This window comes from Phoxinus phoxinus (genome assembly GCF_949152265.1).
Source record: "Phoxinus phoxinus genome assembly, chromosome: 19".
Classification (NCBI taxonomy): domain Eukaryota; kingdom Metazoa; phylum Chordata; class Actinopteri; order Cypriniformes; family Leuciscidae; genus Phoxinus; species Phoxinus phoxinus.
In genome coordinates, this window is record NC_136894.1 from 7,508,826 (window position 1) to 7,744,407 (window position 235,582).

Sequence of the window (235,582 nt, forward strand, 5' to 3'; positions counted from 1 at the left end):
CCATTCTTCAACATATCCTTGGGAATGTATCTACTCCATTAAATAATTTAGTTATATATATAATTTATAATATAATTTAGTTTTAGATATAGTGTTTAATATATATACATGTACACACACACATGCTTATGGTGAGTATATTATGGTTTTAAAAATGTGAACATTAATAAATATTAGTAATTCGTTCATCAGAACCACTGATATAATTTATTAAACTTGAATTCATTCTTCAGGTAGTGCGACACCGTCTGATTATCTGCATTGTACTGTGGTACAGTTTATTCAATCTTGTCTTTGAGCCTGAGTTGAATTCAAGTGTCTTTAAGTGGTTTGGTAAAGCTTCCCACGGGACAGCATCCAAATGAAAGCTTAATATGAATGCATCAATCCGTTTGACATCCCAATTACATTACTAAGCCAGTCGTCCTGACAAGATTAGTTATTTGGTATGTTGGTCAGTGGGTGGCAGCAACAAACCACTATTTTTGTGCTTCAATTTCCTTAAATTGTTAATTTAAACTAATAAATGAAGCATCAATATATGATGCTCCAGAGAAATTACTTTTATATTACTGGGACTTTTATGCAAAGCCTAAGCAATCGAATGGGAATAATTGTGCGAGCATGGTTCATAAACTGCTTGAATAATTGAATGAGTATGGGTCATAAATTGCTAGATATTTCTGTCGAGACTCTGTCTGAGCAAAGTTCAAATGTGAAGTCGGGTACAGTGGGATGAAGACGTGCCGACCATCACATGGGTTCAATTAAGCCTGTTTAAGGTTACAAGCTGGCTTTATACAAAATGTCACTGTAAGATCTAGTCCATTTTATATGTTGTTTGGCTTCACGTGATGACATGTTCAAATTTGGCAAAGCTGTCCATCGGATGTCCACTGTATTTTTAGCAGGGCTGTGATGGTTTTGTTTGGTCAGTCCAGCATCAGCAGTTAATCCTTCACTGTCACACTGAATTCCACTGCAGCTCACTGAGGACTGACAGATTCATGACCACATTCATTATGGATTATACTTTTATTATTTTGGTAACACTTTACAATATGGTTCATAGTTCATCATATACTAATACATTATTAAAATCAAAAGCTGTATTTATTAACAGAGTTCATGTAATGTGAAATAACATGAAAGACTGTATTTTGTATTAACAAAGAACAGACTGGTTTAGATTCTTATTTTTCAATTGTGATACATAACGTTTATTACAACGTTATATTACAAAAAAGAATTAAAATTAAAATTGTCTTTGCATCCTATGTTGCATTAACAAGAATTTAGATGCAATGTGTGAATCACAATTTTCCCTGCACTGTTATAGGATACTAACATCCAAAATGAACTGAGATTATTAGATTTAACTAATGTGAAATTTTGATTGAATATATTAGACTTGGTCTTATGGTTTTCATATAATGCCTATAATAAAGTATTATTAAAATCATCATCCTCATTAAAAAGGGTTTGAACTGATGGGACTTTTGATTGGATTTATTAGACTTAGTCTTATGATTTTCATACAACCTCTATAATAAAGTCTTATTAAAATCATCATCATCATCATTAAAAGAGGGTTGGGCTTAAGGGTGGATGAGAAAGGAGAGAGTGAGGAAGAGGAGGAGGGGGCTGGAGAAAGAGAGAGCGGGAGAGAAGGAGGGATATGAAAGGAGGGGAATAGACAGCCATTACCGAATCCACAGTCTCCATTCTGCTCTTCTGTCTACCGGGTCGGTGCAAAACGGACCGAGTGTCAGTGTTTCCCTGGCCGGCTGAGAGGCGTGTTTGTCCGGATTGAGAGCCGCGCATCCCCGCCTCTGTCACCCTGCGTGCGGGAACGGGCTCTGCCGTTATACGGTAAGAAGGTCCAAATGTCCGTCGTTATTCTGTCCGACAGCCTCGGGGTGTGTGTGTCTGATAATAATCGTTTTTTACACATGTGTGTCACCATCTTAGCTTTAGTTTGTGCGTTAACGTCTCATTAGTAAACGCTGAAATATCATGTAAATATAACTCTACATTTTCTACAAGCATCCTCATTTCCATTTAAAAACCGAGCATCGGAAGTGCTTTTCTCTCTTTCTCTAGAGAGCGAGCCGATGTGTTACTTTCTCTCGGTTATTAATTACAGATAAAGGTGATGATTTATTCATTTCACGCCTGCATGAATGGACCTTTCTATATAGCCCGTTATTCAGTGTGTTTGGACAAAGAGGCTCTGCACACCTCTGTGGTCACTCTCCTCGGTTTTCGCCACATTACAATCTCTGATGTGTGAACGAATCGTTCTTGAGAGTCGGATCTTTCGTAGTGAACATGGTGGTTGGAGTAAATTAACTTTAATAATGTACCTACATTCAAACATTTTATTTAGATTGAACAAACTGATTTGTGAGCTGAATCCTGGATGCAACACACTATTACGTCATGACCTAAAAGCGCAGCTGATTTCGTTTCATTGAAGAACCGATTCGGGAAATATGTCGGATTTTCCATCACCATGCAGTAGTGCTCGAAGTCTACGTGTTGAATGAAGGGGCGTTCCTAGGTAAATATTTATGGATCCATGCACATGTCTTTCCCTTCAATTGTGAATATTCATTCATTGATCTCTTCCAGGGATGACAGAGAGAAGTGAACAAAAGGCTTGTGCTCAATAAGTTTACATAATCACATGCATTCCTGGTCTAAAATGTGAAAGTACAAGGTTGAGTGGGTAAAGGCTATTTCTACCAGCCTCCACAGATGGCTTTCTGCCCTGTGCTCCTGTAGAAGATGCACATAGGCTACACCATGTTTGCCTGCTGTGTGTGTAGCCATTCTGCTCATTTGCATCACCTCATTTACAAATGTAGAAGTTATAAAGTCTATGGTTCCGCGTGATCTGGGGCACTACCTCTTGCAGTTTTTGTGATGTGATGTCCAAATTACACGACGTCGCAGCTGCGACACGTCGGAAAGTTGCAATTACGGCATTAAAGCTGTTCAGAGGCACTGATAATATCTCTAATTCTTCATTTACATCACATTATGGCTATAGTCACTACTAGCACACATTGCACTGTTCGTAACATTAGTTTGACATCTCGAGGTTCCTGACATTTAGAGGCCTCGGGCACTGGCCCCATTGGCCTGGTTTGTAATCCATCCTTGATCTGATCAAATGGGGCTTATTGTAGCTACTGCCCTTGGCAAACATGCAAAACCACAAAAAATAGGACAAATAGTGTCTGTGATTGCGGCATGTCTTGTGATTTCTTTAATAGAACTGATATATTTTACCCAGTAATCAAAATGCTTCTATCCTTGCAAGCAGGTTTCACTTTGCATTCGTCTGTCTCTGGTGTTGTGTTGGAGATGCTTCCAGGTCAGAACTGTTCAAATATATTAGTAGATCTCAACTGGTGGGTCGTGACCAAAAAAAAAGGGCAACAGGTCTTCTCTGTGGACAGTAACGGAAAACAAAACTATACCAAAATGAATCTACACTCTTAAAAATAAAGGTTCTTTATCGAGGGGTTCCATAATGAACCTTTTAGGAAGAAAAAATGGTTCTTTTAAGAAATAGTCACTGAAAGGTTCTTTGGTAAACCAAAAATGTTTCTTCTATGGCATCACTGTGAAAACCCACTTTTTGGAACTTTTATTTTGGAAAGTTTATATAACATATAGCAACAACACAGACTACTTTAAATATGGGTTCACTTGCAACAAGAATAAACATAGTTTGTGCTGACCATGTAATTTGTGGCAAATTAATCAATTTTAATGATTGTTTTAAGGATATTTTTGTTGTCGCACTTACATCCAATGTAAAATATGTGTGCTGAAGCATAATTAATTGTGAGCCCGTAATACTATATAAAGGCATAACCTGATGCTCTAATATATGACCACATGCATTACGTTCAGATTAAATGTCACGTTTTCTGTAAGAACTAATACCTAAATGGCCACAATGCTCTGAATAATGCAAAGCCATTGTTCATTGCTGTGATAAGATCCCCTCCTCCATTAATGTTCCCAGCAAGTTTCATTATTTGAGTGAGTGTGTCTTTAGTGATGTGTTAGTGTTACTCATAGCAGATGCTTCTTTCCTCATTAGTGAAAGCACATGAGCATATCTTTGCACACATTGTATAAACACCAGCAAGAGAACAAATGCCACCAACCTCTGTTCCACAAACGTATAATTTCTCTCGAAGGGAAATGGAGCAGTGGCGCAATATTAAAGCTGTTCTGGGACGTGCTTGGCGAACGTTGTGGGAAGCCCGACTCTTTGTGCAAACGCAGAGCCAGTTGCAGAGAGACTTTAAATCAACACAACGGCTCTCTGTCGGTGCACTGGGTGCATTCAGCTGTTGTGAACTTACTTAGTGTGGTGGTGGTGGGAAAGAAATGAGTGATGAAATAATGAAAAAAGAGAGCTGTATTTTCCTCCCTTTTCTTCGCAGGCATAATGACATAGCAAGGTTTTGAATACAGCATTGCCTCTATTTATATCTGTTGGCTGCCACTGAACCACCATCCTGTCAGGCAACAGCGGGATGGCAAAGAGATCTTTGCTTCAGCAACATGGTTTCTAGTGAACTTAGTCCTGCTTTTTAGAAACAGTAAAGACAAAGCTCAACATATCTGGTTACACGCAGGGAATGTATGCTTTCCAGGAAAGACTTGTTCACATCATAAAGTAGAACATTGCATGTATGTATTTGCCACACTTGTATCCAAAGCAAACTGCATTGCATTTGAGGGGATTATCAGCTTATGCATTACCTGCACTGTAAAAACTCATTTTTTTTATTTATCACAACTTTTTATCTTCTGTCAAATCAACTTAGTTAATGAATGTGATTCAGATAGCATGACATTTTGAGTTTCTATTTATTAAACCAATCTCCTTTGTTGTATTAACTAAAAATTGTAAACTCAAAACCAGGTAACTTACTTTTTTTAAGTTAAACTAACAAATTTTTTTTTACAAAGATTCATGGTGCCATGCTCTACTGGTTGAGCTACAGGAAAAGGTGCTCATGAAGCATGTAACATAATATTATACAAATTAAATTAAATGTTGAGTAAGAACTCATAGTAAAATAGCCACTCTTTATAATGAAAAAATAATATTTATCAAAAGATAAAAATAAAAACATTCAGAAATATAAATAAAAACGTAATTTGGCAATGGCATAGTGATTTATTATTTTAAACTTTATAATGAAATAGGCAGTAATATAAAAAAAATCGAAAGTAGGCTAAACATAAAAAAATCAAATAGATATTCATAAATATAAAAAGTGATTTGCCATGATCCTTTATGTATGATCCAAAATGTATGGTTACACCCACAAGGTCACCTAGGACATTTTTTTTGTTGTTAAATGTGTGAGCCCCCTCTCCCCTCGGCTCAATTTGTAGGCTACACCATAGAAAACCCACTCATCACAGGGCCTGGGACAACATTCCCGGCTGTATCCCCTGACAATGGCTCTGGTCTCATTTCTAGTCATTAAATCAAAGCATTTCTCAAAAATTATATAAGAGTTTTTAAAAACCATATGACACATACACGGAGGTAACATTTCCAAGAATTTGACATACATTATATATTCTATTTTTTTAATATATATATATATATATATATACGGTATATATATTACAAAACCTTGGGTATCTTTATTTGTCATTGACTCAGATACTTTAGTTGATTGAGAATTTTAGCAAAAAATAAAATAATAAAAATAATTATATTCATTTATACAGTTGCAATTTATATATATATATATATATAGATAGATAGAAATATCTTAGATCTCAGAGTAGCCATAGCTCCTCTTGCAAGCCTTTCATAAATGACGTGATTAGTTTGGAAAGGGGAGCACATCTTGCACTGACCTCACTTGTATTGATGAGTTCAGCTCGTGTGAAGTAATGTGACGGACAGGAACCTACTCCAGCCCCCATGGGTCCTATTCCTTCCAGCTGATCACAGAGGAATGCACATCAGAGAGGTCTGGCCCAGCCAAATGCAATGTCCAATACTGACCAGGACCAGTTTTAATAGTACTGTGACTGAAAAGAGATTTCGATCCGCCTGCCACTTTTCCTTCCCATCATCATTGTTGAAGTGAGTCAGCGATGTTTACCTGATCTCCAAAAGCATCTGCATCATCTCTTTTACTTTCATTTTATTGCAGTGTACATGTTCTCACAAATCCTGCCTTATTTTGGACTCATGTTCTCGTATATATAGTAGTATGTTGACCTGAATAGCCCTGTGGGTGATGAATTATACATCTTATTGAGTTTCTTACATGCTTCTGCTTTTGTCGTGACCTTATTTCTGTTTCCTTTTTTACCCTGCCACCCCTCATATCCCTCCTCCCAGCCCCCTGGCGAGATGTCTTCCTCGGATGAGGAGAGCCTGAGCGAACGTTCGTGTGTGAGCGAGCGTTCGTTCCGCAGCGAGAGGTCTGGAGGCTCTCTCTCGCCCTGTGCCCAAAGCACAGCCGGGCCCAAAGGGGACACTCTGCCATGGAACCTATCGAAACATGAGAGACGCAAGCGCAAGAGCCAGGACTCAGTGCTGGACCCTGCGGAGAGAGCGGTTGTGCGAGTCGCAGGTAAGAGATTTGACTGTGAAACTGAGAAATGTTTGTTCAGAATGAGTTATTCAGTATTTAAAGGGATAGTTCACCCTAAAATGGAAATCCACTCTTTTGTTCCAAAACAGTATGATTTTGGTTCTTCTGAGGAACACAAAGGAATATATTTTGAATAATATTGTGTTTTGTCCATATAATGAAAGTGAATGGGGTCCAAAACAACATTGGACCCCATTGACTTTCATTATGGACAAAAAACACTGATATTTTTTTTTTATGATATCCCTTTAAACACAATAATGCAGTCACTTTAAATCTAATGTAGAAATTAGACTTACTTATTGAGCAAATGGGCGTTGTTTTGTGTGTCCTAAGTCATATGATTCGATACAAAGCAATCTGGCAACTGACTAAAGTTGGAAAGGAAGACATGCAGTGGTTTTTAGATATACATTAGTGTTCAGCATTGATGCATGCAGCTGCATGTGGATCAAGCTCTGTGAAATAAACTGTCATTTGGCTCGAGTGAGAGAAGAGAGGCCAAATGTTGGGAGCCAAACTGTTTTGAGACCCTTTTTAGTCACGCTGGCTGTTGCTCTAGCTTTTCCTGCTGATTTCATTACTCCTGACAGACTGTGTCTGTGTTTCTAACCAGTTGCTGGATACAATGAGAAAACTCGCTAAAGTGAAAGAGATTTAGTTTTGTGACTGGGTATATACATGCGATCAAAACTGTGAGAAAACGCTAGTCACTGTTTACAAGGTTTCTAAAACGGATATAAGGATATCCAAGGCACATCTGGAATGCTGTGCAGACTGTCACGCTACGGCCTCAACAGAGTTTTCTCTGCCAATCCTAACCTCACATTTTTATGACCATGTGTCGGACTTGTGTCCCTCCAGATCCACCTCTGTCAGACATGATCTGTGTTTGTTCCATCAACGTTTGGGTCTTTTTTTTTTTGGTTTGAGATTCTTGGTTGTTGTTATAGGAGAATGATGGCTGAAATTGTCTAAGCTTTATGAATTTTTACATAATTGTAAGCTTAAAATACATAAGACTTGACAGCAATATATAAGGGTGAAATATATAAGCAAAAATATCTGGGTGAAACAGCTGTCATGATATTATAAAGAAGTAAGAACTTGATTAAAATAATGAAATTCTTGAAAAGAAAACTAAAACTTTCTGAGAAAAAAATGATCTTGTATAACAAAACTGCTTGTCAATATTTTAACATATATCTTATCTTATAATATCTTAAAATATTAGAAAATTTGAACTTTTTTATAAAAAGCTAAGTTAGTTCAGGGAATATACAGTATATATATATATACATAGATTAGTGCTGTCAAATCGATTATCGTGATTAATCGTATCCAACATAAAAAATCTGTTTACATTATATACTGTATGTGTGTGTATATATATATATATATATATATATATATATATATATATATATATATATATATATATATATATATCTGTGTGTGTATATACATGTACACATAAATATATGTATGTATAAATATATGTGTGTGTACTTTTATGTTAGATGAGATTAACTGATTAATCGATTTGACAGCACTAATATATATACTGTATATATATATATATATATATATATATATATATATATATACAGTATATAGTTGTGAAGCTTTAGCCAGATAAATGTAAGAACAATAAAGGACTGATGTATCAAATCTGTATGCTTTAGATGTTTATTAGTATCTCAGACACTTAGTATGGAGATAGAGAGGTGTCTAGGGGCCTTCCCGTGTCCATTACAATCACTACTTTTCAGGCAGCTCAAAGGGTGACTCAGCCTGAATCCCTCAGTTCCCTTGTTGCCATGGGTTACCTGTTTCCTTTTCCAGTCCCCCTTTAGTTTCCATGGCTATGAAGTAGGAGGGAAAGGGCGAAAGCCCGAAAAACAAATAGTGAAGTACAGTTAGCGAGATCGTTTGAATTTCAATTTGAGTTTGAGAAAAAAGAGAGAGTCGTTATGTGGAGCTTGGTTGAACTAAATGACCGGGAGACTTGAATTGGAATTTGGAAAATGAAAAGAAGATGAAGACAAGAGTTGTGTGGAAGGAAGGGGCAAACAAGGGACAAAGTTCAAACAGGAGGTTAAAGGGGAAGAGTCTTGATGGCGTATTAAAGGGACGAGGTTCTAGAGACAATGAGCATGGAGGGAATAACTGGAAGGAAAGCGGGTGTGTGTGATTTACAGCACTTCACTCTTGGAATGCCATGCTGCAAAACAGTTATGACAGTTGCCTAGAAAACATAGAAAGTTTCCAAACACAAACAGCTCTATGCACACAGATCTCAGCTCTATCCACCTTTCATTTTGTGTGTGCGTGCAGGTGAAGTTCGAACCCAAGCTGCAATCCAAAGGCAATAAATTGGCTATCACAGCGACTGACGACAAATACTTTTGAGTCTGGGTGGCCGTTTACTGTTGTAAGTGATGTCTGAATCAACACAAACCCAAGAAAGAGGATAAGAGGGTGATGGAGCCATAACTTCACACAGTTTAAATGTGGCATGACGTGCAGTCACAATGGAAAAACACTTCTAGAGCTTCCAGTCAAGGTTTATTGTTTTTGCCCACCTACAGAGCACGAAAAGAAACAAAATGTGTTTTTTTTTCCATTGGAAAGACAGTGATGCATGTTTCATCTTTTCAGATTTATAATACATTTTCCATAATCTAATGCGATAAGTTAATAACAAAACAAATACGTTTAATCTTCAGCAAGTCTCAAAATGTAAAGTAGCATTTATAACATGATAACGTTTTGTTTTATTTTGAATTTATTTAGACAAAGTAATACGGAAATTTTACTGACCCTTTATCGGTTATCAGCCACAACATGACAATAATAATTAGTTTATTAGTAATGTTCAGAATTGTATCGGTGCATCCCTATGAAAGTTTGCTTTTTGCCATTGTTTTAGCTTTTATGAGCCTCCTAAATCAGAGCAGTGAACTCCATTATTGTTGCATATTGCGTAAGGTTAGCTGTTTGGCTGAGACACATTTATGTGGTTAAATGTAAAAGGTGCAAGTCAAATTGCAATCCGATCGATCAAGCGCTTTAAATGACTAAGCATAAATAGCAAATAGGCCCTTAAGAGCTTTTAAATGTAGACTAACTGTAAATGCCATACATGTAAAATGATACCCTCTTATTCAGAGCTAGATGAGAAAAATATCTTATTTATATACAAATCTGTTAACTGTTCCACTGTCAATGAAGCAAATTGCATGAGACATAATCTAATCATAATCTAAATTTAAGTTGAAGTTTTATCTTCTTCCACAGGCATTTAATTAGTCTAAACTATGTTTTATCTGGTATCTTTGTATTTAAAGTTTCTCTTTTTCTCTTTCTTATCTATCTTAGACTTTTACTCTGTAAAGCACAGTTGTCAACTCTGTGTTTATTTGTGCTATATAAATAAGGAAGGAAGGAATAAAGAAAGAAAGAAAGAAAGAAAGAAAGAAAGAAAATCCACAATAATGGTGAGCCTAAAAATACTGTGCTTTTAAAAATATTTTTTGTGATAATTCCACCTGCAAGCAATGAAAAGAAGAATGACATAACCGTTATTTTAAAAGCAAAAATAGATTTTTAATGAATTTTTATATATAGATTTTTAAGCTCCTTTCTTTTCCCGGAGCTGTGTAATGTGCCTCAGTAGTGTGTGTGTTTAGGGACACATTGGGCCAACAGCAATATCTGCTGTCAGGCTATCAGTTGTTAGACACTCTGTGGGGTCATGTGTGCCTTCCAGGTCTCACACGCAATGTTGTTTGTGTGCAAGTGTGTGTATCTTTGCTGTATTATTAGTAGAGGATTATGAAGAACTATTGCTCAGTATGAATGGATGTTTCAACACACTTTTTCAAAGCATTTGGACCTAAACTTTCAGGTCGCCCAAGGGAGGTTTGGCTAGTAGGAAACTTCACGAACTTACATGGATCTACATCTGTTCTCAATATATGGGATCCCAGCACATGCAAAGGAAATAGGTCAGATGATGTTTACAACAGTAGCTTGAGAATGAGATAAAAGCATGCTGTCAAATTGACTTTCTTTTTATGGTGAGCTAATTGACTGAGGGGATTGACGTCAAATAAATGTCCTAAGCAATTTGATTTATTCAGGGACAAGACTATGTTTAAAGCAAATAGTAAAAGTAAATATTCATGATTTATTCATTGTTCAACACATCAAATGGGGTTATTGTAAAAAAAGATAACTTGATAATAGTGTTTCTAAAATGATTAAACGGGCAATAAATTCAGAATTTCGTCAGTTCTTGGATCAACATTCTTGGCCTGGGTGGTTAAGGTTTGGTCTAAGGGGGTCTTGTCTTGATGTGGGTCTTGGAAAGTCTTGAAATGACTCTTTGCAGCAGTTAGGTAGCAGTGCACTAGACTAGATGATCGTGTGGGCAAAAGCCTATCCACTGATACTTGAGTACTGGGACAAAAACAGGCTACAAAAAAAAATGTCTATATGAAAGGAAGTATTTTGGATATTTTGTTCAGAGGTTGACCTATTTCTGGATTTCCAGCTTTTTCCATTGATAATGTGATTTTCTTTGCCCACCACTCAATATACAGTATTTATGTACATTTAAAATGTAAAAGCACTATCAGATGTACAAATAATGCGGCAAAACATATTATAAACATTGACAAATCTAGCATTCCTTTGAATTGAGACCACAGATTTTCAGCTCCATCTATTGGTATCATCACAGAAAGTCTTATGGTATTGACAAAATAACCATATTTTGCATATCACACATATTCAATTCAGTAGACAATTTATTTTCTGGTGTTTGCTCAATACTAGGATCTTCTTAAGCGTGTGTCACAAGGCTGCCTTTGATTTTGCCTGATTTTATAGATGGTTTCATAAGTATCTGACCGTGTTTATAAAATGTAGAGACACAGCTTTGACCATTTATAAAAAGTGCATCTTTAAAATTGTTGTAAGGACATAGTCATTTCTTTAGTAGTTCCGCAATAGTAGTTTATTTGTTTCCCATAAGTTTATAAGCAGGTGGTTTAGTTTTAGGGGTAGTGAGCGATGCACCTCTCGGCTTTAACCGGTCGGGGGCGACAAAACCCAAGAATGAGACCCAATAACATCAGCCATTGTAACCATGAATTTCCTGCACTGGATGTGCCTGGCGTGGCTGTGGAAGGAAGGGAGGGATGGATGGAGGAGGAAAACGCAGGCACTGCGGGAAGAATAGAGAAACCTGAACCCCATTCGTACTGGGGAAAATAGAGGGAGGAGTGAGACACACGCCGTGTGATTATTATAGAAGCGGCCATTACATTAAGAAGCACGGATGGGGAAAAAAAACATAATAAAGCTGCTACCGGCGAGTCAAGAGCGCATCGGCAAAGGAATATAAGAAGTACCGTCCGGATACCGTTTCATTGAGGCTGCATATCTGCTTTCGGAAGGAGCCGAACGGACCGCCCACCGCACACAGACACACACATACTTGAGAAGCGCACACATATAAACCCAATCACCGGCCCGCACGCGCTACAATGGACTTTAAATACGATAACCGCTGGGATTCTGATCTAAACCAATGAAATATGGGTTTATTTAGTAGTACAATTAGATTTAAACCTTTTCCGGCGTTTACCCGTAATATATGATAAGGGATATTTACTCTAAAGATAGATATTTACGCATTTTTATTGATCTAATCTTGTTTTGACCGCACATTTAGGAACCGCCGGTCCAGAGTAACGTTAACGTTAGCTTTGTTTCACTAGATTTATTTAATTCGCCGTGTTTACGAACACCAAATATAATATAATACACGTTAGAAACATACTGAAACGTGAATAAGTCGGTATCCACTGTGGATATTTACCGCAAAACGGACTTGACAGCTGTTGTCGGACGACCGGGTTCCACCGTCCTGGATTACTCCATCAGCGGGCCGCTGTGAGTCGGCCAGCGGGAGTGAGAGACGCTATGGCCGGCTTCATCCCGGGCTTACTCCCGGTGAATCACTCTCAGGAGAAGGAGTTCGCGAAGGCGTATGAGGATGTGCTGGAGAGATATAAAGGTAAATGACTTGCTAAAGCTCCGGTTTGTTGTGTTGTTTGCTTTGTGAAAAGTATAATGCGACTGTTCTAGCTGTTATGTTGAGCTTTATATTTGCTATTTGTTGTCAGTTGTCCAAGGACACTGGAGGTGGATGGTGGGTCTCTTTTCCCATGGGTTTGTAAAAGGGCAGATGACATCAAGTGATTCTGTGTAGTGTTAGGCTATTCAGTGTTGTGAATTAGCAATATTATAAGTTATAAATTAAGAATTAAAAATATATAGTTTTTTCTAGGGTCCACACTAAATGGTAATTTAATTTAAACACATTTTCTGTCCAGTTGTCCAAGGGTATCCAGTATTCCAGTGCTGCCAGTGCTTGTCCATTTTTTCACACTGCTGTCAGAGCTTGTTTAATAGTGTCCCAGCTTGTCTTCTATTCTAGTCCACTGCTGTCTGAGCTTGTCATTTAGTATTTGTGATGACTTGAGTTTGTCCTGTATTCATCTACTGCAGGGGTTCCCAAACTTTTTTTGTCAACTGAAACCCTTAAACGTAAACATTTACTTGAAGTATCTGCGACTAAGTTGATAATTCAATAATTTAACAACTCATTCAAACGTTCATGATTCTCTGATGTCAGTTGATCACACTGGGATTTTAGGAATCCAATCAAAATGAATTATCATAATAATAATAATAAGAAGAATAATGATCTATATTATTATTAGCCTATATTTTTTTTTAAAATTGCTTGTACTGCAAAATAAAATAAAGTATGAAAATTACAATACTAAAATAAATTATTATTTTAAATAACATCTGGCATACATGTTCTCAAAGGCACATAAATCTAACAGCACATTCACACCATTTCACTGCATTTACTGTGAACTGAGCAGCTCTTGAGATGCTGAAAACACTGGGCCATGTGTGTAAATGATCAGTGTTGTGCTTCACTCTGAAACACACCAGACTATATCTAATTAAATCACAGTCTCTGATTTGATAATCACACTAAGCTGTATCGCAATTTCAGTTTATTTTGATTAAATTATTAATTGCGCAGCCCCATTGACTTATTTCCTCATGAACCTGTCTGGTTGTCCACTGCTGTCTGAGCTTCTTCAGTGGCCCACTGCAGTCTGAGCATGTCCAGTTGTCCAGAATCAGTCAAGGATGGTGCTCAGATGGACAGCCGTGGACCCCTGAGGGCCTCAGAGGGGCTGCTGCTGTGTACATCTAATGACAGTGTTTCTGTGAAATATGAATACCTCAAATTGACCGTGATGGAAATATAAGGGAGTGATGCCAGTTGACTCGGAGAGCATCTGTGATGCAGCCTTGATGAATAGGGCCAATCAATTATTGATTATTGTAATGAAATGCGATCCATGGGGCCTTTGGGACAGGGGCCTAAGATAGCACCATGAGTTTTATTTTATAGACTGTGATCTTAGTGGATTCTTTGTAAATGATCATCTGTAAAAAAAACAAAAACAAAGATTTTTGCTTATCTTTGTGAAAAGGTTTTGATATCAAAGCAAGTAATTTTTCTGTGCTATTTAGAAACACAACCATTATCCATTAGAGACAATACAAAATCACCTCTAATAATGCCTTATGAAAATGGAAGCTCAGTTGATGTACTAATGCATCCAGCCTCTCCCCTCACACTGTATATCTATTCAAATGAATGTTTGTTCAAATAAATGTATTTCGTTTGACTGACGTTTCGAGAGGCTAAAGAACAAGGCTAACATGAGCGAGAGTGCTGGCCTCCACAGAGCGCGTGATAAATCGAGCTTAATTAATTGCATGCATTACACCCACATTACCCAACAGAAATGTTCAAAGTGGTTACCAAGGGAGTTGTTTTATTTTGATGAATGAAAGACTCTGATAAAGGCCAGCAAGATCTAAACTTATGCAACCCTCAACTTCCTTCTTGTATTCTATTTATGCCTCTCGTTTATTCTTATTCTTTATGTATTGACACAGGCAGCCTTCCTCTTTTCTTCCCAGGCTAGCTTTGCCAAAGGTCAATAGATTTAGCTTTATATGCCCCACTGGCATTCAATTGGATGTTTATGTCACCGTATCCGTGTGACGTTTACTTTTTTTTACCGAACAATGTTTAAATGGACAGTTAGGCCTATTATTATTTTATTTATTAAATACTTTATGTACACTACCAGTCAAACAATTAGACATACTTGACCTAGGCCTATACATGATAATACAAACTTTTGTTTGTAAAAGCGTAAGATGCTTAAATAGTTTTGTTAATATAGCTATAAAAGGGGTCCATGACTAAATTTCTTTTCTAAACTATTTCAATTTAAAATTATTATTAGGATATTAGGACAAATATAAATTGGGTCTATGACTAACTTTTTCATCAATATTTAAAATGTGATTTCATATTTTTTTGTGTGAACTGTGAATGGATAAACTGGAAGGAAGCAGCAAACAAGTGTCCACGCCCAGCATACACTAGAAAAAGCGTCCCAGGATGCACTTCATGACATTGGTCGAGAGTGAACTCAAATGCAGAAGTGTTAAGATGGAAGTTTTTTTTTTGTTCACTACATTATTTTTCTTATTTTAAAATGTGGAAAATATTAATAATAATGAGTAGGTGTGTCCAGACCCGTGCCTGGTTGTGTACATGTCTTCAAGTATCACATGATGTTTTCAGAGCTTGAGGCTTTCTTCGGTGTCAATATCATTTCAGTAGTATCATCAAACTTCCCCCATGTTTGCAGTGAAACAGGAGCGGAACACTTATACAAATGTGTGTATATTACTGGATGGTTGTATAAAGCTTTCAGCTGCGTCACTTGTGGCAGTTTCATGAAGAATAGGAGGGGAAATGTAAGAAATGTGAATTTGGTGGCTTGTTGAAGGTGTCACTTGAAGCTGAAATCTGATTCGTATACATGATACAGGGATTGAATAATTCAGGGGCCTCTGTATGCGAGTGCACGTTTGTTTGTTTATAAGAGGGCGGTGGTTATTTGGACCATATAAGTTTTGAGCATAAGTTGTTTTCCGTATGTGTTGTTAACTGAAAACAATAGCAGGATATGGAAGATCGACTGGTTTCCAGAATGAGACCGAACCATGAGTCAGATGAAAACAGACTCGCTCAGGAAGCACAGTGATATACAAACCACAGCAGGATTGCAAATGACTGAAATGGACACAGCCCTGGTGCCGAACGATGGTCAGATGTCACTCCGTGTCTAAACCGGACTCGACCGTTGTCGCTCGCACCAGCTAGAAGCTGTCCGCACTGACTGGACGCTTCAAAACGACCGTTGCAAATTCATTTGTACTTCGTATCAGAAGTTGCACGAGCGCTTGGAGTACTTCAGAAATTCAATGGAGCACTAGTTTACTGTCTGGAATTTATCGTTTCGCATCGCGCCATATCCAGTGTAGACCGCATCAATGATTGATTATAATATTTGCTTTTGTCGCGTAGTCACGCTGCTCACATCTGAGACACGGTGTACAGTTGACATCCTGGAGACATGCAAGGAGAAATATTAAATAGTCAGTTCACGCCAGACCAGAACTGATTTGCAAGATTATACACAAGTAAAATCCTTCATGAGATGCATAGGAAACAGGCTCTTTTATGTCCAATATAGAAGCTTGTCACTGAAGATTTTATGCCATATCCGGCTTTGACTTATGTCCCCCACTCATTGTATTTGCCTCACTCAGTTTTACTGGCCTTTGGCCTATTCACCCTGTGCTGCCTGATCCCAGTGACCCTAAACATACACAAACACTGGCTTCACAAAGTGTGTTTGTGTGTGTCCGTTTCCTCTAGTGAGCCAGAGGAAGTGTCAGTTTGGAAGGAAGCCTCTTTTAGCTGTCTCGTCAGTTTCTTTGTTTGTGCTGTAAATACCGTAAAGAGGTTCCAGCAGTTTTTTGTTAGAATACTTTTCATGTTACTTTGATTATGTTTTTTTATTATTATTTTGACTAGTAACTACTGTAGTCAGGCCTGCAAACCTCTAACTTTAGAGATGAAAGTTGAGACAGATTTTTTCTTCTATAATGTGACATGCCTCCCTCATAAAATGGATTATCTAAAAAGAAAAGTGACAAGTCTGTTGTTTCACCGGAAGACTGAGTTATGACATTTTGATGAATAATTACGAGGTCAAAGAAAGAAACGCATGGATGAATTGATCCCGCTAAGGTCAATAACATGCATTTAGAAAACAGATAGTGTGAAATTTATTTCATGCCGACTTGATATGTAAGGTTGTAACGATCATCCTCGATCATCATGCATTACTTTTGCTACGGATGTTGTGCTACAATTTTTCTAAGATATTTTCACCAAAAACCCCAAAACGAAATAATTAATTGATTAGAAATAATGCGATATGATTTGATTCTTTCAGACAGAAAGTCCCCAAAACAAGAGTTTGCCTATTGAACCTTCAACCATTTGCTGGTTTGGAGGGTAAATGTGAGCTTGAGGCGGTGCACGGAGGCAGACAAATAATCGAGGATGGATCGTTACAACTGTATTTTTCCACGTGGCCTAGTTTCCCCTCAATCCTTGTCATTCTCCCTCTCACGGTAGACTGCGGTGACCATGAGAACATGCAGCCTCGGCCTTGACTTCTGTCTTTCCCCTCCCTCCCTCTCTCCCTCATTCTTTCTCTCTTATTTCCTCTCCTACTGCAACGCTGCAGGATTTCCCTCCTTGCACTTCCTGTTTGGGCACATTCTGCACGGCACCTGACCGTGTCAGTGGGGGAAAAGCCTTCAGAGGCCGATCCTCTTCGGTTCAGGATGTTCTGTGACATGGTGGAGGCGTTCTGAATGCTCATTTGACATCCTTCCTTTGTAGCAGATCTTTGTCCAGAGTACAAATGGAATATTAGTGTCTAACATCTATGTAAGAAATAATGTTCTGAAAAGGTTATGCTCATTCAAAAGATATTCTAGCTATGTTTGGAATGGAAAACTAGTATGCTGTTTGGTTGAGTGCAGTTTATGAAACAGAACTAAAGGATAATAAATGTTTCAAATATCATTTGGCAACATTGTTGCCAGTTAACAGCAAAAAAGCAAGTGTCTTTAATTTATCATCATAGAAATACATTTTAATACTGAGAGATAGAATGGCTGGCTGAGTCTCTTCTTACTGTGAAATTTCTTAAATTTTGGCAGAACTGATCAAATAATGAAAGAAAAAGTTACATGAAAAAAATTGCCATGCTCTATTTTTAATCCATAAGTAAAACATTGTAACGCAAAGTGTTTTTAATGGTACTTTGAAACACGGTTTTTATGAACTATCTGGGTTACAGTTGTTTCTCTCAGTAAAGCAGGCATGCAATTCATGAAAATTCACATAATCTATTTTGTAAATGTATTATGCATAGCTCTTTCTTCATCCATGCATGTTACTCTCACTTTTTGTTTTAAATCATTTTGACCTAGTCATTTAAATTAAAATACAGTAAAATCAAATAACTCAACGTCTGAAAGAAAAACTTTAAACACTCATCACATCAGTCTCCTGGTATGTTTTCACCCCCCACTCTTTTCACTGCACTTCTAAGCGCTCTTATAGGATTCTTTACCGTGGACATGTTTCTAGTCACACAGTGAGAAAAGAAATCCTGTATAGAAACAAAGATGCATCAAGATGTGTCGATTTATCATCCCAGCCCTCTGAATCGTGAGGTGCCTAGAGATTTCCACCCCTAGGAAAAACTAATTATTCAGTAAATTATTGAAAATGTTTGGTTAATGCGACCTCTGAGTGGGTCGTCCATGTATTTTCTGCATACAGAAAACACAAAACAGCACAAGTAGTACTGGCCTATTTTGAACATACCCTTTATCTCTTTCCTGTGTTTTCTTATTTCTTTCTCCTTGCTATAGTCTGGTCATCTATTTAAGCTCTTTGTCCTGTTAGTGCATTAGCAAGTCGACTGCCCCATTCTGTGGGCCTGTGAAGGGCTGTTGTGTAATCCTCAGCTGACTTTAAAGAATACCTTTAACTCCTGCTGTGACTTACTTTTGCACCGTATTCACACAAACTTTTTGCAGAACTGTGTATGACATGATTCCTCTTTACATAATGTCTCTAGCCCTTTTTACCCTGACCTCCTGCTGGGGTCGAGTTGGCTGTGAAGAGCAGCGCTGGTGGGCTCTCTGAGCTTTCAAGACAGTCACTGATGATTCTCAGTGGCAGCGAGTTCAGATATGAGGCTGTAGCCACTGTTCTCTTGTTCTGGACTCCACCAGACACACACACATTGCTGTGTTTTACCTCAGGGGTTGCTGCCAAAAAGAAAAACCGGGTGAATGAGTAGAAGATGAAGAGCTGTTTTTGAACAAAGGTGCAGTAAAGATGGCCAAATAGAAAGACTGAGATCATGAATTAATCGTGAAGGTTGTGTTAAAAGCATGAGGCCACTGTGGCTTGGCGAGACATGGATTTATGATAGATTGACAGAGAAAGCCTGCTCTTTTTTCCCTTCTGCACACAAAGCAGATGACATGCATGCTTTGTGAAATTACACACACAGTGTGAAATCATCCTACCCGGAATATTTCCTGCTGTGCTGTTTTTGTCCAAATGCAGCACTTTATTTTTTTGTGAAGATTTATGTCTCTAATAGACAAGTCCCATGCTCCATTTGAAGAGTTTTCTATATTCCTCTTATTTTTTCTTGTATTGTCTGGACAAAATACAAATAGCTCCGATAGTAAATTCTGATTACACTATCCGCTTAAGTCAAGTCGTAGGGAATACTGTTTCTGGGTCCAAGCATTCATTTGTTTCTGAGAATACCATCTCAACAGCCATTAGCACTATTTATTCATATCACACTTTTAAGCTAAAAACATTGTAGTGAGTGTACACAGTCTCTGAGCTCATAGCGACATGGACACCTATATTTGAAAGATTTATAAAAGATGAATCACTGTCTGACCAACTGAGATTTTGCTAATGAGATAAAAGTTAGTATCATGAATTTCCGGTAGTATGACAGCACACTGTGAGTGTATTGGCACGGTTTGTTGTTTGCTTTTGGTATCTAGAGTGCTTGAACCCTGAAACGGCGACACGTGACGTCAAACTTAACAAACGGATAGCATGCAATATTATCTCGGACCTGTCAATTAATATGGTAAATTGAAAGTGAATCTGTTTTTAATGAATAATTGACAAAATTCATTAAAATAAATATCTTCTCATGTGTCATGCGACACTGAAAACCTTGCAGCTTCTTTAGCCTAATTGAAGGTCATATAATTTTGTCCTCTACCTATTGGTGAAATGTCTTTTCACTATTTGAATTTTTATTATTTTTAACGTTTTGTGCTCATGATGAGAGTTGATTTATATATCTGTTTTTAGTAGTTTATTACTTAGAGCAAAATATTGAAATGGTCCATACATTTCATAAGAGGAGTCCCATTCTCATTCTCAGTCCCAAGATGTGCCATACGTGTAGGTGTCTGTTTTTTTAAATAAATAATAATAATAGCCTGATAAAACATCTGATCAAACCTTTTTATATTCATATCCAGTTGGGAGAAATATATTATTATTATTATTATTATTTTAATATTGGTGAAAATTGAGTGTTTTTCTTTAACAAAGTACATGGCAGGTACACAACGGAAATGTATAACTGTTCCAAAAAAAATATTTTCCACTGGGAAGGAAATATAGAGACTGGATCTCTTGGAAGTTTAATTGAATACCCCTGGTCTAGTGTGACTGTTCATTGACTGTAAAGCAGACATAAGCTGTTAAAATGAGATTACGTGACCTTTCCTTATCCTCTTCTTCTTCTTCGGGTGCTGGGAAGCACCTGTGTAAGTGTGTGCAAGAACATTCACATCACTCATCTTCCCCTGCTCTTGAAAAGAGTGTGTGCATGTGTGTGTGTTTTAAGGACAGTCAATACAGAATAGTTCCAGTTATTTTAACTCTGTCCGCCGTCCTCACATTCCCGCCATCTCTTCAGGAAGGGTGGAAGTATGCGAGTGCTGATTACTCTTAGAAATCCTGTTTATCTTCAGAGTAGCAGATTTGTTTCATGCTCATTAATAAAGTTCAGTTTTGAGTTTAAAAGGCTTGACGTGTGGTCTCAATGATTTTTATTACTTTTAATCAGCAGGGATTTATTAAATATATCAAAACTGACAATAAAGTTAAATAAAAACTTTATATTATCAAAAAATCTTGAAAAAGCATCAAGGTTTCCTCAAAAATATTAAGAAGCACAACGGTTACAACATTGATAATAATAAGAAATGTTTCTTATGCAGCAAATAAGCATTAGAATGATTTGTGACGGATCATGTAACACTGAAGAGACTGCTGAAAATTCAGCTTTGCCATCACAGGAATCAATTTCATTTTTAAATTGTTATTTTATTTCTAATAATATTTCTACAGTTTTACTGAATTTTTGGTCAAATATATGCAGCCTTACTGAGAATAAAAGACTTGCAAGTTGCAAGGTAGTGAAACCAATTTGGGTCCCCACATTTTTAATACGATCAAGATAACATGTTTTTTAATAAGCAACAATTGTGATTAAAGTACATTTTTGTTTTGTTTTGGATTATTTAGATTCAGTTAAAATGTGTGGTTAAAAATGCTGGTTCTTATGCTATTGCTAACATGGCATCATGGTGCATTCACGTTTGTGTATTTATCAGATGCTTTTATCCAAAGCGACTTACAAAAGAGAAAGGAATATCATGGTTTATCGGCAATATCATGGTTCATTGAAATACCTTTGAGCTCCATGGTACATCATGGAATATGGTAATCATTCAATATTCAACTCTTGTGAAGAATTATGATTTCCAGGGTTCACAGCTGAGCTTAACAGGATGAATGTTTTGATGCTCTGAAAGCCGGCGCATGACTCTCAGCTGAGAGCTGCAGTGGGAATGTTGCCCACAGATTGTGTGGCATCTGATCCTTTGGCCACACCAATGAATGCTCGGACTGTCTCACAACAGGGTGTGGGCCTAAGAGAGCTTTATACCCCTATTAGATTACAAAGAGTTTCCACACAGGTGAGTATTTTAAGCTTTAAAATCACCTTATTGATTCCAAAGGGAATTCTAAAGTGGAAATGCTGAATGCGGTTTATAGAGGACAGTTCCCTCCATGCAATATTTACATAAAATATTGCACATATATATTTGTATCATAATAAAAGCATCCTCATCTCAATGTATTATGTATTCATGATTAACCTTTTATCATACTGTTACACAGGACAGTCTTGTAATACTGTAAATGAACAGTTGATGGTCCAGAGAGACAATGAGAGGGTATTTGCCTGAAAGCAGAGAGATTTGCCATTCAAATCAGTCCTGCTGCTAATCTCTGTACCCGGATATGTCTTGCAGTCAGACTTCCTGCAGGGGCAGCCCTAAACTCACTCATACACTTACTGCACATAATTATTGCCATATATTAGAAATTAGACCAGCACTTCCCCATCTCGCACAGTGGACCGACCCATTTTGACTAAATTCCCTGGTGAAGAGCTTCTCTGAGTACTTCCTCCTTTTTGTGCCTTTTTTGTGTGAGGTTCACAGAATCTGCTGCCAGGGACCCAACACATTCGATCAGACCTGTGACGTGAAGAAACCTGACAAGAACATGTCCGGCTCATATTTCAGTCATTATTAATATCCAAACAATATGGAAAATAATTTCTGTTTGGTGACATGTGGCACTAAATTAACCCCCCCCCCCCCTTTTTTTTCTTTTCTTTAAATATTTTTTTACTTTTATTCTGCAAGGATGCATGTAATGATCAAAAGTGACAGTAAAGACATTTATGATGTTACAAAATATTTTGTAACAATGCTGAAAAGAAATGCTGTTCTTTTTAACTTTCTATTCATCAAGGAATCCTGAAAAAAATGTATCACAGTTTTCGTAAAGATATTAAGGTGCACAACTCTATTCAACATTGATAATATTAATAATAAGAAGAAATGTTTAGAATATTATGATTTCTGACTGATCATGTGACACTAAAGACGAGTAATGGCTACTGACATTTTTGTTTTGCAATTACAAGAATAAATTAAAAATGTTTAAAATAGAAATATTTCACAATATTATTATATATTTTTATAAAATAAATGGTGACCATAAGAGACTTCACTCAAAACCTTTAAAAAAATCATACCGACCCCAACATTTTTTCAGTAGCATACAGAAGTTGGAAAAGGCTAAATAAACACTTGAGCAAGTTAGATAAGTCACTGTCTCTCGTATTGTGGCAGGCAGACACATACTGTGCAGTTCTTCACTGTAATCCAGGCATTACATCACTCAAGTTCTTACTGAATGACCCCTTACAGTGCAGCTGTTTGAGTTTTCTCTGCAGTGTGTTAGGGACACTGCAAAAGACGGGACATGATGTGGGATGTCAGAGATTCCTTCTTTTCTTTACCTTTATCAGAGCTAGGAACCAAGAAACTCCAGTGTAATCTCATCCTCTCACACTTTTTCAGTGGCTCTGATTAGTAGGTCATTAGTTACGGGAAGTTGTAATCTGTTTTGGCTAGAGCTGTGTTAACAAGATTTACTCCTTATTGACGTGGCTAAAATTATCCGTTTGTGAGACGAGAGGTAACATGCCATTTTAGCCTCGTCTCAGTCATTGCTGATCTTGGTTTAGTTGTTTTGTTTCAGTGAAGACTAATAGAATTTGGTTACAGTGTTTTGAAGTTCCTGAATTCTTTTGTTTATTAGATTAGGTGTTCCTAACCTCCTCCTCTGTCTTTACAAGCGCTTCTGTCAAAATAAGAGGTGGCAGAGTGCACGGGCGCTTGGTGAAATAAACAGAATAATACATGACCATTCCCTGATGTCTGCACCATATCCAGCTGTTCACATTCAGATGTTTTTGTCAAAAACGCCACTTTTGAACACAAGTGAATGTGAATGCTATTTTAAAATGCAAACATCTTTACATTTGTCAAAAGATTAGGCCGTATTAATTCTAATTTGAATGTCAAAATTGAGGAAAATGTGTGTGTGAAGCTTGGCTACATTAAGGAAAAGAGAAGGCCAATGTCTTCGATTGTGTTCTCACACAATGGAAATCTATTATGTCAGCGAAAGTGAAAATGTATACTCAGCAGAAATGCTAGCATTGCTTCCCTGAAATGCTTCCCAGTTATATAATGTGTGTAGTTTGGATTAAGCAAACACATTGTGGTTTAATTAAGTTATGTCTAATCTCTCGGCAGATTCTGCAGAGAGATTGATGACTCTTGTTGAGGTGTAAACTGTTATCACTCTCTCTGTTTGGATTGGTTTTTGTTAATGTGTTTTGCGTGCCGGGGTCAGTCAGCCCTTCTGGTGAAGGATGACCCACTCCATCTGTCTGGGGTCAGGTGGGTGTTTATGGTAATTTGCTCACCCGTTGAGTTAAGGGCATCCGGAGCTATTTCAAATGCCAGCCTTGTACCACCATGCAGGAGGAAAACAGTCTATTCATACCAAATCAAAAAAAATGTTTTGCTTAATTTTGGGATCTGTAAAATTGTTTTTATTATTTATTTATTTTTGTTGAAAGCAATAGTTTTATTCAGCAAGGATGCATTTATTTGATCAACTGAGACAGTAAAGACTTACAATGTTACAAAAGATTTGTTTAAAACAAATGCTGGTCTTTTGAACTTTCTATTCGTCAAAGAATCCTGGAAAAAAATGTATCATGGCTTCCACAAAAATATTAAACGGCACAAACTTTTTTCAACATTAATGATAATAAAAAATGCACCAAAAAGCACCAAATCAGTATTAGATTGATTTCTGAAGGGTCATGTGACACTGAAGACTGGAGTAATGGCTGCTGAAATTCAGCCATATTTTTACTACATTTATTACACTTATTTAGCATTTTAAATATCATTTCCGTGATCATTTTTAAACTAAAGGATTTGATTATCCTTTTTTTTGAAGGCTTTGTTTTTTGTTTTGTTTGAACTGGATAGGCTATGTCTGTTTTGTTGTTGTTTTTTCTCTCTCTTTGTTTTTCCAGAGAGAATTTTTCTATTCACCATCAAACTCTGTGTGAATAGTTTTGACTTAAACATTTGTATGGTCGCATAGGATTTAGTGTGAACTTGTTTACAGTGTTTGGCGTTAAAAAAAAGAGGATTTATAGAGGAAAAATGTTTTGTGTGATTAAGATGGTTGGCTACTTGAGCATTATCTACAAAGACAGTCTGAATAAATCTATCAGAGTCTGGATTGAGATTTTAAAGGTTTTGAATATTTACTGTATTGACTACTTAATTGACTGAATGTGACTTTTAATGGATGCAGAAACTTTGAAACATTCTCAATCACGAGTGACAGGAGATAGCAAGATAGCAAGAGGAAATGATTATGACTAAAGTAAATCAACTGGAGGGCTGTGAGAAACACTATGAAGATGCACCTCAGTTACTTTTCCTGTAGCATGTGTGTGCATGTGACACAGCGAGTGGGCTGTTAATGATATGTGATGTGCTGGAGAGGGATGTTAATGGAGGTGTCTAAAAACAGCCCTGCACACTGTATATTTGCCCTCCAGCCGAAGGAGTGGGAGTTGAGGAGTGGTCAGGTGACACAGCAGCAGGCCGATAGAAAATGAAGTGGGGCTGGAGCTGCATTCCTAAAATAACAGCGAGTTCTGGGAGCTGACGGGAAGGAGGAAGTTGCTGCTACATGGTCCCGTTCCTGCTTGGGCCAGTATAAAACAGTCATTTGTTTTGGGACACACACATCACATAGTTTGTTATAATAATAACATCTGGTTCTGGTATTAGTTAGCCTATCTTTGCTGAGTTTCAAACTTTAGCAAGCTTATCTAGACAGCGTTTCACAGGCAAGTTTCGAGTTTAGCTGACTCAAAACATACCTCCATTGCTCAAAAATGATCAATAGGTTTTGAAACATAGCTCTCTCATAGGTACCACCTGGCTACATTCAGACATTTTTTGCCCTTATGATGCCTTACTGTTTCCACTAATATGTGCACTTTTTTTCTTTATTGGATTATGTGATAACTTACCATTCATATTCAAGCAACAGCAATGTCAAATGCTTGTCTTCAGTCAGAAAAATACTTTTTTTGTAAGCACTTTAGACCCTGCTGACAAAATCACTTCTCCACTGATGAAGCTGTTTTATGGAGCCCATCCAATTCAGAGTCTCCTCATCACTCCGTCCCACTTTCAGCCCTCGACCTTTCCCTACTGCTCTATCAGAGCCAGCTCAGTTCTGCTTCACTGCCTCTGCTAATAAACACGTCTCGAAAGGACCTCAGATTTAGCAGCCTGCATGAAATCTATGGACCGAAAATGGATGGTAATGTTTTATGATGTGATTGTTTTATAATAAGCAGAATGTATTTGGTTAATCTTTCTCTCTCTCTCTCTCTCGCTCTTTTTTCTTTTCTTTTGGAAATGGGCTTCTGTGATGACTATGTGAAGGGTCTTTTTGGATATCCGATATTAGTGATTCTAATATACTTGATAAATATCTAAACCATTTTGAACAAGTTTCCTCAATATATGAGCTCATGTTGTTCAAGTTGCCTAAGTTTTTAAGAGTTTAAGTGTACACTAATGGATGCGACTGTTCAAAAGCTTCAGGTTGGTACGATTTTTTTTTTAAGTCCCTTATGCTGACCAAATCTGCATTTATTTGATTGAAAATACAGTAAATAAAACGCAAGTATTGTAAAATATTATTAGAATGTAAAATAAAATAAGTCGTCCATTACTCCAGTCGTCAGTGTCACATGATCCGTCAGAAATCATTCTAATATGCTGATTTGGTGCTCAAGAACCATTTATTATTGTTATCTTAATATTTTTGTGGAAAACTAAACTCACAGAAAAACATAACCATGTTACCATGTTGATTTCGTATGAATTCGTACAATGTGAATCGTACAAAAACAAATCTGACCTCAAATTCTTTAATGTTGGAGCACATTATTATTAGTATTATTATAATATTGTTTTGGTAATTTCTGCTTTGTTATTGATACCATCCTCCTCACAGCACAAACACATCACAGGCAGAGGCAGCCCATCGCAGGTCTTTCCAAGTCTACAGTCTATTTTTATAAGGAGGTTTTAAAATATTCACAAACTAGTCTGTAGATGCAGCGTGTCTGACCGTTGGCTAAGTGTACGAATCCTAAATGAAGATATTCGTACTTATTCTGAGTCTTCTCTATGAATCAGACAATCCTGGGAATTGTACATAGTTAAATTTTTTTTTCACAATAAGGAAAACTATTCCTGTAAATTGAGAAAATTTCCTATCTTTGAGATAAATTATCATATAGTTATATGTTCCACCTCTAGGATGTGTGTGATGTGTCGGAGTATGTATTTTCATGTCTTGACGTGCTGTAGGCTATATGGGTAGTGGACTGACTGCATACCCGAGACAGACGCCCACAACATCTGCCCCTGCCTTAAGTGCACCTGGATGGGCTGCTGTCCTACAGCATGATGGGGTACACTCATCTATGCACATTTTCAGCATAGCTCCCATTTAGATCACAAGGAAATGAAAGGAGAAAGTACAGACGTTGCTTTGAGCGTTTTGCCACTCCCTCCAACACACCTTTATCAGCCGCCTATGGTTGAGACTTGTGTTTTACTAGGTAAACTGAGTAAAATTGCTGTCTTTATTGTATAAACATAGATTAATGAGGTTTAATTCATATTGACTTAGGTGACAGATAAGAAGATTGATGGCACTATCTGGGGAGAGATGGGCAAAGCCCCTTGTTGATCTTTGACCTCTTGCACATTGATGCTAGAGATCTGTCTGTGTGTGTGTGTGTGTGTGGGTTTCTCATGGGCCACTGTGCTTGTATGGAACTAGTGCTACTAGGCTACATATCTAATGACCGTCCACAGATGCCCTAGTCTTTAATTTAATCTGCCCCTCCTTTCCATGTCTCTCTAATGGAGTGTTCTCAGATTTACTCTCCATTTCCTCCACACCTTATCATGTTATGTCCATGTGCCTGCTCATCTGATGATGTTTTACCACAGAGCATTCCCTTTGGTTTGCAGTGTTTGACACTTAAGGCTCATATCTGGATAATCTCCCATTCTTTATTTGCAGCTTTCATAATTTCTTAATTTGCAGTGCTGCTGCCTGCACTTGCCCTAATTAATATAATAACTTGCGGTTGCCAAAAAGTTTATTTATCAGTTGTGTGCCAATTTTCCTTACCAAGGAATCATTATGTTGGATTAAAATTAGGGAAAACAGGCCAATGTTAAGGGATGTGATGTAAGGAATGTAAGCTGTTCCTTATTCCCCAGGGCTAGTCATTTCCCTTATGATGTGAAATTACCAGATGATCACTTGCCATTTATTTGCTGTGTTCTACAACATAGTATTAAATCTTAGTGCCTAACTCCGACTCATCCACATAGTTTTGGTCATGGGTGATACCTCAACTCACGCAGCATGTTTACCTAATAAGCAGAGATTGTCTTTTATTTCCAATAAATCAGTCCGCACTAACAAATGTCAACAAACACCAAATTACTAATTGAGGTAGCAGGTTTTACAAGGCACAACTCACATTTTTTTAAACATCTGAAAATGACTTTTCTTTCCCTTTGTGGCTCCAGAGTTATGTCGGGATGATTTGAGAATTTTATTTTTTTTATTCAGAATAATATCCAATATGCCAGGGGTATATATTAAGATAATTAAAATGAGTTGATTTGGGTTTTTTCAAGTACTTGATGACACTGTGCCTTCATCAGTGCTAGACAAACAGGCTAAGAAGGTTTTTGATTTGGGAATTGTGTGGGTTATATAGTGCAACAGTTGATGTTCAGGAAGTAAAAATCACATTAATTTTCTCCATGGGAATAACTTATAAGCTATTAAAACAGACATTCTAGACATGACCTACAAGGTTGTTAATTGAATATGTATGCTCTTGTTGAAGCCGTCGGTTAACTTTTTATTTGTTTTTTGTTTTTTTTAATATAAATAATCATGTTTATAAGCAAATTCCTGGTGCAAAAAAAAAATGTATTACCCATGGTTCTGCAAAAATATCTCCACCAATCAGAGAATTGAAACAAGCCACCCACTCTCATGAAACTCGGTGCTCCTGTGCTCTCAACCTATAAATATTATGTACATAATCAACCATTTTATATCTGCCCATTGATTTCATTGGATTGTCATTAGCAGTGCCTCATGGAACTAGTTCCGTAATTTTGTACCTTTTAGTTTTTTTGTCTGGTTTTCAAATACTTTTTTGCTTCAAAATAAAGTTTATAATATTGTGATTTGCCTTGTAGCTGGTCGGTTTGTTTCCTTTTAGAAAATGGTAAAATACTTCTGGAACCAAGGCAGCTAAAAAAGTGGGCTGACAAGCACATCTCTTTTCTGTCTCCTGTGCTTTAAGAAACACCAAACCATTTTAAGACAAGCTGGATCTATGTGGCCTGTCCTGCCTCTGTATGTTGTGGATGGCTGATTCAGAGTCTGGGGGTCTTGATGCAGTTACTCTTGTTGGTGGAAGTGTAGACCAGTTCCACATCATTACATTACAGCACTGCAGATCACCTTAAACCACCCTTAAATCAATACAGAGAGTGAGGGGAAAGAACAAAGGCAGTAAAGAGAAGAGGAGGGAGGAGAAGGGAAAGGGTAGCGGTGTTTGTCAGTGGCCAATGAATGAAATCTTTCTCTGGATGGAGAGCTGAGACGGTCTTTTTATTTCTCTCTCTTGTTGTTTACTTTCATACTCATCAGGCCCTCTGCTGGTCTACACTGATCTGTCATCTCCTGCATGCTTGCTTTTTTAACCATTTCCTGTTTTGGATGTAATGGCTCATACACTGCTTTTGTGTTTTTATAGATACATATTTTTACTGAACTGTATAATAAACTGAAGCAGCTGTGCAATAAGGAGAGGAAGAGTTATACTACTATTGTATTTATTCTGTAATAATAGAGTATCAGTGGATTTTGTGGTCACGTACATGTATGGAAATGTAATGATGTAAGTCAGCCACTGACAGACAGCAAGGAATGTTGAAATGTAAGAGGTGTGTCCCAATTTGGGGGGAATTGCAAATTACTGGAAAGGAAGATGAGGAAAAAGGAAGATGATCAATTACTGAAATAAAACTAGTTTAGGTTGGAGTGCTAAAATTGCTCAAACTGAAATAAAAATTAATTTCAAACATTATACAATACGCACAGTGGTACTGTTGTAATGCTGTCCTGGTTCAGTAACATTATATTGAAGCTTAACTGAGTTTCTAAACAATGGCCGAGAAGTTCAAACCCATTAAAACGCCTTTGAACCAAGAACTGTTTCTGTCTGTATTTGCTCTACACCTGCCAGTTTGAAGTGTTTATTTTAAACCACTTTCACTAGGATCTCTCTCTATCATGAGCAAGAGCTATAGACAGACACTCACCCTTTACTCTGAGAGGCAGGTGATCGACGACCTCCGTGACAAGCACATCTTCAAATCAATGTGTATGTAAGAGTCTTTTTGTGTGTAATTGCTTTAACCCTTCCCAGAGCTTTAGTGGTCTCAACGAGGCATGGATATGGAGTAGAGAAACCAGACAGGTGCAATTAAAAGTAGATCCCTTGCTTAAATTAAAGAGTGGAAGTGAAGTGCATGTGTGTGAGGAGAGATTCAATACACTTAGTATTTCTTTCCTCAGCTGTCATCCTGCCCATCTCCTCTAGACAGTTGTTTCATAAAACGCATTGGCAGCATTTTAAGGGAGCCTCTGGATCGACGTTCACAGGACTGTTTCGGATAGTTTTCTTCATCAGGGTGTGGACCATCCTGCTATATGGTGTGGTCGGACAGCTGAAGAGAGGAACAGGAGATGGAGGGATAGAGAAAGGGGAATTCAGAGGATGGCAGCCATTAAAATCTGCTGTGATGGCCACATGCAGTCTGGATGTTGAATGGAGATGAGGTCATGCGTGTCATCCAATCGGAGATTGATTTTCGAGGTTGCATTTGTGAGGTCGATGTGATCTGCTTGCCCCACTGTTAATCAAACCTTCATTCTCGCGCATTAGCACCATGCTGTTAATCGTCTAAATGAAGCGTGGATGTGTGGGCAAAATAAGTGGTCTTTGTTTGTTGTGGTGTAAATTTAATATGTGAATTTCTGTAACATCATTTCAGCTTTAAGTCAAAATGAAATCAAAATTTAACCGACAGTATACACTACCATTCGTGTGTGTGTGTGGTACTTTTATTTAGCAATGATGCATTAAATTGCTCAAAATTGACTGTAAAGACATTTACATTTCAAAATAAATTCTGTTTTTTTTTTTTACTTAATATTTTTCCAAGAATTTTAAACACTGAAGACTGGAGTAATGGCTGCAGAAAATTCCACTTTGCCATCACCGGAATTAATTAAATATATATAAAATGTGTGTGTGTGTATATATATATATAAATATATATATATATATATATATAAGAAATCATTCATTTTTTAAATTGTAGTAATAATATTTTACTGTCTTTAATCAAACAAGTGTAGCCTGTGGGAGCATCAGAGACTTCTTCTTTTTTTTAAACATTACAAATCTTACAACCTCAAACTTTTGAATGGTAGTATACTTGTTTGTTGTTGTATTCTGAACAGTTCATCAGTGTACATTTAGATATTTTTTTTAAAAAGTCTTCAAAATCAAAAGTGTTATTATTTGCACTTACTCTGTCTTTCATTTCTTGATGTCAGGCTACACGTTAAAGCTCAAAGTATACTTTGGCCATAGTCTTAAAATGGTGAATCCACAACGGGAGTTAGGCTACCCTTTCAAACTAAACTGTTTCAAGTTCACGTGCGCAATCTCGTCCTTTTGTGCAAATGTTAGTTGTAATCTGATTTATCTATAGGATGTGTGTTTATGTTTATTCACAAGCCTAAGTTCAATGCCAAAAGCTGCAGCTTCCTCTCAAAAAGTAGCAAGAAGAAGAATTATAATTATTTTAATATTTGTTTAACATTTGTTTCCCTTGCTGTTCTTTATGGTGAGTTTGTTGAGCAGGTGTCACCTGTTTGTTTCTGAGCAGACGGCTGTGCAATTGAACTCCATGGATGACTGTGAACTATGTTGAGATCGCTGGTCTCCATAAATTCCTGTAGGCCGCTGGCACTCCAGCTGCCCGCCGAGATTCTGTCACTCTAAATGTCTCGTCTACTGCTCGTCTTGCTTTATAAATCAACCTCTTTCTATCTTTATTTCTTCTTCCATCTTGCTTTACCCGTTTCTCAGTTTTTCTGTCATTCTCTCTCTCTTCCCATCTGTCTAGAGATCACCCATTTTAGCGGCATTTCTCGTATTTCTTCTCTTTATTGCTGCTCAGTCTTGACAGCATACAGAAATCCCTCAATCAGGTTGGCTGTTGGTGTTTCTCTCCCATCCCCAAATGGCAGGACACCTCTACTGATTTGTGGGGACTTGTCAGGGCCTGTGCCGAGTATTTGGTCTGTTCTGACCCGTCGCGTCGGTGCTTTGTTCTACCCCCTGCTGTCTGCAGAAATGGGTCAGTGTCTCCAGTGTGTCCCAGGCATGTGAGTGCCAGGCTTTGAGTTGGTTATTGCACAGGAAATCACGACTTATGTTACAGAGATCCTAAATAGCAGCAGCAGCAGCCCAGACACACAGTTGTGTGTGTGATGTGTGTGTGTGGAAGCTGTATTTCACAGTTCACTCTCAGTGGTTTTCATCACCGGCGGGCAGCTGTTCACATTCCAAAGGAACCAAATAACATCTAATCTACATTTGCTCTTTCACTAATATACTGTAGAAGTTATTCATTTGTCCGGATTTCAATTGTTTGTTTGCATGTTGCAATTTTTCATTTGCATGCGTTTTGTTTGTATACAGAACAAAGGCATATAAATCCTAGGCTGGATACCAATTTTTATATTTGTACTAAAGAATAAAACTATCTTCTGCGTTGATGGTCAAGTACAAGTAAGCCAGAATGCCATTTCTGGTGCATAATATTATTACATTATAAAGATGTCCTAATAGAGAACCTCACAAATCAAGCCACTTCACTTTTCAGACTTCATTGCAAAAATGTTTACCCACTTAACTGGTTATTGGATACATCTTTATCAGGTTTTTCCTGGGTCAATAAAGATATTTGGTGGTGGCGAACAAACACTGTCATCCACACACACTGTACCCTACTCATGTGAACTGCAACCCAGTACTGACAATAAATGCAAATTATATTTGTTTATGTTAAATGTTGGTTACAATGAAAGGATTCGCTAACATGCCATGGATTCTGACTAACTTAAACACATCTGATTGGCCATTGTGGTCATGCGCTCAACAGATATGTCTGCGATTTGGGTAAAAAGCTTCGAAAACATATTGTAAATAGAAATATTTTATGCTCTTCACTGAGTTCTTACACAAAGAACTCACAGGGGCGTTTTAAAGCAGCTGGATATCAGCGGGTACCAGAACGGTAGAATATACTTAAGATTTAAAGTACACTACAAGTTTTCTCATGTTTTCTCATATGCACCCTGTTATAGACTGGGCTGGGTATGCTTGCATCAGTGCAGGACAGGTAAGCAAAATAAATCCTGATTTGGGTAATTAGTGGACAAAAAAGGGGTTTCAATTCCCATGTGAGCAGCCAAGCAAACCTGCCACTTCTGAATCAGCATGATCTGACCTGCAGAAAAGCTTACTTCAAAATGTAGGCTACTTCTAAATGGACTCATTCCACACTGGATTTTGTGGTTTGCATGCTACATTCCCTCCAGCCCGGTGAGCGTGACCTATACGTTTGTTAATGGAATATCAGTTCATCTGGATTGAAGACAGCAAGAATGCATACTCTCATGCAGGGCCCCTAATCCACAGCAATCTGCTCTGGGTGGGATTTGAGAAAAGATTTGGCTGTTTGCTTAAAAGAGATTTCCCAAAATGCCTCTGAACAGATGCCCACCCTGACAGCAGGTAGCCCGCTTAAAAAAGTGCTCATTCTGACATGTCTAGAAGTGTTTTTATCATGCCAAGTTCTTTCCCTGAGATTTTTTTTATCTCTTGTTATGGAAGTATTTTTTTTTGTGAAGCTTGATAAGATAAGAGATTTGGGTGGCCTCCACCTACCGTAGCAACAGAAAACAGCCGTGCATCATGGCAGTGAATATTTGTAGGTCAGCATCACTCATTTTTATGCAGAAAATGTATTGGTCTAGTTTTTTTATACATGTATTCTATATTATCATATTATTTTCTCTATTCTCTCTCATTCCTATTTTTTTTTCACTGTCTGTCTTAATCAGTCAGATCTTACCGGCTTCATCACTCACTGTGCATGACCTACATTTAGGTGTGGCTGCATATGTCTCTATCTCTATCTCTGTTTTTCTCCAGCTTTCACCCCATCCCCCTCTCTTCTCTTACTGGCCATGAGAGACCTCTGCTTTGCCTGTCAATAAATTCATGTCTCATGGTGCCTCTTCCCCAATGAGGTTTTATCATCCTTGGGTTCTATTTTCAATTATTTTTGCTTCCATCTTCTACTCTGTTCGTTTTTGTCTTCTTGTTTGAGAGAATTTGGAGCAGACGTCATCGGGTTTCTTTAATGAACACTTCTTTGTCTTTGAGGACATCTTGAGTATGTGTCTATGCATATTTAATGTATATGACAAACTCACTGTCTAATGTGTGTCTCTGAAAGGGATGTTCTAGCTAAGGTGTATATTGAGGATGATTGTGTTTTCATGTTGGACATTTGTGTATAGAATTAAAACCAAGCCTATTGCTCTGGGTGTGTGTATGTCTTTAAGATCACAATTTATCACTTTATCACTTGAATCTGGCATCATACTGTCAGACTGCCCATGATCCACTTATGTGATGGTCTTGAACGTGTGTTAACCTGTTCTTACAAATGTTGACGCACCAAATGTAACTTTGTATGAATTGCAGTGAAATGTGTGTGTCAGCAGTAGGGATGAAATGGTTCTCTGTAAAAAAAATCAAACCATACCACCCACAATTCGGCATGCACTTGCACCGCGGTTTGTCAAATCTGACAACGCATGCACATTGTAAATGTTGTTGAAAATAACAATGCGTAAAACAGACAGACAGAGTTAGGCTAATGTATGTTTCTGGTGAAGGATACGCATTCTGGCTTCCCCTAAACTTTGTTCGATGCGAGTACCGTATGCTCTAATATGACCAGTCATTTACGCCATCATCATCTTCCAGGTGCGAGCGCAGGTGAGACCTGAACAGCACACATTGCTATCTGTGTTTAAACTAAACTCATTTAAGTCTTGCCAATTTAAACATTCAAGCACAAGAAGACGAAAAGAGAAATCGCGCATGCACGCACTGTGAGAAGAGTTGTTGCAAGAAGTGCGCACACGGAATGCCGCGTCTCAGACGGTAGTGAAATATTGAAATAGTATCAGAAATATTGAGTTCTGTGACGAATTCACACAAAAATGATGTCAACATGGCCGTCCTGGCAAGTATCCTAGCAAACATATTAGGTTCTGTCTTAAGTGAACGTTAAACAGTTGAGAAAGGCATTGCATGTGTACACCACTAGTGTGCAGAGCTGCATCTCTTGCTGGGGGAAGGGAGTGTTCCTCCACATTTAGCTCTGGTGCAATGTGGGGATTTCATTCCAGCTGTATCAGAGAATATCAAGGATGTTAAAGTGTATCACATCATACTCTTTACCTTGAGGTCTGACACCCTTGACATACTGACCTCTCCATGTACCAAGCAGAAAAAAACCCTGATGGGTTCAGTGATGCAGAAAGGCTTGCCATAATGGTTTGATAGATTTTCTCCATCTGAATTTTTAATTTTAGGTTGGTCAGCATCTAGACAACATCTTTGCTACACACAGTTTAACAAACAATACTTCCATCTTGTGTGGAGGCTGTGGCTTTTTCTCCAGACAGATGCGAGGCTGTTAGTTGGCTTTTGCAAGAGCATGTTTGCATACTGTCTGTGTGTGTGTGTCCCTGTACAACCTTTTGCACTTTTCACTGTATGCTTTTGTTGTAATTTGTAATTTAATGTAGTGATATTCTTTCGATTCACTACTCTAACATCTTTCTTTTTCTGTCTTTCTTTCATGTTGATGCTGTGCTGTTAATGCTGTGCCTCTAAATCAGGTAAGACAGATCTCTGATCCTACACAACACGTGTACTCACGGTTACGCCCTAAAACATATTTTTTTGTGGGGAAAGCAATTTCACTGAATTGGTGGTTGGTTTGTGTTTCTGTTGTTTATAATTATGTTTGACCAATCCATTAGATCCACTTTGGTAACTCACCCATTGGAGAAAAACAATTTTTTTTGACAAAAACAAAAATTATGCTTTGCAATCTGACACATCTGTCAGTAAATGTAACATAGCAGCTTTAGGTCTTGATGACTTGGTAATATCCGTCGGCACCCATAAATGAATGTGATCTTGCAGTTGATTGTGGAGGGATGGGTTTTTTATTTATTTAAATAGATTGTTCACAATAGATCTATAACTTACATTTACAAAACAGACACATCCCATGTGCCATGACAAACCCTACATAGAAAAACATAGTAAATGTAATTCCACTTTATCTTTATTTATATTTGCCCATCTCTCTATTTCACTCATCCATGAGCTGTTTAATTGCACCCATGCTCTCTTTGATTATATAATGAATAATGTTTTTCTTTAGCTAATCACTGCTAATTGCTGTCAGTCATTTAAATACAACATGAGATTTTAGTTCTCACGGGCATTAGTGACTCCTGGGTGTGCTTGTGTAAGAGTGCTTTTTAAAACCACATGAATTGTGAGAATGTTAAGATGTTTTGGCTGCGAATTATTTGACTTTTTACAATTTGTTTTGTCTGGAAAATCTCTTATGTTTTCGTCGAAAGTTCACAGATTATAAAGAGGCCACATGGGTTTTTTGTAGATTATGCCTCAAGTAAAAGTAGTGGTGTTGTTTTGGAGTGAGATAAATATCTTTTAAACTATTGAACTCTAGACAAAAGTAGGTGAAAGTAAGGGCTATTAGATATTTCACTACCTTATTTACCTTCCTCCAAGATAAAAAGTAACTAAAGAGAGAGACTGCAATCAGTTGTTATTTTTATTCTTTTACATTCTTGAATTAAATTAGATATACTCTCTCATACATTGATAGAGCCAGAGAACATAATGACTACCATGAGATAGCGATAGGATTTGTTTGTTCAAGCCGAACACACAGCCCAGTATATCGATGCAAAAATTTCCTTTGCGATTTATACACACGGAGCCTGAGTCACGCAGGGAGTGCAACACATGCTGGAGCTCTGGCAGTGACATCACCTGTCTTGTGGTCAAAGTACAGTTCCTCTATCCGGCTCTAAACACGGCACTCTCTCAGAGCTACCAGGCAGCCGGCTGGTACACACACACAGGGACTTGAGTGAAAACTACAGCGATTTATAAGACATTCAAGAGAAAGGAACAGGAAGTGAGCGACTGGATTTCCCTGCTGGCTATGGATTGGTGACTTGCTGGATTCCATGGAGCCTTAAGCTTTTCGCAGTGACCTCTCCCGCTTCTTTGCCTTCTAAACAAACTTGGAACAACCTCTCAGTTCCTTTCAGTTTCTAACCTTCCATTTCTACCCATAGAGTTCCTCTCTTTTTAGTTTCTTCAGTTCTGTTTTCTCCTTTATTGCCGTGGCGAAATGAGCGCCGCGGCATCATACCGACAGTATCTTCAGGAACTCGAGGAAAAGAGAGGTTGGTTTCATTCAGTATGTTTTGTTGCCTATTGGTCGTTTACCTTATATAAAATATTCCACGTAGCTTATACTCTCAGCCTGTGCATGTGTTGCTGCAGTTGTTTGTAAATCTGAAATGCCATGTTTCTGTGACTGACTCCATGAGCATGATAAGAGCTAAATTGATGGTAAACTGCAGGAAAGATTCAAATAAAGAGGTCGGCTGTTGTACATTAGCTTGTTAACTCTGTTGTGTCTTCAGTGTCTCCATGCGGATACTAAGTGGACACTAGTCCTTTGAAAAGGGAGATTTTTGCTCCTAGACTAGCTAGGGTCGCAGTCGATTGGAAGCAAATGCACCAATATGTGAATCAAGGCTATTGAGATCAAAGTAAACTCACCTGTTCACCTTCCCTTAGGCACTCCAAAGTATTCAAATACGTTGCTATGGTAGCTTTAGGTCAGTCACTAGTTATTAGTGATTGACTGTTTATTGAGCCATCACATTTGAGGATGGTGTGGTAATTGACGCTTTGTTCGTATCAGTGGTTGGTATCGTCCTTCAGATAATCCTGCCCACAATAATGGCTTAGTGGCTGTGTTTATGCACGTGTATGTGTGTGTGTTTTGAACAGGGAGGATGTAATCCCGGCAGTTGTGCTGAATGGTCATCATTTGTTTAAAGGGAGTAGTTCATCTTCAGACTTTCTCTTTCTTGCTGTGATCACCTGACAGCCATATGACTTCTTATTGCACAGATATCAGAACCTATCTGTTTAAACCTTGAAATGACACCCGCCATCTTGAACATACCCTACTAGTTTGTTTTTTCAGATGTCTCCAGTTAAAGAGTTACCTTCAATTTTTTTACATTGTTAATTGAGGATGGTGTGGTATTTATTTCATTTGTAATTCAATCCCAGATCATGGGGCCGACATTTGCTCAGGCTTTTAGTGGATGGAATCAACCGTGTGTTGACCATATGGAGCAACACGGGTGGGTGGTGAGGGTATTTTGGACCCTAGTAATACCTAGACAGTAACACTATTGTCTAAGGCTTGCCTGTGCCAGGCCAATCCCAAAATAATGTTGAGAAAGGTTATTTTATATATAACTTAAATGTCCAAAATAGGTTTTATCAGGTTAAGCTTCAAGGAGACTATGTTTTAGGATACTACTGCCTAGGTAAAGTCATATAAGGCCATTAAATATAGTGATGTGTTCTGTCTTTTGAATGATATTCTGTGTGTGTCCATACACTTTTTCACTATAAGGAACCTTTTGTGCAATGGAAAGGTTCCATGGATGTTAAAGGTTCTTTATGGAACCAGAGATGCCTATAAAGAACTTTTATTTGTAGAGTGTAGTAGAATTAAGATATAGATGTGGTTGTTTTCGCTGGATGATGTTACAGGTTTGAGCACCTGGACAGTGTTTGAAGACAGATGGTAGATGAATGAGTTAGGGTGTAAGTGTAGTGTAGAACAGCAGGTATGTGTGTCTGGTAGTGTTTGTCTCTTGAAATCTTGTTACTGGGGCTTGACTTGCTGTGCCGTCTCCCCCCAGAACTATAATCCACCTAACCCTGATTAGGCTCAATACCCCTCAACACTGGCTCAGACTCTGCAAGCTCACCACCAAGCCACAGACAGTCCATCCTCCAACACACTTGCACACATTTCTCACTGAGGTCTTTACTGTTGTGCCATTTAGCCTTCTTCAAGGCCTAAAAACAGATTGCATTCTTCAACTAAGATTGAGGCAGTAAACTTGAGTCCATATTCAGCATTTATTCATCAAAAATACATGCCCCACCTCTTACATGTATACAGTCAGACAGCTGGTAGAGAATAATAGCTTTGCACAATCCAACTCCACATCTGTGCAAACATATGATTTATTACATACGGCAAAGCTTTGTAAAGCTGTCCCATAAATGTCAACGTGAGCCTTAGGCGCTAAAAAACTTCAGACATAATGTTTGAAGAATTGGAATGTGTAAGATCTGTTTTGAGGATGTGAAAGGGTCAGATCAGTTTGAAATAAGGATGCAGAGAATTGGAATTTGGGTAATTTTTTCCCCCTTTCTATTAATTTATTCAGAAATGCATTTAAAAATGCATGTCACATGATGCAACCGTCATGTGAATAAATATTTCATAAAGAATTTTTTAATTTATTAATCAAGACGTAGATTAGATCCCCCCCCCCCCTTTCCTTTCTTTTTAAAGATTTTAAGCATTTTTTTTTTGTTCTTAATCTAGATCTTTTTCTTCATCATGGACAGTTATTATTTCCAAAGCGGCAACTCTTCCTGTCTCTTTATAATTCTCATTTGTCAGTACTTGTATCAGAGTGAGTTCAAAGTTTTAAGTTTTTTAAACTTTTGGTTGCATGACCGAGCATCACTTTCACCTTCCTTTGGTCTGAACATTCAAATTGCGAAATGGAATTTCAGGGGATAATTTCCTGTGTCTGTTTGACTGGTAAGAGTTTTCTGTGCCTGATGCTGACATCTGTATTTGGAAACAAACTGTCCACTCTGTTCTGACTCCTGCCTAGCGGGCAGTTTATTGACTAATGCAAATCATCTCAAAATAGCAAACATTGGTTGATGCATTATTACCATCTATGGAGCCAACCTGTAACGTTGGTAATTCGGTAAGAACTTGACCTCATATCACATCCTGCTACAGCCCCCTCAGTATTCAGTATTTCTATTGTCTCGTGTAAGTCTGTCACGCATGCGGAATCTACAGAAAGTGCTGGCTGTAATTGCAGGCTTCCTGACTGTTTCAAGAAAAACCTCTTTGTCCACGAGTGCTCTGGTGTTACTTATCAGCAGACTATTAGCCCTGATGGGTTTCTTACCCTTGATATATATCACATACCATAACAAGCCTCTGATCTGCCACCAGACCTCACGGCCAACCAAATTTACTCACACGACCTCCCTGCCATTGTCACTGGCTCTGTGCCGGAGTGCCTGGCCTGGATCATGTTAGTTACATTAAGAGTTGTAAAATAGCAGGTAATTTGATTTAACGGATACACCACTGGCTGAGGGATGATTTCCTGGTCATCTCTCACTGACTAATTCTACGGTGTTACAGGTCAGGGTTTTCCCTCTATTTTTTTTCCCATGGAGCAAAGTTCAGACTAGTTTGTTTGCTTGTGAGTGCATGCTTGTGTAATTGTGTTTGTGTCCGTGCGAGTTATTGTATATTATATAGCCTAGTTGTATTATTTATTTGCTTAATTTATATATTCATATAAAAATATATATAAGTACTCTCCATTGCGATTACAATTGTTACAACAGATAACAAGTGTCAGTTATGTAAGACATAAAACCTAGATTAAATTTAACAAAAAAATTTGTTTCGATCCAAAAGACCGTGCTCCCTCTTTCATTTGGCATTCATCTGCATGCTCCAGTGTGAAGTTTGACAATTTCAGTAACATTTAATGGCTTTTTTTTTTACCCGTTTTCACCATTTTAAAACTGTCACTAATGGAGGTTCTCTGTTCACAATGAAAAGTGCTCCGTATACATAATGCATTTTTTACATGTATTATTTACTAGTATTATTAGTAGTATATTATTTACCGCCCTAGCGGAGATGCTCATACAGTAAGTCACTAAGAAGTCCTCTAGTATGGTAGTGCGCACAGGCCAAGGCAGTGACAGAGATAAGCACTCTGCATATCTCCTGTGTGCCAGCTGGGTGTGGCAGACCCAGATGAGAAACCAACTTCAAAACAGCAACAACATGCCTGTGGAATGATGCCATGCTAAAAAACGTTATTAAACGGTCCTGTCATGCCCTCTGTGGACATGTCCTAAATTTGGCTTAACTGTACATTTCAGTGCTGATTCTGTTGCCATGTTGTATCGATGTTCTTTAAGTTGATCCTTTTTAAAGTGTGTTTTTCATTACCTTTCTCATATCAAATCATTCACTGTGTAATTATGATGGATCGATACCAAATTTTGGCTTTGGTAGGATGCCAGTCTCTGGTACATTGGTATTGATACCTTAGGCAACAATTAAACAGCCTTAGGTGGCTAATAAAGTGATTTAGTAGATTCAGTGTTCATTTGAGATTGAAACTTCATACATTTTAATGCATACACCTTTATAACATATAGGCCTACATTATACAATACCATTCAAAAGTGTCAATTTAATGTCACATGATCAAAATAGAACATAAAGACAAGTACAATGTTACAAAAGATTTCTATTTCAAATAAATACTGTTATTTTGAACTTTCTATTCATCAAAGGATCCAAAAAATGTTTCATGGTTTCCACATAAATATTATGCAGCACAGCTGTAACATTGGTGATAATATTAAATGTTTATTGAGCAGCAAATCAGCATATTAGAATGATTTCTGAAGGATCACGTGACACTAAAAACTGGAGAAATGGCTGCTGAAAATTCAGCTTTGTCATCACAAGAATATTTGACACTTTAAAATATTTAAATAGAAAAGAGTTAATTTAAATTGCAATAACATTACACATTACTACTTTTATGGTACTTTTGATCAAAAAGCTTGAGAGATGAGCAGAAGAGACTTCTTTTAAAACATTAAAAAAAATATTACCAACCCTAAAACTTTTGAACAATAGTGCAGAAATTACATAATGAAACTGCATCGTCAAATTACCAATTTAACAAGACAATGTAGTTTTTACACTCGTTTTTTTAATGAGGCAATGTAGTTTTTTACTCCTTCATACTGTGTGTACCAATACCTAACTGCTCTGAATAGCAGCACAATGTTACATGGGTTAGATACAAAAGTCATGTTGTCATACCATGGTAAACTTTTTATTACCAGTATGCACAGCTCTGTTATATAATATCTTGTCGTATAGTGGTGAACCGCGCTCACTTAAGGTTCCACGAGTTATGTGACTGGTTGCTGTCTCCATAATCACAGAGGATAATTCCAGAGTAATTATGGCTGTAGAGTTTTTGGTGGGAAGATCTATTGTTTCAGGCCTGTGATATGCATATGGGTGTGTGTGTGTGTTTTGTGTAGGAGTTCCCAGCAGTCCCCTGGGCACTACTCATTTTCATACTGCAACTCTGTTCCTCCCCTACTGACTCAAACGAGACATCAGTGATAGTGACTCCTCACGCGAACATTTCTTTCCACCAGTCCTCCCATGTTTCAGCTCAGGGGCTTTGCTTTGGTTTCAAAACCTGTCATTTCCTTTTCATACCAGTCGTTGTTTTCAGATGCATTTTTTCTCTCTCTAAATGATCTAGCTCTACTTGGTTGTATTTGAGAAGATTTAAGCTTGTTGCATGCGTTTTGTTTTGCTTAAATTAATCCGATATAATCATTTTAGAAGGTCACCTGATGGACGTTATCTTGCATTTTGTTGTGGCTTATGTATTTAATAACCAAGGCAGCAGCCTTTAAGGCAGCTAATTTCATATCAGTTTTAGTCAATAAAAACATGTTTATAACACCACAACATACCTTTGACCTTCTGGCTTACACAATTCTGTTTCTGTCCCTCATATTGATTCTCCACTTTGACATCTGCTCTCTGTATCTCAAACTAAACCACTTATAGAACTATCAATAGATACCGGTTGATGTTTATTGCTGATCTACAATTAACTTTCTCAGGCTTTCATTATGGTGGGAGATTGATAAGTTCTTACTGCCTTCTTATTACCTTTGCTATTTATATCTTCTTGGCAATTGATTTGTCTTAAAAAAATTCAAATCGAAAATTTAACTTGCTTTTTTGTTTTTAATCTGGCGTTCAATTTAAACACCTATTTAACTTTTTTAATTCTTTCAAGAAAGTGTGAGTGGTGTCTGTGCAAAACTCGCTGGCACAACAATAAGGTGTTGTGGCTGGTTGCTAAGGTATCCTGAGTGGTTTTAGCTTCAGAAAACCCCCTAACCATAAGTATGCGCAATGACACACATCGCACCCTCAGTCTGAATTGAAATGTAACCGTTGAGCTTGAGCATAGTGGCATTGTGCAGCCATTGATGCAGAAAGATAGAGAAGTGGATCTAGATGGTAAAGCACCTTTCATTTGAAGAGGAGCAAAAGACTGATGATCGTCTATCACCAATGTATCATCCTTCCCCTCTTGTCAAGTAGAATTATAGCTTTGGATAGCAGCTTTATCATGGGAATGATAACACTTGTGATGTTATAAAACCTAGGCAGTATTGTTAGGTATCATTGTCCGTTTTCAAAATGCATCTTATTGTAAACAATTAATCCATGCATACGTTTCTTTACTTAATTTTTTTTTTTTTTAGTTTGAGATTGTGTTTTGTTTACAGTGTTATCAAACTCGATCTTCTGGTGAAACGATAGATTGCTCTCTTCGGTGGCTATGAAATGTCAAAACACCTCTTAAAATGCTTTTCTACGGAGGTGAAAAATGCAGGAAATTGATCTGGATCAGAATTTTTACATGACGGTCGAAAGTTTCGGAGGCAGTGTGTAAACGTGATTGACACAACGGGAGCTTGTATTTATTTGTTAACGTGTGGAAATTTCAGATGAGAATTTTGGACTCATTGTGCAAGGACCATAACCCTTTCTTAAAATCGACCTCAAGCTAGCATTTAGATCTGCCTCCATCCAATCAACAACTAGTCCCCGCATTTCTGAGAATCTGTTTCACTCAGATGTGTCACAAAACTGGAGATATGTCGCTAATTCTATTACATCACGACCTTAAAAACATTCTGATGTCACTCTCTCTGATTTCTGGAGGGCTCTACTTGGAGCCGCGTGGGAAAATTTTGTATTACTTTGGACCATCCCAGTAAATCATTGCAGATATGCCTGGCCAGTGGATTTATTTTGCTTGCTTGTGTGTAAAAAGGGAGAGAAAGAAAGTGGCAAATGTGAATAAAATATACTGAGAGTGAACATTAAACCAGGAAATTTTGCTGCATAAGAGAAGATTTGTTAAATATTGACAGTTTCTTGTAATATAAACGTGTGTGTGCTTTTACATTCATGCATATTTGTTTGTTTCTTCTGTACTGGTTGTGGCCTGTTGATCAGATGAATGGATGCTGGGGCCCCATGCTTCTCTTTTTCAGTTTCCCTCGTATGGCCCCAAAATCGCACCTAATTCTCTTTTCTCTCACCATTTTCTCCTCTATTCCTTTGGCGATTCATTTAAACACCTATTTAACCTTGAATTTTATTTAAGAAAATGTGATGTGGTGTCAGCACAAAACTCACTGGCACACCATTAAGGTGTTGTGGATGGTTGCTAAGGTATCCTGAGTGGTTTTATCTTCAGAAAACCCCCTAACCTTAAGAATGCACAATACTCCTCTTCTCAGTTAAATGTTTTTTATCATAACTTTTGCAAAGATCTTGATGGATGATTTCATTTTGATACTGACAGCACACACAATTAAAACTCGCTATAACCACTTCCCTTGTTCTTAGCTTCTATAATCTTCGTCTTTTCCCCTCTTTGACCTCAATCTCTCCTGTCCTTTATAGTTAAGCAATGTGGTACACTTCAAACAAGCCGAAGCCCTCAAGGGTCCAGTCCTTCTCAGTGAGGCTTGGGCTTCAGGCCCATAGTGGCTCGTTAAAAACGGATTACCTTTCCTTAATGAAGCAGCTGCGGTCAGACTGGTCATTTGATGCATTGTCGATTTAAGAAAACGTGCATTTATTCTGTTTGACAACATTTAGACCTCCTTACCATTTACAATTTTTCTTTCAAGGAAAATCCTCCAAGTTTGAATAGTTTTATCCATCCTAATGGAACCCCATGAGCATGACTAACATCATACACACACAGACACGCATGCTGATGGACACAAGGCCTTTCTTCTTGTTGAAGTGGACGCTCTTGGTGGCCCTTTCCCATGGTACAGTGCATGACTGGCTGCACTGAGTGCACACAAAGCTTAGCTGTGAATCTCTTCATGCTAAATGCTTCCCGCTCTTCTCCATTCCACATCCCAGTGAAACCAGTCTCAAACACAGCATTCTGTTTGGGAATAGGCACACGTTATTGCTTATTTGGAGGTTTCAGCAATGATCAATTATGAACACCATAATAGCATTACTTGATTTTTTTTTTTAGATATATATTGCTTTTTTGTGATCTGATTTGGGACATCCGTAAAGCCCAAAGTATACTTAAGTTTTGACGTGAACACATAGCCTTTCAAAGATTTCCCCACTCGTTTAAACTAGATTTGGGTGTTTTTTTACCCCCTCACACAAGTGCTTGTCAGTGCTATTGTTGTTGCCGTCTCCAGTAATTTGTTGTTTATGTTGTTCCGTCTCATCTGTTTATTTTTCGACTGTGAAACAGCGGGCCAGGGAAGTGTTGCCACCTTGTGGACCTTTTTTCCCCTAAAAAAAAATTCATAGCGACCTGTGAGCTGATCGTACAGGGTAATTATGGTTTGAAAAATTGGGCTTATGGCCCTACAATATGCGCATATTATGCTGATGATGAAATGTACTTAATATATACCCTAATGTACACACAAAAACTGAAGTATATTTAGGGGCTTAATTCATATCACTAATTTCAGTATTTTCTCCAAATTTTGTCCCCGTACTTTTACCTTTAGCCATATTTATGACATAACAACACTAACCGTCTCACCTTTACTTTTGAAAACATTTTGGCAAGGTTGAGGTCAATGATTGTCAACTTTCCCAAGTTCCCTCCACTGGAGGAGATGATTAACTGGACTTGGTCGTAGATGTCTCTTTTGGCACCGCACAAGGAAATGGTGGTCTTTTATGAGGGGTCGAGTGGGTGACAGAGGGCAAGGCCGATGCGTAATTTACGGGTTGTCATGGTGATGACAGGAGCCGGGGGAAAATGGAGGTGTTGGTAACGTTCTTTCTCTCTGTGTTGTATTTGTGTATCCTCCCTACATTCCACCCCTTCTTTTTATCTTTTCTGTCTTTCTTTCTTTCCCCGGTCTCTGTCCTTTCCAATCCCTGACCTCTTCTTGAAATGTGTCTCTCTCACAACCTTTTTTCTCTCCATATCCCATCCCCCACTCCCCTCTTCAATTCTTTTCCCACTATTAACCTGTGATTAAGTAAGCCTGTCGTCAGCTCTGGAGGTTTGGCTCCTGGGTGAAAGAGAGGGATGAGAGACTTGCGCTCTTTCGCCACAGAGGTGTGAGAGTAAATCTTTTCTTTATTTCCCCACCTCATTCCTACCGTATGGACTGCCTCTCTGTGTTTGCCTAATGACTCTGTGCCTCACTTCCTGGCTGCTGTAGCAAAGTGGCTCAATAAAAAGGACCTTTTAAAACTGCATTGAACCGAGTCCAGGCAGCTCAGACATCGCCTCTGACGCAGCCATGGTGTCAGTGTCCACACACACCGACACACAAACTCAGTTCGTCTCTTTGGGTTCAATGACTTCATGGAAGATGAACTTTAAAGACGAACTCTGTGTTGACAGTTAATGAAAGGGTGACCCCTCAAACTGACATAGTGATAGTTAGCTAGGTTTATTTATGGTGGTCCATTCGCATTTGTCTAAGAGGCCCTATCCTGGCATGAGTTCAGTTTGTATGTGTCAGCACCGGCACTGCATGGTCCACCTGGTGGTCACACTGGGATTTGTTTTTTACCAATTTTCATGTCCTGTGCATTCATCTCATGCATTGAATATTCTCTTTCGTATAAAATCTCAAAACAGTATATATATATATATATATATATATATATATATATATATATATATATATATATATATATATATATATATATATATATATAAATATAATATAATATGCGCAAGTAGTAAAATTTATATTTAAATATATATATATATATATATATATATATATATATATATATATATATATATATATATATATATATTTAATAAGAAGTAAATGAATAAATTGTACACTTTTTTTTTTAAGCACAGATATACCGTATATGTTACAAAAACATATTTTCTTTGTGGATGTATTAGAGAGCATGCCATGCAATCAAAATAATTGTCCCTGTAAAGGTTCCACAAGGCTGCTTCATGCATGCAATATTTAGAGTATACTCAGACTGTCTGTACAAAATGTTTTGTAGATGGTCTGAGACGGTGAGATTAAACCTGCGTTAAGCTTTGCCTTTTTCAGTTGTGTGTGTGTGTGTGTGTGTGTGTGTGTGTGTGTGTGTGTGTGTGTGTGTGTGTGTGTGTGTGTGTGTGTGTGTGTGTGTGTGTTGTATCCTTAGATCAACCCTTGTCTTAAGTCAGTCTGCAGCTCAGTTTGATGTAATCTTTTAATGGCACCTTCAGGCATATTGAAACAGGGATGGGTTACACGTGTTAAGTGCTATCCATTCACCTTGTCAAGACATGCATGCTCTACTTCTGCGGCAAGCTAGTCAGTATCGGGAACTTTATTTGGAATAAAAAGAGTTAGAAATCCTGTGTTTATTTGGTTGGTAGTTGTGAAACTTTAAAGTGTGTTTATTAGGCTTATCTCTTTAAATTCCAGATGAATAGTTCTGCAGTTTCATGATGAGTGTCAGTTTCACGTGAGTTTCTGTGTTGCTTCACCTGTGCCATGTTTGGCAGATTACTTTGGCGGGTGAAAAGTAACAGATCTGAGACCAGTTGAGAGCAGTGATGTTACTTGTTGTTAAGTGTGACTGTCGCTGGCATTAGAAGTGACAGTACAGCCTTTGGATTAACATGAGAGAGTTGGGCCATGTGCCTTCACATGCTTGACTGTTACCAGACTGCCCCCTATCATCATTTCTTTAGTATTACAGTCAACTGCCAGCATTATAAGGACATTATTTATTAGCGAAGTTTGTGTATTTAGAGGTTTGTTGTGTTCAGACATTCTTCAAAAAGTGACTAGAAATAAAGTTTCTGTCATTATTTACTCTCCATGATGTTCTTTTGTGCGATTGTTATACACTGTAAAAAATGTGGCTGCGATTAGTTAAAATTTGTTGAGATAACTTAAATATCCAACTTAACCAAACTAAACTTAAGTTAACTAAACTTAATATTTTAAGTCAAGCTTGAACACATACTTTTTAAAGTTGAAACAATGTTGGATTTTAAGTTGTGCTAAATAATCGCAGCATTTTTTTTTACAGTGTAGTTTACTTTTTGCTATAGCCTATATGTATTGCTTTATAGTGTCCTTCAAGTTAGTTGGGAAAGTTGGATTTACTTATAAATACTTATACTGATAAACTAGTGTTGTTACAGGAAAATAATGCTGGCCATATTGTTCATGAATGTGCTTGATCACAGCGGTGTTTCTTCCGCCTTCTCCATACACCCTGGTGACCCTGCCTTTTGTTTGCGGTCAGCACATTTCCTGTGACCTTGGGTTTGATTTGGAGGAGAAACTCTTGACAGAAATGGTGATGAAATATTGTAGTGCAAGGACACCAAATTATACTTTGGGTTACTGTGTGTGCGTCTGGATTAGACATCAGGGTAACCTTGTCAGTTTGCTGGTTGATTGTCATATTTAAATTTGCTAGAGATCTCCTTGTTCTCCTCTCTTTCTCTCCATGTTATCTGTCCCTTTCCCTATAGCTTACCTGTGAAAGTCATGCGTCACTGTTTGTCCTGTAGATGTGCACTGTGCACTGTGCAAACAGACTTCATTGTGTTTCTTCTGTCTTCCAGTAGCATTTGAACCGGACCTTCAGGAACACCCGTGATCTTATGAGCTGGGCTTTCCATGGCATTTGCTGCTGTCGTCTAATTAGCATTCATTGACTTTTGTGTGTTTCTGCACAGAGATCATGAAGTGTGTGCTGCTTTGTGTCATTAATTGTGTTTTGGTGAATACTGGAAGTAGTGATCTCCAGATTGTTAGTCTGAGGACTAGAGTAGAAAATGCACAGACCTGTAAAGACATATTTCAGTAAGTGAAAGTCACAAGGTCTGTCAAGGACAGAATTGCAATGTTATGCATAATTTCAACATGTACTGTATATGTTATCTGAATTTGACAAAGTGATATATTCAGAATTCAGACACCATACATAATGAAATTATATAAAGTGTAATGTATATGCGTGTATGTATATGTATGTATATATATATATATAGCAGTATTATTCATGTACTATTATAGGACTAACACATTTGAATTAGCTGTCATTTTAATATTTTCGATGTTTTTGTTTTATTTTAAGCCTTAATAATTTTCTTATGATCTTTTGTCATTTTATTCATTTTTTATATTTGTATTTAGCCTTAATTTATCTTTTATTACAGTTTTGGTAATTTTATTACAACGCATTCTTATTTTAATTCAGTCAGCTGGAGCATATATACATATATATACACACACACACACACACACACACACACACACACACACACACACACTAGAGGTGTAACAATACCCTCATGTCACAATTTGATATATTTCACGATACTGAACTCACGAAATGATATTATTGCAATACTCCAAGACATATGGCCAAAGGTTAACAATTTTGTTTTACTGTTGATTACAATTATACATTTTATACTACATTGTAGGTGTAAATGAACAGGCTTGGACTTGGTGCTGGAAAAATAGAGACACCAGACAAAAAATATGCATTATTTTTAAGCTGAAAATACAGAATTATTTTAGACAAATTTGCGTGCACTCTCGCTGACTAGATATATTTAAAATAATGTAGGCCACTTTTTACTGGTATCATAAGTACTGACACAAACTGAAAACTTTCAATGAATTTTTTCACAGAAATTTTCATTTTGGGTGAACTATACACAATATATATTGTCACTATCCATGATACATATTGATTCATTTTTGTATTGCGATATATTGTGTCACAATACATTGCTACACCCCTAATATACACATATTATATGTGTATCTATATATACATTTTTAATTGTAAGTTTTTCATCAATTTTATTCTATTTTTCTATTTTACCTTTATTTCAATGAATGAAAAACTTTATTTTTAAAACCTTATGACATATAAAGATTATGTCTCTAAATGTATGTTTCCTTCCTTCTGTCTTCATTTTAAAGTAGGTCTTGTAACCAGCATGTAAACCAGAGCCTGAGTGCTTTGACACTTCTGCCGCAGATTTGCAGCTGTTACTCAGTTTTTTGTGACACTCGCCCTCAGTCATTTTCTTTTTATCTACTCTTGTCACGCTATACCCTTTCTTTTAGTAAAAAACCTTTCTCTCGTGTTTTCGCCTTTTAACTTTTTTAATACATGATACACTACAGAGAATGTGAAGACGATGTCTGGCAAATGGTTATTCGTTATTGGACAGAACTATAGCACTGGTAAAAGATGATTGGATGTTCCCCACATGACATCGTATGACACGTTCCAGTGAATCATGTTGCTAATGTGCCCACCTGTCACCGCAAAACCACAACCATTCTGCTGATAGCTTCATGCCGTTGCACACATCTTTAGGCACACCCAAAATGACATGCTTTTGGAGTCATAGCACCATCTGTGCTCTGTGTAAGGTCAGCTGAAAAACTTCTATTTACAGTCAACGGTTCTTACAGTTTGATTCTGCACTTAGTCATGCTGAATCACTGCAGTATGATCACATACAGCATGTCAGTGAACAAACAAGGCTGTTGATGCCAGAACGACTCTGTAACACCCGCATGCACAGTTAGCTCTCATGTCATTCACACATTCAGTGAATGTAACTCACCCCAAATGAGATCACAGGAACAGCCACCACACACCCATCAACACTATTTGCCTCTTCCCCCTCAGACAAGTGCAGCGCTCAGAGGATGCTCTCCGTAGAAGGTCTCGTGTAAATATGGAAGAGAGCAGCAGCGCTTACTCATAGCAACAGAGATACACACGCATAAACAGACTCATCCACGTCGCATGAACATGTGCCAATGTAGATGCGGAGTCTCGTACAGGAAGGATAAGCTGCCAGTCATGTGGGCACTGGGCAGACAAAGAGAAGAGAAACTTTGTTGCTCATTTTAGTTTTTCCTGCGTTTCTTTGTTCACGTTTGGTTTATAACGGCTCTTGGAGCGATAGCTAAAAGCATGCCACTTGTTTCAGAGGAAAGGAATTCAGAGTAAGAGTGTCAGAGAGAGAGGAGGGAGGGGAGAGAGAGGAAGACTCGGTTCAATGCAGTTACTTTTTCAAAGTAGTTAAAGTTGGAGAGAAAAGTAAAACGTTTTCTGAATTTCTACATTTTAGAGATTAACGTCTGAAACTAGAGAAACAGAGAGGAGAAGAGAAAAGGAAGGATCCAAGCAATGCAGATTGTAGAGGACCAGAATTGCACATTTAATTCTCTTTGTAGATGCTGTTACTTTGAAGTTTGAGACGTGATTTTGAGAGTTTGAGATCAAGTTATGGACCCTTTTGATCCAGAGATCTTCTTGCCAGTGCTCTTTGTGGCAGCTCATATTTTGACGGCAACTGGAGTGTGGTTGTGCCGTAGGCGCCGGAACACCAGGAGTGCTGTTTGTCTTTATGGTAATGGACATTTCTTTCTCTCTCACTCTAGCTGTGTGTCACTCACCATGGAAGGATATAGTTTCCTCTTTGGGCTCCATCTTATTACATTAAAGCAACACTAAAGACAATTTTTTTCCTTAAAATAATGTTTCCAAAATCGGATCAGTGGTTCATCAAGTCGTAACAGGGTGAAATGCACTTCTGGATTCGCTTTGCTGCCCTATGCTATAACCTCACAATGCAAGTTTGCCAGATCGGGTCGCGTTTCTGTAGTTCGAATGAGACAAGAAAACTACAAATTTGACCTACTTTACGTCAAGCGTTACAATAGTCATTATTTTGTTTTTCTTAGTTTCTGATGTCGCAATACATCATACTTTCATGAAATCATGCAACATACTCTACCTTGTCTGTGGACATCGTTCATTCCAAAGCCGGTGCTGGATAAACAGCGAGCGTGCGTAGGCTGCGGTAGGCTAAATTATTTACGACAGCGGTAATGAACAATTCCGCTTCCAACCTGTAGGGTGACCGACGAGGTAAAGTTATTTAGTGTTGCTTTAATGCTTTTTATATATTATGTTGACTGCACTCTAAAAAGAAATTCAGGGGACCTATTACCACAACTTAAATAAATGTGTGGTTGCTAGTTAAAAATTCTGATTTATTGATTTAATTAAACCTTTTAATTAAACCTTTTAAGTTTCAAACATTATTTTAATTTATTTTGTTGAAATGATAACATAATTATTATTGTGTGTAATTTAAATACCTCCTGTGGTGAAAAATCAAGTAATGTTGTTTATATACTGTATTTGTGTGGTGTTTATACTTTGGCAAACCATGCAATTGCCATTGCAGTTTTAAGGTTAAAATATGAGCAGTGTACCAAATAGAGTCTTAAAAACGTGATTGGAAACCGCCCTGGTTTCCTACTGTCACAAACGTGACTAATCCAGTCATATTGACTATGTGGGGCAGGGTTTTTCCTGTCATTCCTATCATGCTCTGTGGGCATTTTAACACAGCAAGCACAATATATCATAATTATGTATTATGATACGATCATAATACGATAATATGATATATTTTCACGCGTCTGGCGTATTTTTTCAAATGTTTTCAATGGGAACGCCGCGTTTTTAAAGCAGATGGGAGTTTTAGTTACTGAAACATGTTCTGAGGGCAGAAAGGAAAATGATTGGTTTACAGCTTCAACCAATGAAACTGAAGCAAAGGCGGGGTCAAGACGTTTGAACGTGCAGAGGGATATTATTAGTCGGACTCGCAACACACAAGAAAAACGCTTCGTGGGGAAAACGCATTTATTGCAAGGTAAGTGATTTTACCATATATTTTGTTAAAATTCAGCATCCTCTAACGTTTCTTAAGATAATCAGCAAACATTGAAATGCACAGAACTAATCATCGTCTAAATATGGTATTGTATGCGTTTTGATTCACTGTTTACTCAGTCAACCGCAACATAGCTGCTTAGGACGTAACTGGTGTAAAACCTATGTGTAAAACATGCTTTTCCAATGCTATCTCGCTGTGTGTGAAATTGAAATGCGACAACAGAACTCGTTCAAATCTCCGAGAAATTTCAACGGTCAAACTGATACATCTCCCGTCCTCGCGCTGCTCTCAGGGCAGGAGTAACTCAATAGATTCAGATCGCTGTTATTTTAGTGCATTACGCGCTGCTCTCAGGGCAGGAGTAACTCAATAGATTCAGATCGCTGTTATTTTAGTGCATTACGCGCTGCTCTCAGGGCAGGAATACTAAATAGATTCAGATCGCTGCTATTTTAGTGCATTACGCGCTGCTCTCAGGGCAGGAATACTAAATAGATTCAGATCGCTGTTATTTTAGTGTATTACGCGCTGCTCTCAGGGCAGGAGTACTCAATAGATTCAGATCGCTGTTATTTTAGTGTATTACGCGCTGCTCTCAGGGCAGGAATACTAAATAGATTCAGATCGCTGTTATTTTAGTGTATTATGCCCTGCTCTCAGGGCAGGAATACTCAATAGATTCAGATCGCTGTTATTTTAGTGTATTACGCGCTGCTCTCAGGGCAGGAGGACTCAATAGATTCAGATCGCTGTTATTTTAGTGCATTACGCGCTGCTCTCAGGGCAGGAATACTAAATAGATTCAGATCGCTGTTATTTTAGTGCATTACGCGCTGCTCTCAGGGCAGGAGTACTCAATAGATTCAGATCGCTGTTATTTTAGTGCATTACGCGCTGCTCTCAGGGCAGGAATACTAAATAGATTCAGATCGCTGTTATTTTAGTGCATTACGCGCTGCTCTCAGGGCAGGAATACTCAATAGATTCAGATCGCTGTTATTTTAGTGTATTACGCGCTGCTCTCAGGGCAGGAGGACTCAATAGATTCAGATCGCTGTTATTTTAGTGCATTACGCGCTGCTCTCAGGGCAGGAGTAACTCAATAGATTCAGATCGCTGTTATTTTAGTGCATTACGCGCTGCTCTCAGGGCAGGAGTACTAAATAGATTCAGATCGCTGTTATTTTAGTGTATTACGCGCTGCTCTCAGGGCAGGAATACTAAATAGATTCAGATCGCTGTTATTTTAGTGCATTACGCGCTGCTCTCAGGGCAGGAGTACTCAATAGATTCAGATCGCTGTTATTTTAGTGCATTACGCGCTGCTCTCAGGGCAGGAGTACTCAATAGATTCAGATCGCTGTTATTTTAGTGCATTACGCGCTGCTCTCAGGGCAGGAGTACTCAATAGATTCAGATCGCTGTTATTTTAGTGCATTACGCGCTGCTGTCAGGGCAGGAATACTAAATAGATTCAGATCGCTGTTATTTTAGTGCATTACGCGCTGCTCTCAGGGCAGGAGTACTCAATAGATTCAGATCGCTGTTATTTTAGTGTATTACGCGCTGCTCTCAGGGCAGGAGTACTCAATAGATTCAGATCGCTGTTATTTTAGTGCATTACGCGCTGCTCTCAGGGCAGGAATACTAAATAGATTCAGATCGCTGTTATTTTAGTGCATTACCCGCTGCTCTCAGGGCAGGAGTACTCAATAGATTCAGATCGCTGTTATTTTAGTGCATTACGTGCTGCTCTCAGGGCAGGAGTAACTCAATAGATTCAGATCGTTGTTATTTTAGTGCATTACGTGCTGCTCTCAGGGCAGGAGTACTCAATAGATTCAGATCGCTGTTATTTTAGTGTATTACGTGCTGCTCTCAGGGCAGGAGTACTCAATAGATTCAGATCGCTGTTATTTTAGTGCATTACGTGCTGCTCTCAGGGCAGGAGTAACTCAATAGATTCAGATCGTTGTTATTTTAGTGCATTACGCGCTGCTCTCAGGGCAGGAGTACTCAATAGATTCAGATCGCTGTTATTTTAGTGCATTACGCGCTGCTCTCAGGGCAGGAATACTCAATAGATTCAGATCGCTGTTATTTTAGTGCATTACGTGCTGCTCTCAGGGCAGGAGTACTCAATAGATTCAGATCGCTGTTATTTTAGTGCATTACGTGCTGCTCTCAGGGCAGGAGTACTCAATAGATTCAGATCGTTGTTATTTTAGTGCATTACGCGCTGCTCTCAGGGCAGGAATACTCAATAGATTCAGATCGCTGTTATTTTAGTGCATTACGTGCTGCTCTCAGGGCAGGAGTACTCAATAGATTCAGATCGCTGTTATTTTAGTGCATTACGTGCTGCTCTCAGGGCAGGAGTACTCAATAGATTCAGATCGCTGTTATTTTAGTGCATTACGTGCTGCTCTCAGGGCAGGAGTACTCAATAGATTCAGATCGCTGTTATTTTAGTGCATTACGTGCTGCTCTCAGGGCAGGAGTACTCAATAGATTCAGATCGCTGTTATTTTAGTGCATTACGTGCTGCTCTCAGGGCAGGAGTACTCAATAGATTCAGATCGCTGTTATTTTAGTGCATTACGCGCTGCTCTCAGGGCAGGAATACTAAATAGATTCAGATCGCTGTTATTTTAGTGCATTACGCGCTGCTCTCAGGGCAGGAGTACTCAATAGATTCAGATCGCTGTTATTTTAGTGCATTACGCGCTGCTCTCAGGGCAGGAATACTAAATAGATTCAGATCGCTGTTATTTTAGTGCATTACGCGCTGCTCTCAGGGCAGGAGTACTCAATAGATTCAGATCGCTGTTATTTTAGTGCATTACGCGCTGCTCTCAGGGCAGGACTACTCAATAGATTCAGATCGCTGTTATTTTAGTGCATTACGCGCTGCTCTCAGGGCAGGAGTACTCAATAGGGCTGTCAATCTTCCTCTATAATACTTTTCGAATTCTATTCCTTATTTTATTTAATATTCGAATATTAAATGCTCAAATTCATCCTATTATTAATATTTGCGACATTACACAGGCTTATGGATCGTCAATGCCACTATAGCATTTGGTTGTTGTTACACGTTCTGTCCACTAGAGGGACAGCTAACATTACAATAAACATTTAGAAACGGGTTATCGCGTTTTTTTATTAACAATAAAACAGCGGAACAAAATTAATGACTTTAATTTGGCAACTTGAATGGACATTTTTCCACTGATCAGTTGTCTGATGTTGTGTCAGATTTTCACAACTCTGTCAGTGATTGTTGCGCGGCTAGGACAGCAGACAGCTGGTAAGCCCCGTGATGAAGAGAAGAAAATAAGTCATTCTTGCCTGTTTTAGCAGCGGTTCCTTGGACAGATCGCCTATAGCTTGTCATGGTGTAGCGTTGTCAGATGTGCGAATAGCGCGTCAGGCGCGAAAGGACACAAAAGTGGTCAAGAGTAGAACTACACACGGCAGGCGCGAATTTGACGCGCTATTCGCGTCCGGTGTGAACGCACAGTAAGGTTGCAAGTTGAGGAGTGATATTTCATTCAGACTTTATTTGTGATTTAATTTTCCCATTTATGATTTGAAATCCAAACACCTTCCACACATCGCTTCTCAAATTGTCAGGAGTGGTGATCTCCGTTTCCATGGAGACATTGCCGCCATTATTGACAGTATTGTTATGACGATGCAGCGTGGATAACGCGCACAATTGTGTTACGATTCAATTTTTTAATTGTTTATCTGACGAAACAAAAGCATTTCATTTTCACATGCCTGTGTAAGCCAAGTTGGCGAGAAAGGCAAGATATCATATAATAAAATAATTAAAAAAAAGCAATATTCGAATAGTAACTTCAGCATTCGAATAGTATTGATTTTTTTAATATTCGAATTATATTCGAATTTCGGAATTCGTTCCAACAGCCCTAGTACTCAATAGATTCAGATCGCTGTTATTTTAGTGTATTACGCGCTGCTCTCAGGGCAGGAATAGTCAATAGATTCAGATCGCTGTTATTTTAGTGTATTATGCGCTGCTCTCAGGGCAGGAATACTCAATAGATTCAGATCGCTGTTATTTTAGTGTATTACGCGCTGCTCTCAGGGCAGGAATACTCAATAGATTCAGATCGCTGTTATTTTAGTGTATTATGCGCTGCTCTCAGGGTGTATTTTAGCTTTATATTAGTGTAAATTAGTCTATTTTAGCTGTCCAGGCGCACCAAACTTACTTCAATGTGCACTTAACTTGTGAAACATGTAACAATAAGACTGTGATCTAAGTGCTATTTTGTTGTATGACATATCAAAGAAATTGACGGTTCTCTTACGTAGAGTTCTCTCGTACTGCGTCGAAGAACGCTACGGGAAAGATATTTCTTTGTCGAGATTGAAGCCTAAAATTAATCCTTAATTTTGTAATATTGTAAAACGCTTTTCTGAAGCATACAACCTAGGCGGAGCAATACAGCTCACCCATTGGCTGCTCTGCCAGAAAAGCACAGCCTATGCGAGGCCAGAGACGCTGACCAATGAGGACGCTTCGCGCCCTTCTGCGTCACCTCCCGCCCAAACAGGCGTGGCCTAGGCCTATAAATACGAGCATAGCTGTCTAACACGCCGATTTTCTTAAATTCAACGAAGCTGCACGCATCGCTGGATTGATTCGAGCCGCCACAGCCGTTTGGAACAAGCACCTCAGCAGGACGAGCCCTTACCTGAAGCCGCTGGTCATCGCCGCCTTCAGCCGCCGTTCCCTGCTGCGCTTCTCCGGCGTGGAATATCCTTTCAGTTTTTGTGTGTGTTTTGTGTGTGTGTTCGCCTACCGCGGCACACATTTTTTCCTCACAAAAGAGCAACGAGTGTCTTTTTAAAGATGTCTCGCGTTTCCTGCGGCTCCTGCCGAGCCGCGCTCATCGACGGGGACCACCACGAACTATGTGTTTCCTGCTTGGGCGAGGAACATGCAGCTCTCGCTCTCGGTGATGGCGGCTGCCATCACTGCGACATGATGCCAATCGCGACTCTGCGGACTCGCCTTGCATCTTTCGCCGAAGCTGCTCAACCGCCCCCTGTAGCGCCGCGCCGTAAGAAGCGCCGCGCTCAGCGGGTCCCGGAACCTCCCTCCACGAGGAGCTCGCCGCCGCCACCGCCGCTAGCTCCTCTCAACGTTTCGCTTGAGTCGCTCACCGACGGACAACAGCCGCAGCACGCCGCTTTGTCCGTTATGGAGGACGACCAGCAAGCCGTATCAGAGGGGGATGATGACTGCTGTTCGCTTCTCGCTTCGGAGAGCGAGGGATGGGCGAGCTCTGTGGACCTCCCCTCCCCCGCCGTTCCGGAACGTCGAGGAGGGAAGATCAGCATCGAAGCAGAGCTGATGCGTCTGCTCACACAGGCCGTATCGAGCCTCGGCCTCGAGTGGTCGACGCCCGAACAACCTGCACTCAACCGGCTGGATGGCCGCTTCCTCTCTGGAGACCGCGCTGCGCCCCCCTCCAGACACGCACCCTTTCTTCCTGAGCTTCACGAAGAGGTAGCTAAATCGTGGAAGGCGCCTTTTTCAGCCAGAGTGCGTACTTCTGCCTCGCCAGCATTCTCCATAGTGGACGGTGCTCGAGACAGAGGCTACCACGCTCTCCCTCCGGTCGAGGAGGCTGTAGCGACTCACCTTTGCCCACCCTCTGCTGGACGGCGGGCTAAGGGAGTCCTACCATCTAAAGCTTGCCGCACATCGTCAGCTCTGAACGGCCGCGTGTATTCCGCCGCCGGACAAGCTGCATCGGTGCTGCACACCATGGCGGTGCTCCAAATCCACCAGGCTAACCTCCTCTGCAAGCTAGACGAGGAAGGCCCGGGCGCGATCAGTGTTCCGGACTTACGTAGCGCCACAGACCTAGCTCTTCGCGCTACAAAGTCCGCCGCACACGCCATCGGCAGGATTATGGCCTCAGCTACTGTTTCCGAGAGACATTTGTGGTTGACGCTATCTGAAATGGCGGAGTCGGAGCGCTCTGCGTTCCTCGACGCTCCCATTTCACCGACTGGCCTCTTCGGATCCTCCGTGAAGGACTTCGCGGACCGATTCGCCGAGGTACAGAAGACTTCGCAGGCCATGAGACATTTCCTGCCAAAGCGCTCCAGTTCCGCAACAGGCCGCCCTAAACAGCCGCCTGCCCGAACTCAGCAGCGCCCCGCGCCCGCCGCACCGGCCCAGCAGCAACAGGCCCGAGAGAGACCACGGTCTCGCTCCGCCGGACGCCGCCCGCCACCGCGTGGTCCTCGGCCCAAGATTTCACTCAAGCCCGAGGCCTCGGCGCCATCCTAGCCCTGCTAGGAAAAAGACGGTGTTCGGGTCCCGCTGCGGCCGGACTTTCGCTTGTACAGCCCTAAGTTCCGTGTTTGTACCAGTGTATTTAGCAGCCAACAAACTGGCCGTAAAGCCCGTTTGCCTGCACACAAACGCCGTTTTCACGGCGACCCAGATAAATCTAAAAAAGAGTTTAATTTCTGGTGTTCCGGCCAAGGCCGATGGTGTAATGTGTGTAACTGCAATGCCCACCCAGTGCCCATTCATTCACACAAGCACAGCCCCGTTCAACACAGGGTTTGCACACATAAAATCGGCTCATGCCGGTTGTGCTTTACATGTAGTGAGCGTGCCCACTATCCAGTGCCCACAACCACTACACACTGCACGTTCCGCGGTTTCTGTAAAAACGAAACTAACGAACGGTCAGTCAGTTCACAAACACAGTGTCCCCGGTGTTATAAATGTGCCCGCTACCAAGCGCCCACATTTATTCACAAACATAACGAGCCCCGTAGGGCTCGCCCCGCGTGCTCTCTCTCAACTCAGAGAGTCGAGTGCGCGCGGGACGCATACTGTGTTAAACATGTCCCCCGCCTCAGATGCCACGGCGTCCATGTTACAGCACACGGTTGCTCTCGTGTCGCCGCCATTTCGCGACCAGGGCCCAGATTACATTCAACCCCTAGTCACACGTGCAGATGCATGGGAAAGACTTCCCGGGGTCTCAGAATGGGTGCTAGAGACTATAAAAAGAGGCTATTCGCTACAGTTTCATCGACGCCCTCCCCGTTTCACGGGAAAAGTCGAAACCACGGTAAAAACAGAAGTAGCACATCTACTTCGAGCCGAAATAGCGAAGCTATTAAGCAAAGGGGCCATAGAGCCTTTATCTCAAGCTCAGAGCGAAGGGGGTCTGTACAGCAGATATTTCCTGGTACCGAAGAAAGACGGGGGTCTCAGACCCATTTTAGATCTAAGGCGTCTGAACAAAACGCTAACAAAGCGGAAGTTCAGAATGCTCACGACCAGAAAAATCCTCGCGCAAATTCGCCGAGGAGACTGGTTTATGGCGATAGATCTGAAAGACGCGTATTTTCACATACAAATTGCGTCACGTCACAGGCGATTTTTTGAGATTCGCCTTCGAGGGCCGGGCATATCAGTACACAGTCCTGCCATTCGGCCTGTCTCTAGCACCTCGTACATTTACAGTGTGCATGGACGCGGCGCTGGCACCCCTGAGACTCCGAGGCGTTCGAATTCTGAACTATTTGGACGATTGGCTGATTCTAGCTCAATCGCCGTCAGAACTCGCTCACCACAAGACACTAATACTCGATCACCTCGAGTGCTTAGGTCTGAGAGTCAATTGGGAGAAAAGTTCACTGTTTCCCAGTCAAAGGATCTCCTTTTTAGGACTGGATCTGAACTCACTCCTCATGGCCTCAGCCTCTACAGTGCTGCAGTTGGGCCTGCTGCGCATGCGCCCACTACAGTTCTGGTTGAGAACGCGCGTACCGCGCCGAGCATGGTTACACGGTCGTTATCGCCTCAAGGTCACTCAGGAATGCATTTCAGCCCTGACACCATGGAGAGCGTCAGACTGGTACCGGTCAGGTGTAAGCCTGGGGACTTCCTCGAGCCTGAAGGTGGTGTCCACGGACGCGTCCACCTCAGGCTGGGGAGCACTGCTCGACGGCAGACCGCTCTTTGGCCAATGGGCAGAGCGAGCCAAACTACCGCACATAAACTGCCTGGAAATGATGGCGGTGGACTTTGCGCTGAGGCGCTTCTGTCCCCGGATAAAAGGACACCACGTCCTGGTCCGCTCGGACAACATGTCGGTAGTAGCCTACATAAACCGCCAGGGTGGCCTGAGGTCCCGAAACCTATTCAGGTTAGCGGAACGCATACTGGTGTGGGCCCAGCACAACCTGCGCTCGTTAAGAGCAATGCACGTGCCAGGCCACTTGAACGTAGGCCCGGACAGACTCTCACGGAACAACGTTCCTACGGGAGAGTGGTCCCTACACACACAGACAGTGCGTCTGCTGTGGAAAACGTTCGGCAGAGCGGAAATAGACCTGTTTGCAAACCAGGAAAACGCTCACTGCCCAGAATTCTTTTCGAAGAGCACGAACGCGCTGGCCAGAGTCTGGCCCCGCCGTCCGTTCTATGCTTTTCCTCCTGTCTCGCTCCTGCCTCAAGTGCTGGAGCGTATCAAGGAGAGCGGATGCTCAGTACTACTAGTTGCTCCATACTGGACGAATCATACCTGGTTCCCAGCTTTGATGCGACTGAAAAGTACTGCCCCGTGGCCGATTCCAGTGAGGAGAGACCTCCTCTCACAGGCCAAGGGCGCGATTCTGCATCCTCACCCCGAGCTTTGGTCCCTACACGTATGGGCCATAAACGGGTACCCGCTAACCTCCCAAGAGGAGTGTTAGACACGATCGAGCAAGCTAGGGCTCCGTCTACTAGACGACTCTACGCTTCCAAATGGTCGGTGTTCTCTGGATGGTGTTCAGATCAAGGTCTGTCACCACTTCAGTGTGGAGAACCGGAGATTCTCTCCTTCTTGCAAGAGCTATTGGATAAGGGAAGAACCCCATCCACGCTCAAAGTCTATGTGGCTGCCATATCAGCGTTCGTTAATCCAACGCTTGGCCGTTCACTAGGCAGGAACGACCTGGTGGTCCACTTCCTTAGAGGCGCCAGGAGGTTAAACCCTCCAAGGCCCCCCTCAGTCCCCGTTTGGGACCTTTCTACAGTGTTGAACGCTATGAAAGGGGCCCCTTTCGAGCCTATTCACTCAGTTGACATGAAACACCTGTCTTTCAAGACCGTGTTTCTTTTGGCTCTCGCTTCAGTGAAGCGTGTGGGAGACTTGCAAGCGCTCTCAGTGAGAGCTTCTTGTATGGAGTTCGGGCCAAACGACTCTGTAGTCGTATTGAAACCGAAGCATGGGTACGTGCCTAAGTCCCTCAACACACCGTTCAGGGCTCAGGTCATCTCCCTGTCGGCCCTGCCGGCCTCAGAGGACGGAAATAGCTCCCTTTGCCCGGTCAGGGCATTAAGAGCTTACGTGTCCCGCTCCGCTGTTTTTCGACAGACGGAGCAGCTCTTTGTTTCGTTCAGCGGACGCTCCAAGGGGCGAGCCGCGACGAAACAGAGTCTGTCTCGATGGGTAGTGGACGCCATTGCGCTAGCCTACGCATCTAGAGGTTTGGAATGCCCTTTGGGCATCAGAGCACATTCTACGAGAGGCATGGCCTCTTCATGGGCTTGGTATAGCGGAATCTCGTTACAAGATATCTGTATGGCGGCAGGCTGGGCCTCCCCGTCTACATTTATTAGGTTCTATAACCTAGAGGTTCCTGCGTTGCAGGCTAAACTGCTCTCGGTCTAGAAGACTATGTATTAGTGTTCCTGCCCCGCGCTGCGGCCCAGGTCACTTCAATGTTAATATGTATAAGTGTTCCTGCCCCGCTATGCGGCCCAGGTCACTTCAATGTTTAATGTGTATAAGTGTTCCTGCCCCGCGCTGCGGCCCAGGTCACTTCAATGTTTAAGCATCACTCACTGACAATGTGTCCCATGAGCATGCTATTACCCCTCATATATATCTATATTTACATATATATGCTATTATGCCTTAAGAGGCACTACTATAAAGGGATGATGCTAATTTAGCCGCTCTCCCTATACTTCTTGGGGTAGGCACTTGTATACCAGGGCGCGCGCGCCCTTAGGTGTCTGTGTCGGTCCTAGAGCACGCACGGCGTTTTACATGGGGTTCCCGTAGCGTTCTTCGACGCAGTACGAGAGAACTCTACGTAAGAGAACGTACTCGGTTACTAACGTAACCTCGGTTCTCTCTAGAAGAGGGAACGAGTACTGCGTCTCATGGCCGTGCGTGTCCGCGCTGCGTCGCTTCATTGACGAAAATCGGCGTGTTAGACAGCTATGCTCGTATTTATAGGCCTAGGCCACGCCTGTTTGGGCGGGAGGTGACGCAGAAGGGCGCGAAGCGTCCTCATTGGTCAGCGTCTCTGGCCTCGCATAGGCTGTGCTTTTCTGGCAGAGCAGCCAATGGGTGAGCTGTATTGCTCCGCCTAGGTTGTATGCTTCAGAAAAGCGTTTTACAATATTACAAAATTAAGGATTAATTTTAGGCTTCAATCTCGACAAAGAAATATCTTTCCCGTAGCGTTCTTCGACGCAGTACTCGTTCCCTCTTCTAGAGAGAACCGAGGTTACGTTAGTAACCGAGTACGTTTTGAGGGCGTTATAAACGTATTTTAGCTTAAAGATCTTAAGGTTTCTACTAGTAATTCTGTTTGTTTACATTGCTACCACTTTACAATAAGGTTTCATAAATGTTCCAGGCACTAAGTTTACTCCACAAAAGAAAGTAGTCCAGGAAATATTTGATAATGAGAATGTTCATTGTTCAATATCCAAAACTGAAGCCTGCAGTTGAAATACATTTTACGTTGTTTTTCTATGACTGTCAGTGTACATTGAAACCAAAATCTTTATGTATTTAATTTGCAGGAAGACGTACACTTCGGGTATTTAAGGAGGAACTGGCAGACATTTGGCCAGGCGACCCATGGCCTTGGGTCTGGTTTGATGGGAAGCACATTCAAGTTCAACGACTACTGTCTAAAAGAAAAAAATTAAAGCATCTAAAAACCTCTAAGAATGATATGAACTAGTTAAAAGTACAGCAGTTTAATGATACATCTTTGCTCTGCATTTTTTGTGATTTGTTGCTGTTTTATCATTTTAATCCACTGGAAATGTTTTGTAATAGTATAAAAAAGGAAAGTCTAATTATACCTGAATTGTAATATTGGACTATTAAAACCGTTCAATAAAAAATATAATTTGTGAACTGATTATTTACAATCAACGTTCGTTCTTCCATTTTCTTATACAAAGAATCTCCACAAGTCATTGAATGAAAAGACAGTAACAGCAAGATAAAACAGGGTTCCTACGCATTCTCCATTCAAAAAATCCATACTTTTCTAAGGGGTGGATTAGGGTTCAGGCTGTAGGACTGCCGAATGAATGTTTCTGTCAGGACCACTGATGCTACTCTTAATTATCATTAAGATATTAGAAAGCTGTATATTACTTGTCTATTACCACCCACTTCTACTTATACCAAAGATGGAAATAAGCGCAGTTACAATAGCTAAATATGTGGGAGAGCGTTGCTATAGTGTGACGATATTGTATTGCAATAGGTAGCACTTCAAAATCAATACCAAATCAAAACTAGTTAGCACATTATTTGTAATTGAAAGGTTTTAATGACAATATATGGTTAGGTTACACTTAAAATAGTTACAAAATAGATGATATGATAACTTCTACCATTAATTGTACCCAGCATATATGTAAAAAGTTACCTGAAAGAGAGGGAGAGAGTGTAGAGAGTAAGATACAAAGAAAGAGACAGAATAAAAAGGCCCAGAGCAACTGTTACAATCTTCTTTTATTCATTCTTTGACCATGTGACTGTAACCCAAATGTGAGATGTTCAAACTGACCAATCAGATAATTACAATTTCCCCCACTGTACTAAAGGTGTGAAAATTCGTAGAACCCCGATGTACACACATTTCAGTCAACAGGTCTTGAGCACTCTTTAAATTACATTTCCTTGTTTCTCTGCAATACTCAGTGAGAAAATTTAAGTGTTTGCACATAGATCCACATTAGGATCTTTTGCAAGCACATTTATGCATCACAAACTCAACTCTGTGATCAGGTGGAACCAAACGTTCTTCGTCTTTGAATCCAGGCTTTTTGTTATCATAGACTGGGCAGCATCAGAGGCGTCTTCAGTGTTAGCTCCTCTAATTCATCCAGTTTCAGCCAGCTCCTTCAGGTAACTAAAGAATGAGATAAAACAACAAGTCAATAATAGACAGAAAAGAAATGGTCTACTGATGTAACAATTAGGGATGGGCATTTTTGTCATTTTCTCATTTCGATCATCAACAGGTCTCAAAAACGAGTACTTGAGTAATCAGGGGGGCGTGGCGTGTCCGTCATGAAAATGTTAGGAAATGTTACATGTAAGACGGTTACGAAAATTAATGTTGACAAATAAAAATATGACATTAAACATAACACTATGATGCATCAATGTTTTCGAAAAAGAAAAATCTAAAAGGAATAGGCCTAGCTGCTTGAGGTAAAGCTAAAGAGTAAATGATCTCTAGTAAACTGAAGCACGTTCTACGACAACCTATGAGATTAATAATCAGATATTCTAGATACATAAACGTAACATTACAACTTACATGAACAAAAGAACGCGAATACCCATGTGAACTAGTTTTTTACAGTCAGTGGTTTGATAGGGAAATTTTGGATGTGCTATTCCCTTAACAGCGCGCTGATACACGAGCAACTAAAGCACAGAGAATTTACAACACTATCACAATCCTGTTCTCATTATAATGCTGAATATCTTGTGTATATTGGCGCTGCACATCTTTATGAGAAATTATGGTCTGTTCCCAACAACTTCCACTCCAATATATATATAGGCTATATCAAAATGTTCCTTCACTTAAGAGTTTAATTATCATATAGAGACAATTACATTCAATCTCAGTAATATGTAAATAGTATCACAGAGGGCAACCAACAACCATCTTGATAACAGGGACTTCAAATAGCTTGTCACCTTAAACATTTGACCGTTCTGTTTTAACAGAAGATCAAAGATGTGATCACTTCAGATAGATTGTATCATCTAAACCTTTTGCTGTTCTGATTTCATTTACATTACGAGTTGACCATTTTGGTTGATCACATCCTGAACAAATGGTAATCAATTGTAGAATGGGAATGCGTGTGGGACACAGAGAATCTTCTCAGACAAGGGGGTGTCTCTCTCAACTTCCTTAACATACAGACCACAGCTGTCACAATAAGAGCAACTTAATTTACATTAAGAGTTGTAAACTGTACCAGGATAAAAGGTTTGAGATTTGGATGTTCTGGGTTCATTCTGACGCCGGTGAACCCAAGGTGCTTTTGTGTACCTTGCCACTGCTATGATGTAATAAACTTCATTTTTGAGATCTTTGACGTCCACTTAATTTCTTCTTACACTTAATTTTATTTTGCATGATAGAAAGTGATTACAGTCATCATCACTGTGCGTTTTCAAAGCCAAAACTAGAAACAACCATCTTCCATCCTGCAATGGTGCTGAGACTGAGGCTGAGTGACTGTACGGTCGGTAAACTGCAGTTTTTTGCTAGCTGGTTAATAAACTAAGTTAAACACGTATTGTATTTGTGATTAATCGGATATAGACAACATAAAAGTAATCTTGCAACTTACATCTGCAAGGACGCGAATGTGCACATGAACTTGACCGTGCGAGTCTGATGTGTAACGTGAGCGAGCTTCCTTTAACAGCGCTGAAAAACTAAAGCTCAAAGAATACAAAATTATATTACAATCGTGTTCTCAGTATAATGTTATGTAATATAGATTGGCGCTGCACATCTTGCTCTTAACTGTATTTCATGATCAAAGTAAGTCCTGGCATCACTGCAGTGCGCATTTTCAAATCCAGTTTCACTTTATTTCGCCGGTCTGGAAGGGGTGCTCTCTAACTAGGAATGCTCATATTGACCGTTTAACCGAAAGTAAAAATTTTGACCGATTAATACTATCAGTTAAACGGTTAGATCAGCGCGTAATGCACTAAAATAACAGCGATCTGAATCTATTTAGTATTCCTGCCCTGAGAGAAGCGCGTAATACACTAAAATAACAGCGATCTGAATCTATTTAGTATTCCTGCCCTGAGAGCAGCGCGTAATACACTAAAATAACAGTGATCTGAATCTATTGAGTTACTCCTGCCCTGAGAGCAGCGCGTAATGCACTAAAATAGCAGCGATCTGAATCTATTTAGTATTCCTGCCCTGAGAGCAGCGCGTAATACACTAAAATAGCAGCGATCTGAATCTATTTAGTATTCCTGCCCTGAGAGCAGCGCGTAATGCACTAAAATAACAGCGATCTGAATCTATTGAGTACTCCTGCCCTGAGAGCAGCGCGTAATGCACTAAAATAACAACAATCTGAATCTATTGAGTACTCCTGCCCTGAGAGCAGCACGTAATGCACTAAAATAACAGCGATCTGAATCTATTGAGTTACTCCTGCCCTGAGAGCAGCGCGTAATGCACTAAAATAACAGCGATCTGAATCTATTGAGTTACTCCTGCCCTGAGAGCAGCACGTAATGCACTAAAATAACAGCGATCTGAATCTATTGAGTACTCCTGCCCTGAGAGCAGCGCGTAATGCACTACAATAACAACAATCTGAATCTATTGAGTACTCCTGCCCTGAGAGCAGCACGTAATGCACTAAAATAACAGTGATCTGAATCTATTGAGTTACTCCTGCCCTGAGAGCAGCGCGTTATGCACTAAAATAACAACAATCTGAATCTATTGAGTACTCCTGCCCTGAGAGCAGCGCATAATACACTAAAATAACAACAATCTGAATCTATTGAGTAGTCCTGCCCTGAGAGCAGCGCGTAATGCACTAAAATAACAGTGATCTGAATCTATTGAGTACTCCTGCCCTGAGAGCAGCGCGTAATGCACTAAAATAACAGCGATCTGAATCTATTTAGTATTCCTGCCCTGAGAGCAGCGCGTAATGCACTAAAATAACAGTGATCTGAATCTATTTAGTATTCCTGCCCTGAGAGCAGCGCGTAATGCACTAAAATAACAGTGATCTGAATCTATTGAGTACTCCTGCCCTGAGAGCAGCGCGTAATACACTAAAATAACAGCGATCTGAATCTATTGAGTCCTCCTGCCCTGAGAGCAGCGCGTAACACACTAAAATAACAGCGATCTGAATCTATTTAGTATTCCTGCCCTGAGAGCAGCGCGTAATGCACTAAAATAACAGCGATCTGAATCTATTTAGTATTCCTGCCCTGAGAGCAGCGCGTAATGCACTAAAATAACAGCGATCTGAATCTATTTAGTATTCCTGCCCTGAGAGCAGCGCGTAATGCACTAAAATAACAGCGATCTGAATCTATTTAGTATTCCTGCCCTGAGAGCAGCGCGTAATACACTAAAATAACAGCGATCTGAATCTATTTAGTATTCCTGCCCTGAGAGCAGCGCGTAATGCACTAAAATAACAGCGATCTGAATCTATTGAGTACTCCTGCCCTGAGAGCAGCGCGTAATGCACTAAAATAACAGCGATCTGAATCTATTTAGTACTCCTGCCCTGAGAGCAGCGCGTAATGCACTAAAATAACAGCGATCTGAATCTATTTAGTACTCCTGCCCTGAGAGCAGCGCGTAATACACTAAAATAACAGCGATCTGAATCTATTTAGTATTCCTGCCCTGAGAGCAGCGCGTAATGCACTAAAATAACAGCGATCTGAATCTATTTAGTATTCCTGCCCTGAGAGCAGCGCGTAATACACTAAAATAACAGCGATCTGAATCTATTGAGTCCTCCTGCCCTGAGAGCAGCGCGTAATGCACTAAAATAACAGCGATCTGAATCTATTTAGTACTCCTGCCCTGAGAGCAGCGCGTAATGCACTAAAATAACAGCGATCTGAATCTATTTAGTACTCCTGCCCTGAGAGCAGCGCGTAATGCACTAAAATAACAGTGATCTGAATCTATTTAGTATTCCTGCCCTGAGAGCAGCGCGTAATACACTAAAATAACAGCGATCTGAATCTATTGAGTCCTCCTGCCCTGAGAGCAGCGCGTAACACACTAAAATAACAGCGATCTGAATCTATTGAGTACTCCTGCCCTGAGAGCAGCGCGTAATGCACTAAAATAACAGCGATCTGAATCTATTGAGTACTCCTGCCCTGAGAGCAGCGCGTAATGCACTAAAATAACAGCGATCTGAATCTATTTAGTACTCCTGCCCTGAGAGCAGCGCGTAATACACTAAAATAACAGCGATCTGAATCTATTTAGTATTCCTGCCCTGAGAGCAGCGCGTAATGCACTAAAATAACAGCGATCTGAATCTATTGAGTACTCCTGCCCTGAGAGCAGCGCGTAATACACTAAAATAACAGCGATCTGAATCTATTGAGTATTCCTGCCCTGAGAGCAGCGCGTAATACACTAAAATAACAGCGATCTGAATCTATTGAGTTACTCCTGCCCTGAGAGCAGCGCGTAATGCACTAAAATAACAGCGATCTGAATCTATTGAGTTACTCCTGCCCTGAGAGCAGCGCGTAATGCACTAAAATAACAGCGATCTGAATCTATTGAGTACTCCTGCCCTGAGAGCAGCGCGTAATGCACTAAAATAACAGCGATCTGAATCTATTTAGTACTCCTGCCCTGAGAGCAGCGCGTAATACACTAAAATAACAGCGATCTGAATCTATTTAGTACTCCTGCCCTGAGAGCAGCGCGTAATACACTAAAATAACAGCGATCTGAATCTATTGAGTTACTCCTGCCCTGAGAGCAGCGCGTAATGCACTAAAATAACAGCGATCTGAATCTATTGAGTACTCCTGCCCTGAGAGCAGCGCGTAATACACTAAAATAACAGTGATCTGAATCTATTGAGTACTCCTGCCCTGAGAGCAGCGCGTAATACACTAAAATAACAGTGATCTGAATCTATTGAGTACTCCTGCCCTGAGAGCAGCGCGTAATACACTAAAATAACAGCGATCTGAATCTATTTAGTATTCCTGCCCTGAGAGCAGCGCGTAATACACTAAAATAACAGTGATCTGAATCTATTTAGTACTCCTGCCCTGAGAGCAGCGCGTAATACACTAAAATAACAGCGATCTGAATCTATTGAGTTACTCCTGCCCTGAGAGCAGCGCGTAATGCACTAAAATAACAGCGATCTGAATCTATTGAGTTACTCCTGCCCTGAGAGCAGCGCGTAATACACTAAAATAACAGCGATCTGAATCTATTGAGTTACTCCTGCCCTGAGAGCAGCGCGTAATGCACTAAAATAACAGCGATCTGAATCTATTGAGTTACTCCTGCCCTGAGAGCAGCGCGTAATGCACTAAAATAACAGCGATCTGAATCTATTGAGTTACTCCTGCCCTGAGAGCAGCGCGTAATACACTAAAATAACAGCGATCTGAATCTATTGAGTATTCCTGCCCTGAGAGCAGCGCGTAATACACTAAAATAACAGCGATCTGAATCTATTTAGTATTCCTGCCCTGAGAGCAGCGCGTAATACACTAAAATAACAGCGATCTGAATCTATTTAGTATTCCTGCCCTGAGAGCAGCGCGTAATACACTAAAATAACAGTGATCTGAATCTATTTAGTATTCCTGCCCTGAGAGCAGCGCGTAATACACTAAAATAACAGTGATCTGAATCTATTTAGTACTCCTGCCCTGAGAGCAGCGCGTAATGCACTAAAATAACAGCGATCTGAATCTATTGAGTTACTCCTGCCCTGAGAGCAGCGCGTAATGCACTAAAATAACAGCGATCTGAATCTATTTAGTATTCCTGCCCTGAGAGCAGCGCGTAATACACTAAAATAACAGCGATCTGAATCTATTTAGTATTCCTGCCCTGAGAGCAGCGCGTAATACACTAAAATAACAGCGATCTGAATCTATTTAGTACTCCTGCCCTGAGAGCAGCGCGTAATGCACTAAAATAACAGCGATCTGAATCTATTGAGTTACTCCTGCCCTGAGAGCAGCGCGTAATGCACTAAAATAACAGCGATCTGAATCTATTGAGTTACTCCTGCCCTGAGAGCAGCGCGTAATGCACTAAAATAACAGCGATCTGAATCTATTTAGTATTCCTGCCCTGAGAGCAGCGCGTAATACACTAAAATAACAGTGATCTGAATCTATTTAGTATTCCTGCCCTGAGAGCAGCGCGTAATACACTAAAATAACAGCGATCTGAATCTATTTAGTACTCCTGCCCTGAGAGCAGCGCGTAATGCACTAAAATAACAGCGATCTGAATCTATTTAGTACTCCTGCCCTGAGAGCAGCGCGTAATGCACTAAAATAACAGCGATCTGAATCTATTTAGTATTCCTGCCCTGAGAGCAGCGCGTAATGCACTAAAATAACAGCGATCTGAATCTATTTAGTACTCCTGCCCTGAGAGCAGCGCGTAATGCACTAAAATAACAGCGATCTGAATCTATTGAGTTACTCCTGCCCTGAGAGCAGCGCGAGGACGGGAGATGTATCAGTTTGACCGTTGAAATTTCTCGGAGATTTGAACGAGTTCTGTTGTCGCATTTCAATTTCACACACAGCGAGATAGCATTGGAAAAGCATGTTTTACACATAGGTTTTACACCAGTTACGTCCTAAGCAGCTATGTTGCGGTTGACTGAGTAAACAGTGAATCAAAACGCATACAATACCATATTTAGACGATGATTAGTTCTGTGCATTTCAATGTTTGCTGATTATCTTAAGAAACGTTAGAGGATGCTGAATTTTAACAAAATATATGGTAAAATCACTTACCTTGCAATAAATGCGTTTTCCCCACGAAGCGTTTTTCTTGTGTGTTGCGAGTCCGACTAATAATATCCCTCTGCACGTTCAAACGTCTTGACCCCGCCTTTGCTTCAGTTTCATTGGTTGAAGCTGTAAACCAATCATTTTCCTTTCTGCCCTCAGAACATGTTTCAGTAACTAAAACTCCCATCTGCGTTTTTAAACGGCATGAGAGTAACGAGGCGCTGAGCGTTTTTTTCACACTGAAGCGCTGAGCGCTCTGCGTTTTTTACAGGCCGCCGAGAGTTGAAGAATGTCCAACTTTGGGTAAAACGCAGCACTCATCACTGTCACTTTTTACCCAACCGTCCAATCACAGTGGAGGTGGGGCGGGACTAATACCACACCGACCAACCTCCACATTCTGCTTGTATAACGTCAACCGATGACAACAACGAGCATAATATCGGAACAAAATAATTTAAAACAAGAGCCAGAAAAAATGCGTTACATTGTATCGACATTTTAATATAGAATCAACACAGAAACAAAATATGTGTGAAATAAGTAACACTTTAACACTGTTACTAGTACACAAATACTAGTAACACTTTTGTGGATTTTCCATATGATAAAAAGCAAATGTCTCGACTGAAAAAAATGCTGCGCTGCAAAAATACGCTCTCAAGCGTTCACAGCTCGCTTTTTTCAGCTGGCTAAAAACGCTTTGGTGGACACACGGCCTAACTCTCTAACAGTTTGTTGGTTGAACATAATTAAATTGTCTAAACTCATTGATGTGCAAACTGTTGCATTTTATATATGTATTTATTATGATTAATATTATTTGTATTTTTTTAAGCCAAACTTTTGTTTTTAGAGTATGCAGGTTTTTTTATTGTATGGATATGACATCTGTGCGAACACTTATAAGGTTCTTTTATATTAGTGCTGTCTGCTCTGTTGTAATAAACTTGTCAACGTATTGCAGCACAGCATGTTATTTTACAATATCACACGGTACTGATAATCATGAGCTTTACACAGTGTTAAACTGTCACTACAGAATTTGTCTTTGACATGTAAACATTACTTAACATAGCTCTGCTGTAATTTATGCAGTCGGCTCTCTGTCACATGCCACATATACAGTAAGACTGTTGTAAATAACGCAGCAGTATGAATGTGTGTTTCAACCCATGTGGATAGTTTAGACTTTGGCTGCAGAGCTTTGGGTGAAGGACAGAGGCTGCCCTGGGTAATGGTAAATGTCCTGGTGAGCATTATTGGTGATTGCCATCAGTCAGGATCAAGTCAAATGGGGACGATGTAGAGTGATGTGTCGCGGGTTGGGCACAATAGTGTTGCACAGTGCCACATTAGTACAGTATCACATTACCTAAAACCTGGTGGCATTACAGGATTATTTGATCGGTGTAGTGTTGTAAATGTTTGGTGTTGTATTTGGGATGCAAAATATATTTGTTCCATCTGTTTATGCCAATTTTATAGATTGCTTTTAAATACGGTTCAAAAGTTTGGGGTCAGTAAGATTAAGCCTATAATGATCAGCAACGCTGCATTTATTTGACCAGAAATACAGTAAAAACAGTAATATTGTGAAGTATTATTACAAAAATAAAATAACTATTTTCTATTTTAAAATGTAATTTATTCCTGTGATGGCAAAGCTGAATTTTGAGCATCATTACTCCAATCTTCAGTGTCACATGATCCTTCAGAAATCCTTCAGCCATAATGCTGATTTTGGTGCTTTATTTATTTATTAACAGTTTTGCTGCTTAATATTGTTTCAATGTTCTTTGATGAATAACAAGTTCAAAAGATCAGTATTTATTACAAAACTAGAAATCTTTTGTAACATTATAAATGTCTTTACTGTCACTTGATCAATACATCCTTGCTGAATAAAAGTATACTTTTTTTTTTAGGCAAGGCAAGTTTATTTATATAGCACATTTCATACACTATGGCAATTCAAAGTGCTTTACACAGAAAGGAATTAAAATAATCATAAAATAAAAGCAAAGAAAATTAAAACGGTTATAAAAGGAATGAAAAGAGATATAAAGGGGATACCGTTATAAAAGGGTAAAAAGATGATACATGGATAATCTTCTCAATTGGCAAAACCCAGGTTTTATCTTTTTTTTTTGATAAAAACTTATGAACAGTAGTGTATGAATAAGTTAATATTTGATATGTTGGTAAATATTTTGTATATTCCATTAAAAGTTGATATTTTTAATCTCAAATTTCAAAATGAATATTCATTTTTTTCCTACTGCACATTATAATGTTGTGATGTCTAAATTAACTTGTTGCATTAAAAATGTGTTTGTTGTGATTTTATTTATACTCTATTTAGACAAAATTGTATAGAATTTGTTTATTTCGGTTATTGACCATGACATCAAAATAATAATTGGCTTCTCGAGCCAGAATGATATCAGTGCATGTGTAATTTCCCACCAGAATATAACCAGAATACCCATCTCATTCTATATATAAAAACAGCTTATCCAAACAACATGGATTAGGGGTATTGTGACACTTTAGCCGTAAAATGAGATTAAGGTATCGTGACAACCTTAGGGCAGAGTTTGATAGTGGTGGCCAAATCTTGTTTGTCTGTCAGACAGACAGTTACTTATGTAACTCTCATGCGGCTTGATCTGTGGAAATGTCTGAGTGGGACAGTCAGCCTGCTGGGAGGCTGTTCTTTTGGATGATTTGGACCCATGCATATGTGTATGAGGGTGAGCAAGCACAATAATGGTTACGCAAGGTCTGTTTCTCTATGCTAGTAGCCGTCATAGCCTGCATGTGGAGAAGAGATTGAAGAGAAAGAGATGCAATACTGCTCCACAGAGGTTATTATTAGCTACAACAGGAAGTGTAGGAGAACATGGGTGTGGGTAAAGCGCCAGGGTTGGGTGCGTTCCGTTATTAGCTTTTGTATGTGTCTGTGTGTGTTTGGTTTGTGCTGGCAACCACCTTTTTGTCCTTGCTGTTATACTCAATTATGTGTTAATACAATTGTGGTAAACCTCAAATCTGGGCGGCTTATTTGGTACACAAATCCGAAACAAACTCCATGCAGAGTTCTGTCCACTGTCATCCATCAATCCCAGTGTCCTCTTAAGTCAATGCTGGTCTGAATCCCACTACTACACCTCAAGACTAATAGACTTTGTTTTAATGTGTATTAGTGCTTTGGCTCCTCATGCAGAGGCTTACTGTTACAGTCCCAGCACCTCTTTATCCCTGAGAATGGTCCTGCATGAAACATTTAGCTTTCACTCCTTCTGCCTTATGATATTATACTGTATATTCAGTACAAACAGCATGTGTTTGTGATATTTTCACTGCTAAAACTTAACTAGGTACAAATCTTGGGTATTCTTGAATCGTTTCTTTAATCACACAAGCTTATGAAATTACACGCATTGTAAATGACTAATGGTGTTGTAATGGTCATCAGCACTGCATTTATTTGATCAAAATACAGTAAAAACTGTATTATTGTGAAATATTATAATAATATCTCACACACACACACACACACACACACACACACACACACACACACACACACACACACACACACACACACACACACACACACACACACACACACACACACTCTTATTACAGATAATCTATTACTGTGATGATGCCAATGCTGAATTTTCAACAGCCATTGCTCCAGTCTTCAGTGTCACATGATCCTTCAGAAATAATTCTAATATGCTAATTTTGTGCTCATTACATTATAAATCATTCCACTATAAGTCTTTACTCTCACTTTTGATCAATTTAATTCATCCTTGCTGGAAAAAATAAATAATAAAAAATTAAGTGTGTTAGTCACTATTCCAGATGTTACTGTGCTAACAAGGAGCGCAAATGTAATATCATAGTAATCGGATGAAGTGGGCTGGCTGGAGGGGAGATCAGCTATAATTGCATGGATTATACAAAGACAGAATATGAAGAGCCTGGGTCTTGTCCTTTTTCTGATTCCCATGTGTTGGTGCAAGAAGGGATTAGTTTGAAATGGGGGTACGTCATTCCCTGTTTCCCAGAATCCCATGTATTGGACTCTGCTGTTCACATGGAAAGACAAATGGAGAAGAACAGAAGTAGCGTGTAAGGGAGGGAGCGAGGAGAAGAGGACACGAGCTGTGCCAGTCTCCGAGCGCCACCGTGGAGAGAGAGTGAGTAACGCAAATCTAAAAATGAAAATAAAAGAACGAGAAGAAAGCCTGGACTCAGAAAACACAAAACAGAAAGAAGAGCACACACGGAGGAGGGAGCTCTGTCCAACTGGACCTGATGAGAGATTAGACGTGATAACCACGGAGAAAGAGAGGGTGGGAGAGTGAGCGAGAGAGGACGGATAAGCACTCTGTGTGGCATTAGGAGTGTAAGCTCTGCCTGGTATTTATAGTTCAGAGGGCCGCAGGAGGAGAGAGCTGCTGAACAACAGTGTCTCCAAAAACACTGATGAAAAACGAGGAAAGGATTTCATTCAAAATTTGCATGGATGACATGGATGGTATAAGTGAAAGGACCACTAATAGAAATACCTTCAGGAAGGAGGAATGAGAGAAGAGCCCCAGCTGTCTTGTAATGGCATTGTGAGTGAACATTTGTGATGGACCAGGTGTGCATTGCGCTCTCTAAGGATAATCAGGACCGTTATCTTCAGCATCCTCGCAGGGATTTACACAGACCCGTTTCACTGCCAGACTGGGAGATCAAATGTCAGATCACTTCTGCCTGCACATTGGCTGTGGCTCCGTGTTTGTCGCTGCTTTATGAGATCATGCAAGTATCGCGGTAGTTACTTCACTGCCTCTGCCTGGTTTTGCTGACTCACGTTTGTGATCACAGCAAAAGGACCCCGTTTCTGCAGTGTGTGTGATCAAGTGACTATGACAATCGGAGATTGAACTACATGACTAGTAGGGCTGCATGATTAATCCGTTTAATTGTGATCACGATTTCTGCATCTCTCGAATTATTAAAGCATAATCGGCTGCGGTATTTATTCAAACATGAATCTTGACTATATTGTCTGCAACTGTGGTTGCTGAATAAATGCACTTATGCAACTGTGATACAATAGACATGTTTGTGTTGTTTTAATAGAAAAAACATTTACATAGTTTGGAATGATTGTAATTTTTATTAGGAATTTTTTACCAGTTTTCACAATAAACAACATTTTCTTACTTTGTGTTTGTGTGAAAGTGCAGTAATTCTAATGACATGTAAAAAGAAATTTCTCAAATTATAATCGTGATTATTAGTTTAAACATTATCATGCAGCCCTAGACTTCTCCATTGTTTCCATTCATCCCTAAAAGTCGCCAGGATACCTCTGTCTATCTCTCTTTTCCTCTCATTTTCACTTTCACTTTCAGTCTTTTTCCCCTCAGTTCTGTTATACACTTGCAGAGCTCTGCCAAGGGAATGATGATGACGTAACAGCGTCATTCACTTGTTTATTACTCGATTGGACCTTGTCAACCTGCGTCACAAGACTCTTTATGATATGGACCTTTGAATTAACTTGCTGGCTTGCTATTTTCTCCCAAGTGCACAGACTCTTGGATAAAGATTGCTGCACTAATGTTCTGCATTCAGCCGCAGGAAACCGAGTAACCGCGGATTGTGAGTGCTTAAGTGAGAGGTGGAGAGGACTGCACTCTTTACTGGGTTTACGACAGATCTCACCTCTGGGAGAGAGAGCAAGAGTAACCAAGGTTTAAGGGAGGAGGGGAGCGTCAGTCCTTATTAGTAGTGAAAGGAGGAGCTCTTGTAGAGTTTGACATGCACGTGTGAGCCAAACTGCTTGCTTAAGCTGAGCTTTGATATGCTAGCAAATAGGAAGACCGGCTAGCGACGAGGTAGAACGTGTGAGCTGTAGATAGAAAAGGAGGAAGTGACAATATCTATGCCTTCAATCTAAACTGTGGACTTGGATTTTCAACTCTGAAGAAGAGATTTCTTTGGATTTAAAGGTGCAAAACACCACACTCAGAGACATGTCACGAAGACGAAGGAGAAGGTAGATCATTTTGGAAACCAAAAGGATTAAGTCACCAACAGAATGTGGCCTGAATATTGCACCGAAAGGAGCCTGAATGCTCATCTGCACGCGCTCATGTGCTGCGCAGGTCAGTTTCTATTTGTGTTCCTGTGCGTATGTCGTCACCTAGTCACATGGACACTGTGAGTTGTGTGTCGGCGGATGTGTTCTTTGCTGATGTGTGCCTGTCCACTATTGTCGTGATGCTGTATCGGTGTGTGAGTCCACGTGGATGAGTGTGACTGTGAACATGACGGTGTGAGTTTCTGTAACATGTTTGACCAGTGCAGGGTGTGTGAAGCAACATACAATGACTCACTGTACTGAGAAACAAGAGAATGTGTCTCTGTAACTGTCACAGAAAAAGGGAGTAGGCCTAAGTCTTCCAAAGAATGACACATTTAAGATACTTTTGCAATCGTGTGTGTGTGTGTGTGTGTGTGTGCGTGCGCGTGTGTGTGTGTGTGTGTGTGTGTGTGTGTGTGCGTGTGTGCGTGAGTGGGTGTGTTATGTGAGAAGCCAAAAGAAAGGTATGTTTCCAGTACTCATGAAGGTATCAACTCCTGTTCAAAAGTCAGATCAAGTTCCCAAGGTAGCAAGGTAGTAGAGAGAACATATGTTGTGAGTCAATTATTTTGTACTGTAGCAAAATTTAGGAAGGAAACGAGGGGTATGCTAAAACAGGTTATGCAGTTTGTGTAAAATTAGATAGATAGATAGATAGATAGATAGATAGATAGATAGATAGATAGATAGATAGATAGATAGATAGATAGATAGATAGATAGATAGATAGATAGATAGATAGATAGATAGATAGATTGGATATATATATGTGTGTGTGTGTGTGTATTATTCAAATAGGTTATACTGTTGGTGTTAGCGTACAATATTTTTTCTCATTATTTGATTTATATTATTCATATAGTTTATTCACATAACTATTTATGGTTGTATTATACAGAATCTCTAATAACACATGTGGCATCTACATTTTACACACATATCTACATTTTGCAGCTTCAGATGTGACTTAGGCCTATCTATCAGAAATGTTTGAAATAGTCCATTTTATAATAAAACCTTGAGGTTTAGTTGTAATTTATTTTCATTTATATATTGTAAATTTGAGTAGGATGTTGTGTGTGCTTATCAGAGGAAGTGGGCCATCTGCACCACATGGTTGCTTAGTATTGCTATGTCTCCATAGTAACCACGTCAACTTCAGCTTCACAGTAAGAGGCCATAGAAAGAGGCAGATAAAGAAGGCGTGTGATGAAATCATTGAACAGCAGAGCTGTGTGATCAATTTCTATTCTGTGCTTGGCTGCGTCACTAGTCTGGCATGTTTAAAATAAGAAACAACACAAAGAGAAATGCCTTAGAGACCAGAAGTTCATGTCTCAATTCAAAACTTCCTGCCCATAATTCCTTGTTTGCACTGTATTAAGACCATGGCGGCATCCACTGCATCAGGTGTCAGATCAGGACTGTTATCCCTACCACATACACTGTATTAGATAGCATTCAATACATTATATTTGTGCAGTTTTAGGTACATAGGGTATGATGCAACATGTCTGTATCAGCCTGAACATAAATAGGTTTTCTGAGCCTGTATTCATGTGTGACTTTGTCAACCTCCTACATGCTACAGTATATAGTGAGTTGTGGAGAATGTAGGTCAGTTGACAATGTTAATGAACCTATTTTAACTGGTCTTTTTTTAAACTTTCAGCCTAGTTTCCAATTTTACCAAACCCCTCTGCTGGATTTATTTAATGACTTTCTAAAAGGTTTTATACCAAAACTTATTTCAAGAATGTTTTAATGTTTCACCAGTTTGTATATTGTATTGTTTGTATTTGTCCTTGTATTTTAAACTAGTGCGTTCTTGCAATGAAAATAGCCTGGTGTTGACATTACATAAAATAAAATAAAATAAAAACATAATATAGAAATTAAATACACACATGTACTACTGTTGAAAATTATTGTGCATTAAAATACAGATTAAAATACAGAAATATTACACATTTAAAATGTCATTTATTCCCTGTGATGGCAAAGATGAATTTTCAGCATCATTACTCCAGTCTTCAGTGTCACATGATCCTTCAGAAATAATTCTAAAATGCTGATTTGCTGCTCAAGAATTAATAATAATTTTGCTGATACTGTGAAACTTTTTTTGAAGGATTCTTTAAAAAGGATACTGACCTTTTTAAAAACTTTTTGGACTGTAGTGTATACAAAAATGGCTTACTGTTGAATCATGACCACAAGTAAAATATATTTGTTTTATATTTTTATGTATTAATCATTCAATACATTATTTGGCATTTTACAGTATTGTCTATCTTTGACAAATTCAGGCTATTTAAAGCAAGACCAGAGGGATGCTTGTAAATAATGCAGAGCATGATGCTGTAGTCTTCCTGTTGTGTTACATAATTAACCCAATCTCTCTTCCTCCCTTCTTCTCACCTCTTCCTGTCTTTTCTGCTGTTTCCTCCTCCATCTTTCTTTTCACAGATGAACGAGACAGGGTCCAGAAGAAAACTTTCACAAAATGGGTCAACAAACATCTCATAAAGGTACAGTCCAGCCTGTCGGGTTATTTTTGTCCTTTCTGCTGCACTGCACGATGATAAGGCCCGCTGGGCGCTGTGCTCCAGTCCTGCTGAACACACGCTCACGTTCACACTTACACACAAGAGAAGACTCAGACTAATCTCTTCAGTAATTGGACACTTGGAGTAAATTTGAATCTCGCAAGTGAATGATAGTGTTGACCAATAACGCTACCTCCACAGTATCTTGTCCACATGACTCTGAAAGACATTTGGCATGTTGTCATGCTCCAGAACTATATTTTCGTGTCTGTTAATCCTCTATGTCCTGCCCCACTGACGGCAGATCATGAGAGCAAAAAATGCTGGGTATTTCAAGGGCAGAGCAGATGACCAACCACAGAAGGGCCAGCGTTATGAGGCTAGAGATAGTGACCTCATAACTCTGCTGGTATTACTGTAATGCAGGTCAGCTGTAACGGTATACGCTAGAAGTAGTGAGTTATACAGTTTATACTAGACCCACAAATATGATCATAATCATGCGAGGGAACCCAATTCTAAAATTCCCCATGCTAAAAAAAAAACATCCTAGACCTCTGTGACCCCGACATGCCATGGCATGCCATTTCAACATTGACAGGTCTAGGATTATCTCTGATGATTATTTCCGGAAATCAGCAATTATTCAAATGTTTTTTTTTTTTTGACTGTTGTAGGGTAGCTCACATAGTTTGTCATGAGTCTCATTGGCGGATACTAAATGGGTGATGATATTTGTGTTTACACATCTCTCTCCATCTCTGGCAGGTGAACAGGTATGCGGTTATCCTCAAGCAAACACTGACTGACAAAGCGGCGTGTGTAGTTTGTGTCACGTCAGTGTGTTTTCTCTTTACACACTTCTAACATAAACAGTGAGCTCATTGCAGAAATGTGGAACTGGTTAAAGAGAGTTTGCGCAATGTACCTGTCCACAGGAATGACTGCAAACTAAAACACATTTGAGACCGACACCTTATATTATTTAATGCCCCTGGCCCATCACATGGGTATTACTCCAGTGCTCAAGTATAGTTTGTTATTCTTTGTGTCTATGGAAACAGGGCACCTCATGATAATACACCTGCGATAAACACTGAAGTGACATGAGAGAGACAGAAGTGGAAAGAAATGACTACATTGCGCTGAGGGAGTGTGGGAACATAAACGTTCTTTGGATGTTCTTTGGATCTCAAATCATACTTTTGAACATGCTTTTAGCTCCAAACACTAAGAAATTCTCAAATTCGTGTTAATTTTTCATTTCAGATTTTCACTCAAATTATTATGCTAATTTCTAATCGAAACAATACAATACAATAAAATAAATAATCAGATGCCTGGGGGTTTTAATGTTTTGAAAGTAGTCTCTTATGATCACCAAGACTACATTTATTTCATCTAAATGCAGTAAATATTGCGTATTATTGTTACAATTTAAAAATAGCTGTTTTCTGTTTAAATAGATTTTAACATTTATTCTTGTGATGCCAAAGCTGAACTTTTGGCAGTCATTACTTTAGTCTTCAGTGTCACATAATCTTTCAGAAAACATTCTTATATGCTGATTTGGTCAATAGAAATTCAAAAGAACGTTTTTTATAAATATAAATCTTTTTTATCGTTATATATGTCTTGACTTTAACTTTTGATTAATTTGATGCATCCTTTAATTAATCTCTAAAAAATAAAACTTCCCAAACTTTAGAACATTACTGTAAATAATATAAAACTGTTCTTTCTAATTTGATTGGGATAAAGTGAGGGAATAGAGAGGATAGAGAGACACAGAGTTATATTCAGCAGATGGTTCCTCTGTAGCCCTGTGGGGAGGCAGCTGTGTTGGATCTGCTGTATACAGCTTAGGATCTCTGAATCTACACACACACGCACGCACACGCATGTGTCTCTCTCTGTGTGTGTGTGCTATGAAGTACAGAACTTCAAGATCCTCCATGTTTTTCTTGTTGCTTGTTTACTGGCCCATCTCAATGAGTCCGGTGCCCTCTGCTGGTTCGAGTTAGAGCACTGCAGTTGTCTCACTATTGTACTTAACTATCTTATCTAGGCTTCTTTTGTTAATGAGTTGCAAGCAATCAAAATTTTGTTTGCTAATAGTCCTTTAAATAGTTTAATATATAAAATCTGTAACAGAACATGGCAGTTATAGCACAAACTCTATTGAAACTGTTACACTCTTGCTCATTATACACACGGTTACACATAGGCTTCTAAAAGCTTTAAAGAACTTAACCATCACTCTCTAACTCTATTTCTCTCTCTCTCCAGGTGCGGAAGCACATCACAGACCTGTATGAGGATCTAAGGGATGGACATAACCTTATTTCCCTGCTTGAGGTGCTGTCTGGTGTCACATTGGTGAGAAAGCAACTTAATTACCTTAACACAGACAGGTTATGATTTCAATGCTTTATGCAATTCTCTTGGGTAATTCATGTGGCAGAGATCTTCTTTATTTTCCAAAATGCAATCCAGTGCCACATGTTACCTGGAGATAATGTCACATGAGTTGACCTGGGGGTTAGGCTGCTGGTGTTATAAAGTGTCTTGGCTTGTTGCTGATGTCACCGAATGTAGATACAGGGCCTGCAGAAGAGAAATAGCTGAGTCTGACATGCACTGCAGTGTTGTAATGACATCTGCATTAGTACATTATTTCTGCACTCAGTCTTGACCACTCTGATGGCCTCAGACCATGATGCACTGGGGCAGACTGAATGACAAGGTGGATTAACAGAGACAGACTGCTGACACACCACGTGCCCTCTGCGATCTCTCTCTCTCTCTCTCTCTCTCTCTCTCTCTCTCTCTCTCTCTCTCTCTCTCTCTCTCTCTCTCTCTCTCTCTCTCTCTCTCTCTCTCTCTCTCTCTCTCTCTCTCTCTCTCTCTCTCTCTCCCTCTCTCTCTCTCTCTCTCTTTTGCTCTCTCTCTCTCTCCCTCTCCCCCCCCCCCTCTCTCTCTCTCTCTTTCGCTCTCTCTGTCTCCATTGTTTTCTCCCGTCCCGTCTTTTTGTTTATTTGATTTGCGATTTTTATTTTTATTGTTAATTTATTTTATTTGTTTAGCTTCACTCTCCCTCAATCTTTTTTTTTATTTTTTAAACTGTTGTTTCGTACATTATATCAGCCCTTCAACACTGTTTCTGTCTTCATCCTTTCTCTGTGACCCTTTCTATGATGTCATCAGCACAAGGGTGTGTCGACTCTGCGGAGAACGTCTGTATCACGCGCACCCCCACTCATCCTGATGGGTGGGGAGGATGAGGAGGATGGAGCTCAGGGAGTATGTGTGACAACCCCCCCCACCCCCCCCTCCAACTGATATGCATAGTCACACATAGACTCTGTACACTGCATGGCGTGGACTCAAAGGGCAGGTCAATTTCATGATTATGCAAAGGGGAATGTCTGATATGCTGATGCATAATTCATGATACCTCACATAATCAGATTTATTACATTCAGGTGTTTGAGGGACCTCGCCTTGTCACACACATTATATTCACTTCACTTCAGTGCTGCCAACACTCCCAACACATTCAATCCGATGACTTGGCCACGTTTGCCCTATTGTGGGGGTGTTCTGCTCACCTGCAGGTTTGCTGTACATGCTGCTGCATTTGTAGGTGAAAGTGAGCATGCTTTGCATGTAAGGGTGTGCGAGTCTGATATGTGACCTCAGTAGAGAGTAGTGATAGACCGATATATTGGCCAGGCCAATTAATCGAATGATATTTGGCAGTTTTGATTATTGGCCATGCTCACTTGGCTAATTAATAGAATTAGCCATTCGGCCTTGTTAATAGATTTGGTGAAGCCTTAGTGAGCAAAAACTGACCCCAAACATTTTAACGGTAGTGTTTATTGGCATTATATCGGCCATTTACTGTCCTGCACTAGATATTGCTATTGGTCGGCCACTAATAAAGGGATGTTAGCAAGCAAGACAGAAGTGTGTGATGCAATAATAAGTTTTGCTTTGCTGTTTGAATTTTTTGCTAATGGTGACAGTATGCTAACTATTCCATGTAACTCTGAGGCAAGATTATTAATTACTGACGATCCTGACAGGGTCTTGTGTCTCTTTGCAGTGTGCTGCTTTTGCTGCTTTCAGGCTTGTGCTAATGAAACTCCTGTTTTCACACAGACCTCTAATTTGCTCAGATTATTAGTGCGCTCATCTCCATTCTTTCTTTTTTTCTATCTCTCTTTCTCTCTCTCTCCTTATAGCCCAGGGAAAAGGGTCGCATGCGATTTCACCGACTCCAGAATGTGCAGATTGCCTTGGACTTCCTCAAGCAGAGACAGGTATGAATGTATACACTTAAACACACTTTCTCACTCTCAGAAATAATCAGATTGTCAGTCCTTTATGTACAAATTCAAGGTTATGCCTAAATATTCAAGGTTGGTTGGGCTAATGTTGAAGAGTCGGTCATTAAAAGTCTCATATTTATCAACTAGTGTCCTGAATATCGGGGAGGACGTGTCCTCACTAATATAATGCAGGTCTGTGTCCTCCATCTCTGTGCGCTTCAGTCGGCAACATGGCTTTGAGATAACATGACCTGGAGTGATAGATGTTTCTTGCCCCATACAAGCCTGTCCAATCCCCTCCCTGATGTCACCCCAGCACAGGGTCCCTAAACCAGACAAAATGCCAACCAGCACCCTTCTCCAAATACACAGTACATAGCTTCTGACAGCTGTAAGCGTAAGAGGACAACAAACACCAAAGCTGTCCTGAAATAACATTAGATGGCCAGTTTTTTTTTTTTTTTTTTTTTTTACTTGTTCAGTCCCTACTAGGTATTGTTTGCAGATTCAAGCAATGTTATGGTCTTTTTGGGGCAATAATTAAAATATTTTTTAACATTGAAAAAATACACCTTAAACTCATTTAAATATATTCTACTAATGAGAGCCTTTTTGCCTTTAATGCAGGTCAAATTAGTGAATATACGCAATGATGACATCACAGATGGGAACCCAAAACTGACACTGGGACTGATCTGGACCATCATTCTTCACTTCCAGGTAAGTCCACCTTAGTCACAGCTGTGTCCCGCTTGATTATGTAGGGGTCAACACAGCATGCCAGAGTTAGAGGTGACTTTACTTAATGCTAATAGCTGCTGTTTACCAGCCTCTCGTGACCGCAGCTGTCAGTTTGAGCAACAGGGATTTGTCCATGGCAAGAATAGGAAAACTCAAGAGGGAAGGGTGCATGAGGAGGATGTGATGGGTAGAGTACAATCCCAACTTCAGACATTGAATATGCTCAGGGACTGGTTTATATGGTGTTTCAAAAGAAAAGGCCCTCCAGTCTGTCTGTTCTGCAGGATGAGAGGGCAGAGGTTGCGGACAGTTTTAGACAGGCACTGCCAGCCTGCAAGTTGATAAAGAAACAAGAATCTGCAGGAATGGACCCTGCAGAGCACATTATGAAATGGCCTTATTTTCTATACTAATGGGTCAAGCTAGAAAAGTAAGGTCTGTTTGATGGAGACTGCGCTGCTGGATGATAGTCTCATTTATAAAGGCAATTTAAGTAGGTTGCATGATAGTTTATCAGAAGAATTGAATAGAAATGTTTTGCCCTTGCTTGTTTTCATGTCCATAGTTGTATACTGATTGTGCAAACTGTTTGTAGAAAGCCTGTAATTTGTTGCAGTCTTATCAAATAATGACTTCTGAAAGATATTTAAATCACAGTTGTTTCTGCTTTCATTCATTAATGGGAATGCATTGTGGAATACAGTAGAATAAGCAGTACTATATGCTCTGATTGTATGCTTTACATTTTGGCAAATATAGTACATCTATAGAAAGTTGCATACTATATGTGAAGTATTCCAATCCGAGCATAACCATAGTCGCCCATTAGCAGTGAGAAAAGGCCACAATGCAAATTTGCCAACTTAATAAAAACTAGCCGTTATCAAATATAATGTATAAAACCTTTATGATGCATTATTCAACAAACTATGTTGTGTAGTGTACTCAACACTAGCTACACTTTCCAGTACTGCCCAGCAGGGGGAGCTGTTATCAACAGATTGGTGACATCACAAGGTGACACATGCAGCTGGTTGCCAAGGAGATTGTTTAGTATGACCCCAAAGCATTTTCATTCAGGATGAATAAGCAGAAATGAGTGGTGGAGGCAGAGGCCTCATGCAGATAGGAAATAACAAATCCGAAAGAAAAATAGATTACGAAATTGAAACGGGTGTCCGTTTGTTTCACACTGTATTAAAGTGCTTGAATTTAATATCTTACATTCACTTTATTTCTAACAATACCAAGAGAGCAGATATTTGAAACAACTCTCAATTATCTAGAATGTAATTGGATTAAAACAGAGCAGGCCAGTAGCACACAAATAAGTACATGTAAACTACATGTTGCATCTCTGGGACAAAACCTTTGAATAAATATGCACAAGGATAGACAGAGGGAACATGTGATGTTTTTTTATTTGATTACTTGCATACCTTGCTTATGAACAATGAATTGATTAAGATGATTAAGACACCAGTACACGAAACAGCATGCTAAATATGGCAAGGTATGGAGAATATGCTTTAGTTAAACATTGTTACATAAGCTTTGTTCGTTTTTAAATGTCTGAATAGAAGTGAAAAGCCCCTACACAAATGTGTAATATTGTTGGAGAGATGAAACGAGTTAATTGTCATTGTAAACTCCATTTTAAGTTGGTCAAGTAGAATGTAGCATGACTCATTCAGGGAAACATCATCCAATAATCATTCCAGCAGAGGCACATTAGGAACCATTAGGATGAGTTGCTGTTTGTCAAAAGAAGCTTTGGAAATTGGAAAACCACTCCTCTAAGTGCAATTTTGATGCCTACTGTACATTTATTTCAGATAGCCAAGAGAGACTAACTATCCAACCTCCCCCACACTCAATCTGGGGCACACACTTCTGTTTTGAAACCACCGCTGTAATTTAGGTTAACAGCAGCCTTTTTTAATATTGTTTTGGATATCCTTATATTGACCTCATATATTTTTATATTTTTAAAATCAGGATCCTGTGGGAAAATACCAATCAGGCTTCAATGTATTAGCCTAGGCTGCATTTGTGCCAGCTGTCCATGTCATAAAAAGACCTGATCTGATTGGCTATTATTTATGTTAGTCACATAAAAGGTGGGGCTAATATGGCCAGCAGGGTTGTTTGGCAAGGATCGTAGTGTGCTGAAATCTTATGCTTTCTATCTGCTGGATAAAGCTGATAGCTGTCTTCTAGTCTGTATTTTCTGTCTGTCAGTAAACCGAAATTATCTCCTTTCTCAGTTACAGTACAGGAGACTCTGGATGCATGACAATTAGGTTAAAAAATGTGGGCTCAGCTGGCTGATTATCATGCTATCACGGATCTGATTGTTTAGGCCTATTGCTAGTTAATTCATCAGCTTCCTTTACAATTGTGCTCTTGTGTGCTGCTTCTACCAAGCCTAAATTCCATCACAGTGCTTTTTTTTTGTTTAAGAGGTTCAATAGTATAGGAATATCTTCATATTCATGCCTTCAGCCTCTTAAGGTGCAGTATAATGTTTACCGCTATTAGCCAGAACAAGAATTTCATGTGAAAGTGAAAGATTTCTCCAAGCAGATTATATAGTGGGTTCAGTTGGTCATGCAAATTTGCCACATTGACCAAAAGACAGCTGGTAGCCTGCAACATTTCCTAAAAATGTTGCTAATGTGACTGCACATTTAGAGGTCGTTTGCATGACACAGTTTTCAACTAAAAACGGAAAACTTTTTCTGTGCTTTGGCCGTTCGTTCACTCGACAACAGCTTTCTGGGGGCAGGTTTCAAAGTTGTTTGAAAAGTTTTTGAAAACTACACTGTTATCATCTTCGTATAAAGGTGACGGCATGCACATGCATATTACGTGTTTAGTCTATAGGCATGCGTGTTTGGAGTGAGTGACCGGTAAGATAATGCATATGTGTGCAGGCCTTTTATTTTTTTTTACAAAGTGACATCGCCAACTACTGGCCTGGCATGCATAATGCATAATTTTTAAACCTGTATTTGATGTGCATAATAAATCATTTTTAGTAGTTTTTCGCGGATCCGTGTGAATGGGGATCATTTTGATAACGTTGCCATCTGTACAAAGAATAAAACGTTTCGATTTTTAGTATATTGTTGTCATGTAAATGTACCCTTAGAATGCTCTTTACTCTTTACAGAGATATTAAGCTCTTTAGTCCAGTCAGTGGTAAATCCATTCATTCTGCCTTGTCCCTTGTTAATGTTTGTCCATATATGTGTGTGTGAGTGTGTGTGTGTGTGTTAGAAGTAGGACAGGGTGATAATAGAAGCTGTGAAATAACATGCATGTTGGGGGCAACAGTTAAAATTTCAAGTTCATTTTTTTTCTGGCACTCTCAGGCTCCCAACCAATTGAAGGCCATTGGGTTGGTGTGCGTGTGTGCTGAGCTCTGAGCTCACCAGGAATCAGAGGGAGGGAGGGAGGCAGGGAGGGAGGAATGAGCACGTGGATTGGAGGAGAGAGAGGAGGAGGGAGAGAGAGAGGGAGGAGGAGGAAGCAGCAGCAGCAGCAGCGTATTCTGTGAGGCTGCAGCAGACTGGAGATGAAGCTCTTTTTTCTGATGGTGCCTACCAGCGAGAGCAGTGGAGCTACCCAGCAACTGAGAAGAGGACACTTGCAACCTGCTATTACTGGAGCCCCTGGCTTCCTCTCCCCTCTGAAGGCCTATTGAAGCACATATACAGCGACACATATGCTTTTAATCTCAGATTTGGGATCGCTGAACCCTGCAGACACACACATGTAAGTCACACGTTTTAATTTACACCCAGGTTGTGCAAAGGAGGGCGCCGTATCAATCGGATCAATTTCGCCATGCTTGACTGATGGAGCTACGCTTTTTTCAACACTGGAGCAACCACTCTTTTCGGAGGATAGCAGGGCAGCTCGTGGTTAGGGGTGTATTCCTCTGGATTTTCCTCTTTTCCTCATCCAGCCATGGTTCAACTATCCTGCCCAGCCCTGTCCTGGCAGCATTCTAATTAGATTCCCCAGCCAGAGAAGCCGTCAGTATCAAGGAGCGGCACCTTATCAGCTATCGCTCTTTCTTTCATCCGCTTACCCCAATCTAAGGATGTACACTGCTTAGTGGCAGAACAAGGAAGACAGGATGGCTTGAAGCCATGTCTACTTGATAAATGAGACTGGACTACGTGCTTAACAACGTCCACAACCAGCCGTGTCAGCAAGGGGAACGTGGTTATTTAGGTTTGCTGGCTGAAGGTGAGGTCTTCACTCATGGTAGTCACTGTCCTCTTTATTGACTTGAATGTGCTGGCGTCAGTGAATGGGATGCCAGTTCCCGTGGCAGCAAAGGCAAGACGCTTAGTACCTAGTCCCTCCCCCTTTTTCTCTTCAATGTCTGGAGACTTGTTTTAATGGAGCTTGCATGCCTGGGAGGTGAAACACTCATAGCTACAGGTGTGAAGACCAAACATTACCTGACTCAGGCTGGTTATGCTTGAGTGATGATGGGAACAAAAGATGTTGTGACTAAATTGTAGATGAGCTGCCTGACTCTGCACTTTTGTCCATTATCAGCTGATCTGAGACCCGTTACACAGCTTTATCGTAAACCGTTTCCCACAGGACTACCATGACTACTGCTCAATACTTTACTACCCTATGTGAGTGCAGTGATCAATAATTTATTGTAAAGATACCCAGAGGCAGGTGTTTTTAGGCATCTTACTGTACACACAAATACAAGAACAGACATGTTTTTTCTCCAACTTTTAGTTGTGTGCAAGCTGACAATTAGTGCATCCTAACTCAAAGATATTGAGCATGTGCATGTGTGCTCACGGGAGTATGTCTACTTATGTCTGCAGTGCAGTTTTATTGTGGTTCTCACCTTGAGGAATATCAACAGTGTAATAGTGTGTCTTCGAATACCATGACAAATGGCCTCCTATTTAACACCAGCTCTTTTTTCAGTCAGTGCTGCATCATCTCTGCATCATGAGAGAGTGAAAAACATCAAAAGCCTTGCCGTAGGATTTTAATATTTTATAAAGGACAGTAACTTATATACAGCATAATGTCCAAGAGGCTTGCTAGGATCCTAAGTGATGTTTGCTTTAGGTTAACTGTAATATTGCCTGAATGACATCAGAAATAGGAGACCAGACAACAGGAGGAACGACTGCTGTCCACACCTAAAGTTGAGACATCATGTCCCGGTAGAACCTCAACATGTACCAAACCCTGTTGTCGTGGTTAATACCTTTTTGTCTTGGTTTTCACTCCAGATGAGTCATTAACTTAACAGCATTTAAAATGACCTTAACAGCCTCCGGCTGACTGTTTTGTGAACAGCTCTGCTCCCATTGTGGACATCTCTTCATTTCTTGCTTTACTTGCTTCCTCTTGAATTCTATTTATTGTTACTCTGTATCTGCGATATGGGGAGCTCCCTTGGTTGTGTGAAACAACCCAGGGACGATGGAACAGGTGGTGCTGCACCACTGTCCCCAAAAAGAAGACTTCGCTTCAGACGAAAACGTAAGGCCAATCAAAATTTAAGAGGTTCCACAGGGGAAGACAAGAAAAGCCGCATACTTGAAGAGAAGGGTGGAACCATTGAACTTACAGAGGAGTCTACGTCAAAAGCCCCTGATTCAACCAAATGTGTATCTGGCCAAACAAATACTGAAACGCCCACCAATGTTGTCCTGGTTCCTGGTATGGCCCCAATTTTTGGAAGCACCGGGACATTGCGGGGCAGCAAGATGGCCATTCTTTCCCCAGATCCCAGTCCAGCGTGGCTGGGGGCACTTCGCCGGTTTGAGGTGGAGGGACTTAGTGAAGAGTCTCATGCTGAATTGGAGCAGGGCAGCACAACACCTGGAGGAGGAAGAGTCTGCAAGGTTCGAGAGCGAGTTCAGGGCGTATTAGAGAGACCTTGCCTTTTACGCTCCAAACGTGGTGAACTGGAAGTAGAGGAGGAAGGAAGGGATGTGCATGGGGCAAGAGAAATGTTGTTCAGTGACCCCTTGAAAACTGAGAAGAAGGGAGTTGTTCACATTCGTGAGTTTGGAGGACAACTTTGTGTGGTCCGAACTGTCTATCCAAAAGACTATGGGTCACCCGTCTGGCGCGACAAAGAACTTGAGGTCCATTCTGAACCTCCAGCTGTATCTCCTGTTACTGGAGACATTATGAAAATACAAGTCTCCGCAACTCAAGGACGACCACCCGGGAAGAACGACTCTGCCAAACCAGCAACAGCTGCAGCTCAGGAAAAAAAAGAGAATGAGTTCCTATTGGACAACTCTACTCAAGTAACTGAAGGCTTTGGCCTCCCACCACAGGACATTCAGTCTTCAGGTTATGCTAGTGATGTACCTCTTACTTCGCCTGAGACGGGAGGTGCTGTCCAGACTGACTGGGGGAGCTCCTCTGATGTGCTTGATTCTTCTATGCTTGAGAGTCCCATCTCCCCACAAGAGATTCCAGCTCAGCCTTGCAGCCAGGTCAGATAATTTTTTCTCTGTCTGCCTAAAGCGCTTTCATGTCGCTTTTGTAGCATAAAAGAGTAGACTTTGAAGCCGACGTGGCTTGGGAGTGGATTGGGGGTACAGGTGTATGATTGTTTTGCATTTCATTGTATTTCTACCCTTCTATCTATCGTGCGGCTTTTTACTCTCAGCCAATCAGCTGAGTCTAAAACACAGCAGATCCTTCCTGACCCTCTCCCAGGAGCCTAATCAGTACTGGCCAGACTATCTCTCACTGTCTGCCTCTTTCCCTTCCCTCCATTCCTCATTATTTTCCTTCCCTCATACCACCCACTCTATTTCCTGTCATTCCTGATGTTCTGTATTAGAGTGAAACTGCCTTGCAGTGCCAAAAACACCATCACTAGTGATGTTCACAGACACTTTGTCAGCTGTTCATCTTTTTTCTCTCTGCACCAGTGTACGATTGCTGCATATTTGAGTTTGTTGCCAGCCCTCCCTCGCCCTTGTGCTCCACCTGCACACTTAAGAGTTATAACTGTTAGAGAGGGATTTCGTGGCCTTGCTACAGATGTTGCAGCATTGTGCTAGCTAGGTTTATTTGTTTGTTAGCAGGTTTACCTTATAAGATGCTTAATCCTAACTATGTTCAAACTATGAATCTGCATGGCATTTCAGTGATGTCAAAAATGCAGCAAAAGTGTGGAAACTGAAGCCAACATATACACACCCAAAAATATGCATCAAACAGTAACTGGTTGAGTATGTTTAAATGCAGTCTCAGTGATGTCTCTCTGTAAAGCAAGATGTCTTCATTGGAGTTCAGTACAGTATGTGCCAGTTGCATTCATATTGTTATGAAATTTCCTACATATGCAAAACAAATATGAATTTGAATTTGATATGCATTAATCAGGCCAACCAACTTCCTTTTGTTGTAATGTTTGCTGTTAATTATAATTCGTTACATTTATATATCGCTTTTCTGGGTACTCAAAGCGCTTTACATATGGAAGGTGCGATCTCCTCAACCACCACCAATTATATGGCATTTACATATTTTGTAATATTTGTTAATCTGGTGGATTTGTTGATTTGCATTTTTATTGTTTGGGTTTCATTTTGTTTTGTTTTTAGCTGTGTCGTGCTGTGCTATACTGTTCTTTTTGTTTTGTTTGATTTCTCATATATCACTTTTCTGATATTTTTAGCTCATACCATTCTCAAATATCTTTTTACGTTGCTGGTTGCAGCCCTTCCTCCACTATCCCTTATGCCCACACTTCTAAAGTGTTAAATTGCACATTGTTATGTGTTCATCTTCCGGGAGCATGCTCAGTGTTGACTGTGATGTAAATACACTATTTGAAGGTTTCAGGGTGCAGCTCTGTCCTGACTCCTGACTCTATTATAAGGTCAAATTCTCAGTCATCTGCTCTCTGATGGAAATACCACATTATGTCCATGTCATCAAACTTGATTTAATCTATATTGTCCTGTTCGATTCTCATTGAGTCTGATTTGACTCAAGCCGTCTTGTCTGGCAAATATGTTTAAACCAAAAGAAGAGGTAATGTTTTGGTGCGTTATTATGGCTCAGAGCCTTGTTGATTGGACTAGCTTTAGAAATCTGTCTGACCTCACTTCCTAAATCATCTTTAGAGTAAGAAGCTCAGGCTAGGACAGTTACTGTTCTGTTTCTGAATGTCACCAAATTTGACCAAGCTAATCTTGGCCTGCATGATTGACTTGAAGAGCTGTGATATACTCTTAAGTCTGTCTGTACTCTTAGCACTGTCTGCATTTATTCCAGGATTTAAAGTGTTCCTCGCTAGCTCTGCAAGAAAAGAGGCAGGCAGGGATGCGAAGAGTAGCATATGAGAGGAATGACAAAGGAATACAGATTAGAGCCTGGCACAGACAGATACTGCGGATACTGACTCCCTTTGTCAAGAAGAAGAGGAAGTAAAAGTAGAGGAATAAGATAAGTGAAAGGTTCATGGCCTTGCTGCGGGTCATTCGGGCCTTGGGGTCTGATATACAGAGGCTACTCCTAAATATATGTTTGCAGACAAGTGATACTCAACCTTTTTAGTAGAAGTATGAGATCAGTTCCCCTTCACACAGTTAAATAATTTAATGAGGTTCGGATACAGTATCAGCTTTTTCTCTTTACCAGATTTCTGAGATCTATGTGAGCGGTGAGTCAGGTGACCTCACGGCGAAAGAGAAGCTGCTATTATGGAGTCAACAGGCTACAGAGGGCTACCCCGGTCTCCGCTGTGCCAATTTCTCTTCCAACTGGAGCGATGGACGCTTGTTCAATGCTCTTCTGCACAGATACAGGTTCACACACATATTTAAGTATAATGAGTGCTCAATTTCAAAGGATAGACGCACGTTAGGGGATCAACACTCATGATCTCATGGCAATGTGATTTTTAGGCCGGACCTGATAAACATGGAAGTGGTTGCGCAACAAAGTAACCGTGAGAACCTGGAACAGGCCTTTGAGATTGCAGAGTCGTTAGGGGTAACACGACTTCTAGATGCTGAAGGTAAAATTTGTGTTTTACTTGTCTTTAGTTTCATCCATTCTGCATATGAGAATTATTGTTTGCTACACTCCATTTGTCTTTGATCATCATTCGCTTTCTCAATATCTTTATCCTCTTTCTACATCAGATGTCGATGTGTCGTCGCCAGACGAGAAATCTGTCATCACGTACGTCTCCTCCATCTACGATGCTTTCCCCAAGATCCCAGAGGGTGGAGAAGGCATTGCAGCTCATGTATGATCACTTCACAGTGCACTCACTCTCTTTAAGTTTTATTTTCTTTCTCTACAGTACATTTGTAACTATAAATTACACATTGTAAATGTTTTCCCCCCTTGTTTTCTCACATGCGGTATCTGTTGTTTAGGAGGTTGACCAACGATGGACGGAGTACAAATCTGGCTTCTCTTCTCTGCTGCAGTGGACCAGGCAACATACGGCCCTCATGGCCAATAGGAGCTTCCCCCACAATCCTGTGGAACTCAAGGTAAGAAACGTGAGGGATGAGTCGTCGATAGAACAGAGCAGCATTTCATAAAGATGTAGCTAAAGATATAATTTGATAAAATAAAATAAAACTCTATTCAACAATAAACAACAAAAGCTAACAAAACAATATTCTAACAAACATGAAAAAACACAGTATGCTTTTCATCCTTTTCAGTGCTGAATTCATTGTCTATTTAAAACCCATTATTTTAGTTTTTGCAGTGCATTCTGGGATTGCCTTCTCTGTGAAGGATACATACTCCCTTAGAATTTGTCTTAAAATAGGTGTCTGTGAAGGCAGCAAAAGGAATTACCTTTTGAAACAGCCTTCATGTCCAGAAAAGGCTGTGATGCTTTAAATTGCTAATCACTGTTTGATTTGATCTGACTTGGCTGCTTACCAAAAGTCTTCTCTTCCCCAGGCACTTTACAATGAATATGTCCACTTCAAAGAAACTGAGATCCCCGCAAAGGAAAGAGAGAAAAGCCACATTGAGCACCTTTACAAGCTTCTGGAGGTGAGAAAGAGAAAACGAAGATTAAAAGAGAATGACAATAAGACAGAGAGAGATTGAGGCTGACCTTGATTCTGCAGCTAAATGCAGGCAGCTCTGTTCATAAGAGGCACAGTGGAGCTGCACATTAACAGATTCAGGCTAATGTAGAGCACAATGCTGACATGTGGGAGAGGAGGAAGACTGACAGTATAAAGGGAATACACATGCACACACTCAAACACACTAGGAAAGCTTCTTTTCATGATTGATGTTTGTGGATGTTGTTTAGGCATGGATAGAGTTTGGGCGCATTAAGTTGCCTCAAGGGCTACACCCTAATGATCTGGAGGAGGAATGGGGAAAACTGATCCTGGAGATGTTGGAGAGAGAGAAAGCACTGAGGCCTGCTGTGGAAAGGTTTGGAGATTCCACTTCTAGATAAAATGGCTACATTTACATTAGTAGCAGTTCAGCATTTCAGTATTTTTTATAGGTATTTTGTACAGTATGTACCTTTTGTTTATAGGTTGGAGTTACTCCTGCAGATGGCCAATAAGATCCAGAACATGGCTCTAGATTGTGAGGAGAAACTCACACTGGCGAAGAACACTTTGCAGGCTGTAAGTATGGGCTGTAGGAACTCTGTCATAAGCTCTTTTCCAAAAACTATTAAGCTGCCTTGCAGTCCTCTGTCTACATAGGCAACTGACTTCTGAAATGGAACTGAATGATTTGGAATGATCTTCATATGCAGCAGCTCTGCCTGCTATAGTAATAGCACTCGTTAGATACTGATGTTAGATGCTAAGCTACATAGCACACAAATATTGGGTACAATAGTCTTTTTTTACTATATTTAACTATTTGTATTACTGCTTTTCAGTATTGAATGAAATGGTAGAAGATTAATATTACTATAAAGGTCTGAGATCACCCAGTTTAGTTTTTTTTTTTTTTTTGCATAAAAAACTGGGTTATTTATCATTTAAGAAATCTTTTGTGCTCCATTGTTTTCCATTGTCTTCTGTCTTTCCTCAGGACATGTCTCAGCTAGAGAATGGGCAGCCAGTGCGGTGTGAGAATGAATTGGGGTTGTATCTGCAGGACTGTGAGGCTCTTGTCAGACAGCTTCACCTTGACCTGCAGGTCCTTCGAGATGAGAAGTACTACCAAGTGGAACAGCTGGCTTTCAGGTAAGAGGGAGAAAAGGGGAAATAGAAAAATGTGTGTGAAAGGCAAGCCAGAGAGAGGGATGGGATGATTTTGTTTTTGTTGACGGTTATTAAAGATTAATTTGATTGACAGAAAAGAGGGAGAGATTTCTGTACTCTGTACTGTGAACAATAATCACAGTTATCACAATTAAAATGATTCGCAATTATTATAAAGAGTTAGTTCACCCCAAAATGAAAATTCTGTCATTAATTACTCACCCTCATGTTGTTCCAAACTCGTAAGACCTTTGTTCATCTTCGATACAAAAATTAAGATATTTTTGATGAAATCCGAGAGAAATCACTCCATTGCGAGCAACGCAATTTACACATTTAAGGTCCAGAACAATAGGAAAGACATCATTAAAGTAACCTATGTTACTCCATTGGTTTTTGGATAATATTATTTTGTAAATAGTTTTTTTTTTTTTGCACAAAATTTATAAAAATTGAGGTGAAACCACTAGTCACATGGATTACTTTAATGAAGTCTTTTCTATTTTGCAGAAAAATTATATATTTTTCCATCCAGCAGTCTTACTCGAGGTCATTTCTCTCTTGTAGGGTGTCATGTCTGCAGGAGGAGCTGGTCTCTATGCGCCTGCAGTGTGCCAGTGTGTACAGGAAGGGTCATTTCACCATGGGGGGTCTGCTGGGAGAGCACATGAGTCAGAAGGGGTCCCAAGGGGGTCTGGCTACACTCGGAGCACAGACACTTTTGGGAGCAGTGGGTGCTGCGGCGTCTTTGCTCAGGCGGCCGATGTCTCGTGCAGATCTGGTAGCCATGTCCTCCTCTGAAGATGAAGGCAGTCTGCGCTTCATCTATGAGCTGCTGGGGTGGGTTGAAGCGACACAGGACTTACTGGAGCGAGCTGAGTGGGGTACTGATCTGCCATCGGTAGAACAGCACCTGCAGGACCACCACATCATTCACACAGCTGTGGAGGATCTACTCAATAGCCTCAAAGAGGCTCGAAATTATGAGGTACATGAACTATGAGGTCTTAGTATCAAAGGACCTTCCACGCCAATTCTGATATAGTCTCCGCCTTCAGGCAGCATGTACACTGACTGCAAGCAGGCATATTGTGCATATTGCACACAAAACTGGAATGCACTTGAAAAAAATGCCTCTCAACTGACAATTTGCGAATGAAAATTACTGTGTGACTGTGAAAAAATATTTAGGTGCATCGGTGCAAGTGACAGATGAATGGTTGTATATGGCGTCCAAAATTAGAATGCGCCAAGTAGCAAATGCGAGTGTGACAATGTGTTCATTTACACACGAGCAGCTCATGATACGGTGTGCCAACATCTTGTAATGAGAATCATTTTTATATTTGTTATGTAAAAATCAGAAGCTTAAAAAGGTCTTCCTGTGGTTTTCACCAAAATAAAAGCTCTATTTATTTAACAATTAGTAGCCAAGGAAATTAAGACATGTATATTAGTACTGTAAATTACTGTTGTAAAAATATTATTAAATCCTGTTTTATTTTACAGTACAATAGTTTTATTTATTTTTTTAATTTTTATAATACAACGATGATAATTATTATTGTTGTATAGTCATATTGAATAGGGTCCATTAAAAACAACAGTCATGACTTACTCTAAGCCTAGAGCAATGCACACCTTTAATGACGCTTAAAAACAAAAACGTTCTGTTTGGTTACTTCACAGTCAGTTAAACTTTCTCTTACTGTCTGTGGTTCATGATAGCTTTATGATTTTGTCCATAGACATGCATTGTTTCATTTTAAAACTTGCCAGGTGCACAACCAACTAGGCAAATCAGAATGGGTGTGAATGGACTTAAAAACCTTATGTATTGCGCTCTGCACACTTTTGCATAAGGAATAATTTATTTCTTCATATTCTCTCTCCCTCAGTCAAGGGTCTCGCCTAATTTACGTAGCAGTTACTCTGAGACTCTGTCCAAGTTGGAGAACCAGTATTGCAAACTGCTGGTGAGTTTTTCCTGCTTAAGAATTATGATAAGCAGACATGTGTGAGTGTATTTGAGTTCATTATACTCTGTATTATGTATATTACTCTTCTCTAATCTCATTAGGGTGTGACAGAGTGTGTCCTTACAAAGGCAGATTACAGAATGCTTGTGTGACATGCTCAAGATTGCCGCAAAACACCTGCTCTTGACATATACCCACACCCACACACGTCTCCATAATTTAACCAAATCAGTTCTCCATGAAAACATGCAATTGTTCAAAAGAACAAGGGTGCTTACCACGGGGAAAGCATCAGACTGAGCAGTTGGCCGCGTTATATGGCCAGTGTTATAAATGTTGTTTTGTGTTGTCGCAGGAACATTCGTCATGGCGACTGCGTTGCCTGGAGAGCCTTCGAGCTTTTGTGTCCCACTGCACTGAGGAGCTGATCTGGCTCAATGAGAGGGAGGAGGAGGAGCTGGCCTTCGACTGGAGTGACGGCAACACCAACATGGCTGCCAAAAGAGAGCAATATGCTGTAAGACTCCATCTATAGAAAGATGCACTACCTCTGGCCACTATATGTTCCTTTACTGATTTACTCCTTATTACTTAATGTTTTTTTCCCTTTCATGTATGTTTTCTTTAAAGGGATACTTCAGGATTTAGCATTAAGCTTTGTATCAGTAGAAAACCTGTAGTATTTTCGAATTACCATGCTTTCTTCCCTCATATCCCCCTGAGACAAGAGATTTATGTATTTTTTGTCTGGAAAAAATCCTCAGATGACGCAAAAATCGTAATTTACGTTAGTAGTTAATAGTGTCAGCCATCTTTTATTTTGGAAGCTAAGCTAACAGGTTCTTATTCTGTGGAGAAAGCTGAGTAGTAGGGGTTACCATCCTCTTTTTCCCGGACATGTCCGGCCATCGAGATCGTCCAAAATGTCCGGGATTCAGCTTTTGCTTTCTGCAGTTGCCATTCATTGTTTACATGCTCACCTTTTGTTTCAATCTAAATGATTTTTTATCTGAATGTAGTGTTTACATGAATGCTAAACAAGTGATGGGTTAATGTGCGTTTTAACATTGCTAAGAAAATTCCCGCTCCTCCATGAGAGATACGAGACCGGTGCGTCTCACAGGTGCCCCTCATCAGTAATCACGCCACCGGCCTCGCGTCGTTCTCCCGCGGCCCTCAGTCTCGTCCTGCTCGCCACAGTAAACATGATGAATGGCGACTGTAGAATGCAAAAGCCGAATCCTGGACATTTTGGGCGATCGCAAAATCCCGGGCAGACTTGTCACGGAGACTCACTAGTAGCCTAGCCTTGTTGTTTAACTGCGCTCTCTTACCGGTAGGCATGGCTTGGGAGTGGCCTCCTAGGGCAACGAAGCAAGTGCATTCTGGGAGTTGTCTTTCATCCCCATAAGCCAAAAATACATTTTCTGGCTTTTCTCAGTCTAGAAGGCTCCAAATTCAAAAGTAATTTCACATTTCTACTACATAAATGACCCATTTTAAATACACATTCATCTTTCCAGAGGTGAAGTATCCCTTTACACATTTATTTTATAAGATTTAGGGCTTTGAAAACTTTGAAACTGTTTGCCCTCAGTTTCAAAAGTACTTCATGATTATTTAAAGTCATGATGAAACAGAAATGGAATTGAATCGGAAATGTAAGTGAAATGGATTTTGAAAAAGAAAAAAATGTTAGTGAAAGCTTGGTTCTATGCATCTTGTTGTTGACTGGCTTTTGAGAGGTGGGAATTGAGCTCAAAAATGGAGGCAGATGACCGTCAGCTTGCAGTGCCAGAGTTTAAGCCGACTAAGTGATTGGAGAAGTGATTGTCGTTTTATGATTTGTCGAGTTAAATTATGAGGTCAACATTTAAAAATGAAACAGACATGGATGAGTTGATTACAGTAAAATCTGCCAATTTAATTGTAGTATCGTAATTGTAGTTGCAGTTGTTCATTAGATTTTTGGGGGATTGAGCAATATCTTTTGATCTCCTTAATCTCTCTCAGGACATGAGGTCAGAGCTGGAAGAAAAACAGGAAGTGATGCACTCCCTCCAGGAGACAGCTGACCACATGTGTCAAGAAAACCACCCAGCCAAACAAACAGTGGAGGTGAGTTGTTGACCAATATGAAGAAATCTTCATGCTGTGAACTCAGTATGTCGCTCTCAGACGCAGTAAAATTGGTTTGAAACCAGATTTGGTGCTCAGTCCTGACCTGTTGACCTCTCTGATCATAGGCCTACAGTGCTGCCCTGCAGACGCAGTGGCAGTGGATTAAAGAGCTCTGCATATGTGTGGAGCAGCACCTCAAGGATAACACTGCCTACTTCCAGGTACGAAGTCAAGCTTTTCAATGGAAAAGCATTAAAAAAAATATTTTTTATACATGTTTTGCTTTAAATTACATTTTCTGGGTTTTAATGACTTTGTTTTAGTTTATGAGTGATGCACGGGACTGTGAAAGCTTTCTACGTCAGCTACAAGACACCATTAAGAGACAGTACACCTGTGATAAAAACAGCAGACTTGGCAGATTGGAGGATCTGCTGCAGGACTCCATGGTGGGTGTTCCCTCTTATTCAAAAAAGGAAAAAAAAAGATTTGCGCACAATCAGCCAAACCATAAATAAAACACTTGTTCATAGGAGATTTTACAGTTTATACTACTTAGTTTAGGATTAGGAATTTGAATTTTTGAGCTCAATGAGTGCACAGATGGCACCATGAGAGTTTGTTGCACAAGAGCAGACAGAGCAATGGGCATATCCTCTTTGGCCATACGGAAGAGAAACCTAGAGCTAGCACAAAGGCATCACAGTTAAATAAGGGCATGAATGCAATAAAAAGTTGATCTATATTCTATCTATTATGTAACAGTGTTAAAAATTACTAGATTTTATTAATACTTGTACTATGCTTACTACTACTAATTTTACAATAAAAAAGCACTCTTTTTTTATTTTAAGAAAATATTGGTTGTTGTTGTTTTCAATGACTGTAACAATGACTATAAAAAATTGTTGCATTAGTTCGTAATTAACTAAATTAAACGAGCATCATCAAAAGTCATTTATTTGAGTGGTTGTTTATAATTGAGCATAAGATTATTCTTAAACATAAACTTGAACCGTTCTTTGTGTCAGTATGTGTTCTACATCGCCTACAGCTCTCACTAGGTGATTATTTTAATTAAGCATTTGACAGATGTCTCCCCAATAATCCCTAGTGTGTATGACCAGTAACAGTTTATATCCCTCAAATAAGGTTTTGGCATGTTTGCCATAATTTCACTCTTGTTGTTGCTCTGAAAATCCTCTATGGTTTTGATGAACTCTGACCCCATGTTGATATGCAGTCAAATGTAATACCACATGTTAAGTTGCAGAGAGCGTTGTGTTATTAGATCTTCCTGTCAGCCTCTGCTTCCCAATGCCAGAACTAATGAATCCCTTATGAGCTGTTCGTGGAAGTGGCATACCACATACTCATTAATTTTAGTACAATGAAAGCTAAGCAAATAATAACCCAGGGAAGAATATCAGTGATGACCTTATGTTCTTAAAGATATTTTGAAAGTCATTAAGCTATTTTTGTGAGAAAATTTATATTTATTATCATGAATGCACATTTCCGTTTCAGTTAGTCTTACTTTTAGCATGGAAAAACTCCAATTACGAGGACAGTGGCTTAATTAAAGAATTATATTCTGATTAATACATTTAAATATTTAATATTTAATATATTTGACTTTCTTATTTATTTTATTTTTCAGGAGGAGAAAGAACAATTGATTGAATACCGCAGCACAGTGGCCAGCCTTGTAGGCCGGGCCAAGTCTGTAGTCCAGCTCCGCCCACGCAGTGCAGAGAGTAACCTGGGCACCACCACGCCCATCCGTGCCATCTGTGACTACCGACAAATAGAGGTATAACATGCTCCAGATATCTCACCATCACAACCTACTCGCTTTGCCTTTCCTTATCACATCACAACCCTGCATTGATCCTTATGCTCTTAAGAACTGAGCTATGATCACATTTGGAAAAGAAATGTGATCCTAATTCGTTTTTTCAGAGCTTTACGTTTGTGTCCCTATCCTACCCCACCTGAAAACCGTCTTTTAGTTTTCATCTTCTGCTCCACTCAGGGTGCTAGCCAGAGACCATCTGCATATTTAGTCATAAACCACCCTGGAGCTGTGAAGGCAAGTATATGGGGAAAAGGTGCAAATGACCAAGATATGTCCAGAGAATCTGTCCTGTGTGTTCCAACTTAGCTGTAAGCAAAGAATCCTGGCAAAGTGGAGGTGTGGCATATCATGAGTGATGAACAAACCTGCTATAGCGTATCTAATCTGCCATTCCGTTGCTTTTCATTCACACATATTTCACATACTCTACTTATTTGAAATTATGAAATAAGAGGCTGTCATTTATTGAGTGTTCATTCTTATGCAGAATACTCATAAACACTCAATCACTCTCGCAGCTGTGGCCCCGTTTCATTTCCTGATCGCATTATTTCAGTCAGGCGAGGTCTGCTAAATGCCTGAAAGTAATCTCTTTCTCCCTCCCTATCCCCTTCCCAACCCCCTTTTCTCTGCCCTCCCCAAATCCTCCTCTTTTTCCTTTATCCCTCCATTTAACTCCATCTTTCTCTCTCTGTTCCCTTCCTTCTCCCTTCCTCTTTATGTGTGTCTGCGGGGCTGGGCAAGGCCAACTCTCAGGTACTATTGCCGACCGTTCTCCTCCTCTGACCTTTGCTCTCTGGCCTGGCCCTGCACACAAGGGACCCCTGCTTTACCTCAGGCGTCCTATACACTGTTAATGTGAAATAGGGCATATATATTATGTATTAGGTGTTTTTTTAAATTATCCCAGCCCAAAATGTCATCAATTTTCCATGATGGGAGCATGTTGCATGTTGACTTGCTATGTCATTTTAATTCTATTGTATTTATCAGTCACAAAGGCGGTAACCCTCTGTTAGATTTAATTTCATATCCATACGTAATATAAAAAAAAAAAGCATAATGTTCACTGTGTGCAAGGGGATAGGGTGAGAGTTGAGGTGGGGCACTAGAAAGTGCTCACATCTTTTCTTTGATTTTTAATATGCTTAAATGACTCACGAGGCTTTTAATCTTGTTGCCTTTAGCATTATTGATATGTTTAGCTTTCATGTTAGCCTAAGGCAAAGCTAGGTGAACGGGTGAACAAGATAAGAGCTTTTGAATATTTTTTTGTTTTTGTTTTTTTGCCAGTTATCAGGTGTAAAGATATGTTAGCATAGTAAGGCATTATTATTTCATGAAATTCATATTTCATGTAAGTCAACTCATATGAAGGCCATTAGCATTAACATCTTATTCCTCATCCTTTGGTTAATTTTTTTGAATCCCTTTACTTTTTACTTTTAACCAACATTGACCACCAGTTCTGCTTTTTTCAAATCCTCTTTCCCTTACCTGTTATGTTTCTTCCATCCCTTTTTCTCTATCTCTCTCTTTCTCAGATCACAATCGGCAAAGGAGAGGAATGTGTATTGGAGGATAACTCTCAGAGGACTAAGTGGAAGGTCATCAGTCCTACAGGAAATGAGGCCATGGTGCCATCTGTGTGTTTCACCATTCCTCCCCCTAACCAGGAAGCCATCGACACTGCCAGCAGGTACAGTACACAGATCCTTAAATGTTCCCAATAAACATGTTAATGAGGGTCTCACACACACACGGAATCACATACGGCATAGAAATAATAACGTGCTATGTTTATGTAATGTTGGCCCAGCATGTAACCACCCAGAATGCCCTAAAAACCACCTAGCAATTCTAGCAACTGTGTAGGTACAACCCTAGCGTTTTAGTGGCAAGGTTTGCATGGGCAAACCAGTGTTGTTATTGTAAACTAAAACTGAAACTGTTAACAGTTGTTTTCATTCATTAAAATAAAGCTATAATAAATTAAAATATAAATATTAGATATAAAAAAAAATAAACTAAAAAATAAGTACTAATAATGCTAAAACTAAAACAAATTAAATGTAAGCTAAATAGAAATATAAAAAATGACCAAAGCACATAACAAAATTACTAAAACTCAAACTAAAGTTAAAATGAAAACAAAAAATCTAAATAATAATAAATCATATCATAGTGTATAAATAATAGTAAAATAAAACCGGGGCAAACACCACTCATGTTGTCTTGGAAAAATACTGCTTTTTCATTTTGAATGATGAATTGCGCACTATAACACAAGGGACATTTAACAAGTATACATTTTGATGTTGTATTGTCTTTGTTGCATAAACAACTATAAACTTTGTAAGATAATCTTGTTTTAATTTTTTTTTATCTGTGCACAGAATGGAGCAGACGTACCAGAACGTCATGTCTCTATGGCACCAGCTGCATGTTAACATGAAGAGCGTAGTCTCCTGTCACTACCTGCAGAAAGACATACTAAATATTTCCTCCTGGAGTCTGGACACAGTTAGTACCAAAGTTCATTCATTTTCCCTCTCTTATTGGATCTCTTTCAGACGTTATTCATAATCATGTGTCTGTCTCTCTAGATGCGCTTGCAGGCCCCAACAGAGAGGCAGCAGGCTTTAAACAACCTGGACGCCCACTTGTCCGACTTCCTTACGGATAGTCGTGAGAGCGCACTTTTCACACCGACTGAACGGCGTGAGCTAGAGAGAGAAGCTGAGAACTGCCGTGAACATTGCCAAACGCTGCTGGTCTCTTTGGAGACAGGTAAGAAGGTTACTGTGTCTGTGTGTATTAATCATGTTATGAAACCATATGACATGGTGCTCAGTTTTATTTTTTATCTTTCAGTGGAGAAGGATGAGTTGGCCTCTCGTGCTTACCTCTCAGAGCTGCAGAGCATCAAGTCGCACCTAGAGGAGGCAGAGAGCAGGCTGATGCATGGCATACAGACTCCACACCCCAGCACAATTTCAGGAGATGTCGCAGACAGTGCAGTTCACATAGCAGAGCAAGAGGTGAGTCTGATCGACACAACTACTCCCTCTACTGGGCAATCAGTGGTCATACTCCCTCTACTGGGCAATCAGTGGTCATACTCCCTCTACTGGGCAATCAGTGGTCAGTCAGTACTACAGTTTTTAGCTGATGTACATACTGTATATAAACCAGTCCGATTAATTGAAAATACTGTTAATTCAACAAAAAAAAGAAGCTTTTTGATTAAATATTTTCAGTATGTTGCTGACAGTGATCAAATAGTTAAAGGATAATTCCGGTATTTAACACCTTGAGTCTATATTGTAGTTTGTTTTGGTTGAACAAGAGTGGTAGACAACATTTTTTTGACAATGGTTCCTCTCTCGAGTTTTTGACTATAAAAGAATTGGCCATGGACCCATTTAACATTGGAGTCAATGTGCATGTTCGAAAATGTCATTAAAACAGCCAATAATGTTCGTTTACAAAACTGTTAAACTCACCGAGTGGTTAGTGGTGTTCGTTGATGATTATAAACAATATATCGTCGCAATATATGATTCCAATCCGTTTATTTTGCTATAGTGGAACTATTTTTTCAGACCGTGTAACTTCCGCTCAATATTTGAATCTGAAGCGTTAGCACACTCCCGACCACTTGATGGCGATAACCGATGTTTATGTCTCGCGGGACACTCACGGTCACAGTCGAGTTCAACTTTATATTGCAGTGGTCACGTTTTTCAATTTGGGTAGAATTTGTGCGGTCAAAAACTGCGGTAATATTCCTAAAAAAATAATCCTCGGGACATCATCTGCTGGAGTTTCAGGCGCCTCCATAGCCCTAGACTGAGCCTCCATCTCCCTTACAAGTAGCTCCTCTTCTGTATATTCTGGTTCGAAACGGTATCCTCGACCGTCAAACTCAAAATCGAGCGGGTCCTCCATAATCCACTTTTCATAATCCATGTTACAAGTAACAATTAATGAAGGTTTTGTTTGTTTATTTCGCTTACTCTCCCAGAGCACAGTTGCTCTGCTCGCTAGCCGAGAAACGGAAGCGAGCAAAAAGACTACATCGACTACACAACCAAATGTAAACAGTCCCCTTTCCGTTTCCGGAAGCGCATTTATATTAACGAGCACGCAGTCCTTCAACAGAATTCAATGGGATTTTACAAAATGACGAATAAAACACGACAGAAACTGAATTTCGCAACACTTTTTGTTTCTGGAACATCAACTAACAGCACTAATCACTCGGTGAGTTGCACAGTTTTGTAAACGAACATTATTGGCTGTTTTAATGACATTTTCGAACATGCACATTGACTCCAATGTTAAATGGGTCCATGGCCAATTCTTTTATAGTAAAAAAGTCGAGAGAGGAACCATTGTCAAAAAAATGTTGTCTACCACTCTTGTTCATCCAAAACAAACTACAATATAGACTCAAGGTGTTAAATACCGGAATTATCCTTTAATAGTTTTATAGTATTATGTATAGACTATTATAGTATTCAATTTATTTGAAGTAGCTTTTATTTTTGTTTATTTTCATTTTAGTTTTAGTAATTTTATGTGCTTTTGTCCTTTTTATTAGGTTTGGTTTTTATAGATTGCATTATTTTATTATTTATGAAATCATTAAAATTATCTTAAATATATCTATTGCTTTAATTTAGTTTTATTTCAGTTTATTTCCTTATTAAATAATTTTACGAGCCTTTTTTTTTTTTCGACATATGTCCCATTAAAATAAGAAATTATAATATATAAATAAGAAATGTATATATCTTTTTTTAAACACATTTTGGGCTGTTTGTCACTGTCATGAACATATCACATGTTCTACTTCATAGCCAGAGACACTTAAGGCTATGGGAACATAATAGTAAGCATTTATTGGACAAAAATTAGGATATGCCTCTGATTGCAAGTAAACTTTTAGGAGAACAGTAGCAGATTACCTCAGATCTAACAGACATGGACTAAAAGCTGCATTTTAATGACATTTTCATGGAGTCTTTATAAATGTAATCTGAAGAATCTTTTAATGGTGTTGCAGAAGCTACAGCAGGATTTAAAGGGTCTTCAGTCAGATTTGGGTGAGGTGTCTCGTCGCTGCGTGAGCTTCTTTGAGGAGAAGCCTACCTCTTCCAGTGTGCCTGTCCTACGCTCCGAGCTCAACCTGGCCGTAGAGCACATTGAGAAACTCAACTCCCTCTCCTCCGTTTATCTGCAAAAGTTAGTGCACAAAGGCATTTCAATACATATATGCATGTACTCTACCCTAATTAGTCATCAAGCTTTTTTTAACGTTAACGACAAACATGATTTAAGTGTCTTTTTTTTTTGCATCTGCCAGACTGAAGACGGTAGATGTGTTGATGAGAAGCCTGCAGGCTGCAGAAAGTCAAGTGAGAAAGAATGAGAGTCGACTGAGTGAAGAGGATATTGTGCCTGCTGATACTGCTGCAATCCAGGCCTTGGGAGAGCAGTTAAAGGTGAGACACACAGACACTTCACTAGTTGATTCATATCTCAACTAGAGCTGCATGATTAATCGTTTAAAGATTTTGATTCGAACTTGATTCAAACATCCACACAATTTTATTCCTAAATGACAACGATTCAGCTATGTCTATTAAACCTTTGGTAAGATCAAAATGGAGTATTCAAATCTGCGTTGGCGTTGTGTTTTCGACCACACATTATCATTATTTCTGTGTTACTATAATTCAGATTTCACAGAAGTACTAGTACACAGTTTATAGTTTGTATATAAACACTCTGTCTAATGTTAGCGATCAAAATATAGAGTAAATCAACTTTTGAAAGTAACCTGATGCTTCAAATAAAGATTGTATCAATTACATCATTGCACCAGTAGATGGCGACAAGTGATTTTTTTTCATTGAAGCCACCTTTTCACTATCTCCAATATTTGCATACAATTGTCACATTTCGCCCCCAAGGGGCAGTCGCACAGAGCTTTCAAACTGGTCATGAAGCAGCCACTACCCTCCTCTTATTCACCATGGGAAATGATTAAATGATGAAAAAAATTATAAATATATGAATATATCCACACAAAACAAATGACCGGCAATGGGAAAGAAAAGCATACTAGATTTTCTGGGGCTAATCAACTCAAATAGTTATGTAATTATATCATACTTATTTTGGACATAATTATTCATAACTGCCCATTTTTCTGAAATAGTGTTTAAAGAATAGTGCAAAAATATTTCTTACCTCATGCTCCATAGTTTTGATTAGTAATACAGCCGGTCATGTGGCCACATATGGTCTAGCTGCAAAAGTTAAAATATTTTAACAAATCTGAAGCTCAAATCGTAACTCCACGCTGCTCCTGTACTACTGTACTCTGTATTGGATATTCTAAGGACTTGCAGTCTGTTGTTTGTCAAAAATAGTCGATAGGTGACTTTACTGTTTTGATTTCATTTCATACTCTGTATTTTACACTTGCAGAAATGGCATTCAGAGCTGGAGGAACAGGATCACATATTCCAGAGTCTGAGTTTAGAGGTCCAGCAGGCTAGAGAGGTCGGAAGCCAGCTCAGCCAGTTACACTCTGACCGCAGCCCTGAACTGGACCGCTACCAAGAGAAAGCACACCAGCTCACTGAGAGGTGGAGTGGAGTGCGCAGGCAAATGGAGACACGGTGAGTTGTTTAGAAGGGAAAAGAGGCAGACAGAGAGGATGTATTCAGTTATATTCCAGATTATAAAACGAAACGTGATGTCACACAGGCAAGCGGATCTTGAGGTGTTGGGTTCAGTGCTGCAGCAGTACAGAGAAGGCCACAACTCTCTCATCCGCTGGATAGAGGAGACCACAGAAAAACAGGAGAACACACAACCCGAGCAGACCGACAGCAGAGCTTTGTCAGAACAGCTAACACAGCAAACGGTGAGAGACGACACTGATATTGATGAATACCTCCCAGTGTTGCAAAACAAGTCAGTGTTTGATTCAGTATCTGTTCTTTTGCAGGCCTTGGTGGCTGAGATCGAACAGAACCAGGTCAAACTGGATGAGTGCCAGACGTACTCTAAACAGTACTGCGCTGCTGTTAAGGTAAGCACCAGTGACCAGTGTCGCCTACTTAATTACTGCAGTCATCATGGAGAGATGGAAACATAAACACTTGGTTCACAAAATAAGTTTCTCCATACAATACCGTGTCTTTGTGCAGTATTATTTTAGTTTTATTACTGTTTTGAATTTAATATTTTGTTCTTATTTTATCTTATTTCACTTTTATATAATTTTTATTATGTGCTTTTGTCATTTATTTATTAAGAAAATATATATTTTTATTAAGGTTTTTCTTAACCCCATTTAACCCCATTTCTATGTACGCATTAGGACTATGAACTCCAACTCATGACATTCAGAGCTTTTGTTGAATCAACCCAGAAGTCCCCTGTGAAAAGGAGGAGGATGCACTCTTCATCAGATGTCATCACACAGGAGGTAAATGCAGGGAAAACAGGACATTAATTTGATGGTTATGTTGGTCTTTGTGTTGACCTTAAATGCTTTAATGACATTGTTCTACTCTGTCTTAGTTTATGGATTTACGCACACGCTACACCGCTCTGGTTACCCTGACAACGCAACATGTCAAGTATATTAGTGATGCACTACGACGACTGGAGGAAGAAGAGGTGTGTTATGCTTTTCAAAGCCTCCTACTTTTAGCTTTAATTTTTGCTTAATGTATATTTGTACAAATAAATACCTACAAGTATGAACATAATGAAGACAACTTCAGGTTTCATCATCTGATGTATGGCAAATGAAAATGTTTCCCTTTTGCGGTACAGAAAGAGGTGGAAGAGGAGAAGCAGGCACGAGTGGGGCAGGTCTCAGAGATGCTTGGCTGGGTCAAGGGCCTACAGGAGCGCGCTGGCAGATCTGCCGAGCCATCACTTGCTGCACAGCAGGTACGGTTAGAGTGTTAACTATTAGAATATGATATATTTGTCAATCAACACTAAGTAGATGTAAGTGGCTTTGAAAATACTGTTTCTGTCTCTCCTTAGGCTATTAGTGAGCAGTTAGCAGCTAAAAAAGAGGAAGTTGCTGAAGCTATCAGGAGCACACAAGTCTTCCTGATGTCAAAGCAGGCCAGCAAGTGAGTCTTCCCTATACGACCTTCAACATATTTCATACCAAGTGCTACCAAGTCAGTCAAGTCGATATCCGAGCATACCAGTTATTTCAGGTCATATTTAAAAAAACGTTTTTTTCTTAAGATTACAACTTGTATAGTCTTATTAAAGTTGTAGTTTGATATTTATATACATTTTTTTTTTTTTCTTATAAAAAAATTGATACAAGAAGAAATAGCCTGTCAGAAGATGCAACGGAATAAAGAAGAATGAGAAGTAGCCTACTTTAAAGTTTCAGTTGTGTGCCTTGATCCGTGCAATGTTATTTTACTTTTGATTTTATTATATTCTGGTTATATTTATATAGTATTGTAGTATTTCATATTTTTTATTTCATTTATTTTTATTTTTATTTTTTTATTTTTTTATTTTAGTGTCTTTTTGTAATTCAGTTTACTTTTTTAGTCATTTTATTTCTTGTACTTAAACTTCTTTTCAGTTAGTTGGCAAACATTTTTTTCTTAATTTTCAAATTTTCCTTTTTAAAAGTTTATTAGGTTTAATTTTTTATCTTTGTTTTTCATCTTATATATTTATCTTTTATTTTATTTCAATTAACAAATAAGATTTTTAATAGTTTTAGTTGACAATAACAACACTGACCACTTGGGGGTGCTTTATGTACCGTAGTTTGTGAACAGCTACACTATTATGTTCACATCCACCTTTAAGGTAAATGTTAAATAATCATGCACTTAAACACAAACACACATTTTTATTAATGAAGCGCATATATCTTTAGGCTATCATCTGAAGAGCGTGCCCAGGTGGTCTCGCAGCTGGATGAGCTGAAAGCCAACTACACTCAACTGTGTGACAGTTCTGCCACACAGTTGCAAAAACTGGAGGAGCAGCTGGCCAAAGAGGAGAAGCACAAGGTAAAGTTAGATGGCCAAGGGGAAGTCACCAGTGACAGCAGTGTTCAACTTTGCCAAAGCGAGCTTCAACAGCAAAAAGCGTGTCTTGAAACAATGCTTCTGAAATATATTGCTTTAAATATTGGTCTTTGTTATGGTCAAGTATTGTCAGTGTGCTAGTGACATGCTATAGCAGTGTGTATGTGTGAGCTTGAGCGAGTGAATCATTTTTGTGTTTTTTATGTTGCCTGTCACGTGTGGTTTAACCTTCATCATCACTTTCATACATCTCACAGACATTGTCTTATTTAACAGTTATAAAAAAATTAATAGCATGGTGTGAAATCTAAATCATTTTATACAACATGCCTGATATCATGTCACCCACACCATCTTTATTTTTCATATTAATCAAGCACATCTGCTTAAACGCAACTCATCGGCTCATTAGAGTAGAATAGTGTGATAAAAGCTTTTTGGCATCCGAAACAGCTTCCATAGCCACTTTAGTGTCCATTAAACCACGTTCAAATTGTAGTTTTTTTTTTTTTTTTACATCTCATTTGAATAAGGCACAGGTAAACATGTAAATGTAAAGGCATAAATGTCATTACATTCATATTGTTTTGTCGCCATATGCAGTCACAAACATTGTGTGGAACTGTGCACTCATACATCAGTCATTAAGTAGTGAGTACTGTGTGTACAATGGTGTGTTTGTGTTTGAATGGCCCAAAGTTAAAGATATAAACAAGACAGATTCATCAGAAAGCAGTGGTCAAAAGATTTTCCTAGGGATTGGTATAGACTGAGCACAAAAAGCCAGCTAAACCTCCACCTCACTGTTTGAGCATGATGTGTCCAGATCACAGCTATATGTTTGTTTGTTTGTTTGTTTGTTTGTGTGTGTCTGTATGTGTGATATTGTCTGTTTTCAGTCCATGTGTTTAATACTGTAATTCTTTGTGAAATTTAATCAGCATTTTGCTTCAAAATCACTAACAGCTGCCGGGAGAAACTGTAAGACATCATCTCAGAATTGCGAGTAGTCGGTATACAGGACTATCCTTAGTTGATAAGTAATTAAAACGTGTATTTACCAACCAAGATCAAATTCATGGGTAAGTCTCAAAAGATATTTTAAAAAACAATGCATATGAAAATAGGTTATAGAGGTATGAAAATAGTCTGTTAGTCAGTCCCGGGCAGCATATCAGGCAGCTGGAGTGTGGCATGCAGATCGCTAACATCCGGCTTCTCACCCTATTGCGCCTCAAACCGCCGAACCCTCGGTCTATCAGTGTGTGTGCGTACCACCCCACACGGTAAGTAGTGCTTGCTTTCTCTCTTACTTTTGCTTTCTTTCTGACCTAGCAATATGTTCTCAAGATTTCTATCTGCTTTTTTCTTTGTCCTTTTGTATTTTTAGCGTTCAGTTTGTGCATTTTTGCATATTTTTTTGCACACTGCAATGCTGAGCTGTCGTGTTTTTTGTGTATAATAAATAAATAAATAATACTTTGCAATTTTTGTAAATTTTTCTTTATACTCATGAATAATGCATGAATGTTAGTATTAAGATGACAATTGCTTCTTATGTTGACTTAAGTTACTCCAACTATGGTGGCGGGTGTTTTTCTCTTTCCCTCCTAGTTAAATTGTGAGTAAAAATAACAAAATAAGAACCATTCTTAAAATTTTGATTCTTATCTTTCCATAGGATCAGAAAGTCATCGCTGGAGTAATTGACCTTGGCACCATGGAAACCGTTCCAGTTTTTCAGGCAGCACAGTGTGGCCTCATAGATCAAGACACCTGTCATGTACTGTTAGAGGCACAGGTTGTCATGGGTGGTCTACTTCAGCCTGACTCCCCTGATTACCTGTCATTAGATAAAGGTCTTTCCAGTGGTTTAATTGATAAACATGCCTACCAATCACTGAAAGATTTAGAGACTGCCCTTTGTCTTGTCAACACAGCAACATTTGCTGAGTGTCAGGAATTACCAGTAGCCACTGCTGTGAAAGAAGGTGTGATAAAGGAGCTGGTGGGGCTCCGTATACTTGAGCTGCAGATAAGCACTGGCGGCCTGAAGGTTGGTTCCAATGGAGAAATTATCAGCCTGAATAATGCAAGGCAGACGGGATTGCTATCTACCGATCTTTCTCAAAAGCTGCAGTCCTGTCTTCACCGACGAGAACTTATTGATCCAAATACAGCAGAAAAACTAAGCCTGGCTGACTTTCAACAACGTTGTGTTTTCAATCAGGAGACGGGTCTGCACTTTTTTCCAATTAAACAGAAGCCAGGAGGAACTGTCTGCTTATCTTCTGGCAGAAAGGTGGGAATATTCCATGCTGTTCAAGAGGGCCTCATCGACCGCCATGTCACAGTTCGACTTCTGGAGGCTCAGTTGTTTGCTGGAGGTATCACAGATCCCCGGTCAGGACACAGATTGACTGTTAATGAGGCTGTCCGACATGGCCTGATGGATCAGGACTTGGCCTGCACCCTCATGACACGACAGCTTCAAGAAGGGGGAATAATAGATCCAGTCAGTGGGGACCGTCTAGAGCTGGATGAGGCCATTCAAAGAGACCTCCTCTCTCCTCGCATAGCCTTACGTGTACTGGAATCTCTACAGTCTTTTTCCGTAATACTGTGGCCAGAATCAGGGGAGCTGCTTCCTGTAAGTGAGGCACTTCAGCAGGGGGTTGTCAGTAGAGAGCTTGCTGCAAAAGCCCTGAGAAAACGTCGTTCAGTTGGTGCAGTATATCTGCCTGAGAGTGGACAGGTGGTCCCTCTGCATCAAGCTGAGAAGATACTTCAGCCTCAGGCAGTGGAGATCCTAAAACAGACCCAGGTTCCAGATGTCCTTTCCCATGTGACTCAGTCAAGTTCCTCATATATGAAGCGATTGAGTTCAGGATCTGCCTATTCTTCATCACCCTCTGCCTCATGTGCAGGTTTCAATTATGATTTTTCCATCACAGAGGAAGGCAGGTCAGAAGAGCAGGTTCAAAACCAACTTCTCACTCAAGTTATGACTCACAGCTACATTGATGCTCACTCAGGAGAACGCCTAGTACTACTAGAACCAGAATTGGTAGAACTACTATGTGAAAAAGTTAAAACCACAAACCTTGCCAGACCAGTCCAACACAAAATCTCTGACAACATTGGAGTTACAGTGGACAGCATAGCTATGAGTGGGATTGAAAAGGATTGGGAAGAAATTGAAGAACCAAAAATTATACAATATAAAATTGCCTGCAAGGACTCTTATATGGAAGAGACTATAGAAGTGGCAGGGGAAGATATTGCACCCTTGGTGGTCAGTGAAAGAAACTTTATAGAGCCTTTGGTCTTGCAAAATAAATTTCTGTCTTCAGAAGAGTTTGGACAACCCCAGATAAAGGGTAAAATTCCCTGCAAGATCACTAATATAGGAGAGACAATAGAAAGAACAGAAGAAGATCTTGCACAGCTGACAGAAACAAACAGAGCTTTTATAGTGTCTTCAAATGAAGTGATTCGGCAAGAAAAAGTTTTGTCCTCGAGAGACTATGTACATGTAGATGTAAAATATGACATTGACAGAAAAAACACTGACACGAGTAAGACAATAGAGGGAGCCGGGGAAGATATTGCATGCTTGACAGACACAGAAAGAATTTTTATTGAGCCTTCACATGCGGAGGTTTGGCAAGAGAAAGTTGTGTCATCAAGAGAATGTAAAGAACCCAAAATTAAAAAAGATGAATTTGAGAGCAAGGCTGATGTGGTTGAGACTGTCAAACGAGCAGAGCCTTCACATAAAGAGGACTGGCAAGAGAAAGTTCTGTCACCAGGAGAAAATGAAAAACCCAAGTTGTTAAAAGGTAAAATAGCTTGGATGGACACTGCAATACAGAGTGAGGCATTAGAAAGAGCAAAGGAAGATCTTGCACCCTTGACAGGAGCAGCCAGAGCTTTTATAGAGCCTTTACATAAAGAGAATGTTCTGTCATCAGGACATTACAAAGAGCCCAAGATTAAAAAAGATGAAACTGCCAGCAAGACTAACTTGGGTGAGACAAAAGAAAGACAAGAGGAAGATGTTGCAGCTTTGACAGGCTCAGAAAAAGCATTTATAGAGCCTATGCATGAAGTTGTTGGGCAAGAGAAAGTTCTATCATCAGGACAATATGAAGAACCAATGATTATAAAAGGTAAAATTGCCTGGAAGAACACTGATATGGGTGTGAGAATAGAAAGAACAGAGGAAGATCTTGCACCCTTGACGGGCACAGAGGGAAATTTAATGGAGGTCTGGCAAGAGAAAGTTCTGTCATCAGAAAAATGTGATAAACCTAAGGTTAAAAAAGATGAAATTTACAGGAAGAACACTGAATTGGGTGAGACTATAAAAGAATCAAAGGAAGAAATTCCAACCTTGACAGGCACAGAAAGAGCCTTTATAGAGCCTTCACAAGAAGAGTACTGGCAAAAGAAAGTTCTGTCATCTGATCAATATGAAGAAACCAAGATTAAAACAAAAAGAATTGCCAGCAAGAAGACCGATATGGGCAAGACTATAAAAAGGACAGAGGAGCATCTTGCACCCTCGACAGGGACAGGCCAAACCTCAATAGTGCCTTTGCTTACAAGCTCTACTCTACCAAAGAATATATCAGATAAAGGGACGTTTTCTCAAAATCAAATTATAGATTCAACACTAAATGAATCTAAAAATAAGCAAACACTTGAGCTGGAACAAGCAGAGAGTAGTAGGATATTTCTAGAGATGACTGAACAAAAATCATTTGACAAAGGTGAAAGCAGTGCACACTCTTCAATCCAAGATACTGTAAAATTAGGACAATATGATACGCTAAATGTCAAGTCAGATGAAGTCAAGACTGCAAAACAGTCAGAGGAACTAAAGACAATGGTTGAACAAGAGGTAAATAAAGACATATTTGATAAACCTGATAAAGATGAGAAATTAGACCCTTCAGAAATTAAGACTTTGTCTGTGGAACTAAGTGACGATGATGTAAAGCTTGAGAGTATGGCTATGGAACTGCAACAAGGTGGTCTTGTAAGTGTAGGTGGCCAAAAAGTTCTCTTGGATGAAGCTCTGGCACAGGGTTTGCTTCCAGGGCACACTGCCATTAAGCTTATGAAAAAAGCTGGTCTCTTTAATGGTTTTCTGGATGGTAATACCTCTAAGTCCCTTAGTGTTGAGGATGTGATGCAAGGAGGCCTGTTGGATGAGGACTTGATGACTTGTGTATTTCATTCAGAAAAGATTTTAGCCGGTGTCATTGATGTGGAGCATGGTCGCCTCTGCTCAATTAAGGATGCTGCTGAAGCTGGCCTGTTGGACTCTGATACAGCTGCTCGTCTCCTTGAGGCCCAGGTCGTGTCAGGGGGAATAGTTGACCTGCAAAGAGACAAGAAGGTATCAGTTACCCTTGCAGCCAACCTTGGTTTAATTGAAGAGGGCAGGAAGGAGAAGCTTCTTGCTTTGGAAAAGTCATGTCGGGGAAAATGTTCAGATCCAAATGTAATGCAAACCAAGTTGGCGCTACAGTTACAAATGAAAGGGGTAGTGGACGCAAAAACCAAAAAGACCGTCCCACTGGAACAAGCTCTTCAGAGTGGCATAATTGGTCAAGATTTGGCTCAGACGATTTTAAGTCAGCAGATTGCAGAAGGTGGCATTGTGCATCATGGCTCTGGTGTTCGCCTCACTGTTGTGGATGCACTTGACCTGGGTCTTATGAATCACACAATTGCTCCAAAGTTAAAAGCACTGGAAAAGGCTTTCAAGGGCCAGGCACCAACTAATTTAGATCCAGACGCTTCACTTCTTCAAGCATCTACAGGTTCCATTTATGATGATGCATCAAAAAGCAGGCTTACTCTGAGTGAAGCTGTTTCTAAAGGCCTTCTAGATGATGAAACGGCAAATAAAGCAATGGACTTACCCAATGTGAAAAGCGGATTGTTGGACCCTCATAACGCTCGTATTGTGCCCTACTCTGAGCTGATAAACCAGGGTAAAATTGACATTGAGACAGGACAGAGATTCCTTGAAGTGAGACCTTTCAGGGGTGTTCCACATAAACAAACTAATGAAATGATGACCTTACCACAGGCAATTAAAGCAGGCCAAGTGGATCCTATACCTGCAGCAAGAGTATTGCAGAGTCAAGCAGATACGGGGGGTATCATTAACATTTACAGTGGAGAGCGTTTGCCTCTTCTAGAGGCTATAAATAAAGGCTTAGTTGATAAAGACATGGCTAAATGTATTGCAACAAATCAAGTCTTAAAAGGAGGGCTGCTCAATCCAGCCAGTGGACAGAAGGTCCCCAGCATCACTGAGGCAATTGGATATGGGCTTATATCCACAGAAATGGCTGCTAAACTTCAATTTGACATGTGCCATTTAGATGAAAATGAGAGGAAAAGTTCCAAAATATCAGCCTCCTCAACAAATGGAACCCCTTGTCCTCTTCTTCCTGAGATGGTATCAGATCAAGTCAGCTCTAATAAAAATTTACCTGAGAAAAATCTATTGAGTATACCATCACCATGTCTTAGAGAGGCTGAAATAAAAGATGCAGATCTTCTAAAAAAAGAAGAGCTTGAACTTGATGTCGGTCCTGATTCAGAAAGCAGGGAACAATTGGTTTATGCAGTAATGGAGGACAGAAATGATACATCTTTGGAGGTCCTGACTGAATTTACCTTGAAAGCAGAGAAAAGACTTCAGCAGGCTATTAAAGAGATAAAGCCCACAAAAGATATCAAGTCACAGCCAATCCAAAGCCCTGAACAACCCCAAGATATTTCTGAGATAAAATGGCAAAAGGTGGAATTTAAGAACTCAACACCTTCACATGACCACACAATAGAGTTGGAAATCCAGAGGCAGACAGTCAATGAATCTGCAATTTCTATGGCTATTTTCTCAGAAAGCACTGATAAAAGCAAGGAACAAGTCCCATCTACAGAGCAAACAAAAGGAGAGACAGAGATCCAAAGGCAGGCAGTAAGTGAGCCTGCAACCTCTAAAGTCATGTTTTCAGACAGTGATGGTGGCTTGCAAAACAAGGAACAAAACCCATCTATAGAGCAAAAAGAAGGGCATAGTTTTAAGCTAGAAGCAGATCAGTTGTTGTCCAAAGCAGAGGAAATCAAGGACAGGCAGAAGACTGGTTTGGATCCTTGTGCTTCTACATCCACAAGGACAGTTAAGGTACCAGGAAAGAAGAAAGGCAGAGGGAAAAATGGTAAGCAAGCTAAAATAGAAAATGCTGGAAAGCCTCAAGTTTCAGACACCTCAGCCAGAATTTTACCTATAGAAAAAGGAGAGGTTGATGGACAAGACAGCTTTACCACTAGTCAAAAGCCTATTATGAAAGATGACAAAGAGAAGGTGATCGAAGTACAGCTATCAGAGACAACCCATGCAAGTGGTGATATTGCACCTGTGCCAGAGAGCAATGAGAATGTGCAAGGAAAAGATTTGGAAATGGGGATGGATAGAACTTTTAATGAAACTAAGACCCCCAAACACGAGTCTGATCATGAAAACATTGCAAATCAGAAAGAGAAGACTCAGCATAGTGTCACAACTAGAAATAAAACAGACCCAGGTCAGGAAGCTATTGATGCAAGTGGTGGTATTGCTCCTCTGCCAGAGAGCAATGAGAATGTGCAAGGAAAAAATTTGGAAATGGGGATGGATAGAACTTTTAATGAAACTAAGACCCCCAAACACGAGTCTGATCATGAAAACATTGCAAATCAGAAAGAGAAGACTCAGCATAGTGTCACAACTAGAAATAAAACAGACCCAGGTCAGGAAGCTATTGATGCAAGTGGTGGTATTGCTCCTCTGCCAGAGAGCAATGAGAATGTGCAAGGGAAAGATTTGGAAATGGGGATGGATAGATCTTCTAATGAAACTAAGACCCCCAAACACGAGTCTGATCATGAAAACATTGCAAATCAGAAAGAGAAGACTCAGCATAGTGTCACATCTAGAAATAAAACAGAACCAGGTCAGGAAGCTATTGATGTATCTAAGGACCTTGGCACTGAGATATTAGAAAAGAAGAGGAAGAAGAAAAGCAAAAGTAAAAAAGCTAAGCAAGTGTTTATTGAAGGAGAAGAGAAAAGAGATGATGAGACTCATAAAGAGCAGAAGACTGTGATCCCTGAGGCCCAACCTCAAAGCAATCAGTCAGATGAGAAAGAAAGTGTGAAGTGTGAACTTGAGAAAGCCAACCAGGCAATGGCACAGAAGGAAATACTTTTGATGAAAGCTAAGGAAAGCATTCTTAGGAAGGTGTTTGAGCGAGGAGTGAGTGAAAAACAAGCTGCTGAAGAATTAGAAACAATGCGTCAAATAGCCAATAATGGAGAACGCCGCACTACCACCCAAGAGGAGACTTTTGTAGAAAAGACAAGCATTAAGCCTCCTCAAAGTAAAGAGGAGGCCAATAAACTACAGCAAGTGGGACAAGAAATTAAAGAAAGGGTTGAAAGGTCAGTGCCAAACATTGCAGAGGATGTTCTACCTGGGTCTGATACTGATGCATGTGCCTCAGCTAAACAACAGGAAGAAGATCAACATGACAAGTGTGCAAACACTGGATTAAGTGTGGATGATATGAATCAGAATATTCCATCTAAGAAGACCTCTAATGACATTGTAGATATAAACCAGAAAGAACTGGTTCCAATCCAGAATTTAGAAGGGGAAAACAAACAAAGAACAGCAGAAGAACAAAGCATTGAGCCATTATATACAGAAGATGAAAAGTTGATAGACCCTAAGATTAAACTGCCCTTGCCATCAAGCACTGCAGTGACTGACAGTGAAGTTGCTAAATCAGCACCCCTCAAATGTGTCCCGGTAATAAAGGTCTCCAAAGAGCTTCTGTCAGATGAGGTGTGTACTCCATTACAAATTGCCGCAATGAAGAAGGTAAGCAATGAAGTTCATCAAGAAAGAGACAAGGAGCCCCCTTTCAGTGATTATGAAGCCACAGATAAACCTTCTATTCAAGAATGTACAATTTCTGGACTACCCCTTATGGAGGTGATCCCAAAGTCTGATACCACAGAGAAAGAAGATGTGGAGGAATATGCAGAGGGTTTAGTGGAGAGGCGGCCTGAAGAAATTCAAATAAATATTGAACAAATAAGCAGGGACACTACAAAAGCTAGCAAGGTAAAGAATAAAGATTTTTCTCTTTGTTGTTTATTGCAAATACTGTTTACTGGATTCTTTTGAATGATTTTATCTCTATTTTCAGTCCTCACTTGCCCGCCAAGTGTGCTTAGAGCATGACCAACAGATTGTAGCCTTGCTCTCCATGGTAAGACACATCGAAGTCCGCCTTAAGCAGCAGCAACAACAGTCTGTTGGTCGAAGTCTCTCCACACTGGATGACATAATCAGACAGACGGAGGTACAAGCTTTATATTACAGCAAAATGTTTGATGTAACAGGTTCACCCAAAATTGAAAATTATGTCATCATTTACTCATCCTCTGTCATTCCAAACCCATAAGACCTCTACAGAGATCTTCGAAACACAAATTAAGATATTTTTAATAAAACTTTGAAAAGGAGATCGTAAAACTAATCCACATAAATTGCGCAGTTTAGTCCAAATTTTCTGAAGAGACATGATCGCTTTAGACGCTGAAACAGATTAAACTCTGGCTTTTATTCACATATAAACATTTATCAGTGCACACATCAGATCTGGTAAACGGAAGCTCAAGCATGTTCGCTTGACATGCGAGAACCAATGAGGTTCATTCTTGTGTTACGCAGCACGTTTGAAGCTTCTGGAAGAGGTTTGTCCTCGTGCATCAAGCAGGTTTAGTTGACCTTCTGTTTATGTTCGCTGATCAATGTTTATATGTGAATTAAAAAAGTTTAAATTCAATATGTCCGTCATATAAAGTGCTTGTGTCTCTTCAGAAAATTACTTGGACTAAACCACTCAATTCATATGGATTAGTTTTATGATCTCTTAATGAACTTTTTGAAGCATCAGAGTGGTAGTTGGGTAGCTGTCAATGGAGGGACAGAAATCGTTCATATTTCGTAAAAAAAAAAACTTCATTTGTGTTCCGAAGATGAATGTAAGTCTTACGGGTTTAAAACAACATGAGGGTGAGTAATTAATGACCGAATTAAAAAAAATTGGTGAACTATCCCTTTAAAAAGGGCTGTATTTTCATTTAATTCTCTTTTCAGGTTCTTTTCCTGGAAATTACTGACTTAGAACAAGAAGTGCACAAAGAGACTGAAGCTGCCACACAGTTACTGGAGTCTCACCCTCAGGATGTTCCTCCTCAGCTGCTTATGGCCCTAAACAAAGATGGGCGAAACTTAGCCCGGGCTTACAGGGCATCCAGGGACCTTGCCAAGAATACTTTGCAGGGGTTACAAGCACAACGTGATGCACAAAACGTAAGAAGAATTCATAAAATTTTTAGTTTAGAGGTTTTTCCATGCCAGAGCAGGCATTAAATCTCTTTGCATGGTTTTTATATTTTTGCAGGAAGCTGTAAGCAGTCAGCTGAAATCTTTGGAAGAGCAAATTGACAAACTTCTCGGGTGGCTTAAGGAGACTGAGACACAAATGCAGGAAGAAACAGGGCTAGATGGACTAACATTGGCAGAGATCACTCGTAAACAACAGTTGTGCCAGGTAAAACATCAACAGTGATAATTGTAGTTATATTAATGACATTTTTTTCAGTCTTTCATTTTTCTTTTTTTCCCCCTAAAGCATATACAGAATTCTCTCGCTGCCCGATCCAATGAAGTCAGCAATGTGGCTTTCAATATTCAGGTGTTTATCTCTGAGCATGCACAGGACTTGCTGCCTGATCAGAGTAGGCATCTTCTTGGACAGCTGGAGAAGCTACAGAGGGTTTTTCACCAGGCTGTTGGTCTCAGTCATGCCAGGGCAGAGGCACTATCGGCTCAGCAGGCGATAGAGAATAAACGAATGAAGAAAGAACTGAAAGAAAAAGAGGAGAAAATGGAAAAAGAAGAGAAAATGGAAAAAGAGAGACAAACAAGGGATAGAGAGGTTTGCAAACAGATGAATAACTGCTTGTGCTGCTACTTTAAGAACAAACATATTCCATTTTACTTTTAACTTAACTGATTCACAATCATTCAGTTGTGATAAAGGAGAATTTATAATGATAAAAGGAAAACCACACTACTGATGCATGCATTAATACTTGTTAACATGAATGCTGCATTTTAAAATCCAAATGATCTTAATGTGCATGTAAATTTTAGTATGTTCTACTTGTTCGGTTAATTTTATAGAGCCAGTATTGCTGATATTGCTGATCTTTTGTTTCAATAATGCTTCTGCGGGACTCCACAATAATGACTTGTGTTTGCTGGCCCAGTCAAGACAGTAGTTTAGATCTCTAGTTGCCTTGCTAGCATTTTTTTAGCCACATATTTTTAAATGTGTCAAGAAAAATTATTTAACATAATAAGAAATCTTTATACAATGTTTATTTATTTATTAAATATTATATATTTATTCAGAAATTACAACAACAAAATTGTTGCAATTGTAAATGATTAATTTTGCAATAATGCCTGAAAAATGTACAGCTAAAATATATTGGAAATGTATAGCTATACAGTACATATTGTGCATATGCTCAGTATTCTGTCACAATATTCATACTTCACCTTCACATTTTCTGTTTAGTAAATTATGCCATGTGGTGCAAAATCTTAATGCTTTTGAACGTGTATATAATTCTCAACCCATTCTAACTGATGGTTTCAATACTGTCACTAGTAACCGGTTTTGACAAAACCTTATGCATGTTATCCAACTAGATAACTAAACCATATTTAAATAAACATAAGTCTTTATTGTTGAGCCCTGTTCTTTAGCCACCTGCATTTCAAATGTGAGTTTGCTAGCTGCGTGTGTATGAACATAACATGTGTGTATTAACCTGTCTGCCTTGCTCTTACAGATTGCCTCAGAAGACACATTTGGAAAAGGCTAAAGATTTGAATGTAGTCTCACTGTATAGCTTGCTTGTTTTTTTAGAGAGGAAAATATCCAGCTTTTATTTTTTGTCCTAAGGTCTTTGTTATTGTTCTGCTGCACTGGCCTGTTGTGTGTGTTTTGGGTGCTTTGTGTGATGACTTTGGACACATCATGCTCAACGAGTGTACATTGTTTACTGTGTGTGAAACCTGGCATATTTATAATTGTGAAAGTTTGGTGGGGTTAAAAGAAATATATGATGAGCACTTAATTATGATTATAATAGATCAAATGCAAAACTTTTTCCCCCTCACTTTTCTTACTCCCTTTCTTATGGTGGGATATAGGTTGTGCAGCAGCAGAAGGCAGAATGCTCTCAAAAGCTGGAGAATCTCACAATGTGGTTGGCGGGGGCTGCCAGCCTCATGGCCAATCAGAAAGTTGGGGTTGAGTCAGATGACGTGAACGCGTTACAGCAGAAGCAAAGAGAGCTAAAGGTGAGAAAAAGAGACACATCTGACTTTTACTTATCTATTGTCTGAGAAGTATTAATGTATGATTACTGGCAAAAGGGGGTGGGGAATGTATCTTTACTACACAGATTATTTTATTACTAAAAACATTGTTACTGTTTGTACCCTTTAACTATAGGAGGCGGAGAAGGACCTTCAGATCAAAAGTGACTTGTTGACTGATACTATCCGCTCAGTGGAGGAGTTCCTGTCTGACCGGGGTGACAGTCTGAGTCCTGAAGAGAGGGCTAAACTACAAGGGGCTCTTTCACAAATGAAGGAGCAGCACAGCTCACTTACTAAATCAATCCACTCCTCACTAGCTCAAGTAGACACTGCCATTGTCACAACACTGCAGCAGAACACACAAAGAGTAAGCTGTTCACATATTTCTTTTTCAAATTGTCAGCATTGTATTCTTTTTTTACTCATTGTCCTGTTTTGCTTCTGCCCAAGGCTAAAGCAGAGGAGCAGATGCAGGAGACACAGGAAAGTATAGATACACTGCTCAGGGAATTGTCATCATTGGACGACTCAAAGAGGAAGTCATTTGGTGACACCGTCACTGACAACCCGACATCTGCAACACAAGAGAATGCTCTGAATTCTCACAGAGACGCGCTTCAGGTCAGATTCTTAAATCAATGTTAATAATTCTCAATGTTTTCTCAATGTCTCAATAATTCAGCAATGGTTTACCAATATGGTAACCCTATTCTAAAGTGTATTAATGTTCTCAGTTCTAAAGTAAGTTCAGTCAGTTTTAGAGTGGTAAAGTAAGTTTACTCAGGTCTATAGTTCAGTTTTAATGTTGTAAATTAAGTTTAGTTCATTCTAAAGTCAGTTTCAAAGCAAGTTCATTCAGTTGTAAATTTTGGTATGTTCTAATGTCAATATTAAAGTCAGTTTTCAAGAATATTCAGCCAATTCTAAACATTTCAGTTTAGTCAGTCAAGTTTGCAGTGCTGCATCTACCATTTGACATTTTGGCTTTTCTTTATTGCACCAGGCCGAGCTGCAGCAGTTACAAGCTCAACAGGCTCACCTTCAGCAGGTGGCCCAGTCTGTCCGCTCCCTCCTGGAGCAACCCGACTCCAGTGTGCCTCCAGAGGAGAAACAACGCTTGCGAGCAAAGCTGGACCGACTACAGAGTCAGCATCAGGAGCGTCTCCAGAACTGTCAGGACAGACTGAGGCAGGTAGATGCCCTCAGAGACGAGTTTGCCAAGTTTGTGCAGGAGCAAGGAAACCTGGGAACATGGCTTGATCAGAGTGAGCAAGAGCTACATTCACTTGGGGAAGGGGAAACAGATGGAAAAGGTCTAAAAGACAGGATAGAGGAGCACAAAAAGGTATCAAAATATACTGATGGTGATGTCTAACATAAATGTACTTCAGGGAGAAAATAAAATCATACTTCAAGAATGTTTTTCTCTGTAATTTCAGCTTGCAGAAGATGTCATCTGTCACAAAGCAGACCTGCGTTTTGTGACTATCTCTGGTCAGAAGGTTCTGGATTCTGTCCAGGGGGCCCTGGAGAGGGTGGGCAGTACTGATCCAACTCTGGAGGAAACCAGACAGTTAGTGAGTGACAAGCTCCAAGATGCCACACAGCGCTACAATTCCTTACACAGCAAGGTGGGTACAAAACAGAGCCTCATATTCTCTCAGTCTGCAGTGACATGTAACGTACTGAAGACATGCTGAATGTTTTGTGTTCTGTCTTTCAGTCCTCAGAACTTGGCACCCGTCTCTCAGGTCTCCAGGAGCGATACCAGCACTACCAAGATGAGGCTGGTTCTTTAGACTCCTGGCTGAGCACTCGGGAGCAAAATCAGAGTGTGTTTAAACCCAGCGGAGAGCAAACAGACACCCAGACATTGCAGCGCAGTCTCAGTACTGTACAGGTTGGATTATTTATTCTTTTCTGGTTCAAATATTTAAGGAAAGCTCACAAACAATTTTACCAGATAGATAAACTAATGGAAATGATCACCTAAGCAAAATTGTGTTTCCATACCCTTAGGAATCCTCCTGATTAATCAGCCTTTTTCTCTCTTTTGCTGTCTTCTCTCAGCTGTTGCAGGATGAGTTGGCGGAGCGTTCGGTACAGCTTGAGAAGGTCAAGAGAGCAGGAAAAGATCTGGTCAGCACTCAGGAATCCCCAACTCTCAAAAATGCAGATATTAACAATATTACAGGTAATTTCACATAAAATGTATTTTTGAGCGTGTTTTACAACTCTCTGGAATATTAATTTTCGATTGGTCAATCAATGCACTCTGATTATGATTGAAAGTTTAATTTTCAGTTATCATTACAAAATAAACCCTTAGAAGAGACTTGATCTCTATTTTATTTTGTGCTAATGACCTGTACACTTCACATTATTCCTTGCATATAATTTAATCTTCCTCTTGGTTATTTCAGATGCTTTGGAAAAGCGCTTTGAAACCCTGTCTGATTCAGTATCAGTGAGAGCCAAACAGCTTCAAACAGCTGTTGCCCAATCAGTCAGTGTTCAGGAGGGTCTTAAAGCACTGTTGGCGTGGTTAGATGGCCTACCGTTATCACCTGGATCAGTCCAGCCCACTGCTCAAGCAGTTCAGGATGCCCTGACACAAAATCAGGTATTTTGGTAAATGTACCATCATAATCATCAGTATCAGAGATCTTTAACCAGAAAATGTTTGATATAAACATGGCGCTTCCCCCGCCCCACAGAAAATACGTCAGGAGCTTCTTTCGAGGCAGGGAAGCGTGGATGCCACCTCGGACTCTGTGTCCAAGCTCCTGAAGTCTGCAGATGCATCGACAGCATCTGGCCTGCAGGGGGCACTGCAGGACTTGAATCAGCGCTACACAGCAGCCCAGGCCAAGCAAGCAGATAGAGAGATTGAGTTGCGGGGACTTTTGCCCAAGTTGGAGAGTTTTGAGCGCCAGAACGCAGACCTCCGCAGCTTCACGCAGAGTCGAGAAAGGGCTCTCAGCCCAGTAGGCCAACCAGACTGCAGTGTGGATGACTACAGACAGACCATAGAGGTTAGAGAATTAGGCCACAGATTTACATACTTTCTGAAAGATTACATGTTATTGGCCGATGTCTGAAGGTGTCACAATTTTGTCTCTTTTTTATTAAAGGAGGTGAGATCAGAAGTTACACAAGAGTCGAGTCAATTAAAAGCATTTGTTGAGCTTGGTTCAGACCTAAGCCAATCTGGGATGCTTGCCAATGTACAAAGCCTTCTGGACACAACCAAAGAGGTTTCTGAGGACTTTGCGCACTTGGAATCTAATGTCAATGAGAGGTGAGTGGAAAGAGCTGTGAAAACATTATCTTGCGCCAGCGTTATTTTAGCTGTTTTTATTAATACCGGTATATTGAATTAGCTTTTATTCTTATATTTTCATTTTTCATTTGTTTAATTTTTAGTAATTTTAATTTAGAGTTTTTTTTTTGTAATATTCCTATTTAGGTTTCATTTATTTTTATTTCAGTTTTAGGTCTTTTTTTATTTTAGTGCTTCAACTTAATCTTACTTTAGTTAGTTTTCGTTTAAAGTTTTTCTTCAAATACTTAAATTTTATTTTATTTCAGCTTTGTTTAAATTAACACATTTCTTTTAAAAAAAAGAGTCAATTGTTTTAGTTTGAATTAACAGTGATATCCCTTTCCACATATAACTTCTTTGTTCAGACTGGAAGTAGAATTAATGCTGTTATCAAATTCAGGATATTGTAATATTGTCCCCCTCAATGCATTTGGCAACTATAGCCTTAGCACAATAGTGAGTTTGTTCCAAGCTATTCGCTGCAATAGTTTCATTTTGAAATGTGGTGTCCTACCAACTCTAATTGCTTTGACATTTGACATGTGACAAAAGTAAGAGGCTGAATGCTTTCTGCCATAAAAAAAAATAGAATCATGCTAACCCAATCTGACAGAACTGTATCCGCCGTTATAGAAACCATTTGGCCACATCCCTGCTTAAGATGCCATACTGGGGCATCTTTAAAATGTAAAAAGAGTTAGTCATGTGTTCAAGTCTAAATCCACTCCACATATCTCTAGGAATACTTGTGAGTGGGAAGTGGGATTATTATAATATAAACTGTATGTAAATGGTAGCATGTTAGGACATGACCTTCGACTCGCTGCTGCTAACATTGGTAGAAGGCATGCTGGCCTGGAGTGGAGTCTGGCTCTGGGTTATATCCCACACAATGTCCTGATCTATCACCATGACCTAAAATAGTAGCATCTAGTGTTGCCATATTAATAGGAGGCATACTTAGCCAAAGATGTCTGGTACTGTCTGCTTGAAAGATATTTTTCTGTTATGGTGGATGAATTTCTGCTGGTGAAGGGGTACTCTGGATTTTGTTTTGTTTTTTCATTAAAAACATTTTACACTAAGAAAGGAATGAGACATTTGAAAAACAAGATCATGTGGGCTCACAAAAGCGGAATTTTACGCGGAACAAGTCGCCTCAATGGAGCCAGCATTGTGAATACTCGCCATTAACAAAACCTAATCAAACCAGTTTCTTCATAGTTCATATTCATCTAACTTGCTCTGTGTCCTTCACAGATTTGATTCCATCCAGAGCTGCGTTCAGCAACTGGCGGAGTTTCGCTCGCGCTCTGGCTCCCTCCTCAGGTGGCTGCAGTCGGTACAAGAGCAACTTCCTGCCAAAGAGCCCAACCTAAGCACAGAAGGCCTGCAGAGAAGAGCACAGCAGCTTAAAGTAGGGCTGTAATTCTCTCTATTTACAGTGTTCTGACATCAGTTTCTGTTTTTAGTGAGGTGAGCTTTAATTAACATGTCTTATAAATTTGCTTGTAGGATTTGCTCTCAGAATGGGAGACCCAAGGAAGCCAAGTTCAGGAGTTAAACAAGACCAGTTCACAACTTGAGAACTTGATTATTAACATCACAGCCCCCAAAAACAAGGCTGGTAAGAAAAGCAACATTGTGGAGTTTCAGGGCTAATGTTCCTTTTCTTTGCCTGTAGCTAGTCTGTAGCTATTACACCTAAAACTGAAAACCCTGTCTTCATTTACTCACCTTCATATCATTCAAAACCAGTATGACTTTCTTGGCCACAAGAATAATAGTATTAATTTATTATATATTTTTTCCTCTTAATTATCCCAAACATTTGAATGCCAGTGTATCATCATGGTTTCCACAAAATTAAGTATTAAGCAATTTAAAAAAAAAGTTTCTTGAGCAGCAAATTAGCATATTAGAATGATTTCTTAAGGATCATGTGACATTGAAGACTGGAGCAATGGGTGCTGAAAATTGTTAAATATATTGAAATAACTATTGTAATAATTGTAATAATATTTCACAATATTCCTTTTTTACTGTTTTACTTTTTTCGATCAAATAAATGCAACCTTTGTGTTTTTTATGATAATTTTTTATGATGCTTTTGCATTCTTTTTGATGCATAATAGCTACTTTCCCTGTTCATTTGTTGTTGCATGGAAAAGAGCGACCAGTATATTATTCAAATGTGCTCCATGAAAGACAAAGTCATACAGGTTTGGAATGACATGAGGCTGACTTTTTGGCTGAACTATCACGTCTACCTCCTTCCAGACTACTGATTTTGAGCATATTATGTTTGTATATGTGGCTCTGTGTTTAAATCCTCTGTGTTGAGTTTGTCTAGCTGCTTATGTATGTGTGTGCTGCTCCAGCATGCCTGTGAATTACCGTGGCATTGTCTGAGCGTGTGTCTGTGTGTCTTTCTCCCAGGTGTTTCCCAGCTCAATGGTGCTTCCAGCCCCAACAGTGTTAATGGCATTCACACCTGTAAAGGTGAGCTTCCTCCTCACCTTTAGCCAGTGACCCATGCAGCATCCTTATCTCTGGAGTCTTTTCTCTACTAGTCATTTGCATTTTCCGTTTCACCCCAGGCGCAATAACTCCACATATCTCTTCCCTCTTCCCCTCACCCTTTCACTCACTCTCCCAATTTTTCTTTGCATTGCTTCTTGTCCTGTTCTGTTAGTTTGTTTTCTAAGTATGTGCAGATTGGTGTAATCTGTCTTTGTGCTTATGACCAATTTGTCCAATCATTTAAGCTTTCTTTGACACTGGCAGTGCACATAAATCTGATACAAAGGACTGTTCAAACTGTCTTTTTGCAAGTAATCTGTTTGTTCAGACAGTTTAGTCATTATCTAGTGTATTGATTCCCATTGTAATTCTTTGACAAAACTGGAAGAGAGTACAGCTGTCACTAGCTATGTTTCCAGCCACCTAATTTTGGGATATCGCATAAAAAAACGCTACATGGAAGCACCAAGATGCACATAAATTCTAAAAATGCACAAAAATAACGTATGCGCTCAGTTGAGGCAGATACATTTTTAAGAGACATGCACATAAACTAAGATGGAAACACATTTACGGAATCAATCACTCGATGTGCAACAAAAAACGCATGTGAATTTACCTCAACAGTGGATGGGATTGATTGGGTAACTGGACTAAGCAGACCCACAGAGGCTTTCCCAATTGCAACTTCCATTTTTACTACAGATATTTTGCGCCAACTTTCCAGGAAGTTGCGATTTTGTTCTCTTGAACACATTTATTCACAAATGTCTCTTTATTCGCATATGTTTTATGCAATATTCAAATTTTGCGTATAAGTTAAATTTGCAACTTTGATTTAACTTAAACGAGGTAATAGATTTTATATATATATATATATATATATATATAGAGAGAGAGAGAGAGAGAGAGAGAGAGAGAGAGAGAGATTTTTATGCATGTCGTGTGTGGCTCACTAAATGAAAAATACATTGAAATGCTTATCCCTCAGCTTGTATATCATTGCTTGGAAAAATATTTAAAACTATTTGGCCTTGTCATTGGCCTGCTCTGACTGTACTTGCATCAACATTTCAACACTCTTACCCTCAGACTTGACTGAGATCCAGGTGGCAGTGGCAGATGTGAACTGCAAGTATGAGCAGCTGGGCAGTGACCTGAAGGAGAGGAAGGGTAAGCAAGACGCCTCTCTTGACCTGCGGCAGAAGGCCAGGCAGAGTACTGAGGCTCTCGTCCAGTGGCTAGGCCCCCGTGAACAGAGCCTGGCACAAGGGCAGACCGCCTCTCCCTCACGGCCAGAGGTGGTGCGTGCTCAAGCCCAAGAGACCAAGGTAACATCTTAAGAGAATTGAGTACTTAACAGGGGTATCAAACTACATCCCCCCACAAATGATTTATCCCTAAATCCAGCCAGCAAATATATTTTCATTTAATTTTTGCCTTTTATGTTATCCCATAGTTTAAAAAAACATTTGATTCCATGTGATTACCTTGTGAATGAGCTGACAGACAGGTATCTGTGTCCAGGTTTTACTTTCTGAGCTTGCCGAGCATTCTGGGAAAGTGGAGGATCTCAAGAACATTCTGAAGCAGCTAATAAAAGATAATCCAGACTCTCCTGAAGCTGAGACATGGAAACGTCAGCTTGAAGACATAGGTCCGTGAAGTGTTTAAATGTGGTGTCCTTGCATACAGTGTTTTTAAATGCACTTTGTCCTTATGCCAATAATTAACGAGCGACATAATACTGCATTAATATTCATATGTTGGTCACAAGACGAGAGTTGGTGCAGAAAATGGAAGACTGAAAATAATGTACAAGAAGATCTTGTCTTTTCCAGATCAAATACCCTGAACTTTTGCTATAAAACATGTTAAAGCATTCCATTTGTTGTCAAAGTGCAACCTGTTCAGGGAATTTCTTTTATCCATTGCGCTTCATTTAAACAGAATGAACAAATATCAGACAATTGACTGGTCCTTTCTGCGAGTCACTAGAAATGAACAAAAATGCTCTTTGAAAAGAAAAACAAATCTGCCTGAATGAACAGGAAATCAAGGGAACCAGATTGCTTTGTGTGCATTATCATAATTCTCTGTGGTTCTTGCTACGTTTAGTATCTAAGTTACTATTCGCACTCACTCAAGTATATTTTAGATTCATGATTTCTAATTCATTAAAATTGGTCTTTGTCATATTTGTTCTAAATATTGCTCTCTCTTCTAGACTCTCGGTGGATGAAAGCCAATCAGACTGCAGCACAGAGGCAGACTGAATTGGAGGCGTGTGCTGATAGGCTGGGTAGTTTTGCAGCAGCAGCCAGTCAGTTGGGACCATGGCTACGAGAGAAAGAGCTGATGATGAGTGTATTAGGCCCACTGAGTATCGACCCCAACATGCTCAACACACAGAAACAGCAAGTGCAGGTAAACAGGTTTTTAATGATATCTTCCTGTTTTGTCTACCAAATCACCCTCCTGGACAACAAATCTATGACCATAACAGTATAGGGGTCTTTTCACAAGATTCATTAAATACAGGTTGTTAAATACAATCTAAAACATTGTAAGGGTTACATTGTAGAGTACCATAGAAAAGTTCCACCTTTAAATGTAGTCCTACTTCAAAAGAATAATTTCGATTTTTTTTCCCCCCACGGAATAGGTCATGTAAATGCTTATTAAAACATATTTATCATTGAATATTACCTGTGCCTATAAAGAGTTTTTTCTGATAAAGACCTTGACTGGTCAAAACATTGTGCTGTTTTATTAATAATAAACTTTCTAGAGCTGTGCTGACATCTATCCAGTGTGTGGACGTCTATTCTTTAATTTTTCAATCAATATCATGCCTTCCATTGACAATTTTATTTTTTTATTTTTACATTTTGTACTCAAAACTAATTGCTTTCACCACCAGTAGTCAATTTAAATGTATTTCTCTATCCTGTCAGTTCATGCTACGTGAGTTTGAGACACGGCAACCCCAGTTTGACCAGCTGACTCAGGCGGCAGAGGGAATCCTCTCTCCGACTGGAGACGAGGATGAACAGGACCTAGAGGAGGTGAGGCAAGAGCTGGCAGACATTTCACAGCAGTGGGGAGACCTCACCTCTCGCCTCTCGGGCCGCTCGCAGAAGATCGACCAGGCACAGGGAACCAGCGAGCACTACCTGACCCTTCTCAGGGAGCTGTCTCAGAGTGTGGCCAATCTAGGGGAGAGGCTGGATGCGCAGGCCTCTCTAAGCGCTCAACCCGAGGCCCTACGGCGTAGGCTTCAGGAGACAGGGGAGATCCGCTCTGAGCTGGAACAGAGACGGGGTCAACTGGCCAAGGCTGAGCTGCTGTGTGAGGAGCTCAGCACAATTGTGGCCGAACCTTATCTCAGAGATGAGTTACACAAGAGACTGGAGAGTGTGAGCGGCCCCCTCAAGAACCTAGAAGAACGGGCTGGTGAGTAACAATTACCGTAATGCAGGGTCAGACATTTTCCATTAAGGGGCAATATTTGCCCACGGGAATTTGAATCAAATTTATAATTACCTCATTAAATGTATTTGTGTTGTCTTTTATTTAAAATACTTATAATTAACCAATTATTTAAATAAATTTGAATACTATAGACTGTTACCTATAAAAAAAAATTATCAACATTAACAAAAACCATTTTACACTGCAAAGGTAGAACAGAAGTTGCATCTGACATGGCATTAATGTTTATGGAAAGGTGGAAGACGTGTATTTTCACAACTGCATGATGTAAATAGACTACATAAACGTATTAAAAATACTATTTATTATAATATAAACTTTAGTAGTAATTTATTTAGTTTAACTGTGCAGAGGCATTTCTGTTAGTTTTGGTGGCATTTTTGCTCCAAACCCCAATAATCTCTCACCCTGCCATAATATATGGTTTTGAGCATGTACTGTATATAATAGTAACCATCCCTCTCACTGCTGTCTTTCAGCTGATGGCTTGTCCCAGCTGCAGGCCACCCTGTCCAGCACTCAACAGTTCCAACAGATGTTTGACGAGCTTCGTGGCTGGTTGGATGGGCAGGATGGGAGTCACACAGCTGGCATTTCTGAAGCTCTCCCTTGCCAACCTGACACTCTGAAGAACCTTCTCGCCCAACAAGAGGATCTCCAGCGAGCCATGGCACAACAACGTGGATCCTATGAGCTCATCCAGGCCGAGGGGGCATCTCTACTGGCATCCCTCCCTGCTGGAGATGAGCGATTAGCCCTACAGACTCGATTAAACACCTTACGGCAAGACTGGGAGGCCATGAACCAACAGGCCACTGAGAAACACTGTCGAATAAAAGAGACGCTGTCCCGTGCTGAGCTGTACCAACAACATCACAATGAACTTGTACCTTGGGTTGCAGAATGTGAGGAAAGGGAGGCAGAGATCCACCCATCACTGGATCCCGCCGCCTTGGACGAGGCTTTGCAAAAGGCTAGGCAGTTGAGTCTGGACTTAGATCGTCGTCGCCCCCTCTTAGAGTCTCTGAACACGGCAGCAGATCAGCTGCTGGAGCAGAGCTGCGTTGGTGAAGAGGAAGTGAGGGATGAAAAGGCTCAGCTTAATCGCAGGGTAGACAGCCTCTCTGAGCGACTGCAGGGACGCACGGCTCAGCTAGAGGAGTTGGGAAGCAGACTGAAGGAGTTTGAAGATGGCAGACTGGTTGTGGAGAGAAGGCTCGAAGCAGCCAAGCATCAGATCGAGGTTCAGGAGGCACTTGGGCCACAAGCTTGTAGCAACAAAAGCCTGGAGCGTTTGCGGAGCCAACAGGAACTGTTAAACTCTGTACAGCCGCAGGTGGTGTACTTGCGAAACCTGGCTCAGGGGCTGCTACAGGACGCACCCGAGATATCCGGGGCCGGCGAAGATGGCGGCCAGAGGCTAATGCAGCAGGCTTGTGATACCGAAAAAGAGTTTGAAGAAGTTACTGAGAAGGTGAGAGAATCTGCACATGATCAGGAGCCTCTGGAATGTGTCAGGACTCAGGCGGTAGTTGGGATGTTATATATAACCTGATCTGTAATTTATGTCTGCGCTCATGCTGTATATGCTAAATGCGACTTTTACAAGTCTTTTTTTTTACTGTTGGTCCAGATTTGTCTCGTTCATTTTTAATAGTTTGTAGTCAAAAGTTTAACATTACCATTCCTGTTATGCAATACCTTTTGAACTCTTAACTTATATATGTATAGAAAATAAATATTTTCTATATAAATATAAGACTTTCAGAAATATCCTGTGGTCAAGCGCAGATACTTGACATTTTTTATTATATTTTTATATAAAATTGTTCACATAATAGCAAGAAAATATTCAGGATAACGCCTAAATCAACTCACTTTTAGTTATAAATTCCTTTATACAATACAAATAGTTTGAAAGCAGCTTTACATGGCTAAACAGGAAAATAATTATTAAATTATGCAAACAGAGTTCAAATCTGCTGTAAAGCACCTCAAAGAATAAAATAGTGTCACTGTTCAGCTGAGGTCAGTTCGGTGTTGATTCAGTTCGATTCAATAACTTTGTAAAGATGATCAAATATTCAGCTATAAAGCGGCTCTTTAGAAAACAGTGATGTCATCGTCCAGCTCAGTTGGGTTTGGTTAAATGGTAGAAATCAAGAGAGAAGGTTGTTATTGCTAAAATATTGTTATTGTTTATTTTTGTTACTCATATTAGTGAACTATGTTTAAATTGTTACTACATTAATATTAAAATATTTAAACAAAACATTTAGAAACATATTATTGGGTAATGAACATCCACTGCATAGTAGAAATGGCCCACAATCTCAGCTCCATTTACCTACATGTGTCCCCTTTCTTTTCCCTACAGACTGAGCAATGCTGCTCATCCTTGGAGTCCCGGTTGCAGGGCGTGGGAGAGGTCCAATCAAATGTTCGAGATATTTTCTCCCGCCTGGCTGATTTGGATGATGAGCTGGACAGCCTTAGCCCTGTGGGACGAGATGCTGACTCCTTGGCTTCGCAGGCTGACGCTGTCAGGGGATTCCTCAGCCGACTTGATGCCCTCCGTGCCGAGCTGGAGGGTCATGGTGGGGAATGCACAACTATGCTCCGTAGAGAGGGGAGCTCTCCTGATCTTCTGGCCCTCAGGAGAGAAACCGAAGCCCTAAACCGACAGGCAGGCAAGCTGACAGAGCGAGGCCAGAACCGCCTGGCACTCATAGGAGCAGCAGAAGAACGTGTTAAGGAGTTCTACGCCCGACTGGCTGACCTACAGGGGTTGCTGGGACGGGCAGAGGAGGTGCTGAACACACAGGCCGTCGTGGGGACAGAAGTGGAGGTCATTAAACCGCAACTTCAAGAATTCAAGGTAGGAAAATATTTAGCAAACTGTATATTTTTGTGTGTACTGTAGCTTTCATTTGCAATATCAGATTCCATTGTGTGCTAACCACTGTTAGCTAACAAAATTCATATGCCACAGGAGGTTCTGAGGCTTCAGTCTCAGAGGGGCTCAACCCGCCTACCTCAGCATGAGCTCATGTGGCACAGTCTTGTTTTTTTTCAATATCTAAACAATTTCTAGCAAAGCACTAGTCATGCACAATGTGGTTTACCGAAGCATGACGTGTTCCTGAATCAACCACCATACCCCTAAATTCAGTGGGCAATGTTTTGCAGATGATGCAGGATGATGTTCCTGAACCAGCAAAGGCTTTTGATCCAGGAACATGTCCTAATTGTGTAAATCACATGAGGCCAGGGCTGTCTAAATGGCTGTCTTAATTACTTTAATTTCAAATGATAAAATGTCAAGCTTTATTTGTGGTGGAAAATCCCAGGAAGCCCTTAAAGCTTATCTTTTGTTGACAACTGCTGGTTTATAAGCACTTTTTATAAGTGCTGCATTCCCAAATGCACGTTATAAGCGTATCGCTCAATGCTTATATATTTATTTAATTAAATCACAACGTTTGCAATTTAATAATCACACTAAGCCATATTGTGACATTCAGCTCATATTTGTTGTGAGCTTAGCAGGAATGTTCTCATTGACTATGCAATCTCTCTGGTGGACCCATTTGCAGCTTAAAACCTACAGAGCAATCTGAATTCAGTTGCACACTCTCTGAGCTCTTGCCCCTCAAGTGTGTGTGTTTAAAAGAGAAAAGCAAGGAAAATGTGTCAAGATCTGTGTGGTACTTTTAATATTTGTATTACTGCATAAATCCTCCTTTCCCAATGTGTTCTTGCTGTTTTTCTGCTATCCTCTCTGTGACGGTGGCGAGAGGATAATGTGAGACATGTCAGCTCTTACTTAGAGTGGGCTGCTCGAGTTCACCTTTCCCCCCCGTCCGTCTGATGAAATGTCTTTATCTCTCTTACTCATGTCTCTTGAGGGTGGTGAAAGAAAGGAGAGTGTGAGAGTGAAGAGGTGTAGGTGGAAGTGGGAAGGAATGGAGATGAGGAAATGACGGATGTAGTGGGCGTCCGAGACCTCCAGGAGCAGGAGAGTGAATCAGTGCTATAGAAAATATGTCTTGCTGAGACTGAATCATTCCTTCCTCCGCCATGTTTGATTGCTCAGCAACAACAGTATGAGTAGTTCTAAGACTCAGTGGTATTGAAGTAGTCCAGTGACCTTTAACTGAACATTTGAAGATTTTAAATGGCAACATTTATAATCAAAGACTTTTTGAAGTTCTTGGAATTTGGGATAAAGGGTGAAATTTGTCATTGTGTCATTTGTGTTCTTCAGAGACTTTATAATTTCCTGCGAAGTAAATCTTCCATTGTGTTTTTTTTTCTTCCATAGTACTGCATCCCTCTGTTCAGTGCTAACACTAAGAGCTCATTAATGATGTCACCACTGTGATGGACACTGAGATAAATCTGACCACACAACTAATCCGTGTCAGCCCACTGTGTCAATATGGAAGCGTAAGAAGGGAGGGGAAAAAGAGACAGGGACACTTTGCTGTATATCAGTCATGTGAAGAGTGGAGACAATACAATAGTTTTAGATATACTAGCAGATTTATATACTAGTAGTGTTCAAAAGTTTGGGGTCAATACGTTTTTTTAATTTTTTAAAGAAATAAATATTTTTATTTAGAAAGGATGCATTAAATTTAGTAAAGACAGTGACAAAGACATTTATAATGCAAGATTTCTATTTCAAATAAATGCTGTTTTTTTTAAAACTTTGTATTCAGTAAAGTATCCTGAACAAAAATATTATGGTTTTCACAAAAAATATTAACCAGGGCAACTGTTTTCAACACTGATAATAATAAACAAATGTTCCAAATCGGTATATTATAATAATTTCTGAAGGATCATGTGGCACTAAAGACTGGAGTAATTATGCTGAAAATTCAGCTTTGCATCACAAGATTAAAATCGATTTTAAATTGTAGTAATATTTCACAATATTACTGTATTATTTTTATTATTATAATAATAAATGTAGCATTGGTGAATTGGCTTTTCAATTCCTATCCTCATTAGCATACACCTCATGAGGAAGTCTTTCCACACACTTTTTCCATTTTTGAGTTTTCTGTTTTTCCACTACTTGTCTATCCACTTGCTTGTCTCACAGCTTTACTCCTGCCTCATCTAGGCATAGCGGTCTAATAAAGCTCTCAATCAAATCTGTAACAATATGGTTGACTGAAAGCACGGCATCACCCATTTTCTCTTCTTTGCTTTTCTTTCTTTCTCTCTTCTTCTCTCATGGGTGCTAAATGAAAGCAGGTTGTATAGATGTGATTAAAAGCACAGCACAGGCAGACAGACATTGAGAGGGGCAGAAAAGGGACTGAATAGAGGACTAAGAATAAGTGGGTGTTGTCGATATGGTCAACTGTGACGCTCAAGTGGATGTCTAATCAATACGGCGCGAAGTGGAGTTCAAGAATGAAGTCAAAGCCAGCACAGTATATAAAGTACAATGGCCTTCAGTCGTGTTGATGTTGAAAATCTTGGATACACTATTCTAACATCCAAGTTGATTTCCTACTAGATTTCTCTTTCTGTCAGGAAATATCTTCTTTTTTTATTATTATTATTGAATTGCGTTTATGGAATAATCCTAAATGTATTTTTTCAATGCTCAGTCTGACTGTGATCAGCACAAATTCAGTCAGTGGTATTATAACAAAGGCAGTGGAAAATTACTGCTTCTCAATAATGTCTTGTGACCTTGAAATGGAGACAGCCACGTATATCAAAGTCTTGAAGACGGTACAAGATACAAAGTGAGATATAACAGTAAAAATAATATAAATATAATATAAAATGATATATTTTTTCCTTTTATTATATTATTTATTATTTATTCATTGTATATTATATATTTTCATAAAGCAAAGAACTTTTTCAAAAAGACATTTATTTTTATTTTTCACAAATATTATTACACTGCTGTTAATGTTATGCTTCATGAATATAATTTGTAACAGGAAAAAATGCACAATAGAAGCATTTTCACAAGTGGACCTTTGAACCCCACTGTATGTATTTGTAGTCTAGAGGTTATTTTTAGGAAGCTGAGGAGATGAGATCTCATTCATTACAAAGAGGAAAAAGTGAAAGATGAATAAAATGCATTCGGAAAGACATCCTTGGGATTCATCCAACTTGGCTGCAAGCACTTGTCATTTTTCCATCTTCTCTGCCCCATTTCTCTCTTTTCGTCTTCCACTTTGTAATAAAACATCGTAAGATAAATTTGAGTGCAGCCCGTTCGTCTGCCACGAGATAGTCTGCTCTCATTTTCGCCTCACTCCACGCAAGCCAGACTCCATTTCAAAGACACCAAATCCAAAATGATGTCATTGCTCAAAGGGGTGGAGAGGGGAGGGTGATCCTGTGTGTGTGTCTGAGAGGTTTTTTTGTTGTGCAAGCTCCGTCAGGGCAGCTGCGGGGGGCATGGGGTATTAAGAGAAGGTGTCAGATTAGTCAGTGTCATTGTTTAGCTTTTCAACAATGAGCGTATTGAGATGTTGTGGAAATCGGTTGGAGAGAGCCGGGGCTTTTCACACTTATGACTTCAATGTGAAATGTCTAGCCTGTGTCGTCCAGTGTTTCCTGTCTGAATATGTTCTCATATTTATCAGCAGGCGTGTGCTATAGGGTGACATGTAGACACAGAAGGTGTGTTTGTATGTTGTGGGAGTGTGTCCGCAGGTCCATGTGTGAAAATGTTTCTAATTCCAGTCCGTGTGGAGCGTCCGGCATCCCAGCTGTCTCCCCACCCTCAACCCTGGAAACACACTCACACATGTACACATAACCAGGGTGTGGTTGCCCCCTCCTTAAAATTCCTCCTGTCCCTTACGTACCCTTGTGTGCTCCCATGTCGCTCTGTCCCAGAGCAGCTGAGGCTTGAGCCATTGGGGCCGGATGAAGTGCTAGATTGGAGTAAAGCGAGGGCCCCTTGTCCAACTAGGAATTCCTTCGCAGGGCTGTTGGGATGAGGGAATGGCTTCTAAATCAAATCAGGTTGTCCACGCTGTCCTCAACCTTGCCGCTTATATCTTCACTCCCTTTACTCATTCCATCCCTCCATCACTGGAGGTTTGTCTATTTTTATCGACCTCTTTTTACATAGTTTGAGATCGCAGGTTTTATTCCACAAAAACAACTGTGGAGGCTGTCATGACCTGCCCTACCCCCACCCAAACCTGAGAGGTTTCCCTTTAACTCATCAATCTTGTGGCCTCTCAGTCAAATAAGCAGATTAGCACTGGGTTTTCCTAGAAGAATGAATTTATCACTATTGCAATAAGGTAATGTAATGTAAAGTTCTTGCAATGAGTTATATTAACATGGTGAATCTCTTTAAATAATTCTCTGTCATATTTCACCGCAAATTTAAATGAAATTAAAATGAGCATTTGTTACTTATACAAGTTTGTATAAGTCTAGTTTTAGGACCATTATAACAATAATAATAATCATTTTGGCATCAGTTTTTTCACAGTTCATAATTCACAGTTTATACTTACAAATCAGTGTATTGGAAAAAAAGTATCCCAGTTATTTTTTCTAATATATGTTATTTGTATGTAAATAATTGTTTACTGTAATTACAATAAAAAATGACAGAAGTGAAAAGTGATTTAATAATGTACTGAACATAATGTCACAAAGCAAAATATTTTAATGGTACTTTTCCATGAGCTTTGATAAAAGGGTTAGGGTACTACACTTTGTATGATCCTTACCTGTATGAATCTTATCAGGCTTGCAATTGGGCCTAGTTGGATAACTTTGTATTTCTACCTGTTTCCTGTCTATTATCGTGGTGATACTATATGTTTTTAAATGTCTCAGCGATCTCTGATGTCATTCTAGTTTAATTTCCATTTCTGCAGTTTCGCTGGAACATCTTTCACCTGTAAATGTATAATTTATATCAGTTTGCTCATATTCAGTTTATTTTTTGCACTGAGGGGTTGATTAAATTAGGATAACATGGTTAGACTAATCTGATGACTTAATTTCTCTAAATTGACCCGGTTCTATACATCACACACTGGCATTTGAGTGTGTATGCACATATGTGTGTGTTATGTCATGCTCTCTCTGGCTGTTCCCATTGCCTGATATTGTTTCAGCTGTTGTGCATTACTGTGGCATTCCATAGAAAAGCCCACTTTCCCTTCCAGTTAGTCTCAATTAGCTCACCAACAGAAATAAATAGGAGCTTAATGTAAATAGGGTTACTCCACTGACATTTGGAAATAATTACCAAGATAATAATCAATGTTTTGACTGAAGTCAAATGTGGGAACAAGATGGTGATGCCGATTTTTATTTTACATTGTTTATTTTTTTCCTAAATAACATGGCTTTAATATTAACTAAATGTTAAGCTTTAGGTTAATGCTTTATTTGCTAATGTGTTCATTCATACATTCAAAACCTATTTTATTGCTTTAATTTTGTGGCAAGACCAGACTCTTTTCCTTTTTCTTAGCAGATGTGTTTGTATTCCTGTCTCTACTCCATATGTCTTTGTGTCTTTGGTGGTGAGAGAGAACAATGCACACATTGAGTCATTCAGGTAAAGCCATGGTGGTTAATTATAAATCTACTGCTGAGATAGAGAAAATGAGAGACATGCTACCTAGTAACCAGTGTGGCAAAGGGGACGAGAGAAGAGGGGGGTAAATGAACAACCGAAACAAACAGATGAGGCTTTCAGTACCTTTTCACTTATAGTGCAATCAGGCAGGAAGAGAGAGAGAGAGTAGCAAGAGTAGTGGGCAAGCAACAAAGATAAAGAAGGAAAACAAAATCAACAGGTGCTCTGCTGAGGCAACAAATAGCCCTCTAAGTCAATAATGTTCTCAGGCCTCGTGCTTGTTTTGCTGAGTGACCACCAGTCTTTAAATGGGGCCGCTTTTGTACAAGACACAAAGCACTAGTAGCACTTTACCTATGCCAATCAGTTCAGTTCCAACCATAGAGTCTGTTTAGGGGATTTTGGGGTTTGAACCCCTCCCTCTTCCTGTCTGAGTCAAGACTGTGACTCCTTAACCAGGCGTGACTGGCCAAATGACCAGTCACTGAAAGAATGAGGAAAAGTAGAGTGGGGGATGCACCAGTCAAGCAGTCATGAAATTTAATTGATATAAGGAAGTGCAATGAGAAGAGGAGGGTTTAGACTGGTTACACGTACAGCCAGGATAGGTTTAGATTCATTGTTTTAGTCTCTTACTTTGTTTTGTGTACAAATGTATTTTGTATTACTTTTTATCCTCCAATTGTGTCTGGGATGCACATGTGTCCGGTTTCAAATTTGCTGAGGATTACGGCTCACTGAAACCTAGTTTTATGTGGTTAGAGGGAGAGAGCACAAGCACCAGCAAAATGGACAACAAACCTCTTTTGTTTCTGTAGGGAGGTTTGTGTTAGACGCAGCCATAACAGCTGCAACCCAACTGACACAGAGGGGGAAAGAGTTTATAAAAAAGGCAGAGAATTTAGCTTGCTTGATATGCAGGCCACGGGGAGCGTGGCGTTTCAAAGCAACAGTTAGATATCTGAAGACTAACAAGCCCCTCCCCCACTTCATGTGTGAGTGTGTGTATTTTTCTGCATGCATTTGTGCTTTTTGGACAGGGTGCTACGAAGAACAGGCAGACATGCGTTTGGTGTTTATTCTCTGCTGGAGCTTCTTAAAGGAATAGTTAAAAATGTACTGCCATCATTTACTGACCCTTATTGAGTCTAATCCCAAACCCGTATGACTTTCCTTCTTCCCAGAACACAAAAGGAAAAATTTTGAAGAATTTTCCATGCAATCACAATGAATGGGTACTAAAGACTTTCAGCAGGGGCTTGTGAGCTATATTCCAAGTCTTCTGAAGTCATATGATTGCTTTGTGTGAGGAATGCATCAAAAAAGTTTTTGACATGTTAATGATTGATTAGAGAATGTCCAATGTATCAGTGAATAATGATGTATATATCAGTCTATTTTTATAATATAGCACACAAGTTGTTTTGGGTTTATGATACTTTTTATGGTACTATTTTGTCCTTTTTGAAGCTTTAAAGCTTCAGTCCCCGTTCAATGTAATTGCATAGAAAAGAACATGGAAAACATTTCCACTCCAAAATTTCTCTTTTTATGTTGCACAGAAGAAGAAAGTAATGCAGGTTTAGATTACATGATCGATTTTTTTGGGGGTGAACTTTCCCTTTACACTCTGAAGGAAGGATAGAGTTGTGATCTGTGCAATAAAACTAAGAAAAATAAGATGCAAAACAAAATACACATAAAAATATTGAAAGCTCACACTTTGTATTCCCATTTCATGCTAGTCTGGGTCGGTGGACATTTCACGGTGGAATGTTCATTCATTTTTATGTTGTGTTATCCTGAAGCACCTCATCAGAGGCCCCAGTACCACCCAGCCCCCTTATGCTCTCTCCTGACAGGATTGTGTTACAGAAGAGTAGCAGACGGGAATGCACAAGTGGGGTGTGTGAATATGGCAGACTTTTGTATGTCCTTCTGTATTGTTTTGCTGTTACAGAAGGCCCATCTTAAAAAGAAGGGAGGGAGGTTACTGAACAGTGAGAGGGAATGTGTGCAAGGGATTTTTGCTTCCACGTATGGCAGTTTATTTGAGGGGGGAAAGAAGGGCAGCCGTTATTTCTTTAAATCCCTCTTGCAAGCTCCCTCCTCTTTCCCCGACTCACCACTCCCACTTTAGTTAATGTTTTCACTCTCACTTTTCCTGTTTGTTTATCTATTGTGCTCTAGAGTTTGTGGTTTGCTTCAGGCATTTGCTCTTTTTTGAGTGGGAGTGTTTATCCCAGCTGATTCAGGTTTAGATTACAGCAAAGTGATGAATATCACAATTACAAACTGAAAATGAGCTTTATCATTCACTCAGTTGACTCATTGAAGCTCACTGTACACATGATAGAAGAAAACTAACTCAGCGAGAGCATGTAGCCCCTCTTCTTCAATAACACTTAGTTTACATAGACGGTTGCTATAGAGCTTAGAATGTGATAAGCTGCTCCTGTTATCCAGTGATTCTGCAGAAACACGTCAGATACCCAGACTGGTCACTCCCACTGACTCCATGGTCCCTCCTCCCACTCACTTTATCTTGTGCTCACTCCTCTAGCCTTGTCTCGCATGTTTTTTTGGAAGGGGAAACCGGCATGATTGGACCACTTCCTGTGTTTTAAAACCACAGCAGGAAACAGAACAAACGGAGCTGGATTCAAACAAAAACAGAGAGAGAGAGAGAGAGAGAGAGAGAGAGAGAGAGAGAGCAAGAGAAAAAAAAGAGAGGCGAGTGTGTGAGAGAGAGAGGGGGGGGAGTGAACGAGAGAGGAAAACTGGGAGATTTTTTTAGCAGCTGCAAACCATTTCAGCTGTGAAGTGGCTTTAGAACAGACAGAGAAAAGCGTGTATGAGAAAGAAAGCCTGCACAGGAAGAAATCAGAGAAAAGAAGAGCAAGAACTTGCGTGGATCCTAGCTGAGCTGTGTTTGGAGCACTGAAAGAAGAAAATAAGAAAACAGGGAGTGTGTCCGGGGATTGTCTGGAAATCACAGTGCCTGAAGTGCAAGGCAGCACTTGGAATGAAGCTCTGTCTGGGTCTCTGCCTTCTGGATACAGTCCCTTGACTCTCAACTCTCCCTGGCTGAACTGGACTCACTGGATCTACATACCCTCAACCCTTCTGGACATAGACACCTTTGGACCCTTATATTTTCCCTCAAGTGCTGAATGAAAGGATTGCAAAAAAAAAAATTTCATGTTTGAAGAACGTCTTTTTTACTTTAAATATGAAATGAACATTTCACAAAGAGTGTTGGATTTCATTGATTTCAATCCCTTGTGCTCAGTCTGCTGAAGAGGGCAAGATAAAAGAGAAGGATGATGTATTTCAGGCACAGATGGCTTCTCTTCCTGACATGCTCTATTAATGCTTCATTATAGGATTAAAAAGAGGAAGCAGAAATTGATAAAGAATACACAGCAGGAAAACTGGTAGGACTGTCGGAAGAGTGAGTCCGTTATGGTTTTTATGATTGTTTCTTTAAATATCTTCAGTGGTATCAAGTAAGTTTATAGTGTTTTTTTTTGTTTTTGTTTTTTCAAGATGCCTTGTTTTTCAAAATACTTCCATGGAATTATGTCTATTACATTATGTTTTTAGAAGAAAAGGGAGATGAGAGACAAAATCTCCTGACTGGCACTTTTTGTTTTTCTTTGCCGAACTCAGTTTTATGTAACAAGAGTGTGGATATCTCACCTTAAAAGGAGCCTCATTCAGCTTTGGCTGCTGCTCTTGGAGATGGTGAAAGTAGCTGAAGCCCCGCATTGATTTTTCCTGTTGTGGCTGCAGGAAGGAGAGTCGAGAGGAAGCAGCACTAAGGAAGGAAAGGATTTTGGATTTTTCTCTTGTTTTGAGGGTTTAGGACTCCGAAGGGAAACAAAGGAATATTGCCCATAAGGGATGTTATTATCCTGTTATGGATTTTGGATGTCTCACTCAGACACTTACCAGCTTTTTGTATATTTTTCTTAATATTTAATATGTTGCTGCACAGATTTATCCATGCAAAGGAGACATTTCTAATGCATTTCAGCATTGCACGTGTAGATGCCGACATGTAGCTCTGAATCAAGAGCTTGTACCTTTTCTTACTTGGATATTTATGCTGGATATTGAGCATCATAACAGATTGTACACTGAGAATTCAGTGCATGACTGTATGTGTGTGTTCAGAACCTCACTAATACTCACTGCAGGCTTTGTTTCTGGAATAGTAACCATCCCATCTCAGCCCCTTGAGGGCGCTGTAGTTTGGGATGGGTAAACCTCTGAGCCGCCCGGACTGCTTGCGGCAGAACCCCAGGTGCCTTGGGAAGGGCGATGATGAGGAGGCATATATTGAGGACTGCTATGTACCACAGCGCTCAATTTATGACACCATGCGCATCAATGAGCAGATTGATCAAGGCTCAAAGCTCAGCCAGCCTTCTCGCAGCACTCTGGGCTCAGGGGGTGGTGAGGGGAGTACACTCTCCAGCAATGGGACATTGGGAGCCGACATATGTGGAGTATTTGTTGCACGAGGAGGGCCTTCTGATGCAGGTGTGAAAAAGCTGGATGAAAGAGTTATTTTTGATGCTCTTAAACTCACCGGTGACCCACAGAGTATGTCACCTGTCGGAGGAGTCGGCTCTGGAGTGGTTATTCCTGCATCAAATTCAGCTGCCGTTGGGGCAGCTGTTGTGACAAAAAGGAGGCACCAGGGTGGTGACAAGAAGGACAATCCAAATCGACGCTCCTGGAAAGCTTTTATGCCCCCTACTTACCCTGAGTTTGCAGAACGTTTAGAGCTTTCACCTGGAGAGAGTGGAGAGAAACGTCTGTCTGGGGCTGGAATCCCAGTTTCTCCTCTCCATCCTGTGCCATCTTTACTAGCCTCATCAATTCCTTCTATATCATCGCCTCCTTTGGCAACACCTTTCTCACACTCCCTTGTCTCATCTGTAGGTCCTCAAACTCCACCTGTCTCTAGCTCTCCTTCTTTCACTCCCACTGTTAGCCCAATTCCTCCCCATCTTCTTCATCCTCACAGACAAAAACAGCCACTCCAACTGCACTCCCAAAAACTTGCTACTGCTCTGCACTCTCCCTCAAAAGAACAACCATCCTCAGAGACTACTACTTATGCTCAGCCGGACACTCCACAACCTAGTCCTAGTATCTCTCAACAGGCTGAGAGAAAGAGAGGCGAGCAGAGTAAACCAAGTCCTGCCCCAATGTGTGTTAGAAGTGTCTCAGAAGAACCACCACAAATCTGGGATACTAATGCAGCTAGAACCTCTGATAACGAGCGAGACTCCCCACTATTGGAACATGACCAAGACACTGTTCCACTAATACCTCCAAAACCAGTATTTTGTCCCCCCACTAAAGCCCGTACCTGGCCCCGCAGTATGAGGGGTAGTAAAAGGTCACTTGGGCATGGAAGGGTTCTCCCTATCCTACCCCCACTGCCCCCCATTCTTGGTGAGGAGAGTGATGAGGAATCTTTGTTCCTGTTGGATCCTCCATCACCTTTCCTGCAAGAAGGAGAGGGGCTTAATTATGGGGGTTTGCCCCTGTCTCCCTGTATCAGTCAGGAGGGTGGTGAGAATGGTTTATTGGGCTGGCCACCTCCTACTGGTGGGCTAAGAGAGAAGACGGCCTCTGAACTTTGCTTTGAAGAAGATGAACGCAGAATCTTGGAAGAGTTAGAGGATGATGAGATGGATAGAGAGCAAGAAAAGAAAGAAGAGGCGGAGAGACTGGAGATGGAGGAGAGAAATTGGCAAGCAGTGTTGAAACTGGAGAGCAGTGAAACATGTGGTTTATCTTGGGAGGTAGAAGAGGAGGAATCACCGTTACAAGACTGGGAAACGCAACAACTTGCATCCTCAGGCCACTGGCACCACCACCTTTTGACACCACCTGTAGGATTTGGAGGCTCAGAGGCCCCTAGTGCTTCCCCCTGCCCCAGCTCAGAGGCAGGTTCAGACGAACTCTTTCTTGAGCTGGAAAGACAGTGTTTGGATGAAGACACAGACAAATCAACGGTTTCTGAGAAGAGGAATCTTTCTCACACTTCTGAATACTCGGATACCTGTGCCAACTTGCTTGAAGTGGAAATGGATCAAGCTGATGCCAGACATGAATGTGACATCACAGAACTGTATGATGAAGATTGTGTTGTGATGTCATCACATGCCATTATACATCATGTAGTGCACACAGATCAGACTGAGCCACGTGTAACACAAATAAATCAAAACTCACCAGAATGTACACAAAGCTGCTTTTCTCTTGAAGATATTGACCAAAGCCAAGACCAACTGAAAATATGTCTTCCCTGTAATAGTGAAGGTAATAACCATGATCAAAATTATACTTCATATATAGCTGATGCAGATGCTTTAGATTCTGAATCTAGTGGCATTCAAACCTTACACCAAGATAGCACTGTTCCGTCTGAGACAATTCAGACTGTGAGCTATGAGCGACCAGATAGTTATTCAGATATAGACATTGGCGCTTTATCAGATCATGAACAGCAAGAGCAAGAGGAGGTAATGAAAGAAGATGAGACATCTGACATTCATATCTCCTTACAACATGGATTTTTTCCACCAGAGAATTTGAATGCAGATGTTGAATGTAATATGAATCTTGGCATCTTTATGACTGATTTGGAAGGGGTGGAAATTGAGGACAGTTTTCACCAGTCTCCAGAGTGCTCTGTCTTGCAAGATGAGGCAGAAAGTGAAGTTAGGAAAAGTCACTGTGAGACTGTCTCTCATGAGGATACAGTTTCCTCTGAGCCTGCTCAAGTAACTATGGAAATGACTTCTGACCAAGAGGGATCTTTTTTTAAATCAGAGAAAGAAGAGATTTCAGTCTCCATGGAAGTATTTGTTGAAGAGGAGGTGTCATCACATGAGTGGGAAGTAACAGAGGCTGTTCAGGGGACCACAAGTACACCAAAATCAGATGCCTCATACCCACAGTTAGACTCTCCCAATATCAGTATTGAATCTGCTCCACCTTCCCCTCTGCCCCTGAACATGACTACCACTAAACATGAGTCAAGAACTGCAGGACTTGAAAGCAAAGATGGTGATGCTTTTGTTGCAACAGACAGTTTTGTTTATTTAGCTGTGGCTGTGCCACCTCAGTATCATCAGGTTTGTCCCCCATCTCCATCAGTGGAATCAGCCCCTCCGAGCCCCCTCCCAAAATGCTGCCCTGAGCCAGAGGAATTTCTCTCTTCCGATACTTTTGTTTACCTGGCAGCCCCTGAGCGGCTTGTGTCTGATGGGGGCTCTGCCTGTGAAGACTGTCAGGATTTGGACTCTGAGTCAGAGGAGACCCGATCAGGTGTTGACTTTGTACTTGGTTCAATGACTGGGGATAGTGAATGGGACTCAGATGGATCAGGCTTAGACACTGTGCACCAACAGAGGGACCAGTGGGAGCAACTAGAGCCAGGCCTTTTATATGGCCTTTTTAACGAGGCAGAGAATCAGACAAGCTCTCAGGAGGGTGTGGAATCATGTGACAATGACTATAAGGCCACCTGTGAAGCAAGATCTGTGGAAGAAATCTCACCACTAAAACATGACCTTGATTTGGACACAAAGGTAAAATAACCTTCTTAAGTTTTTATTGTTTTAGGTGGTCAGTGCAAATGTAACTCTGTCATTTTTACACTTCTTTGGTGCCAACACAACTGTTGGTAATGGCTGGAAATAGTCAGTAGTTTTCCATAATGTTCCCATAGTACTTTATACTAAGTGTATGTTTGCCTTAAAAAACATGCTTTCATTGAACAATAATGGAGCACATTTTGTTGAAAAATAAATCATAAAAATTGGTTAAGTTTTTTTATCCCACATACAATACTTTTAGTGTGTCAGTAGGAAATATAATTTTACATTTCCAAACATTCCTTTTGCCATTCATTTTAATAATCCAGTGAGATGTATATATGCATAAGGAATCTGACAACAGCCGGTATGATCCACACGGAGATCTGATCTTACCATCGAGTCCATCTGGGATTACATGAAGAAACCGAAAAAACGGAGACAGAATAAATCCAGAAGAACTGTGGCAATTGTCTCCAATACACTTGTAGAAACCTACTTGCAAAGCTGCAGTACTGTGAAAAGTTTTAGGCACTTATGTAAACGTGCTGTAAAGTGAGGATGCTTTCAAAAATAATGTCATAAATAGATTTTATTTATCAATTAACTTCTATTAACTAAATCAAATCAATATTTGGTGTGACCATCCTTTGCTTTTAAAACAACGTTTGTCCTCTGTATACTTGGACTAGCTTTGCAGGTAGGTTTTGTCTTGAGACGTTGCCACAGTTCTGCTGGATTTAGTCTGTCTCAGTTTTCTGTAATCCCAGATGGAATCGATGATGGTGAGATCAGATCTCCGTGTGGAGCATACCGGCTGTTGTCACTCCTTGTGCATACAAAAATTTCACTGGATTATTAAAATTATTGGCAAAAGGAATGTTTGCCGAGGTTGCCCGCCCACTGAAAAAATGCAATCAGACCAAAACAAAAGATCTGTTTTTAATAAACGTTACACTCCTCCCCCCATTTTTTTCACATGCAAAAAGAAAAAATGTATAGACCTTTTTTTGGTCTGATTGCATTTTTTCAGTGTGCGGGCAACTTTAGTTACTTGGTTGACATAACTGCTTTTGATCTACGCACATGAGAACTGACTGACTGACTTTTCTTTTTTGAGCGCATACATTCTATTTAAAAAAAGGAATGTTTGGAAATGTAAACATATTTCCTACTGACACACTACTACAGCATACAGCAAAATATATAAATAACTGGCTTAATGATGTTCTTTTTTGAAAATACTAACAAGCCTAAAGACTTTTGCACAGTACTGATATATATATATATACTATATATACACTTTGTCTTAATATCCAAGCATATCCTTTCATTGATCCTTCTGATAGTGTGTTTGTGTTTAGTTTGAAGCAATGTGGGTTTTAGTTCATGGGGACCCAAACACAGACTTCTTATGTATGATTGATATTAATATTGATCCATTTAATATTCATAATCACTGTATTGTCTGAAATGTCTTCAGGCGCATAGTATGTGTATATCCTGGGACTCTTTCTGTATTGCAGTGGGGATCACATAAACACAAACAAGCTCGTTGAGTTAAAAAAGCATGCTTACTCCAAAGTAGTCAAACCTTAGTGATCGGTTGTGTATTTGGTTTCAGGCAAATGGGTTTGTGCACATATTTGCATGCGTTTGCTTTTTTCTGCCTGTTTGAGCACTGCTTTGTCTAAGTGAGCACACTGTATGTGTTCGAATAAGATTTAGGAGTCAAAAAACAGACAGGAATGTTTTTTGTAAATACATGTTAGATTTCTTGACATAATGTGAGTGTGCGCTTGACATTCTCTCTCGGCTGTCGTGACAAGGCCTGCGTCTGCTCTGCTTCACAGTGACAGTGGCGGGTGGCCGAGAGACTGCCTATTAGTTCTTAAGCTTTCCGGATGGTTATTGCATTACTATCAGCCTGACTGATCATCCACATCTCATTTGACCCTCTGCCTGGGCCAAATCTGCCTTTCTGTATGGTCACTCTCAAAACTCCCCATCCCTTCAAGTGTAATCAGATGCAGGAACCCTATCAGGCTGGATTTGGGTAGAGAGGATTATAGCAACTGAGGGACTGAACGGGATCAGCTAGCAAATTATATTTAAACTTGGTTGGGATAAAAAATAAAAATAAAAGAGTAGAACAAAATGATTGATTTGAGGAGTGGCTGTTGTCCAGTGCCAAACTAATTCAAAATCTCTTCCCACTTCAAATCCTCCTATTTTCTTCCCAGCTGCATGCAGTCTGATGGTTCTGCAATTGAGATAAGGAAGTGAGAAATAAACATCAGGCCCTGTAAGAAGAGCCACATTTGGCAGTAACACACAAACACTGTATAAAGTTGTTGGAAATGTAAACACATGATAAGGACATGCCAGTCCTATCAACGCAGGGCCAGACTCTCGCCCCCGCAATGCCCAAAGCCGAGGGAGTCAACCACAGACCCCAGGAAAGATCTTTGTAATCTTTTGGAGCTGCTCTCCGTTACGGGCTGTCTCATGTGAAATTGCACGCTTGCAATGGGTGCTGATTTGGAGTGTAAAGTTAGAAGATTTTGCAACAGCCTGATCATGAATGAACAAAGAGTCTCTATGGCAGAACACCTGGTAGTACTCAAAATAAGAGCTGCATGAGCAATAAGAGGCGTCAGAAGAAACATCTGACGTAACATCTGAAACCCACACTCATTTTTGAGTCTGTCCAGGGTTGTAGAGTTTGTAGAGACGGTCAGGTAAACAGACACACTAACTGATACGCACAGTGGAAAGGGAAGAGCAATCATGGTGGGAGTGAGCACTGTTATGGCATGGTAACAGTGGGTATATTTGATTGTTTGGATAGTGATGACAGTGCGGGAAACACCTGTGATTAAAGACTGCTACAAACAAGAGTTTGAACAAACCCTGTGGCCCCGTCGGCACAACAACGGCCATAACAAAGCAGTCACATATGCTGTAAACTCATTGACTATTTTCAACATAATTTGCTAAGTATGTATTAATGGAATCATGTAAATGATTTCCTTATCAAAACATTTGGGTCCGATAAAATGTAGTCATCCAAAGTCCTTTGAAACGGGGGGACTGAGGGACCGAGAGACCGGAAAAACACAGGAGGTGAAAGCAAAGACAGGAAGAGTAGGACTGGAGAGAGAGTTTTGAAAAGTCTCTATAGAACAAGAAAGTTGCTAGAGGCTATGTTTTCATTGATTTGAAAGAAATTATATTCGTGTGATTTCCTGTGATATCAAGACTGACAAGAGAGCCACTTTTCTATTTTTCTATTTTAATTTGCTATTTTTAGACGTTTGTAGCCTTGAATTTCTTATGGTTATGCTTTGGGTCTAATGCAAATAAGAATTCCACGCCCATCTATGCTACATTGCAGGAAATAAAAAAAAGTATTACCTTGGAATTTCCATGAAATCAGGTACAGCCTGCTTTATTTAATTTTTTCACTCTTCACATGAATTTTAAATAAAATACCAGGCAGAAGTTTGACCACACTTCAAAATAGTAATAATAAAGTCATCAAAATTATGAAATAATGCAAATAGAAGTATAGAAAATATGAGGTGACCAAATGGTGGTTATCGAAACTGTTGTATATTCTGATTTCAAATGAAAAAAATACAACAGTTTTGTATGAAATTCATACATAGACTAAATTTAAGATTTTCATGAGAAAATACATTAATTTGCATGTGTCCAAACCTTTGACTGGTACTGTAATTTTGTCTGATTGATTTTATCTTGCCTTCAGCAAAAAATGGAACAATAATTAATTTCTCGTGATGCTTTCAGATACAATATTATTATTTACAATAAGATTTAGAAAGCTCAGAATATATATAGATCAACTCCTATCCAGCTATTATAATATTTTCTTTAGCGAAATGTGGGCATACCCGCTTAAAGCGAAAGAAACAAAAGATTCCAATGGCGGTGATGTGATGTTGTGGGTTGGCGGTAGGATGGAGCGCTGCCAGTAGCTAAAAGTGATCTGTGGGGGTTTGTGTGAGAAACAAAAGAGTTTAAAGTTTGGTGACAAAAGAGAAAGAGAGTGCAGGAGAGATAAGTGTGCAGCGGTCCTGTTTATGTATGTGTGCATGTGACTGGGCTGCTGACCAGATTGGTTGAGAGTGTTTGAGTGGAATGACTGGCATCCTAGATATTTTCCACAGGCCTGCATTACAAGAGTCAAACACTCTCTGCGAGAACGAGTAAAGAGAAGAGAGATTGTTATTTGCGCTGACCTCTTTCTGTTGTATGGATATGTATAGCTACGTCCTACTTGCATGTGGATATGTGCATCTTTGTTCAGATTTCTGACAAACTAAATTCCCTCTCTTTCTGTTGTGAATTATTAATCATAGCACAAACATGTAGATATATTATTGTCTATGAAATAATTAACAGCTTTCCCATGGATTTGGCCACATGAGTTGTGGAAGATCTGCTACAGATGCAGATGAATGGAGTTATTTTTGTGCTTGTGGGTGAAAAGTGCCACATGTGATGAATGATCAGGATTAAAAACGGGAAATGGCTCCAAGTGTACACACCGTGGGTAAAGAGGAGGAGGCCTAGATGATAGATTCAGGATAATGTTAGACAGGATATAGAAAGACAAAAGGGGACCAAACACTCTTCGTTGCGCAGACGCATCCGCTTTCGCAGTCCGACATACTGTCGACGAGAGGGTGGAGCTGGCTGAAGCTGTGGCTTATTGTTTTGAGGCCGACAGACATCCTGTTTAAAGCAGGAATGAAGCCCCTTGCAAAAAGGCAACTACAAACAAACTACATACACTCACATGCGAAGCACGTAAATATACACAGGCAAATGATGCTGGATTTTATTTAATTGCGCATGCTCATTTTCCTTAGATTTACAGTTAATTACTTTTGCCAGCATGTAACAATCAAAGTTATTTTTAAAAATACTAATAATTTAATAACTCTTCAATTTTATCTTTTTTATCTTTAAAATAAATTTCCATTTATCATACTGTGCATTATAATGTTGCACTTTCATTTATTTAGACAAAATATGCTTTCCGAGTATGAGTAAATAGTAGGTGGAAAACAGTATGTGATATGAGTAAGATGTTTGAATTCGTAGTAGTCATAAAACAGTAGGCAATAAAACACCCGGATGACCTACAACTTCTGGTGAGTTTCTGGAGTGTGCATCCAATGGGCACTTTTCTATCCCATGAGGCTACGGGACAGGAGTTGTGGATGGCAGTGAATCGAGGCAACTGAAGTTATACTGTAGGTCACACAACAAAGCCAGCATAGCGGATGTAGTACGTCTGAATTTCAATCATACTTTTTTATTGGTAGCGAAGTCTACTTACTCCTTCCAGATAGATTTAGTAAGTACATTTTCCTGTTTAATATTGTGATAAGTCGCATTACAAAACTAAAATTGGTTTCATGATGACGCTGCTGGTTATGGTGTTGGTTAGAGGTATGTGGCAACCTTCTTGTGGGGAACCACTGTGTTGGATATTCTGTCAGAGCTGTTAGGCTGTTGGAGAAATACAGTAGAGCTGTACAATGTTGCTGCCAAGGCTCTGGATTTAATTTCATTCAATGTGTGGGGGCTGAAAACTGCTTCCCCATTTATTAATGGCCATGCCACCATTATCATGTTGTTGTGTTTGTACAGCCTTGACCTGTTTAGACACATTCTGTCATATCACATGTCCAGTAACATAACGAGTGTTGGTTATGCACTACTCAAGTCACTTGTTCTCTCTCTATCACTCAAATTTTAGGCAGTGGAAAGGGAGCAGTTTGACAGCATTCAGCCTAAACTGCAGCATGTCAACGCTGTGGGTCAAGGTCTTATCCAGAGTGCAGCCAAACACACCGACACTCAGGCCCTGGAACATGACTTGGAGACCACCAACCTACGCTGGAACTCCCTCAACAAGAGGGTAAGCTTGCATCTATTTTTAGCCTGCTTTCTTAATGGACTGAGAGAAAGTCTTTTTGAATCATTTTATTTTATTTTATTCACAGGTTGCTGAAAGAATCGCCCAGCTGCAGGAGGCCCTGTTGCATTGTGGGAAGTTCCAAGATGCTCTAGAGCCACTCTTGAGCTGGCTGAGTGACACAGAGGAGCTCATAGTCAATCAGAAACCTCCATCGGCTGAGTACCGTGTGGTCAAGGCACAAATTCAGGAGCAGAAGGTTCAATTTAAATTAATTTTAAATTTACTTTTGAAATGAATTAATTTCAATAAATTTTAAAGTGGGTTTGAATTATCTTATTCAATATTACTTCAATATTACCTACATTTAAAACTTTTTAAATTTATATATACATTTTTCAGTCAAGTTGATAGACTTTAGCTATCCCTTTATTTTGTATCAGACGTATTGGACTAATCTATCCTTCTACATAATATTAAATAAATTAATTTAGGTCACTAACCTGTATTCCATATTTTTATAAGCTGCTGCAACGGTTGCTGGATGACCGCCGTGGGACGGTAGAGATGATCAGGGCAGAAGGAGAGCGTATCGCTGCTACGGCCGAGACACAAGACAGAGACAAAATCCAGAAACAACTTAAGAGCCTAGGAGAGAGATGGACAAACCTGCTGGAAAAGGCCAGCGCCAGGTAAACTCCATTATCAGAGGAATACGGACACCCAGACACAACCATAAAACCTCTTAATCAAATCTCTTACTCAGAACTCAATCACTTGGTTGCTTTACAAGGCCATAAAATAGAGTAGAATAAGAATATAACACAGATTTCCTCCTAACCTGACGTCCTCAGGCAACGGCAGCTAGAGGAGCTGCAGGTGTTGGCGCTGCAGTTCCATGAGGCCGTGGAGCCCCTCGGGGAATGGTTGAGCGCAACAGAGAGACGTTTGAGCTCCGCTGAGCCAATGGGAACCCAGACCTCCAAAATCACACAGCAGATTGTAAGGCACAAGGTAGAGTATATCCAACACCTGGGAGAGATGTGTCCAGGAACTGTTGCTGCCAAACCAAGATCATTTTAGCTAGCGGTTTTCATTAGACTGACTAGAAATGCAGAGGAGAGAACAGATTGTCAGTCTCCGGTGGTTTTAAATGGACAAGTAGGAGTGCAGTTATCTAAGAAGGCACGGATTTCAGGTCTCTGGTCGTGATCCTGCCCACATCCTTTCCGTTTTTCAGTTTAATTTCATCATGATTTCATTGTTTTTTATGGTTGTGTTCCCATCTCACCTTGTGTTGATTCACATTTTTATTTTTTTGTTTGCATCAGTTAATTATGATTTATCATTGTTCTGCATTGTCATGTATGTTTATGTTTGCCTTGTCTTTTTTTCCTCCTTCGACTCATCCCATCACGTCTCTTTAATCTGGGCTATAATCCCAGGCTCTCCACGAGGAGGTGTCCTCTCGGGAGAATGATGTAGACCATCTTGAGATGCTCAGCCAATCACTGCACCCACTCAGCTGTGTGGCTGATCAAGATTGGCTGGGCGATCGTGTGACGGCAGTACGTAATGGGCACACGGAGCTGCGTGATTGGTGCGATCGGAGAGAGGCCATGCTGGAGCAGGCCCTGGCCAATGCACAGCTATTTGGAGAGGAAGAGGTGGAAGTCCTTAACTGGCTAGCTGAGGTGGCCCAGAGACTGGCTGAAGTTTCAGTACAGAGTTATCAGCCGGAGCTACTAGAGCAGCAACACAAACACACACTGGTACGGTTTTGCAGGGTGAAGCAGTCCAGGACCAACAATGCAGTAAAAGTTCAGTTTAGAGAAGATGAATACTGCCAAGCGGCCCTCATCCGGAAAAATAGTTGTCACTCACTGAAGAAAGAGTTACACTAGGGCTGTCAGACAATTTAAGATTTAAATCAAATAGATTAAATTAAATGCTGGTTAATTAATTACATGTAAATGAATTAGACATTACAAAAATTACAATATTTGCATTATGATCTTTACTTTACTTTACTTTACTTTGAATTATTTCCTGAGTTAATGTTTCTATTGCGGGTCCCCTACAGGCTCTTAATGAAGAGATTATCAGCAGGAAGAAGACAGTGGACCAGGCCATTAAGAATGGACAAGCTCTGCTTAAACAAACCACTGGTACTTTACCATCCAGTCTTTGTTCATTGGTGTATTACCAAATTCCTCCGTGGATTGTAATCATGTTTGATCTCTGTGGTAGGTGAGGAGGTCCTGTTGATCCAGGAGAAGTTAGATGGTATCAAAAGCCGCTACGCAGAAATGACAGCAGGCAGCAGCAAGGCCCTTCGTATTCTGGAACAGGCCCTTCAGTTGGCCACACGATTTGCTAGCTCACACGATGACATCAACCAATGGTTGGATAGCGTGGAGGCGGAGCTAAACAACGTTGAGACAGATACAACACCAGCCTATCAGGACAGACAGAGGGTGAGGATGTCTACTTTTTTTTTCAGTAGTTCATGAATTACTTTTTTCTTTAGACCATACACAGCTATCTTTGTTTTAGCTAAATCAAATTAGTTTCTTTTATGTCTTCAGTCCATTCATTATTTTATATTGTGTGTATTTTTGCCTCAGGAGCTGAAGTGCGTGTCTGCTGAGAAGAGGCTAGTTCTGGACACTGTGAATGAGGTAGGCAGTGCTTTACTGGATCTGGTGCCCTGGCGTGCACGGGAAGGCCTTGACCGCCTGGTCGCCGATGCCAATCAGCGCTACCGCCAAGCAGACGAGACCATCACACAAAGAGTGCAGTTAGTGCAGGCTGCCATCCAAAGGTCACAGCAGGTACTGCAACAAATTCTGTACATTTATATGTCTGTGTGTTTCAGTTAAGGAGTAGTTCACTTTAAAATGAAAATTACCCCATGATTTACTCTCAACTTTTTTGAGCTTCATACTGATGGTTGCAATTGACTACCATTATCAAGCTCGAAAGCATCAGGGTGTTTATTAATATAACTCGGATTGTATTCATCTGAAAGAAGAAAGTCATGTCCACCTAGGATGGCTTGAGGGTGAGTAAATCATGGGGTTATTTTCATTTTAAAGTGAACTACTCCTTTAACACAGAACCAAAACTTAACTTTAAGATTATTGCAAACTTCTTTTTATTTTATTTTTTAGGAAATTCAAATAAAAATCAAATATAGTTTTATATAATTATTTCATAACTTCAATTATATAACATTTAAAAAAAAGAATGTAACAAAGTATTAATTATAATAAATGTATATATATTAATGCATATATATACATAAACTATTGCTTAAGGATTATTCTTTACGTGCCTTGCAAGCATTGGTATTTTCTTTTAGAAAGTAGTTTTATCTAATTTTTTTATAATATTCAAATTATTTGCTTGTTGTTTTCATTCTATTTTAAAATGCCATTACAAAAAAGTGTTGCTTGTACAATGTCATTATTAGAAATAATATGTAACATAAATTGTACCTTTAATAATATTTGATTTAGGATGCTGTGTCCATGTTGCTTATTTGTAAATATTTTTGTCACACTTCTTTTTGGGGTGGTGTATTTATGTGTGTTATTGTTTCAGTATGAGGAGGCAGTCGATGCGGAGCTGACCTGGGTCGGAGAGACAGAGAGGAAGTTAGCGTCTCTGGGCCCTCTGAGTCTGGAGCCCGATGTGACTGTGACACAGCTCCAGGTGCAGAGAGCCTTTAACATTGACATCATCCGTCACAAAGACACCGTGGACCAACTTCTTAAGACACGAGAGGACATCCTGGAGAGCTGCAGTGAACAGCAGAGAGAGGCTCTGAAGGTTAGAGACAAAATAAAGAAGAAAGAGAGAGGAGGAGGGGGCAGAGTAATCCATGTACTGTAATTATTCTTCAGCGAAAGGTTAGATTAGGAAAATTGAATTGATGTGACTCATGCATTTTCCGGCGGAGATTTGATTTGTTGAGTCATGTTTGGGAAAAACAACAGTGTAAACTTGTTTTTCAGTCTCTCAAGACTAATTTGGTTGACCTGCTAAAACCTCTTTCCTTTTCCTCCTGTAGATGAAGACGGACTCTTTAAGTGCTCGTTATGAAGCAGTAAATCAGAGTCATGCTGAGCGTTTCTCAGCTCTGGAGCAGGCTCAGGTGCTGGTGGCTCGTTTCTGGGAGACACATGAGGAACTTGAACCCTGGCTGGGCGAGACTGAGACTCTGATTGCCCAGCTACCCCTTCCCGCCATCGACACAGAGGCACTCAGACAACAGCAAGAACAGATGAGGGTAAGTGCAGATGAAGGACTTGAGTCCCCTTTGCTTCTTTGTTTTTATAGACATGGATTAAGACGCTCAAAACTGAGACATGACATGTTTCATACGTTTTTCTGTCTAGCTTCTGAGAGAGTCCATCTCTGAGCACAAGCCACACATAGACAAACTGCTAAAGATCGGCCCACAGCTGGCAGAATTGAGTGCCCAGGAAGGAGCAACAGTGAGACAACGTTTTAATGAAGCAGAGAGACGTTACATCAGAATCAAAGAGGACGTCAAAAGTAGAGCCACAGCACTGGATGAAGCAGTGTCACAATCTGTCCAGGTATTTGCTCCAAAATGTTAGCATGCTTACTTTGGACTGCTGCCCTGCTTGTCATCTATTTAAGAGTTACACAGCATTATACATCACAGTATCAACAAATGTTGTCATCATCATAGTTTCTAGCACATTTAGTTCATTTAAGCCATTTTAAATGACACATCACTTTTAATTAACCATTGTTTCGCACTAAGTCCATATTCTTATTTTAAAAATAACATCTGACATCAGCTGCATTTTGGCTGAATGTTTGTGATTGATTCTTCCTGCTGGCCTGTTGCATGCTGTTGAATTAACGCATTGTACTGTTTCTCCACCTCCATCCCTTCAAACTCCACTGTACTGTGACCCCACCTGTCCCACCCCTGTGCTCCATATCCTGTCACCCTCTACTTTCCATTCCTGTGTCCCCTAAACTTCCCCCATTCCTGCTTGCAAATCTCCCCTTGCCTATTCCCTCCACCTCTCCCTCCCATGTCCGTTCGGTCCATCCGTCCGCCCATCACTCATGTTTGTGGATGTGCTGTGTGTGTCCATCCCTCCATCATCACTGCTCTCTGCATCACCCTCAGCTGGTAGAGGTAAGAACACCATCACCCGCTGATTTAAACTCTGATATAACGTGTGTATTGGATTGAGAATCAAGAATTTTCAGTAATTGTTAAAAAGTCCAAGAACTTTATATAATTCTAATGAAACAGGTGTGTGATATGGACTAGTTTTAGTTTACATCAGTTGACCTAAAGGCACAAGAAGATGGGCAAATATAAAATATAATTTTTTTATTCCTTATTTCTACAATATTTATTATTCTACACATAATCGTATACTGTATATTTTGCCTTAGAATAATAGATTTTTGACACCTTCTTCCAGTCCCTACACCCATGCTCATTTTAAGAAAGAAAAATGTTCCACCTTAAGAACAGCAGCATAAACTTTTCAGTACTTGTATTTCTTATTTAACTTCAACTTCCTCTGCCCTTTTGCATGTGGCTGGGATAAATCTCCCCTCCTCCATATGCCTGGTTCTTCTCCAGTTACTTTTATATGTTGTATTTGTTTTGATTATCATCTTCTTTCTCTCCATTCAGTTCCATGATAAGATGGACCCTCTGTTGGAGACTCTGGAAGGAGCAGTCCAGCGCTTGCGGCTGCCCCCTCCAGTAGCCGCTGAAGTGGAAAAGATCCGGGAACAACTGACAGAGCACCGGACTACAGGACTAGAGCTGGACAAACTCCTGCCGTCTTTCAGCGCCCTGTGTGCCCGAGGAGAAGAGCTCATCAGCCGAGCCCCACACGATGATCCTGCCGCACAGGGTAAAGATCTTTGATCTGAAATGATGCTATATGGCTGTATGAAATACTCCATTCTATGTGTTTTGATAAATCTGCGTTCTGTTCCCACCCTCAGCGGTCCGTTCACGACTCTTGCGGCTGCGCTCTCTGTGGGATGAAATCAGGCAGAGGGCGGAGGAAAGAGAAGGTAAACTTCAGGATGTTCTAGATCTCGCCGGAAAGTTCTGGGCTGACATGGGCGCTCTGCTGAGCACGCTCCGTGACTCTCAGGACATCGTGAAAGAGCTGGAAGACCCGGGGGTGGATCCCTCACTCATAAAACAACAAATAGAGGCAGCAGAGGTTAGTCCTACATAAGAGATGGATGTCTTTTTCTTAGGTTAAATTCAGTTTTCACTAAGGATGTACCAAAACTAAATATTTTAAAAACCGACAAGTCGGTAGGTTGCCTGAACAGCTAGTCCACTAATCAGTCTCAAGGAAGATCTAGATCAGTGGGGGGGCCGGGGCTAACTAGGGGGCCTCAGCACATTTCCAATGTGTCTCAAGATGACTAAAAAGTATTTAAATTAATATTAATATATTGTAATCTTAATTAAAATGCTACAAAAAATATTGTTTAATATTATATTATATTATATATGTATTTTTTTTATTTATTCAATAACTTGTTTTTAATTGAGGAACAAATTATTGGAACTTCTGAAATCACACAATGAATCGTGGTTAATTTAATATATCAATACTTTCAGTTTTATAAAACAGTCCTTGAGTAGATCGAACTACATAATGTTGTGTCAAGACAAAGATCTCAAGAGAATGAGGTCATGATGTTTTTATCTCACACTCAGGCCATTAAGGCAGAGACAGATGGGCTGAGGGAAGAGCTGGAGATCGTACAAACTCTTGGAGCTGACCTCATCTTTGCCTGTGGAGAGACCGAGAAACCAGAGGTCAAGAAAACCATTGATGAGGTAAGAGGGTAGAAGGACAATAAGACATGTGGGGAATGCCCCTCTTCACTCAAATTTAAACAAAATATCTCCATGTTGTTGATTACACACACAGATGAATGCCGCCTGGGAAGGTTTGAATCGCACGTGGAGAGAGAGAATGGAGAGACTTGAAGAGGCCATGACTGACTCTGTGCAGTACCAGGATGCTCTTCAGGTTATTATTTCTCTGTTGGTACAGCAAAATCTGCCCTGATTGGTCAAGTCAACTGTGTGTTCACATTCATCACTTTGTCTCCTCAGGGCATGTTTGACTACTTGGACAACGCTGTCATCAAATTGTGTGACATGTCAGCTGTGGGGACAGACATCAGCACTGTCAAACAACAGATAGAGGAGCTCAAGGTTTAAATCAGACCTTATCTACTCTTATCTCTCAAATTGCTTTGAGAAAAGGATTGACCCTTTTTCTTTGTATATGACACAGCAATATAAAGTGGAGGTGTACCAGCAGCAGATTGACATGGAGAAGCTTAGTCACCAAGGAGAGCTGCTGCTCAGGAAAGTGAGCGACCAAACAGACCGAGACATGATTCAAGAGCCTCTCACTGAGCTACGCCACCTGTGGGACAACCTGGTGGACAAAATCACAATCAGACAGGTGAAGAAATAGAGACAGTTTTCTTATCTCTGACAACTTTTGCATTTACTATCAAATTACAAAAACAGATTATTCAGACTCGGATGAGACATTATAAAATGCAGATAAATGCACACCTATGACCTCAGTTTAAGGCTCCAAATGCTCCTTAAAACAGCCTACAGTTAAGCTAATGAATTATTGTTGAATTCTTAAACTGTTGTTGTTAATAATTGTATTATTAATAATACAATATTTAACTGATTATTGAAAATTGGGTCTTGGAATTGTAAAATGGAGTATGAAAATACTACTACTAAATTAATTGAAATTCAATCAAAAAACTCTGAAAACATTGTTGCGTAGTTACTGCATTTTAGAGGGCAGATATGAAAGGCTCTTACTCTTGATTGTTTTGATTCCGTCTTCTCTCTACCAGCACAAACTGGAGGGTGCGCTCTTGGCTCTAGGTCAGTTCCAGCATGCTCTCTCTGAGCTGCAGTCTTGGCTCAGTCACACTCACGCCACACTGGACACCCAGCGACCCATCAGCTCTGACCCAAAGGCCATCGAAATTGAGCTGGCTAAGCATCATGTACGTCACATTGGGCCTAATTTTTATGTACTCACATTTTTTAAACTCCCTTTTAAAGCAAATTCCTTTAATCAAGCTGCCTTTGTAGGTTTTAAGAAACGATGTGCTGTCGCATCGGGCCACTGTGGAGACTGTGAACAGAGCGGGCTCTGAGCTGCTGGAGTCCAGTCCTGGAGACGAAATCAACCACCTGAGAGACCAGCTGGATGAGCTCAACCGTAGCTGGAAGAACCTTCTGCTGAAGACTGATGAGAGGCAGAAGCTTTTGGAAGCTGCCCTGCAACAGGTGCTCTAGATATTACTACATCATTATACAGAGAGATCTGATTGAATGCACCAATAAAAAACAAGTGCATCTGCATGTTTGTAGCTTGAAATGCATTGTTTTCAGTGGATTATATTAAAGTCAATTGAATAAAACGGATGCAGTTTGGAGGGTTGATGTGCATGGAGAATGGTTCTCTTTAATATTGTAGTACAGGTGTCGGATCAATTAGCTCATTGTCTTTACCCTGCATGGTTTCTGTGTCAGGCGGAGGGTTTCCATGGAGAGTTGGAGGAGTTTCTGCAGTGGCTCAGACGCACAGAGAGTCAGCTGTCCGCTGCCAAACCCACAGGTGGCCTGCCTGAGACTGCCAGAGAGCAGCTGCAGCAACACATGGTACGCTAAATGAGTTCACCTCTAGTCCACCCATTAGCGATCAAACCAGCCTCAAACATAGAACTTCTTATAACAATTTCAAATGATTGGAAATAGTTTTACATTTTTATTTATTTATTTATTTATTTAGCATTCTTTGGAAATAACAAGAAATCACATACAATGCACATAACTTGTTAAATACTGCATTTGCATTCTATTATGAATAATTTTTTGTAATTTTGCCATTTTTATTAGTTTTCCTCTATTTGGATTTAATTTATTTTTATTTCAATCAGTTACCATGGCAACAATATTTAAGTTTTTCATTTTATTTTATTTCAGCTTTTTTAATTAATGACAATAGTTTTAGTTAACAATGACAATGTTTGTTGACTAATCAACTTATCCTCCTCTGTTCCGTTTATAGGAGCTCCAGGCTCAGTTGACCCACAGGGGTGAGCAATATCATCGACTGCTGGATAAGGGAGAGTCCATTCTTCTGGCCAGAGGAGGGGAGGATGCTGGACCTGGTACCACCCAGACCCAACAGAACCTGGCCATGCTTCAGAACAAGTGGGCCAGTCTCAATGCCAAAATGGATGACAGAAGGGTGAGGGAACCAAAGACTGATTTATGACCTTACATTCATGTTTAAAAAGTGGTTTCTTTAATTTATTAACAGGTTCATGAAATATCTTATCCTGCCGTCCAATCCTAATAGTTCTGTCTCTGTGTCCATCTCTTTTCACAGGGTAAACTGGAGGAAGCTGTCTCATTGGCGACAGGATTCCAGTCCTCCCTGCAGGACACCATAAACTGGCTGACACAGGCAGAGCAGACTCTCAACATGGCTCAGCCACCCAGTCTCATTCTCGACACTGTCCTATTCCAGATAGATGAGCACAAGGTTGGTAGAAAATGTGGTTTACTTAGTTTTGTTTCTTCAATATTTATATCTGAAATAAATGCCACTTTCAAAAACATTTATAAAATCTTAAAGACCCCAAACATTTGAACGGTAGTATATATATTTTTTTTGCTTTTGATGTTCTTGTAAAATACCTTCACAATTGAATACTTTTGGGAAACTTGAGTCCTTATCTTGTCTTGTATTTCAGGTGTTTGTGAATGAGGTGAACACTCACAGAGAACAGGTTCTGGCTCTAGAGAAAGCTGGCTCTCAGCTGCGATTTGCCAGTCTCAAACAGGATGTGGTTCTAATCAAGAACCTGCTGCTCAGCGTACAGGCCCGCTGGGACAAACTTGTGCAGAGATCACTAGACAGAGGACGGCACCTCGATGAGGCCCGCAAGAGAGCCAAACAGGTACTGTTGGTTTACTTCACTCTGTCTGTTGCTCTGATCATACCTCTCTCCGTCTCTGATGTTGGCAATCTTCTCTTGTCTAGTTTCATGAGGCCTGGAGGAAGCTGTCAGACTGGTTGGAGGAAGCAGAGAGCAGACTGGACTCTGAGCTGGAAATCTCAAATGAACCTGACAAGATTAAAATTCAACTGGCCAAACATAAAGTACAGCATTGCTGCATTAAAGAGTTTTGAGAAGCTGAAAACTTTAAGCCTTATCTCTTATGCTCTCTATCTTTTAATCACTGTACTTTAGGATTTCCAGAAGTCTCTTGGCTCCAAGCAGCCAGTGTATGACACCACAGTGCGCTCTGGGAAGGCCATGAGAGACAAGGCCACACTGCCGTCAGACACACAAAAACTGGATCATTTGTTGGGCGAGGTCCGTGACAAATGGGACACAGTGTGTGGAAAGAGCGTGGAGAGGTGAGAAGGACTGGAATTACCCATTTGGAATATGATTGGATGTCGAATGAAGTAAAGAAAATAATTTGAGATGTTTTTCTTCTCAGGCAACACAAGTTGGAGGAAGCCCTCTTGTTCTCAGGTCAGTTCGCTGAGGCTCTCCAGGCACTGGTTGACTGGCTGTATCGTGTGGAACCTCAGCTTGCAGAGGACCAGCCTGTCCATGGAGATCTGGATCTCGTTTCCAACCTCATGGACTCTCATAAGGTACTAATGGGGTGATTTTTAGGAAATATTGGTTTCAGAAATTTGAACACTTGCAAAAATAAATTTCCTTTGTAGGCATCAATTGTGAACATTAATTTAAAATCAATTTAACACCTTTTTGAACATATTTTTTATATATATGAGATATTTTAGTGTTGTCCTTGAAAACCAAACCAAAATATAATGTTTGAAAAGTCCTGGAATTTCATTGCACAGTATCTGCATGAACCCTGCATTATTGACGCAGTGAGGCTTGAATGAGACTCTTATTAGGAAGGCCATTTCTGAGTAGGACAGTTTCTGAGTGGTAGTGCTGTATTTATTGTTCCTCAGGTCTTCCAGAAGGAGCTGGGGAAAAGGACCAGTAGTGTGCAGGCTCTGAAGCGGTCCGCTCGAGAGCTGATGGAGACGGGCCGGGACGACACCGCCTGGGTCAAAGTTCAACTGCAGGAGCTTAGCAACCGCTGGGAAACGGTCTGTGCCCTGTCCGTTATAAAACAGACTCGCCTCCAGCAGGCTCTCAAACAGGTACGTCTGACCGTTCTTTGATCGAAACCAAGAGCAGTGTTAATGTTTTCTTCTGACTATCTCCTTTTCTCTCTCTCTCTTTCTGCAGGCAGAGGAGTTCCGCACAGCTGTTCAGATGTTGCTGGAGTGGCTGTCGGAGGCGGAGCAAACCTTGCGTTTCCGTGGCGTCCTGCCAGAGGAGGTAGAGACTCTGCAGGCGCTACTGCACACGCACAGAGATTTCATGCAGACGGTGGAGGAGAAGAGAGTGGATGTGAATAAAGCTGCTGGCATGGGTGAAGCCATTCTAGGTGTGTGCCACCCAGACTGCATCACCACCATCAAACACTGGAACACCATCATCAGAGCTCGCTTTGAAGAGGTGAGAAAAATCTAGACTGTGGCATCAGAAGCCTGTCTAGGCCACTAGTAAGATAAATAAGCATCAAGCATAATAGAATAGGTCTGAAATGCGAATGATTGTTTGCTGTACAGGTGCTGACATGGGCCAAACAGCACGAGCAGCGCTTGGAGACGGCCCTTGCTGAATTGCTCAACAATGCTTCACTACTGGAGGAGCTGTTGTCATGGCTACAGTGGGCGGAGACCACACTGGTGCAGCGTGATACTGAACCACTCCCCCAGGACATCTCTCAACTGAAGACACTCATCACAGAGCACCAGGTGAGGGAGACACAAGCATTCGTTCATATTCTGTCACTCAGTCTTTTAATATTAATTGCATTGTTTATTGCTGAGATGTTTCTTAGTATTTTGGTTTTCTTCTATCAGGTGTTTATGGAGGAGATGACCCGAAAACAGCCAGATGTTGACAAAGTTACAAAGACATACAAGAGGAAACCAGCAGAACATCCCAGCAGTCTGTCAGACAGGAGAGGGGCCCGTAAGAAACTTTATCCTCAGCTGCACGCATGCTGCATACAAACACAAATCTTTACATAAACTACTGTTCAAACGTTTAGGGTCCGTAGAATTCTTAACATGGCTGCATTTATTTTATTAAAAATACGGGGGAAAAATTAATATTGTGAAATCTAATTACAATTTAAAATAAATGTTTTTAATTGAAATGTATTTTAATTTATTCATGTGATGGCAAAGCTAATTTTGCGGTCTACAGTGTCACATGATCCTTAAGAAATCATTCTAATATGCTGATTTGTTGCTCAAGAAACACTCATTATTATTAATGTTGAAAACCGTTGTGCTGCTTAATATTTTTGTGGAAACCATGATAAAACATTTTTTTGAACTGTAAGCTAATATAACACATAAATTGCTTAGTACAGTAGTATCTAATTCTGAAGATATTTTTCTGTGCCCTGCTTACAGGGAAACACCAGCAGCAGCAGCAGCAACAGCACTCGGTACAGGTCACCGGTGGCAACCCTCGCCTCACCCAGCTCTGCTCTCGCTGGCAACAGGTGTGGCTGCTCGCACTCGATCGCCAGCGGAAGCTCAATGATGCCCTCGACAGACTAGAAGAGGTACTGCATCTATTTTACAAATACTTTTTTAAATTTACTCTGTGTACAAGTAATGAAATAAGTGATTTAAAAGTCATAATATCTGAACAGTAGAAGTAATGACCTTTCTCCACCTTTAGCTTAAAGAGTTTGCCAACTTTGACTTTGATGTGTGGAGGAAGAAATACATGCGCTGGATGAACCACAAGAAGTCTCGCGTCATGGACTTCTTCAGACGCATCGACAAGGACCAGGATGGAAAGATCACACGCCAGGAGTTTATCGATGGCATCTTGGCATCAAGTACGGGCGCATGTACTTGCCTGTAATCTTCAGTTTCATGAGCCTTTTTTTTTAGTGCCAGTTTAACTATATATTTTGTTTGCAGAGTTCCCTACCAGCAAGCTGGAGATGACGGCTGTTGCTGATATCTTTGACCGTGATTGTGATGGCTACATCGACTACTATGAATTTGTAGCTGCTTTGCACCCCAACAAAGATGCTTACAGACCCACAACAGATGCTGATAAAATCGAGGATGAGGTATGGACGATGACAAGAAAATTCATTTTGTGGGTTTGGCATCATGTCGTTTTGAATAAAATCCATTTTTTTAATCCCAGGTCACCAGACAAGTGGCTCAATGCAAGTGTGCCAAGAGGTTTCAGGTGGAGCAGATCGGAGAGAACAAGTACAGGGTGAGAATCTGGAGCCCAATACTACTTGTCAAGCAAGAATTCAAGTCTAGATGTTTTAATATGACATTATAAATGACAATGGCACTTACCACTGCTATGTTATCATCGCACTTCCTCATTCAGATCATCCCTAAGCTTGCCATTATAATATAACGACTCTAACCAGCATCACACTCTTTCAGTTACGTCAGTATGACTTGGCCATTTTGGAATAAAGGTGCATTGGCAGTTTTGTGTGTGTATGCAATACCACCATAACACTTCACAGCAATATCCGTATGTTGTGTGTGTTTTTCACCACTTAACTAATGATCTACTCATTGTTCTAGCAATTGCAGTCATGGTCAGTGGGTGGTCTTTCACACCCCGGCATCATTATCCATTGGTTAATGATCTTTGACGAGTGTTTACTAACTTTTTGCATTGCACAGGCTAAAGATCCACGATGCTAACTCCACATCCTGATGTTTGTCCATCTTTGTCTATCTCTTTACTACTACACCTGCTGTGCTGTCCTCATTGTGTTTGTTTTTTTAAGCAACCATTCACAAGCACTCATAGCAACAAATCACCATGCTTCCCATGGCCATTTCCTCCATTGTATGCTGTTTTAGTTATTTTATACTTTTAGGAATAGTTCATAGTACATGAATCATTTTACCAACAAAAAAGGTCATTATGTGTGTATGTCTTTATCTGTTATTTCACTCTATTTTTTTCTTTTTCTTTCTTCTTGTTTTATTCCTCCTCCATGTGCACCGGACTTATTGTAGTTCTTCCTTGGGAATCAGGTAAAGTGAGCGGTGTGTTTGTGACATGTCCTCTGAAATCTGTTGCTTCTCACAAGTTTTTACAGACAGCCAGATCTAAATCAGTACTGGACAGTTTTTGCATGGACTAGCTAAGAATTCCCTGTGGACAGCCCACATTCTTGGCTGCTGTCTGAAATGGGGATTTCTTTAGTCTCTTCCTGCTTACTCAGCGGGCATTTCCTGTCTGAGAGACAAAAATTGCAGTGCTAATGCCAAAATATGAAATACATTTATATACGCCCTCCAAATCCAGTGGCAGATTTCAAAGGTTCAGCTTGCGTGTTGTGGTTGGGATGTGCTTGTTTTTTATTGAAAATTATTTATCAGGAAATGATTCAGATTTACAGGCCCTTCTATTATGATGTTAGGGTTTTTTTGGCTTTTGGTGGAGGAAAATTATCCAGTGGCTGATTTCTTGACTTAGAGAAAATAAACCTTCAACCAAAGCAATTCTTTGAAGTAAAAAAGGACAAACGATCAGGAAAAAATACCAGAGAATTGCTGTGGTGTGGTGTTTATTGTAGAGATGGGATTTGAGCTGGGCAAGCTCTAACAAAAATCATGTCGATCTTAAAAAATGTGGTTTGCTGCATGTCGCAGTGTGATTTCCTTTGATTTGCCTGGTGCTTCAGAATATAATTACTCAACCTCATGTCATTCCAAACTTCAGTGTTGTTTTTTATGTGGAACATAAAGATATTTTGAGAAATCTTCACGCAGATCGTTGTACGGAAAAGACAAATTCGTCAAAATTCTTTAAAACAACCAGGTTTGGAACAACATGAGTAGAATTTGAATTTGTGGGTGAACTATCCCTTTAAAAGACATTATAAATGTATAATCCTTTTTCTGTCTGTCTGTCCTCTTCCCTCTCTTATCCATGTTCGTTCCTCTCCTCTTTTCCTCCTCTTTCCTCCTCTTTCCTCAGTTCGGAGACTCACAGCAGCTGCGTCTTGTGCGGATCCTGCGCAGTACCGTCATGGTTCGTGTCGGAGGTGGCTGGATGGCGCTGGATGAATTCTTGGTGAAGAACGACCCTTGTCGAGGTAAGTCCCACACAACAGCTGGAGGAAACTTGCTCTTTAGGTACATGGAAAAGAGGTTTCCAGAAACACTCTTGACAGACAGTTCACACAGCATTATTCTTGTTACTCTCATTAGTCTTATTCATAATCCTCATCATCTTTCACTCTCGTATTCATTCTCTTCAATGAGTTTTCTCATCTTTTTAGTACTATCTGAGTTCACTTTCATCTCATCTTCCATCACTTCCCCATTACTTCCTGACCTCTTTTCCACGGTGGTTCTTTTTATATGCATGGCCTACACATTTGGCCCATTCTTTCTCTCTTTTCTCCCTGTCATCCTCCTATTTTTATTTTATACAATTGTAGTGCATGGTGCATGTTCCTTAGGTCTCTCCCTCCCTCTTTCTCTGCCCCGTCCCCTATCTCTCGTTCTCTCTCCCCAGTGCAACATCCAGGACTAAAAATCCTGCGCTCTGACTCCAGCAGCTCCATATCATCTCGCATAGGTTGGGTTTTCTCTCTCCTTCTCGTTCGGATTTTCTTCTTTTTCCCTCGTTTGGTTTCCCCTCTCTTTGCCTCCGTTTCACTCACACTTTGATTGGTTCTTTGTTGCTTTGCTGTGCTTTGCTGACCATGACACTGATCTAACCCTCACGCCTGGTGCTCATTACGAGCCAATTATGCTTTGAGAATTCTGGCTCAGCCATTTACATCACTTCCTGTATTTTGATTTGAAATACTACTTAATGCATACAGTATTTATATTCCAAAAATGGTGTTTGTAGACAGTTTATTCCCTTTTGTTGCAAAGCAAGAAGTCTTAACGGACAAGTTCACCCAAAAATTTTAATTCTCATGTCGTTCTGAACACGCATGTTTGGTACGACTTGAAGGTGAGTAAATTAAATGATGAATTTTGGTTTTTGAGTGAACTATCCATTTCAACAGAACGTGAGTGTGTGTGTGTGAATGCGTGTTTTTCATGTTGTCTCTTGTGTCTCTCAGTGACGGTTACTCCTGGCTATTTCTGCTGCAGAGGTACCTCATTCTCTCTCCTTTCTCACCTCTTAACTCATTTCCTGTCTGACAACATCTGTCTGTCTATTCCATTCTGAGCCTCTAAACCTTTTCGTCCAGCTTCGGATTCATCCCATCACTGTTGTGTCTTAGTATGTGTGGCGTGTGCGAGAGCGTAAGGACTATGTGAGGTCTGTGTGTCCGCTAGCATCATGCTAACCATTCAAACCAGGCTTGGCCAGGCCTGGGCTCGATTCCTTTCATGTGTGTCCTGGATGAATATTGCAAATGAAAAAGCATCCAGGACCAGGGTGTGGCCAGGCTTGGGGTTTCTAATATTGTTTGAAGCAACTCTTAAAGAGCAATTACTCATGGAGAAATGAATTACAGGCTCCACCTGCTTTGAGGGGAGGAAATTATATGGTGTGGCAGTTATCAACTGCCCTGCTCTTACTGGGTTTGATGGAAAAGTGAGTGTCATGCAGTGTTGGGGAAGCTACTTTGAAACTGTAGCTTGCCAAGCTAAAAGCTACGTATAATTGAAAGGAGTTGAACTACAGTCAAGATGCACTTTTGAAAAATGAATTCGCCGCACTACAAAATAACAACAAAAAGTCTCTAAAAACACCGAAACTATTTAGAAAACAGGATCTTGTTAAATAACCACAGTGACCCTAAATGGTTTTTGTACACATCAGCCTCACTTAAAAATGTTTCGGTTTCTTTGCTTTGTATGACAATGTCAAAGCAAGTGGCATTTATTTGAAGAAAGATAGCACAAGCTTACTTTTCAAGCAAAATATCTCACAGAAAAATAAATGTATTAGTTAATGAAGCAGCAGATACATTTCCTCATAAATACAGTTAATGAAACTGGAAAGACATTTTTAGGATTATGTATATACTATCATAGTATTTATTTATATTTTTATTTTTTCGTTACATTTTCGTTTAGTTTTTAGTAATATAATGCCAAGCATATTCACTGTTTCTAAAGCTAAATGAAAAAAATTTTCCTGTTGTTTTACTTTCTAATATTTATATTTTAATTCATTTCAGCTGTATTTCAATGAATGGAAATACATTTTTAATAGTTTAATTTTTTTAATAGGGACTTCGCACAATGAATTATCAAAACAAAACGAATCCAACTTCCCAATGCTACTTTAGAGAAAGGGGATAGTTTAAGAGAGTGTGTTTGATTGTCTCATTTTGCTTGTCTGTAAGGCTACGTGTTATGTTCCAATATAACGCTACTGAAAATGAATTGTCTGTGAATTTAGTTAGTTACTCCTCAACACTGATGTCTTGAAGGAATAACAGACAAATTCTGACCACAGCTACTGCTGCCATTCTCTCTCTCTCTCTCTCTCTCTCTCTCTCTCTCTCTCTCTCTCTCTCTCTCTCTCTCTCTCTCTCTCTCTCTCTCTCTCTCTCTCTCAGCTGGCTGCTCTGGTCTGTGTGTTTTGCAAAGGCTGCTGCGTTTAGTATCTGTTAATTAAGAATGTTCTGTGAAGGCTTGTGTTGGTTTTCAGTGTTTGCTAAAAGCATTATCAGGCATGACCCTCGGGTATCGTTCGACGCTGTTTATGCGCCTGCTCTGGTTTACGTGGTGGGCTGAGGGAAGTTGTGCTTTTTTTTTTATTGAGTTCTTGTTTTGAGGATGCTTGCTCAATGACTCACCGTTAACCCCCTGCATCGTGTCCACCACGTGCACTGGCCGCTTTTAAAGTGGGTGTACCGATCCCTCTGTCTGCATTGAGTCAAAGTGTTGAGTCTCTCCACTCGCACCGCTCACCACCTGATCATCGTCCCTTACAGCTTTCTTTCTCCTCCTTTCGTTCACTGCAGCTCGTGGACGCACCAACCTGGAGCTTCGAGAGAAGTTCATTCTTCCAGAGGGAGCTACGCAGGGTCTGGCGGCCTTCCGGTCCCGGGGGCGTCGATCCAAACCTTCGTCGCGCACTGCCTCACCCACCCGCTCGTCTTCGTCGGCGTCGCACAGTGCCCACAGCTGCGCCTCTCTGCCCTCTGCACCCGCAACTCCCACAGCATCCTCAAGGGTGAGAGTCACCATATTACACTGCATAGGCTTATAATAACCCATACTTACTGTTTGGTGTCTTGTATACTAATGTCTTCATAAAAAAATAGAGGGTAACTAAAGTCTCAAACATTTTTCCAGTTGTATCATACACTACTGTTCAAAAGTTCGGGGTCAGTAAGTTTTTTTTATTTTATTTTTTAACAAAATTAATAGTTTTATTCAGCAAGGATGCATTCAATTGATCAAAAGTGAAATTAAAATAGAAAAAAGTTATTTTTAAATGTAGTAACAATATAATGTTACATTTTAAATGATTACTGTTTTTACTGTAATTTTGGTCAAATAAATGCAACCTTGGTGAGTATAAGAGATTTTTAAAAACAGTGGAAATCTTACCAACCCCGAACTTTTGAACTATGCTTGTTTACAAGCATTTGTTTAGACACCATTTGCAGAATCTGTAATGATGTTTAGCATTTTACAAAAACAAGAGATAAAATCTTAGAGGCTAGTTGTAAAATTCAGAAACCCTTGTTATCAGCTACACCAGTAGTTATTTAGTAAACTGCAGCCAGAAACGTATTGCTTGTGCTCGCACACGTAACATACAAGAGACTGAACATGACTCACGGCCCCGTATACAAAGTTCTTTTTTGTTATTCGCTTAAGTAAAACGAAGTTGGAAATACCTTTGCAGCTATATACTTTTAATGATCATCCAAACGCCATATATATATATGCAGCAATGTCCTATGTCACTTAACATAACATCATACTTCATATCTGATTAATAATCATAGTCTGTTAATCATGGTCTTTGCCTACATCTGTAAGTCCCAGTATTTGAATGTGTGTTGATTGCTTGTGTTTTATGTTGTCAACTAAATTTTAAAGACTGAAAAGATAGATCTTAGAAAATATTCTCAGATTTAGGACAGAACTTTTCTAAGTTATAAATAAATTGTTTTCAAAATTAATAATAAATGTTTCTTGAGCATCAAGTCAGCATATTAAAATGATTTCTGAAGGATCATGTAGACTGGAGTAATGATGCTGAAAATTCAGCTTTGCTTTTTTTTATTACAATAATATATTTCATATAATTGCTGCTTTAATGAATTTTGATCAAATAAATGCAGCCTTGATGAGCATAATAGACTTCTTTGAAAAATCCGAGCCCAAACTTTTTAATGGTATTGTTATAAAAAATGGAATAAAATAAATATATATAATACACTTTATGCAATTACTTGGCAAGGCCGACTCAATCTGTCGCTAGTCTTTTTCGGTGGATGGTTTCTCTTTGTCTCTGATTGTTGTTTCGGGGTCAGGACATGATCACTATTGTCTCTGCATGTCAGAATCATATTGTCATCTGTGAAATTTTTATTTGTTCTTTGTCTTTTTGTCCCTCTCCCCTCCCTTGCTTGGAAAATGTGCCTTCCTCCCTGTTTGCGCTCATCTCCACCTACAAAAACACTACGCTCTGCTGTGCTGCATCGCCTCCCTCTACTTTACTCTTTTTCCGATTATCCTGGCTTCTTCCCACTGCTTTTTTTTTTTTTTTTTGCTACTCCGCTATTCCTTGTCCTTTTTGCTGCCGCATTTCCCAGTCCTCCCAATCCCAATCTCGTGACTATGCCAAGCCCTGGCTGGCACACAGTAAAACTCCAACTCCAACCAAGTGCCAGTCCTGCCCAGAGCACAGCCAGACCCCTGGGCATGAGGTAACACACTGCCCCCTCCCAGTGCCCTAGCACACTAACAATAAAAGCTTTAAGAGCGGCCTGATCTTTACACATGGGAAGGAACTGAGGTAGATGACCCAGAAAATCTGTGACCTTATGCTGTGTAATCTCCAGTACAACAGACAGAAAACATAGTTTGTCTTGAGAAAAAGATGCTTTGCATAAACATTACTTATGTTAATTTAGGAATTATTCTGTTAAGCCATCTTATGTTATGATAGTCGACAGATTTCATCCATGTCATGGTAGAGCGTAGACGAAAGCAGCGTCTGGTTTCCAGTTATTTTTAACTAAATTTAAAAAACAGACTTATCTGTTAGGTTTATTATCTGGGGATACACAGGTAGATCTGCCATTTTGTAATAAACCTTCTCTCTTTACAGGGAGGCTCCACAACTAAACTGAAGAGACCAACTTTCCATTCCAGCCGTGGCTCCTTAACTGGTGAGAACGGTGGAACACCAACCGCTGCTAAACCTGGACGCTCCGGTACGAAACCCGGTTCTGCTTCACTCTCTCACAACTGCAGCACAATAGTTAAAGGGGACTTTTAAATCGATCTAATATCCAGTGTTGGTTCAAACAAACCCTTCAGGAAAATGTAGCTAATAACAAGTACTACTATTCTGAAGCTATTTAGTGGGCAATATGTTAGTGCTTCAGTCAACAACGTTTTATGATTCTCACATGTTTTGTTCAGTACAATTTTCACACAAATGAACACAACTTTTATGAATTTTGAAGCCTAAATACAATCAACAGAAGCAAAAATCTAAATGTGGGCTATAAACAAACTGCACCTTTTTATAAACAAACTGGTCACATGACTTCACCATCACTAAGCTTCTGAAAAATCTCTATTTAAGATCTACAAGTTGGAAACTGAGTTAGAATAGTTTGCAAGAGTGCGAGGATAAACACAACGCTGTAAAGATGCAACAAGTGAGAGTAGATGAGTTTACCTCTGCAGCGTGATGACATTTAATGTCCCAGAAAATCTTTGTAGTGCCATTTAGCCACTTGTTAGCAGCCACTTTTTTTAAGTGAGTGGGGTATTACTGATGTATTTTGTGTCACAGAATAAAAAGTGAAAATATCTTGAGCTTGTGTTCACTTCACCACAAACTTTATTTCAGATATTTAACCAAAAACCCATTTAAAAAAAACACTCATTCCTGCAGCACACTATTATAAATGTATAACTAAATGGCATACTTTGACATATATAGAAATATAGCAAAAAAGTAAAGTCTAGTACATTAAATTCTGAAACTAGAAACCACAGAAGTGTTTATTAGTCAAAATATAGTGATGAAAAGCATTTCAATATATCAATATAAAAACTTATATATATATATATATATATATTGAAGCATCAAAACAAAACAATTTTCCAAAACTAATAAATTCTGTTTTATAATTTTGCTTGCTTGCTTTTGTGCACAACACATATATCACATTCACCTCTGTGCTGGATAAACTAGCCAAATACTGGTTAGTCGCGTTGCTATTTTTAGATGGTTTTAGTAGATACTCCCAACACTACTAATTTTACATTATTGTTTTTATGTGACACTCCTTTTATATTTGTAATACATCCTTATGTACTTTATTACTGTACCTTTAAACTCCAATCGTCTTCTTTCATCAGACACCAAACGCACTCCGTCCTCGACGAGCGGCCCAGCCAGTCGCGCAGGGAGCCGCGCTGGGAGCCGAGCCAGCAGCCGAAGGGGCAGCGACGCTTCAGACACGTCTGAGCTCATGGAGACCCGCTCGGCTTGCTCCGATACCTCAGACACCCCTCGCCGGCCTGGGGCCAAACCCTCCAAAATCCCCACCATCTCTAAGAAGACCCCTAGCCCCAAAACACCAGCGGGCAAGAAATGACTCTGAGGTGGTTCAGATTTAACCAGCAGGAGCAAAACACTCTCACCTCTCCAGCGCCCGCACACTGCTACACCACCCAGATTAATACCTACCATAATGCTGCCTTATTTGTGTTCTACATCATGTCCTTAATTTAACTGACTTTCGTTTTCTTGAATGTGCGATGGAGAGCATCCTGTGTGAGCAGATGTACACAGAGGGACATCAATTCTGCACCAGGGGTTCCCACTATTCATCACTATGAATATGCAACCGCCCGTCGCTCTCCAAACCTCATACAGACATGCATGGTTGTCACTTTGGAGATGTTTGGTTGGACACACTCGCCCTCTCCACATGTATACAGACCAGCTGGTGTCTGTACCACTGCTAACAAGAGGAAGTCAATTCAAAACTGAGACCTTTTCCTCTTCGGCACTTGGGACTTTTTGGACTTGTGTGTGTGTGTGTGTATGTATGTGTGTGTGTGGTAGTTCCTGTCATGGTAAATTAACGCAGTAATAAGGAGAGGAAGTGGAGGAGGAGACATATCTCAGCCTTGTGACGAGAAGACTAGATCCTTCACGCCACACGTGATCCTTTTAAAGGAACCCCTATTGCGCACAGCACACGAGTGTCCCGCACTCGCACCCACAGTCTTCTCCGCAGTCTAGTTGTGTCCTTTTGTTACAGACATCATGTTACAGAGCTTTCCCACAGTATGCAAAAATGATTACAATTGTGAATGTTTGTTTCATGGTTAATTTATAATCTTGACGTTTTGTTTGTTTTCTAGAGTAAAGAGCTGTATTTATTTGTGATTGCAGTATCATATCAACTCTTGAGAATGACTAGTATTAACACAAGCGGAATCACTCTTCTTTTTGGTTTTGTACATCCGCTCCTGACGTAATGAATTGCTTTTGACTGATCATTTCTGATGTTAACTGACCAGGAAGCTTACTGATTCCAATGGTGGCCTTTTTGCCGGTGACTACACACTTTAGATGACGTCAAAAGTGGCTTCCTACTTGTCCTTTCGTGAAGGAAGCGTCCTAAATAATGGATGATGGGGGCGGCTCGCGCGGCCCCCGTTAAAAACAGCGCTTTGAATCTTGTCTTTTGACAAGCTGAAGTATATGAATACCTGAAGAAAGGTGATTTTTTATTTATTTATTGTGTCATTGGGAGGGGGGTGAGGGCTATGAAAGGATCCACCTTTTGATTGTGTTACTCTTTTGACATGACTGAGAGAAACAGGGGTGCAATTGTGTAAAAGTAAAGAAGCTATGATTATAAATCCTTTTTGTTCTCTTTTGTATTAAAACAATGCTTGCAGTACAACTGTCTGATTCTCATGTTGTTAAGTGGCATGTGTGTGTGAGCGTGCAGGGATGCCACAGTTAACAGGAAATGGCACAGTAATTACAAGCAGTAGAGATAATGACACACCCCATTAAATCTTCAAAAAGGGACAAGCCTTTGGTGTGTGTGCAGTTTCGAACACTGCTCTTTTATATAAGATTTACAGTCATTTCGGAGTTCAAAAATGGCCCCGCGAGTGAATAGAAGCACCTTTGTTTGAGCCGTGCGTGTTGGTCACATATAAGTAGTGTGTGTTTGCACTGGACTCTGTGTATGTTTGGTGGTCAGATGTAGCGGATGGGGTTTGGGAAGGGTGGTGTTCCATCATCTTCATTCTGCAGCTGTGAGTCTGTGTTTATATACAAATATTTAAACCCACTCACATCCTTTCCCACCAAACACCATCCACACCGCAGAGCCGAGCTCTCATGGCATCTCGCAACCCTGCAGTGTCATTTCATTTTCACAATCAGCTGAGCACATAATCAAAGAGTTATGAGTGCTTTTATCAAATCCTGTTAAAAACATGTATTAAAGTCTCCATTTATATGGGTCTATTTGCGTAGATGACAAATGGCATGTCCATGGCCGCATTTAAATGATTCATTTACATTTGTATATATGATTAATATATTATTTTTGTGTATATATGTGTGCATATACACATTTAATACATGATTTATTTATATTTATATAAATATAGAATGTCTAAAGTAATTGCATATCAAGGTTTTAGGTAGCAGTAATCTGAACTGTTTGTCTTAAATAGCCATTTTAATAGAGTAATATAGTTCTTCAAATAATATATCATAAAACTATGTATATGAGAAAATGGTTTTAGGTGAAGTACAGACCCTTTCTATCACTGGTTCATATTTAAAGCACCTGTCTGCATGGACACTTTTAAGTTTTCATTGTATATCCACACCAAGTTTTTATATCTTCAGTGAAACTGCAGTGATCTGTCACTTCTTGGCTACTGTTGAAACCACAGAATATAAATATAGTTTTCATATTACCCTAGCCATAAGAACTCAGTTCTAGTCTGTGCAAAGGCTGGATCACATCTTCATCCCCAAACCACACGATAATTGCCAGCAATTTGTGAGGTATGTGTGGAAGATGGGACGGTTTGATAGGGTAGATGGAGACTGAGGTGAGAAGGAAGAAGAGGGAGGAGGATTCAGACGTTGGAAACACTCCCTCTGCGTAAGCGTGTGTGTTGGAGGGAAAGAGGACACCCATGTTCAGATTGTGCCTTCAGCGCAAGCAGCACGCAGCCTAAGAATACCACAGTCCACTGGGATCCCACAACTTCAAAATCCAGAACAACGTTTGGGGACAGTGACACTATTCTGATCAACAACTTGCTCAAAAGTGTGGATTTCTCTTGGATATTTCCGCACACTGGATTAAACGTTTAAAACCAACATTGATTGATTTCTGCAAGAGAGTTTTCTAACTTTCTGTGGTTCAAACTAGCTTGGAGTAGCGTCTCACATCTTCTCAAAAGCAGAAGCAGGTGTTGTGTTTGATCCAGGAACCTTTGAAGCGGCCCTCTGTTTTTATTTGCTCTACGCAAAGACTTTAATTTCACATTGTGCTTCGTCCTTAAGAGATCACCTTTGAAAGGAGTTGGGCTTCTAGTGAGACGTGTTTGTTTTCTCCTCCAGATTCTAGGACATTGTTAGTCGTCCAGCTCCGTAAGCACGCTAGACTATGAGAGAAGCCCTGTGGTTTGGTAAATAAAGTGACAGCATGAGGAACGACTGTCAGGAGGCGATAAACTGAGCAGCTCGTAGCAGTAAACATTGCACTCTTACAAATAACGATGACTGCTGTGGAATCTGAGTGGCTCAGGCGTTTGAGTGTTGTTCAGAGTTGAACTTCAAGACGGTAGTCAGACCATTCCAGAGAAGACCGACGTCGGGTAAACACCCAGAGGTTTCGGAGGGACAAATACCAATCTAGATAGACGGCTGCAATGGAGCAGAGCTCTTCTGCCACACCAATGGACAAACAAGAGCGTGTGGTTGAGTTTGTGTCCCCACGCCGCAGCAGAGGGAGGAAGGAGAGCAAGAGAACCCGACTGTTCCCTCTGGCCATCTTCCTCCCTCTGTGCATGTTGCTGTGTGTTTGGGGTCAGGTGGAAGGAGTGGTTCATTCCAGCTTCCGCAGGCTCAGCGGTCGGGAAAGGAAGGAGATGCAGAAGGAGATTTTATCCATTCTGGGTCTACCGGGACGGCCCAGACCTCACCCGCCACTGCGGCCCCCTTCCTCCGCCCCGCTCTTCATGCTGGACCTTTACCACGCAGTGTCGTCCGACGCCAATGATGGACCGGGATTGGGCTTCACTCCGGAAGTGGTCAGTTATGCCGCGCTGCCCACCTTAAGCACACACACACCGCCCCTCGGCACGGTGGTCAGTGAGGCGGACACGGTCATGAGCTTTGTCAACCTGGGTAAGTGACTGGTTAGGGTTAACAGGAGTCCTCACTTACTATACGTATCGTGGACATGATGAAGCACACTTTCAAATATGTAGATGTCATGTTCATTTAATGTTTATTTAAAAGAATGACAACACAAAGTATTTTACAATGGCAAGTTTATTGGGTTTCAAATTATAAAACAAATACTTACAAAAAAAGTATTTTGAGACACTTTCTGGTCGTCAAACTTAGTGGAAACTCAACTGGAACATGTTAATAACAGTGTGGTTTTATTTTAACACTACTGTTGCTTTTATTAATATTGTAAATCAGCTTTTATTTTCATATTTTAATTTTTTTTATATATTTTGGTTTAGCTTTAATTTGTTTGTTTCAGTTTTTTTGTTTTAGTGATTTTACTACTTTCAGTTGCAAGAGCAACATTTCAAATTGTCATTTATTTTTCCTTTTCAAGTTTTTCATCTAATATTTATTTTATTTCAGCTTTATTTTAATTAAAAGAAAAAATATTTTTAATAGATTTAGTTACCAATAACAACACTTTTTAATATGAAAGCCTGTTTCTGCCATGAAACTAAATGTTTAATAGGGTAGGCCCTAATTGTGAAATAAAATTTAAATAATAAACAGTCACACTGGCATAGTCACAATTACATGATATTATGTATATATAAAGAGTTCAGATGCAAAAGCCTCTAAGTGCCATCTGAAATTTTCTTCTAGAATTATAATTTTTATCAAGCTTGTATATTTAAGTTCAGTAATTTCACTTAAATTGCAATAAAGAATTACCTATTAATTGTCATTTAAGTGAAATTACTGAACTTAAATATACAAGCTTGATAAAAATGATCATTCTAGAAGAATATTTCAGATGGCACTTAGAGGCTTTTGCATCTGAACTCTTCATATATATATATACATACATATATATATATATATTATATTATATATGCATATTATTTATATCTGTTTATATATATATAACACATTAATTATATCAAATATTAAACTAATTATATTAAACTATTAATTGATATATATATATATATATATGTATATATGTATATGTGGCAGAAACTGGCTTCCATGTGTTAATGTGATGAAGTACACCCTTGATTATGTAAACTTGAGAATTTATATTTCCACAGAACTTTGCATGTACAAATCATATATAAAAAATAATGCAATGCCATTGCTTAAAACTCATTACAGCAATAGCTAAAAAGCAGTTAGCTCTGAGAACAAGTCTAGCATATTTTGTTTGCAGGCGCCATTTGGTTTGATATCTTAACTAATACAATGGCAAATGGCACTGACTGGTTTCCTAATATTTTGTAAGTAAGTAGGCCTAATATTGTTTTATAGAACAAAAATACAATTTTAGAATCCAGATAGTTATTCATATACAGTGAGAATATTATTTTCTAGAACAAAAATACAATATAAGAAAAAATCCAGATAGTTATTCATATACAGTGAGAAAATTGTTTTATAGAACAAAAATGCAATATTAGAATCCAGTTATTCATATACAGTGAGATTTGCCAGTGGTTTTGAGAGCTTGTATTGACAATGAGACCGACGCACAATCGCTCCATCATCTCTTCCTGTCTCAGCCCAAACACAGACGATACTTATCTGTCCGAAACAAACAACAGTTTAACATCCTATTTACAATTACTGCATATCTTTCTGCCCCATTATCATTGGTCAGTATCCCCCCGTTCTCAAATGTAACTGGTGTTCGCTTAGACAAGCGTCGCTATAACTGCTCATTCTTCAGGTGGTTTAGTGATTTAAACACCCGTTTGAAACTTGTTTGTGAACATGAATGATGCCTCAAATCATGAGGCTTTTTGATGAGAGGTCTAGAATTGCTTTTCAAAGCGATCAGACAAGGTTCCAAACGAGGGCTTTTGTAGACCGTTGAAGTTCTTAAAAGAAACATGTTCCACATAAAGAACCTTTCGTGCACTGGAAAGGTTCTGTGGAGGGTAAAAGTTCTTCATGGAACCAGAGATGTTGTAGTGGGCACACAGCTGTGGCGAATTACAGGCCCCACTGAAAGGCAGGGAAAAAAAGATGAGATGAAGTGGATGAAAATACTGTTGGGCACTCCTCTAAAAATAGAGCGCTGGACTGTAATTAGCGGTGGTGCTCTGAGCGACTGCAGTTCCACAACTCCTGTAATTACTCCAGTGCAGAGCCCGGGCCGTGGGTGTCAGTCAGAACTCTTCCCTTTTCTGTTCCCCGTCTTCTGTTCGTCTTCACACTCGCTCGACACACGCGCTCCTCCGGTTGTGTTTACCTCCCTCTCTTGTCTTTGTGGACGCAGTGGAGCAGGAGAAGGATCTGCTCCAGCCTCGGCCGTACTGGAAGGAGTTCCGCTTCGATCTCACTCCTCTTCCTCAGGGAGAGACGGTCACCGCTGCTGAGTTTCGTATCTATAAAACCCTTACCATGGGTTGGCGTGCAAACCGCACCCTCCATATCTCTGTCTATGAAATCCAGAGGGAGAAAAGACACAGGCCAGTACACACATAAGACATTTCATACAATATTGAGTATTAAACTAGCATTTGATTTTAGTGTTTAGGAACCAAAACTCCAAAAATACATCGGTCATTGTAATGGGAATGACATTGTGATCTTGTGGTTTGACAGGGAGCCTGAGCTGGTGTTGCTGGACATGCAGTCTGTGCCAGCGGGTCAGGAGGGCTGGTTGGCATTTGATGTGACTTCTGCGAGCAATCGCTGGCTTCTCCATCCTCGGTCCAACCTGGGCATCCGCCTTTACGTGGAAACTGAGGAGGGTGAGCTATTCCTAATGTACACTACAGAGGCGAAATACATAGTGTCAGTCCGCTCTGATAGTCTAACAAGTTACAACTGACTGGATGTTGCTTCCTAGACTTCTGAAATCCTGTGTTAAACCCATGTTTTAGTTCGCATCATTTGTAGCCTACTTTATAAGAGTGAATGGCAACCCATAGAGCTGTAAAGTGGAAAGTTTGGGAAGGGTCTGAATTGTCTCCTAAGTTAAACCACGTAACATCGCAAAAATAATATAAACAATTATTTTAACAAGCAATATGTATATCCAAGGAGGCAAGAAAGGCAGTGCCTCCTCAAAAGAAAATAATACATATTGCAAATATTACAAAATGTGACATTAAAAAGTGTATAAATCACTCGTTTTTTTCTAAAGTAACACTGTTTAACAGCGACAGGTGAAGTTACAGCGGGACGCCCCGTCTCTCTTGCCTCCCCTGAGCCCATTGAGTTTTAACAGACCCCCTAAATTAATATGAATGGGGGAAAGTCGTGTGAGAGGAGGCAATGATTGGATTTGATTGTTTCGTGTGATAACACCGCCTCTTGTTTCTGTGCCTGTTCCACGTTTGCAAATCAGTCTGAATGAACAACATTATAGGACAACTAAATAAAAAGTAAACAACTCACCCAATTAGATAACACCGATTATGTCAAAATCAAAGTTGAAATGGCCTGAAAACATGGTGACTGTTGGGTTTTTCAGATTGGTGAAATTAAAGGTTCATTTTACTGAGATTAATGATCTGAAAAGAAATCGACCACTAAAAAAAGAACAGCTGAACATCAGTTCACAAATAAAATGTATTGTTTAAAGTATTGTTTTAGTTATTATTTTGGAATAAATGTAAAACTGCTTAAAAACACCAACTTGAGATTTATACTTGGTTTTGATAAATAGATTAGTTCATAGTTAATATAAAAAATAAAATAAAAAATGTTGTATGTACAATGAAATGTTTATTTAACCAGGATAATGTCACACACACACACACACACACACACACACACACACACACACACACACACACACACACACACACACACACACACACACACACACACACACTATGTGTGTGTGTGTGTGTGTGTGTGTGTGTGTTCTTCTCCATTAGGTCTCTCAACTTGATTTCACTGTTTCTCAATCTCAATGGTTTGAAATAATACATATTGTTAAATGTTTTCTTGCTACTGTCAGATTTATCATCAGACCAAATATTATTGAAGGATATTTGCATGAATTCTGGTCTAACATGAAATGTTAAAGTCAGACTGTATCTTGGCAATGCTTTGGTTTTGCTTTGCAAAACATGGTCTGTGCCATTGGCCAAATGCTGAGATGTTGTTTCAGACCGGTCGCTGTCAGCCGCATGGGTGGGTCTGGTGGGTCGGCGCGGGCCGCGCTCCAAACAGCCTTTCATGGTGACGTTCTTCAGAGCTAGTCAGGCCCCTTGCCGCCCACCTCGAGCTCTGAGACACAACAATCCACGCAAGAAAAAACCAAAGTACGACCTGCCACACCCAAACAGACCCGGCATATATGGTGAGCCACAATAAGCGGTTTAAGAGGCAGATTGTGTTTTAAGAAGCGTATGAAATGATTTGTCTTTGAGCTGTGATCGTCTCACTTTTTCCAGACCAAAATCATGCCAGCAGTGGACGCCAGGCCTGTAAGAAACATGAACTCTATGTCAGCTTCAGCGACCTTGGCTGGAAGGTGAGACTGCCTGACTTTTATACAGTTATACGACATACAAAAAGTTAATTTTGAGTTACACACGGTACTGAAAGTTGATTTGGCCAATGGATATAGTTCTAAACAAGCAAAAGCAGAATTAAACAGTGTTTTGAATGATTCAATGACTCACTCATGAAGACGGTCACTTGTTACCAGCTATTGGCTTATTGACGAAACCTGTAGAAAGAGTCACTGAGAAACCACTAATGTACAGACTGACCGTTCGGGATGGAGCGGAGTAATACAAAGTGAAGTCCCTGGAGTGTTTATAATTGATTTAATAAAATTACTTTTTCAGGACTGGGTTTTGGCGCCTACAGGTTACTCTGCGTATTATTGTGATGGGGAATGTGATTATCCTCTGGGCTCTTGTATGAATGCCACAAACCATGCCACGATCCAGCTTCTGGTGCGTAATCTGTACTTTTAACATTTCACTTCAACGCTAGGAGACCCGTTGAAAATTAACCGATTCTTTATTTCTATATTAATTATATATTTTTCTAGCTGGTTGAATATATGCCGTCTTGCCAAGTCTGCAGTTTTCCTGTAAAACTGGGCTACTTTAATTTCAAATTCAGTAAATTGGGCCACCCATATGGAGAAAATCATATTGGGCTATACTTTAGATGTAAGGACCTGGCAACCCTGTATATGCCTCTGAACTGTACCGACTCCTTTGGCAGGTTCACCTTCTCCGACCAGATGAAGTGCCCAAGGCCTGCTGCGCTCCAACCAAACTCAGTCCCATCTCTGTGCTCTTCTACGACGACAACAACAACGTTATTCTCAAGAAACATCGAAACATGGTGGTCAAGAACTGTGGCTGCCTATAACCTCCTGTACACAGCTTTCCTATTGTACATTCAAGTTTTAAATCTGAAACAAATGTAGATTTGTTATAATACTCTGAGGCACCATTTGTAATATACAGTGTTTAAAAGATTTATTTAGCCAAATTCGAGTGCTCTTACCTGTCCCAAATGATTGACAAATGATAGTTCAAGTGTCATGATGGTTTAATCAGCATATTTGCCACAATTTTATTGTGAGTGGATTTAAGGTTGGAATCATCCCATAATAAAAAAAATACATATTTTGCAGTTGTCTTACACTTAAACTGTACAAGTTTTCATATGTAGCATGTAGTGAACAGCCAGGCACCTCATGTTACGATTCACAAAGCCACGAAAAAAAATAATACTTAAACCACCCACACGATAGTGAAGGAAAGAGACACAAACTCCATTTGATAGGCCTAAGGCTGCACACATGGACCAAATCATTTAGTTAATGAGCATTACATGTCAGATCAAGAAATAAGTTGTTTTTGTGAAGAGTCATCTGATTCTGAATGGTGTACACTTAGGCTACATGAGATGAAGACTGTCTGTAGACATTATTCAGAGCAGCGCCACGACAGGTATGAAAGCGAGGCTGAAAAGGATAGACTTACTGTGTTTTCAATGGCATCCGATGTAAAAGCTGTAAAGCTCCTAGATTACTTATAATTTTCCATAGCTCATGTTGTCTGGGGTTTTTAGTCTACTGAGTTTTCTTGGAAATATATTTTTGTTGTGTTTCATCAGCAGAACAGTCCAAAAAAATACATTTAATAATAGTATACAACCCACTGAACAGATGTATCTATCCGTACCAGCCTCACTTTCATTCCCGTTTAAAACCAAAGATGGCGCTGCTGTGAATAAGGTCTATACAGGTGCTAGTCATATAATTAGAAAAGTTTATTTAATTCAGTAATTCCATTAAAAAAGTCAAACTTATATATTATATTTATTCATTACACACAGACTGATATATTTCAGTCTTTTAATTTTGATGATTATAACTGACAACTAATGTAAAATCCCAAATTAGAATATTACTTAAAACCAATACAAAAAAAGGATTTTTAGAAATGCTGGCCAACTGAAAAGTATGAGCATGTACAGCACTCAATACTTAGTTGCGGCTCCTTTTGCCTGAATTACTGCAGCAATGCGGCGTGATGGAGTCGGTCAGTCTGTGGCACTGCTCAGGTGTTATGAGAGCCCCTCTGACAGTGGCCTTCAGCTCTTCTGCATTGTTGGGTCTGGCGTATCACATCTTCCTCTTCACAATACCCCAAAGATGTTCTATAGGGTTAAGGTCAGGCGAGTTTGCTGGCCAATTAAGAACAGAGATACCATGGTCCTCAAACCATGTACTGGTAGCTTTGGCACTGTGTGCAGGTGCCAAGTCCTGTTTGAAAATGAAATCTGCATCTCCATAAAGTTGGTCAGCAGCAGGAAGCATGAAGTGCTCTAAAACTTCCTGGTAGATGGCTGCGTTGACCTTGGACCTCAACACAGTGAACCAACACCAGCAGATGACATGGCACCTCAAACCATCACTGACTGTGGAAACTTTATACTGGACTTCAAGCAATGTGGATTCAATGACCATGGTATTACTGTGTAATTACTGTGTGATTTCATGTAATATTCTAATTTTCTGTGATTTTGATTTCGTGGGTTTCATACGGTAAGCTGTAAGCCATAATAATCAGAATTATAACAAATAAAGGCTTGAAATATCTCACTTTGCATGTAATGAGTCTATATAATATATTAGTTTCACCTATTAAGTTGAATTCTTGAAATAAATCAACTTTTTGATGATATTCTAATAATATGACCAGCACCTGTAAGTATTATATATGGCGCAGGTCACCACCCATGGTCACTCCCCTCAATGTATTTCACCCCTTTTGCCATGTTGAAATGCGGTCGGACAGAATCCTCACGCTCATTGGCTGTCGTCTCTGGAGATACGCTAGTAGCGTAGTACAGTTAGGTGATATGAATATTGAAAATAAGATAAGGGAACACAACTATGGGAGATTCTATGGAAGCTTGTTTCTGCCACTGAATAAAAAAGGTAAATGTGACTTTCCATCTCACAATTAAGACCTTTTTTTCCTCAGAATTGCATGGTATAAAGTTGAAATATCACAACTATGACTATCACGAAATTGCGAGTTACATTGTGAGATAAACTCGCAATTCAGAACAAGTTTTTTTTTTTTTCAGAATTTGAGTGAATTTATATCATACAATTCTGAGGAAAAGTCAGAATTACAAGATAAATGCAGTTGTGATGACGGAGAAGTAGTGCTGCCCAATTGCATCTTTTTTTAGAATGGTAAGAGAATCAATTATTGCATAGACCTATTATCTTTCTTTGTCATTTACATAAAACACTGAGACGATCATGCTTATCCACATTGATAAGTGGCAGTACAGTGTCTAACACTATTGTGATATCGATGCTCAAAGTACGTGAAGAACAGTGATGCTAAAGCTAGCTGAACAATGCATAAATGACCACATAAATTGAAATAACTCCAATGCTAAAGAGCTATTTTCAGATTAGTGGGTAGAACATATTACAGTTGTCATTTTAACATGAAGTTCTACTTTTTTTGAGTCACAAAAAAAAAAATCTATCCTCTGGATGTTCTTGCTAGTAACCATGACACACAAATGTACTATATGCATATACATTTATTGAAAACTTTAGAAAACAAAGTAACAAAAGCGTGTTCGTGGGTCCAGACTCATTCTGAATATTTGAACAGGTGCAAATTTACCGCATTTGTGATCATTTTAAGCATGTCAATAAATGCATCTCAATCTAAATCCTGGTCAATACTATGCATACACACAGTGGTGCACCTTTCCAATTTGGTTCACAGTTAAAATATCAGGGCACATACATTTTTATGGATTGAAGCACCGAATGATATTTTAAAATCATACTTGACAGGGACCAAGCGCCACAAGGCATTGGAAAAGTGGTGAATAAATATGACAAGTTACAGCACATGGCAATGAAACTGTTGGGTCACAGCACACTCTGAAGAGATGGAAGCAATACGCACATATAAAAAAAAAGAGGGAAAAAAAAAAAGTGTGCTGGTGTGCTTGAGTCCAACCTAAGATCTCTGTCCACACGGTCCATGTTTGTGATATACAGCAAGTCGAGTTAGTTGGCAGAATCAAATCATGTTGTTTCTTTCCCCAGGGTCTGAAAAGTAAACCATAATCATGAAATTAAAATTCAATTATTCTAATCTAATGACCAATACAGCTTTTATGAATCTAATAATATCTGTATTAGACTCACCCTGTGTTAGGTCCATGTCGGTTTCTTGTGTCCTTTAGGCTTGAACATCTGCCAGCTCAGGAGGCATAGGAGACTTTGGGTGCTTGCTTTCAAAATGCTGTTTAAACGTCTTGGGATCTGGCATCTGTGTCTATACAATGGGAATAATCGCATTTCTCAGCAAGGATGTGCCGGGTTGGGGTACAGTGGCTTAAACTAGCGACCCTTTACACATATATTGCTTTAAGTAACACAACTCAAGTCACTCACCCTGCAGACAGGACATGTGTGGACCAGCGCTGCTTTGGCTGCAGTCTTCTGATCCGCTGCTTGACCTTTCTTCTTCTCAGCGGCTTTCTTTGCGTTCTTCTGTTGAGACTGGATCTTCTGCTGCCCTCGAGCCATGGCCTTCTCTGAGAAACATGCATTAGGTATAAAGTAGACCGATATAATGCTGACATATCAGCCACCTTTCCCTCCATACAAAGAAAGTCAATGGTGAATCAGACTGAGCACAGCCATACAGGTTTGAAACAACATGCAGATGAGCAAACGATGAGGACATTTTCATTTGGTAGGGAAATTTCCCCGTTAAAATATGCCTAAAAAGAAATTTGCATCAGTGAGTTAACTTATATAGGATAATTGGTATAGGGGTTTATTAGAACATACATTTTAAATGTCGCCATACGTGTTAATAATCAATGTAAATTAATCCTTTAGAAATGTATAAATGCCGAGTAATGTTTTTAATGAAGTATAACCCTGGTTTAAAAAACTGAACTAAATAAGAGTAACGTTAGAGACCGCGAAGATCACATTAAGTTAGCGTGTAGCTCATCCGCCTTCTTTAAAACTGATCTAAGACGCATAGTTGCAATGTACAAACCGATCGAATTAAAAATAGCATCACCATAAACCACAAACGTATGTATAAATAACAAAATTAGACCTATAAGATGAGATATGCCAGATTGATCAATATTTAAAGACAATACCTCAGCGTTGAGACACGGTAGGAAGTCAAGCTCCACTGCTGACGCGTTTAATACCTTCCGCCAGAAGCACTTACATAATAAAAGTCCTCAAACTGTCGAGAATTAAATAAATTATCCCCTGGCCCTATGCTCAGGCCAGAGACGTATGAGTTGGCTAAATAACTTTTTATTTACTTGATTTTATTGTGTGCATGTGTCGTTGTTATTTCCAAGCGAAAATAGCAGCGCGAGGCTATGTTGCCACTCGTTTATCTCGGTGTGGCTGAAATTAAGCATTCTGAATCTGCAAATCAAATGAATCAATTAATTCGTAAAACGATTCACTGATTCAAATGTTTAGTTTTTTATCACAATTCCTTTTTAACAACGAATATAAAAAGGCAATAATAACATATTATTTACATAAAATAAAATACAATAAAAAGAAAACATGAAAAAATTGCGTCTCTATAATTAAGTAAAGTACATTTTGTGATTTAGCAATGAAAAGACACAGTTAAAATAATGCTTTGGGAATTATTTACCGCCATATAATTTTTTTTTTTTCAGTTTACAATATCGTTACACATTTCTAAATCTTTTCAGAATGTGTTCATGCTAAAACAATAGTCTTGTTTTATGTTTAGCATGATTTTATTCCTCCGAAACATACGAACCGACAAATGCCTGTAAAATTGGTTTTTATTCAGATTAATTGTACATGACTTTTATCTTGACGAGTGTATTTTCAAACATTTCGCGGAAGTTGTTTTGGTGTATTTCCGTAGCAAAAAACAAAAATGGCAGATCGAGGATACAGTTTTTCTCTCACAACATTTAGGTAATTATGTCATTTATAGATTTATATGTGGCTGTAATTTTTCATTATACATAGATTTTTGCATGCATTCAAAAGAAATACATTTTTTATTTTTTTCAACATGTGTTTAAAATGTACTTAATCGTAAGTCACATCGGAGTTGCACTGTCACGATGTTAGTTAACATAAAACTTTATGGCTTCTATTAATTTTTTAATGTCAGTGTTGGTTAGTTTTTACTCAAGTTATGTACCGTTATTCCTTTGTTTAGTGTTTAATCACTCTTGTTATATTGTATTGCTCATTCTGTTGGCTAAGAATATTATCTTGTTTATCCGTTAATATTTTGTGATGTGTAATGTTAACTTACTATTTTCATTGACAACAAGCAATTTAAAAAGTATGTTTAAGTTACTATGAAGCTTTTGTTAACTTTTTGTAAACTTATAATCTATGAATTTGAAATAAAAAAAAATGCATGAGTTCAGAATCAACATGAAGTACATTGATTATAGATACGTATTTGTCACAAATTTAATCAGTTTCAGTTCAGATACGTTTCCGATGCATTCCTCTCATGTATTTTTTTTCTTATTATTATCAAAACAGCCCCTCTGGCAAACTGGTGCAGATTGAATATGCTCTGTCCGCTGTAGCAGCCGGTGCTCCATCTGTAGGAATCAAAGGTATGTCTGTAGATCAGTGCGTGCATCACAAACCATGTTAATTCAGAACATCTATGCACCACCTACTCAAACCATCCATTGAGTTGCTGAGTCCAGTATTTGAGTCGAAAGCAGATCCTCTTAAAGCTCATCTTCATGAAATCTTGCATTTTGTCTTAAAACTACCACTGAAACTGAAAAAAAAAAAAAACTCTATTACCAAAGTTACACAGCAAATACAACTGTATACTTTGACACTAGTAGCTGAGGTGGGTCAGAGCTGGCATGATTTTGTCTGGCTTTAATATTTTAATTTCTTTACATTGCATTTGGAGAATGTAATCAAAATTACCCCTATTGACTTTGTTAGCACATATTACTGGTCTTAGGGGTGAACAATTAATCTGTGCAAGTTAATACACAGAAAAAAAAAAGTTTGTCATGGTTATCTTGAATAAAAATCTGAATAGTTACTTCCGTTCTGGAATTGCATTGCTTTTCCGATGACGTCAGTTTGACGGCGTGGGTTGAAAACACTTATTCTCTCCCCTCCAACCAGAGACGAGGTGTGCTAAAATAAAACCCTGCCCTCTATTCTATATACCATTTCACTTGGAAATGCCTCACAGCACTGAAATAAAATCAGTTGCTACTTCCAGTTCACGGGGACATTAATTTGGCTGTGTAAAGACACCTTATGTTCTTTATCAATGGTTTGAAATTCAGTTTAAGACCTAGGCTACATTCCTACAGTATAATGTTTCTCCATACGTATTGTGTATATTTGCTTTAAAGGCCCTTTTGTCATTTTTTGCAGCATCAAATGGAGTTGTGCTGGCAACTGAGAAGAAACAGAAGTCCATATTGTACGATGAACAGAGCGTGCACAAAGTTGAACCAATAACCAAACACATCGGCATAGTGTACAGTGGAATGGGTCCTGACTACAGGTATTAAAAAAGTGCATTATTTATAATGAATAGTTGCTTTGTTCTAAAAATGAAAAGCTTTTAAAATGAGCTCTTCTTTAATGTTAAGTTGTAACATTAACAGCTGACGATGTAAGGAATGATCTCTTTTGACAGGGTGCTGGTCAGAAGAGCAAGGAAGCTGGCTCAGCAGTATTTCCTGGTATACCAAGAGCCAATCCCCACAGGCCAGCTGGTACAGAGAGTGGCTTCTGTTATGCAAGAATACACACAGTCAGGGTATGTTACTTCTTTACATCTTTTATTATCATGCTAGAGTTGAATTAGAGCTCTTGTAGTCATTTAAGTGTCATGTTTTACAGAGGTGTGCGCCCATTTGGAGTCTCTCTTCTCATTGCCGGCTGGGACGAGGATCGACCATTCTTGTTTCAGTCAGACCCATCGGTACAACAAATAAATAGCAATCAAAACATTCTCATTACTGTTTGTTTATTCTTTTCATCATATTATATTAACATGCAACCATTTATTTCAACTCATCTCTCAATCGTGATATCCCACAGGGAGCATACTTCGCCTGGAAAGCCACAGCAATGGGAAAGAACTATGTGAACGGAAAAACATTCCTGGAAAAAAGGTATTAAAATCTTCATGTTGGCGGGTTGAATTATTGTAATGTATAGATTTTTCTTAAAGGACAAGTTCGGTATTTTACACTTAAAGCCCTGTTTACAGACCGTATCTGATGAAATAGAACGGTTAAGATTAAAATTTGGACACATGCTGCTGTCGCGAGAATTTTAGGTTTGTTTAGCTTTTGTGGACCTATTTTGCCAAACGTGTCACACCCGTGATTCTTCCGTTGAGAGCTTGAATAATAGACACTCCAGCGGCGGAGTAATACCGCACCTCACACAGCACATTCAATACAAGTCATGGAGTTGGACAAAAACTACGATAAAACCTGTTGGAATGCATCTTTTTCAGCGATTTTTTTTTGGAACCGTATCAGTGAACACCCCTGACCACTCGGTGAGTTTCACGTCTTTGTAAACAAAAGTTTAATGTGTTTTAGGAAGGAATCTTTCAGTGAACATAGACAACCATTGTGGGGGTGAGGGGGGAAAGCGATATAAACCTAAAATTCTCGCGACAGCAGCATCTGTCCAAAGTTTAATCTTAACCGTTCTATTTCATCAGATACGATCTGTAAACAGGGCTTTAAGTGTAAAATACCGAACTTGTCCTTTAAGGTACAAAAATAGGAAAATGATTTTGCAAATTTTTTACAGCATAGCTTTGTATCATTTTGTTACAGATATAATGAAGATCTGGAACTTGAAGATGCTATACACACCGCCATCTTAACTTTAAAGGTGAATTCATCTCTAAATAACTATTAAAGGGTTAGATCACCCAAAAATAAAAATTCTGTCATAATTTATTCACCCTCATGTCGATCCAAACCCATAAGACTTTCGTTCATCTTCAGAACACAAAGATATTTTGGATGAAATCTGAGAGCTTTCTGTCAGTTGACAGCTACGCAACTACCACTTTGATGCTTCAAAAAGTCCACAAAGAGATCGTATAACTAATCCATATGAATTGAGCGGTTTAGAAATATTCTTGACTAGTCCAAATGTTCTGTAGTAGTCAGTGGAGGGACAGAAATCACTCAGATTTAATCAAAAAGATTTTCATTTGTGTTGCGAAGAGGAAAGAAAGTCTTACGGGTTGGGACTAGATGAGGGTGAGTAATTAATAACAGAATTTACTTATTAACTTTCTATATCAGATTGCTTAAAACAACAATTTAATACAGCGTTCTCTTTTTCCTACAGGAAAGTTTTGAGGGACAGATGACAGAGGAAAACATTGAGGTGGGCATCTGTAATGAAGCAGGCTTTCGCAGACTGTCACCTGCTGAGGTGAAGGATTACCTGGCAGCAATTGTTTAAAAACTACAGCACTACAACTGCTTACAGTTTACCATTTTGGTTGGTTGTTTGTTTAAATGCTGCATTTTTATTATTTGTTCATCTGTGTAACTGATTTCTTTATAAAAGTATGCAAATTATCAACTGATGTTACATCCCGTTCATTTTACTATGACTGTCCTTTGGGATTTTATTACCTGACTGTAATTATGAATTACAATGTAAGCTGTGGGATCTGAATTGTTCTATTTGTAAAAAAGAAAAGAAAAAGTTTGACAGGCAACAAATATGTAGGCTATTTTGCAGCCTGCTTAGTCCATGCTAATGGGATCTTTCCCTGAGGCTCTGTTTTTGTACATTTTCAACCCAAAAGTGTTGACAAAACAAAAAAATTGTTACTTCTTTCCAAAGCGTTGAACAAAGTCTGAAAGGTTGTAAACCTCTCCATATCCCACTTGAGTATCCATGCAGATGAAGTCATCAAGATTCATTTTAGTGTCTGTGAAAATGATATACCGTGTAAGAGGAAAAAGAAACCAAATTATGATATTGCATCAAATAATTTTACAACAAACCTGATGTCTCTAAACAAGGATATGCTGGAGGTGGCATACGCCAGTTCCCGTCAGAATCCTTCATATGTGAACGATCAGAAGCAAACTTCTTCAAGTAGGTGTCCCCTGATATTACACGAAGTTTCCTAAAACACAGACAATTATATTTGACTGCATTAGACTGAGATTGCTATGGTTAGTGTTATAAACGTTTTGATAAATGCAGTTCAGATCAGATACTTCTTAGCTAACCTCCAGAAAGCATGTTTCAAATGCTCATCAGAATGAAAGGCCTCCTTCGAATATACATCAAGTAAACAAGGGAAGGGAAGGACGGTGTCTAGATCATATATAAAGCTCTGTCCTTGTTTATTTGTGTGTAGAAAAATAACATGGTAATCCTAAAGGCAAGTGCACAGAAATAATGCATTAGTACAAGGTCAAAAATAAAACAAAAAATCAACTATTTTCCTTATTAAAAAATGTTATTACCCAGAATACTGGTTCATCACCTCGACTGGATTTTTGCTTCCAAATGGGTATCTGCAAATTTCACATATATAAAAACTACATACACTACGCATAGTTATTATATTTGCGTATAAACAGTAAAAAAGCCTCACCATTTTTCTTTCGTTAGATATAAAGACTGCATACACCTCATCCAACGAGCACGTCCCCTGATCATTGACATATTCGCACAATTTCCACACATTCTCCTCACTGCAGAGGAAAAAAATGCTGTGTATTTAATAAGAAATGTAGCTACTGGTGTTATTTCGTCACGCTTACCAGTAACAGCTGGTGTATACACATTGGTTTCTAGATGGAGTAATACATTCAGACGGAGAGCTTTCTTCATTCATTCTTCATTCAGTATTTTAACTATAACATTACGAGGGAAAACAAAACAAAACAAAATACAATATAAGAATACAGCGATTTACGTTGCCCCTGTACAACGATAGGTGTATGTTACAGTTTATTTTGTCCGTAAGGATCTTTTGGCAGATTTGTCGTTCCGGCGTGTAAATGAGCGAACATTCAGTCCTCATGTGAATTGCAAATGTGATGTGCACGATTATCACTATAATTGTTGAACGCCTTTGCTGACTTAATAGCACAATTAAAAAACCCGTTAGCGAGAGATAATGTGCAATTAAACACCTCTCTCAAATCAATATGAATAAATATTCTATGACTATTTTGTTTCCATTTGTGCCATGGTATGTCTTTGTTAATTTGTAAGTAAAGTATTTAAATTTAACCAACCTAATTATTACCTTCTTTAGTTAAACTTTTCAGCCACAAAGATACATTTATTTTATTATTTTGTATCTGTGTTAAGCTAGGCCTACCTCACTGTTCAAAAGTATGGGGTGAGTAAGATTTTCTTTTAATTGATCTATTAAATTAATCAAACTGACAATAAAGTAATGTAAACGGTGCTGTCGATTAATTGCATCTAACATAAAAGTTTGTGTTTATGTATAGGCCTATAGCCTACTACATATATTATATAAACAAACTTTTGATAAATGTGATTAATCACAATTAATCTATTTGACAGCACTAGCCTAAATGCTGTTCTTTTGAACTTTCTAGCCATCATCATGAATCCTAAAAATTGTATCACACTTTACACAAAAATATTAACATTGATACTCAATAGAAATGTTCTAAACAACAGATTACTGTATTTTTTTTATCAAATAAATGCAACATTAGTGAGCACAAGAGACTTATTTAAAAAAACAAACATTAACCTAAATGTATACCAACTCCAAACTTTTGAACGGTATGTAGGCCTATATTAAAACACAGAAACTGAGCAATAACCAGTTCAAATTAGGTCTACAAGCCAAACCCTGGGGTTATGGCTGAAATATTCAAGGCAAATCTTAATTGTAAGTAAGTAAGTAAATAAATATTGATATTTCTAGCAACTCCCTTATAGCCTAAGTCATAAGCTGCTTTCTTTATTTCAAACTTGCTTTTTTAAATTAAATAACTTAATAAATAATGCCTGTCCCATAAGTTAAATGAATTAAGTATAATAATTAAATTAAATACACACATGTTTTGTATAGGCTCCAGACTTTAACGTAAAAAAATAACTTACCATGTACTGAATTAAATACCACATAGGCTACTGTATTTAATTTGGGGAGCAAATATAATACCTTTATTTATACAATAACATCTAGGCCTATTATTTGCACCATGGGTGGCTAGGCTACTTCATTTGTCCAAAACAAACAAGAGGCATAACATTAAAATAGGCCCACTGTTTTAGACTGCTATTTCTTAAAAACAAAGTAAATCAATAATTTACCTCATTCTTGTTGCAAGTAGCCTAACTGCCAATGCATAATTTAGAGGAATATAGCTTAAGAAAACGCCCGGCCATTAACACTTCGTTTTTGTGAACAGCAGTTAGGCCTACTAATGGAATGCAACACCTATAGACCAATTGAAAGCTACAGCCTGGAATCTGGATATAAATGGAGGCTGATCTTCTCAGTGTTCAGTCTGAGTTTGGACCAGGAGCTCATCATGATGACCAACGGAGGATTCAATGTTTTGCTGCCACGATCAAGCGTCGTTCCGAGGAAGAAGTACAAAAAATACTCTACAGGAACATACATCGGGCTTATTGCATATGCAATTCAAAATTCGCCGGACAAGATGCTTACTTTCAAACAGGTATACCAGCCTAAATAAGTAATGAATTACCGAAATAGGCCTATAAGATTTAATAGTGTTGTCTTCAATTTCTATGAAGTACTAGGCTATAACGTTGTACCTTATTTGTGCAGATAATGAAGAATCTGGAACCATTTGTCTTCGGAGACAAAAAAGGCATTGAGAACAACATCAGAGTCTGTCTGTCATCAAACAGGTGTTTTGCAAAGGTGCGTAACTTTATTCAGTTTGTCCAAGGCTATTTTAAGTCTAGGTTTTCAAGCATCGAATCATTTGTGTAATTGGTCTATTAGTAGGCTGACAGTGTTTTCTATGTGTGTTTTAGGTACCAGTGGATCCGGATTATCCAAATCCTAAAAAGAACTTCTGGAAAGTGGATGAGAGTGGCATTACTCCAAAAATGTTTCGCCGACATTTCAAATACATAATGAACGTGTTTCCTGACCTATCCGTTCAGGCACTTCGGGTGGATGAGTGTGAAGAAGATACTTCTTATGCTCCTGAGCCTCTCATGCCAGTCTGCACTGTCACGGAAAACAAACGCGAAGTCAAATTCACAGGCCCATTTTCCATTGAATCAATATTAAAGAGCGACCGCGAAGTGAAGCGCATGCGCAGCACGCGTCTGGAGGAATCTCCACGCTATGTAGACGCACAATGTGGAGCGACCAAGAGAAAAAACTTTTATGAATATGACACAGTGGAGTGTTATTACCCTGTTTCAGCAGTGGGATGTCAATTGGTCTCAGCAAAAAGACCTCGTATGTCTTCAGGACCTCCGTTTGGACAGTCTTTGCCTCCACAGCTCCCATACGATCACCCCGTTCTCCTCAGATCTCCTCTAATGTTTGATACTAGATATGTCAGCTGGTGAACATCCAGAGTGACCAAATGTAAATATTCCGAAATTGCACTTTATTTTTGTTGTTAACTTCTTTCTTTTTTTAATAAAAACAATGTTCTTTGCATTTGATTGTGGCTTATTCAACTTGATCTGAAGACCTTTAGCCTACTAATTATTTTTTTCTAATAAGAATAGGTTAGGCTATATTAGCCTACTAATATAATATATATACTAATATTAATTGTGCATTAATAGAAGCTACTATAATAGGCCTATAGCCTACTTTAAAGTTTATTTGTAGAGTAAGCCTATTTCTAATAGATTATTATTTCAGTTTAAATCTGTATGATAATATTGCAATATACCTATAAAGTCTGTAATATCATCTTAAATATTTAGAAACCAGCTTAATTACCTATATTAATGTGGGACTACAAAGATATGTGAACTTTTAAAAATTACATCGTCATACAAAAATATATTGGGATTATGCACTTTGTTCTTGTCTTGAAGCCCATGTTTCAGAAGACTACAATATATTTGTTAGGCTGATGAACCTATTTACAAAACATTAAAACGTGAGATCTCAGAATGCATAGGCCTATCAGATAGCCTATTTACATTAAAATAATGTTTGTGCTCGCCAAGCAAAACATGTCGATCAGTATGTTAATTGGTGATTAGCACATCATCCAGATAATGTGCATATAATCGTGCAGACGATTTCCCGTCATAACAGGTTTACTTTGCGCCACAAGGTCTATTTTCGCATTTGCCACGGGGTGGCAGTAAAATATTAAAAAGACTACCTTAAAGACGAAGACTACCTTAAAGAAATTAAAGAACTGATGTATTAATTGATTAACTGGACCTAAAACACGGGTAATAAGCCTATAAAAAACACTTAAAACAGATAAGAAATGGACCTATACAAAAACACATTCACATTATGAAAATATTAAATAAACGAAGGAAATAGCCTACAGCACGTGCAATAACACTAGTGTCATATTATTAAATACTGAGACTGAAAAATGTTTGAAAATAGGTAATCTGAAATGTAAAAAAAAAAAAGTAGCAGTAACTTTGATGGCCGAAACCTCTTTGTCCAACAATTTTGACATTAAGCTTTCACTATTCCCAATAGCACCACATGATTCTTTATTACACACCACTGAAGAACAATGATTACTATTATGACTTAAATATTTATGTCCTAATATTTCTGTAGATGTTCAAACCTGTTCAATGAGTTGACACCATTCAGACTGACAACTGACTATGCAAAGATAAGGGATGGCAAATATACCACAGAGTAAAGACTGTTTGTCTTGTCTTAAAATAGATACTCATCTTGATGCTCTTTCCCCTCTTGTTTGGTTTTACAACACTGTAAAAAATTATATGATTAATAAGTTATGACAACATATGTTTTTACATTACTTTAACTCATCAAAATAAGTTAAGCAATTTTCTACATTTTTTTAATAAGTTATCAAAGGTTCAACTATTGAATTATTTTAATGTAATTTAAGTTGAAATTACTTAAACAACCAAGTTAACTTGGGAAACACTTCAGCATTTATCTTTAGGTAAAAACTTACAGAACTTGTGTGGACAGACAGAGTATTTTATTTAAAGTAAAAGTATAATGAACGTGTTTATCTGTTCAGGTACTTCGGGTGGATGAGTGTGAAGAAGATAATTCTTATGCTCCTGAGCCTCTCATGCCAGTCTGCGAGTAAAGTATTTTTGAAACTAATGATACATAGTTATGCCGTCTCTCTGTGCCCACATCTTGTTGATCATAACGTAAGCTACCCATTATCTCATTTAAATAAGTCCAATGAGTACACAGGTCTGTGTTGTTTTGGTGAATAGGTTATAACAGGCATATACAATTCTTTCTGCACCTCCATCATGATAGTGGTGCTCATTCATACAGTAGCATAGACAGATGGAGATATCACAACTGCAATAGAGATAATTGGACTTTCAACATGCAGGTGTTATCAGGAAGTAGTCTTATACTCTAGTCAATTAATACTTGTCTCACATGCATGGTTTCACATTCACAGTCCTGTTGGAACTGTTACATGCACTCAAGAAAAAAAATTGCGTAATACTTTCACGTTTAATGGGTTATTTCATTATTTTCTAGTGAAAAAAAAAAGCTTACAAGCTTTTAATTTATACAATTTAGTTAGTCAAAAATTAATTAACGACAAAATCACTTAGAACTAAATCCATAAAAAGATTCCATGATGGAAACCCCTTAAAATTTCTAAGCGCCTGTAAGGCCCGTTCACACCAAGGACGATAACTAGGCCTATAACGAACGATAACAATAAAGATATAGTTATAAAAATCGATATATAAAAGAAAAGCAGAGTCCATGCCACAAGATATGGACACTAATATAAGCTATTGTTATAGTTTTCTGTATAGTTATCATTCTTGGTGTGAACGGGCCTTAAATGACACCTCAACCATCCGTCTGACTGACAGGGATCACGGGAAAGGCTTTGAAAGGCTTGAAAACAAGCTATTTGTATGTGTCTGCTGTAGAATTGTGCTATCTCTCTGTATAACAAGCCAAATTACTTGTTCGGTAATCACTGAAAGTGCTAACATATCAAATACATTTTTTTTTGTTATTTGATCCACAAACCACCCTCAACTATCTGTTATGTAAAACACTAGATCCATTTTTTTCTAAATACAATTAAATAAACAATTAAGACAAAATGAAAGAGAGTGTTTTATGTTGTTGTAACCCTTGAATGCACCAGTACACACTGCATGCAGTCGAGGGCGTGTGGACACAAGCATCTCAATCTAAAACATTCAATATTTACATTACAAATTCAATATTATAATTGAAAATGTTTCTCTTCATGTGTATACATTGAATAGTATAGACACATTTAATGGTAAATATTAATATTAGATAATATTTAATAATTTGCTTTGGTACCACGACAATTGAAAAGTCAGTTTAGTATGTTTACAAGCTAATAGGCCTATGACACTTAACATAGTCTCATACAGCCTTTAAATGGGGGTTTAAACAGGCCTATTTATGCCTACCTGCCTTTATATTTTTGGAAGTAGGTCCCTCACAAAGGGATCATCATATTTCGGGGTCTTTGTATTAAACAGTAAAGCCCTTTCAAGACAAAGTAAAGTTAAATGAACATTTAACACTTTTCTGCATTATTTTGGATCATTTATATGAACAGATATAGGCCTACCTGTCTTAAAAACTAACCGGCCATTGACACTATGGTCTTATTCCACGGCTAGAGACAGAGATAAGAAGATAAAAAACTTCCGTAGCCCCGCCTATCAGAGTCACGTTGGCCACGTCTGCACTGTGTACGTGAGGTCATGCACGTTTGACACACACCTTACAGTGTTTAGTGATGCAGGGGATTATACAGCGCTGAGGGCTGAGTGAGCACTAGTGTGATCCTTTAGTCACTACAGCGTTTCTACATCTCAGGGATGGACCAAGGGCTGTCTGTCTGTCTGTCTGTCTGTCTGTCTGTCTGTCTATCTGTCTATCTGTCTATCTATCTATCTATCTATCTATCTATCTATCTATCTATCTATCTATCTATCTATCTATCTATCTATCTATCTATCTATCTATCTATCTATCTATCTATCTATCTATTTATCTACATAGGACAGATTATTACATTTGTGTCCTCAATATATTTTAAAAAGTCTTGACCATTCATTAGAAAATAAGTTAACTTGGGTTTATGATCATGTGATCATGTGCCTTTGTTTTGATGCTGTGAGCATGTTGTGTGGACCGGAGAGGAAAGTCCTATGACTGGATATAAGGTCAAAAGGTGGATAAAATGATTAACAGAGATCGCACTATACAAGGCAGCTGTGTCCATGATCTACCTCAACAATGGAGTAATTATTACCACTGCCTTTGGCTCCAGTTTACTGAAAAATCTATCAGTGGGCAAGTAATTTCTTCATTGAAGAATTTACTCAATAGCTTAGTGGCTTATTCCATTTATTTGCTCAACCTGCAAATAAGACACTTGGATACTTTCCTTCAGTGTTTATTTTTATAACCACTGTAAAGCATGAGCTTTGCACAAGGGCAAAACATCTCATTTGTATTTCTCAGCATTATGAGGTTATCCAAACCCAGTTTTCCTGTTTCTAGTTAGATGGTTTTCCCAATTCAAAATTCCAAACCCAGTTTTCCTGTTTCTAGTTATATGGTTTTCCCAATTCCCAATTCCAAACCCAGTTTTCCTGTTTCTAGTTATATGGTTTTCCCAATTCCAAATTCCAAACCATTTTCCTGTTTCTAGTTATATGGTTTTCCCAATTCCAAATTCCAAACCCAGTTTTCCTGTTTCTAGTTATATGGTTTTCCCAATTCCAAATTCCAAACCCAGTTTTCATGTTTCTAGTTATATACACGGGTTTCTGTGCAACGTCATCACGTAGATGCGCGCGCATCTAAGAGGCAGAAAGCAACCGTCTTTACGGCTATATCTAGCAGAAGCAGAGATGACGCGGAGCTGTTGTGCTGTAAACTAACCTAAATGCATAGGGTATGTCATGTTTTTATGATTCGCAAACTTAGTTGGACAATTTCATACTAGTCAACTAACTAACTTTTTACATAATGTTATATTAATATGCAAATGAAACACAAGCAAACAGATTCAACTCTGAAATTGCAGTTTATTATTGAGTCAACAAGAATTTACAAACAATGCGAAATCTACGTTAATTATGTTCTTTTACAGAACTCGGCATAACATATAGCGGTCTTGCCTCTTGGATGCGCGCGCATCCGGTATTGTTTGTATACAAGAAACCTGTGTATGGTTTTCCCAATTCCAAATTCCAAACCCAGTTTTCCTGTTTCTAGTTATATGGTTTTCCCATTTCCAAATTCCAAACCCAGTTTTCATGTTTCTAGTTATATGGTTTTCCCAATTCCAAATTCCAAACCCAGTTTTCCTGTTTCTAGTTATATGGTTTTCCCAATTCCAAATTCCAAACCCAGTTTTCATGTTTCTAGTTATATGGTTTTCCCAATTCCAAATTCCAAACCCAGTTTTCCTGTTTCTAGTTATATGGTTTTCCCAATTCCAAACCCAGTTTTCCTGTTGCTAGTTATATGGTTTTCCCAATTCCAAATTCCAAACCCAGTTTTCCTGTTTCTAGTTATATGGTTTCCCTATCTAGCCTAAAATACATGGAAATATAGGCCTAACGGGTATACTATATAGACTTATGTTGTCGATTCATGCATGACACAAATAATTATCACCTTTCTAGACTGTTGTGTTGCAGTCAAGCAATGTTTAAAACCTAAAGATTTAGCTTGGACAAGATGGTTGCTGGTTACCTTGTAGTGTCGCCTTTGGCAGGTTGTTAGAGAATGAGTTTAGGTCCTGATTTAAAGGTTATTTTCACGGAAAACAAAACAATGTCAGGTCAGAGCAATTTTCCCCTTCAGTAATCAGTTGCATCTTATCAGCAAAGGCAATGACCTGTAGCAAGAATGCTACCATGTAGCCAGGTCAGAGTAAAGTGGACATGGTGGACCAGAGGGAGTTTTCATGTAGTGATCCCATGCATCCAGGCCCTTTGTATCAGACGAATTAGCTCTGGTACAATAACACTTACGAAATCAATCCACTTTCACCTATTGGTGAAGATGAAGCTGTGAAAATAATTCACGCAGAGTGGTTTATTTGGCCGGGGAACAGCCCAGGGTGTGTCTGGACAAAACAACAGTGAGAAACGAAGCAGATCTACATCAAATATTTCTTTCACAGTGAAGAATTATGCCCTACAATTTATGGCTGTAGTTATTGAGTAACTTTATTATAAGCATCAAAAAGTTAACTGAGTAGTAAAGTTCCCTTATTATTGTTTTGACAAGTATTGATAATGGAGATAAACTGATCTAAGCTCAGATACTACAACAGCCTCTGTCAGAAATGACCTCTAAAAATATTATGCCTGTTCCAGTGGCACCAATGAACTACTAGCAAGCACTTCCTCACAGCTGAGACATGATGAAGACCTTTAGTAATTGTGAAATGTGTGTGTGTGTGTGTGTGGGGGGGGGGGGGGGGGGGGTTGCATGGTTGCTTATTTATTGTCTGTTTATGAGCTGCTGTTTGTACACGTTAATACATAATCCATAATACTTTGATCGCACATGGAGGAGTTGGTGTTGGCACATCATTGCCTAGTTCATCATTTATTAACATCTACTTCATGACCTAATTCTGCAACCTGTTTATTTCATCTTCTATGAATGCAACCATCACATTTTGGTGATTTATCCACTGTTTAATACTTACAAAAATGACTATAAACTGCTTTACGCTGTTTATATACGCTGTAAATAGTGTTTATTTTCATTGTGCAACTTTAAGACATCCCATTATCCTCTTTGGTAAATCAGTAATACGAGACATTGAACTGAGTAGCACTCGCTCTGAGGAACTACGTGATAGGTTGAGGTGAGGCCTACATTGCAGACCGCTGTCTCATGTCATGTGTGTCTGAATCATGGCTTAGTATGATTCATACTACATCTGACTACTGTTATTGCATCATATACTACATCTGCACTAAAGCAGTTTAATGCAGTTTAAAGTCAGCATGAAACAGATGTTGCAATAGTCTTTTCTCCTCTATTGTGCCGTACACTGTCAGAGTGAAACATCTTGTTGAACAAGAAATTGTTTTTGACTGTTATGATTGGATGGTGGTTTACTATTGCTGTGTGAGTGACAGAGTAACACGTCGTCAGAGAGGAGATGTCGTTACAAGAGGGACGGGATGTTATTTTGATGGGTTTGAAACAGGAGCACTAGAATATTACTAATATCATTGTTTGAATAATATATTTAAAGTGTAAAATAATGCCTTATAGGGGAATGGTTTTGTTGGTGAATATTGTAGAATTAGACAAGTCCGCAAGGATAAGGGACAAGGGCAAGAATACTCTTGTCAGTGAACATTTCTACATCAAACTAGCCCCCATTGACCTTTCAATACCTGAAAGGAAGGTGTGTGGGCCTTTAATACTGTTGTATAGTGATCCAGTACCAGCTGTAATGTTCGTTTGGATTATGTGGGCATTTCTGTGTGGTTTAAGTGATAACATAATGAATGTTTTGTCCGGTTGTTGGATGGTCAATGCAGAAAACGGCCTTTGGTTTAGAACCTCCTTTTATTCATTTGATTCGTCTGATGCCAAGAGCCTGTAGGACGAGAGAGGTCAGTGTTTTATCTGTTCTTTACGAGGAATCCAATGACCTCCATGTTGTGCAAACCAGATACGAGTTGTTCAAGATGAATCCTGCTCTGTATTTCAAGTGCAAGGACATGAATAGAAGCCAATCTCATGAACCCAGATTTTGTGAAAACAGAGACCTGACTGAAAAGTGGGAAGTGTACACATTTGAAACCACAATTTAACACAAAGTTCTGACATAACTGAATGATATCCTTTACATTGTGTGCGCTATAATATTTCATTTAGAATGGCTGAAAGCTAGTTACTAGTCAATCTCTAACTTATAGCTCTATGATTTCTTTATTAGTACTCCGGGAATCAAGTTTGCTAGTTACTAGTCAATCTCTAACTTATAGCTCTATGATTTTTTTATTAGTACTCCGGGAATCAAGTTTGTTTATATATATAAAAGGAGATGGTATACATGGTGGATGATTAAAAATGAGTGTAGCACCAGACTCCATGAGAAACTCTGTTCTGAGTACACAGAGATATGAACCTGTCCGGGAAAAGTCCACAATCCTTATCAGTTTTTATTCTCTTTAACCCAGTTTAGAACCCTGAGCAGCCAACTCTTTGATTCAATATGTATTTGCCTATAAGTCTGAAAAGCATAAAAGTTTATCTGGTTAACAATGGTTTCAGTATTTTTCCACAACACAATATGACCTGGCCGATTGCCCGGCTTTACATCAAACAACCTAAAATATCTGTGATCTTCTGACAGTTTTGATTTATGAAAAGTCTCTCATGCTGAACATAGCTTTAGAAGCAAATTTGATCTGCGCTTACTTTTCCTGTTAATTCAGTTTGGTGTAGCCTAAATGGTGCTTGAGAGTTGATCAGCATATTGGTAGTCACTGAGCAATGTGTCCATTGTGAATGTGCTATCACTGCCTCAAATAAGCTAAACACAGTGAAAGCATTGTGTTGTTAGAGAGAGACACACACATACAAAGGCATGCTCTCTGAACAATAGGCTACTTTATTGATGCAAACTAATAACCAGTTTTGAAAGTATTCTGTATCATTAATATGCAATTAGTATTCATCTTGCAGGGACAGAAAAATTCTTTTATAATGTGAAAGATCACACCTATAATCAAGACATTTTCCACAGTCATCATATCTCACGCAATGCTGTGAAAGAAGGCATGACTCAATGAAGTTACCCAATAGAAGGAGGAGTGGGCAGGACTGACTAAACACACATCTTTATAATTGCTTGCCTACATCCTGTCGCGAACAGCACGTAGTCAATTGTCATCCTCAAAATCTGCAAAAAGTTTTTTTTTGACTTTCTTGTTTTTACTCTTGGGACAATCAACCGGTAAGTCATATAAAGAGCTATATCATTCTTTTTATGTTATAATATTGGCTGTTTTCTATCTTATAAAACCGCAGACCGTGTGTAAAACATCTCTGACATGATATCGAACAAGATATGTATTTATCAGCTTTGAAGAAAAGATAACCGATTTAAACAGTATCAATAACAGCAACAATAAACAGTAAAAACATTATGCTATAATTGTACAGCGAAATCGCTATCGTTTTTTGTTATCATTCCGCGCGTGCGTGTGATTGGCTGCACGTGCAAATGTCAACAAAGTAGTGTGAACTCGAGTGGTAAAATGAATATGAGCTGCACGATATCTATTTACAGTAGTTTTCACCTCACTGCACATTTTGTATGTCTTTCAGTTTCATATCTGTCAAACTAAACTCAGTTTATGGAGCTTTCTTCTAATGACCTGAATCAGGTGTGTTACATACAAAATGAGCGGTATTAGGCTACAGTTTACCGACCAGACAGGAAAACCACAGTCTAGTACAGTCAACCATTTATCTAGCTTTAAGGGTTACATTTTATTTCACCTGACCCATCTAATCTGAATAACATATAATTTGCATGATCAGACACAAAACTGTTTGTGCGTTAGTTTTTAGTCTTAACAGTTAAAATGCACTGTTAGACATTTGTGAAATACTGATAATTTCAACGTCAAGCTTACTGTTTACTTATTCTCAAAGCAGATCGCAAGGATTCAATAGACTACTTTGTTCCCATCAGTTTTGCATTTTTCTTAGGAACTGAACATATTAAATATGAAATTTGGAAAATAAATTATATAAATGCATGGATTTAACCAAAATTTACAAAAATTATAAACAATAATATTCAATTAGGTATGAATATAAATATAAGTGACACGACATGAAGGATTTAAACGCTCAGAATTTGTCCTCTACAATCTACATTTAACCCAACCAAGTCCACCTCACACATTAGGAGCAGTGAGTAGTACACACACACACACACACACACACACACACACACACACACACACACACACACACACACACACACAATAGAAACCGTGGATGCACACACCAGGAGCAGTGGGCAGCAATTTTCTGTGGCGCCTGTGGAGTGATTGGGGGTTAGGGTTGCTCAAGGGCACCTCAGTCGTAAGCATTGAGCGTGGAAGAGAGCTCTCCCACCTACATTTTCCCCACCAGTATTGTGAATCGAACCCGCAACAGGTTACAAGTCCTACTCTCTACCCATTGGGCCACAACTGCCCCTCAAAATGATTATTTGCATAAAAGCAAAGCAGCATCAGAGCCATCTCTGATACTAGGGCCTGAGGTGCATCAGTGTTTTTTTTTTTTTTAAAGAATTGCTTTATGTAGCCTTTTTCTGATGTCAATAATGACATGAAGGATAATGTATATAATATGTATATCGATTATAAAGTTATGCATGGCTGTAAAGATCAGAGATTATTGTCTGTTAGTGTTATAGGTCAACAAGTGTTATTGCTTTGAGAAGAAATTTTGTAAGATTGCAGCACCCCTGCAGTCATCGATCTAATGTGCATTCATTTCAAAATCTCTCACAATATAAGAATAGGTCTACTCAACGCACGCATGCTTAATTCCAGATTTAATCCCAGGCTTCCAGATTCTGATCAATTGTGGATTTTAAGATTCCCAAAGATTAGGGAAGCAGTCATTGTTTCTGCAGATGGGCTTAAACTCTGATGATTCTGAAACTGTGATTATAGTTACATTTTCAGACACCGTTAATTGAAATTTGGAAATCACAAAAAAAGAAAGAAGAAGAAATGTTTTTGGGAAGTGAAAGAAGCATTTCCCTCTCCCTGTATGAAATACTGGTACTGTATGTGCCAACATAAAAATAGTTACTGATTTAGTTAATGAAAACAAACAGCATGTTCATACAGTGTATCACTTATCAGTTTCAATATTTAATTTAAGAGATTAGTAAATCATGTTTACCATTGTAAACTGAAATGGAAACCTGGTCTGGAGAGATGGACAGGTGAATTGGGGTGTTGAAGTATAGTGAGTGTTCTAGGGTATGGGAAGGACAGGATCTGTCCTTATGTTACTGCAGTTTATATCCTGCTGAGACATTACCGCCACTTCCAGGCCAGCCACTCCCAGGTAAAAGATTAGTAAAGAGGCCATAAGGGCAGGTAACTGAAAAACAAGCAGGTGACCTACTTGCCAGCGGACCGTTAGGCTACTTGTTGACTGTACGTGCATTTGATTTTGATTTGTATATTTTAAAATAAAAAAACATCTCATATTAAGCTGATTTCTTCTAGCTTGGTTAGTATTCACGAGTAATTTCAGTTCTCACATGATTCTGGTCAGGAATGTGTGTAGGGGGCTTCTGTAGAAACCTCAGCAAATGATGGACTGCACAATCATGCTATTTGAACCACAGAAATTCCTCTTGATAAACAGATTGGCTTGGTTCCTAGAGCTCGTCTGTGAATTAGAAAATCAATTGCTGCCTTTTTCATAAGGGGCTTGGTACAGGAACACTCCTTGAACCTGTGGGATGATAAGACACAAAGGCTTTCATGCTGGTTTTGGAGCCGAGCTGGACAAAATGTCGTGTTTAAGGGGTGGAGGGACTGCAGGAGCCATGGAAGCAGCTGTGTCTGTGGCTTCCTGTGTGTAGCGTCCAGACCCGCTACAGAGGAAAAGCCTGACATGTGAACTTTAGAAACCTCAGTCAGACAAAGAGCCTGTTCAAGCTCTCGTTCAATTTGCATGCGCATCAACAGTCTTTTAGAAATGCATGATCTGCATCATCCAAAACAAATCGGGCTGTTTGGAAAAGCTAAGGATATAATAATTAAAAAAACACACACACAAAGAAATGTATGCGTAATATGTGAAATGTGTCTGTTTTGCTGTAGTTAAACTCCAAAATTGCAAAAGTTGGATCTAAATCTTATGCAGTGATCGCATGCATTTATATACACTATATAATGCTGCACAGGAGTGGCGTCTAATAACTTTACCCCAGATTACAGTTGCAAAAATAATGTTATGAAATAATGAATTATACTAAACATATCATGATTGACAAATATATTGCATAATTGATTATATTTAGAATTTTGTATTCTTTATGCATCTTTATAATATATATATTTTTTTATTCACGTAATATTCTTGATAGTCTATTATACTTGTTGCACTGGAATGAGAAACTTTTCACTGCCAAACATTACATATATGTATTTCCTCGATTCCACTCAGGAGATCCACTCATAAAGTTGTTGTAAACAGCCGTGGCCAAAGCTGAATTACACCCAACACAAAAACATGGAACTTGACCTTGGAGGAAGTTAGCGGTAAATGATTTGAAGTGTTATTTGTTGTTGTGATTTGTTGTGTTAATGTCAGCTTTTTCCTACCTCTAGGTGTCCTCGTTGAGAATGGATGATATCCAGGTCATTGAGTCAAAGCCTCTGCTTGTGGACAGGGATTTGCAAGTATGGGAAACACCGTTGTCTTGGTCAAGATTTGTAATGAATGTACAGATTTATGCATAAGAAAGTAGTGAACACGTATAGTATTAACTTTAATTGTTTCTCTATTCTAGGGGTTAAGGGAGGCTGTCCAGCAGCTGGTGATTAAGGCAAGCATTTAATTTTTGGATTTTATTTGATGGTTTTCTGCTTCTGTAATTCTGCTAACTAACTAAGGCTATATATACACACAGACACAGACAAACGCACTGACTATTCCATAGCCTAGATCCAGCAACTGCAAATGCGCGGTCACCCTCTCACCTTCAACCTTGATCTTGGACAGGAAAGAGTATTATTGTTTGAGGACCGCAAGGATCTGACCTCTGTATTCAAGTTTAAAAGTACAGACAAATAAGAAGATGCCAGACCATTCAATTTAACTCTATAACGCACTCTATAACGCACCAAACTTCACAATTAAAATTGGATTAAAATGTTCTCGTTTACGAATCCAAGTTAAAAGTTTTGAACCCAGAATTTTGAACCATTTAAAGCCATGACAGAGGACTGGGATATTCCAACATATAAGGAAGTCCAATAATCCAAACGGGATGAGACGAAGCATGTACAACTCTTTCAAGATCTTTAAACTATAGGAAGGACTTTACAGACAGAAGTTTTAACTGAAACGTTTTTGCCAGTCATGACACCATGGCATTACAGCAGTTCTGAGACGCATCCAACTGGCCTTGCGTGCTGATCCTCACACAGATTAAAGTCCTGAAGTTTGGGTCATGTGTTCAATAAGAGTGTTCAGCTTCTAGATGAATGACGTGGGCTGCTGAGGGATACACCGGCCATCTGCCTGAGCCGCTCACGTAGGCCTCGTCCCGTTTAAAGAGATTAGTGCCAATAGGAAGACAACATATGTTTGTTCAGTCACTATACAAAGCCAAGATGTTTATGTCCTTGTCAGTGTTAAAGATGTTAGATGTAGCAGCTTGTGCTTCAATTTGAGGCAGCTGAAACTAGTTTCTACAGCGTCAGCCAGTTGATCTTTGACTGGAGACCTGCACTCAAAGACTTTTCTCAATGACTCTTGCAGTGCATGGCATTTATTTGTCATTGTTTGTCAGTAGTGTTAAATTAACTCTGAGAAAGTTCAATTGGAAGTTAAAGTTCAATCCGTTGGAGATGATTTATGATTTGTTGGTTTTAGTGGTTATGCAGCTTCCATTTTTAAACATGGGAAAACGTTCAGAAATACAGAATCTCATTGGAAATGTTATTTTAGTCAAGTTGTGGTCTTTCAAATGTACGTTAGCCGTTTCTTTTAGACTGAAAAAAATGAAAGCAATATTACAAGTAGCAGCAGATATTGGCCATGTGCTGAGCTTCTATGTAGCTCAATTGCATTTTATTACTGATTTACTTGAAGACAACAATTATTCAATGTGAACAGCCACCCCAATCATCACATTGTAGTTTGGCTGCACATGCCCAAGTTTCCGATGGCCTAGAGTTGGCCACTCCAAGCACCTGACACAGGCTGATCCAATTTACGGATGTCGTTAACTAGAATTAACTTGTTTTGATCTTGGTGCAAAGCATGCTGGGGGCATGGGGCTTATGTCGAGCGACAGCAACAGGGGTATAAAACCCTGCGCACAGATAAATATTAGCAAAGTGCCACAGGAGCTTACTTCCAATCGGATCTTATATTAATTCACATCACTTCTACTAATTACTGATTTACTAATAGTAATTTACTAAGCTGGCAGCCATGGTTCTGGAAGACTCTGAAATGGAATTAGTATTCGAGATTGAAGTCGCTGTGAGTAGAAGCCTTCATCTTGCTTTTGGCTTAAACGTTTTACGGATTTCATTGACCATTTTTGTTGTCTTAGTGGTTCAAAATGGTTTTTTGACAGAAAGGAATTACTGTGCCAGTCATAATTGGGGTTTGATGCGTTGTGAAATCAAACGGATGGTTTTCATGGACTGTGAGCTTTAGATTTATAACTAAAGTGCATAGAGCATTAAAATGTTTGCAGTTGGTCTGTGGTTCATTTGCAGACAGGTTTCAGATTGTGCTTGCCCTTGAATGTTACATTAAATTGCATGGCTACTCTGAAAACAGTCAAAAAACTGAAGGGTGTTAATTTCACAGAATAAACATTCACAAGTTGTCGTTGAGATATGCGCTATTGGAGTAAATTGTACCGCAGATCAGATTAATGCTGCTTATGATTGTTCAGCAGATGCTGATAAGCATTGTCTTGTCATGTAGGAACATGATGTGGAGACTCCATTTGGCAGAATCCACTGTACCATGAAAGGAGTTCCTAAGGGGGACCGGCCCGTCATTCTCACCTTCCATGATATTGGACTAAACCGTAAGCTGTTATACATCTTAAACTGTATCTCCAATCATAAAGCTGTTGAAAATATCCCTTAAATCTTTTTGTTTTGCTTTACAAGACATGACAACAAAGAGGTTCTTCGTAAGTATAAAGGCTTTAATGTATATATTATGCTTCTCCGATAGAGAAAAGCTGCTTTGAACCCTTGTTCAGCCATGAGGACATGCAAGAGATCATGCAGCACTTTGCTGTGTGTCATGTAGATGCTCCAGGGCAGCAAGAGGGAGCTAACACCTTCTCCACTGGGTGAGTTATAATATATTAAGACGGACAAGTGGATATCTATAAATGAATGCAGAAAAATAATAATTGACTTTTGTATATAGATATGAGTACCCTTCCATGGACCAACTGTCTGAGACTCTTCCATCAATCCTTAAACATTTTGGGTGAGGTGTTTATTTTATTAATTAACAGCTTAAGGTAGATTTCAGATTTTTTTTTAATCCTAAACTGATTGTCTTAAATCCCACAGACTGAAGAGTGTGATTGGCTTGGCAGTTGGAGCAGGTGCTTATATCCTTGCTAAGTTTGCTGTGAGTTTGATTTCTTTTTTGATTTTATTATTAAGTGTTTTCAAGTTTTAATTAAACCAGGATAAAGAGAGTTTATTTTCCTGTGGATTTTGGCATTCATTTGGCTAGTTTAGCTGCTGAGGAATTCCAAAAATACTGCTTGACTTATGGTTTCTTTATTTATTTAATAAGCGTTAAAATGTGTTTGGATTAATTTTTTATTTTTTTTCAGTTGGATTACCCCGCTATGGTGGAAGGCCTCGTGCTAATAAACATCAACCCATGTGCTGAAGGTTGGATGGACTGGGCAGCACAAAAAGTGAGTGCTAACCACTAAAATTCATCATTTATATAGCGTTTCAAGCTTTTGTGTCAGTCATGGGCTCATTATTCGCATATCTTACAGATCACTGGTTGGACTCATGCCATGCCTGACATGCTCATCTCTCACCTGTTCGGAAAGGTAGGTCAAGTTTAATGTCCGACCCAATTTAGATAATTTTTTTAAATTAATTAATTTATACTAACATGAATGGGTTTATTATTGTTATTTCTCCAGGAGGAAATCCAACAGAACCACGATCTCATTGGCAGATACCGTCACCACATTGTGAATGACATGAACCAGTTCAATCTGGAACTCTTTGTCAAGTCCTACAACAGGTAAGCATAATACCAAAACTAAAACGTCTTGCTAAAAAGGAATGTCCGTTGACATAACATTTAATCAATGTTTTCATCCACTTCACAGCCGCAGAGACCTGGAAATCGAGAGGCCTATACCCGGTAGCCAAGTCAGTGTCAGAACTCTAAAGTAAGTCTGAAACCGTTTAAAAAAACGTTTAGAGAATATATGATGGATGTCCTGTAGTCATGACTTTGTCACACTGTTTTTAGATGTCCTACACTCCTGGTGGTTGGAGACAGTTCTCCTGCAGTGGATGCTGTGGTAGGTTTACATTTAATTATATCATCAAATTATATTTGCCATACTTGAAAGTTTATTTATTTATTTATTATTTAATTAAAAACTGACTTAAAAAAAAATGTTTTAAACCTGCGTGGTTGCTCCACACTTCATATCTGTTGCATGTATATTTAGTAGTTTAAAATGTCATTTTTCTGTACAGGTTGAGTGCAACACAAAGCTGGACCCGACCAAAGCCACACTGCTTAAGGTGAGTGGCCTCCAGTGAAGCTGGCAGGTATTTATAGCCCACATGGAAAAGTCGGTGCTGATAAGATTCCGATAGCTCAGCATTATCTAGTGACTAATTTACCCAGGTAGAGCAAAGCGGTCTACACTGGCCAGCTTCGGGGCTGATTTTTACCACGGCTGACCTAATTTTCCACAGCCCACCCTCAGGTAGACTAAGAATTAGGTTTATGGCATCCGGAATGGCCTATTTATCACCGATAAGTGCTGAGACCAGTGGAGTTAATGGAGCACTAGGTGTTTTAGACACCTGCATAAATGAGAAACAAGCAGTGACGCATTTGTGCTTTCCCTTCATTTTAACTAACACTTCATGTGCCTCTTCTTTCTTCAGATGGCTGACTGCGGAGGCTTGCCCCAGGTCGACCAGGTGTGTATTTATAAAGTTTGTGATCATTTAGATTAATTTACAAGTTTGCTCAAGGTACAGGATGATCACTAGGGATGAAGCGCGCACTAATCTCATTACGGACGGCAATGGCACAGTTCTAATTCTCAGATTGCCACGTGCTTCTACCAGCTGTTAGAATCCATCCTGTTTCTCAACATGTACTTAGTGAAATCTGTTTTCCACCTCGACCTGATTAGCTGTTTTTGTCTCCTTTTTTTGTCTCCTTAGCCTGGGAAGCTAACAGAGGCTTTCAAGTACTTCATTCAGGGCATGGGTTACAGTAAGTATTGTTGTTGTCTTTTTGTTCAGTATAGTCTGTCTTTTACCATACGGCTGTGCCTTTATAAAAATACCCATGGCGCACTGGCTGAACTCCTTTGTTCATGTGAAATTCGTGTACAAATAACAATATATATATATATATATGACAGGGCTGTGCTGCCCTCTAGAGGTGTGATTTTAAATTTCAACCTGACTTGCTCAATTTGACCTTTTCTTTAAGTGAAGTGTCTAATTTTGAATAGTTGTCTGATAAGTTAAATTATTACTTTTATTCACCAAGGACACAGTAAACTGATCAAAAGTGACGCATTTATAATGTTAAAAAGACAAAAATTATATTTATTAAAAAAAATGCACCAGTTTCCACAAAACATTAAGCAGTTACTGTTTTCATTATTAATAATAAATGTTTCTTGAGTTGCAAATCAGAAGGATCATGTGACAGTGACATAGACTGGAGTAATGATGCTGAAAATTCAGCTTTGCCATCACAGGAATAAATTACATTTTAAAATATATTAAAAAAGAAATAATATTTCACAATTGTACTGTATTTTTGATCAAATAAATGTAGCCTTGGTGTGCATAAGAGAAATCTTTCAAAAACATAATATATTACCGACCCCAAGCTTTTGAAAGGTAGTGTTTCTTTATATTAAACTTGGAGACATGTTATTTAACATAATGCATACATCAGATTTGATAAGAAAATGCAAAAAAACTTTAAAATATGCGTCTAATCTGTCTTCCTCTGCCTCTCAGTGCCCTCTGCCAGTATGACCCGCCTGGTCCGTTCCCGCACAGCATCTGGATCCAGCATCACCTCCTTTGACGGGAACCGCAGCAGATCGCACACCAACGAGGGCAACCGCAGTCGCTCCCACACCAATGAAGGCCGCGCTCGAGCCCACACCTCCGAAAACCAACGCGGACGTTCACACACCGACAACATGGACAGTTCTGTGGACCAGGCTCCCAAGTCCACCGAAGTGTCCTGTTAGACTGGTGACCTTGTCTCCGGTCCATCTCACACATGCATTAACCTCTCTGTTCTGACTGTGCTGCACTGCCACTAACTACCTACGCAACAAGACTGACGCATGTTTCCCTCAGGGGTCCCTCAGGCACCATTTTATTAGTCCGAGAGAATTTACGCCAAAGTGTCTTTTCTTGGGGGAAACGCTGAGGAAGGAGTGGCTAGGGTGGACGGAAGAGAGGATGGAGTTATTTCTTTTTTTGCACCCTGCGCAATGGCTGTCTTGTTGTTGTTAGAGGCAATGCAGCACGGAGACGTTGTGATGGTCATCATCAAAGTATACTGGGCACTGAGAAGGGCACATGTTTGTAAATTTATGTTGATCTCTAGTCTGCGATTTAATCTCTTCTCTCACACCTTTTTCATGCTAAGTTTGAGTGCATAATTAATTTGTATAATCTGTATATGTTGAAATGGACCTCACTGAATTGAAAAGGGATGGCTTGACCACAGAGTAGAGATGGTGGTGTTTATTTTCATGATGCTAACCTACCTTATAAAACTAAGGTTTAAGCTCCTAATGTGTTGATTTTCATTTTCCTGTGTGTGTCCCATTATTTTGGGTTATATTTGTAACATCAGTAAATTATGCTCTTAAGTGATTTTAAATGATTTTTATTGATCAAATGTTTTAATATTAGTTTAAATTCAACAAAAAAAATTGTAGATATAAGGATACAGGATACATGACTGTATATGAGTGATTTTTTTGTTGTTTTTTGTTTGTAACTGATGATTTCTATGCAATTAAGCACAACAGAACAAAATGTGCCATGGAATCCTCTACTTGGACTGGATGTTTTTTTTTCTCAAGGCTTTGAAAGAATAAAGCGAAGGATCCGATGTAAAAAAGAGATAAATATAAGCAACACATTTGCTCTTCCATGCACACTAAAACAAATGCTTGCAGCTTGGTTAGGCACCTCGCTTTGTAAAGATGTAAAACAACCTGATGCACTGCATTTTTAATGGAATAACAGTTTGTATTTATTTTAAAAAAAAGAAAATAAAAAGCTGGTTACTCAGTTTTTTTTTTGTCTGTTTATTTGATAACTCAGAACTGTGTCCATACACAACTTTATAGTATATGGAAGGTCAAACTTTATAAGGCATAACTCGCTCCAAGGACTACAGCGTCATTTAAGAGCATAAATGTGGAAAAATGTAAGAAATTACAAAAAGCAATATAGATTTTTGCCTTCTGTACACCTAAAGACTTTGAAAAGATTTAGAAAAGACTTTATAAGATTATCAGCTCACATCTAAAGACTTGGTTTCACAGACTCACAGTCTCAGACTAAAGATTTTACAAACACTGAATCTTGTAGTGACACTATTTACAAGACTACAACAATTTTTTCCCTCCATTAAAATAGGCATTTTTATGCATATTTTTTGTTTGATGAGTAAAAATATGTTAATTTATATTGTTTAATTACAATAAATCACTTTCTTTTCCTGGAATGAAAAAAAATCAAATTTATTTTACATTGTTATGTGAACATCTCTTAATAAAGAGTTGACTAGCCTATTTAATGGGATGACCTAACTTTTTCACATGACTGTATATGGGGGTTATGAATCTATATCATTATATGATGAGAACAATAGTTTGAACTAAATATCTTGAAAGGGTATACTTTTAAATGCAGGCATGTCGATGGCTTCGGCAATATCGGTCCACTTCTTTTCTTTTTCCACTCTGTCGTGGTATAAATGGCAGTTTACATAAAAAAGACACGGCTGCTCTGCCCCAACCCGATCACACCAAGACCAAATGCGTCTATATAGCACGCAGTGTGTTTATCGTGTAATATATACGCGAAAATTAGTTTTTACTTGCATAGTATACGCATGGATAGCACATTGGGAAGGTTTAGGGTGGGGTGTGTGTATTATACGCTTGGGTAGGATTAGTGGTGTGGGGTGCGTGCGTGTGTATTATACGCTTGGGTAGGATTAGTGGTGTGGGGTGCGTGTGTATATCACGCAATTTGTGCGTATCATATGCACGCGCAAAACTGCGTATCATATCCACGTAAAAACTCATTTTCGCGTATAAATTGCACGACAAACACACTGCGTGCTATAGAGACGCATTTGCGTGCTCGACAAGGCGCTCCTCTTTATCCACGGTCCATTTTCGCCTACTTGGCGCTCGTTGTGTTTCCACGTCCGTTGACATCTTTATATACTGTCTATGGTTGACATGTGTCTTTGTTGTGACTGATGGCTTCCTGTTTCCGGTTTTCTGAGAACAAATTTATTGGTTGTTGATTGTTTTACGTCACTATGACTACGCTAGGACTTGCGATAATATCAAACATGTTTGATGTGAAAGACTAGAGAAAGACTGGCATAAATCGGGTCGCCGACTGCAGATTACCCCCTCACATTTAACGATCGAGACGACGGGAGCGCGCCGAGACTCCAGTAAGATTCCTAAAAACTGCCGGTCTTTAGTCTGGGACTGTTAAAATCCTTTGGTGTACGCCCAGCATATAGACTTTGCATAAATTAATACCTCTACCTACAGAAGTCAACAACTTGTCCTTTTACATCTATTACTTACATCATTTGTACAAAAGGATGTATTTGTCACAATATGACAAAAAACAACAATAATCTTGGTTGAAATAACCTAACAAATGTGAATAATTTGGTTGCAAGAGGCCACATAGTCTTAAAATAGCATATATTAATAGGAAATGTCAGTTTATTTCAATTTTTCCAATAGGAAAAAAAAGTCTCATACACGAAAGAATGATGATTGTCGATTAAATATTAACAAATGAAAGAAAAACAAATCTGTGGCTTTCACCCAAATCTTAATATTGACTTTTCTGCAAGGTCTTGTACACTCAGTTTCCAATCTCGCTTCTCTCATGGTACTGCTCTAGATCTGTAAATATGTCATTGGGGTTTTTACAGCTCAGGTTGCAGAAGCAGGCGTTAATCCACATGACCTGCCAGGTGAATCCGGACCCGTCCGGGCACTGAAAGTCCACCTCCACGGTCTTCGATTTGAAGGGGATGCAGCAGCGCTCATCAGTACACACTCCACAGTATTTGGGCCAATATGTTTTAGTACTAGTGCAGCCAGACATGGTGAAGTTGTGTGGCCTCTCCATCTTGTAGATGTTCAAGCACTTCTTTCCAGGCTTGTGGAGAGTCAGAAAATATCCTTTTATACACTATAGTCATTCATATCACTCTCAGTTTGAAATTTGATATTCGTTATAATACAATAAATCTGATGTTTGCGCTCTTGCCTGTACCTTGATGTGCTTTGTGATGTCCACTTTGCAAGGCCGGATGTTGCAGAGTCTGCTTTCTTTGGCCATCTGACACTGCTTGTTGTTGTTAGTTATGCGTAAAGACACTCCACGGCCGCAGGTCTTTGAGCAGGGACTCCAGGAGGTCGTCTGGGTCACGCAGTTCTCGTGCCAGCTGTCCTTTATACTAGACAGGCCTGTAAGAATGCAGAGAAAACAATGAATGCGTTCTTCATTCGTAAGATTTACAAATTATTTATATACTACCATTCAAGTTTGGGGTCAGTAATTATTATTATTTTTTTTAAGATTGTATTTCCTTTCATTCAGCAAGGATGGATTAAACTGATCAAAAGTGACAGTAAAGACATTTATAATGTTACAAAATATTTATATTTGAAATAAACTGTGCTATTTAGAACTTTCTATTCATAAAAGAATCCTGAAAAAAAGCGTATCAAAGACTGTTCCCTGCTTTTAACATTAAGAACAATAATAGCGGTTTCTTGAGCATCAAATCAGCATATCAGAATGATTTCTGAAGGATCATGTGACACTGCAGACTGATGCTGTAATGATGCTGAAAATTCAGCTTTGCATCACAGGAATAAATTACATTCTAAATTGTATTTTAAAACTGTATTTTTGATCAAATATATGAAGCCTTCTGCAGACTTCTTATTTAAATTTTACCGACCTCAAACTGTAGAACAGTAGTGTACATTTACATGATATTTAATATAATAACAATATAATTATAGTATAATTAACTGATCATGACTACAAAATGTATATTTAATATAGACATTTCCATGCTTTTTCCTAAGAATTCTGACCATAGAAAATCAGGCCAGAATATTTTTCTATCTTAATGTAGAAAAAAACCCCAGCAGTTTCCTTGTAATATTCTGTTGGCAATATGTTTTCATTTAAATAATAATAAAAAATAAAAATCACTGGGGAAAAGAACCTGAACTGTGAAAAACATCCTAGTGGTATATATTTTTTGGTAACTGATGCTAATCACAACACCACAAGTAAAAGAAGACAACATAAATCCCTTAATGTTATCTCTTAATTATGCAGATTAATTCTTATCCGCCGAGTTTTCAATCAATTGCAGGAAGTACGGCAGACACCTGAGATCATACCGGCCATTGTGTGTCGTGGTGCTGTCTTGCGCCCCCTCCTGGACTCGTCACAGACCCACAGCTCACAGCAGCGGCCGGGGATTTGAACTCGCTGTGGTTTCTGGCACCAGACCCTGGGGGGCTGAGACTCATTACACAGCGACACACATCCGATCGCCCCGTTTACACACAGACACTGGTATTTGCAATTGGGCTGAAAGCTCTGGCCGTTGCGATAGATCACACCGTTGTGCTCACAGCCAGTGCCAGGCAAATCTGGACAGTGAAAAAGAACAAAATGAGTTTATCACATCCAAGGTGGATACAATACCAAGAAAAGCATGTGGAAACGTATGCTAAAAGGTGGAGAGAATGCATTCTGCTCAGCGTCCCCTGGCTTGGTTTATCTGGGTTCCGCCACCTTAATCCAAGCTTTAAATCTTCATCGTAATCTAATCTAAGAGCGGAACACAGTGTTAATAAGAAGGCTGTGTTAGTACAATGACACTTACACGCACATACTCCTTTTTCGTACCTAGGCTTGTCTGCGCTGTAATCACAGTAAAGGCCACGATGATGGTCACAGTTTTCTTTCTCGTCGCAGACCTCCCCCACCTGTTTGGCACATGCTTGGCAGCAATCGCAGCCATCCGTGATCAGGCTAACACCTGGCGGACAGGTGGGGGGAGATTCAGGGCATTCGCAGGGCCATTGGCAGTACTGGGTGCGGTTATAGGGCTCCGGGGACACGGGCTCTGGGATGGACAGCATCTTAGAAGAATCCTGGGAAAATGCCCTGTGAATCTACAAGACACAAGTCCCAACAGATTCCTGTTTCTGACACATTTAGGCTTTTGTTTCTCTTTCCCTCAGGATCCCTCCTGACTACAGACATTGTGAAAAATGGGTCGGAATGAAGCGTTTATATATTCTCACTACATGATTTAGTCTTAGGTGACAGATAAACATCTTCATTTTGTTGTTATTCATCTCAAACATGTAAAACATTTCAATTTAGCCTCTAAATGCAGTTTATGCTGCCATTTATAATTGGAATCTATGTAGCTTCATTACTCGCCAATACGTAAGATACTACTATATCTCAGAGCAATGAACCAGTTCTAATTACAATTTCCCTCATGTATCAAATTGTAATAGCAATAGACTTGTTGTCAGTTTATGGATCTCATTTTGTACTGGCAAATAATTGCACGTCAGGTCAAGAAAAAAATAGAGCTAATGAGTTGGTAGACAAAAATATTAATCATCTTATGGTAGCCAATGTCACTTTTTTTTTTACCCCATCGATTATGGCAGTCAAACTGATGTAAATAATGGAGTTTTAAAGGACAGGTCATGATGATAAATGATTTTAATAGCAGGCACCTCTTGAAGTTGACTGCTTTAGGCCCTCATTGATATGGCAACACATACATATTACAGCTGTAGGGCTCCTTAACCTTTGACCTCTTATAGCCTGTGTGAGATTAGCAGCAGATAGTTGCCATAGTTCATATAATTAAGGCATAATAATGCCGTCAGTGTGGCAATTCTAAGTATCTAAAACACAGAGAGTGGCCTTCATGTTTAAAGACAAAATGGAGCGAACTAAGCTTTAAACATGTCAAATGATTGAAACCAATAACTAGAGTATTTCTCTGAATACTCGCTATGCATCTTTACAAACATACTCACTTCCGTCCACAGGGTGGCAGTATAGTCTCACACGTGACAATGTCATGTGTTGTCATTGCATTCCTTAAATGCGTGAAACATTAGGTCATTACTTATGAATGCCTGTCACATATTTAAAGTGCATTTAAATTTTAATTATGTGGATTTTTTAAAATGTGATGAGAAAAAAAAAAGGAAAATAGGGGGATTATAATTACTGATGCCAAAATTGTTACGTAATAACGTCTGATAAGGGGTCACATTTGAACACTTATAAGAGAGTAGAATATATTTGAAAATAATTTTAAGATGCTCTAATATATTTATTTTTTATATTTATTTTATTTTACAAAGAAAATAAATAATATTATAATAAAATAATGTTTTTAATTAAATTTAATCAGGTATACATAGGTAAAATCAACTGTAATGTGCAGGCAGAACCTTTTTGTTAACACAAATTCAAATATTATTCATTCATATTTTGTTTCCACCGCATGTTTTTTTAAATTTTTTATAACAAATATCAACTGCAGTAATGAAATCATCTATCTCGTGGCTGATGGCTAGCACATATAGCCCAATACTGGGCATGCATGGATTTAACTGCATGCGTTTATTACGAGTTGATTTCAATGTGGGTTAAATATAACCCTTAAATAAATAATTATGTTTCTTACCTGTGGTACACAAGCAAGAAGAACCCACAACGGAAGCCAAGTCATCACTGATGCCGAGTGATAAATGCATTGAATCCAAAGTTAGATGGTGCTTAAAAAATTGCCCATCCGCGAGCCGGATCCATTCATGTGGTGACCTGAGAGTATAGCGCGCGCGCACACACACACATTGCTGCTGCTGTAAAAAGTTTTCATACTCAAGATCCTTGATGACGTCAGAACCGAAATGCTCACGTGTTTGGCCAAACCAGCGAGATATATCCAGCTGCAGACCCGCAGCACCACCAGTTTCAGAACCCCAGCGCCAGAACCCCAGCGCCAGAACCGGAAGTGAGGGGCGGAGTTATTTACAATGAGACAAGCATGTAAACGATGACAGAATTTTCACTAATTTGAAGAATGTTAACCCTTTCACACGTAAGTTTAAAATATTCTAATTGACCCCCCCAGCGTGAGTTTTTCAAGGCGACCGTTATTTCGAATCTGTCACTTTATGGTTTCCAAGGTGACGCGTCACTGCTTGTCACGTGACACAGCGCAACCACAACACAGCGCTGAATGAATGATGATCTGCTTTTATGTAATTTTTCCTTTTTTATTCTAAATATTCATTACTTTAACTTACATATTTGTTGAGTCTCTTTTCTGTCTCTGCTTACTGAAAAAGGTGTATACATTTGATAAGCTATATACTATTGACTAAACATTGGGGATTAGTCTACAATAACTACAAATTAATCTAATATATATTCCTTCTGGAGATTCCCGAATGTTTTGTTCAAATATTTGACTTGCTGTATCCACATTATAATATAGGATCTACAGATGTACACTACTCTGCATTGTGAAAAGCAGTGTCAAGGTCCAGCACACTTCTGAATGATTGGTGACAGTTTTCATAATTACTTTAACAATGGTATGTGTCACTTTACAATAGTTTGTGGCATTTTCTCTCATGCTAGTTTACAATTATTTGAAATACCTGATTGGTAATAAGTGTCAATTTGTGGTGCACAAACAACATACTCCTGCTTGTAAGTAGTACCACTTTAATAAGAACATTTTACTAAAATAGCTAAATAGTTTCTATATTCTTGTATAGTTACAAATGACAGCTTAACTGTCCTATATACAAATAGAAATAAATGTGTTATCATAACAACTGTATTTACAATATGTAGGTAAATACATTGTAGAAATGATTATAAAAAAAGAACCATAGTAAATATAAATGCATACAACGGACCACGATATTAAAAATATGGTGAAGCCCAATGTTTCTGTACCTTAATGTATCATTATAACATACGTATTAAGTATGACGTTTCGTGTGTAATAAAAGTATACCGTTTCGTGTCTAAGCAAATTACGCTCCAAAACGCGTTACTCGGTTTAGAACGTAAGCTCCGCACCTCACTTCCGGTTCTGGCGCTGGTGTTAGAACGTAAGCTCCGCCCCTACTTCCGGTTCTGGCGCTGGGGTTCTGAAACTGGTGGTGCTGCGGGTCTGCAGCTGGATACTATAGAAACCAGCTTGCAAATTCTGTAAACTCATCCAAAGTGTTTCATCGCATGTTAAATACATATTTTTTCCGTGTTAGTATATGTTTATGTGTGATAATGTGAACAATTTTGAATTTGTCAATAAAGTGAAGTGATATGTTAGTATAATGTTTAGGCCTATGTGTGATAATGTGAACAATTTTGATATTTATATATTTTTTGCACTGTTTTAAACGGTTGAAACATATATTTAGCAGCCAATAAGGTGCAGGGCTACCAACTTTTGAGTTTAGCTTGGAGTGAGACATATGGAAATGGAGGGGGGGCTGTAAATCAAACTTAAAAAGTACAGTTATAATAAAAATGTAATATAGTGCACATATTTAGCAAAATACTCCTCCTATAGCTAATTTTTCTAGCCAACTACCGTGATATGGACATTAAAGGGCTTTTTTCTGAGGTAAATGTTACGTAACATTGGCTATTTGCTTCGCAATTTTTCTCTTCGTGAGAAAATGGATGTGGCGTGAGAGCCGTGAGAGCGTGTGTGAGAAAGTGTCACGCTCAATTCCTGAGAGAGAGACTGTGTGCTGTATCGAATAAGTTTTATTAATACTCAGCCTCAAATACCTTATTGCTTTTATAAAACGGTTACCACACAATAAAGGCAAAAAATATGTATCAATGCAACGTTCATGAAGTAATCACTAATGATGCCCCCAAACCAAGAGCATTTTTTGGAACTTTTTATTTATAAAAACCTGCGTACGGCCCTGCGTGTCGGTGGGATTACATCAAACAACATAAACTGCTAAATTGCCCCTGATTCTCTTAAATCCAATTTTCTTGTTTAAAAAATGTTGTAGCCTACATATTTGCCAACCAATATTTTCAAACATGTTCAATTTCATACATTTTCCGAGGGTGAAATCCGTTGCCTAAGTTTCCTGTTAACATTAAAGGTAAAAAACAATAATAAAGTAAGTGAATTGTAAAGTATTTCTCTTTGTTTGAATAACTACTCAACTGTACCTTACACATTAATACTGGAAAAAGAGCCCATTTGGTGTAAAAACACAGTTTCTGGTTGTCATTGACTTCCATAGTAGGCTATATATTTTTCCTACTATGGAAGTCAATGGGAACCATAAACTGTCTGCTTACTGACATTCTTCTAAATATCTTCCTTTGTGTTCAGCAGAGGAAAGAAATTCATACAGGTTTGAAACAACTTAAGGGTGAGTATATGATGACAGAATTTTCACTTTAAAAGTGAACTATCCCTTTAAGTCATTTTACGGTGTAATTTTGAATGATGACCATTCACCGTAAATAAGGGCTCCCCCTACCTATATAAAAGCCAATTTAACCACTGGAAACAACCATGTCTGCACGATGATGTGGAGCTGAAATGTGGCTTCTATACATGTATGTAGCAATATGGTTGCTAGGTGGCTCTAAACAGTTGCTAGGGTGTGGTTATAAAGTTACCATGGTGATATTTACAGACTGGTTTCTCGCCCAAAACAAAAGAGCCCACCCCCATGTCTGTACGATGTTCTGGTGCTGAGATCCAAATATAAGATCTCACAAATGTTGTGCCAATGATAAATCTCTAAATGGTTGCAAAGGTGTTCTGGATGGTTGCTAAGGCATTGCTAGGTGGTTGCTAGGAGGTTGTTAGGGTGTTCTGGCTGGTTGCTATGGTGTTGCTAGGTGGTTGGTAGTTGTCACAGATGGTTACTGTGGAGCTTTATAGATTTCTTAACATGTTCTTAGCATGATTTAGCACTTAGCTATACGCAATTACCATGTAGCTATTCACTGTCAACATGTGTAGCATTATGGAAGTGCTGTTTGCTAGCCTGAGTCAAAAGAGCCTACGCCCCCAACTCTATACAATGTTCTGATGCAGAGAAATGGGTCTTGCTAAACGGTTGCTAGGGTACTCTGTTTGGTTGCTATGGAGTGGCTTGACATTCTCCAAAGGCTGCTTGTCAGTATGAATGATAAACCAACTCTATGACATCCATATGAGAAGATATCCCTCTTTGGGTTTGGGTGGGTTGCCTTTGGCAAGCACAACTAACAAACATGTTTATGTTGTTTAGTGATACATAGTTCCCTTGGGTGAAGCGGTCATAGTCATGTTTTATCGTGATAAACACAGCCATTGACCAATCAGAATCTAGGACTGGAACTAACCATTTTACAAGTAATAGGAATACACTATTTGTACTGAGAAAATCGTCAGAGCAGCGCTGACAACACAGGAGTATGTGTCCGAACTGTATGTATGTGTGTGCGTTTGAGTGCGGGGGAAAGCGCGAGGAAGAGATATGCTTTTCCATAAATAATAAATGCAAAATACACAATAAAAATTCACCAAAAATTATATTGTTTACTATATTTTTTGCTCAGTGTCACTGTCGGTTTTAGTTCTGTGGGCTGTGTAAAGACCTTTGAAATAACTGATATCATTTGGCGAAGTGATATGGAAGTGTTATGCGCCGATCAAGATCTGCCTGGAACCACTTTAGCCTGCGTTTCCCTGAAAATAATTGCACACCTTAGAACGTTCGTCAACCAATCAGAATGAATTGCACACCTTAGAACGTTCGTCAACCAATCAGAATCAAGCATTCAACAGCCCTGTAGTATAAACACAAGACACGGCTCAAGCCTCCAATTCCCTAACTCCCTGAGAATAGCAGATACACAGAATCTTTCTCCGTGAGAACTTTTTTTTTTTTTTCTTTTTAAGAAAAAGGGAGTGGGCTTTAACTGAAAAAGAGTAAATGTTCCCTTGCTCTTTTCATGCCCTGATATAATGGATTTCCACTTTGGCACAGTATACAAAATGCCAATGTGAAGTTCAAATATCACTCAGTTGTCCCTGAAGAGTGCTGTATTTCATGTTTCTGGGGAATACATTATACAACATTACTCGTATTGTGTATTTCTCAGGTCTGTGTTAAACTGACCACTTATTGTCTCTTTAAAGTTTATAGTCAATAAATTGCACTTTATTCCACCAGATGGCCAGAATGAAACAATAACCACATTGATGATATCATTGTTCTATATGCCTTAAATTAACTAAATGGAATATATTTATTGCTATGTCTTTGTAGCTAAAATACAGTTATTGTGTGATGCTTTATTCTTGTGAGAAGTCCCAGGAGGAAAGACTTATGAACACATGAGAACAAAGAGACTGTTATTTCTAACACAGAGCTACACAAAGGTCACTTGCAGGTAAAGTCAGTGAAGTGGGTTATTTTTTAAAGGGTAGGCAGGTGAGGACATGCACAACTCAAAGATTTAAGAGTAATTGTAGTTCTGCTACAAAAGGAAAGTGCATTTTTCCCTTTAATAGGATGAACTGCAGTATATGGATCTGGATGTAAAGTTAAACTCATTCTCAAATGACATCTGACAACCCGCAACCTTTGTCAGTGAGGAAGTGTACGGGTAAAGACAGAAATGGATTGTTACAGAAGTTAAATGAACACAACAGATAGTGATGTACATCAGATGATTCAAAACAAGATTTCCAATCTTATTTGTTGTTGTTGTCAAATACAGTGAAAATGTATGAAAAAAAGGGAAAATGTCCAGTCATCTCATTTATTCTAGTGAAAGCTAATTTGTCATTCCAGCATGAGTAATGAACAATAACAATGTGTTCAAATTAAAAGCTCAGATTCCACTGAACATTGGCTTCGAGTCAAATGGTTTGCCTTAATAAGAAAAAGATAAACATCGGTCATTAAACGGATCTGTTTGAGTTGAATTTGTTTTAATCAGGTAGCAGACTCAGTCATTCTTAAACACAAGACAATAATTTTAACTATGAACCAAAATTGTTGAGCATCAAATTATGCATGTCTACTATTAAAGACCTTTAAACAACCCCTATGCCCATACCTTCACCCTGTTTAAAGGCACTTAAAACAATAATAGATGAATGTGGACCTGTAATAAGTTTAATTCAATTTGGGGAAAACAAGCATCTGCTAAAAAAAAATCCAAACAGCAACCATAAAAGTAGAATTTAATCGATTCTGATAAAAGTGATTGTAAAATACACATTTATGAAAAAATGCTAAAGGGCACTGTTGATGTGAACTTTCCTTTTTGGCTTGCACCGAATTGCCAGGCTCAGATGAGGCAGAGAATTTAGGATGGATGCCAAAACCAACAAAGCATGGGAGAAAGATGAGAGATATGCTGCTGGCTCTGAAGCCATGACATGGCATGACATCCAAAACAGAGTTAAAGAGCAAAAGTCTACTTTTTGTCCTGACATGTTAGATTCTCAATTCTGCATTTCATTAGATACATGAAGGACAAGATTCATTTCTCTCCCCTATTTATAATGTGTTTTATTGAAGTTCACTCGCTTCTAAAAAAGGTTCGATTGTTTTTTATATAGAACCCGAGGGTTGTGCCATGCTATATAGGCTGTACGTTTAACATATTTCTCAGTCAGTTCTGGAAATAAAAAAAGAGAAACTTCCTCTCTTAACATTTTTAGATCACTCAAGATTTTTTAAATATTTTTAAAGAAGTCTCGTATGTTCATCCAGGCTACATTTATTTAATCAAAAATACAGTCAAAACATTACAGTAATATTGTGAAATATTATTACAATTTAAAAGTTTTCTATTTGAATGTATTTTAAAATGTCCTTTATTCCAGTGATGTAAAGCTGAATTTTCAGCATCTTTACTCCAGTTTTCAGTGTCACATGATCCTTCAGAAATCATTCTAATATGCTGATTTGAATTGCTTTATAATTTAGGTTTCTTTTATTGTTTAGATAGTTTGATTGTATGTGAGAGCTGTCCTTGCTCTGTATGCTCCCCAGAAAGTGTCAACATAACCCAATAATGAAGGTCTAGCTTTAGACACCTTAGAACTGAGAGTAATAGTTTTTGGTGGGCTTCACCGGATCAGTTGTCAAAACAAGACATTTTAAAGCTGGGTTTCCATCATTCACTAGGGCGTATCTTGAATTAAATTATAGGCTAAATATAAATTATCTTATTTAGATCTTGATGACTGAAACAAGTCTCTGTTCTCAAGGAGTCAAGTGTTTGGAATTCATGGAAAATAAATAAAGCTGTTTAAAAGTTGCACTGTCTGTGCTTTCAGTAACTTCGACAAAATAATGTTTGTTTTTACAAAAAAAAATCACCCCTTAATAACGGCAATAACTGATTTGTTTGTGGAAATAAATATTTGGACAGATTGTATAGATATTCACATCCTTTTCTCTTTATGGCCAGCACATTAGTGCTGAATTGAAGTGCTAATGCTGAATGAGCTGATCTGCACAAAGATTTAGACTGTTTTTATTAATTTATTTGTACATTATGCTCCACAAACTTCAAAAATGCCATAGGCTGTACACGATAAACAGCAACTCTTTAGTTTGTAGTCCTAAATTCAAAAGAATTAGCATTTGTAAGCAGTAGGTTTTCTATTTTTCAATTTTTAGAAGACTGGTTTTCAAATTATGAGTAAAATAATGTCTGTTAGGATTACGTCACTTACAATTAAAAAACTAAAGCTTTCAAACTTTAGGGATACAAAAAACATGGTAAAAATTCATAAAGGATAATAAAGATAGACGTCTATACAATTTGTGCACAATGCGTCATAAGTCATTTTACAGCTTTGAGTGAGCAGCAGCTGAAATTTAAAGGTACACTATGTAACTTTTGGGCCTCTAGTGGTTAAAAAACAAAACTGCATACATTTTGTGTAAGAACATTGTTTTGGCTTCGGTTCTGCATAACTGTGCGGATGAATATAACTCTTCACAATAGATAATGCATTTTCAATTAACTCTAAGCTATATGGCAATTTAACTGTTCAATAAAACACCCTACTCACCTGTTGAGAAATAAAAACCGCCATTTCCGCGACGCTATTTCAAATCCCTCAGTTTTCACCATCTCTGAAGAGCCAAGCCGATGTTGATTCTTGTTATATTACGAGCTCTGTCATGTTCCTTTTTGCCAGCAGTTCGGTGATTTGTTTAAAATGGGAGATTCCCCGGAGGTTGGAGATTTAGCTGCTCCATGTTAAACTTCCTCACTCATTGTGACAACTAACCTATGCCACTGCTATTTTCTTGATTTACAGATATGACTAGACACACATGGGCGAGTGACGTTTATACGCAAATTCATCGAAAACCATCCTGTCAGGTCTAAAATATAAACACTTATGATAGGCTTACTATAGAGAATCAGGGTAAGACAAAAAATGTTTTGGAAGAAGGATTGATGATGTATTGACCCATTATTTAAATTTTGTTAATTTCAAACAAAAAAAGTTTTACATTTATTTTGTGAATAGTGTCCGCAGTGTCTGGCTATATCTAAAAAATGTAATCTCATGGCTTTGTTTACATCTAGGCTGATATTGTTCTCTAAAGACAACCAAAAGTGTTGAGAGGGGTGAAATCTGGTCACTGGTGACTCTCAGAGATTTGTGTAATTCATTGGATAATCTTTGTAATCCTTATGTAGCAACTTGTTAGCTTCAGTTTCCAAATTCCCATTTGAGGTATATGACTGTTGGCAATTATGTTTCTCTTCAAGTAGCCTACAGTTTACCACAGACCTTATTTTACTCATAAAAGAGACATTCCTACAAACCCATTAGAAATTCCTGAGGGAACCAATGGTCAATTAATCTCCCTGGTTGGCCTACAAATTAACGCCCGGACTGAACAGCTACAAATGCATGCATCTTTTAATTGTTAGATGACAATGTAAACATATATGCTAATGGATAAATTATAACTATTTTTAATGTATTGAAAAATGGCAGGAATGCACGAATTGAGCTCAGTGCTTCCCTAGTCCGAGGAATTCACTCTGTCCCTCCATGTATGGTCAAATTCAGCCACATTTCCACTTTTTTAGCCCACACCGTACATTTCGGCCAAATGACAGAGCTTGCTTTGTTTCGGGTCCTCGTTTTAGATCTGATCTAACAGCTGGCCTTTCTGGTTTTAATAGCCCTGGCAACAGAGCAATGCTTCTGTTTGGATATTTCCTCAGTCCAATTCCAGATGCAGAGTGAAATGTTTGGCCGCTTCCAGACATGATTGCACAAGTGCGTACGTGGTTTTCGCTCCCCCAAACTAAACAGGACAGCTAACAGCTCTTAAATACCATTTAGTTGCTCATTCTGAGAAAATCACCATCTTTCTCACCAATCACTAATCTCACACAGAGATTAAGCGCTCAATTTCCACATAGCCCAAAATAATTGAGATCACGGGTAGTACATTAGTTTCCCTTCTGCCATGCGTTTGCTCACAAACACATACATAAGGATTTTAAATGTGGATAATAATGTACAGTCAGTCAGTCATTATCACACAAATAATCCAGAGATTCCCGACAGAGCGTATGTCATCTGTGTTGGGGATCATGTATTTTTTCCCCCGATACTGCATTATCCAACTTAACATATAAAAATATGTGGACATAAAGTATATCAAATTTGAAAAATATATAAAAGTTGAAATTATTTTGTAATTGTCACAACTGATCAGTGTTGGAGCTAAACTGTGCAGGACAGTAGCCCTCCAGGACCGAGTTTGAGAAACCCTGCGGCTATCGTATATTATACTAAGCTTCTGCTAAGTCAAAAAAAAAGAACATTAAAAATAACAAATATTACATTAATATTAATACTGAAATACTGAATGACAGAGAATCATAGGAAATGTAAAACCACTGAATAGCATGACTGATCAATCAAAATCAAGTATTCCAGAGAGCAATAATAGTAATAATAGTCATCGATATATGGTCCTTTTGTATACCTGGCAATAAACCTTTATGTCAGTGTTCATAACAAATGCAAGTTAGCATAAAACAGACTATCTCTGAGTCTTGGATTATAGGCCAGAGATATAATCTTAATGGCATGTACCTGTTATTTAACAATAATCCTCACTATAAAATGCCTGGAGGATCTCTGCACTAAAGAGTTTGGCTAATGACTATGATTTGATTTGCTCCTGTCTGCCTCGGTGTGACTGCTGCTGCTGTGAGCTTCGAGGCTGTAAGCTCCGTCTAAGCCTCGTATTAGCTTCGTATTCCTTTCTGTTTTGAACAATCATTTACAATCATAGCTGTTTATACTACTAAATACAGCTTACCCAACATATCAGATTAACCTGACATTGCTAGCTTCCGGTATTGTTAGCACAACACGCTAGTGACTCGCTAGCCTGTTAACGCACCACCCGTGCGCTCAGTTATTTATTTAGAGCTTTAGATACTATTTTGGATGCGCCTAGCCTAGTGACAGCTCTCGTTAGAGTCACAAATGATTTGCTCTTATCATCCGATCGTGGTTGTATCTCTCTATTAGTGTTTGTTGCATTTGACACTATTGACCACAACATTCTTTAAAAAAAAACTCGAACATTATGTTGGCATTAGTGGAATTGCACTAGCATGGTTTAAATCATACTTATCTGACCGTTATCAGTTTGTAGCAGTAAATGAAGAGATGTCTTATCAATCACAAGTTCAGTATGGCGTACCACAAGGCTCAGTACTAGGACCGCTGCTGTTCACTCTGTACATGCTACCATTAGGAGATATCATTAGGAAACATAAAATTAGCTTTCACGGGTTATGCCGACGATACTCAACTGTATATTTCTTCAAAACCTAACGAAACTTACCAATTCACAAAATTAACGGAATGCATAGCTGATATAAAAAATGAGATGACTAGTAATTTCCTACAACTAAATTCTGAAAAAACAGAGATTCTAATTATTGGACAAAAAACTTTCACACGTAATAACCTAGAATACTGTCTAACACTTGATGGCTGCTCTGTTAA

The 235,582-nt window shown here is 39.3% G+C and overlaps 8 protein-coding genes across 20 annotated transcripts; 5 read left to right on the forward strand and 3 right to left on the reverse strand.

Moving 5' to 3' along the window:
* Positions 1-6,403: 6,403 nt before the first annotated feature.
* Positions 6,404-180,427, forward strand: macf1a (microtubule actin crosslinking factor 1a). 5 transcript variants are annotated; one of them, XM_079590323.1, is made up of 100 exons: positions 6,404-6,638; positions 80,959-81,020; positions 83,328-83,417; positions 84,246-84,341; positions 85,289-85,366; positions 86,003-86,095; positions 94,793-94,959; positions 95,059-95,171; positions 95,299-95,405; positions 95,539-95,658; positions 96,083-96,178; positions 96,447-96,574; positions 96,684-96,777; positions 97,196-97,350; positions 97,936-98,356; positions 99,267-99,344; positions 99,703-99,864; positions 101,361-101,465; positions 101,594-101,689; positions 101,792-101,917; positions 103,129-103,281; positions 104,871-105,025; positions 105,723-105,849; positions 105,933-106,116; positions 106,201-106,367; positions 108,398-108,576; positions 108,698-108,836; positions 109,828-110,021; positions 110,110-110,269; positions 110,354-110,437; positions 110,729-110,836; positions 110,932-111,030; positions 111,190-111,309; positions 111,409-111,500; positions 112,280-112,415; positions 114,115-121,629; positions 121,715-121,870; positions 122,671-122,886; positions 122,978-123,127; positions 123,209-123,514; positions 124,804-124,953; positions 125,108-125,341; positions 125,425-125,595; positions 125,978-126,319; positions 126,414-126,605; positions 126,698-126,874; positions 127,045-127,168; positions 127,398-127,597; positions 127,692-128,009; positions 128,109-128,275; positions 129,560-129,716; positions 129,815-129,926; positions 130,739-130,801; positions 131,915-132,153; positions 132,350-132,479; positions 133,050-133,249; positions 133,780-134,278; positions 134,797-135,791; positions 136,695-137,195; positions 156,342-156,503; positions 156,589-156,759; positions 157,026-157,192; positions 157,355-157,514; positions 157,946-158,272; positions 158,584-158,668; positions 158,751-158,977; positions 159,128-159,334; positions 160,107-160,334; positions 160,576-160,794; positions 160,904-161,107; positions 162,199-162,424; positions 162,519-162,745; positions 163,255-163,377; positions 163,472-163,573; positions 163,660-163,761; positions 163,844-164,017; positions 164,436-164,591; positions 164,680-164,877; positions 165,124-165,252; positions 165,662-165,844; positions 165,986-166,141; positions 166,353-166,559; positions 166,643-166,762; positions 166,854-167,023; positions 167,110-167,269; positions 167,603-167,797; positions 167,886-168,158; positions 168,272-168,460; positions 168,569-168,680; positions 169,130-169,284; positions 169,404-169,566; positions 169,652-169,806; positions 169,887-169,961; positions 170,735-170,752; positions 171,702-171,819; positions 172,245-172,307; positions 174,670-174,881; positions 176,479-176,592; positions 176,997-177,102; positions 178,265-180,427. In XM_079590323.1, the coding sequence occupies exons 1-100, from the start codon at positions 6,416-6,418 to the stop codon at positions 178,501-178,503; spliced, it is 24,798 nt and encodes an 8,265-aa protein (XP_079446449.1). In that variant the 5' UTR covers positions 6,404-6,415; the 3' UTR covers positions 178,504-180,427. The 5 variants fall into 5 exon arrangements, with proteins under 5 accessions (XP_079446449.1, XP_079446452.1, XP_079446450.1 ...); XM_079590324.1 differs by lacking the exon at positions 6,404-6,638 and adding an exon at positions 12,213-12,747; XM_079590325.1 differs by lacking the exon at positions 6,404-6,638 and adding an exon at positions 78,220-78,511 and having other exon boundaries at positions 178,265-180,426.
* Positions 180,428-180,479: 52 nt separating this feature from the next.
* On the forward strand, positions 180,480-190,306 carry bmp8a (bone morphogenetic protein 8a). Its single transcript, XM_079590328.1, has 7 exons — positions 180,480-182,309; positions 184,639-184,831; positions 184,968-185,116; positions 186,487-186,678; positions 186,773-186,852; positions 187,172-187,282; positions 187,560-190,306. The coding sequence occupies exons 1-7, from the start codon at positions 181,832-181,834 to the stop codon at positions 187,707-187,709; spliced, it is 1,353 nt and encodes a 450-aa protein (XP_079446454.1). The 5' UTR covers positions 180,480-181,831; the 3' UTR covers positions 187,710-190,306.
* Positions 190,307-190,404: 98 nt separating this feature from the next.
* On the reverse strand, positions 190,405-192,116 carry LOC306986747 (zinc finger protein 706). Its single transcript, XM_079590329.1, has 4 exons — positions 192,018-192,116; positions 191,290-191,432; positions 191,041-191,170; positions 190,405-190,941 (listed from the first exon to the last, which is right to left on the reverse strand). Exons 2-3 carry the CDS (start codon positions 191,422-191,424, stop codon positions 191,075-191,077), a joined length of 231 nt encoding a protein of 76 aa, XP_079446455.1. The 5' UTR covers positions 191,425-191,432; positions 192,018-192,116; the 3' UTR covers positions 190,405-190,941; positions 191,041-191,074.
* Positions 192,117-192,713: 597 nt separating this feature from the next.
* Positions 192,714-196,494, forward strand: psma2b (proteasome 20S subunit alpha 2b). Its single transcript, XM_079590340.1, has 8 exons — positions 192,714-192,837; positions 193,426-193,502; positions 194,299-194,431; positions 194,567-194,689; positions 194,773-194,854; positions 194,974-195,047; positions 195,729-195,786; positions 196,255-196,494. The coding sequence occupies exons 1-8, from the start codon at positions 192,797-192,799 to the stop codon at positions 196,369-196,371; spliced, it is 705 nt and encodes a 234-aa protein (XP_079446466.1). The 5' UTR covers positions 192,714-192,796; the 3' UTR covers positions 196,372-196,494.
* ntaq1 (N-terminal glutamine amidase 1) lies at positions 196,426-199,825 on the reverse strand. 3 transcript variants are annotated; one of them, XM_079590341.1, is made up of 6 exons: positions 197,697-198,006; positions 197,528-197,627; positions 197,397-197,447; positions 197,157-197,305; positions 196,926-197,050; positions 196,426-196,849 (listed from the first exon to the last, which is right to left on the reverse strand). In XM_079590341.1, the coding sequence occupies exons 1-6, from the start codon at positions 197,768-197,770 to the stop codon at positions 196,746-196,748; spliced, it is 603 nt and encodes a 200-aa protein (XP_079446467.1). In that variant the 5' UTR covers positions 197,771-198,006; the 3' UTR covers positions 196,426-196,745. The 3 variants fall into 3 exon arrangements, with proteins under 3 accessions (XP_079446467.1, XP_079446468.1, XP_079446469.1); XM_079590342.1 differs by lacking the exon at positions 197,697-198,006 and adding an exon at positions 199,711-199,825 and having other exon boundaries at positions 196,639-196,849; XM_079590343.1 differs by lacking the exon at positions 197,697-198,006 and adding an exon at positions 199,240-199,495 and having other exon boundaries at positions 196,639-196,849.
* LOC306986748 (forkhead box protein H1-like) lies at positions 198,045-200,638 on the forward strand. Of its 6 annotated transcripts, none has more exons than XM_079590332.1 (5): positions 198,045-198,148; positions 198,253-198,283; positions 199,338-199,610; positions 199,724-199,819; positions 199,936-200,638. In XM_079590332.1, exons 3-5 carry the CDS (start codon positions 199,353-199,355, stop codon positions 200,482-200,484), a joined length of 903 nt encoding a protein of 300 aa, XP_079446458.1. In that variant the 5' UTR covers positions 198,045-198,148; positions 198,253-198,283; positions 199,338-199,352; the 3' UTR covers positions 200,485-200,638. The 6 variants fall into 6 exon arrangements, with proteins under 6 accessions (XP_079446458.1, XP_079446456.1, XP_079446457.1 ...); XM_079590335.1 differs by having other exon boundaries at positions 198,079-198,148; positions 199,341-199,610; XM_079590330.1 differs by having other exon boundaries at positions 198,045-198,283.
* Positions 200,639-208,879: 8,241 nt separating this feature from the next.
* Positions 208,880-219,456, forward strand: ndrg1a (N-myc downstream regulated 1a). 2 transcript variants are annotated; one of them, XM_079591288.1, is made up of 16 exons: positions 208,880-209,093; positions 212,515-212,586; positions 212,697-212,732; positions 214,856-214,961; positions 215,114-215,234; positions 215,315-215,377; positions 215,464-215,524; positions 215,736-215,822; positions 215,910-215,966; positions 216,063-216,166; positions 216,255-216,317; positions 216,401-216,452; positions 216,634-216,681; positions 217,054-217,089; positions 217,339-217,390; positions 218,155-219,456. In XM_079591288.1, exons 2-16 carry the CDS (start codon positions 212,530-212,532, stop codon positions 218,391-218,393), a joined length of 1,182 nt encoding a protein of 393 aa, XP_079447414.1. In that variant the 5' UTR covers positions 208,880-209,093; positions 212,515-212,529; the 3' UTR covers positions 218,394-219,456. The 2 variants fall into 2 exon arrangements, with proteins under 2 accessions (XP_079447414.1, XP_079447415.1); XM_079591289.1 differs by lacking the exons at positions 208,880-209,093; positions 212,515-212,586; positions 212,697-212,732 and adding an exon at positions 214,079-214,399.
* A 20-nt stretch (positions 219,457-219,476) lies between these two features.
* Positions 219,477-225,554, reverse strand: ccn4a (cellular communication network factor 4a). Its single transcript, XM_079591290.1, has 6 exons — positions 225,188-225,554; positions 223,346-223,637; positions 222,855-223,109; positions 221,707-221,900; positions 220,928-221,589; positions 219,477-219,629 (listed from the first exon to the last, which is right to left on the reverse strand). The coding sequence occupies exons 1-5, from the start codon at positions 225,230-225,232 to the stop codon at positions 221,290-221,292; spliced, it is 1,086 nt and encodes a 361-aa protein (XP_079447416.1). The 5' UTR covers positions 225,233-225,554; the 3' UTR covers positions 219,477-219,629; positions 220,928-221,289.
* Between the last annotated feature and the right edge of the window lie 10,028 nt (positions 225,555-235,582).

Excerpts from the sequence above, each read along its gene's own strand:
- macf1a (XM_079590323.1), top strand. The coding sequence starts at position 6,416 with ATGTCTTCCTCGGATGAGGAGAGCCTGAGCGAACGTTCGTGTGTGAGC. Across the intron at positions 83,418-84,245 it reads TGCTGTCTGGTGTCACATTG|CACAAGGGTGTGTCGACTCT; the intron begins GTGAGAAAGCAA and ends TGATGTCATCAG. Across the intron at positions 125,342-125,424 it reads TGCAGCAGAACACACAAAGA|GCTAAAGCAGAGGAGCAGAT; the intron begins GTAAGCTGTTCA and ends CTTCTGCCCAAG.
- bmp8a (XM_079590328.1), top strand. The coding sequence starts at position 181,832 with ATGGAGCAGAGCTCTTCTGCCACACCAATGGACAAACAAGAGCGTGTG. Across the intron at positions 186,853-187,171 it reads TCAGCGACCTTGGCTGGAAG|GACTGGGTTTTGGCGCCTAC; the intron begins GTGAGACTGCCT and ends TTACTTTTTCAG. Across the intron at positions 187,283-187,559 it reads ATGCCACGATCCAGCTTCTG|GTTCACCTTCTCCGACCAGA; the intron begins GTGCGTAATCTG and ends CTCCTTTGGCAG.
- LOC306986747 (XM_079590329.1), bottom strand. The coding sequence starts at position 191,424 with ATGGCTCGAGGGCAGCAGAAGATCCAGTCTCAACAGAAGAACGCAAAG. Across the intron at positions 191,171-191,289 it reads ACACATGTCCTGTCTGCAGG|ACACAGATGCCAGATCCCAA; the intron begins GTGAGTGACTTG and ends CCCATTGTATAG.
- psma2b (XM_079590340.1), top strand. The coding sequence starts at position 192,797 with ATGGCAGATCGAGGATACAGTTTTTCTCTCACAACATTTAG. Across the intron at positions 192,838-193,425 it reads TTTTCTCTCACAACATTTAG|CCCCTCTGGCAAACTGGTGC; the intron begins GTAATTATGTCA and ends TTATCAAAACAG. Across the intron at positions 194,855-194,973 it reads TGTTTCAGTCAGACCCATCG|GGAGCATACTTCGCCTGGAA; the intron begins GTACAACAAATA and ends GATATCCCACAG.
- ntaq1 (XM_079590341.1), bottom strand. The coding sequence starts at position 197,770 with ATGAATGAAGAAAGCTCTCCGTCTGAATGTATTACTCCATCTAGAAAC. Across the intron at positions 197,628-197,696 it reads GTATACACCAGCTGTTACTG|TGAGGAGAATGTGTGGAAAT; the intron begins GTAAGCGTGACG and ends TTTCCTCTGCAG. Across the intron at positions 197,051-197,156 it reads TTGAAACATGCTTTCTGGAG|GAAACTTCGTGTAATATCAG; the intron begins GTTAGCTAAGAA and ends TCTGTGTTTTAG.
- LOC306986748 (XM_079590330.1), top strand. The coding sequence starts at position 199,353 with ATGGAATGCAACACCTATAGACCAATTGAAAGCTACAGCCTGGAATCT. Across the intron at positions 199,611-199,723 it reads AGATGCTTACTTTCAAACAG|ATAATGAAGAATCTGGAACC; the intron begins GTATACCAGCCT and ends TTATTTGTGCAG. Across the intron at positions 199,820-199,935 it reads CAAACAGGTGTTTTGCAAAG|GTACCAGTGGATCCGGATTA; the intron begins GTGCGTAACTTT and ends TGTGTGTTTTAG.
- ndrg1a (XM_079591288.1), top strand. The coding sequence starts at position 212,530 with ATGGATGATATCCAGGTCATTGAGTCAAAGCCTCTGCTTGTGGACAGG. Across the intron at positions 212,733-214,855 it reads TCCAGCAGCTGGTGATTAAG|GAACATGATGTGGAGACTCC; the intron begins GCAAGCATTTAA and ends CTTGTCATGTAG. Across the intron at positions 217,391-218,154 it reads CATTCAGGGCATGGGTTACA|TGCCCTCTGCCAGTATGACC; the intron begins GTAAGTATTGTT and ends TCTGCCTCTCAG.
- ccn4a (XM_079591290.1), bottom strand. The coding sequence starts at position 225,232 with ATGACTTGGCTTCCGTTGTGGGTTCTTCTTGCTTGTGTACCACAG. Across the intron at positions 223,110-223,345 it reads CGAAAAAGGAGTATGTGCGT|ATTTGCCTGGCACTGGCTGT; the intron begins GTAAGTGTCATT and ends TTCACTGTCCAG. Across the intron at positions 221,590-221,706 it reads ACATCACAAAGCACATCAAG|CCTGGAAAGAAGTGCTTGAA; the intron begins GTACAGGCAAGA and ends ACTCTCCACAAG.